The sequence below is a fragment of the Cryptomeria japonica genome, chromosome 5 (assembly GCF_030272615.1).
Source record: "Cryptomeria japonica chromosome 5, Sugi_1.0, whole genome shotgun sequence".
Classification (NCBI taxonomy): domain Eukaryota; kingdom Viridiplantae; phylum Streptophyta; class Pinopsida; order Cupressales; family Cupressaceae; genus Cryptomeria; species Cryptomeria japonica.
The window spans coordinates 288471537-288759894 of NC_081409.1; the positions used below are offsets into that span (position 1 = coordinate 288471537).

The 288358-nt window shown below is 36.5% G+C and overlaps 1 protein-coding gene across 5 annotated transcripts; it reads right to left on the reverse strand.

Annotated features, from left to right (window-relative positions):
• Positions 1 to 22605: 22605 nt before the first annotated feature.
• Positions 22606 to 170460, reverse strand: LOC131045820 (uncharacterized). 5 transcript variants are annotated; one of them, XM_057979479.2, is made up of 5 exons: positions 170099 to 170460; positions 125260 to 125359; positions 89083 to 89212; positions 23489 to 23599; positions 22606 to 23394 (listed from the first exon to the last, which is right to left on the reverse strand). In XM_057979479.2, exons 3-5 carry the CDS (start codon positions 89197 to 89199, stop codon positions 23068 to 23070), a joined length of 555 nt encoding a protein of 184 aa, XP_057835462.2. In that variant the 5' UTR covers positions 89200 to 89212; positions 125260 to 125359; positions 170099 to 170460; the 3' UTR covers positions 22606 to 23067. The 5 variants fall into 5 exon arrangements, with proteins under 5 accessions (XP_057835462.2, XP_057835460.2, XP_057835463.2 ...); XM_057979477.2 differs by having other exon boundaries at positions 89083 to 89236; XM_057979480.2 differs by lacking the exon at positions 125260 to 125359.
• Positions 170461 to 288358: the final 117898 nt, after the last annotated feature.

The window sequence follows — 288358 nt, forward strand, 5'->3', positions numbered from 1 at the left end:
ATAGCACCTTTGTCGTTACATGGTTTCGACCTATTTTCCATGGACAACATAAAGGTCTATTACAAAAAAGTTGTTGAATTGAGGGAGTTTGTTGGACCTTGTTACAATTACAATAATTGGATGCAGATTGTTCGATATAAAAAAGTATGCATAGGTATGCACTTTCAGCAAATTATATACAATAGAAAGATAATGATCAAAGTAAACGAGTGGCTGTGTACATTGATGGTCGGCCAAAAGCAACATGGAATATTGCAGGTTTTATAAATAGTATGCGACCTAGGTCAACTAATAAACAACCCAATTACATATTTGAGGTGCGCGAGGGAAATCATGTATTCGTATGTGCGATAAAATCAATAAGTGCAAGCGAAGGGCTTCTAATCGATTACAGTTTGAATCATATAGATACAAACAAAGTTAATATCATGGGGGTGGTACGTACTATATACCATTTAAATTAACCAACCTCCAATTAATGACTCCAATATACCATTTTATTATGAATTTTTTTTTCTAAGTCTATTGGTTTAATTTCGCTAACGTTTTTAATATTTTTTCTTTGTCATAGGGCGACATGGATCCATCACATAGCGTAGATAGGGATGTAGGTCGTGACACTTCTACTGATAAGGTAAACCTCATTGTAATTATACAAATTAGATAGAAGCAAATTGTTACATTATTATGTTCTTTTTTTGAGTATTTTAGACTAATTTTATAATTGTTAATGATATTCTTGACATAGACAGATGTTAGGGGAAAGGGAAAGGGAGCTGCAGTACCTGAGCACCTCTCTAGGGATGTGGACTCAATAGGATTAAGCGATGATGACCCTGAAAATTCCACACACCCTATGAAATTCATAAAAAAGCCTCTTAGAAAAATTAGTAAAGAGATTGTTGCTTTGGCATCCGTGTATCCAATGACTGATGAGATACGAGAGAGGGTGCAAGTATTGATTCAGACAACAGAAAACTTGCAGGTAAGTAGTAATGAAAGATTTAATTATAACAAAAGTTCAATAATGGTTTATATTTTATTCTCTTTTATGTCACTAACTAAAATATTTATGTGTTGTTTTTTACAACAATTTATGTGCCCTCTTGAAACTGTTGGCCATGATCAAGGTGTTGCAGGCACTTCAGGTGATGACGATTTTCTTAGATTATCGCTTGCTTGGCTTATCACTTTGAGTACCCAAAACACATCATACTTGATACTGTCAATATTCATAATAAAGGTTCATCCTTGTTTACAATTCTTGCACTTCTCATATATTTAATGTATTATTCTTCAGGTGTTGTCAATGTATCTGTGCAAATGTCGTTGCTGCCTCATCAGAGGTTAGCCCCACTTGTATTACCGACTGCAATGTCGGCAACACGTAGCATGCAAACATCCTCTACTGCACGTCATATTGTCCTGCCCATTTTTGGTAGATCCCTCTTTTTCTCTATCTTTTGTTATGTTTTTATTTCCCTTCAAGCGTTCTTTCTTGGGGGCATTTCATAGTGGATTCATTTTCTGCAGCAGGAGATGCACATGAGGATGTGCCAGAGGCGACTACTGCTGATAACATACCATCATTTCCTGGATCTTCTCGTATTGCTAGTACGGTAACGTTGCAGGCCACATTGGTGGTGAGCAACGAAGAAATGATTCCCTTAAAGATACAAAAGGTTCTAGGTACTTTAAAATTATTATTATATATAGTCTAATTGTAATTTACTTTATGATCACTCGTTTTGGACTAATGATCCCATGAATTTTTTGTAGGAAATGATATTTTCTATATACATCTTAGTGACATTGCATTGTAGATATTTGGGCCCACCATACGTAAAAGGTTGTACATCATATGTGAACTAACCCTAATCCACTATTTTGATTTCATATCATTGCTAGAATAGTTTTCCTTTGATCCATTTCTTGAACTATAATAAATGTAGCTTCAGTTCATTTCTGAATCTAATAGGTTTGTTTTTTCTTTAAAAGGTGGAATGACCAAGAAAAAAGGTTAAAAGATTAATTGGCAAACCAAATGGTTGAGTGGTTTGGAAATGACACCTTCGACAAAACCAAGCTCCTTAAAAAAGCTAGCACATATCTAAAGTATGTGAGGGACCAATACAAGACCCATTTAGAGAAGAACCTAAAGTACGAGCGTCCCCCCATGATTCCAGAGAGGGAGTGGAAGGACCTGATTTTGGATGCCAAGGAGACAATTGAAAGTAAAAAAGGAAATACACCACCAGATGCCAAAAGAAGGTACGAGATACTATTAAGAATGTAATTATGTACTAATTAATTACTCTTTATATTTATATAATCTAACATATTTCAAACTTTTTTATAGACTGAGTGACACGTGAAAGGCAACCAAGGAGAGACAAGAAAAGCACAGGCAACACAAACTCGGCTCTAGTGGTTATATGAAACTTGTTGCACGAATTGTAAGTATCTCATGTAAATGAAATATTGCATCAAAACATTAATAAATTGCAAACAATTTTTTATTTATGAAACAATGCAAGCAAAATTCACGATACCAAGGAAAAATGCAGGGCTTTGAATTCAATAGAGTGCCCACAGAAGATGACAAGAGAATTTCCTACCAACAAGGCTATACAGTCGTGGCTGATCGTCTACGAGAATTGAGTGGGGATATACAATATTCGAGTGCATCCGTCACACAAGTAAATATGCTAAATGGAAATTGTTTCAAATTGAATACTTTACCAATAATCTAATTGATGTTGAGTTCCAACATAAAGTGACTATATTTTTTTAAAATAAGCAAGCAATGATAACAATGTGCATGAAATTGGAATGCAGTCTACTAATCGTGAAACACCACTTGCACATGAAGGTCCGGATGTGCATCCCAGTAGTGGAGGTATTCATTTGCTATTCAAATTTATTTATTTAGTTATTAATATAATTAAACATCTTAATTTGTAATTGGAGTAGTAACTAATGAAACCTTTTTTGTTAATATTTTAGAGCATGTAGTTGATGGTGACCAAGTGGAGCATGATCTGGGTACACAACATTAGGAACGTGATGTTCCCCAATCATGTAAAGAGGACCATTGTTATTCCTTTAAACAAATATAATTTCAATTGGTGTTCAACATTAATGTAACCTTTACTATTTCAACTCCAGATGATCTAGAGGGTGTTCAACATGTTGAGGTTGAGGCTAGACAAAATGATGTGGCCCCATCAGGTAAAGAGCGCAACAATTATGTTCTCTAAATTAATGAAATACTTGTAACAATAATAAAAAATGTTTTGAATTTAACCCATTTCTTTGATATTGCAGAGGACCCCCCTTTGCTTCAGTGTCCTCGTCCTCAGTATAGGACTAGGCATACATCAAGATCACGAGCAGAGGGCGGAACAACTGCAGAGGGGGGAAATGATGAAGAAACTGATGTTCCACTTAGTCTTTTCATAGCTTCAAAGAAAAAACAAAAAAATAAGTGATTGTAATCTACCTTATTTGATAATGATAGATTTTTATGTGTTAATGAATGTAATTATGTGCTAATTAGTGGTTATGAATGATATGTGTTAATTAATATTGATGAATGTTGCTGTAAAGCAAAAAAATCGAACCCTAGTTGTTCTCCCCTCCCCAACTCCAAGGAGAGAGAAGAGAGGTCACTAGGGTTGATGGTTTTCACTTAGGAGAGACTTTACATTCAAAAGAGGGGTTGAAACCCACAAGATCCAATCCCACACAATGCAGGATTGGATTCTAAATGAGTTTCAAGGGTTAAGACATCAAGGATACCCTCTTTTGTAAAGACTATAGATAGAATGATTGAACTAGGAATGCATGTAAAGTAAGAAAGATTCGCTTATAAACAAAGATAGGGATACGGGATGAAGCTGCGGACCTGGAATTAGCAGTAAAATGTCGAGACGTTGTTGTTCTGCAAGTTTGAGCGAAAGTTGACGGGACGATGGCGCCCGACGTGCACACGGTCCTCCGAAAAATCCGCGAAACGAAGGGGGACCTGTTTGTCTCTGCACAAGGATTCCAGATCTTCAATTACAGCCGCATACCTGCAACCTACACACAGAAAAGAGAGGACGATTGGGGGGTTAGGGATTAGGGGTTTGCCTTTAGGTCAAACCCCAGTTTTGGAATTAACCAAGAAATGAGAATGCTGTAAATGTAAATGTTTGTAATGTAAACAAGTACTGATACCTTGTTGTAAGAATGTTTGTATTCTTACATGCGAAGGTGTAATGTATGTTATGTGTTATGTGTTGTAAGTGATCTCCTCTTCAATGGTTGAATCCTTGTCTTGAATGCAACACCTAGCCTTGAATGGAGACTTAGAATGCTCAATTGCTTGAAGGAATACTTGAATGCTTGAATGTTTGAATGTTTGAATATCGCTTTCGCCTCTTGCTCTTGCATATTTCCTTCCTCCCTTTCTAGGAGAGGAAAAGTAGTTTATATACTTGTCAATTAGGGTTGAGAGACTGATTTTCCTAACCTTAGGCTGACCTAGAAACAATATTTTCCAATTTGCAAACTTCAAGACCCAATGCCCAAAAGGAGATCGGGCCCAAAATAGGGCCAGGGACCAGGGCACTGGGCGCCATGGTCCTGGGGGAGCAGGGCATTGGGCGCCCTAGTCCTGAAGGACCAGGGTGCTAGGTGCCATGGTCCCACCTCCCGGGACAGCAGGGTGCAAGGAGGGATCATGCCAAGGTGCAAAAAAATGCAGTTTTTGGTGTTGTAAACAGGTTTCGAGGTCTCCATTCAAGTTCAACGTTGCGCCACCATCATGAAGACCCAAATGCAGTCGAAATTGCAAGTGTCACAATTTTAGGACGCTACATTTAGCCCCCACTTTAGCGGGAGTATAAGCGTACGCTCATACTTCCAGTAAAGTACAAGGAAACAACATTGAAAAACTTTCACCACGTCAAGGAGGCAAGATACACCAAGCCCCCAGTGGACTAAGGATCTTGCGACTTCGATTGACAAAGTAAAAGGGAAGATCACGAGGGAGAACCATGACTGTCAGTAGTAAGGTTCCCTCACTATGAGTCATGCAAGAAAAATACCAAAAATTTTCAAGGCAAAGCTAAATTCGCCAAGAAATTTTGAAGTATCTTGAAAAGATATGAACGGGATGTATGCCCCCCTACGTTAAAGCGATCGCACATGCCTCGCCGGGGGTGATTGCTTTAAGGTAGTGATACATATAAGAAATGAGAAAGGAGCACATTATCACAAGGATTTAGCCCCCAAGTGTGAGGTAAGCCCAAGGATAATAGACACAAAACACAAAGCACAAGGTGACTTCGCTTTCCTCGGGGTCAGTATGCTGTATGATAATTCATGTATATCATATGTATGTATGCATAATTGTTCTTCATTCCCCAATCAAGGAAGGTCACCTAGAAGAAGGGAACACATGTGTCTTTTGAGTCAACATGAGAGAGACCAAAAGAGATCTCAATGCTTTGCATCGTCCTCAAGTAGACAAAACTAAGGACAACAAATAGAAGAATGAGGATAACACATAGAAGAAGTAACAAAAGAGATCAAGAGAGGAGGAGAGAGTCTGCTATGCTAATGAAACTAGTCTAGCACGTCATCTACCCCCCGATCTTGTTGATCAATATTTCGAGAAGGTAGGAAACATGCTAGAGGAGGAACATCCAACACAGCAGATGGAGCTATCACAAGATCCAAACAAGGGCTATGTTCATATTCCGAGCCACGTTGTTCTTGTCTAGGAGCTAGGATAAGTGCTTTAGAAAATTTGTTAGATAAATGGTTATCAACATCAACATATTCATATTCACTATCAGAATGAAGAGGAGTAACATTTTCATCATGAATAACATTTTCATCTATATCATCATCAAGATTTATAAAAATAGGATCTTTAACTTGCACAGGATCAAGACCATCATGCATCTTATGTTTAGGAGATTTTGGCTCAATCTTCGGCTGAGGAGAAAATGGAATAATACTGGCTGAAGGTGTTTTTGGGGATTGCAAAGTTTGAGAAGCAGCTACCTGAGCTCTAAGACGACGCTTTCGTCGGCGTTCACGTGCAGAACGATTTCGTCTAGTCTTAGTAGGAAGTTGAGAAGATTGAGGAGGAGGAATGTTCTCATCCTTTTCACTTGGGTATTTAGGTTGTGGTCTCTTAGGTTGGGTAATAGGAGAAGAGGAAGGAGGAGGAACTGCTCCATATAAGGGAGGAATATTTGGTTTAGGAAGGAGACCAAGCCCATCATGACGAGGAGGTATAGGTCTACTTTTAGGAAGTTTATTAGTCATAGGCATAGTCACATTCATAGGGATGGGTTGGGAATCTTCTTGAGGAAAGACATTAGTTTTATCTTTCAAAGGAAGAACTTCCTTCTCAAGAATGATAGGAATATCAAGTTTGGGTGTTCTAGGTTCACTTAGAGATAGGATCATATCTTTTTTCCACCTTTGATAAGATTTGAAAAGATGATCACTTCGCGGAGGAAGAGATTGGAATTGTTCAGGCCAAAAGTAATCAATAGGAACGCTAGAAGTTCTTTCAGTTGGTTTAAAGAGGCTATGATTGACAGTAACAACTTCACCATTATGGGGAAATTTCAAACACTTGTGAATAGGAGAAGCAATAGCTTTCATGGAAGATAGCCAAGGATAGCCTAGCTTCACACGAAATTGTTCGGATGATGGAATAATAGAAAAGCTCATATCAAGAGATTTGTTATGGACCTCAATAGGTAATGTAATAGAACCAATTGCAGGAGAAGAAAATGCATCAAATAATTTCACAACCACATTTGTTTCGTCATAGATCACTTGATTCAATTGCAAAGTAAAAAGAAATTCTTCAGTAATGATATTAACCATACAAGAAGGATCAATAAGCACTCCACGACAAGGTGTATTCTTCAGTTTTGCAACTATATATAAAGGACCATCAGGTGCCCTGATAGTTTCACTGGAATCAAAGGTGATGAAAGGTTCTTTAGGGATTTTCTGCTGCTCTACAAAGTTAATCACATTCGGTAATCACATTCGGAGTCATAGACACAAGATCATCAGGTGAGACAGAGGAATCATTAGTATCAATCGCATTAGAGGTATGAGAAGGCAATGGATCAGTAAAAATCTTAAGATTTTGGTTAGGAGGAGCTACAGATGTGTTGCCTTTATCATTCACACTAGAAACAAAGATAGTATTATTATCAATTAAATCTTGAATTTTACCCTTTAAAGCAAAACATTTTTCAGTATCATGCCCAGGATGACGATGAAATTGACAAAAAGATTTGTTATCAAAATAGGGTGAATTAATCTTTGTAAGATCTATTTTCTTTATAGGAGGGAGGGTAAGCACATTTTGTTCCAATAACTTATTCATAATACTATGCAATGATTCATTCAAAGGAGTAAACTTTCTTTCCTTCTTGAAAAACTTAGAAATAGGAGGCACACCTGATGCTGCATTCACATTGTTGTTGATGATGTTTTCATTGAATTTAATGGACTCTCTATTCGGTTTAAACTTCCCAAATGGTTGTTGACTACTATCACCCTTATCACTCGGAGCCATAGGATTTTCTTGTTCCATTTGACTCACAGTCAGTTGATAATTGTGAAGAGTTGCGCACAACTGTTGGAAAGAAGTAAACTCAGAAAACAAAAGTTTTTCTCTAATATCTTTTTGTAAATTAGAAATAAAGATTCTTTGAATATCATTTTCAGGTACTGGAAAAGAAATTTGAGCATACAAATGCTTATATCTACCAATGAAATCAGTCACTTTTTCTTTAACACCTTGTTTACAATGCATTAAATCAATCAAAGTAACTTTAGGACTTATATTGTTTTGAAATTGTTGAATAAAAGCATTTGCAAGTTGTTCGAAAGAAGTAATAGAATAGGAAGGCAACGAGTAATACCATTGTAGGGCTTTATCTCTTAATGTTCTAGTAAACAGTTTTGCAAGCAACCTTTGGTCATAAGCAAAATCAGTACATATTGTTTGAAAGGTCTTAACATGTGTTAGAGGGTCACCCTTACCATTATAAAGCTCCAAATGCGGAATTTCAACATGTTTAGGGGGAATAGCTCGAATAATGTCAAGAGAAAGTGGGCTCGCAACATCAAATGTGGGCACACTAAACTTAGATTGATTCATAGAGGCAATTTGTTGCTGTAAAGAAGAGACAGTTTGTGCAAGATTGTTAATGGTCGCTTCAGTCGAAGAGTTCATATTAGACGTGTTAGATTGTGATGGAGGTATTATATTATTGAAAGAAGGTATTGATTTAGAGTAAGGTGGTGGGACACTATGATAGTTAGTCATAGGAGATGATTGGAAAGGAGGAACACTACAAGGAGGAATGGAATGGTTAAATGAATTGCCCCCTTGCGTCATGTTTATTTGTGGAGATGTCATAGGGACACTCATTGAAGGAATGAATGAAGAAGTCGGATTGAATGAAGGAAGAGGGTTGATTGAAGAAGAGGGATTGCCCCCATGACTAGTGATCATAGGCGGAATGTCTTGTATTGAAGTAGTCATTATGTTTGATGTAAAAGTAGGTATACTAGCAATAGGAGTTGTCAAAGGAATAAAATGATTAACTTGAGTAGGAGGTTGTGTATAACCTAAAGTTTCGGCACAACTCTTCATAGGCATCACATTCGAATCCACAATGTGTGCAATACCACGCAAAATATCAATTCCATTATTATCACTTTGAACCATACGTTTTAGACCCTCAATTAATGAAAGAGCTTCGCTATCGGGGTATTCTTGAGACATCCATTGTCGAAAATCATCAAATTGGTTATCCAATTTCGAAAGTTGTTCTACAGAAACCTCATGGAGAGCTTCTTCATCATTAAGAGGATTAGAGGAATTACCCATGTCCTCGTTAAATAGGCCATTCAAATTAGGTTCCATCTCCTCAGTAATTAAACCTTGGAAGGACTTAATTCTAAGGCTTCGTCTAACGAGAATAGTGTAAGTAGGGCTTATTGTTGTAAAACTCATGCACTAAAGAGAGAGAGAAGATTTTGAATTTTAGAGGTAGCAAATTTCAATAAAATCAGCCAATCTCCTAGATTTAAGTTGTTAAATGCAATCAGGACAATCTCCCGAAATTTCGGAAAAAATGTCGGGGACCGTGGCGAACGGAGTGCACATGGTCCTCACAACTTTTTTCGAAATTTTCAGGGATGAAAGTTATGATGATTTTAAAGCTAATTTGAAAAAATTGAGTAATTTTACGATCTGTAGATAGGCCAAATTAAAGTTGCAATCTCAAAATTGAACCCTACCAAGATTGTTGAAAAATGTAAAATTTGAATTTTGAAAAAGAGGGGGAAACTGAAATTTCGAATTTTATGATTTTAGAGGGAATACTAAAAGCAATGCAAGTTTTGAAATTTTAAGAATTGACTCAATTTCACGCAAAATTCAATTTTGAAAATGGAAATCAAGGTTGTTGCAACTAAACACTTAATTTCAAAAGTCACAAACTGCAAAAATCTGAATAAAGCACTGAAATTTCGAATGAATGCCAACACACTTTTCAGATTTAGGACTATAAGAAACACAATTTTGATATGAATTTCAATTTCAATGATTTTTGAATGATTAGAAGCCTCAATCCAAGCAATCTCTAGACCAACTTTGACTTTAATTTTGAAAGTGTTAAAATTGATAAAATCAGCCAAAATTCTGAATTTTAGCAGAAAAATACAGTAAGATCTAGCTCCCGAAATTTCGGAAAAAATGTCAGGGACGATGGCGCTCGGGGTGCACACGGTCCTTGCAACTTTTTTTCAAATTTTCACGGATGAGAGATATTGTGATTTTATTGCGGAATCCAAAGTTACAGCCGATTTGGAAGTGTTTTGATTAGTGAAATTATCAGTCAAAGGTTGAATCAAGAAGGTCTTAAAAATTAGGGTTTTGACATTTAACCACTTAATTTTCAGAATTAAAGCACAAATATGAATTGACAATTTGCAATAGAAGGGTAAATCTGAAACAAGCATTAACAATTAAACATTCCACAAGTTTAATTACTAAAAAGAAAATTTTAGGGTTTTTATGCAATCAACCTCTAAAATTTGCAAAAGATCAAACATGGAAATGTAATTAAGGAAGCAAAATTTTCAGATCTAACCATGAATAATCAGAATGAGGATGTTCACGTCGGGTTCACCAAAATGTAAAGCGGAAAAATCGAACCCTAGTTGTTCTCCCCTCCCCAACTCCAAGGAGAGAGAAGGGAGGTCACTAGGGTTGATGGTTTTCACTTAGGAGAGACTTTACATTCAAAAGAGGGGTTGAAACCCACAAGATCCAATCCCACACAATGCAGGATTGGATTCTAAATGAGTTTCAAGGGTTAAGACATCAAGGATACCCTCTTTTGTAAAGACTATAGATAGAATGATTGAACTAGGAATGCATGTAAAGTAAGAAAGATTCACTTATAAAAAGAGATAGGGATACAGGATGAAGCTGCGGACCTGAAATTAGCAGTAAAATGTCAAGACGGTGCTGTTCTGCAAGTTTGAGCGAAAGTTGACGGGACGATGGCGCCCGACGTGCACACAGTCCTCTGAAAAATCCGCGAAACGAAGGGGGACCTGTTCGTCTCTGCACAAGGATTCCAGATCTTCAATTACAGCCGCATACCTGCAACCTACACATAGAAAAGAGAGGACGATTGGGGGGTTAGGGATTAGGGGTTTGCCTTTAGGTCAAACCCCGGTTTTGGAATTAACCAAGAAATGAGAATGCTGTAAATGTAAATGTTTGTAATGTAAACAAGTACTGATACCTTGTTGTAAGAATGTTTGTATTCTTACATGCGAAGGTGTAATGTATGTTATGTGTTATGTGTTGTAAGTGATCTCCTCTTCAATGGTTGAATCCTTGTCTTGAATGCAACACCTAGCCTTGAATGGAGACTTAGAATGCTCAATTGCTTGAAGGAATACTTGAATGCTTGAATGTTTGAATGTTTGAATATCGCTTTCACCTCTTGCTCTTGCTTATTTCCTTCCTCCCTTTCTAGGAGAGGAAAAGTAGTTTATATACTTGTCAATTAGGGTTGAGAGACTGATTTTCCTGACCTTAGGCCGACCTAGAAACAATATTTTCCAATTTGCAAACTTCAAGACCCGATGCCCAAAAGGAGACCGGGCCCAAAATAGGGCCAGGGACCAGGGCGCTGGGCGCCATGGTCCCACCTCCCGGGACAGCAGGGTGCAAGGAGGGATCATGCCAAGGTGCAGAAAAATGCAGTTTTTGGTGTTGTAAACAAGTTTCGGGGTCTCCATTCAAGTTCAACGTTGGCCGCCATCGTGAAGACCCAAATGCAGTCGAAATTGCAAGTGTCACAATTTTAGGACGCTACAGTTGCGTGTTAATTAAGTGGGCCAGCATACCTCGTGGGGATTCACGACATGGTTTAACAACCTCTTGTAGATTCTATAAGTCTAGTGGTTGTATCGGGCATTGACAGGTTGATCTTTTGGTGCAACGACAACCCTAGCTTGTAACAAGTGGTATCAGAGCTTGGTCATAGGTTTGAATCACGCAAGCCATGGTGGGTGACACTGGGAGGGGGATTGTTGGCAATGGGCCAGCGTCCCTCGTGGGGATTCGCGACATGGTTTAACAACCTCTTGTAGATTCTATAAGTCTAGTGGTTGTATCGGGTATTGATAGGTCGATCATTTGGTGCAATGACAACCCTAGCTTGTAGCAAAGCAGAGGGCGGAACAACTGCAAAGGGGGGAAATGATGAAGAAACCGATGTTCCACTTAGTCTTTTCATAGCTTCAAAGAAAAAACAAAAAAAGAAACGATTGTAATCTACCTTATTTGATAATGATTGATTTTTATGTGTTAATGAATGTAATTATGTGCTAATTAATGGTTATGAATGATACGTGTTAATTAATATTGATGAATGTTGCGTGTTAATTAATGTTAATCAATGTTATGTGTTAATGTTATCTGATATTAATGAATGAATGTTATATTTTATTAATGATAGAAAGAAATAATGAATGAATGTTATAAGATGTTAACGGGGAATTTAGAGTGATGTTAGGGGGGGGGGGGAGGGGCCAAATGAGCTTCCACCTTCACGTGGTTGGCCCTGTTAAGTAGAGAAAATTAAACTATTCTCAAAACCAAGCGAAGCTCAACAAGATAACACACTTTTCAATATTTCATGATGTTGCATAGTTATTCTTATTGAATAATGTATATTGAATCTTAATTGCAGGGTCCAACAGGGCCAATACGAACAACAACACCACAAGTTGTTGGGTATAATGAACTCCCATATTGTCTTGTATATTCACTAACAGTATGAGTTTCTTCTAGTGTTGATATCCATGGCGGGACTGCAAAAGTTATGAATATGCCTCATCCTTGTAAGTTTTTTTATTATTTGTCATTTTCTTTAGCATTTTGTTACTTCATGAATGAGATGTTTTCGGATGTCTATTCCATGAATACCTCTCTATTGTATGCTTCATGATTGACATGCCTTCAACATGTCCACTCCATGAGAACCTTTCTCATATATGCTTGTACTTTATGGGTATTTATGTATTACTTCATGGTTTACATGTATGATTCATGCGTTGCAAGTATTCATATGTATGGTTTGTACTTTACATAGCTCCTGCATGTCTTATGAGCATTACTTCATGCCTTGTAGTCTTCTCAAAATATTGCAAAATCATTCAACAAGAAAAGGAGTAGTAGAGGCTACATACCAAAATAAATTAGATCTCCCTCTTTATTTCTTCACTTTCTTCCTTATTTTCTTCCTCCCTTCTTTATCACTTCCCTTTTTCTTTATTTTTCCTTGATATAACTAACCTTTTCTCCTTAATGTTCTTCATGAATCCAAAGACTCCTTTACACTCCCCACTTTACATCCATGGCAACTGCCTCCATAACTTCACTTAGTGTGAAGTAATTATTCTCCTCTACCATGGCCTTCATATATCTTTCATATATCCTTTCATATATTACCATCCATATATATAGCAACCTCATTCTAAGACTTTGAATCAGCCTCTTCTACCTCATTATGTGACAACAAAATGTGAGGATTTAAGAGAAGCTTCAAATAATAATAGCCCTTAGCATTGGTTCAGAAAGAGTCTCATATTATGCCTCCTAGATTGGATGGCTCTAATCCTCATCACACTATTCAACTTTGTCCTCCTCACTAGATTGTTTGCACTCGTGATGATAGAATTGTGAAGATTATATTTCAACAATTTTTCATTTTTTTTCTCGCTTTTGATTCAACTCTTTATATGTCCTAAAATTGTATGAGCCTAATAGATTATACTCTTGTTGATAGTTTGGTGGCTCTAAACAATGGCTCCTTCAAAGAAGCATGGTCCTTGTAATTTTGGCCTTCCTTGTAATTTTGACCTTCCATGATGTGAAAAAGAGGTTATGTTATGAATAATGGTCTAGATGATTTAGTTATTTCTTATTATGTTGAGTATGAGTAAATTTGGGCTTCCTTGGCTATGGTCACTATTTTGTACTAACTATTGTCATTTAGTATGATTTGAGCATGGACTTCAAGTAATCATGAGGGTGGAAACAATCTTCAAGTGTTAGAGGGTACGCGGCCATGACCAAGGGATGAAAGTATCAGGAAACTACAAGTGATTCATGTGTAGATCATTGTATCATTCACCTATTAATTCCTAGCAAAATTCTCAAATAAACAAGCAAAGAGGTATGTTGAGTGCATATATACATTTTATGTTGCCATGATATAAGTAAGATATGAAACATGTAACTTAGATTGATTTGCAATTTCATTCATAAATATTAGATCTTCCTGGTGGATTTTTTAATGCATAATGTCTCATTGATTTCAATATCTTTATTGCAAGTACTCTTTTTCAGCATGAAACTCCACTCATTGAGGTCTCTTACTAAATGCAAGTCAGTTATCCTATCAATGATGATACGTTTTGCATGCATTTTATGGGGAAATCTTATTAATAGCAATGGTTGGGTTGTTCATTGTTTTGTGAAAATATATACAAGTAGATTGGGACATTAGAGTTATAAACACCGTAAATCGTGTTTGAGATCATTGTCCTAATTGTAACAGTCAACCACCATTGGCCCAAGGCCACACCAACACCGTTGTGACACCAAGGTTTGTGCATACTGGTGTAAGGGCTACTCTTAGGACATTTCATTACCATTACATATACACACCTAGTGGGGTTTCCAAACACAACTTGTTTGAGTAGGCAGTATCACTGGTAAACTTGTGATTGTCACAATTGGTACCCTTAGGACAGTCATTAATATTTGGTCTATGGCACTTTTTTATGGCTTCTAAATGCTTCTATGGGGTGTGTAGGGGTCCCACACATCTCTTCCAACATTCCATCCAAGGCACTTCACTCTCACCTATCTTATATTCCACTTTCTCTATGCTGCTATCCCAGAGGTCCGATACATGTTAACATTGCTTTGATAAATCCAAATTCATATCTAAGTTCATCTTAAGGTAACATGTTCATAGTCAATCAACAAGCTTTCTCTATGTGATTTCAAGTAAGATATTGATCTATATAGTTAATGTTGTGATTGATTTGAGGGATACGTCCATTGTCAAACCTTAAGAAAATTGTGTTCCATATCCTAGATTTATTTTGTTTTAATTCTCAGTGAGTAATTTTCAATAGTAATAAAGTGGTATATATCCTTATATTTCAATGACAAAAGATCAGTTATTTGAATAAATACATATAAACATAAAAAATATTTTTCAAATCTTATCTATTACAATTAAATATATTTGATACCATATTATACATATCCCCATTTATATAATGAGCAATAAAGACTTCTTTACAGTATTATATATTCATTATAGCTGATAATGCTTACCAAAAAAAAGAAAGATAAGAGTTTATATGTTGAACCGTTCTTAAATAGATATGGTTGCAAATTGCTTTGATATATTATGTATAACAAATTGCTATAACCAAATTTTTGTGCTATACTCTTGGATCCAATACTCATGATTTTGGATTTTAGATAGCATGCCTTGCTAGATTACTTTGGACTATAGGTGTCGATTCATGGCGGTTTATGCTAAAAGAATTCAAACAATTGTACATAGTTTATGGGTAACTTCACTTAAGAAACTCATGTCTCATCTCAATTGTGTTCAATTACATTGTCAATTTGAAGATTTGGTCAAGTTTGAGGTAGGAACTCAAATTCCTCCTTTTTTTTTTTCAATTGAATTGATTTTAGTTTGTTGCAAATGAATTGTTGAGTGAATTAAAGTATTCTTCCAATTTAAATCTCTCCATTTGGATGATTATATGATTCGTATGAACCAAATTTGGAAATTACAAGTATATATGAGGTTATGTTGTTCAATTCTATTTGGGATGTTGAAATGACAAATCGAGGGAGTATTGTATTGTTGAGTTCATTAGAATCAAAAGGCTATTCTTGCATTTTCATTTTATGCACTTTGAAATTTCAAGCTTTTTGAGGTCCATCAGTTAAGGGTGTTTGTCTTGGTCCCATAGACTATTTAGTCTCGTGGACGTCATTAAAATCCTTCATTCATTCATTCATCAATGGTAATTGGCCTCATGATTGGTTTTTGGTCCAAACTTGGGAATTATTGAAAAGTGGTATTCGATGATTTTGAGATGATATTCTATTATGGAATCATGATAACATATATGTGAATTTTGATAAGGGATCAATTCGGATCCGTTCTCTTGGTGTTGTGCCCAATTGAGTATGTCTTGTTTATGTATGAAAATGGCATTTTGTAATTGAGACAATTTGATGTGTTTGAGATGTCTTGCATTTAGATATGGCATGAGCTTAGTCCCAGAGTGAGTCTAGGGAGTGGCTCCCACTCGTGTCCCTCGTTTGAAAGTGGTACGCTTGGCATTCGTGTTTGGTGAGTTTTGTAATCAAGTGATAACATAACAATAGACTTGGGTTAAAATAAATAACAAGATAATTGGTTCCTTGAGCACGCCTTGAGCGCTATCACAACACCAATGGTGTTTTGGGAAGGCATGCTCGCACATGGAGCGTTGGGACTTGTGTGAAGAGGCATGCCCACTCACACAAGGATTATGTGATCATTGTTCTCGTTCACATGAGAGAATGCTTGGTTCCATATGGTTCGTCCCCAAGAGCACATACGATGAAAGGCATGCCCGCAGATGGAGCGTTGGGACTTGTGCAAAGAGACATACCCGCTCATGTAGCATAGGGATTGTGTGATCATCGTTATCGTCTATATGAGAGAATGCTTGGTTCCATATGGTGCGTCTCCATGAGCACATACAATGAAAGGCAAGCCCGCACATGGAGCGTTGGGACTTGTGTGAAGAGACATGCCCACTCATGTAGCACAAGGATTGTGTGATCGTTGTTCTCATCTATATGAGAGAATGCTTGGTTCCATATGGTGCATCCCCATGAGCACATACGATGAAAGGCATGCCCACACATGGAGCATTAGGACTTGTCGGAAGAGACACGCTTGCTCATGCAGCACAAGGATTGCACGATCGTCCTTCTCATCCATATGAGAGAATGCTTGGTTCCATATGGTGCGTCCCCATGAGCACATATGATGATACTTCCTCCACTACACTCTAGAATCTAATGCCTTGTGTAGTTTTAAAGTAGTGACCCTATGTAGATTCATGACTTGGTATCATCCTTCTTTATTGATGTTGCACTGTATTGTTCCTTTACTTGTGTCATGTATGCATCGTGTATGGCATGTGTGAGCCTATCATCCCCCTTGTATACTTTGATTGACTATTTGGAACTATCTCCACAAGCATGATGGGGTGAACTTAAGGGTTCCACGTGGTCAGGAGGCATTGCAAACCACCATTGGGGACCGATGGATTCAATTCGTGATCACCTTGGAGAGCACTTCCACCTCCCTCAACACATGTTCTTTCTCTTTCATCTATTCTTGCAAGTTGTAATTCAAATGTATATTGAAATAAGCATTGTAATCGTTGATGATATGTATATTAAACACTACAAGTGGAGATTGATGTAATTGAACATAATTGATATGGTTTATGCTAACTTCACTTAAGTATATTATGGGCCCATAACCCATAGGTCCCAAGATCAATTTCATAACTAGAAAATAAGATATCTAAATGAGTTGAAAATTTTTAGGAGTAAACATGTGGACATGTTGAACTATACAGGGGGAGAGATGACCTTTAAAATTATTATTTTTTATACCAAAATTTAAATTCAAATACCCTAGTTACTTAAACAAAAGAAAGGTTGGAACTATTTTATATAAAGTGTTTTGTGGGTGGTCATAATGCATTTATGTTTTCTTTTAAGATGCTAGTAACATTATTTTTAGTACTATCTTTACCTATTGTACTTTGCTATTGGACACGATCAACCCAATAACCTTGTACATGTGATTTATTTTATTAAAGAGGATATTCATGTAGTCCGAAATGCATGATTATTGTCTTTGAATATATGTTGAATATATAATAACGAGTGACTACTTAGTATGAGATATATACATGTCATTCAATAGGTATATGTCATGTATTGACATAGGATGACACTTTATATGAGATTATCAATTTGGGATATACTTATAAGAAATATGTGTATATATAGTAGATAAATTCATTTCATGTATATATATAGTAGATAAGTTTTGGTAGCTCCCAAGAACAACTAACTTAGATAAGGTAGATAAAGTCATTTCATCTTCCTGGTTGGCTTTAAAGGCTCTTGTATTTGGGTTAGCTAATTCCCTATCAACACCATTTTTAATAGGATTACCAGTACTTAGTGGTTCATACAGTCCTCTTAGGAGTTGGACCATCTAAACCATGGTGCGCCTGATCATATTAGCTTGAAACCAGTGCACCTCATATTAGCTTGAAACCTATGCCCCCTATTGGTAGCTGATGGGGATAAAATATCATTCATTGTACATATCAATGAGGTGTGTTTTACGTCTAGATAGTAATTTATTTTATTTTTTTAAATAAATAGCCATTGAAATTATGACGAGGACTAAAATTTGCACCGACGATGGAATCGTCAGACCAACAACATTCTTGTTGGTGCAAAGTTTCTGGCTTCCGTCGCAATTCTGACGCCAACTAAACAAACATCCGACAAGGATGATGTATGTGCGACGACACTTCCTTGTCGGACGGTCGTCGATGCATATTACTAGACCAACAACCAAACCATTCGACCAACAACATTCTCGTCGGTGCAAAGTTTTAGGCTTCCATCGAAATTCCGATGCAAACTAAACAAACATCCGACGAGGATGCTGTATGTCTGATGACTTTTTTGATCGGAAGAGTGATCATGCCCGTCGTCGGCAGAGTCCATAGTGTTGTCATAATTCCGATGTTCAAAGGCATCGTCGGAAAGTTCAACGACGAGTTTTCGATGACTTTTTTTGTCGGCAGCTCGATGAAAAGTAGTTGCAATTCCGACGATCAGCCGTTAGAAATTAGCCCCGAATGTACTAGTGACCTTCTCTAAGGGAGAATCATCGAAGAGAGAAAGACCTATTTGTGTTTATTATAAAAAGCAAGGGCATAATGAGTCATATTGTCATCAGAAGAAGTTTGATGGATATGAAAAACAAATTTCAGATTTGACTGCTCTTCTTGCAAAGAGCAATATTCCTTCTTCTTCTACTAAGACGTCTTCTTCTCATTCATTCCAAACAGATGGACAGTCCAATGGAAAGGGTCATGCATTATGTGCAACCACTAGTTCACCCTCTTCTCGATGGCTACTAGATGCAGGTGCTTCACACCATATGTCATCTTCTCAAGATATTTTCTCATCTTTTCAAGCTTCTCCTACACCACACATCTTGATGGGCAAAAACACTATTATGACAGTATGTGGGAAGGGTTCTATCGACATTGATGACGGTACTTTCAATGATGTACTTTGTGTCCCATCTTTATCTACTAACCTTCTCTCTATTTATTAGATTTCTCACAGTAGGACAAGGAAGACAGTTGAGTTTACACAAGATTCAGTGCACATTAGAGATAGTGAGACTGGAGACATTGTTACTACAGGGACAATTGATCATTTTTCCCTCTTGTACTCCTTTTCTCATTTTGGTTCATCTTTTCGATTGTCTAAGAATTCCTCTCTTTTTTCAAGAGAGCATGTTGAGGTGAAGTCAGGTCACTTGAACTTATATGTTTTTCTTGAGACCAATGTTGTGACTTCTACATCCCCTCCTCTTGTTGAGTTTGCATATGTTCAACAAGATTCCTCTTCAGCACCATCAGACATTGTAGCTCCATGCATTGGGCCCACTACTGCAGTTGTTGAAGACATATTAGAGGATGTTCATTCCCTCTCAGATGACATATTCAACACATTTGTTATCCCACCATCATTGGAGCTTTCTTTTCAGGATCGTCATGCGTTCTTCTTTGATCAACATACAGGCCTTCCAATTTTTCCTTACATACAAGCTTTTCCTCTTCTTTGTCCGTTGACTTTGTTTCCTCCACATTGGAGCCACATTGGTTTGATCATCGACACAGGGGTTCTATCATTTTGGGGGGGCTTTGGAGCCTCGATCCTCTCTCATGGGGGGTTAGTAGTACATATGTTCTTGAAAGAGTCCCTTGAGACATTGGTTTTGTACTTTTTTTCTTGTTTCTCTTTTGGAGAGGAGTTTTGTTCCCACTGAGTTTTCTCCTTTGCTCTGTTTCTGAGAAACTTGCATGTTTGTTCATGGGTACCTCATTAGGCTTTAGACCAGGACTCATCTTGCATACATCTTTGCATGTTTTTTCCTATATCTTTTCCTCTCTCCCAGTTGTGCATTCAAGGGTGGTGTTGGAATAAATAATTAATATATTAATTATTCACTTAATTATATTAATTCACTAAATAATCGATGCCTTAGTTAATAATTAATTATTGACATTTATTAGTTAGTTAATTAATTAATTATAAATTTATTTCCATGCATAATGCAAACTAGGAAAAACAAACACTGTTTAGAATTTCGATAGCTTCATGCATTAATTAGTCTATTGTTCTTTTTGTGCATACGTGACTAATTCATGCATTCTATTTTAATTCTCAGTCTATTTTGTAGACTCCACCATTTAGGGTTTTTATCTTTAGAGTTAGATTTCTTTATAAGGATGTCATATCCTTCATTGTAATTAAGCAATTTCAAAGCAATACATTCAATTATTGTTAATTGTCTTCAATTTTCTTTGTTGTTCAATTCTCTCTTATTGTGTGACAGGTATTCTATCAAAAGATAATTGGGCTTGTGAGATTCACATTTCACGAATTCTAATAAAAACCTCCCACAAGTCTACCAAGTCTATCATTAGTTGATCCTCCCATACTTTCACCTACGTCACTTCCTCTTATGTATCACTTTCAGTTACTATCAATTGTTGTTTGAATGGTTGGCCCATTATACGTTCCTACCGCCTGCCGCCATATTGATCTCCAAATTCGTATCGGCAACGACACCAAAATGTTTACTCCCTACAGTGTGAATTCTCAAATTTCCAAAAGTAAACAAAATGTAGCAAGTACATGAACACGAACAAAGAACCATTCACAAAATAATTAACAGAACATGTGGCAAAAATATATAGCTTTATTTTCCCATGTAATGAATAATACAGTAACAACAACAATCTATTCCCGAAACCATCTTCAATACATATACCCTCGACGATTGGTTAAGAATGCCAACCGCCAACTACCTATCCCTACGGGAACCAACGTTCTCATTACATTGCCATATAACAAAACATAACAAATATAATTGGCATCTACACAAGCCTACACATAATACTACACCTTTTTTTTTTTTTTTTTCCTTAAGTCTAAAATCATATAGTTGACACCTACTATCAAACTTAATGATTCAATATCTAATAATGTGATGTAATGTGCATGGCCATATTAGTCAACCTTCATTTTGTATTATTTTTAACATGTATGGTATGCAATATTCTGGTAGGGCATCATTGAACATGAGACAGCTATAATGCAATTTCTTATTATTTGTATAAACTCGCTAAACAATATTAGCATTTATTTAATTCAGTTTAGCCCATGCATTGTCACCTACAAATGAAGATCGAAATCCTCAAATGTTGTTTTTTCATTTTTGTTTTCTTTTAAATGTTCAGTATAACAACTTCACAAAAATTAACCTATGATTCCAAAAAAAATTCCTCTCCCTTTGGAGATGTTTAGATGGTACTGCCTTGATATTACATTTGGTTAAATCTAAGCTTTTAGATTAAGTCTTAAGTCTTGGAATACTGCCTACCCATGCTGCATTTCTCTGTTAAAAACAATCAATAATGTATTCATATTATTAAAACAAACACATTTTTAACTTTTAACCATCATCAAATGTTCTCTACATTCATATTGTGCTTTTCATTTCTTCTTCTTCTGAATGAAAGAAGATTTTTAATGGTGTCCATGGGACCAGGTAGTCTATGGGACTGAAACTGAGAACACAACACAATGATCTCTAGAGAACCAACCGAACAAACCCTGGAAGCAGCCCTAGAGCGACCACTAATCCTTGCTGATCAGGTTCTTCTGTTATTGCAGTTCACTAGATTTTATCTTTAGCCATGCCAATACAAAAAAAAGATCTGTACTTGCCACTCCGGGGCACTTGTTATTCATGAACGGAGTTTCACTATGGCTGATGTTGGATAATATTCAGTTGTCCTATTTAAGAAGATGGAGTCTTAATACCAACTAGATGGTGAGTCTTATTCTTGACCTTAACATGAATGCACAACCTAAAAGCAGCTCTTTCTTCTGACTGGTCAGTGGCATCCATCTATAACATAGGTTCCGAAGTGACGAGTATTAAATATTTTTTGAGTCTTGGTACATATGGCGAATTGGCATTGTGTACTCATTTGATATATATTAATTGGTGCTTGAAATTCCGTATTATGATTTTTTAAAATATTATAATTTTGTTTTGACTATCATTAAGAATTAGATGATATGATAAGCAGGAAATCATGAGTTTGTTGCACACTAACTGATGTTGAACATTTTTCCTCAGCAGAATTTTGATTTATTTATTGATAGTTTCAACTTTCAACTACCATTTCTAGACCCACCCTTATAATTTCTTACTCACCATACATCCTCATTTTCTAATATCATGATTTGTGATCTCTGTTTCTAGAGCGCCATCTTGCCATTGCCTGTTTCTAAAATCATGAATTACATACCTATTTATTTTTAAAACAAACGGGATCCTCAAAACTCCTCCAGTTTAAAAACTTTTAGTGCTTCTAGGTTCGAATCTTAAATACTACTTATATGGATTCCAGAAATATTCCAAATGAGCCAGAATTCCCACAAGCATCAACAAAATTTCGATGCTTCTACATTAACACACACAATTCAGAGATTGCAAACATTAGTTGCAGTTGATAGATATGAGACCACACGTAAGATATTTCTGAAAATCCCAACTGGATGTCAAAGTTGACTAAATATGGGAAAAAAGTTTCAGTATTGATTGGGTAGAATGAAAATTTCCAGATCAATTTTAAACTATAAACCATAAACTGCATCTTTAACAAGACAGAATTTATGTTCTTCCTAGCAAAGTGTCTTCCATCAACTTTCTGCAACCCCCTATATCTATCAGATGCCAAATTTAATTGTCATATACCCAAAAAATTAAAAAACTGCTTGGCTAGCGTATTGACTAATGTCTCATTTATTTGTCTCAAAATTACAAGACAAAGACCTTCATGTGTTGGTTATTTTGACCGTCATTTCAATAAATATAGGAATCACGAGCCTTAAGCTAGAAGCTTTGAGTCTCTTCCCCTTGAAGAGAAATGACGATCAAATACAATTACTGAAGAAAGGTTACACAAGAATCAATAAAAAACATTTGACGAATACATTTATGTTCCAGGATCCTGTTGCTTTTTTGCTTTGGTCTCAAGTGCTATTTCAACTTTATGTGACACTGAATTTGTCAGATCCGTAGAAGCTTTATCTTCTTTTTTCTGTGCAATATTCTCTTCTGACATGTTTGCAGACACTGAGTGTGCCATCTCTTGCGTGGTACTTTCTTTTTTTATTTCACTTTTCTCCTGCAACATATTCTGGTTAGATAACTGCATCTGTACAATATCACGCATAGTAGCTTCCTCTGCTTCAAGTCGTCCATCGATCACTGCATTTGCATCCTTCCGCATTGACTTAAAATATTTTTCAACATCTTTTTCCTGAACATGCACTTAATGAAAAAGAATAAGCTTTCAAAATGAGGAATTTTGTCAGTAAATAAAATTATTAAATGCATGTTAGGAATTAACACACCGTTTTTGTGAGACTGTCATTTAGTCTTTGCATATTTTCAACAACCTTACGAACTTCCGATAGAATCATTTGCTCTGGCACTTTATCAAGCATTGCCTTCTGTTCACGCGTCTGAATGCACAATTGGGGGCAATAAAAGTTTGGGGGTTACCATACCCTCATCACAAATAAAAATGTTACTAAAATGAGCAAGTGCACATATAACATCAACATTTTTGGAGAAGTCATAATTTAAATGCTTTCAAAAATTCATATAAATCATGGCTAACATATAAACCATAGCTGAGGCCAAATACCCTTATCCAGTTACAGTAACTGTAGAATTCCCTGCTACTCTGCGCCAAGATACTTAAGTCTAAAGTTAAAAGTCATCTGGTTATGTGTTGGATTGAAAAATATTGACACGATATTTTCATCTTCCCAATACTAGTTTCGGTGTTCTAATTTCTAACATAAATGGTGTTTTTCAGGTTTCTAAATTTATTATCAATTTGATCTGCATAATATTTTATAAATGTTGATTTCCCTATTATTTCCTGTGGGATCTGTATCCTAGCTAAATTTTACACTTCCTATTACAGGTCTCTATTTTATCTTTCACCACTGCCAGTATACTCTTGATTCTATCCACGTTATCTAGGTCTGCTGTATTGAAGTCAATTTTGTCTGATGGATATCTCTAGTCACTGTAAACGATGGTGAGTTCAAGTAATTTTGGCTGCCCAATTACCAGACAACATTAAAAAATATATTCTCCTTCAGAAATTTTCCTCTCAAAATAAAATAAGAAATCATACCCAGACAACTAATTAAGACTCGACAAGACCTGCAAGCATTTCAAAAATTCCTTACTCTTGAGTCAGTGCTACCAAAATTGTGATTGGCAAAAGATTCCCAAGGCTACACATCTAAAAAATGGGTAAGCACGTTAAAACAAGAATTTTTTTGACTAACTGTCAAAATGATTAAAAGGATTTTGATTTTATATGGTCACTTTTCTACTTCTCTCAAGAATTTTTAAAAAAGATTTGTAGATGAATTTGACAAGCTAAAGTTTGAGCCACAGACCAAGTTTTAAACTTTAAACCTATGCTCTCCGGGAACGTTTCTGAAATTTTGAAAAAAAGCAGACTATGTGGGAACAGGTAAGAAAGTCCCCACCCAGTCTGCTTTTTTACAAAATTTCAGAAACATCCCCAAAACATCAAAAAAGTTCAGGGTATGCCTGGGTACATTATAGGACGGCTAGCTGTCCCCTTGCGTACCTAGGCAAGCATCAATTTGAAATGGTACCAGACAGCAGTTTTAGCAAAGTTTCAATTGGACAAATATTTGTTAGCTTTTAAGAGAGTTCAAGCATTCTTTGCAAGATACACACTTGAGTGTAATGTCCTGTTGGTGCGTGTTTTATGACACACTGAACATAGAATAAAGATGCCCAAAAGACACTATCCTCTCTTGAATAAAATCACCGCGTATGCTAAGATTGCAAAGAAGATCATATGGCGATTCGAATGTTTTTACTGCGAACTAGCGACTTTAATGATGGATATAGCTCGTTTGGTGATGTATGCTGGTAATCCAAGGGGTACTTCGGGAATTTCATTTACATTGAAAACTTTCAGCTATGAAAACTCTTTATTTTTGGGATTTTCGATTTTGGATTTCAAAAAAAAGGAAAAACGAAAAGGATTCAGGAATTCTATACTATTCCTAAGAATTTAAGAGACAATAATGATTGGGTGAATCTAAACCACACTTTGGTTTGCCAACTTAAACAACTAAACAAAGTGGGTGCAATCTTCAAGGGTTGTGCTCATAATTTTCATACCATGAATAATACCATCAAAATGAACAATATTTATTCAAAAGTAGAAGTTAAACATCCACAAAATACGCTTAGGCTAACTTTGCACAATGAACAAAAATCATCTGTTCATCAAAAGTATGAGCAATGATTTCACCAACCAATACTATCAAATCTTGCATTCATTTAACAACTTTTATAAAGCAAATTCTATTCTATGTCAAAGAAAATATGAAACCATGCAACTACAAGATAACATAGAGATTCAAAGCAATGCAAATGAAATTTACAGCATTCCACGGGGACGCGTCCCCCCCTTTTTGGGCGTGTCCCCCCGTCAGAAACGTCTCGGGGACGTGACGTCCCCCGCCGTCCCGCCACTGCCACCCAAGCGCCGCCGGGACGCGGAGACGTCCCCGCGTCCCTGCGTCTCCCAGGGAGACGTGGAGATGTCTCCTTGGGAGACATCTGGGCGTCTCCCAGAGAGACATGGAGACGCCTCCACGTCTCCTTGGGAGACGTTTGGGCGCCTCCCCATCCTTCGAGAAACATGCAGACGTCTCTCCAAGGACGAGGAGACGCCCAGACGTCTCCTGTCGCCCCTCGTATATGCAATGTTTAAAATTAAAATTTAAAAAAAAAGTGACTTTTTAAGTTTTTTTAGGGTTAAGGGGTTAACTCTAATTAGACGTGGGCCGATAGAAAAATAACACCCGACGCCTTTAGAAAATAATAAAAGTAGGGGGAACCGCGCCGATAGAAGTAGGGAAAATCTAACGTCCGAGTCTGATCAGGCTCCATATAACAACACAACTTAGAAATATTGGTATTTAGATTTAGTATTTCAAATTTCTTATAGTCTCATTTGAAATGTAATTCTTACACTGTAATACTGTCATACATCTTTTCAAAACTAGTTTTTCAAGTACTATATGTATATGTATAACTATATCAGCACCACCACCCCCCCGCCGCCGTCCCCAAACTTAGGCCCTTGGTCCCCCCGTCTCGGAAACGCGTCCCCCCGTCGCCCCGTCCCCCCGTCCCCAACGCTCGTGGAACACTGGAAATTTATTATCTTAGTAGTCTTAAACAACAATTTCACCAATCTCTCGCATACAAATGAGAGAAGAGGGGTTTATATAGAGTTTTGAAAATGAACAAAGGGCCTAGATCGAACAGAGATCAACAACCGAGTTCAAAACATAGGTACCCTGAATAGGGTTTACAATAGTATCCAACAAAAGCAAATAAGAGAAAGACACATGTCACAAGGAGCTTTCTTCTAGAAGAATGCATCCTTATCCCTTTTCCATGGCAGCATATTCGACAAACCTGGACACGAGGATTAACCTCTTTGATTGTGACATGTGGCAGCATGTGTTGATTTTATACTTTCAGATTAATGTAAAACTTAGAAATCAGAATTTTGTTTCTAATTAATTTGTTTGTTGTTAAAATTTAGAATTTCTAGATCTAGGCATAGCATAGAAATGAACAAATAAGAACAAAACACAATTACCCTAGGAAAACCTCCTAAGAGGAAAAACCCAGCCAGAAAAGATCCTCAGATTTGATTATGGATTATATTCATATAATGATTGCAACACTTATCTCAAGTACTTGAAGATGTCTGCACTTAGGGCTGATAAGGTCTTCCACAAGACTGCACTTTCATAAGCATCAAGCCTTCAAGTCTGCCCCCTTTAACACTTCAAACAGCAATCATGTCCACACCCTAGGTTTGCATTATATTGTATCTGAAGTCTGCACCTTTGCTCGATTGCAACCTTTGCACCTTGACCTAGATCAGTTCGCTCTCCTTATGATGATATTTGCACCTGAAATTCGCACCTTTAATGGCAGATATAGTTCGCTAATATTGCTTCTTCAACTTTGCATTTTGGCAGATGTATATTTCGCATAAAAGGATATTAATTGTGTGTTGAATGAGGTGAATGTGTCTTTACTTATATGTGATGCAAGATCCATTTATGTCGGCCTATGATAAATTAATAACCTTTAATTTATTGTATCTCTTTAACCGAAATGCTTTATAGGGTCGGCCCTACTCATGTTAGCACGTTATCTTGCATGTAGCGTGGGGTTTTATTAAGTGTTGTGAGATATAGGGCCCAGCCCTACACGTTGAAGAAGGGGCTGGCCCCTTGGGCAGATTCCAAAGTTGCCCAAGGCAATTGGAATCCGTCATTCCCTAATTACAATCAACACTCTCTTAATTAGGGAGAAAGATAATCTTACAACCAGGTTACAAGATTAGGGCCCAGCCCTAAGTAATACATACAATGTTTAAATTGTAATCCGAACTTAGCTGTCAACTTCAAATATTCCTGAGAGAGCATCACAACAAGTAGCCACAAATAGTATCCCATAGTATCCATCTTGAACTGCCTGTGGAGGGTGAATTCAAAACTTTAACATGCACACTTGCAAGTCATGAATACATACACAATTATTCATGCACATCATAGAGTCTTTCCATGCCATCGATCACGCATATCCATCATTCATTGTCTTTACCTCAGTCTTCTACCAAAGAAGAATGTAACATCATAATCTTCCATCTTGTGCCCAAGCATAGAGTGGAGTTACATAATCATTGTTCTCCATAAACATAAAATGAAAACATAGTCCTGCATCTTGCACACAAGCATAGAATGGAATCTAATAAACATAATCCTCCATCTTGCACACAAGCAAGGAATGGAATAAACATAATCAGAATATTGTAGTCTTCCATCTTGCACACAAGCATAGAATGGAACTACGTAACATAGTCTTCCAGCTCGCACACAAGTATAGACCGGATCCACCTTACATTGCCCGCAGAGGGTGGAGAGAATCTTTTCTACCATCTTACATTGCCCGCAGAGGATGGTAACAATTACTCTTCTCCCTGAGAAGATTACACTACCACCTTACAGTGCCCGTAGAGGGTGGTTGATACAACACAATGTATCACTGAGGTTGAGACTCCCTTTCAACCAAGGCGGTGTTCTCCACAGCTCCAAGTCTATCTTTTGAAGTACTTAAGCTTCAAGAGACTTGGTGAGAACATCTGCAACACAGGATTGTCCTGCCATAAAATACTGAATTGTCAGGTATCTCTATACAACCCTGATAATAAATCAAAACAGCATAACAAGAATTTTGAGAAACCACACTACTTCTCTTGATGCAACACTTGCAACAATGTATTTAGTTTCAGCAATACTCAATGCAACTGAGGACTGTCCCTGTAGGTCCAAGAGATCGCAATAGGTGAATGCTTGAAGTGTTTTCCTTGTCCGTAACACTTCTTGACCAATTTGAACCTAAGCAGCTTCAGCCCATAATCAATTGTGTCTTGCAAATATCAAAATATGCTTAGCTTTGATTAGCTGAAGCACTCACCAATCAACCTGCCTCTATTCAAATGAATCTACAGGATCATAGTTGGCTGCAGACATACTCGACTTCTTTAAGTTAGTTTCCATATAAGTTTACAATCCATAAATGTAACATAACAATAGAAAACTTGACTTAGAATAATTTCATTAGATCCTTGCCACACTTCTAACCTAGAAGTAATGCATTTTAGGTTTAGATCTTCCATCTCAATTCTGAGCTAATTCTTTCTTATATTAAATCATGAGGCTATCTTTATCAATCAGAGTTAGATCATCCACATAAGAAATCAGAATTAGCATTTTAAATACTTTAAGGAACAGGTTAGAATCTTTACAAAACCCTAGGCTTATCAAGTACTCTTTCATACCAAGAGTTTTATTGAAGATAATAGGGCTCCCTCTTAATCCTCAATATCAGACTGATAGCCAAGCATCATAGATCATAAGTATTCATAAACAAGGATGAGAAATGCCAACTTCACCTTTTATGAATTGGACCCATGGCTCAATTATGATCAGGACATATCCTCAACCTTCTTCTAATTGAGTGTGAAGATCCTTATGCCTTATTTCAAAGCTCCCTCTGAAGCCACATCAATCCAAGCTTATGGATTTCTGATGTCAGTATGGCCTTGGCCTTCGACATACATCACCTACTATATGAGGTTATATAAAAATGACCTTGGGTGAGGATCACAACATTCATGATAAGTTAGATGTATCCCTTTCACAATATAACCAATGATACATAGAATGCTGAGACAATACTTATGTGACACAAATTAAAAAGAGCCAGCCTGTAACACACAACCTTGAAAACTAGTTCCTATTTTTGAAAGGCGTCCTTGATGGAAAAGAAGGTGGATGCCTTAGTCAAATTTTGCCTAAGGATCAGTCTTGTGAAAGTGAAGAAATTCTCTTCATGTTCATGTTCATTTCATTTTCTCGAATTGCTTTTTTGATAGCAACCTCTCCAAGGTAAGCCAGTATCCTTCCATCAAGTGCCAAAATCTGCCATGTCTTGAATTCTAGATAGCAATGAAGAAGTTTGCCCATATGCTAATATCAATTCTTCCATGAATGTGACAACTTCTTTATTGATGTTTTCCATCCATTCCTTAGTTTCTTTAGCTGTCACCTTCATCTTTTCAAAGTCTTCAACTGTTTCCTGTGGAAGAGCCAAAGGCGGGGGAACCGTTGCATTTCCTTGAGCAATAGGATTGATCAAGTGTTGGAGATAATTTCTCAATTGCTCATTGTCCTTCTTTTCTACTTCTCTCTTCAATCTTTCCTTGATTGTCTTTGAAGTCAACATGACCAAGGTTGGGATCACCAACCCTCTTCCACTTTGAAGTGATTTTAGATTCTAGTTGTGCTCCCTTGCTGGAGAGCTTCATTTGCACTATCCTAGAAAGTCCTCCTTGAGTGGTCATCTATTGCTTGAAAAATACAAAGAAATTAAGTTAAACTTTTCTTTCAGCATGTGAATTTTGTCTGATGAGATTTTTATTCCTGATTTCAAACTTCGTTGTCTCAACTTTTTGTTAATTTTTGTAACATCGGTCGTGCTATTTCATGATTCCAATGTATTAATTTGATTACATGTTAACATATATACTAATAGATTAACTATTAGTATATACGTTAACAAATGATGAATAAAACAAAATTAAATTATTGCATTTAATCAACGGTTACACCGTTACATGTTATCGGGTTGTAAGCAATTCTTAACAAATCGCACTCCTTCCAATCGGGTAAGTAAATAATGCTAGTTAACGTGCTGTGGTGAGAGGTATGCAGGGAAGAGACGTGTCTTCCCACATGGGAAGACATATCTCTTCACTATGTAACCCCTCATCCACTTATATAACATGCATACATTGAGGAGGATGAACACACCGAAATCGATAAGTGTGGTGCATCCTTCCAATCACACTATAGCAGATAAAATACAACTTTCAGGTCATATCTCCATCTCTCCTATTTTCTTGATCACAGAATTTTGAAAGAACTTAACATGGTATCAAAGCGAAGTTAAGGTCATATTAAAATTTTGTAATGATCTCATAGACTTTCACATGGCTCTTACTAGATCACATTCCTATAATCCTATTGGCAACCAGAGTTAGGTTTGAAGATCGATTAGATGGAGCATCAAATTTTGTATCTTGGAAATTCAAGATCATGCTTGTTTTGAAAGAAAATAAAATTGACTCCCATGTCAAAAGTGAAATTCTTGAACCCTCTGATGATACAGAGAAAATTCGGTGGAACAAGGACAATGAGAAGGCTCTTAAGATAATTGTAGATTCAGTGAGAGACCACATTGTGCCAGTTATTTCTAAATATGAGACGGCCTTTCAGATGTTCAAAGTACTAGCTGACATTTATGAAATCAACAACACTAGCAGGGCTCTCACCCTAAAGAATCAACTACACCATATAAAGATGAATAAAGGAGAAACAGTTACATCCTATTTCTTGAGGATCACTGAGCTTAAGGATCAACTATCCACTATTGGACATCTAGTAGACAACAAAGAACTTGTTATGATGGCCCTAAATGGACTTCCTACCTCATGGGAATTGTTCATTCAAGGAATCAGTGCTCGTTCTAAATTTCCTAAGTTTGATAGATTGAAAACCGATTGCATTCAAGAGGAATCTCGGCTTGTCACAAGAGGAATAAAACAAAACAATGGTAATGAAGACATTCAGGTTCTAAATTCTAATTCCCACAAGAAAAGAAAGAAGAACTTTAAGAGAAAGAGGGACAACAGTTCAAATGGAAAGAGGTCTTCAAAGAAGAAGAGAGACATTTCTGAAGTACAATGTTTCAGATGTGACCAATATGGGCACTATGCAATAAAGTGCCCAGACAGGATCACGCAACAAGCTTCAATGGCAGAAATTAAAAAAGTGAGTGATTCCGAGAAGCTAGTCTTCTACTCAGCCCTCTCTAGTCAAGTCACCTCCAGTTCTAACACATGGGTGATTGACAGTGGAGCATCTCAACACATCACTGGATTTCATGAGCACCTAGATACACTTGTGGAAAATTCAAATGAAGAAGTGACAATTGGTGATGACTCAAATTATCCAGTTATGGGAATAGGAACCTGCAATATCAACCTAAAGTCAGGCATATCCCTACAGCTGACTGGAGTTCTATTTGTACCTGGTATAAAGAGAAACCTTGTCTCAGTTTCTGCACTTGAAGATAATTGTTACAGATTAACCTTTATGGAAGGAAAGGTACTTGCTTGGCCGAAGAACTCCACCATCAAGAAAGCCCACACCATTGGAGTAAGACAAGGGAGCCTCTACAGACTTTGCACCACTCCACCTCTAGCCTTGATTCATGAGACTCCAGATTCAAATGAACTTTGGCACAAAAGATTAGGGCACCTTCATTTCCATGCCCTACCTAAGATAGAGAAGATGGTGATTGGCTTACCCAAGCTAAGTCAAAATTCTGAAGGAGCCTACAAAGGGTGTCTTGGGAAAGAATACTAAAGGGTCTTTTAATTCTAGCAACAGTAAATCCAAAAATGTATTAGAATTAGTTCATATGGATTTATGTGGACCCATGTCTATACCCTCCTTAGGGGGATTTTTATATTATGTAATATTTGTAGATGATTATTCTAGGAAGACCTGGATATATTTTCTGAGGTACAAAGAGTCTAAAGAAATCCTTTCTAAATTTAAGGAATTCAAAGCTCTTGTAGAAAATATGACAGGTAAGAAAATCATAACCTTAAGAACAGACAATGGGGGGGAATACACTTCTTATATGTTTAAAGATTATTGTATAAATGTTGGGATTAAGAGGGAGTTAACTGTACCTTATAACCCACAACAAAATGGGGTAGCTGAAAGAAAGAATAGGACTATAGTAGAAGCTGCTAGGGCTATGTTGTTTGAACAAAATATAGAAACCTCATTTTGGGCTGAAGCATCTAGGACAGTTGTGTACATTCAAAATAGATGTCCTCATTCTCTTCGTGATAATAAAACCCCTGAAGAAGCCTTTACTGGTAACAAACCTAACATAAGTCATCTCCGGATCTTTGGGTGTCCAGTCTATATTCATGTCCCCAAAGAAAAGAGGTCAAAGTTAGAACCTTTTGGAAAGAAAGGAGTATTTGTTGGGTACAGCGAAACCTCTAAAGCTTACAAAGTATACATACCCGATCAAAGACAAATTGAACTAAGCAAAAATGTCATCTTTGAGGAAGACATAGCATTCAGGAGGTCCAAAAGCTCTAATGAATTAGAACACCAAGATCTTCCTACAAGCTTGGATGAGGATTCCACCACTGAGATTCAGAGGGAGACCCCTCAAAACGTTGAGCATGACGTTCAAGGCTTACCTTTAGAAGAACATTATCCCGAAACTAGGAAGAGACCACTTTGGGCTAAAAAGATGCTTCAAGAAGCTGGAAATTATGCTGCTCCAAAGGGGACCTTCAGAGAAAGTAAGAGACCTAACCTATTTTCCAATTATACTGCCTTGATGAATGAGATCATTGATGTGGACCCTTCCTATGTTGGAGATGCGCTCAACCATCAAGTTTGGAAAAATGCTATGTCAGAAGAGTATCAGTCAATTCTGAAAAATAATGTCTAGGATATTGTGCCTAGGCCTAAAGGCAAATTTGTGGTATCTTCTAAATGGCTCTTCAAAATCAAACATGCAGCAGATGGCAGCATTGAGAAGCACAAAGCAAGGTTTGTTGCCAGAGGTTTCTCATAGAAAGAAGGTATTGACTATGAAGAGATATTTGCTCCTGTTGCCAGATACACTTTTGTCCGAGCAGTTTTGGCTATTGCAGCATCTAAAGGATGGAAAGTCCATCAAATGGATGTCAAGACTGCTTTTTTGAATGGTAAGATTGAAGAAGAAGTTTATTTGAAGCAACCTGAAGGTTTTGTGATTCATAAGGCTGAATCACATGTCTGTAGATTAAAGAAAGCTCGATATGGGTTGAAATAGGCCCCCAAAGCATGGTATGAAAGAATTGGTCGCTCTCTCGGAATTAGGGTTTTCCAAGAATGAAGCAGATCCAAAACTCTACTACAAGGTAATCAATGGTGAATTATTAATTCTTATTCTTTATGTTGATGATCTAATAATCACAGGAGAGGATAATAGTATTTCTCGGTGTAAGAAAGAATTAGCCTTTGAGTTTGATATGAAAGATTTAGGAATTCTTCACTACTTCCTTGGATTGGAAGTTTGGCAGCAGGCAGATGGTATAATCCTTAATCAAGGAAAACACACCATTGATATACTCAAGAGATTTAGAATGATGGATTGTAGATCCATGACCACACCTATGGAGACAAATCTACACAAGCTAAAGGAAGCAACTGCAGAATCAGAGTTTGCAGATCCTACACTCTACAGACATATTATTGGATCTCTGATGTATTTGGTAAACACAAGACCTGATATATGTTATGCTGTTAATGCACTAAGTCAGTTCATGTGTGAACCTGGGGAAATACATCTTGTTGCTACAAAGCATATTTTGAGATATCTTCGAGGAACTATTGGTTTTGGTTTGAAATATAAACATGTAGAACTTGGCCTACATGGATTCACTGATTCTGATTGGGCTGGAAGCTTAGTTGACAAGAAAAGTACATCAGGATGTTGATTCAGTTTAGGATCAGGAATGATCTCATGGATATGTAGAAAACAGTCTTCAGTTGCTCAGAGTTCTACAGAAGTTGAATACATTGTAGCCTCCATGGGAGCAAGAGAAGTTGTATGGCTCCAGAAATTGCTTGTAGGACTGTTTGGTCAGCCCTTAAATCCTACTGTCATCAATGTGTGGTGCATCCTTCAAATCACACTATAGCAGATAAAATACAACTTTCGGGTCATATCTCCATCTCTCCTATTTTCTTGATCACAGAATTTTGAAAGAACTTAACACTTTTCACCTCCAGCCTGTCATAAATTTGAAATTGTATGAAGAAATCAGACTACAAATGAAAGAATTTGTTCAACACTAGTAAAAATTTGTGAAAATCAGCCTTGGAAACAGAAAATTGATGAAAAAAAATCAGTCCACAACTCGAACTTTGGACTGAGAATCATACTTTAGTTTCGAAAATTGGTGGAAAATCTGCTTCTATTTCTGAAAGAAGATGAAATCCTTCAAGAAATTGATCAATTCTTTCACAAAACTCAGAAATTCACTTGTTGCTCTTCAAATGCCCTCTTTCCTCAGTAAATTTGAGAATTTTGATGAAATCTCCCAAATTGCTTTAAGGAATCGCCTTTACCTTTGTATTCAAGTGTAGAAATTGGCTTGAAATCCACCTAGAAGTTGCCTTGTACTTGCAATTTATTTCAAAATTTGCCCTTAAGTTTAGGAAAAATTGTTTCCTAAGCTTCAACTTTCAGTCTTGAGAAGTAAATTGTAGGAAAATGAAATGTCGATGCTCATGCTTATAAAGAAGGTGAACTTCTTGTGTTTTCTCCTAGGAGTTTCTCTTATTGGCGAACTTCATCTTGATTTGAATTTTTTCCAATCCATCAACAACCAAATTTTTGAATTTTATTGAATTTTATTTTCTCCAAGGCATCAATACATAGCCAATATTCTGAATTTTTCTCCCCAAGGTATCAACAGTTAACCAATTTTCTGAAATTTTCTCCCCAAGGTATCAACACTTAACCAATTTTCTGAATTTTTCCCCCCAAGATTTCAACACTTGACCAATTTTCTTATCCTCTCCTTGGGCGGACTTGCTACTTGGACAAGGAATTTCCATCACGTTGGACGGACTTCATGTGTGCCCAAGAAACTTTCTAGCCTTTCCTCAGTGGAGTTCATGTGTTGCCAAGAAACTTTACACAAGGCTTGGGCGGAGTTTGCCTTGGTTCAAGACATTTTTCAGAAGAGATGTGTAGAGTTTGCCTTGGCTCCAGACGTTTTCTTCATGTGGAAGGCAGATTTTGCCTTGTCTCAAGACATTTTCTTTCCTTGATGGGCAGAGTTTGCCTTGCCTCAAGACATTTTCTTCATGTGTAAGATGGATTTTGTCTCGTCTCAAGACAATTTCTTTCCTTGATGGGCAGAGTTTGCGTTGGCTCAAGACGTTTTCTTCATGTGGAAGGCGGATTTTGCCTTGTCTCAAGACATTTTCTTTCCTTGATAGGCGGAGTATGCCTTAGCTCATAACGTTTTCTTCATGTGATAAGTAGACTTTGCCATGTCTCAAGACATTTTCTACAAGTGATAAGTGGACTTTTCCATGTCTCAAGACATTTTGTACAGGTGATAAGAGGAATAGATGGGCAGAGTTTGCCTTGGCTAAGGACGTTTTTTCATGTGGAAGGCAGATTTTGCCTTGTCTCGAGACATTTTCTTTCCTTGATGGGCGGAGTTTGTCATGCTTCAAGACATTTTATCTTTGCCATGAACACTTAGTAAAATTTCTTGCTCATCACCATGTTTATCTGGAACCTTCTGGTTCAATGCCTTGTCTGGAGAATTTTCTTGATTTTTCATCTTGGAGATACAAACTTTTCATTTCAAAAACAGGAACCTCATTGCCATGACCTGAATGACCTAATCCTAGGTCAACTTTCAAAAAAACTGAAAAAGCAAAAGCAAAAAAACAAGCGAAAAAGTTGTTTCCCTGATTGGTCTTGTTGAAACATGATAGCTTCGTTAAGATAAATGATTGAATGAGAGATAAATCAAGTCTCTCATTCAATCATCTATCTCATCGATGAATAATGATAGACTTCATTTATATATATCCTTTGTAATCTTCATTCAGATTTCTTGTAATTGCAAATACATTTCATGATCGGTCTGCATATACCAATATGTATTTTCTCGAATGATCGAGCACATGATCATATTGATATACTTCTGCTTAATTACCATTCACGATCATGAAGAGATCGTATTATACTTGATCAAGTTATCGTGTATAATAACCATGCAACAATGTCAATACTCCTAACATCCCGATTGGTATCGGGCTGGATAACAAAAGGTATTTAAGCACCGATTAGTATCAGGCATTATCTGTATTAAACTGATTGGTATTTGTTATGCGCTAACACTGATTCATATCGGTATGATCATATTTGTTATCAAGAGGCACGATCAAGTGTTACCTTGATCGGCCATGTCTAAAAGACACGTCCGATCAAGTTAACACTTGATCAAACAATATCATCATATATATGCCAATCGATGGATGAGTGATAAGACAACGAAATTTATTGATGTTCTATCACAGCCACCTACACAAAAGAAAGTATAATCAGCAATATTCATTGAAGCAATATATATACAATTAGAATTTAAAGACAAATAAATATACCTTTGACCATTTGAACATAGATTTGAATACATTTACATGGTATCAGAGCCAGGTTAGATCGAACCTGAGGCATTCAAATTTGTAAAGTTCAAACCAAAGTATATAACATCACATTTTTTCTCCATGGCCAGTGCTGTTAGATTTGAAGATAGACTCGATGGAGGAAATAACTTTGTCTCATGGAAATTCAGAATTATGTTGGTACTTAAAGAGAACAAAGTACAGTCATTTGTAAATGAGAAAACTGAAGAACCACAGAATGATCCTGAGAAGACTGCATGGATAGATGGAAACAATAAGGCAATGAAGATAATTGTGGATGGGGTAATAGACCATATTGTACCCCTTCTAACGAAATATGACACTGCATATCAGACGTTCAAATCTTTTGAGAGTACTTATGAAATAAGTAACTCTAGCAGAACTTTAGCATTGAAAAGGCAGATCAACCACATCAGTATGAACAAGGGTGAATCCATCAATGCCTACTTTATGAGAATCTCAACCTTAGGGGATCAACTCTCCACTCTTGGGTATGTGATTGAAAGCAGGGAATTAACCCTAATTGCTCTAGATGGTTTACCAAGCACCTGGGAAACCTCTGTACAAGGAATCAGTGCCAGATCTAAATTCTCGAAGTTTGATCGATTAAGAGTAGACTGTCTCCAAGAGGAATCCAGGCAAGCCAAGAAAGGGCTCAACCACAAATCTATAGATGAAGACCTTCAAGTGTTAATGCTAGCACTCACAAGAAGGGTAAAAAGAAGCAATTTAAGAAAAGGAAAAGTCATCAGAGCAAGAACACCTCCAAGAAAGATCTCTCCCACATTCAGTGTTTCAGATGCGACCAATTTGGACACTGTAGCTAAATGCCCTGAAAGGTCCAAACAACAAGCTACATTTGCCAAAATAGGAAAGACTAGAGGAGAGAATGATTTTGAGAAATATGTGTTTTATTCAACACTCTCTAACCAAGTATCAAATAAAACAAACTCATGGGTGATTGACAGTGGCTCATCTAGACATATTATTGGGTTCAAAGAAGTGTTGGCTTCCATGGTGGAAGAAACTGATGAAGAGGTAACAATTGGGGATGATTATGCACATCTAGTCAGAGGATTGGAACCTACACCATAAAATTGAAGTCAGGCCTATCTTTGCAGCTCACAGGAGTACCATACATCCCAGGCATCAAGAGGAACCTGGTCTCCATTTCAGCACTTGAGGATAATGGGTATAGAGTGACCTTCATGGATAACAAAGTGTTGGCTTGGCAAAGAATTCATCCATCAAGAAAGCCAAGACTATAGGTTAGAGGCAAGGTTACTTGTACGAGCTATGTACAAAACTTAATCTAGCCCTAATCCATGAAGTTGCCGATGCAAATGAAATTTGGCATAGAAAATTAGGTCACCTGAAGTTTCGTGCCTTATCATCTATGAAGAATCTTGTCACAGGTTTACCTAAGTTGAAATAGTATCATTCAGGTGCATGCAAGGGATGTGCCCTAGGTAAAAATACTAAGGGCTCTTTTCAAAATAGTACTAGAAAAACTAGCAATGTTTTAGAATTAGTCCACTCCAATTTATGTGGACCTATGTCTGTACCCTCTTTAGGAGGATTTTTGTATTATGTAATATTTGTTGATGACTACTCCAGGAAGACTTGGATCTACTTCTTGAAATGTAAAGAATCAGAAGAGATCCTTAGAAGGTTTAAAGAATTTAAATCCCTCAGTGAAAACTCCTCAGGAAAGAAAATTAAGACCTTAAGAACTGAAAATGGGAGGGAATATACTTGAGATCTATTCAGGGATTTTTGTAAAAATGTTGGGATTAAGAGGGAGTTCACTGTTCCTTACAACCCTCAACAAAATGGGGTAGCTGAAAGGAAGAATAGGACAATTGTAGAAGTAGCCAAAGTCATGCTCCTTGATCAAAATCTTGATACATCTTTGGGCAGAGGCCTCAAACACTGTCGTGTATATACAAAATAGATGCCCTCATTCCCACATTGAAGACAAAACTGCTGAGGAAGTCTTCACTGGATCAAAGCCAAATGTCAGTCATTTCAGGATATTTGGGTGCCCTGTCTATATCCATGTACCTAAGGAGAAAAGAACAAAATTAGAGCCCTCAGGGAAAAGAGGAATTTTTGTTGAGTATAGTGAAACTTCCAAGGCCTACAGAATCTATGTACCTAGTCAAAAACAAATTGAACTTAGTAGGGATGTGATCTTTGAGGAAGACTTAGCCTTCAAAAGAGCCAGAAATTCCATAGAACTTGAAATTCAAGTTTCTACTCCTAACCTAGAAGAGGATCCTAATCCTAAGTTTCAGAGGGAGAATCTTGAGGAGATTGAGGATGAAGCCCAAAACTCACCTAAAGAAAATCCCCAAAAAAGACTACTCTGGGCCACCCAAACAGTAGAAGAGGCTCAGAAATATGCAGCTCCCTCCGAAACCTTCAGAGAAAGTAAAAGGCCTAACAGATTTACTAATTATGTTGCCCATATAAATGATCTCTCCAAATCCGAACCTACTAATATATCAGATGCACTTAAACATCAAGTATGGAATGGTGCCATGTCAAAGGAATATCAGTCCATTGTGAAAAATGATGTTTGGCAGATTGTTTCAAGGCCAACAGGAAAATCTGTGGTTTCATCCAAATGGCTCTTCAAAATCAAGCATGTTGCAAACAGCAGCATTGAAAAACACAAAGCCAGATTTGTAGCAAGAGGGTTCTCACAAAAGGAAGGGATTGATTATGAAGAAACCTTTGCACCTGTTGTGAGATATACCTCAATCAGAGCAATCTTAGCCATTGCAGTAGCAAAAGGATGGAAAGTACATCAGATGGATGTAAAGACAGCATTCTTGAATGGAAAAATTGAGGAAGAGGTCTACCTAGAGCAACCTGAAGGATTTGAGATACATAATGTAGAGTCTCATGTGTGCAAACTCAAGAAAGCCCTATATGGACTTAAACAGGCTCCCAGGGCCTGGTATGAGAGAATTGATAGTTATCTCACAGGATTGGGCTTCTCAAAAAATGATGCGGACCCAAATCTCTATTTTAAGCAAAACAAAGGTGATATGTTAATATTGATCTTATATGTTGATGATTTATTAATCACAGGAGAAGATCATCTCATAGGTCAATGTAAGAAAGACCTTGCTAAAGAATTTGATATGAAGGACTTGGGTCTTCTTCATTATTTCCTTGGATTGGAAGTCTAGCAGAATTCTGATAGCATTGTACTAAATCAAGGTAAATATACCTTGGAGCTATTGAAGAGATTTGGGATGTTAAACTACAGACCTATGACATCTCCTATGGAAACAAACCTTCATTAACTTATGGAACCAACAGATCCTACTCTCTACAAGCAGATGATTGGATCCTTGATGTACTTGGTAAACACAAGGCCAGATATCTGTTATGTAGTAAATGCTTTGAGTCAGTTTATGTGTGAGCCGAAGGAGATATACCCGGTAGCAGTAAAAGACATCATGAGATACCTTCAAGGTACTCTCAATCTTGGTCTCAAGTATGAGAAAGTTAATTTGGACCTTCATAGATTCACAGATTCAGATTGGGCAGGAAGTATAACTGACAAAAAAAGCACCTCCATATGCTGCTTCAGTTTGGGTTCAGCTATGATATCTTGGATTAGTAGAAAACAGTCGACAGTAGCACAAAGTTCCACTGAGGCCGAATACATCGCAGCTTCCATGGCTGCTCGAGATGCAGTATGGCTCAGGAAGTTGCTTGTGGGATTATTCGGTGAACCAATGAAACCTACTATTATTCATTGTGACAACAGAGTTGTATAAAACTCTCAGTGAATCCTGTATTTCATGATAGATCCAAACATATAGAGATTCCTTATCATTATGTACGAGACATGGTGGACAGGAATGTGATACAGTTGGAATATATTAGTACAGGAGATCAAATAGAAGACATACTTACCAAACCACTTTCCAGGGCAAAAGTTGAGCACTTTAGGAAAGGTCTTGGTATGATTGAATTATAATTTGCTTTGTAATCTGTACTTATATATATTTAATGTGTAAACTTCTTTGTCGTGTTATGACTTTTATGGCCTCCACCCATTGTGTACATTTCTAAGAGGTGACAATCTCCTAGATAATGGACACTTGTATGAGACATTATAAGGTGACGATCTTATAATGGTCAAACAGGATGTCATGTCTGATGATGTCTTGTATATCATGGATGTGCCATGATATGTTGTGGTAAGACATTATGAGATGTTAGTGCACATACCACAACTTGGATATAATGAGAATCAAATTATTCTCTTGCATTTATATCCTTGGTATCGTGTGCTATGCGATACTGATATCACATGTTAGGTGATATCTATGTCACATACTTAGGTAATATGATTCCTCATATCACGTGTTAGGTGATACTTCATGTCACGTGCTTAGGTGATGTGATTCTTTGTATTACGAGATTATGAGATTATGGTCATCATGAGAAATGTGATGCTATATACTAAATATGTTGTCATTCATTTATCTTCCCTAGCTAAGAGGGAGTGTTGAAACATGATAGCTTCGTTAAGATGAATGATTGAATGAGAGATAAATGAAGTCTCTTATTCAATTATCTATCTCATCGATGAATAATGATAGACTTTATTTATATATATCCTTCGTAATCTTCATTCAGATTTCTTGTAATTGCAAATACATTTCATGATTGGTTTGCATATACCGATATGTATTTTCTCGAATGATCGAGCACATGATCATATTGATATACTTCTACTTAACTACCATTCACGATCATGAAGAGATCTTATTAGACTTGATTGGGTTATCGTGTATGATAACCATGCAACAATGTCAATACTCCTAACATCCCGATTGGTATCGGGTTGGATAACAAAAGGTATTCAAGCACCGATTAGTATCGGGCATTATCTGTATTAAACCGATTGGTATTTGTTATGCGCTAACACCGATTCATATCGGTATGATCATATTTGTTATCAAGAGGCACGATCAAGTGTTACTTTGATCGGCCATGTCTAAAAGACATGTCCGATCAAGTTAACACTTGATCAAACATCAAGTTAACACTTGATCAAACAATATCATCATGTATATGCCAATCAATGGATGAGTGATAAGACATCGAAATTTATTAATGTTCTATCACAGCCACCTGCACAAAAGAAAGTATAATCAGCAATATTCATTGAAGCAATATATATACAATTAGAATTTAAAGACAAATAAATATACCTTTGAGCATTTGAACATAGATTTGAATACATTTACAGGTCCCAAAGTGCAAAAAATGAAAAAATGAAAAAAAAAATTCCACAAAAATAGGAAGTTGTCAGAATTGACCCTAAGAAGTTGCGTTTTTCGTCCTTTGGCTTGCCTTAGAACTTTTGTAGCGTCAAAATGTCCATACGATCCTGATTGGTCCAACTAACCTGAGGACTTCAGAAAAACTCTTTAAAACCCCTAACTCTATACTTGCGAAGATTGGCAACTCAAAACACTACCCTAAAAAGTGAAAACAAGGGGGTCCGCATTTGCAATGGGGTGATGTGTGAAAACGTTACAACATGTCCCTTGTGGGCTTTTCATTATCTTTGCTATTTAATGAGATAATTATGCTTACGATTCTTATGGACTCGATTGAAAATGTATAATGACTCTAGACAAGATTCAATTAGTAGGCCTTATATGAATATTAGACGTTCTTCTTGACAATAATATAACCTTTCAATTCTGATATAGATTCTAATATAATGTTCCAAAAGAAATCTGTTGTGAGATTAAATAAGGGTTCTGATAATTATAGATGTATGCAGAAATATCTGTGATTGCTATGTTCACTACCTTGATTATCAATAAAAAATGTCTTTTGACCTTCTAATAATAAGATCTCTATGTCTAGACGGTTCCTTTATATCATGAGATTATGTCTCTGAATCGGGATTCTGATCCCTAATCGCTCTCTTATGTTTCCTTGTAAGCATGCAATCTTGATGTTGTTTGTGCTTGTTAAATCTTTCTTGACATGCATCTTTGGCCTTGCAAACTGGTGGATACTCACTTGGCTGGCTTAGCACTCTGCTATGAATCAATGAAATTACAAATATGAAATATCCGATGCTTTTGGAAGAATTTGTGATTACCTTTAAATATTCCACGATAAGGCATGATGTGAGAAGTTGTGTCTCACTTCCACATCCTTTGCAATAATTAACTAATTTGTGCCTCTTCATTATGGCTTAATTTGTCATTAGTTAATTAACTAATGCAAGTAATAATTCCCCTTATTGGACAGTGATTATGTAGAGAACTATTTCTTGATTATGCAATCTGCATTATCTCCTCATGGACAGCGATAGGGAGGTATTTATGCCTTTGACTGATCCGTTTCTTCCTTCCATTTGCATTGACCTTATATTGCTAACTAATTAAAATGCAAACGTCCTTGGCCTGCCATGCCTGGGCCACACATGGTTCTTTTTCTATTTGTTTTAGAACTTGGACAGGGATATTCAATTGAGCAAATATGCTTGAAGAATGTTGTTTTTCCTTTTTGTTAACAAAATAAGCCAAGATTGAAAGAAACCAAAATATTAAAATGAGAAAATGCTCAAGGAAAGAGACCTGATTAAGGGCATTAAAAGGACTGATGGACACCAAGTTGCCCAAAGTTGTTTTTGCAATAAATAAAAATGGACTAAACTATTTGAAATGCTGATTTGACCAAAGTATTGACAAATGTAAGATCAAAAAGCACATAAGTACAAAATTACACTATTAATTAAAAATTAAAAACAATATAATTTCAAAGATCAAAGAAAAATACTAAGTTGCCGATATGGGTATGCATACGAGTGCGAGGATGGGTACATGGGTATGGGCAAACAGTTTTGCCCTTGGGTAGGTGGGTTTGGGCAATGCCAAATGCCAAAATGCTAGTGATAAAGATAAATAGTAAATGCCAATTGATAGTTAAATATTAAATATTTATCTTTATCAATTGGCATTTAATAGTGATAATTTTAGTTGTCTAAGTTCTTGATTCTAGTCTCCACTCCTATACCCCCTCATTGTAATCAAATTTCTTATATGATGAGATTCCACTAACTAGTGGGGGTTTGGGAGTAGCGACCCTAATGGGTAAGGGGCAACAATGATAAGCTGCACAAGGTGTTAGATGTGAGAAAAACCCAATCATAGAAGAGGTGCAGGGAAAATTTTGTTTCTTTGCAGGCCAAAAGTGGGGGTTCAAGGGCTATGCTGCCCCCCCAAAAAAACTAGAGAAAATGAGAAAAGAGAGAGTGAAGAGAGCAAAACGATCTTTGCGTTGGGAAAAATAATGCTTTTAGGGGCATTTTAGGGTTTCAGATGCAAAACAAGGGTCTTTAGTTACTTTTTGGTGCTTAGTGCCTTTGAGTATGCTTGGTATGTACCCTAGGCATACCCAAATGCCTGAGTATGTACCCAGGGTGTACCCAAGCATACCCCCAGGTGAACCCATAACTAGACATTCTTGGTACAATTGCAGAACACCTTAAGGGCATACCCAATAACTTAGGAACATTTCATAACACACAAGCCTTTATAAAAGGCTTTCAACCTCCGAGCGCCTAACTACCATACAAGAACTAGCTATCTCCCAATAACTATATACCAATAGATCACTAATATTCCATATAACATGAAATGACAAAAATAAAACCAGAGCATCTAGAGCATCCATCAATCTACAAAGGCTTTCATTGTCCAACCACCTAACTACCATACAGAAATTGACTAACTCCCCAATAACTACCTGTTGTGACCATTTCACACATCGCCCCATTAGAATGGGGACCCCCTCTTTTCGCTTCGTTTTTAGCTTTCTCTCTGCTTGTTCTTCTCTCTGTTTTTAGGATTTTGAGTGAGTGAGTTGTCTGCCTGGGCTAGGGCTAAACCTTAGGGGTTCTTTTGGATGTCATTCAGGCTGAGTCCAGTCAAATTTTGGAGAATTGTTAAGTGTCCTCCCGAAGAATTGAGATGATTGAAATAAGGTAAGTCTGTCAGGAAAGTCAAATAGGTCTCAAGTTAGGTCTAATAAAGGTTTTTAGGGTAAAATCCAATTTTGGCTAAGTGTTAGCATTTTTTAAGGAGAAATTGTGTGTTCTTGCCTGGGTGAGTTTTGATCAATTTTTTGAAGTAAGATGATGCCTGAAACAGAGAAATCGCTCCTGACCCTCAAAGAGTGCCCAGGGCGAATTTTATCCTAAGTGCAATTTCTTGTTTTGATGGACTTGCTAACTGGTTCCTGGCCTTGAAAATGACTTGACTTTGCCTTGTGAAGTAGTTTGAGACTTAAATTTGAAGCAGTTTGGCCAAAAAGGGTAAAATCGCTCCTGACCCTTGCTGAGGGTCCAGGGCGAAAATATTGTTTAAGTCATATTTGTCACTGACTTTTCTAAATTGTTTTGTGCAGGGTCTCCCGGAAGAATGATTGAACGTCACTAAAGGTGATTGAAGTTTTGAAGACAAGAAAAGTGATGTATTTTGGAGATTGAGGGAAAAATCGCTCCTGACCCTCAGAGAGGGTCTAGGGCGAGATTTTGATTTCCTTCATTTTCCAATGGAAAGAGACCAAGTTTTGAGCATGAAGGGGAAATGAATGACTTTCTCCACCCGCCTGAAGAAGTTTTGACTTGAAATAATGAAGGACCTTGTTGAAAACAGAAAAATCGCTCCTGACCCTCAGAGAGGGTCTAGAGCGGAAAATCTTATAGAGGTCATTTCTAGCCTTATTTGATCGTTTTGAGATGTCAAAGGCATGGTGGAGGATGAAGTGAGCATAAGAAAGTATCCAGACTTGATTGAAGATGATGAATTGAAGGAGTTTTGCCCAGGAAGGGTAAAATCGCTCCTGACCCTCAGAGAGGGTCCAGAGCGATTTTCTTTGTGCGCACATTTTTTGACCTTTCTTGAACATAAATTCATATTCATAGCGTGAAGCAAGGCGATATCTTCCTTAGCAAAGAAATTTCGAGATGAAAAGTGAAGCATTTTGGTCTAGGTAGCAAAAATCGCTCCTGACCCTCAGAGAGGGTCCAGAGCGAGATTTTCAAAAATGCTGAAAGATCCCTGATGGGTCTCTTTTACCAATCTGCTGTAATTTTTATTTATTTAAATTGATTTTTCCTGCTTATTAATATTTTCTTTCAGAAATAGACAGAAGTTGCAGAAGGGTTGAATTCTTTTTGTATTTTGATGATTTTTCAACAAGTAAATAATGAAGTACAAGTACATGAACAAAGTACTGAAAATGAAGTTCATATACAGCCAAAACAAATTCGATTCAAGGCAGATTTCTGAATATAAAATCAAATATTTGACCAGATGAAGATTTCCAATAATTTCAGGAAGATTACAATCAGGAATAATTCCAACCTGGATGCTGAAAGAGTAACATAACTAGGAATGAAGTTGTGGCAAGATTCCAGCCCTCCAAGTGCTGCACGTGGGAAGGAAAGTGGCTGCCAGGTACAGCCGTACGGCTGCCAAGTACACCCAACTGGTTAGAAACCCCAAACCCCACGCTGAACTCTGTCAGAATTGCTGAACCTCCAGAAAGAATGTCGTACAATCTCCAAGATGCTAATAGCTGCAAACAAATCCAAACCACTGTATTGGGGGCTACGTCCCAAACAGGCAAGGCATTGGGGTTGGCGTCCCAGATGCTGAAAAGCTCTTCCAGAGCCAAATCTCAAATCCAAGATGTAAAATGTGTAAAAGATAATCATAGAATGAAGCTCCTATCCCCTTATAACCCCTCTCAATTGCAAATCGAACCCTAATTGTCTCCAAGTGGCGTGGTCTAGTGGAAATGTTATAATTTCTTATTTTAAAGTGGTCATGTTACTAGAAAATGACCTTTTTCCCCATAGACAGAAATCCGCTCACTGAATTGCCCTGAGACCAAAGAGAAAGATTTAAAGAATTTCAAGATCTTTCCAACGAGCTATCACACAATAGGATGCGCATCCAGATGAGACCAAAAATCCCCTTATTACTCCAAAATGGCTAACAACTTAGCCTTATTTAATTATTAAACGCTAACTTAGGAAATATTAAAAATATAACCCAAATAGCCACAAAATGCCCAACTGACATTACAAACCCTAAAATCATCCTGTCACCTGTCTGTGACTGAAGTCGGAAATCAAGGATTCACTGGTAGTCTCATCCCTAAAATCTAGGGATGTTCCTAAAATTTAGGAAACAAGCCCAATCTCTTTGAAACTGAAACCATCTAAAAGGTCATGAATAACCTCACGACTGGCAACTGTCACGACCTCCTAAAATTTAGGGATACCCCCTAAAATCTAGGAACTGCTCCAAACTGGCTCCAAACTGCCTGTAAAGCCAAAATCCAATCACTATATGCACTGAATGAGTCCCAATCAACCTCTGCTAGCCTACGAGACTCCAATGATAGGCCAACTCCTCCGTCTCCGATGTCCACTCTAGAAAGGGGACATGACAAATGCACTATTCTTGCAAGAGCAAAGTGATTTTTATGATTGGAAGGGATAAAGGAAAGCATGTTCTACCCGTTGAATATAATTTGGATGATCAACAAAAGAGGAAATCAACCCAAAATCAAAAAATCGCTCCTGACCCTCAGAGAGGGCCCAGGGCGAAAAACCTAATATAGGAACTTTTCATCCAAGTTTGAGGTAAGCCAAGGTTAGGCATGGGTTTGAAATGATGTTTGAAAGGCCTTGAAGTGAAAAGAGATTGTTGAGAATCAATATTTTGAAGGCAATTACAAAAATCGCTCCTGACCCTCAGAGAGGGCCCATAGCCATTTTCCAGGATTCTCTCCCTTATTTGAAGAATTGAGACAAAATCTTGTGTGGATAGGAAGAAGATGTGATGTTTTGTGCCTTGGAGGCAATTTGGAATCCAAAAGATGAAAGAATATGCCTAGAATGAAAAAGTCGCTCCTGACCCTTGCTGAGGGCCCAGGGCAAAAATCACAAAAAATGCATATTTTCTTCAAAATGGTGCTAAGGCAAGGTTAGGCTAAAGTGAAGAGACCTCCAAAAGCATGATGAATAATGTTTTGCTCTTGAAACTTGATGATTTTGGCCACAAATTGAAAAATCGCTCCTGACCCTCAGAGAGGGCCTAGAGCGAAAATGTTGAAAATCCTCATTTTACCTCACAACAACGAAGCAAATTTGGATGGAGTGGATAAGGGAAGGATGTTGCTTAATGACGAATAAAGTTTTAATGGGAAATGATGGAGAATTAAGCCCAGTTTGCAAAAATCGCTCCTGACCCTTGTTGAGGGTCCAGGGCGAGAAACTTGAAAGAGGATTTTATTGCTTATTTTGAAGGCATTAACACGATCTAGCTTGATGGAGAGGTGTTTTGATGAGGAAATGAAGATCTTTTAGCCAAAAAATGAAAAATCGCTCCTGACCCTTCCTGAGGGTCCAGGGTGAGATTGCCTTTAAGGACATTTTTTCCTCCAAAATTGTTGATGAATTAACTCTACAGTGCAAGGAAATGGATTTTAGGAGTGACATTGAAAGGTCAACAATCAAGTTGAGGTGGATTTTAACTAGAAAATGAAAAATCACTCCTGACCCTTGCTGAGGGTCTAGAGCGAAATTTACACTTCCACCTATTTTTCCTCACACAAAATGCCAAATTTGAAGTGCAACACGTTAACGGGATATCAATTTACCCTCCAGGAGATTTTCAAGTCAAGATGCGAAGTATTCAAGGCTAAAATTGAAAAATCACTCCTAACCCTCAGAGAGGGTCCAGGGCGAAATCATCATGGAGTTTAATCAAGCCTTGTTTCAAAAATTAACATTCTCCAAATTGCATTTGATCGCCAACATTGCTAATTTTGAGGCATTTGGAAAATTAAAATTAAATTAGCATTAAATTAAAGGCATTTTGGTATTTAATAAATTGATTTTAAGCCTTAGAAAATCAAACTTTTATTTTGGAGGCATTTAAAATTCATTTTTATTAAATTAAAATTAAATATGAAGCGCCCAAGGCACTATTTTGATTTATTTTGCCAAGTCGGCTCCCCTTTTTTGGAATTTTGTTTATTTTTAACCTCTTTTTTGCCAAGTCAGCCTAGAGGGAGCAAAGGGGTGAGCGCTCTATATATTGGAGGAGTTTTTTCACATTTCAAATCATTCAATCATTGCCTTAAGTGTGAAATTGGAGAGCTAATTGGAGGTGCGAAATCTGGTTTGCTTGGAGCGAATTTCTTTCAAGTGTTGAAGACTAGAAGGAGGTGGAGTTTTATCTTTTCCAAAGCTAGAGGATGCGCAATTCATTCAAGAGAAGGCTTTGATCTACACTTTGCCTAGCAAAATTCATCTATTTTTACATCATTTCTTAGAGTTTAATACTCAAGAGGAGGTATGGCGAAGTCATCTTAACACCCTTGTAGAAGATTTGATTTTTGGGCATTTATTTTGGAAAAATCTAAGTGTTGCATGGCTAATTAGGAAATGACAACTCAAGACTTATCATGAAATTTCCTAATTAAAATCTTATATCTTCCTTTTAAGTTAATTTCTACACTTCAAGATATATTACTAATTGTGAAATGTTGTGTAGGTGTCAAGATGGCGACTCCAAAGGCAGGAGCATCCACTAGTCGTCCAACTCTCATCAAAGAAGATCAGAAGAACGACGAATTGGAGACCAGGATCGTGTCCAAATGGAGCAATATCGGAGATACCAACTTGGGAAACTTCAATGTGAAGAAGTTTTGAGAGGTCCCCTACAATTGCAAGCCATCACCTGTTGCGAAGAGGATAATTGAAAGTGGCATCATCAAGGCGGCAGGTTTCCCTCCAGCAGTCAAGTGTCATGAGCTGATGATCGAATGTGCCCGCCATTATGACTCACAATCAAGATCGATCGTATCCAAGGAAGGGAACACCTTAACTTATCTTTCAGAGGAGGCTATAAGTGAGGCTCTCCATCTTCCAGAGCATAAAGATATGATTTACAAAAGCTTAGAAGGAGCCAAGTCGATGTACGAAGATGATCCCGACACTTGTTTGAACCTCATCAACAAGAATTGGTTGCTCAAAAGTCGTCCTCGCTTGAACAAGATTCCCAACACACCGCATAGGATCGATTTCCAAGAGGAATACAGAGATTTGATAACTTTGCTCAATCGAGTTACAGGGACTCCTCAAGCCTTCTACTTCGAAAAGTGGATGTTCTTCTTCATTCAAGTGATAGTCCAAGGAAAAGGAACGCTTCATTGGGCCAGAATTATTAGCAATAGCCTGGACGTGCAGTTGAGAAGACTAAGGCCTACAAAGTCGTTCCACATGAGCTCATATGTCATATATGCCTTGATCAGGAGTTTCGAATATGCAAGGCTACCTCACAAAGGAGTGATCGGAAGAGGACCCGGAGAAGTGAGAGTTTGTGACTCTTATGTTCATCTGCATCATCCACCTGGAAGTGACTACAAGTTAGTCAATGATACCTTCACGATGAATATCACTAGGATATTGCAAGGCGGGATTCACAATCAACTATCTCTGGATGCACAAGAGCTTGTGAAGAGGTATGGTGCATGGTTCATCCAGTTTCAAAAGTTTACATACATCAGAGTTCATGGGTGTCCTTCACCTCCCTACATGTTGCCGAGATATCCGACAGACAGAATAGTGTTACTTGAGGTAACCAGACAGTTGGCAGCTTGTGCAAACGCATCCAGACACAAGCATGGAAATGGAGTTCCCATACCTATCATATTGGGGAATTCAGTTGAGGAATGTCCTAATACTCAAGCTTCGGAGGATGCAGAGAAGGAATTAGCCTTGCATTCATTCATCTTCTTTGCCCCGCGGGAGAATTTTGATCCTTATGGTTATATGGAGGAGACAGTTGCTAGGAAGTACGGACATGAGTTTCAGGTAGAAGACTTTTGGATGAATCTCTCGAGTGATTTAGAAGTTAAAAGGAAGATGCATTCTAGATTGCCTTTAGATTTCATCAGAAAATGCAAAGTTTACAGAGTTGTTGATCAAGCTCAGGACAATGGCAGATACCTCCAGTCGTCCTATGATAAAGAAGATAAGAGAGTGAAGATTGATTGGAACGAGCCTCAGATTTTGGACTTGAGAGCTTTGACGGCTCTGGTTTTATCATGTACTCGTAGATGGGTGGATGTACAACATCAGAAGTTGAGAGAGCAGAACGTACCAATGACTTTTACTTTGGAGGAAAGACTAGAAGAAGGAGGAGCAAGCGTGAGTGAAGACACTTCTCATCCTAGAGGCGCAAAGAGGAAAGAAAGACCTAAGAAAAGAGAATCTTCCAAGAAGAAGCAAGAGGCCAATCGAGATCACCCATCAGGCACATCTTCACGACATGGAAGGAAGGCAAGTCAAGTTGAAGGTCAAGAAAAGATGGTACCTGAGGTTGATGAATCTATGGAATCCATGGTACAAAATGATAAGCCAGAGAAGGGACAGACACCTCAACATTCATCAAGTCAATCTCCCCAAATTGATGAGCAACAAGAAGATCAGAGAAATGATGATGAAGCGACATCTCCTCTCCGAGAAGATGAACCACTACTTAAAGAAATACAAGTTAGAGAGACAAGATCCGCCATCCCGGATTGGTTGAAAGAGAGACTAACAAGGGTGATTGTGATTGAAGATGAAGAAAATGTAATTGATTTGGAGAGTCTTATAGGAAATTCTCAAGAGATAACAGAAAAGAATAAGGCCACCAAGATGTCCAAGGTGATAAGAGATGAAGCAGGATCTAGGAAATTGCAAATAGCTACACCAGTAGTAGACAAGTATGAAGGTGAAATTCTTGCAGATGAGTATGACGTAGAAACATTTGAGCTTGGTCCACTCACTACTGAACAGGCAATGGATGAGGCAACCGATTCATTTGAAGCACTTAAGGACAAACTCAAGGAAGAAGTGGAAAAGAATAAGAGGCTTGAGAGAGAGGTCGGTGCTTGGAGAGGCTACTTTAGTCATCTCAATCAGCCCTTGAAACGTCAGGATCCAGCAATATCTCCTATGCAAGCACTTCCTCTTGAATCAGTTGGCGAAGCAGAAAGGGTCAAAAGCTTGGTTCAGCTTATGAGCTCTTAGATTGATAAATCCCACACAGTAGCCGTTGAATTTGCAACAAGGATGATGAAGACAATTCATCGAGCTATCTAGGTCCTTGAGATTATTCATAATCTATTGATAACTGTAGCCACTTTTGCTCACACTAGAGATGTTATCATTCCTGTCCTACAAGTAATAAGGCAAACACCAAGACGCATCCTAGCACAAGAAAAGATAATGGATGGAGGAACTCATAACCTACTACAGTGGTCAGCTCTGCTCCAGATGAAAGAGGTCCTTTTTGAAGACATCAGCACCAAATGCAGTCAAGTTGAAGGTGTCATCCATCCAATTTAGGATAAAGTGTTTGAAGTGTTGTGTACCATCCTTGGCCGACGAATCGCAATTGAGACAGATGTGGACATCCAAGAGTTGGAGGATAGAATCAAGGTCATCTTTTACAAGGAGGAAAATGTCATCACAGATGAGCAACGAGATCTGATGTTCACTACCATGCTCCTAATTGAGAGGATCAAAGAACTCGAACCTGGATGGGAAACAACTCTTCTCACTGCTTTCGATCAGGTCATTCACTTGGAGGAACGAATGAAGAATCTTCCTGAGATTCCTATTGCTGAGATTGAAGGAATTGTGTCCAGATTCATTGGATATGCCAAGAAAGAGCATAGGAAAGGGAACAAGGTTCTAGAAGAAAGGTTGTTATAGGATGATGTGGTATCTTAATTATCTTTGGTCTATGTTTCCTCGACTTTTGTGCCAATTAAATATTTGGCTATGCATTTAATAATGTTCATCTAAAAGGGGAACTTTTTGTAATAAACCCTAATTAGGGTTTAGGTGTCAAAATCTTAGCCATTGATCTTCTTTTGATCTGGGTCGTTCACTGTAATTGAGGATGCTATATATACCCTCACTCATTTTCATTTTGTCATTAGATTAGATGAGATCAGATTAGAAGATTAGAAGAAGATAAGAGAGATTAGAGAGCTTAGAGAGAAAGTTATTGTGTAGCAAGATTGAGTAGTGAAGAAAGAATTTTGAACAATTGTTGTCCATTTGGCTTTGAGATCAATAAAATATTGAAGTTATGGTGTTTTATTGCAATACTTGTGGCTATCTTCATGGTTGTTTATCTTCTTGAATCATTCTCAGTCGAAGTAGTATTTAAGTTTGAAGGACTAAGTGTTGTGCTTGATCTTTGGTGAGATTCATATCCAAACCACTAGCTTCTTACTGATTGTAAGGACGCCTTGTGTGGTCAACTGGAGATATTGAGATTGCTTGAACATTCAATCATTATTGAAATATTGATATGTATCTTTATGATAGTATCTATAATCCTTGATGATTTGAAAATCACTAATCACCTTAGAAGATCGCATCAATTCCAGTAGAGTTGTAATTCCTTGGCAATACTGAAATTGGTAGAATCTTACCAAGTCTAGCTTACATTGAGTCATTCTTAGGATTAGATTAGAATTCATCTCTTGAAAACCCTATCTTTTGATCTTTTTTTGAGAATTTGTTAGTATTAGGAAAAATCCTGTTCCTGCAGTCGAGTGAGAGCAACACGGACCAGCTTTTAAAGTGTGTAAGACCCCTTGAAGAAACAGCATTGACAACAACCACTGGTGCTTATCCACACATAGAGATCCTACAACGAAGAACCTTGAAGTCACCCTGATTGATCCTTTTCGCGATATCTTCAGCATTCAGAGGCTTTACTCAAGAGAGGATAAGGTACCCTTGGGTATTTTATTCTGTGTTTGATAGTGTACAAAATACACGTCAACACTACCCAACAATACTAATAGACTACAACATTACATAACATGAAAAAACAAAAATTAAAAAACTAGATTATCTAGACCATTCATCACTCTAACTCACCATGTCTCTATTTACCCTCTCTCCTATCTCCAAGAATCAATCAATTCATGTCAACACCTATATGCATCCTCATGATGACTAGCCTTTTGCTCCATATTCCTCTATGAGAAACACCACTTGGTCATATACATCCAATGCCTTGAGTCATTGCCTCCTGTGGTTTGAGATCTATTGCCTTTTCCTAATACTACTTAACATGATCATGCTTGTGTCCATCACAACATGCCTCTAACCATTGCACCACATGCAATATCTGCAAGATACATCATGCCAAACTACAATGACAAGTGTTTCTCCTATACCACAGCCCTTTGGTGCATCCACAACTAATGTCCAACTATCTAATCACACACACATCAGCTCACCACACTTTGCCTTGCATCTTTGACATAAGCAACACTAATCAGAAATGCAAACACTCAGCAAATAATCATTGAGAGCTACCTTCCCCCTATCAAACAAGAGATGGAAAACCAGCGTTCCACGAGGACACATCCCCCCCCCCCCCAAAAAAAAAAACTCACATCCCTTTCGAGACTTGGGGACTTGGGGGAAACGTCCCCACATAGGACCACCACCTCTACCAAGGATGCCGCCAATTTGCTTGCTATATGGCACATGCCATTACATACGGATTGCAACCTTTAACTTTGTGATAACTAGTTGGCCTTTCATGGGGCACTCACAGAGATTTTGTATTGCAGATTTTGCCTTGAAGATTTCAACTCCCCACTATATTTATATCAGCAACGGCCCCCCCCCCCCACCACCGCCTCCGCCGCCGTCCCCTCATTGTCCCTAAATTTAGGCCCTTGGTCCCCCTGTCCCCGAAACCTGTCCCTACGTCCCAACATTCCCTCGTCAGGAAACTCCATGGAATAATGTGGAAAACAGAACAGCATAAATCCACCAAACTAGTGCTCCTCATCAACACTCAAATAAAGGGAAGCCATAACTGAACACTGAAACACCACACTTAAAAATACAGTAGAAATACCATACTGAAACTATGAAAATGCAACAACTCCTACTAAAAATGCTACAGGAGATCTCTAAGTGAATAGCTAACAAATCTGCTATAATGTTGCTCATAGATCTGCCATAAGTTTACTCATATATCTGCTCATAAAATATGCCTTCTATTTGTTCTCTTCTTTCACAAGTCTGCTACAATTTGCTCATAAGCTCCCTTTGAATCTGCTATGAAACCTCTTTTAGATCTGCTCTTAAATTCTGATTGTGCTTGTATGATGTCTCTTTTAGTTTCACACACAATTCTGATCTAGACTTCTGTAGATCTGATTTAAATATTATAATTTCTCATTGCCAAGCTTGCTTTCAAACTTTCCACTTTATGCTTCTTAAATACCTTCTTCATGCCTCTTCACAAGAGAGGCGATCTTTCACTTAGATCAGCCTTATAACACATTAGTTTAAATTATATTCCATTTACAAACGTGGTGCTTCACATAGGCAAGTCAGCCAGCATTTTAAAATTTGTTTTTTAAGTCCTAAAAGGGGCGATCATGAAGGGTAATCTCTCTTCTTCCAAGAGATACTAAAATGGGGTCAGCCACATTAAGAAATATTTAAAATTAAATTTATTTTATCCTTCATTACAGGGCGCTAGCATGGAGAGTCGGCCTTAGCAAGAATTAAAAATAATTTATTTGAATTCCTTCTAGGGTGGGCCAATACAAGGGGGCTGGAATTTATCTTGACTTAAAACTTCTTTTTCTTCTCATAGTTGGCTTCTTAATTACACAGATGGAATTCCATTTTTCTTTGCACACTATCATAATGATGGTTATCATGTTCCTAATGTCCACTGTCATCCTCGTCTTTCACTCTTTTGTCATCTCCTTTGACATCAATGACAATATGTCCAACACTTTGTGAATATTCCCATGTTTTGAAAGAAGAGTTGTAGCTGTTCTAATAAAAAATATAGAATGGTTTTCAATGACCCATCAACAGTTTGACAAAATGCTTGTGAGCTAAAGGTTGAAAATTTTGTTAAGTTAAATTTTTTGTTAAGGACATTACATAAAGCTCCTATGGAGGAAGGAAGAATGTGAGGATGAGTTGGGTGAGCTTTCCTCAAATTGCACACCTTCTTAATGAAGAGCTCACGAGTCTCAAGATCCAAAATCTGATATCCTTTGACACCATGGAGTATTTAGCAAAGATGCAAGGTCAATTCTAAGGTTCCAAGGTGTTGATGTGTTTTTTGCACCTCGAACACAGAATAGCATATGGAGTATCCTAGCCTCTCTTCAACAAGGAGATCTTGAATGCTAAGCAATGCGATCAATCAAGAAGACTCTAAGGTTTACAATGCGAATGATCAACTTAAAGGTTCTGGATAGACTCGAGATACAAATGTGATAATGCTGGCTCACACAAAGGACTTAGACAGTTGTTCTAGGATTTCATTCAATTCTTTCCCCTCTAAATGACTTAAGATTTGCAATTAGGCTCTTTTGACTACTTATAAGAATTCTCTTTGAAACAAAATGCAAAAAGGAGTAAGGTTTAGGAATCTGTAATCCAAGCTATCAATGCAAGAAATTATCAATGACTTAATGAAACCAGATCGAACTTTACTTCGCCATTAGCAACAACTACACAAAGTTGATGCAATCTTCTAAGGAGATATGAAAGATTTTCAAATTGCTCACCCACATTAACACCAAAGGAAATGTGAATCAATGAGAGTAAAGCAATTGAACTTGAGCATAAACAAAGTTCAGTCTAACCCTGCACTGCGACTTGCAATCAACAAACCACAAATGGTATGAACATGTAAGTTTCACCATAAATCATCAACAATGCCTTCCATTCAGCTAAGTAACTTGATGCAAAAACAACTCTTCATCTAAATTTAAGAGATATGAAACCATGCTAACATCTGAAATCAAACATAAGCTCACCAAGCTTTAATGAGTTTGTATCAACTTTGGCAATATTTCGACAACAATTTCACATAAGTCTCATATTATAAATGAAGTGAGCGAGACTTATATAGAGCTCAGATTACAAATGAAGGGCCCAAATTGATTTGAAATAAATGGCCAAGGTTAAGACAACTAAACCCTAGTTAGGGTTAGTTACAACCAGCTAACTAATTGACCAAATCAGCCAATGAAAAATGAACACCTTCCTTGGCACAAAATGCGAGGAAAGAGAACAAATGACAAAATTCCATGCCAACTAATCCCTCAACAAACTTTCTTCTAGAATGATGTGTCCCTTATCCCTTTCTCTAATGGCAAATTCAATCAACTTGGATACAAGAAGATCAATTTCTACCATTGGTACACTTGGTATGATATCCAACTTGTATTCTATGACATCCAAGTCATCAATGCAAGTGACAAATGTCCTCTCCCATTCCAATTCCTATCCTCCAAATCTATCCACAAAGAACATGAATGAATAAACTTTGTTCAAGTGATCTTTCACACTAGGACCTGTAACTTTGAAAGTGTTATTCTGCACTATCTTTCAAATCTTCTACATTCATATTATCTTCACTAACCATTTCCAGGCCAAGCATCTTTGCAACTGCCACAAATATCTTATTTTGAATTCTTTTGATCACTCTTTCTAGCCGAATACAATCATCACCTATCTTCTCAAAGATTTCCCTTTTTACTATCAATCCACAATACCAATGGCTAAAATCATATATGTCCTTCACTTCTATCACACTTCAATCAATCAAAGTTTGCTTGGGAGTTCATTTCAACACATGCAAACATAGAATTGTCTTTATCTTGCACAATTAGGAAATCTTCCCACAACTCTACCACACTTTGAATTCTATATATGAATGTAGCAAATTTTCTATGTTCCTGCACCAATTCTTCCACAAACTCACTGGCCTTGTTAGAAATGCTCTCGATCCATTCCTTCGTTTCTTTTGTTGTCACCCTCATTTCTTCAAAACTCTCAATTGATTCTCTTGGAAGAGATACTGGTGGTACAAATGTCTCCTCCTGCTGAATAGGCTTCATCAAGTGTTTTAGGTATTCTTTCAATTGTTGATTCTCTTCCTTCAATTGGTTTTTCTTTTCTTACTCTTTTCTCAATCTTTCCTTAATGGCTTTGACAAAATCATCCAAATCTTCAACCTCTTGCTCTTGTGTTGTAGGTGTTAATGTTTTGTAGCTTTGGTCAGATTATGCTAACTGATGAAATCAAATGCTTAATTGACCTATCGGCCTTAAGCATTTGATATCTATCCTTCACAAGTATTAATCAAATTATTTGCTTTTTGTGTTTAATAAGATTCTTCCTTTAATTATTAATCTATGAAATATGATTGTAAATTAATCATATGTATATCGATATTGAGTATCTATCAGATTATATATTCTAAGCGAATGTCGGTATCAAATGCAAACTGGAATTGATAACAATCGATTAACATTTGTTATGTATCGGCGTGACTATCACAGCCGATAAGACATATCTACGTAGAGACATGTCTCTACATGGACATGTTCCACATAGAGGCATGCCTCTATGTAGGCATGTCTCTCTCTATATGTAGAGGTGGTCAATCGGTACTTGTGAATATGCAGAAATATTAAGTGTTGACACAAGCCCGACTGCCACCTTCATCATAGCAGCCTGTATGCTGGTAAAATCGATAAGTAATATATCAATTGTTTCTTTGTTTAAAACAGCACTTGTAGAGAGATCGATATTATTATAAATCGATCATTGGAACAGCAGTTCATATTATTATAAATCAATATTCTTAGTGATTGATAATACTGTAATAAGACTTGGAGATTACATTCTTAAATTTAAAATATCCTAGATTCAAATCTGATGAAACTTCAACAGTAGGTTCTAAATCGATTGTCCTTACCTCATATTCTTTAGGAATGATGTCTTCTTTTGCCTTATCAACTTTTGGAACCACAACTTGCAATGTGCAAGACCTCAAATTATCTCTTGTAATTTTAGAGAATTTATTTTCTTTCTTCTTCTCCATAGGTTTACTTATCCGTGCTAGAAAATCATTTAAATAATCCATTGGTTGTACTTCTACCATTGCCGCCTTCTTCATTCGTTCTTTCAACCATTCAGGTATGGTGGATTGTCATCATCCAATTGTTCACTCTCTTGAATTCCCTTTAGTGCTCCCCATTAGGAATGGGAATTTTTGGATCTCCCAAATCCTCAACTACTATTGTTCCTAGTTCAATGAGACAATCTAGAATAGGAATGTCAATATCCTATGAAGACTCACATTCTTGATTTTTTTTGCATAACTGATTCAAAGGATGCATCCACATTTTGCTCTTCATCAATTCGAAATCTCAACTCAGCTTTGTTGTGACGTTTTCACACATCGCCCCATTGCAAATGGGGACCCCCACTTTTTCGCTTTCTAGGTTAGTTGTCTTAGCTTAGTTGTTGGTAGTAGTAAGATCTTTTGCTATTAACCTTTCATTTGAAGAAGTGCACTTTCTCAGGTGGTTAGGTAATGGTAGAGTCATTTCTCCCTTCTTAGATTGGAAAAAGGTCGAGTGATGTCAATTTGAGCATAGTAGGTAAGGAGGGTCAATTGCAAGAAAAAAATCTGACTACATATGGGAAAATTTCCTTTGCTCTTCCATGGAATAGGGTGTCAAGTCAAGAGTCGATTTAAGCATGACAAGCAAGGAGGTTTGAAGGATACATACCTTGAATCAAGTCTCATCAATTATGCAAAGTTTCCTTCTTCATCCAAGTGATATGATCATACTTCATTGAGAGGCAGGTTGAAAGGGAAAAATTTGACTAAGTACATGAAAATTTCCTTTGCTCCCTCCTAGGAGCAAAATCCACTTCCATTGCTCCTTAGGAGCAAAATCCTCTCCCTTTGCCTCATTCTTGGAGCAAATTTCTCTTTTATTGCTTAGGTTTTCGAGCAAACTTCCTTTGCTTGGGTTTTGAAGCGAATTTCTTCCTTTACTATCAAAGTAGGCTGATTGCACTTCATCAAGTTGCAGGAGCAAAATTTGGTTGTGTGCGAAAATTTCCATTGCTCCTCCTTGGAAGCGAAATTCACTTCCTTTGCTCCAATCTTGGAGTGAATTTTGCTTCCTTTGCTCCTTCTCAGGAGCAAATTTCCTCTCCCTTCTAAGGCATATGAAATTCCCTCTAGTCTTCACATGATGCCTTTGATTGAGCGAAGGATTCGATTCTTGACCAACAACCTTGAATTGGGCTAAGTGTTGAAGTCATTTCCATTGCTCCCTCTCAGGGGCGAATTCTACTTCCTTTACTCCCCTCCAAGAGTGAAATCCTCTTCCCTTGCCCTCATCTTGGAGCGACTTGAGCTTCCTTTGCATGTTTGAGGGTGATGAACTAGTCTAGTGCCTTCACAATCGCTTTGATCATTCAAATTCATCAAGTTCATCAAGATTTTGACTAAGGAATCGAAGAAAGATGGTGAATTAGGGTTACTCCCTTTGCTCCCCTCCAAGAGCAAATTTCACTTCCATTGCTCCCCTTTGGGAGCAAATTTCTCTTCCTTTGCCCTTAGTTAGGAGCGAAGTCATCTCCAAGGTGTTCACTGAGGGCATTCGATAACCTTTAGGGTATGGAAACTAAAAACCTAAGGCATGAAGTGATAAGACCAAATTAAAGGACAAATTTGAGGTCATTTCCATTGCCTGAGCCTTGGAGCGAAAAACACTTCCATTGCTCCCCATTTGGAGCGAAATGTGCTTCCATTGCTCTTTCATGAGAGTGAATTTGCTTCCAGGACCCCACATGAAGATAATCTGATGCACTTGAGTTGATGGATTGAAAGTAAATGGGTAGAAGGAAGTTAAGTTTCAAATTGGAGACTATTTCCAATTCTCCTCTCTAGGAGCGAAATCTAATTCCATTACTCCTACTTACGAGCAAATTTCACTTCCTTTGCTCCTAGTTAGGAGCGAAGTTCATTTTAGAACCTTCATTGAGGTTGATTTGACACATTCATATGCCTTGATGGTAAAATACCCAAACACAAGTTGATGAAGGGTGAATTTCAGTTCATTTCTATTGCTCCTCTTTTGGAGCGATTTCCTCTTCCATTGCTCTTTCCTGAGAGCGAATTTGCTTCCAAGCCTCCCTTAATGATAAATTGACACATCTACACACTAGGGGGGCAAAATCACAAGATCTAAATTGGTGAAAAGACAAGAAATTGATAAAACCTAACTAAATGACAAGTTTGAGGGTTACTTCCATTGCTCCCTGATTGGAGCAAATTATACTTCCTTTGCTCCCTGATAGGACCGAATTCCTCTTCCTTTGCTCCTTCATGAGAGTGAATTCACTTTTGAGGCACTCATTGAGATGATTTGATGAATCTTGACCAATGGAAAAACAAATTTATAACCTTCACCCCACTTTTGGTCATTGAAAGGACCAAGTTTATAAGAAACTATTGGAGATGGGATTTAAATGCATTTCCTTTGCTCCCTTGGAGGAGCGAAAATCACTTCCATGGCTCCCTAATAGACGCGAAATCCCATGTCTTTGCTCCCCTTAAGAGCGACCTTCCCTATAGATGCACCTATCAAACCTGCAACACATAAAATCAGAGATCGAGTCAGATTAAGAGGGGGTGTGAATGTTATATATCATGTGTGCTTAATATCATTTTTGTTTATTTTGCAAGGATGGCTAACGAAAAGGATGGAGATGTTGACTGAAAACATCATCAAGAACATTTCAAAAGAAAGGAAGAAGATTACAAATATTGTCAGGATGGACTCCAAACATCTCGACAGCTACGGCATGAAGCAAGCATAACAACAAATGATACCTTCTAAATTTTCATTCTACCATGGTCACATGAAGAGATCAAAGGGATGTAAAAGGAGAAACCATACAATCACCTCAAGGTAAGATAGAAGGTCAAACTTGATCATCATCACACCAAGTGTTGAGCAAGTGACTTATGTTGAGTATCAAGAGATATCGCTCAACATTCCTTCATGATGATCTACCAAGTACAAGTGCAAATTGAGGTGGTATCCCATTCACTATTCCACCAATCAGAGGAAGTCCTACATCAACATGTCTTGATTCAATGAACCTGACTCGTCCATGAGGGCACAAACTCCAATGTACCTACCCCTGCTTTCTATTCGTTAACATTCAGCATTGAACCTAAATGTAATTTTGTCATTGGCCAGAGGGAGTTGTCTTAACAAACCCTAATTAGGGTTTTCCATCTTGTAATCTTGGCCGTTGATTGTGGATCAATCCTGGCCACTCATTGTAATGAGCTCTCTATATAAAGATCAAGCTCTTCATTTATAAAGGTTAATAGAGAATAGTTAGTAGAAGAGTCAATAGTGAGTAATTGATAGATAGCAAGCAGTTGGAATAGATTAGGAGGAATTGTTGTTAAGACTTGTAAATAGAGATACTATTTTCATTGAAGTTATGGTGAAATGTGTTATTTCAACAAGTCCCATGGTTTCTACTTCTCATTTACTTTCATGTTGATTAGATTGAATGGAGGAAATTGTTGAATGCATTTGTGTGGAATCCATTTAGTTCCATACCACTAGCCTCTTGCTAATTCTAAGCGTGCCTTGTGTGGTCAACAAGAATTGTATAAGCTTAACTTCAATTGTTATACATCCATTGTTTATGTGTTAACTTGAATGGTAATTAATGTTTGATGATAATGATTTGAACACCTTTGAATTGCACCTTAGAAGATTGCACTGAGCTTGTGTCAAACTGTTCGTTTGATGGTGAGACCTTGCCCAATAGGATTCCATCGAATCACTCACTCTTCTCTTACATTCTTAGGAGTAGCTTAGATTTCCTAAGCCCTGTGCCTTTTGCCCTTTTTTTATTCTCCAAGCAAATAGATAGAATCTAAGTTCCAACAATTCAAAGCATTCATGTATAATGTAAGACCCCTTGAAGAAAAAACAATCGCAACGACCAACTGTGCTTATCCACACGTTGAGACCCGACATTGAGGAACCTTGGAGTTATCTCAAGTGATCCTTGTGCGAATCTTCAGCATTTGAGAGACTTTGATCAAGAGAGGATAAGATACTTTTGGGTATTTTATTCTGTGTTCGCATGTGCCTAAAAAACACATCAACAAGCTTCCTTTTGTGATTCATTTTCAGCAACAAATGTCATTTTTTTATCCCTCGACGAGCCAATTTCCTTTATTGATGAGGTACTAGTGGAAGAATGAGTCATATTTGTCCTTTGTCTCTTTTGTCTTTGTTCTTGACTTGCATCCTTCTTTCCTTTTCCTTTTCTAACTTGTGAACTTTTTGCTACATCTTTCCTTTCCCTTGAATTTTCGCTCTGTTGCCTACTCTAATCTCTCCCAGTGCTTTCAATCGTCTCCTCATCATTGGATGAATGTTACTCCAAATCACCCATCAATTCATAAGTCAAGGAAGTATTTCTTTCTTTCAACTTGTTGACTTTTTTATCAATCCACTTCATAACTGGTCTCATCAACATAGATAAGTATGATATTTCAAGATCGGACCAATTAATTGGAGGAAGGGGCTTATTATTTTCTTCTTCATAATGAACTTGAACATAATTTGCATCATCTTAAGTTGATCAGGCATGGGGAAAAGCTCACATACTCTAATCAAACTCACTGACAATCTAGACCACATCCTTTTCCTAATCTCGAACTCGTTTGTTGCGTTCAACCAATAATCCTCAAGATCAAGTCTGTGTTTATACTTTCTTCCATTTATCGTTTTGATGCAATGATAAGGATCAAAATTAGATCTTGACCTATAGAGAGAGAGAGAGAGGATAAAATTGTATTTCTTCATCAGATTTCTCAATTGCTTGCATTGTAGGACATGACTCAATCATCTTCCCAATAATGAGAGGAAAAGTTACTCCAGCTCTATGCTTGCTCCTTTAAATTTTGTTATATGTAGACAACTCTCTTGTGACCTCGAGAAATATCATCTTATCAATGGGATACCTTGGAAGTTTGTAAGGACATCCTACAAATCCTTGAATTCACATATATATAAATTTGGGAAATTGAATGTACCACGAGCCAAACTTCTTCACCAAATCCTTAGCTTCTTGTGTCAATCTTTGATGAGTACCTCCTTATAGGGCATTGAAAAAGCATCATTTGCTCTTTTAAAATGCGACTTCTCATGTAGATGCAACTGTGGGTAGCAATTGTACACCATGACTTGATCTTTCTTATTTCCAATTATCCCTTTACATATCAAACCCTTGTATTTGTAACTTCTCGCCAATGCATAGACAACATACAAACTTATATAGAAAGACTAAGTCCAAATTCCTCAACTGCTCATCCAAATTATCACTAATTATCTTAGCCCAATTCATCATCTTCACTCCAATTGTGATTTCCTCAATGTAATAGAATATCCACGGCTCAAAATTAGAAGCCTGAGGGGTTCTCATGACTCGGTTCAATAAAAGGACAAGATCTCCATATTCTTCTTTGAAATCAATGCGCAAGACCTTCTTTGGCATTCTAGAGTAATGACCCTCTTGGCTTTTCCAACCACTAACTATTAATTATCTTTGCACAAGATTCATTCTTTGCATCATTAATCTTCATTTCATCTTCCTTTGATTTGTAAACTATAGAATTATGATCGGGAATTCCAAATGCTTCCTTGATAGCTACTTCTCCAAGATATGCTAAAACTCTTCCATCAGGAGCCCGTATTTGCCTTTCTTGAGGGTGGTAATGTTTTGCGCACTCCACCATCAGCTCATTGCATTGTATTGAAGGTGGAAAACCAGCTGCTTGTACAATTCCATTACACATCATCTTCCTTGCTATTGTTGATGGTAAGCAACCATCAAGTCCATACATCCACTTCTTAAAGTGTCCAATGTCTACATGTCCAAGGTTGGTGTCTCCAACCTTCTTCCATTTCGAACTGATCTTGGGCTCAGGCAATACTCCCTTGTAGTCATACTTCATTTGAGCCTTTCGAGAGATACCTCCTAGAGCTGACATCTACCCCTGAAAATTAAAATACCTTAAATTACAAGGATGCAAATACGCAAAGACAATTTAGGAATATATCAACGTAAAATATGATTGCCTTGAAATCATAAGAACTTGATGAATTCATACGGTTAGAACTTCACAAACCTTGTCAACAAAATCATGAAATTATTAACATCTTAATCAGGAAAACAGAAAATGGAAACAAATCTGCTTTAAACACTGATGCTGTTTGTAATGGAAGATGCCTTTACCCTCCTAAGATGCCTACCTCATTGATTTTCAAATTGAATTTCACTTGATTATGACGAACGTGAAAGCAACTTAGACAAAAGGACAGAATTCACTTCAAATTATATTTATTAGTCTTCCCACTAAGGCTGGAAACACGGTCTCTTTAAGTCTGATTTGTTAATTTGTTGCAAAGTCATGAAGCTGGAAATACTTGTACTAAATCTGGACAAATTTGCCACCCTCCTTAAGCAGAAAATCAGTTCACATGGCTGGAAATTTGTATCTCAGTATGTCTGTTTCAAATGTTGACCAAGTGAAATGTCCCTAATAGATATTATAATAGAAATCATAGTGTGTGAAACAATAAGCAATCTTCAACACTGAATTTCCAGCATATATGTATATTCCTGAGTCTTAAAATCAACAGTTTATAAATCCAAACAATATCAAGCATTCCTCCTTAGTATTCAACTGAGAAAGGTAGTATTATAAACATCAAGATTTCTCCGAAACTAACATTTCCAGGCGGCATAGGCAGGACGATATTACCCAATAGGCTTGTGTTCCTAAGCGCAAGCATTCACAATTGTAACCCTTCAGAATAGACCTGTGATAGCAAGGGCTGTAGTCTCCTGCGAACTCCTGATGATATCTTGTACTTATGCGAGTAGGCGCCGTTAATTTGGAGCTTTGCACAATAAAAGTTATCCAACCTGTTACCAATCGCATCACTTAAAGGATAACCCTCCACAAAGAATACACCCACGCATTCATCAATTAAAATGGCTTTCCACTTTGCCACATCACTGAGCATCAAGCAATATGAACCCCCGATAATGGAAGACTTGCTGCTGTTAACACAGAGGTTACCTTGAGCAAACAAACACAGTAATGCATCAGCGATATCTAGGGACAATTGACTCCAAACCCTCTTTATCATTGATGGCACTTCTGGAAGCCATGATAATAACCCAGCTACAGTTTCACCTCCCTCAATATTATTCAGGCCAACTATAGTTTGATAATATATTTCAATAAATTCCAACTCTTATATGCTGAGCCGACAAATAAGAATTTGTCGATGTTATACTGACGGCAGACATACAATATCTATCAAACTCCTTATATTACCCAACAGTTGATATATAATAAACTTACAATAACCCAGCCTGCAAATATCTATTATTTCTGCAAATTTGTCTTCAAAAGAAAACTTCACAAATTTGGCCCAGCTGTGAACTCCATTGTGAATCCACCCTTTTGGAAAAACCAGGTTTTCGTCCAGCCCTTCTTTACTCCTGAAGGTTTTCATCTCCAGAAATGTAAAATCATTTATCAAATTCAAGCATGCTTTCCTTCTTTCATCCATCCTCCTTATAAAGAACTCCAAGAAGCTTCTAGAACATTAGGCCGACTTGGCCGACTAAAATATTAATCATATTTTGGAAAATTTTATTTAATAAAGTGACATTATGATATTATTTCATTGTTTATTTAATTAAATTAATTAATATTAAGTCATCATTGGATATTTTATTCATTTTTGACAACTTATAGAAATCAATTTAATTAACTATCACCTTTCAAATTGGGGACATGACACTGAGGTCTGCCTAGATTCGCATCAAATCAGAGAGAAATTCGCACCTGACTAGACCTGAAACATGGTTGAAAACATCCTCAAAGCCGTATGCAAGGAGGTCTTATCAAGTTCACACCAAAGTCAGATTGCAAATTTGCCTTAGAAAAGATAAAATTCACTTCCAAAACAAGGTGAATGATGAGAAAAATTGTCTGAATTTTGCTATTGAAGTCTGCTCAGATTTGACAAAATCTGGCCTTAAAATGAATGAAAACAACCCTTGAACTCACCTTAAGCCCGTTCTTGACAAAATTGCACCAATGCTGATTGCAAATTTGCTCAATAAAATGATCAAATTCGCCTAAATATTTGCTGGCCTGATGCAAGTTTGCTCTGCTCCTTAATCGAATTTGAAATGTTTTTTGTGAATGGTTGAAATGATTTACTTGATCCCTCTTTATAGGCGCTCAATCTTAAGAGACACACCCTTTCACCCCTAAGCCGACTTGCCAACTTTCCTCTTTGAATTTAAATTATTGCATTTTTATTTTAAATTGTTTCAAACACTAAGTCAGTACCTTGAGACTGGTAGAGTCTAGGTGAAGTGAAACAATCTTGTTACGGACTTGGCTATAGGTTTCGCACTTAACTTGCTTGATAGGTGGACTTCAATGAAAGTCCAACATTCTTCCTTACCAAATTAATGATGGAGTTGGTAGCAAGTCCTGCATTCATTTCTATCTTTAGTGGCGGACTTTGATCCAAATCTTACATTTTCACTTCATAATGTTCAACTTAGGACACTTTTGACACAGTTTTTGCATCCATTGGCGGACTTTCAGGTCTGATCAACAATTTTGTGTTCTTAGGCATGGTGGACTTTGGTGAAAGTCTTGTATTATTTTCCTTTGTGTGGTCGACTTTGGGTAAAGTCCGACATTCTTCTTACTTCGTGAGAAATTTGAAGAAAAGATGACAAGCAAACCTAAAGGCAACTTCAACAACAATTATGTGCTTCTACAATGCATGGCAAAAAGTGAATGATTTTGTATAGTGGCAGACTTGCAAGCAAGTCCTGCAATGTTACTCCCACAATGCATCTCAAACACCAATGGTGGACTTTGGTGAAAGTTCTGCACTCTTTTTACTTAACACAAAATTGATGTTAATGCAAATTTGAAGGTCGATCATGGGCGGAGTTGAGGCTAAGTCCAACAGTCTTTCAAACCTGCTTCTTCCTAGTGCGAAATTTCAAATAATTCAACACTTGGAGGCAAATGCAACATTTTGAAACTTGACAATTTTGACATTTTAAACAACACTCTGCATTTTGACAATTTTATTAGTTGCATTTGACAATCTTTTGCACTCTTTACATCATGACAACAAATCAACAACTTTGACAACATATCGATAACATTGACAACATTTTACAAATTTGTCAATATTGTGCATTTCGCTTCTACCCTACAATCTTAATGGCCCATCATGAATGCTAGCTCAGATCAAAGACTTATTCAAGTTTTAAGAGTGAATTGTCTCTGGGGACCAAAAACTACTGCCAAACTAAACAAAACCCTACAACAAGACACTTACGCAAAAGAGGGGGGTCCCCATTTACAATGGAGCGATGTGTGAAAAGGTCAAAACACAAGGGTCAACACAGGAATGTGAGCCAATGCATGTGAGCCAAAAACTTTAAAGTGTCATAGAACAAGTTTCCTACCGCACCAAGCTTCAAAGGAATGATGCCTTCAATGTCTTTAGAAGAATCCTATTTTGGATGTGAGCAACACAGTTGGTAGCATCAGCCTAATATTCAAGTGCAAGGGAGAAAGCATGGATCATGTAATAAACCATCTATTTCAGGGATCAGTTTTCCCTATCTGCAACACCATTTTGCTAAGGCATGTAGGCAACAATAGCTTATGATTTATCCCTTTAAGAGTGCAGAATTGCTCAAAGCATTGTTCACATATTCTCTGCCAATATTGGTTCAGAGAATCTTAATGCACTTTCCAAACTGTTTCTCAGCATGAACCTTGAACTCATGAAACTTGTTAAAGACTTCACCTTTGTGTTGAAGGAAGAAGAACCATGTATTTGGAATAGTCATAAATGAAATTGAGAAAATAGTGAGCCTTAAACATGGAAAGGAACCCACCGAATCACTATGAACTAGCTCAAGGGAAATGAAACTGCGAAGACATCCAAGTGCTTTAGTATTTTAAGGCATCCGTCCTATCTTTCTTAGCATTTGTAGATTTAGATATATTTTGTTCGGTATATGAAGTATACACTTGTTGCATTAAGGTGTTCCATGCATTTTGATGTCATGTTAAGTGGTTGCATGGAGTTAGAAAGGGAAACATAAGGTGACCCATTTGGGAAGGAAAAATAGAGCACAAGCATAAAACACACAATGATGGAAGGTCAAATTTAAACCAAAATGCTCTAAAATGATGGGATTCTTACTAGATCCTACAAATGAACTTCAGTTCAAAGCCTTGTAGATCTGCCCTTCAATGTCCAACTAGGACAAAAATGAAAATACAAATCTGAATATTGCAGCTATTCTGGACTCAATGGTGAGCTCACAATGTCTTTAAGAAGTTCCAAATAAAACTCAACTAATAACTCACAAAAAGAACCCTCTTAGAAACTGATGTCTTCCACACTTTTCTAATTCTCTAGACCATCCAAAGATGCAAGAGAAAAACATAATGATGTGCTTCAAAAAATAGCAACTCTACAATCCCAGATTTCCTAAAAAATGCTAATCCACAACGCACAACTCACAACCACTCTGATACCATATAAGATTTGGCTATGAAGCCACCCGAGAATGCAAATGAGATTAAAAAATGAAAAAATAGAAACCCAAAATGATAGAATAACCTATATTTTATTCAACAAAAAATGCAAAGTATACAATAATGAGTGTGACTACAACGTAAGCTATACGTGAGTATATATAAGATATACCAACCAAGAGCCTAAAACACAACCTGTAATGTCCCCTTTTGGGATATTCCTAGATTTGCCCTAAACCCACAATTCCAATTAAAAATAATAAATGTAATACATTTAAGAATATAAATTTACCAATTGAAATGCCCTTTAAGAGAATTCATGGTCTAGGTCCTACACACAATATTAGTCACTGGAAATTGACATTAAACCATAAGCCAAGATAACATATATTTGACTAAGGATTAGAATGCATCATAATATCACATAAACATCATTCACATTAAAATCTAAATAAGGCAATAGCCATTCCAAAGTATATTCCTACAATAATCTCATTATGAATTTGTTTGAAACGTTTGCAAACCACAATCTCAAGGTTGGTCACCCTCATATTGCTAGAGCATGGAAGGTGGGTCACCCTTCCATGCCTCAGTTCACCTTGGAGGCTGACCATCCTCCTTGATCAAGCCCAAGAGCATGAAAGGCTGACCATCCATTCCAACTCATGGTGGCGTACTTGATGAGAGCATGAAGGTTGGTCTCCCTTCATCTCTCGTGAACCTGGAAGCATGGCCATCCTTCATATATGCAATATGTTTCTCTAAATTCAGAATGGATTATTATAAGAATCTACTAATACAAAGAGAAGCATTTAGATTACTCACAAAGATCAATAATTTCTGCAAGTATCTCTATGGCATGAATACATAAATATATATGCCAATAATTTACTTTATTCATAAATTCATCTTTTTATCTAGCTGCTGCTATTATAAATATTTATTTCTGCTCTTAATTGAGTCAGAAGTCTGATTCCTCAATTCCTTTCTGATTGCTGTTTGATCATTCAATGTCCCTTTCCAATGAATAGAACCACCTTATAGAATCTCCATGAGGGAATGAAAAGTCATAACTTTATCCTAAATGAAGCGTCCCTCCTTTACTAATCACTACCCCTCCAAAACCAACAAACGATTTCTTAATAATGTTTGATAAGACACGTATCTTTTGGAGGAGTCGCTAATCATGATAATCGCCTCTTTGTGTTTCCTTCCCTAACTTAATGATATCAAATGTCGTGATTTGAATTCCTATGGTCGGGGCACAACAAACCGCCCTTCCCAAGATTGCTTGTCCACAAGTAATTTTAGATTGGGGTGATCACAAATTTCAATTCCTTCCCAAGTGGCATCTTCCATAGGCAATCCTTTCCATTTAACCAAGTACTCAGGAATAGTATTATTCCTTAGCTTCTTTTCTCACATATCAATGTTGGCGTCAAGTTCCAAAATCATTTTTTTTTCATTATCGAGCAGGGGTAATTTTGAACAAGGTGTAATAATATGTTGTCCCAGTACCTTTCTCGCATATCAATGTTGACCTCAAGTTCCAGAATCAATTTGCTTTTGTTATCAGGCAGGGGTAATTTTGAACAAGGTATAATATGTTGTCCCAATACCTTCTTGAGGCAAGACACATAGATGACATTATGAATTTTGCTATTTGCCGATAACTCCAACTCGTAAACAACCTCACCAATCCTTCTTATAATCTTGTAAGGCCCATAGAATCTTGGTTTGAGTTTGTTGGCTCCACTTATTTTGATTGATGATTGCTTTTAGGGTTGCAATCTTAGGAAGACTAAGTCCCCTACTTCAAATGTCCTTATTCTTCTTTGGTCAAAGTATAAATTTTGTTGATTTTGTGCATGGTGCAAGATATCTTTAAGTGTATTCATAATGTCTACACTTTGTTGTACTAAGTGTCTAGCTCCTAGAACTCAACTTTCGATGAGAAATAATGCTCCAAATGAGGTTGCCTTGTACCCATACAAGGCTTTGAAAGGACTCATTCCTATCATCATATGAAGAGTAGCATTATAGCAATACTCCCTAAGGTGTAACTATTTGATCCACACGTTTTACTATCTGGTGACATAGATTCTTAGATATCCCTCAAGCCATTAATTGACAATTTCAGTTTGTCCATTGGTTTGTGGTTGGTAACTTGTACTTGAGGTGAGTTCAGTGCCTACTAGTTTGAAGAGCTCTTGCCAAAACAAACTAAGAAATCTGCTATCTCTATCATTGACAATGTTTTTGGTAAATCATTCAGTTTGAAAATTTCTTCGAAGAAGACATCTGCTACCTAAGGGGCTCTATAGTCAGTAGAAATTGCATGGAAATGTGCATACTTAGTCAGATGGTCCACCACAACGTATATAAAATCCTTTCCTTCAACCTTCGGGAGACCATTAATGAAGTCCATCGAAATTCTTTCCCACTTATGATTAGGTATAGGTAGGGGTTGAAGTAACCTTGCGGAAAATGTATGTTCTTTACTCCTCTAACACACCATGCACTCTCTAATGTGTTTTATGATGTCTCCCTTGAGACCTTTCCAAGAGAAATTATCTCTTATTTGTTTGGTAGTACCCTTGATGCCCTACAAAAGGGGTATCATGATAGGCTTCCATAATTTTTTCCTTCATCTTTGATCCCAAAGTGATATATATTCTACTTTTGTAGAGGATGAATTCATCTAATGCTTGGTACCTTTCATCGTGTAGTTTTCCTTCTAATATGATGCAAGAGCATCCCCGGTTCATAGCAATCTTGAATCAACCAAAAACATTTTCCTTTTTGTTTTGCTTTCTGTTTGCAATTTCAGTTTTCCTTTCTATGTGTCGCGGTTTTTGCTCACCAAATCCTGTGGAGTTGGATTCTACTTGAAGACTTGATCATCTTTCTTGCTTCCAAACCACATCGCATTTGGATCATTTTCCGAAAAGAAATCACTACCGGTTTCCATGACAGTTTCCTATTACCGGTTGACAATCCTTTGTTACCGGTTGCCTGGACCTATTCTGGTGATCTACCGGAACCCCCTTCTGAAGCTTGCAGAGCCTTGGGCGTTGATTCCGATGTTCCTTGGCGTGTGGCCGACCTTGTTATTTCACATGTTAGGTCTTGTTCTTCGGGTTTTGATCCTTTTTGGGTCGATTGGATCCTTTGGATCGACATATATAATTGTAATTGCGCATTAGAATGTAATCAATCAAAGAATCAAGTAGCTAGACTGTGCGTAGAAGATAGATCATAAGATTCAAGGTCCCAGTTGTGACCTATTCTACCAGGCATGTGCGCAAGTATATTGTAACCCGATTGTTACCGGTTGGATGTAATCAAATTCAATTATGCATTGCCTCCATCATATCTTTGTGTTTCCGTTGTGTTTACTCTTGCTGACCGGTCCGGATTGATCTCTTTAAGGTCCTTCCTCACCAGTGACTGCTTCAAGTGGTATCAGAGCAAAGTTTCGTTCCGAAGGTTGCGTGTCCTGAAATTTTGTTGTAGGGTGGCAGATTGTGGATCCGACTTGCAGCTATAGAGGACTAGCGTGAACGATGGAGCGAAGGGGAGCTAGGAATGGTGGAGTGCGTGGGAATCCAGACCCTGTTGTGATGGAGATGTTGCGAAGTATAGCAGCCCGGTTGGAAGCCGTGGAGTCAACCCAGAGAAGAGGCCGACATATTGAAGATGTAAGTGAAGATGAAGGAGAAGAAGCGCCAGCAGAACAAGCAAACCTACAAGCAATTGATCCGGATGAGGAAAGGTTTTAGAGTAGGGCGAATACTAAACCTCATTTTACCCCACCTGAATATAAGGGGAAGTTAGATTCGGATGAATTGATGGATTGGATCTCAGAGATGGAGAAGTATTTTGATTTTGAAAACACTATAGAAGAGAGGAAGGTGAAATATCCCTGTACCCGGTTGAAAGGTCATGCATCTCTTTGGTGGGAGCATTTGCAAGTTGACAGACAGAGAAGATTAAGACATCTAATCAGATGATTGCTAAGTTGAAATTGAAGTTTGTGCCGGCGAATTATCAAGTGGATCTTTTCCGGAAGTTGCAGAATTTGAGACAGAAGGAATCTAGTGTGAAGGAGTACATGGAAGCATTTTACAAGTTGAATATCAGATCCAGACATGTTGATGATGAAGTTGAACAAGTTGCAAGATATTTGAATAGATTGCGGATGTCTATACAAGATTATTTGAGTTTGATCAAATTGGAGAGTGTTGAAGAGGCTTACCAGTATGCCCTAAAGGCGGAAGAGAAGTTAAACAAAAGACATGAACAAAGGCAAAGAGGTAGAGGTGGAAGGTTTACAGGAAGGAAGATTTCAAGGAGGAAGAGGAACCAGTACAAATCAAAGCAAGGACAAGGAAGTGAACAAAGAAGGTAATTCATACCAGAAAGATGATAAAAATTTCTACCGGATGGTTACTGGAAAGAGAGTTTTGGAAGACAAGACAAGAGGATATTTAGAAGAACCTGCTTTAAGTGTGGAGGACAAGGACATCGTGCATTTGAGTGTAAGAAGACCGAAACTACCGGAAGAGTAGCAGTGGTGGAAAAAAACCCCACCGGATCAGACAATAAACTGGAAGATGGAGAACTGTTGGTGATGAGGAGAGCTTTGTGTCATATCGGAGAAGATGAAGAGCCCTTGCAGAGGAAGGATCTGTTCAAGACCAAATGTAAGGTATCCGGTAAGTGTTGTAAAGTTGTTATTGATAGTGGTAGTTTAGATATTCTTGTTTCATAAGAGATGGTGAATAAGTTGAAATTGGAGAGATTGAAACAACCTAAGCCTTATCAGATAGCATGGATTCAGGAAGAACATAAGTTGTTAGCAAGTGAACAATGTTTGGTGAAATTGAAAATTGGGAATTATCATGATGAAGTCTTGTGTGATATTATGCCTATGGATATTTGTCATCTTTTGTTGGGTAGACCTTAGCAGTTTGATAGACAAGCAGTACATGATGGGAGGAAGAATACATACACTGTTGTGGCCAATGGGATGAAGCAAACCTTGTTACCTTTGGAGGAACCTTTGAAGAATGAAGTCTATATGAATGCTAGAATTTGTTTGGTAGATGGAAGGATATTCCTGGATGGATTGAGACATGAGAATGTGTGTTTTGCCTTAATTCCTAATAAGAATGAGAAACTGGAACCGGAAAGAGAACACCCGGAAGAGATAAAAGATTTGTTGACAGAATATGAAGACATCATTTTAGATAATGTACCTGATGGATTGCCACCTGTAAGAAGTATTAGTCATTGCATGGACTTGGTTCCCGAAGCTAGTTTGCCTAACAAAGTTGCACACCGGTTGACACCGGCAAAGAATGAAGAACTAAATAGATAAGTGCAGGAGCTGTTGAAGAAAGGTTTGATCAGGGAGAGTCTGAGCCCTTGTGCAGTACCAGCAATATTAGCACCTAAGAAGAATGGAGAATGGAGAATGTGTACTGATTCCAGAGCAATAAACAAGATCACAGTGAAATACCGGTTTCCTTTGCCTAGGATGGATGACATAATGGACTATTTGAGTGGAGCAAAATACTTTACAAAGATAGATTTCAAGAGTGGATATCATCAGATCAGCATCAAAGAAGGTGATGAGTGGAAGACAACATTTAAGACAAATGAAGGAATATATGAATTGTTGGTGATGCCTTTTGGATTGACTAATGCACTGAGTACTTTCACGAGGCTAATGAATGAGGTATTGAAGAAATTCTTGGGTAAGTTTGTTATTGTGTATTTGGATGACATTCTGATTTTCAATAAGACAAGAGAGGAGCATTTGTTGCAGTTAAGACAAGTTTTGCAGAGGTTCAGAGAAGAGAAGTTGTTGATAAATATTAAGAAGTGTACTTTCATGAAGGATGAGTTAGTCTATTTGGGATTTGTGATATATGAGGATGGTTTGAAGATGGACTTTGAGAAAGTGAAAGCAATTGTTGAATGGCCTACACCAAAAAGCATTGGAGAGGTAAGATCATTTCATGGATTGGCTAGTTTTTACCGGAAGTTTATCAAAAATTTCAGTTCAATTTGTAACCCTATGACTGAGACCATGAGAGGAGATCGGAAGGAATTCAAGTGGACCACCAGAGCAAACAAAAGTTTTCAACTATTGAAGTAGAAAGTGACTGAACAGCCTGTGTTGGCTTTACCAGAATTCAATAAAGTATTTCAAGTGGATTGTGATGCAAGTGGAACAGCAATAGGAGTAGTCTTGAGTCAGGAAGGGAGAGCAGTAGCTTATTTCAGTGAGAAATTGAATGATGCCCAGAGGAGATATTCAGTGTATGATCAGGAGTTTTATGCCATAGTTCAAGCCTTGAAAAAGTGGAGACGTTACTTGTTGCCTAAGGAGTTTGTGTTGTATACAGATCATCAAGCTTTGCAATATTTGAATAGTCAGAGTAAGTTGAATCAGAGACATATGAGATGGGTAGAATTCTTGCAAAGTTACACCTTTGTGTTAAAGGATAGAAGTGGGAAATCTAACAAAGTTGTTGATGCATTGAGCGGGAGAAGGAATTTGCTGACAGAGATGAGAGTGACAGTATTAGGATTTGAAGATTTGAAGACCTTGTATGATGATGACCCGACTTTTGCAAAACCTTGGAAAGCATGTAGAGAACCGGTTATGGTAATGTTGTGACGTATTCACACATCGCCCCATTGCAAATGGGGACCCCTACTTTTTTTTTGCTTTCTAGGGTTTGTTTCTAGGTTTTTAGGGTTTTGTTTGTTAGCCTTTGCATTTTGAGTGTCGCCAAGGGGATCACTAGGATGGCAGGCTCTGCTTGAGCCAGGGGAGTCAGCAGGTGCTCCAGGTTAGGGTCATCTTTGAAAGTCTTCCTTAGGCCTAGTTTTGCTCTTGTTCCTAATAGTGTCTTGTTTGAGTTTCAGGAGGTCAATGAAGCTTGGTGAGTGAACATCATCTTTGAAGATCTGAGTTAGGTCAAATTGGTGAGTGATGAAGTCTGGAATGTCATCCTGATCTTCAAATGTCCTGAAATTTGGCTGTCTGGAATGTCAACCTAATCCTGAAATTTGACTGTCTGGAAAATTGAAGAATCCTCCAAAAACTAGATTTTGCATCATAACTCCTAGAGGTCCAAAACCACTATCAAGCATCCTGACAGTATATATGGAATATAACTTAAAGTATAAGAAAGAAGAAAGATATAAGGAAATGTCACTTATACTTAAATGTTATATTCCATACATGAATCCTGACGAAGAGACCAAAATGTCAAATTTCGCTCCTGACCCTTCCAAAGGGTCCAGAGTGAAATTCTCTATAAGACATTCTACTTTGACCCAAACTTAGAACTAACTCATTCCCATGCATTATTTAGGGCAAAGCACTTGTTTGGATGAAGAAATATGAGAAATGAAGTCAAGATTTGAGCCTAAATATGAATTTCGCTCCTGACCCTTCCAAAGGGTCTAGAGCGAAATTCTTCAATGACCTTATTTTCTCACTTAGACCTTGAAATAAATGCCACTTTGAGAGCAATTTCACTTGATGATGGTAGGAGGAGGCCTAAGAAGTCATATTCAAGCCAAGAAAGGGAGGAAAAGGTGAGAAATGAGCCCAAGTAGGAATTTCGCTCCTGACCCTTCCAAAGGGTCCAGAGCGAAATTCACAACCTTCATTATCTTCCTTGATATGGCCAAGTTTTGGACTTCTAAGGCATGGTTGGAGTGACCTTGAGGTGTTCTAGCCTTTGAAAGGAGGTTTGATGCGATGAAATGGTGAAAATCAACCTAGAATGGAAATTTCGCTCCTGACCCTTCCAAAGGGTCCAGAGCGAAATTCCCTATAGGTCCTATCCTTTGCCTAGGTCCAGAGCGAAATTCTTGGAAACTCGTATTTTCTTCTTGGAGATGGTCAAATTCTTGAGTTTTGTGGCATGGTTGGAAAGACTTTGATGTGTTGTTCTTGCCTTTGAAAATTGGGTTGAGGCGACGGAGTAGTCAGAATCAACCCAAAGTAGGAATTTCGCTCCTGACCCTTCCAAAGGGTCCAGAGCGAAAATCCTTATAACTCTCATTTGCTTCCTTGTTTTGGCTAGGCGTTGGAGTCCAAGGCATGTTGGAGGGTAGATTGGTATGTTCGTGCCTTGAGAGGTAGTTGGACGCATTGAAAGATGAAGATTTTGCCTAGAACAAGAATTTCGCTCCTGACCCTTCCAAAGGGTCCAGAGCGAAATTCTTGATAAACCTCTTTTGCTTCCATGTTTAGGCCCCAAACCCTGCTCCTTGGGCGAAGAGTGGTGTAGTTTTACCTTGCAAAGAAGATTGGAGTAGAAAAGATGAAGAGTCAAGCCTAGAGTTGAAATTTCGCTCCTGACCCTTCCAAAGGGTCCAGAGCGAAATTTCACAAAACCACTCTTTTCCCTCAATTTTGTGCCAAGTCAAGTGTGGACTAAGATGAATTAGGATTGGAGAGGTCTTTGGGCATAACTTTGGGTCACTAAAAATCAACAAATGTGAAGGAATTAAGCAAAAACAAGGATTTTGCTCCTGATCCTTCCAAAGGGTCCAGAGCAAAAATCCTAAAACCTATTCCATCCTCCAAAGTTTGTGTCAAGACAAGCCTAGGCCAAGGTGAGAGAAGTTGGGAGGTACCCCTAGGATTGTCCTGGAATGGGTTTTGGCCATCAAAGATGAAGAATTTAGGCTAGGACAAGGATTTCGTTCCTGACCCTTCCAAAGGGTCCAGGGAGAAATCCTAAATAGGTCCTGTCCCTAGCCATGGTTTTTTAGCAAAATTCTCCTTTTTAGCCATTTTGAGGTCAAGCAAGTGTTGTTATGTTGAGAGATAGATCCAAAGGTGAGAATCAAGTAAGAACAAAGTGAGAGGAATGGACTTGAATGAGGGAAAACAAGCAAGAAATGAATTTCGCTCCTGACCCTTCTAGAGGGTCCAGGGCAAAATTCTTCAAACCACCTATTTTTCCCTTGATTGATGCCAAAACTTTGATCCCGATGGCATGATTGGAAGAAAAGTGATGTATTCTCGCCTTGCAAGATAGATTGGAGTGAAGGAAATGAAATATCAAGTGAAAAACTTGAATTTCGCTCCTGACCCTTCCAAGGGGTCTAGAGCGAAATTCTCAAAATGTCATTTTTCCTTCAAGTTTGTGCTAGGCTAGGACAGTGATCAAGGTGAATTGGACTTAAAGATGGCCATAGGCATGTGTTTGAATAGGTTATGAGTCCAAGAGGTAGGGATTTTGAGCTAAAGAATGAATTTCCCTCCTGACCCTTCCAGAAGGTCCAAAGCGAAATTCTCAATTTTACCTAACTTGCTCATGATGAAGGTCAAGACATGGATTCCTAGGCTTTGGACAAGAGAAAGATAGCATATGCTTGTCTTGGAGGCATTTTGAACCAATAAAATGATGGAATTTGAGCTTAAACAAGAATTTTGCTCCTGACCCTTCCAGAGGGTCCAGGGCGAAAATTCCAAATAGGACCTGTCCCTGGCGAGGGTCCAGGGCGAAATTTTATGGGGCTTGTCCCTGGGAAGGATTTCAAGCGAACTTCATTTTTATAACTCTTATTGATGATTTAAGGTAGAAAATGCTATGTTAAATAAATTTATTATGTATCCTTAATCATCTTTTGGTTTATTTTGCAAATAGAAGAAGACCAGGCCAGGGCAAGGACAACCTCTTCCAGTCCATTGTCATCAAGGATGTTCCACAGGCAAAAGGGAAGACTCAAGGTGCTTTGAAGCATTGGGAGACTAGGAGTGTTCAAGGAGTTCAGGTTAGCCTCAAGACTTCATTCTTTCACATGATGACAAAGAAAGGGCTTTGCCAGCACTTCCAGGCGGAGGTGTGCTACCGGAGCAGAAAGACTTGACAATAATGAAGCCTGGTCAAGCAAAGGAAGTACATCATTCATCATATCAAAGACAGAGGAGGATTAACCAAGTCACAAGCATTAGGCAAGGTGGCATCCCAATCATCATTCCTCCGATCAGATTAGTCCACCTCAGCAGGACCAGATTCAAAGTACCTGACTCATCGGGGATGGCACAAACTTCGAGGCACCTACCCCTGCTTCCTATTGGTCCTCACTCTTGGAATGTAATTTTCTCATTGGCTAAGGAAGTTTGTTGTAACAAACCCTGATTAGGGTTTCTATCCTGTAATCCTAGCCATTGATTATAAATCACTCAAAGCCATCTGTTTGTAAAGGGTTCTCTATATAAAGCCTTGGCTCCTCATTTGTAAAGGTTAATAGTTAATAGGGGGTGAATAGTTAGAAATAGTGAATAGTCAGCTGATAGAATAGCAATTAGAGTAGATTAGGAGGACAAGGCAAGAAATTGTTGCCATTGATTATAAATAAACTCCATTTTCATTGAAGTTATGGTGAAGTGTGTTGTTTCTTTGCAATATGCATGGTCTCTTGTTGAATCTTCATTTTAGATGATAGATAATTAAATTGAATGAAAGAATTTATTGAATGCACTAACATGGAATCCACCTAGTCCAAACCACTAGCCTTTTGCTGACTGTAAGAGCACCTTGTGTGGTCAACTGGCATAGAACGAGCTTAATCCCGAGTCATAACACCTCTATTGTTCACGCATTATCTTGAATGGTGATCAATATCTGATGGTGTACGATTTGGACATATTTGAAACATCCCTTAGAAGATCGCACTGAGTTGGTGTTGAATTGTTCAACTTGATGGTGAGACCCAACCCAGTAGGACTCCACCTAGTCATTCATCCATCTTCTCGCATTCTAGGTCTTAGAGTAGACTTCCTAAACCTTGTATCTTTTGCCATTTCTTTATCTTCCAGTTAGTAAATAGGACTTGTGATTCCAACAACTTAGACGTTCAGGTCTTCGAAAGTAAGTCCCCTTGTGATTCCAGCAAAATCACATTGTACCGCAAAGGGCTTATCCACACGTAGAGAACCTACATATCAGAACCTTGGAGTTACTCCGACTGATTCTTCGGCAAGATCTTCAGCAGTCAGGAAACTTTGTTCAAGAGAGGATAAGGTACCTTTACGTATTTTATTCTGTGTTTGGTAGTGTACAAAAGACACATCAACAGGTAGATAGAAGCAAGTGGTTGGATTACTTCATTCAGGATGGGATGTTATTCAGAGGAGTTCAGTTGTGCATACCTAAGAGTTCTATGAGAGAGAATCTGATAAAGGAGAAACACAGTGCAGGACTAGCTGGACATTTTGGCATTGACAAAATAGTAGCATTGGTGAGTGAGCAATACTTTTAGCCCCAGATTCATAAGGTCGTTAAAAGATATGTGCAGAGTTGTAGAGTTTGTCAAGTTGCAAAAGGTAGTAGTCAGAATTTGGGATTGTATAAGCCTTTGACAATACCGATAAGACCTTGGGAGGATATAAGCATGGATTTTGTACTTGGATTACCTAAGACACCGAGAGGGAATGATTCTATATTTGTGGTAGTGGATAGATTCTCGAAGATGGCTCATTTCATACCTTGTAAGAAGACATCAAATGCATTGCATGTAGCAGACCAATTTTTCAAGGAAGTGGTAAGATTGCAAGGATTACCTAAGAGCATAGTTTCAGACAGAGATACTAAGTTTGTTGGCTATTTTTGGAGAACACTTTGGAAGAAGATGAAGACAGATTTGAAGTTCAATTCTACTTTTCATCCTCTACTTTACATCCACAAACTGATGGACAGATAGAAGTTGTTAACCAGAGTGGAGGAAAATTGTTGAGATGTTTAGTGGGAGATAAAATCGGAAGTTGGGATTTAATCCTTGCACAAGCAGAGTTTGCCTACAACAATTAAGTCAATAGAAGTATCGGAAGAACACCTTTTGAGATTGTTACCGGAGTGCATCCTAGAGGTATATCAGAATTGAGAGATATTAGCAGTGAAAACCGGAGGAGTTCAAAAGCAGAAGACTTTGCAAATCACATGGCAGCATTGCATATTCAGGTTAAGCAGCATTTAGAAGACATGAACAACAAGTATAAGGAGAAGGCGGATGACAAGAGGAGACATAAGGAGTTTGAAGTTGGCGATGAAGTGATGGTATATCTAAGAAAAGGCAGATTTCCAGTTGGAACTTATAACAAGTTGCAAATGAAGAAGTTTGGACCTAGCAGGATTTTGAGGAAGTTTAGTTCTGGAAATGCATATGAAGTAGAGTTACCGGATAGTCTAAGTATTTCACCAGTGTTTAGCATTGCAGATCTTCAAGAGTATCATGAACCAGAATTCAGTGAGGACAGTGTTGCAAACTTGGAGAAACAATTGCCCCGGAAGGAACAAAATCAAATTGAAGAGATTTTGGACAGTAGGATTGGGCGTAGTACCCGGAGCAGTCAATATAACGAATACCTTGTGAAGTCGAAGGACAGACCAGTTGAAGATTCATCTTGGATTTCTCAAGCAGAGGTAGACCGCCTTGGTTTTCCTCTGACCCCGACAAAGTGAGAGGCTCACTTTTTCAAGAACCCCGGATGTCTAATGCAGGAGCATCCCCGGTTCATAGCAATCTTGCATCAACCAAAAACATTTTCCTTTCTGTTTTGCAATCTGTTTGGAGTTTCAGTTTTCCTTTCCGTGTGTCCCGACTTTGGCTCACTAGATCCTATGGAGTTGGATTCTACTTGAAGACTTGATCATCTTTCTTGCTTCCAGACCGCATTGGATTTGGATCATTTTCCGGCAAGATATCACTACCGGTTTCCATGACAATTTCCTATTACCAGTTGACAGTCCTTTGTTACCGGTTGCCTGGACCTATTCTGGTGATCTACCGAAACCCCTTTTCGTGCTTGCGGAGCATTGGGCATTGATTCCGATGTTCCTTTGCGTGTGGCCGACCTTTTCCCGAGGTCTACATTTCATCCTTTGGATTTTTCAGAGGAACCTCTTGGCAGAGGCCAACCTTGTTATTTCACATGTTAGGTCTTGTTCTTCAGGTTTTGATCCCTTTTGGGCCGACTGGATCCTTTGGATCGACATATATAATTGTAATTGTGCATTAGAATGTAATCAATCAGAGAATCAAGTAGTTAGACTGTGCGTACAAGATAGATCATAAGATTCAAGGTCTCGATTGTGACCTATTCTACCAGGCCTGTGAGCCGGTATGTTGTAACCCGGTTGTCACCGGTTGGATGTAATCAAATTTCATGCAATAAAACAATCTGTTATGCATTGCCTCCGTCATATCTTTGTGATTCTATTGTGTTTACTCTTGCTAACCGGTCCGGATTGATCTCTTTAAGGTCCCTCCTCACCAGTGACTGCTTCATAATATATCATTGAATAATATGTCCTTAGCATATTATGCAATTATGGAGATTTTCCACTCGGTGGAGATTCCATCATGGAGCATAGATGGAGTCGTCATGATAGGGCATCAGCTACAACATTGGTTTTTCCTTTCATGTACTCGATGTCAAGTCACAGGCTTGTAACTTGCTCACCCATTTTTGTTGTTTGTAATTTAAATCATTTTGGTTTAGGAAGAATCTCAAGCTATTATAATCAGGTTTTTGCAATAAACCTTCCACAAACTAGGTTATTGTCTGAATTTTGTTAGGACATGCATGATTGCTAGCATTTCCTTATCATATATGGAATAGTTATTTTCGGTTTCTTTTAGTTTTCTACTTTCAAAAACTATAAGATGTTTGTTTTGCGTTAATAATGCTCCGACACCTTCTCCAGGTGTCACACTAACTCAAATGGTAATGAGAAGTTTGGAATGGCCAAATCTGGGCAAAAGCTCATTATTTCCTTAAGCTTTTCAAAAGCCTGTTGGGCCTTTGCACTCCATGAGAATGCACCTTTCTTGGTTAGGTCTATTAGTGGGGCAATTAACTTTGAGAAGCCTTTAACAAATCTTCTATAGTAGCTTGGAAAGTCCCAAAAATCCTCTTAGATGTGTTAAGGTCCTTGGTCTTGGCCAATCCCTTACGAATTTTAATCTTTTCGTCATCAATGCTGGCTCCTTGGACACAAATTTTGTGTCCTAGATATAAAATTTCCTCCAATCCAATTCACATTTGGACATTTTGGCAAATAATGATTGTTGTTTAAGTATCCCAAACACTTCATCTATGTGTCTTAGGTAGTCTTCTCAAGTTTTGCTATAAATCAGAATGTCCTCAAAAAATATCACGAGGAATTTTTTGAATTGTTTGCTAAATAGGTGATTCATGCAAGATTGGAAGATAGCAGGGGCATTGGTTAGTCTGAAAGGCAAGAGAAGGAGCTCAAAGTGTCCAAAATGACATCTAAAAGCCTTTTTTTTGGACATTCTCCTTCCTCACCCTAATTTAGTGGTAACATGAATGTAGGTCGATTTTTGCGAAGTGCATTGCCCTGTGAAGCTTATCAATTAGTTCATCTACCCTAGCAATGGGATAACAGTTCTTAATGGTCTTTTTATTAAGGGCCCCATAATCAATGCACATGAGCATGGTGTCGTCGTCTTTCTTTTTTACTAATGCTACACGAAAATCAAAGGAGCTAGAGATAGGCTAGATATGTGCCATTTCCAATAATTCCTTTATGGTTTTCTCAATTTCTTCTTTATATTTTCTTGGATGTTGATAGGGTGTGGTGATAACGGGTTTTTGCCCCTTCTTCAAGTTCAATAATATGTTCAAAATTCCTTTTTGGTGGAATTCCTGGAGGAATGTCACTAAAAACCTTTTTGTTGTTTTTCAAGATAGGTTGGATGTCTACATGTATAATTTTTCCTTTAGTTGAAGATTTGTCAAGTGTCATACATTGTGCAGCCCATTCTATTTGACCATGTCTGTAGGCTCTCTCCATTCTTTTGGATGATACTACCCATGGCATCCCATCAGATAAACCTTCTAAAATCACCTCTTGGCTATTGTATTGAAAACAAATTTCCATGTTTTGGAAGTCTTGGTCATATATCCCTAAGGAGTGCAGCCATTGGATGCCTATTACTACTTCGATATCACCCATGTTCACCACATAGAAGTCCTCCTTAATTTGATGTCTTTCGAAGGTGATGCTTAATTGTTGGATTCTTTGCATGCATGAGGAAGTGAACCCATCTGCCATGACCACCTTGAATCCTTCAAAGTCTTCAATTTCTAAATTCATCCTTGTCACCAATCCATTCGTCGATGAAGTTATGGGTGGTGCAGTTGTCACTAAGACCCCTAGTTTTTGTCCTTTCAAAACACTGTGGATTTTAAAAGGGTGATATTTCGGTACCCCTAAGAGTGTTGCCAAAGTACCCTCTTCTTCATTATCTTCTCTTCTTTTCCTTTGAAATTTGAATTCTTTTTCATTCATCTTTTCATTTGTTAAGGCTTCGATGTTGTGTGCTTTTCTTCTCCCTATGCACCTATGTCCTAGCTCCCATTTTTCCTTGCACTTAAAACATAATCTCATTCTTTGAAGGTTTGTCCTTTCTTCCCATGTGTATGATTGTGAAGGTAATGCCTTTGTTCCCAGTTTCTTTTGTAGGGGGGTTGGTTTTGTTCCTTCAAGGTATGTTCTTGGACTAGCTCCTTTCCTTTGTTGATGTGGTTTCCAACCTTAGGGCCTTTTGAATTGCATCCTTAAGAGATGTGGGGTCAAAAGCACTCACTAAACTACGAATTGACTTTGATAGCCCTTCAATAAATAGGTATGTTAGCCTTTTCTCCATAATCCTAGGTACCATGACCGAGACCTTTTGAAATTCGATTATAGTCTTCTACAGATCCTTCTTGTTTTAATTGTGTTAGTTCTTTGAAGTGCCTTTTAGGGTGTTTTTTGTCAAATCGGTTTATAATCTTTTGCGTAAATTCATATAAGTCGTTATGTTTTGGTGCCCTTGAATAATCAAACCATGGTGGCACCAATCATGTGTAACCCCTTCCAAATGTAGGATGGCAAATTTGATGGCATCTTCTTCAAACATGGGACTAAGAGATAGATATGTGTCCAATTTTTGAATCCATAAATGGGTGGTGACTTTTCCTGACCCATCAAAGTTAGGGAGAGTCATTTAACTTACTTTGTGATGTAAATCACTAAATCCTTATTACGTTGACCCCTTTCTCTTCTATGGTTACTTCTTGTTTCACAATATTCTCTAAATGGAATATTCCTCCTAATCTAAAGGTCAAGTCCTGAATAAGACTATGCATACTTGTCTAAGTTATTGTTTGGTTTATTGATTTCTTCTTCCTCGCTTGATGGTCCTTAAGAAAGATGGTCTAGTTACCCTAGGTGTTGACCCTAGTCTATTGTCATTTTCGGAATGGTTAGAAGTGGCATCCCTCCCATTATTTTGGTTGGGCCTGAGAGTGTTAATTGTGTTGTTCATATTTTGAAAGGTTTGTAGGAGTAACTGGGTTGGCTTCTCATTTTGCTCCATAAAAGCTCAAGTTGTTATTTCATTGTGTTCCATGAATGCCCTCAACTCATCTCCCAATTGTTCACCCATTTTATTACTTTGAATAGAGTTGTTACTTGCTGCAAGTCATCTTCTTTCCCTTTCCAATGCCCTTTGATCCCTTTGTCTTAGTTGCATAAACTATCTTTTGTCTCGTAGGCTAGTAGGAACAATGCTTTGATACCAACAGTAACGTCCCCTTTTGGGATATTCCTAATTTTTGCCCTAAAACCACAATTCCAATTAAAAATAAGAAATGTAACATATTTAAGAATATAAATTTACCAGTTGAAATACCCTTTAAGAGACTTCTTGGTCTAGGTCTTGCACACAATATTAGTCACTGGAAATTGACATTAAACCATAAGCCAAGATAACATCTATTTGACTAAGCATTAGAATGCATCATGATATCATATGAACATGATTCACATTAAAATCTAATTAAGACAATAGCCATTCCAAAGTATCTTCCTATAATAATCTCATTAGGAATTTGTTTGGAACGTTTGCAAACCACAAAATCTCAAGGTTGGTCACCCTTGTATTGCAAGAGCATGGAAGATGGGTCGCCCTTCCATCCCTCAATTCACCTTGGAGGCTGGTCATTATCCTTGATCAAGCCCAAGCACATTGAAGGTCGGTCTTCCATTCCACCTCCTAGCCGAGCATGGAAGGTTGGTTGTCCATTCCAACTTGAGGTGGCCCACTTGACAAGAGCATGAAGGACAATCTTCCTTCATCTCTTGTGAACCCGAAAAGCTGGCCATCCTTACTATTTGCAATCTGTTTCTCTAAATTCCAAATGGATTATTATATGAATCTACTATTATATATTTATAACAAAGAGAACATTTAGATTACTCACAAAGATCAATAATTTCTGTAAGTATCACTATGGCATGAATGTGCATATATATGCCTATAATTTACTTAATCTAATTACAGCTATTATAAATATTTATTTCTGATCTTAATTCGGTCCAAGTCCTCAATTCCTTTTCTGCTTGCTGTTTGATCATACGATGTCCCTTTCCAACGAATAGAACCACCTTATATAACCTCTATGAGAGAATGAAAAGTCACAACTTTTACAAGGCATACAACTTATGCTAAATGAAGCATCCCTCCTCTACTAATTGCTGCCCCTTCAAAACCAACAGATACTTCCTTAATAATGTTTGATAAGGCAGGTATCTTTTGGAGGATTTGCTAATCCTGACAATCGTCTCTTTGTGTTTCCTTCGCTGGCTTAATGATTATCAAATGCTGTGATTTGAATTTCTAAGGAGGGGGCATGACACAACCAATGTCGGATAATGTGTAAAAAATATCTAAGTAAACACAGCCCAGTATTAAAAGGATCCAAGCGGAGGACTACCTAAGAGATACACTAGTTAGAAAATATACCTCATTCATTCTAATAAACTCAACATAAACGTTGTGTATGCACACAATTATCTCAATATTATTGAGAATTTGGTACTCTTCTTCCTTTTCTTTCTCCTGCAAAGATCAGAAGACAACAGGGTTGAGAGGCAACATATTAAAATTATAAAATTTCATATCACCTTATCACAATGATCCCACAACCGACTCATTGTCCCTCCAAATGTCCCTAGAGTGATAGAATCCAAATCTGGAAATTCCCAAACCGTTTCACAAGAAGCAAAGATATAACAGTTTTATAGGGCCTTGGAATGCAGAGTCAAATTGTTGTGCAACCCTTATTAGAATGGAAGGGTTGTGAAGACATAAAGAGAAACAACCTCTACAAAATGTTTGTCATTGTCAAATATGTTCAACACCTTTGCAAGATATGAATGCCTATTCCTAGACTCCTATAATGGAAAGCTAGACATTCTGCACAATACCCCCAAAACAAGAAAAAAATTTTGAAATTGATATAAACCATAGAACCCATGTTTGCAAAAGAATTAAATGCCAAATGTTCAAAAGATATGTGAAATACATTGAACCCAAAAAAAAGGATAAAATAAGAGACAAAAACAGCATGTTCAATTCTTTTCAAGCAAACATCCCAAAGTATATAGAACTACCTTTGTGTAAAATTATCCGTTTAAGGTAAATTAATCTTAGAACGGAAGAGTGGGTCAAATAGTAAATCACTCTCTCCAAAAAATGACCAATTAATAAGTATGGCAGAAAGAAATGTAAAACATCACTTTTTTCCAATTTGGAAGGCTTTTGCTACAATGACAGAAACGTATATTCATAGCACATATTAAATCCTTGGCTTAAAGTTTCACCAAGCTCTCATAACTTGAAGTCTTTTCATTATATAGAAGATGCACTTAAAGGTGACTACACTAAAGCTGGCATTTAAGATCTTTGCTTACAAGAGTATCATCAATATTGTGAATTCATGTCTCAGAGAAGAAAGATTTAACTGAGTGGAAAAGTAAATCTATAGCAAGCAGTTACAACTTCACCATTTTAAATTTCCACCAATTTCTAAGTTGATGTGCCCATCTTTGATTGCATTGTATCATTTCATCCCCAAACAAAAATGACAAACACTGGGAAATCAACTACATGTAACTACAATTCAAATGCTCATTGTAAATATTTAGATTGAAAAATCCAATAAATAAGACATCTCATTTCATCTACTTTTTGAAATGAGACGAGGCCTCCAACAAAGACAGAATGGAATGCAATTTATCTTCTCATTCAGCACATAACCAAGCCAAGAGTGAGCAACGTTCAAGAAAGAGATATCCAGATATACATATAAAAAATGAAAACATGTGGACATAATCTAAAATATATAAAGAACACTATTCTCAAAAACAATAAAAATATGCAAAATTCTGACACAGACCATACCTGCATAAGTTTTTTATGGAGTGCCACATTTTGAGCCCGAATGCTTCTCTCTTCAATTCCAAACATAACTCTACATACAAACCAGCATCGTCTTCCAAACCTTAAAAATCGGTCCATACTTCCAAGTTATCTAGCAAATCATTTGTACATGAGCCTGTAGATCAGTTGATGAATGCACATCACTTGAAAAGAATTTTTTCCTTGTAAAGGTACTTAAACTTCACATATCATCTCAATCTATAAAATCAAGTTGCAATTAAGAACTATCCAGTAAAAGGAGGTGTCAAGGTGTGATTAAGGTAAATGAAGATCTGGAGCATTCTTGTTATAAAATATAAGAAACGTTCTATCACTTACAGTGTTACACTAAATATTACCAATGAGTTGAACAGTGATAAACTTACACATAAATGATCAACAAACTTATAAAAACAAGTGTAAAGGATACTCATTTAGAGTACATTTTTTAATCATATATTTTTAATTATAAATGTCTTGAGTTTGCAACATAGAAGTACATTCAAATTATTCAATTGATTTATCAATGATCATTGAAAATGACTACATTAATGGAAATAGTGCTCAGCCAACCACATAGAATTGATATCAAATTGAGGAAAAGATACAGACAAAGAGTCTGATGGCAATTTCAAGATTCTTGCCTGGATGGATAGATTCTACAGCTTCTCTCATCTCTTTGCCGATTCTAATTATGCAAATATGCACTTGAATTTCTTACAAGGACTATTGGATTTTACTCTTTTACCATCTAACAATAGTCACACGTTATAGTCTATCCATTTTGAAAGAGAAACCTAAACTGCTGTTCAATATTAATGACTCTCTCAGTAGGCTCTTGAGGATTGTGAAAGAGCTATTGATGTAATCAAACAGATCGTCCCAGAAAAGATCTAGGATGGGGTAGATCTTATTATGGGAAGCAGCCATTTGCTGGATGAAGGGGATTGTGATGAAATAACTTCTATGCAGAGGATAGAGGACAAGAAGTTTTTTGTAATGATCTTTACTGATTTTTTTCTGTGCTCACATATGTTTGTTTGCTCATTTTGCAGATTTTATCAGGAGTGATGCATAGTGTTTGACAAAATTGTGTAACTAAATATGACAGTTTTAACTACTACATATAATATGGCTATTCAAATATGAAATTTCTGCAAAAAACATGATTTTAATGTTACACTAATAAAAGATGTTTTAATACAAAACTCAGAGTCAAGTAACAACTTCTGACCCTTTAGAATATTGGATATAGCTTGCTGTTACAATGGATTTGAAACCATGTGGCCAACTCCAGGAAGAATAATTTGCTAAGTTACCGGGTTCGCCCCTGGGACACCCTGGTACGGGTCCAGGTTCGACCGGGTCTGTGGTACGGGTCCGGTTCGACCTGGGTTCGACCAGGGTTCGAAAAACCCAGGGTGGGTTCGACCTTGGTCGAACCCGGGTGGCTGGGCGGCCCATAAATTAAAAAACAAAGCAAATTTTAATTTTTTTTCAGTTCCGCCTTTTAAAAAGTGAAAATTATAACCTAAAAAACACTTCTAAAACACTTTATTGACACATTTCACCTCATTTGTGTTGCAAACAAATTTTTTATGAGAACAGGTTGAAGAAAGGTTGAACAAAATTTGGCTTCCAAGATCAAAGAGGAGGAGTTGAAGACTGATTTTAGAAGCTTCAACAAGTGTTGTAGCATCATTTACATACATTTTCAAGCTTCCATTGGCTGCAAGAGGTAGGTTTTTAAACATTTTTTTCCAACTATTTTTGTTTCACAAATTGTCAAACATGAAACTTGAATTTTTTTTCATTATTTAGTTTTTGTTTTTGAATATGTTTATTTTATTTCTTGCCATAGGAACTAGAATGGCATCTACATCTTCCTCCATTGGCAATGAACAAATAATTGCAAAACAAAGAAATGATCCAAATTCTCCCTTATGGAAATATGTGGACATTATAAAACAACTTCCGGGAGGTGGGGGATTCCGTTGGAAATGCCATGGATGTGATATTGAACGTAATAGTTCATATTATCGGGTGGTAGGTCATTTGTGTGGAATAAAAGGAAGAGGCATAAAAAAATGCCCTGGAAAAAATGGTAAACCTATACCAGATGAGATAGTGATGAAATATATTAGGGAGCATGAGGCGGCAGAAGAGAGGGAAGCCCGTAGATTGAACCAAACCGCATCAAAGAAAACAAGGGGAATGCAAGGCCCTTCTAATCCCAGTATTGTAGTAGAAGACCACCCCTTCTTTGCCACAAATGAACCTCAAAGTGAACCACCCTTGACACGTAAAAGAACAAAGGGGCCTTTAGAAACTGCATTCCAAAATGAGAGTAGAGACAATGCTGATCAAGATATAGTAAGGTGCATTTATGCAAAAGGATTGTCATTCAATGTTGTTCGCTCCACATATTGGAAGCAAATGATAAAAAGTGTTAATGAGGCACCAAGAGGGTATAAGGGCCCCAGTTATGAGAAGGTACGTGGAACATTATTGGAGAAAGAGGTGAAGAGGGTTGAAGATGAATTGAAACCCATAAGGGATTCATGGGTTGAGACAGGTGTAGCAATTGTTTCAGATGGGTGGAAAGATGCTAAAAACCGTCCCTTGATCAAAGTCATAGCGGTGTCCCCTAAAGGGGCAATGTTTTTGAGAGCTGTGGATTGTGAGGGCCAAATAAAAGATGGCCAATTTATTGCAGAAATTCTCATCTTTGCCATTGAGTCTGTGGGACCTCGCAACGTTGTCCAAGTCATAACGGACAATGCAAAAAATTGTAGAGCTGCTGGTTTGTTGGTTGAGCAACGCTATGATCACATCTTTTGGACACCTTGTGCGGTACATTCACTCAATCTTATGCTACAAAGGATTGGGCAAAAAATAAAATGGATCAGAGATGTGTATGCAGAGGCTAAGGACATCTAGATGTTCATCACAAACCACCACATGTCTCAAGGGATTTTTAGAACCTATTCGAATTTGGAGCTATTGAGAGGGCAGAAAAAATTAGGGATAGAATATTGAATGAGAAATGGTGGGATCTTGTTACATATCTCCTAAGTATCATTGAGCCCATCATGAGCATGATTCGCTATACAAACATGGATAGGCCTTGCATAGGTGAGATTTATGATGGCATTGATTCAATGCTTGAAAAAATAAAGGTCACTATAAATGAAAAAGAGAATGATCCTCAGGAGAAATTCTTCAAAGAACTGGAAGTAATTATTGTAGAGAGGTGGAATAAGATGACCACTCCTTTGCACCTTCTTGCCTATGCCTTGACACCTAAGTACTATAGCAATCAGTTTCTTGATAAACCAGGAAGGATTCCACCATGGAGAGATCTAGAAGTATCTGATGGGTATAAGGCAGCATTTCTTAGACTATATCCCGATGATGATTTGCGAGATGTTGTTACAAATGAGTTCATAGAATTCGCAAATGGGAATGGTCTAAGTGTTGATGCACTTCGTCATAGATCCAAGAAAGATGCTCATAGCTGGTGGTACTTCCATGGCACATGCTTCCAACACCTACAACCCCTCGCTATAAAAGTTTTATCACAAGTAAGTTTAATTAATTAAAATTTTAAATTTACAAGTTTTAGTTTATTTATAGTTTACTTTGTCTTCATAGGTTGCTAGTAATTTTATTTTTATAAATGTATAACTTTAATTGTTTATTTTGTCTTCATAGGTTGATAGTTCATCTGCTTCAGAAAGAAATTGGAGCACATACTCTTTCATCCACTCAGTAAAGCGCAATAGGCTGCTATCAAAAAGAGCGGAGAATTTAGTATATGTGCATTCAAACCTACGTCTTCTTTCACACAAACAACATGACTACACACAAGGGGAAACAAAGATGTGGGATATAGAGCCAGAGCATACTGATTTGGATGCTCCTGCTTCTCAGCTTCTTGCATTGACACTTGATGACTCGGAAATTGAGCCAACTTATAGTGCAAGTGCAAGTGGCATTGGCTCATGTAATGTCAATGTCAATGAGGAGGAGGAGGAGGAGGAGGAGGAGGATGAAGAATTAGATGATCCATTTGATGATTAAACTTTAAGTTTATATTGTTGAAAGTTGAAACAATGATACTTGAATATTTTGTCATTTTGATATTAAACTTGATGTATATGATGCTATTATCAATTATGGTATGATCATGATGCTATGATTACAAGTTTATGTTTGTTTTGTTGTTCATATGATGCTATGTGACATGCATATTTTAATTCATGCTTATAGGCTTCACAAATATCAATATATATATATATATATATATATATATATATATATATATATATATATATATATATATAAAATTTACATGTTTTTGTACTAACGAACCCAAACGAACCCAAACCCCTTTTCAAAATTTTGCTGTACCGGCATACCAGGTTCTTCGAACCCGAACCCGAACCGGCAACTTAGATAATTTGTGATAAAAGTAATGTTGCACATCATATAGATAAATATATGACCTTTTTATAGACTTCTAAGCAGCTAGTTGAAAAGATTCCAAAGCACCCACGCTTTGCTCCAAACTCTAGACAGTAATGCTGAGAAAATAAATCACAGCAGATATTCTGAGCAACCTTCATACCCCTTTCATGTGTTTTCTGCTGCCGTCTACACACCCAATCAATCTATAGACTGACGCAGATATAGCTTCCACTAGCAGATATAGCTTCCACATAGATAATAAAGGCACAACCCTGTTTCCTCACATCATTTCCCTAAGGCACCACTCAATCATTGGTTTATGACAGTTCTGTGACTGATGTATAGTGCTTATTACCCTCTCTTCCTAGCAAATTCAACGCTCACGATTTCAACTTGTGATGTCTTGCAGAGAATTTCAACCTCTACCAAGAGTCTTTCCTGAATGAGTTGCTGTTTTTCTTAAGTGTTTTTGACCATATAAAACCCCAACTTAATAATTCATTGATTACTTACAAAATTTCCAATAAATCTCCTTTTTACTCAGCGACTCTCCAAATCCGATGCAACTCACTATTTTGTACATTCAAATGTTAATTCTATTTATATCCACCTTTGAATCCTTTTTGCACTCACTATGATTATGGACGAATCATACAGTATTGGCTCAGGAGGAGTCTTTCATAACCGAAACCAATTATACCTAAGGGTTTCATCTAAGGCGGAGGAGACAAACAACATTCAACCTCATAGAGAAAATAGAGTAAAACGAAATATTCCAAATCAACTTCTTCTCTTATGAATTCCCCTTTAGAAGCATTTTTGCAATTTTATAGAATTTATAATCTAAAATCACCCCAACTCCATTAAAGTGATTGTATTTTATTTACATTTTTGAGCACTTAAGTCACTTAAAATTCACCTTAATAAATAATTACTATAGATTGTATTTTAATTCACCCTTCCACAACTTATATATTAATTATCTAATATTTTTATTATTATCCGCACATCCGCCCAAAATTTTAGAAAATATAAAAACGGCCCTATTGGTAAACAAAATTGTCACTATAGATTTCAAAGTGACTTGCCTAAAAGGCAGTGACAAATGTCCCAAAAGTTAAAGAGATTGCTATGGAATAACAATCTTCCTCTGCATTTAAGAGAGCAGCTCTCTCGTATGATGGGGATTTTGGGCATTTTGTGTAGTTTTAACCTGAAAGTACAAAAAGGTGAAATCAAAAAATTGAATGAAAAGTGAATGACAGAAACCTCAACAACATAACTATGATTTAGATTTCCCAAGTGATAACAATTACAAAGGGGTTTTTAGCACAAAATAAAATTTAATCTGCACTGACGAAGGAAGAAGGCTAACAAATCTCAACATACGAGGAGATAAGTTACTTCGACATATTGAAATCAAGATACCTAGAAATGACTATGTTTCATTACATCACTTGCATAGGTTATTGTTGTCATTTTATGACACCCTTGGTCCATCAGTAAGAACCGATCAGAGATACGATCCATGGACCAGCGTTGCCCTAATTCACCAAGGACTAACCAGAAGAATCATGAAGTAGGAAGTGTTGCCTTGCCCGAAGGAGGTTCTTCCCCTTTGCCTTCTCATGTTCTCCTTCTCCAGAACCCCGAGGTTCCGAAGTTCCTTCCCTTTGCTGCCTCTCCCTTTTTTTCCAGGAACTCCGGTACCCCGAGGTTCCAAAGTTCCCCTTTCCCTTTCTTCTCTTTCCCGGAACTCCGGAACCCAGAGGTTCTAAAGTTCCTCTCTTTCTTTCTCTTTCTCTTCTGTTCCCTAGAACCCTGAGGTTCCGAAGTTCCTTTCTTTTCTTCTTTCCTTCCTCGGAACTCTGGAACCCTGAGGTTCCGAAGTTCCCTCCTCTTTTTCTCCCTCTTCCCCGGAACTCCAAAACCGCAAGGTTCCAAAGTTCCTTCCATAGCCTTCCTTTCTTCTCTCTGGAACTCCAGAACCCCGAGGTTCCGAAGTTACTTCTCTTCTTGCCCTTTCTCTCTAGTTCTCCCGGAACCTTGAGGTTCCGAAGTTCCTTCCCTTTGCCACTTTTTCCTGTTCTCCGGAACCCCGAGGTTCCGAAGTTCCCTGTTGCTCTCCTTTCTCCTTCCTGGGACCCCGAAACCCGAGGTTTCAAAGTTCTTTCCTTGTCTTCCCCACTTCGAGAACCCGAGTTTCCAAAGTCCCTGAACTTCCTTCCGACTGACGACACTTCCGGATGGCGTGATCGACACTCAAAGCTTTAAATGCTCCGACAGTTTTGGTGACTTATGCACCTTCTTTTGTGGAGCCACATGGGTGCATTTAATGTTTTTGGCAGGATTTCCATCAAGGAGGTACGAGGCCATGCTTGTTGTGGTAACTTATGTCATGTTTGCATACTCTGACTTTGGAAGGTCAATCAATCCACCTTCTCAGGGTTGCCTTTTGTGGGTATGGCTAGGTTGCTTGCAAGTACTGAGGTCAAGTGCATGCACTTCCCTGCACTCCCACACTAACATGCAGGGATCGTGATCACTCTTGTAACCATTTTTCTATATAAGGCTTTTAAATCTCATTGTAAAGGGTTCTCTCCCTGTTGCCTTGAGCTTTCCTATGCTCTTTCTCTTCTCTTGAAGACTTGTAATTATTTTTGCATTTCTGCAACTGGAAGTTTGGCCTTTGGCCTTCGAATGAATTGAAATTACATTCTTGCCTTCCTTCAACTTATGCATGTTGTGTATGTTTCCTTACCTTCATCATAAGTGTATGTTTTGTGGCTCTTCTCTCCATATATGTTGTGTTAACTTATTTTTCTGAGTCTGACTTGTGGGAAACCTTCTCCCCTCTTGGCATTCAGTGGATTCTAACCTTCATATATGCATTAGGCTCACTCATACAATTGAAGTTTGTGCATCTCCTAGGTGTTTCAATTAATTCTTTGTGTCATTTCGGTAGGGAGAGGAACAATCTCTTCTTGCTACATCACCTCATTTAATTTCAAGCATTCTCTCTTCCCTTTACCTCTGCAATTTGTTAGGATAGGCTTAGGAGTTAGTTTTGAAGTGTTGAGTTGGTTTAACACCTGCACCTCGGTTGAAAAGGAAGTTGGCCTTCTCCGGAGATTCATCCCCCTTGCGCAAGGTCCCACACTTCGATGTTGTCTCCATGTTTCACAAGGTTGTTGAGTTGATAGCTCAACAAGGATGCGATCTTTTGTGATAATAGTTTTTGGCACGCCCGGTGGGACTTCATTCGATTTACATGCTAAGGATTTAGAGTTGTTCTTGGCATCTCAGCCTTTAGAGGCAGTCATCTTCAAGCACTTGGCGACTCTGCTCACAAGACCACTCTCTTGTAAACGACTTGTCGTTAACTCCGAAACCCCGAAGTCTCCACGTTTCGAAGTCACTAAGCAATCTTCACCCCGGAACCCCCAAGTTCCGAAGTTCCTAGGAACTCTAGAGCCTCGAGGTTTTGAGGTCTCTGCTCAACAAGTCCAATGCTTGCTCATGACTTGTTGCAACTCCGGATTTCATGCCCAGAATTCAAACAAGGGCATCTTCTAGAGGTAGTTTCCAGTTCGAAGAGCTCTCATCTTCAGGCTCTAGAAGACGGAGAGGTAGACCTTCATTATCACCAGTTAGGGAGGTCAAGATTGTAAACACTCCGTCTCCCAGGTCTCATTGTACCCCTCCATTCACAAGACCATTACTATCAAGGGCTCCCACCACTCATATCAATAGACCATTGTTTCGCATGGCAAGAAATAAGGTTTTTGTTACCTTCAATGGGGGGAGTTCCCTTATTTTGACTCAATGGAGTGACATACCAGTGGCTGCATTGAAGAGTATACCATACTTCACTGGTGAAATAGCTACTACACCCATTGAGCACATTCAAGACATTGCAAACATCTGCTTCGCCCATAATATCACTCAGGATGATGTTGTTGTCAAACTCTTCACCACATCTTCGAAAGGCAAAGCTTTGCAATGGTATAGAGGGTTGTCGTCTAGCTCCATTCACAATTGGGATGAATTGGGGGAGAGGTTGTGCAACCACTTCGAAGACAAAAGTGACCACCTATCACTTGTGAAGCAGCTGATTACAATCAAGAGGGCACCCCACGAGTTCATGGGAGATTTCATTTTCAGATTCCATAAGACATGGAATAGAATTCCTTCTCTAGTGAAGCCATCTCCAAATCATGCCTTCTTGTATTATCTTAGAGCTCTCAACAACGATATAGTTGGTCATGGTACAATCAATGGGTGGAGCTTCTCTACCGGGTACATATGACATAGCCATAAGAGCAGAAAATTGTTTGATACAGGCTGGGAAGATAGCTCCAAGACCTCCAATGCCTCTCTTCCTGGAAGCTCCTACTCAACAACCCACCTTGGCTCCTATTCCCATGGCATCCGCACGACAATCATCCACACCATCTTCATCCTCCAATGAGCTCCATGAGGTCAAGGCTCTATTGCAAAACTTTAGCAATGAGTTGGTGACACTAAAGAGGCAACAAGCCTAGCATAGCAGACCTTATCAAGCACAAAATTAGAACTATCAGCAGAATAGGCCACCCTTTCAAGGGCAAAACCAATGGAGAAACACCAGGCCTTTGAATAGTCTGAGCCCCACAACCACAAGCAACTCAAAGGTGATAATTCCAATGCAAAACAACCTCGCCCAAGAGCAAGATTGGTGTCAACCATGTAATCAGCCACACAACCAAGGTGCATGCCAAAATGGAGGGTTTGTCCAAACCTTAGTGGTGAAGGATGGGCTGACCACTTCTGGCCAGCAATATGACCCAAATCAGCCTAGCATAAACACTCAAGCCTACTTGCAAGGGGATTCTACCTTTGTCAATTGGCAGGAGGCAAAATTTTGTGGTTTGAACCAAACAAATGGTGAGTCTATGCTGCAATATACAAGGTCAAAGAAAAGAGCCATGGAGGTTGCCTCACCTTCAACATCAGCCCAAGCTCCAACACCCAATGTAGCCGCCCCATGATACGAGCCAGAGTACCATGCAAGGGAGCGACAGGCACGAAGAGGCCCAAGTCGTCCAAAGAGCAAAATTGTACCTTGTAGCCTCAAAGGGTCCTCTAAATCAGTTGGTGTCCCTTTCAACATAGTTGATTAGATGAAGAAGACCAACCTCAACGTCACTATATGAGAGGACCTTTCAATCCCATCTCAAAGGGATTTGCTTAAGGAGGCACTGAAGGACGTCAATTAGTCGGGTAATGAGGCAGCAGTCAGCGGAAAGGCAGTCTCCACCAGTTTGGTGCAACCCAAGGAGGAGGAAGATTCAAGCAAGATCAGCAAGCCTCCCCCTTTCTATCTATCCTTTATCATAAGAGATAATTTGGTTCACAACTGCATGATAGATTCAGGAGCTAGTAGCTCGGTCATGCCTAAGAAGGTAGCTGATCTTCTTGGCATAGAATACGAACCTGTGACCAAAGGGGTGGTCCAATTATATGGCACTTCTATTAAGACAGTTGGGGTGGTAAAAAATTTGAAGTTAACCTTGCATGCATGCCCTGGTTGCATTGTCTTGCAGGATGTCAATCATCGATCTCTCTACCTTCTTTGCCATCTACCTGTCTAGAGACTTCACAACCAAGATAGGTGGGTACCTGTCTTTTGATTGGTCCCACATGCTATTTCGAACAAGGTATGGTACCAAGGTCACCATAAGGGCAGGGCCCATTGCCCAAAACCACATTAAGCCCTACACCCCGAGCCCTATAAACATGAATTGCACTTTGCATGAAGAGGGAGAGGAGTGTACTGTCCGTGAGCTTGCCACTCTTTTGCAAGAGGTTACTGATTGCTTGCTGGACAAATGGGCCAATGCTTTTCAGTTTGATCCATTAGCTGAGACTGAAGAGACAGGGCTTGGCACCTATTGTATCCGTGAAGAGGATACTCCTATCCCTAACCCCATCAAGACACAAGGAGACTCAGAGGGGTTATGGAACATGTTTTTTGATGGTTTGAGAAACAAGAATGGTGCAGGTGTCGGTGTGATGCTTGTTTCTCCTGAGCAGGAGAAATATTTCTTCTCTTTTAGGCTTCAATTTGGTTGCACCAACAATGTCGCTGAATATGAAGCCTTGATCCAAGGTCTCCAACTTGCCCTAAGCAGAAAGATTAGATCTTTGCAAGTATTTGGAGATAGTGAGTTGGTCGTTAACCACATCCGAGCCCAAAGTGTAGCAAAAAACAACCTACTCAAATCGTACAAACACAACGTTTGGGATTTGATTGAAGGATTCGAGGCCTTCAATATCCAGAGCATTCCTAGAAGTCAGAACAAGCATGTTGATAGGCTTGTAGCAGTTGGTGCTCAATTCGACATACAAGCACATGTTGCAAGTGAGAAGGAGCAACACATCAGGCTTGTTGTGAGGCTTGCTATCCCAGACAATCAAGTAAATTGGCAAGTGTTTGAAAGCGATCAACGGATCGTCAACTTCTCGCAAAATGAAGTAGAATTTTCTGCTAAAAAACAGTCTAAGCTGCAAGACCAGTATGGAGATCAAATCATGCAGCTCAACTCCAACAAGTTGCCTAAAGGTCTAGGTACCTTGGAAGGCATTTTCAACTCACATGATCAATTGAAGAAGAAGATGAACTTGGCTGCAAAGAGGGGTGATTACAAGCCAGTTGTTGTCGCCGAAGGTAGGTCCTTAAACATGGGCAAGGTGTGTTCCTCCACTGAGCAAGAGGCCTTTGTTGAGCTTTGTCAAAAGAATAGTTGCTTGGACCTATGAAGACTTGAAGGGTTTTGACCTTAGCTTAGCCCAGCATACTATAGAGCTAAACCCGGATGCAAAGCCAGTTAGACAAAAGCAAAGGCCAATGAACCCCAAGATTGAGCCACTAATGAGGAAGGAGTTGACCAAGCTCATAGAAGCCAATATCATCTTCCCTATCAAGCACTCCTCCTAGGTGGCCAACCTTGTCCCTATAAGAAAGAAGAATGGGGAAATTAGACTATGTGTAGACTTTAGGAATCTCAATAGAGCCTCCCTCAAGGATCACTATCCCCTTTCCTCTATGGAGCAGATTCTCCAAAAGGTCAATGGCTCGGAAAGATTTTCATTCTTGGATGGGTATTCAGGCTACAATCAGATCTGGGTCCAAGAATCGGACCAATACAAGACTGCATTTACTACTAAGTGGGGTACCTATGCTTATTGTAAAATGTCCTTTGGGCTAACCAATGCAGGTGTCGTGTTCCAAAGAGCAATGGACATGGCTTTCAAGGGTGTATTAGCAAAGTTTGTGCTTGTATACCTTGATGACATAACTGTTTATTCGAAGCATGTAGCTGACTATCTTGGTCATCTTGAGCAGGTGTTCATGAAATGCAGGGAGTATGGTGTGTCCTTGAACCCTAGCAAGTGTGTATTTGCTACTGATCAAGGAAGATTGCTAGGACACATTGTATCCAAGGAGGGTTTGATTATTGATCCAGAGCGAGTAGAGGTTATTCTTTCTCTTCCACTCCCCAGTCACAAGAAAGGGTTGCAAAGTTTCCTTGGTAGGATCAACTTTGTGAGGAGGTCCATTCCCAACCTTGCCACCATGGTGAAACCCCTCACTTCCATGTTGAAGAAAAACTTGGCTTTCAGTTGGACCAAGGAGGGAAGGGCCCGTTTTGAAGAGATCAAACAAGCAATTGCTTAGGCCCCTACCCTTGTCAATCCTAATTACGAAAGGGATTTTATCCTCTATACCTTCAGAGGAGAATCCAGCATCTCAGTTGTCCTAACACAGCTGAACGGTGACAATTTGGAGCAACCTATTGCTTTCTTTAGTGAGGGGTTAAAGGACTATGAGCTTAAATATAGCTATGTAGAGAAGCAGGTCCTTGTTGTTGTAAGGGTATTAAAAAAGTTCAGACACATGTTGTCCAACAATAGGATCTAGCTCTTAGTTTTGCATGCAAGTGTCAAAGATTTCCTTCTAAACAAGGATATCAGTGAGAAGAGGGTTCAATAGATAACCAAGGTCATGGAGTATGACATCAACATCAAGATCACCAAGTTTGTAAGAGGCAGGGGCCTATGTGAACAGCTTGTCTCGTCTTTTGAGACTACTTCAGAGGTCGCCCTTGTGTTACAAGAGGATCAACTAACTGGCAACAACACTCAATTCAGTTGGGTAGGTGACATGACCACCTTCTTAATGGAAGGTAGATACCCCCAAGGTCTGGGCAGGACTAAAAGAAGGCATTTCAGGTTGCAATCCATTCCCTATGTCTTAGTGAATGGCACTCTTTTTCGAAAAGACTCTAATGGAGTCTTGCTAAGATGTATCAAGCAAAACCAACTCAGCAGTTTGTTAGAGGAATTTCATGATGGCTCTTCAAGGGGCCACTTCTCCACAAGGACTACGACTATCAAAATAATGAGGGTTGGTTATTACTGACCATCCTTATTCAGTGACTCACATAGATGGGTGAAGAATTGCAAGAAATGTGCTCTCTTCTCTGGGAAGCAAAGACTAGCTGCCCTACCTCTTCATCCCATCCAAGCAGATCAACCGTTCGCCCAATGGGGTTTAGACTTCATTGGCATGATAAACCCACCTTCTAGTGTTGGCCATTAATGGATCTTGGCCGCAACAGATTACTTCACTAGGTGGACAAAGGCAATTGCATTGAGGGATGCCACAGAGGCCTCAGTGTTGGAATTCCTTGATGGAAATATAACAAGATTCGGTGTCCCCTCCACCATCATATCAGACAATGCCAGGGCATTTGTTGGAACCCAAATCAGTTCCTAGGCAGTTAAGCATGGTGTATACTTGGAGACATCATCCAACTATTACCCTCAGGGTAATCGCTTAGCTGGCTTAGCTAAATCTTCCATCAAGAACCTCATCAAGATAATTAAAAGGACAATTGAAGACAATCAGAGGGCATGGCATACTAAGTTGAGGACAGCCTTATGGGCTGACAGGATCACACCCAAGAGGGCGATTGGTAACTCCCCTTTCAAGCTAGTATATGGGAAGGAAGCAAGACTTCCAACTTCTTTGGAGTTGCCCTCTCTTGCACATCAACTAGAATTAACAGAGAATGATGCCATGACAGTAAGGCTAGTTGAGTTGATGGAGTTGGAGGAGGTTAGAAGTCAGGCTATGCATACACTTGAGACTCATCAAGAGCAGGTCAAGAAGGTTTTTGATAAAAGGGCTACTAATAGAATCTTCAAAGAGGGAGATCTAGTTCTCAAGTGGGATGCAGACAAAGCCAAAGTTGGGCAACGCTCCAAATTTGATGCTATCTGGAGTGGTCCATATGTCATCACTCGTTGCAAGGAGGCCAATGCATTTCATCTCTCCAAGCTTGATGGCGAAGTTCTTCCAATCCCAGTGAATGGGATTCATCTCAAGCCCTACTTCTGAAGAGGGTGTTGATAACTATGTAAATATTAGACTAGAGGTTGTTTTGCTTTCATAAGTGCTTATGCACATGCCGCATTCTCCTTAAGAGGGTGTGCGCTCTAGTTTTCACTTGTCCTCCAAGTGATGGTGCACACATGTTTTGGGTCTTTTCAATGACTTAGTGCCCAATGGACGCTCAAGGCTTCTGGACTTCATGCTGAGCAGGCAAGCATCCCACAGAAATCGTAAAAAATGTTGTCATTTTATGACACCCTTGGTCCATCAGTAAGAACTGATCATAGATACGATCCATGGACCAGCATTGCCCTAACTGACCAAGGACTAAGCAGAAGAATCATGAAGTAGGAAGTGTTGCCTTGCTCGAAGGAGGTTCTTCCCCTTTGCCTTCTCCTGTTCTCCTTCTCCGGAACTCCGGAACCCCAAGGTTCCGAATTTCCTTCCCTTTGCTGCCTCTCCCTTCTTTTCCAGGAACTCCAGAACCCCGAGGTTCCAAAGTTCCCCTTTCCCTTTCTTCTCCTTTCCGAAACTCCGGAACCCCGAGGTTCGAAGTTCCTCTCTTTCTTTCTCTTTCTCTTCCGTTCCTCGGAACCCTGGAATCCCGAGGTTCCGAAGTTCCTTTCTGTTCTTCTTCCCTTCCTCGGAACTCCAGAACCCCAAGGTTCTGAAGTTCCTTTCCCTTGTCTTCTCCGAAACTCTGAAACACCAAGGTTTCGAAGTTCCCTCCCCTTTTTCCAATTCTCCGGAAATCCGGAACCCCGAAGTTCCGAAGTTCCCTGCTACTCTCCTTTCTCCTTCCCGAGACATTGGAACCCCGAGGTTCCGAAGTTCTTTCCTTGTCTTCCCTACTTCGGGAACCCAAGTTTCCAAAGTCCCTGAACTTCCTTTCGACTGGCGACACTTCTGGATGGCGTGATCGACACTCAGCTTTAAATGCTCCAACGGTTTTGGTGACTTATGCACCTTCTTTTGTGGAGCCACATGGGTGCATCTAATGTTTTTGGCAGGATTTCCATCAAGGAGGTACGAGGCCATGCTTGTTGTGGTGACTTATGTCATGTCTGCATACTCTGACTTTGGAAGGTCAGTCAATGCACCTTCTCAGGGTTGCCTTTTGTGGGTATGGCTAGGTTGCTTGCAAGTACTGAGGTCAAGTGCATGCACTTCCCTGCACTCCCACACTGACATGCGAGGATCATGATCACTCTTGTAACCATTTTTCTATATAAGGCTTTTAAGCCTCATTGTAAAGGGTTCTCTCCCTGCTTTCTTGAGCTTTCCTATGCTCTTTCTCTTCTCTTGAAGACTTGTAATTATTTTTGCATTTCTACAACTGGAAGTTTGGCCTTTGGCCTTCGAATGAATTGAAATTACATTCTTGCATTCCTTCAACTTTTGCATGTTGTGTATGTTTGCTTATCTTCATCATAAGTGTATGTTTCATGGCTCTTCTCTCCATATATGTTGTGTTAACTTATTTTTCTAAGTCTGACTTGTGGGAAACCTTCTCCCCTCTTGGCATTCAATGGATTCTAACCTTCATACTTGCATTGGGATCACTCATACAATTGAAGTTTGTGCATCGCCTGGGTGTTTCAATTAATTCTTTGTGTCATTTCGGTAGGGAGAGGAACAATCTCTTCTTGGTGCATCACCTCCTTTTATTTCAAGCATTCTCTCTTCCCTTTACCTCTACAATTTGTTAGGTTAGGCTTAGGAGTTAGTTTTGAAGTGTTGAATTGGTTCAACCCCTGATCTTGGGTTGAGAAGGAAGCCAGCCTTCTCCGGAGATTCAACCCCCTTGCGCAAGGTCCCACACTTCGGGGTTGTCTCCATGTTTCACAAGGTTGCTGAGTTGATAGCTCAACAAGGGTGCACGCTTTTGTGATAACAGTTACCAATGATTTGCATAGGTACATACAAGGAGTACCAATTTAACATACAAGAAAATAGCAATAATAACTTATAAAAACATTTAGAACATACGAACAAATGCATTCTTTATTATCTTTGTGAGAATATACAATCTCCAAAACCCTTTTGTACAATAGTTTCAAACCAAAAGTCATTAAAAAGTTTCTCTGCAAATTTGTGCAAAGTTTCCCCTCCATAAAGATGTAGTGTCCCCTATTGGGATATTCTTGAATTTTGCCCTAAAATAACAATTCCAGCTTAAGATGAGAATTGTAATACATTTATAAATATAATTTTATTGAATCTGAAGACATTTCATCATAATATAACTTAAAATTCTAAGAATAGTTTGGTGAATAGGACTTATCTTGATCACTCTCTCTGATTTGCATACTTGAAATATATGCCTTAATGTTATATATTGTTGCTGGCCAACTGAGCCTTCAGATTAGAGTAATAAATTTTTCACAGCTTCTGCTATAGTTCTCCCTTTCAACTTGATCTGCAAATGCTATGAAATGACTATAAATCTGCCACACAATTCTTGACAAAATGAAGTTCTTTATATCATCTTTGAAACTGCTATAGATATGGTCACAAATCTGCCACAAGGTGATCACAAACTCTTCACATAAATCCACTGCAATACTTCCTCTCAACTCTTCTCATTAGATTTGAAATAATGTTTTCATACTCCTTCAGTGACTCTTGGTGAATATCTCTTTTAGTCTTTTTTTCCACCCCCACAACCATGTATCTCTTATTTCATTTTATACATTCAAAATCTCTTTAAAAATATTATATATACAACTTCTCACAAGAGAGGTACATTCTCACAATGTGTTTACCTCTAATAAAAATCACACTACTTGCAAATTAATTATTACTAAGTGCTGCCTTTGAATAATTTTGACTTTAAAAAGTGGCGCCTATTCAAGGATACTCAGCCCACTAAGGAGTTTTATTTATTTTAAATTAATTATGATTTATGTTTTACTTTTTTTTGTAGACTGCAAGAATCAAGTATAGCACCCCCCTATAAACTGCAGTGCACTAAGTAAACTTTCTAAGATGACTGGTGACGTTGGCACGACACATCCTCTGGTACTGTTGTGAGGTATTCACACATCACCCCATTGAAAATGGGGACCCCCCACTTTTTGCTTTCTCAGTTGTGTTAGAGTCTTTGCTATTAGTCTTTGCATTGAAGGGATAGAGTTTCTTAAGTATCTAGAAGGTCATCATGTCAGGTTGGTCTCCTAAGTGAAGTGAAGTAAGACATCAAGTGTTGCAAAAATGATTCATAGATGAAGGACTTAAGATTAAACAAACTGAGCAAAGTCAGGTGAAAGGACTAAGTCAAAAATATTTCCTAAGGAGGCGTACCTTGCTCCCTCGCTGAAGCAAAATTTGCCCAAATACCTTGACCTCATACCTTGCTAAGGACATAGACTCTTGTACCTTGCAAAGGTCCTAGAGCGAAATTTCACCAAGGTCATGTCCTTGCTAAGTTCCTAGAGCGAATTTCCTCCATAGGTGTTTTTAAGGGTCGAATTGATGGTGCTTTTATGTGGAAAGATTGGAAAACTTGAGCTCAAAATAAACCAAGTGAAAGAAGATTTCCAAAGTCATGTCCTTAGAGAAGTCTTAGAGCGAGTTTTGTCCAAAACATGTGCGTACCTTCCGAAGGACACAAAGCGAACTTAGACTTATTGATGTACCTTCTTAAGGGTCCAGAGCGAAATTTTGCTAAGTTGGGCGAATTTGTTCAAGCATGTACCTTGTTGAGATTTGAGATCAAAACTAGTAAGTCTTGAACCTTCCAAAGAACATAGAGCGAAATTTTCCTTCAAGTCTTGTCCTTGGAGAGGTCTTGGAGCGAACCTTGACCTTGTCCTTCCAAAGGACATAGAGCAAACTCTCCACCTTGACCTCGTCCTTCCAAAGGACATTGAGCGAACTTTTTCACTTAGCCATGTACCTTGCTCAAAGCTTGGGGCGAAATTTTTTATCAAGAGATATGTACCTTCCTTCAAGATTGGAGCGAATCTTTTAGACCCTATCCTTGGGAGAGTACATGGAGCGAATTTCTTACTTGGACCCTGTCCTTGGAGAGGACATGGAGAGAATTTCTTTAAATCATGTACCTTGCCTCAAACTTGGAGCGAATTTTCATCTTAAGACCATGTACCTTGGCCACCAAATAGAGTGAACTTTTTTATGTCCTTACCAAGGTCATAGAGCGAACTTTTTCACCTTGACCTTGTCCTTGCTAAGGGCATAGAGTGAACTTTTTCACCTTGACCCTGTCCTTGGAAAGGTCATGGAGCGAATTTTTCATGAAGGCATGCACCTTGCTAAGGACATAGAGCAAATTTTGAAATCATGTACCTTGCCTCCTGTTTTGAGCGAATTCCTCAAATTCAAGCATTTTGGCAAGAGGTGAAGTTAGCCAGCATGGGAAAGGTGATTTTTTATTTTAAATCAAGTCGGTCTTATGGGAAGAGATACCTCTTTTACCCTAAAGCGCCTATGAAGTAAGGGTCAAAACAATCATTTTAATCATCAATTCAAAACATTTTCTTTTCTCCATCAGCAGCAGGTCAGCGAATTCCATCAGAATATTGGTGAGCTTCATCAGCATAAGGACAAATTTCAATATTACAGATGCAGGTCTGATCTTTTGAAAGGCAAAATTCATCATTTGAGCATCAAGGAGAAGCGAATTTGCTCAGCCAGCAAGCTTATCAACCAGAGAATTCACCTTGAGACAGCCCAGATTTGTCCTCAGTGAGTTCATGGACTGCATTTAGAAAGAAATTATCAAAAATCAAAGATTGGATCAAGCTGTATATTATGTGTGTTTGATGTTCAATTGTTCATTTTGCAGGAGGTAAGGAAAGAGATCAAATGGGTCAGGTTGAAGGAAGATCGGAACAAGGATCTCAAGGAGAGAATTTCAGCATCAAGGTCAAGATACAAGGAAGATGCCTTCAAGAAGCTTCATCAGCAAATACAAGAACATCAAGGAGGAGAAGATCCCAAGATATTCAAAGATTCCCACCACATCATGATGACACGAAGAGATCAAAGTATGCAAGGAAGAATCCACTCAATTACCTCAAGACACCAGAGCAAGAAGAAAAGATAGCCTACATGATGGAAGAATATTTTACCATCTTGAATTCCCTTCGGGAATCCAAGAATCAAATTCAGTACATTGAAGAGCTACATTCAACCAAGTGCATCATCCACTCGAAGTACATCATGAGCAAGAGAAAGTTCAAAGTCCTCTTCTCATCGATCATCACATTGAGCAACTGAATAATGTTGAGTATCAAGAGATATTTCTCAACATCCCTTCATAATGATGAATCAAATCAAGTCTACAAAGTGCAGGTTGAAGTGGCGTCCCAGTCACCATTCCTCCAGTCAATGAAGTCCACATCAACACGTCCAAGTTCAATGAATCAAGCTCATACAGGAAGGCACAAACTCCGATGTAACTACCCTCAATATCTATTGGTCCACATTCTCTGAATGTAATTTTCTCATTGGCTAAGGAGAGTTTGTTATAACAAACCCTAATTAGGGTTTCATTGCAAAATCTTGGCCATCGATGGACATTCAATCCTGGTCGTTCAATGGAAATGAGCTCTCTATATAAAGCTCAAAACTCTTCATTTGTAAAGGTTAATAGCAAATAGTTAGCAATAGGAGAGAATAGAATAGCAATTAGAATAGAAGTTAGATTAGGAGAAGGCAGAAATTCTTGCCTAAGTTGTAAATGAACTCCATTTTCATTAGGGTTTCATTGCAAAATCTTGGCCATTGATGGACATTCAATCCTGGTCGTTCAATGGAAATGAGCTCTCTATATAAAGCTCAAAACTCTTCATTTGTAAAGGTTAATAGTGAATAGTTAGCAATAGGAGAGAATAGAATAGCAATTAGAATAAAAGTTAGATTAGGAGGAGAAGGCAGAAATTCTTGCCTAAGTTGTAAATGAACTCCATTTTCATTGAAATTATGGTGAAGTGTATTGTTTCTTTACAACGTGCATGGTTTCTTGTTGGATCTTCATGTTAGATGATAATAAAATTAGATTTAATGGAGGAATTTGTTGAATGTATTCATGAGGAATCTGCCTAGTCCATACCACTAGCCTCTTATTGATTGTAAGTGTGTCTTGCCTCGTCAATTGGAATGATATGAGCTTAACTTTTAATCATTCTACACTCATTGCTTATGCATTAACTTATATGGTGATCAATATTTGATGGTATTGATTCGAACATCTTTGAAACATCCTTAGAAGATTGCACTGAACTTGTGTCAAACTGTTCAAGTTGATGGTGAGACCTTGCTCGATAGGATTCCATCTAATCATTCATCCATCTTCTCACATTCTAGGCTTTAGAATAGACTCTCTTAACCCTTCATCTTTTGCCATTTTTTCAAACTCTAGCTAGTTTAGGATAAAACAAAGCATCACAAGATCGCAACATCAGATGATCTAATTTCTAGCAAATCAAGCATTCAGGCATTCGAATGTAAGTCTCCTTGTGATTCCAGCATAATCACATCAAACCAATGAGCTTATCCACACGTAGTGACCCTACATTCATGAACCTCGCAATCTTCTCGAATGATCCTTAAGCTAATCTTCAGCATCCGAGAGATTTTGTTCAAGAGAGGATAAGATACTTTAGGTATTTTATTATGTGTTTGCATGTGCATAAAAAACACATCAACAGGTACCACATGGGTTGGGGGGAAACTAGACCTCGTGACCTCGTGCTTTACCACAAGAAGCTCTCGCTAATCAAGCTAGGCCCACAGCCCTTGATTTATGTTTAACTAAACATCAAATCGATTAACACTTATTTTTCTTCAGCGATTATCTTTATTTGTTGTTTGTTTGTTCTTCATGAAGTCAACTTTTTTTCTTCTTATAGATTCAATGCCTTCAATAATATTATTGTTGTTACAATAACTTCTCTTAATCGCTGCTATTAAGGGATGCATTATATCATACCAAGATCGCTGCATCTTAGTTTCTTTGTGCTTGATATTTACGTTGGCTCATTAACAATTTGCTCCTTATTATATTTGTTGCCTTTTAATCATGAATTTTCTTCTCTGTGAGGGAGAAGTTTGAGGTGCAAGCCCTTGTTAATGTATTCTTCTCTGTGAAGAGAAGTTTGAGGTGAAATCCCTTGTTCCACCCTCTGGGAGTAGCCATGGTGGATCCACCCTCTAGGAATAGCCATGGTGGATGTCATGTGAGAGACTCCATGACTTAGCACTTGTGTTTATTCACCCTCTGGGAGTAGCCATGGTGAACATCATGATGAGATGACGGCATCACATTGAGTGACTCCATGATGGGCACTTGTGTTCATTTGCTTTTCCATTCATGGGAGTAGCCATGATGGACCCACCCTCTAGGAGTAGCCATGGTGGATGTCACTATGTGACTCAGATATCGAGAAGATTCCTCCCTAGCTAAGAGGGAGTGTTAATGTTTGTAGCTATGGTCGGATCCTTCTAAGGCCAACTCATAAATATGCAAGTAGTTTCCGACTTTGCATATTTAACATATGTGTAGCCGATTAAATGAAAAGGTTTTTCATTTAATATAAAACAAATTATATTTGTTTATGGGCCGACCTTATGTAAGTCTGCCACCCTATGAAAGGACACATTGTTTGAGGGCCGACCCTTTGTGAAAGGGTGCCTCTCTCATACATATACATAATGCGATCTCACTCATTCATGAATTCTATTCGAATTGAAGACCAGAGATATAGAAGTGCAGATTGATACCATTCAAGAGCAGGTTGATAGACTAAGGCAGAGCGAATACCATTGAGGGCAGATTGAATATACACACAGCAGATCAGACTCGTAAGGCAGATTGAGATCTTGATTATTATTGTGCAGATTGATTTTGTTATTGGCCTTATCATTAGGCCTCATTGTAATTAAGTTGATTCAATATATAGAAGAGACATTATTGCTGGGTTTTTCTCCCTCGAGTAGAAGGGTTTCCCAAGGTATCTTGGTGTGTTCTTTGTTAATTGTGTTGCTTTCTTTAATTGCTATTAATCTGATCATAAAAACAACAGAATGTTCAGTGCTTCACCCTCCTTTGATATAGATGTACTGAGAATTGTTACATTTAATGTAATATCCCCACTTTGAAATAGAATTTAATAATAAATGATAATAATAAAATTAAAATATAAAATGATATAATTAAATATGATTAATTAAAAATTAATTAAGTTAATGAAAAGTCAAAAGACATGAAAGGAAAAGTTGTGACTCCCTCAACAATGATATATAAAAGGGAGAAGAAAACCTCATTTGAGAGGTGGGATGATTTGGAAATGAGAAGTGCAGATCTATAATAAGTGCAGATCTGATTATGAAAGGTTGTGTCCCTTTCAAATGGTAGAAATAATGAAGAGTTGCACTCTTTCAAAGGGTGCTAATGGTGAAAGGGTATGTCTCTTGCCAAAGGGCATACATGATGAAGAGGTGTGACCTTTCCCTCAAATTGAGAGATATAAAGGGAAGGAATCAAAAGCATCTAGGGAGATCACCATTGATAAGATCAGATCAGAATTGTTATCAAGTTACCGGAAGTAACATTTGTGTTCTTTGTGGTATGCCTCCCAATCTACAAGCGACATCTACAGTGCGAACTCTAACCACAGGCTACAATCTGCATACAGGTAAGAGGGGTTAAGAAGTCTTAAGGTATATATGTGTGTGGACGTGTGTGCCACACACACACATATATATTAATGCATTTTTATGAATACATATATCTCTAATGATTACTTACATGAATGTAGCGATAAAGATAGGTATCTATGTAGAATATGTATGTATATTTAGAATCATTAGAAAGATTAAAGAATATGTAAATGAAAACGTAAATTATAGAATGGAAAACAGTAATGAATTATAAAATGTAATATTAATGTGATTATATGATGGAGGCTATAGGGAAGAAATTCCCTTAGCCTAATGGAGGGACTATGATAATCCTTGGTAGGCAATATATACTGAATATCTATATGCATATATGTATGGCTTGGTTGAAAAAGTTCATATAAGAAGAGACGGATCTGGCCGGTCCTCTCTGGTAGACTTGGATGATGAGATGCATCATCCAAGGCAAGGAATTGATCATATATGATGGTCTTCCTTGGTATGGCTTGGGTGTAAGAAATTACATCCAAGACAGGAATCGAATTAACCTTCGATTTCTTGGATGGCTTGAGTGTAAGAAATTACATCCAAGACAGGAATCGAATTAACATTCGATTTCTTGTATGGCTTGGGTGTAAGAAATTACATCCAAGACAGGAATCGAATTAACCTTCGATTTCCTGATATGGCTTGGAACCAAGATGGGTTCCAAGAAGGCAAGCTCCACAGCCCCCTAAGGACATGTCTCAATACTGCACTCGTATCCTTTTTAAGAATTGAAATTAATGCTAATTAAGTAATTGAACTTTAATTGCAAATTAGATTAGTTATGTATATATTTTTGTTGTGTTCTAACAATCTGTTTTGCAGGACAATGATCTCTAACTAGTAGGGACATTACATTTAACTCAAAAGCTCTTCCAAATTTTGTCTACTTGGTTCATTTGATAGTGAATCATGGGGGTATAAATAGTAATACTAGCATCACAAAGAAGATATTGAAGTGAGAGGCAAGTGTTTTGGTATGTTAAAGCAGCACCTTTTGTAAACTATAACATGGTTAGAATATGCTCCTTGAGTTATTGTGCCACTTACATCAACAACATTAAGAATATTTTCACTTCCCTTTGCATGATTAATTTCCATTTCCTCATTGCAATATTCACATTCCTAGTAGGAATTGAGACATGTAATCACTCCTATGTGATCACCGGCTTTGAAAAAAAAACACATTAGAACTGGGCTTCTCTAATAATTCTCACAATTCCATGCAACACTAATGGAATTTAGTGCATATTGAGCATCAAGTATCCTTTGGATGTCATTGTTCTTTACAATATAACATGTCTTCTAATTGTCATGATTTTAAAAATATAGTCAATCCTTTTACTAGTTTGGGATTTAGGATCAACCCCATGTTCACCCCCCTCAATCTTAGGTTCATATTCCAATTCAATTTCACAATGAGAATGAACCTCTACCACATCCTCACTCATGTCATGAGAGATCATTGTGTCACTCAATAAATAATATAAATTTTATAAGGGACTAGTTTATTATTTAACAATTTGAAAATAAAATTTAAATTTTGATCATGATGTTGAATTTTGATGAGAAAATGAAAAATGAGCAATCATTGAAATTAATGTGTGAATATGCATTTGCAGCCAAAATGAAAAATGAGCAATGTTTTGGCTGCAAATGTGTATTCAAACTTTAATTTCAATGTAACATTGCTCATTTTTTATTTTCTCGTCATAATTCTAAGCAGATTTTGAAAATGAAACTTACCAAAAAAAATTGATAAAAGTAAAAAAAACTACCTTTTGCTTGAAAAATCCTTCCAAATGGATGTGGAATCTTCCTCTCTTCTTGCACTTGCAAATCCCTCCTCACCCTTCTCGCACTTGCAAAACCCTCCAATCTTACTCTTCAACCTTCACTCACTCTTTTCTCTCCTTGGCACTTTAATTTGGAAACCAAATGTGAACAAAAAATAAGCTAATGTGGTTGTTTAAGTGAGCATGGAGGACTTGAAAGGGGCCCATGTGCCTTTAGGGCTCAAGACTAGGCACAAAATTCAACGAAAATTTAAAAAAAATAAAAAATTACACTTTTTATATCCCCAGGCCAGGAGACATTGAGACGTCCCCTAGACATTCGAGGGATGTCTAGGCGTCCCCTTGACTTCCCATGTTTGTCTTAGCATCCCTGGTGTTTCTGAGACATCTCTAGGATCCCAATGGGAGTGGAGGGATGGCATGGGGACATCCCCACCCCATCCGCACGTCTCAAAGACGTCCCCATCTAGGAAATGTAGGGTTTTGGAGGGGGGATGCATCCCCATGTTTCACTAATCTGCATCAAATGTTATGAATATAATTCACTTTGCTATTGCATGAACCTGAATGTTTTTAAAATATTCTCAACAAATCTGTTTTGTGTGTATCCTATAGTCATGTCATCCATGAGGCAACATCTCGTTGAAGCACTTTTACAAATGGCCTATGCATCGTGTTAATGCTCCCACATTTTGTGCACGTGTACTATGGCAGCGCTATCAAGAGAATTTACTCAAAAGTTCCTAAAATCTTTCCCAGCAAATATGAAGACATTTGTCTCTCTGGGTAGTTATAATAACTACATCTTCCTTCAGTTGCTGGTTAAATAGCAAGTTTTCAAAACTTCTGAAATTCCCTGTGAAGACTATTTTTGGTCTCTTGAACATGTTTTGAAAGCATTGAGAAGTTTGACATAGCATATGTCAAGAATTTTGAGGAGGTTATGAACTAGTATGAAACCTCCAACAAACACTTTTACGTTGATTCTAAAATGTATGCCCATCTTTTTAACATATAAAAGATTCATAATACAAAACATGAATTCCTTCTCCATGCTATTTTGGATACTTGCATAATTTCTTCAAGAGTATCATACTTTTCTAGCTGCTAGTAATGGATCATTACACACTCCATGAGATGACTTCTATTTGAGGCATTCCATTTGAAACAATTTAGGGATTGTGTGTATGCTTCCACATTTTACATGCATGTTGACCAAAGCAATAGAAACCGCAACATCTGAGTAAAATCTTGCATTTTTCACACTTTTGATGGATGACCATATGGTGTTATAAGCTCCCATAATAGTGTAGACAGGGAGAAAACTCAAAAATACTGAAATTTACTATTTAGCTTTATAACTACCATTGTATTTGCTTGAAAGTTTCCAAGGCCGATTCAACAAATCCATTTTGTGCATATCCCGCAATATTTGCATTCCATGAGATCACATTTCTTTGCGCATTTCTACAAACACTTGGTTTGCATCCTATATCTTCCTGCGTTCGGCATACAAGTCAATGACAACATTCTCCATAAAGAGGCAAGACTCAAACCCATTTCTTTTTATTACATATCCATGAATTTGTATACCTTGATGCAATGTTGTTAAATGCACATAGGCAGATATGATAGTCGCCCAGGTGTTGACATCTGCTTTTAGTCTTGAAATTTGTATCTCCTAAAACAAAGTCCTTGCCTCACTCAAATTCCATGTTCAGCCATGGAGGCCCAACTTGTCGTATCTCGAGTGGGCATTTTATCAAGCAATTCATTCACTTTATCAATGTTCCCACACATTGCAGATGTCTATCAATGCTTTTGCAACTACAACATCCAACAGAATTCGCCTATCACTCATGTTTGGATGGGCGTTCATAACCTACTCCAAAGCTCCCATTTTAACAAGCATGAAGGAGGTTGGCAAAACTTGTAGGACTTGGCTTTATACCCTCCATTTTTATTTGCTTGAAAGCAAAGAAACGGGACTCGGACTTGGCTCAGACTCGGCAAGGCAGACTCGGACTCGGAGTCAAACTCGGCTGGACTCCGAAAAGTGAAAAACTCAAGAAATTTAGAGATTTTTTAAGATTTTGGACCCCAGTGTATGTCTGGCCGAGTCTGGCGAGTATGGCCAAGTCCAGGCGAGTTTGGACCCCAGACTTGGCCGAATCCGAGTCCGAGTTTGCTGGACTCGTGGGGGGTGACTTAGACTTGAACTCGTCGAGTTTGGGCGATTTCTGGCGATTTTCATTTCTCTGCTTGAAAGTTTCTATCCCATTTTCATGCACCCACCATTCATGGGAATGGAGTGAATTCCATAGGCAAGCCATGAAAAGACATAAAATAGCAACCTCCTCAAAGAGGATGGGCAAGATTGAACTTTGATAGAGCATCTAAAGGAAACCCAGGGAAACCGAGAGTATAAGGCATTGGTATAATTCAAACCAAACCCTAGTTGTTGCCACCTCAAAGAAACTCAAGGATGGAATGAATAATAAGATAAAGGTATAAGCACCGGTGTTGGGACTCCAACTATGCCACAATTTCAAATGTGGGATATCAAGATTGAAGGTGACTCCATGGTCATTATCAACTCAATCTGAAAAAGAAAAAACAAAGAATTAGACAATTAACAATAATCTTCTCTAGGCCTGGCCTAATATTGATGCAATCAATTCCTTCACTATCTAGCATGCTTATAGAGAAGCTGCTGGAGTTGTTGATTACTTAGCAAACAATGCCATAGACATGGACAAGGATCAAATAATTAGTAATAATGTTAATTCATGGGAAGAGTTACGTACAAGGAGAAAATGCAAGAGATATAGTAGTACATAATATTGATAATGCTACAATATAAGTGATGGCCAAGATGAGTAGGGATTTGCCAACATGCACGATATGGTAAATATTGGAAGACGCCATCTCACATAATCATACTTGTCATAATCAAAAGGAAACAACCAAGTGAAATAATATGGAAACTAAACACAAATATAAAACACAATCCTCCACTATTGGCCATTACAACAAATTGAATGCAAGTGTTCGTTTAACCAACGCCTACCAAATGGCATTTCTTGCTGGTGTGAATAAGATATTTTACCTGACTAGTTCACTAGTGGGTCCCATTTGCATGTTTACTTAGGTCCTAGAAATCTTTCTAGAAGTCTTAGTTGTCATGTGATCTTATCTTGGCATTTACTTCTTGTTCTAGGTCATTTAATAATTATGAAGTTAGTTGTCTCGTTGTATCCGATTAAGAAACATGTCACAATCTTGTATGATCCTACTTATCAACCTTGCCTTTATAAGCAAGGCATCATATGTACATATTGTGATAGAGTATCCAATTCAATCTAATCCATTGTGTCCATAATCAAGCATTATTTTGTTCTTGCTAATCTCTCATTGAAGTCATCTTTTGGTTTTGCAAGTGGTCCTAGAGGATTGAGTCCATTGGTGACTATAACATTTCTTAGGATAATTTCTTAATTGTCTTAAAAAGGTTTTCAAAACACAATTGAGCTTCTTATTGTTTGCTTGTTGTAGATCACAAGTACCAAGTTAACTCCAACTTCTTCCATGTTTGTAGGTGTGTTACTAGATTTGGGCGAGGATTAGGATACATTTGACACCATGGTAGATCTTATGATCAAAAAGCACTTGCTTGGAGGTCTCAAAGATACTCTTTAGGTTGGAACTCTTGACTTGGACCTATCTTTGGGGGAATGGGACACCAATGACAATGAGTCTTCAACAATTCAATGGAAGCTTTTCATCCTTTCCAGCTAAAACAATGCGAGACACGCAATGGATTTCAAAGAATTGATTCATAAACAGAATGAGCAAGACGCTCATAAATAATACAAGGATATTTACAAGAATAGCAAGTTTCTAATAAGAAACTGCTGAGAAGATCGAAGACGATCTAACTAAAATAGAATATACACTATTGAGCATTAATACTAAATTAACATTATTTTAATATTCTATTACCCTCCCTTAATGCTCAATCTATTAACTACACCTATAGACCCCCTGAATTTTACAAATTTATCAAGACCAAGGGGCTTGGTGAAGATGTCTGCTGGCTGCTCCGAGGTAGGAACATACAGCAACTGGATGGATCCGTCTTCAACCAATTGTCGAATATAGTGACAATGAGTTTCCACATGCTTGGTTCTTTCATGGAAGACTGGATTCTTGGCGAGTTTGAGCACTCCCTGATTATCACAGAACAAGGGAGTAGGACCTGCCTGGGAGACATGCATATCCGCAAGCATTCATCAAAGCCAAACCGCCTCACAAGATGCCTTAACTGCTCCCCGATACTCTACTTCTGTCGAGGAGAGAGCCACTGCCTGCTGCTTCTTACTAGTCCATGTGACAACACCAGATCCCAAACTAAACACATACCCTGCTGTAGACTTATGGTCATCAACCGAACCTGCCCAGTCAGAATCTGTGTAACCACTGAGTATAGGATCAAAACTCCGAGTGTACAGAAGTCCATAATCAGGAGTGCCACTCACATAACGCAGCACACGCTTCGCTGCTATCCAATGATCAGCCTTGGGAGCTGTCATGAAGCGTGAAATGTAGCTCACTGCAAAACTGATGTCAGGTCTAGTGGCAGTAAGATAGATGAGGCTGCCCACTAGTTGCCTGAACAGAGATTCATCCACAACTGGTGAGGATGACTGAGCTGAAAGTTTGAGCCCGGGTTCCATAGGAGTAGAGGCAAGTTTGCAATCCTGCATTCTGAATCTGTCCCCAAGACTTCTGGCATACTTGGACTGAGAGAGAAAGATACTATTCTCAGTCTGCCAGACTTCAACTCCTAAGCAGTAATGTAGAAGTCCCAAATCTGTCATATCAAAGGTGCGGCACAAATCCTGTTTGATCCCAGTGATCAAATGTGCTGAACTGCCAGTAATGATTAAGTCATCCACATAGAGAACCACAAACAGAATATCATTACTAGAATGCTTGATATACAAGTTTGCATCAGATGGACTCCGCTGAAAGTTATGATCTGTCAGGTACTTATCAATTTTCATGTACCAAGCCCGAGGAGCTTGTTTCAGACCATAGAGTGCTTTGACTAATCTACAGACCTTCTGTTCTTGACCAGCAACCTTGAATCCTGGGGGTTGCGTCATGTAGACTTCTTCCTGTAAGTCACCATTCAAAAAAGCACTCTTGACGTCCATCTGATGGACTTTCCAACTGAACTGGGCTGCCAAGGCAAGAACGAGCCGTATGGTACTCATTTTGGCTGTAGGAGCAAAAGTCTCCTCGTAGTCAATGCCTTCTTTCTGTGAGAACCCACGAGCAACAAGACGAGCCTTATACTTGTCTAGGGTTCCATCAGCTTTGTATTTTACTTTGTACACCCATTTGCAGCTAATGGGCTTCTTCCTTGAAGGAAGATCAGAAAGGGCCCAAGTGTGATTCTTCTAAAGACTCTAGAACTCAGCTTCCATAGCCTGTTCCCACTCAGGTATACCTTTAGCCTCTGAGTATGTCTGAGGCTCAAAAACACTGTGTATGTTAGCCATGAGAGCAAAATTGACTGTATGCTGCTGTTTGCTCTTATTACGGGAGGTTCTACCCTCAATGAGCTCAGTATCCCTGAGATCACCAATGGCCTTGGCCCACCATTTAGGCCGAAGAGTAGAAGTGCGAACATCTAGAGGAGCTGGAAGAGGCTCAGGATCAGGAACAGGAGCAGCAAGAGGAGGATTATTCTCCAGAGGGAACTCAGGTAGTGCATCATCGAAAATAGATTCTGCATCATCCCTCCCATCAGGCGAACCTAATGGAATAAGAACACTGTGAGGCTGATCCTCAGAACTCTGCTCAGAAGAAGGGGACTAAAAGAATCCTCTGTCTTCATCAAATACAACATCACGACTGAAGATAAGACGTTCAGTGTCTATATCTATCAGTCTGTAGGCCTTATGGTGATCACTATATCCTGTCATCATGAGTTTCTGACTTTTGGAATCCAACTTGGAGCGCTTAGCATCTGGAATCCAAACATAGGCAACAGAGCCAAAAACCTTCAGGTGGCTGATCTGAGGCTTCCGACCAGACCAAACCTCTTCTGGAGTCTTCCCCTTAACAGCCTGAGTAGGACAACGGTTAAGAAGGTAGACAGCAGTAAACACTACTTCAGCCCAATAATTATTCGGAACACTCCTGTGTTGTAACATAGAGCGAGCCATCTCAACAACCGTACAATTGCGACGCTCGACAACACTGTTTTGCTGAGGAGTGTAGGGTGTAGTCAACTGGCGTTTGATGCCATGGGTATCACAGAAGTTGGAGAATGCAGAAGAACAAAATTCCCCCCCGTTATCTGTCCTAAGAGTAATGATACTATGTCCAGACTCTTTTTCAACAAAGGACTTAAACTTCTGAAAGATACTAAATACATCTAATTTATGTTTAAGAAAATACACCCACATTTTTCTACTAAAATCATCTACAATAAGCAAAAAGTATTTGCAACCAGTAACAGAAGATGTATTCATAGGACCACAAATATCAGCATGAAGTAATTGAAGTACCTTAGATGCGCGCCAAGACTTTCCATGTGTGAATGAAGTCCGATGCTGTTTGCCAGCTTGACAGGCGCCACATACACCAAGATGCTGAGTCTGAATATCAGGTAACCCTGAAACAAGTCCCTCCTGAGATAGCTGAGAGAGATACTGAATGTTGAGATGTCCATATCTCTCATGCCACAAAGTGCTGAGAGGAGAAACACGAGCTGCCAGAGCCACTTCAGGAGAATCACTAGTGTCAAGAAGCCTATTTAGGCCATGATCCTCTAGACCAACAGCAACAGTAAGATGAGTCTCCCGATCAATGATGGAACACTTGTGAGCACTGAACACCACATCTATCATAATCTGGTTGACAGAGAGCAGATTAAGTTCCATTCTAGGAACATAGTACACATTCAGAAAAAGGAGTCCTGCCACCAGACTGTATCTGAACAGTGCCTCTGCCAACAACTATATACTCCTCACCTCCGCCAAATACAACGGAATCACTGAAAGGTGAGAAATCTGTAAACCAGTCACGCCGATGAGAAAAGTGACATGATGCACCAGAGTCAATGTACCAAGCAGAAGACCTGGCATGATCTGAAGACCTCTTAGCCATAAAGGCATAAAAGGCAGACTCCTTCTGCTCGGAATGTTCAGCAACATGCGCCTTCTGGTGTGACCCTCCCTGCTTCTTTTGTTCAGAAGCGAGCCTCTGACGGCAATCTTTCTTCATATGGCCGTACTTGTGACAGTAATTGCACTGCACATTCTTCTTCTTAGCTCCATCCTGTGTCTGAGAAGAGCCTTTCTGCTGAGAAGACTGAGAGGACTGAAATTTGCCTTTATCCTTCTGAAAGGATTGAGCTGTGAAGGCATTTTCCGAGGAGGCTGATGTAGTACCACTACCAAACTGTTGTTTCCAGCGATCCTGCTGTAGAAGTTTGGTGCACAATTCTGAAAACTTCAGATCAACATTAGTGGAAGTAATATTGAGGGTCTCAATGAAGTGTTCATACGATTTCGGAAGACTTTTCAGAGTGATTACTACCATGTCTTCTTCCTCCATAGTCCAACCAATAGCTTCGAGTTGATCTCGAATGTCCTTAATCCTCGTGAGGTGTTCCTGTAAGGACATACGTTCGTCCATCATAATGGAGAACAGTTGATTCCTTAGAAAGAATGCTCGGCTCTTGTCGGATGTCTCATGCAATTCCTTCAGATGCTTCCAGATGTCAGAAGCTGTCTTGCCGGAAGGAATCTGCAGTAACTAATCATCAGTCACTGAGAATTTGAGAAGCATAACTGCCTCCCGATTGCGTTCATCAAACTTATCTTGATCTGCACCAGGTGTACCAGGACTGAGCTCTTTTCCCAAAATAAGCTGGTCAAGACGCCTATATTCAATGGTCAACATACGCTGTTTCCAGATGTTGTAATTGTGACCATTAAAGCGTTGACTGCCTTCTAACATCAGATTGGTGAGAGAAGCCATTTGCACATTTCCCAAAAAAATTCTCGGCTGACCCAAAAAAATCCAAAGACAACCCAGAAATGCATGCGAAAAACCCAAAAGGAATCTGCTGTCAGAATCTGGATCCGCGGGCACGAAAATCGAGGCACCCAGAAAAATCGGGCAACTACCCAGATTAGGTTTCGAAAAACCCAGCAAGATTCTGCAAGAAAAATTTATTTTCGATGAAAAACATAAGGTAAACACCTTAATCGAAAAAACGTAGATTATGCAGAAAAACGCAGTCTGTGAAGCTCGCGCGTCAGAAACCGCGCGCTGTGAAGTTCGCGCGTGGGCCACGGAGGGAGGCACGAGCAGAAGGGGTTATCGCGCGGACCAGCAACAGGAGGTTGCAGGTGGAGATCGCAGACGGAACACCGGAGATGACAGACGGAGGTCGCGACACTGGAGATGACAAACGGAGGTCGCGACACTGGAGATGACAGACGGAGGTCGCGACGACCCTGCAGGTCGCGCGAACACAGGTCGCGAAGGAAAAAAAACACGACGACCCTGCAAGTCGCGCGAAAAACAGGAGCTAGGCAACGGACAAAAAAACCTTTGAAGGATTTTTAAACACCAGAAAAAAAATTTCGAAAATTTCCACTAATTAAAAATTAGAATTAAAAAAATTTCGAAAAAATTTCTCCTATAGCTCTGATACCATAAAACAATGCAAGACACGCAATGGATTTCAAAGAATTGATTCATAAACAGAATGAGCAAGACGCTCATAAATAATACAAGGATATTTACAAGAATAGCAAGTTTCTAATAAGAAACTGCTGAGAAGATCGAAGACGATCTAACTAAAATAGAATATACACTATTGAGCATTAATACTAAAATTAACATTATTTTAATATTCTATTACCAGCAACCTGCTTCTAGAGCCCAAAAGGAAAAAGTAGGCAAAGAAGGCAAATTTTTTCTTAAGAACGGCTATGGGTCTCACCTACCAAACAAAAATTGATGGATGGTCTCCTTGTTTGTTAATAGCTAAGAGGATGTACATAATTAGGAACTCAAGAAAATAGAATAACATATATACTAGGCTAGTTAATAGCTCATAAGCTTGTGTAAATTTAGGCATTTTGTTTTCATGCCCATACACAAAGCTGGAATTTTGTTATAGTCTAGTTTAAGCTAGAAAACAATGTAATATTTTATGTTCCAATGAAAAGGGAGCAACCTTGAGATCAAAACAAAAAAAAATGGTAGTATATATTTTAACCCTTTGGAAAAGAATAGCTTTAGAGTAGTTGAATTTGATAATGTTATAATCCGAAATTATCTTATTGTCAATATCTTTAAGTGTAATGTCCCCTACCTGATCTATTTCGATATATTAAAATTGATTGACGTTCTTCAATTAGTTATTAACGAGTGCTTATCTATTTTCCTCATTAGATGATTAATTTCATTATTCATAGTTCTTAATATAGATATCAGACCCTGCTACTACTTCAATTTTAAGGGAGAAGGGTTTACGTATGTTACCAAAACGCTTAGAGACCAACTACAATAGGTTCCCTCAAAGTTTACAGATCCAAGCCCTTACCTATCTTAGGTCTATACCCTCAAGGCTTATGGGTCGCTGATCCCCACCCTATCTTGGGACTTAACCTATTGCTTGGATTTAGAGTGCCCCTCTTTGGAACATCTCATTACCATCTTCTTAAATGACAGTAATAACATGATTTAGACTATTAAGTATACTAATTTCTTATGTATTATGAATATATATATGAAATTAAGTATGACTGTCCAACATATTGCAGTCCATTTTGATAGTAATATTAAATTCTGCATAAGAACATTATCAGGGTTTATACATTAAGCATACATATTAAACACATCCCCATGCATAGCACCAAGAACAAGGGTGTTACTGCCTGTAACTTGATAACAGTTTTGATCTGATCTGATCCATGGTGATATCCCTGGATGCTTTTGATTCCTTTTCTATATATCTCTCAATGTGAGGGAGAGGTCACACCTCTTCATCATGTATGTCCTTTGGCAAGGGACACACCCTTTCACCATTAGCACACTTTGAAAGAGTGCAACTCTTCATTATTTCTGCCCTTTGAAAGGGACACAACATTTCACAATCAGATCTGCATGTTTGATTCCCAAATTATCCCCTCTTCAAATGAGTTCTCTCCTCCCTTTTATACCTTATATTTTGGGAGAGTCACAACTTATCATTTCATGCCTTTTGACCATTCATTAAATTTAATCAATTTTTAATTATACTCTTTTATATTTTAATTTTATTTTTTATTTTTATTTTTATTCTTTTATATTTTAATTTTATTATTCTCATTTATTATTAAATTATATTTCAAAGTGGGGACATTACATTAAGTGTATTATTATCTATCTGAAATATTAAATTCGATATAACCACTTGCAAATTGTCATGTTAAGTGGGAAATGGAAAAAAGGAATTCTTTTTATGAAATTGGGTATGAAAGTAAAGGGCAAAGATTTTTTAAAATTCGTTATTCCCTCTTGCTTGAAATCTCTCCCCCTTCTTGCTTGGAGTTTATACTTGTTTAAAAAAGGATAAAGCTTTCTTGAGGAAAAGTTACACTTGTGGGGAAAGAGGATTTGGGAAGCTTGTCTTGTGTGTGTGGGGGCAAAATAATCTCTTCAAACTTGTGGCCGAATTTTGCAGTGGGGCAGCAAGGTACTAATTCAATTAATCTTTGATTTTGCTTCATTATTTATGTTTGCAACCATACCCACATTAGGTTGATTTCATATAGTGTTCTAATCTTAGATTCCAATTGGAAATTGAATCTAGTGTAGAAGCATTTCAATTATTTTTACATTATATAATTTCAAATTTGGAGAACCCAGTTTTTGAGCTGCTATGCTGGCAAAATTTATCCAATTCCTTATGTGGTCTGAAAAGTGTAGAGTTGTGCACATTATAATCATAAGGGTATAATTTAATTTGAATAATTGAGTTTTATGCTTGGAAAAATCTCAATCCTCATCAATGGTAAAACATGAATAGTATTGTGTGCTTGAAGTATGAATTTACGAAATTCATAGTATAGGACATGTTATTTGTTTATCTTTTGTGAGACAAAAGGATGATGTCAGATATGTGATTGAATGAATGAATGAAAGATTTTAATAACATCCACAAAGCCAAAGCAGCCTATGGGGCACCAGAATAGCACACAACCCCAGAAGAGGGTGCCAGCCTTAAAGAGCACACACTAAGCTGACAGACTGCTTAGGTGGCTCTTGTGGGTCCATTCAATCATCTACACCTGAACCCGTTTTCCATTACCGTGAGCAATCTTGTTATCACACGCTTAAGCTAGAAAAATTCAAACTCATCTACCCTTCCTGCGCTGCAGTACTCCACAAAACCCAATTGCAGTTTACATTTGACACTATACTTCATGAAAGATCCCCAATCCAATTTTTCCCAAAACTGAACCAAAATTTGAGGTTATGTGCAAATGTTTGTTGCTGATAAATCTTTGGCCAGCATATATTTGGAAGGGGTTTGACTGGTTTTTCTTGTGTTTGATTGGTTTTTGATGTTTTAAGCAAGATTCTTGAATATTATATGAAAGAAATTGCTGATATTAACTAGCATAATGCAATAACACATAAGAAGGCAATCAAGAAACTTTCTTTTGCTTAAAAGAGCAATGTACATACCATAATCATGATCCGATAAGTCTGATATAAATTTCCAGCCAATAGAAATATAGATATCAGCTCCAATAATTGCTAGAATGTAATGCCCCGCCAAGAAACCCTAAAGGAATCAACTATAACTCTCAAAAAGAGTGCAAAATTTATTTTTTTAAACATTAACGAACTTTAAGATGCATTAAATTAAACATTGCAATAACATTTGCACAAGCGGAAGACTTAACTTAAACACCTAAAGGGTTTCCAACCAAGATTACTCGATTAATCCAATGAACATTAAGGTGTATTAATCCAATTAACAATGAGATTGATTAAACCTACTCATGATAGAATGATTACCACATGAACATAGCAATTAAATTCCATAAGAGATTAAACTAAGCATGATTGAATATATACAACTGCCATTAGTTACATTACATCACAAAAGCTACATTCATCATAATCCATATGACTGCATTTAATTAATAACTTCATATATACAATTAAGATTAATATCACCTAATTTACATTATATATTTTAAACATAATACCATTCATGCATCCAAAATTAAAAGGAACTAGATGAACAAATGAAGACATACACCATACAACACAAGTTGATAACGGAGTTCACCCCTAATGGGCTACATCTCCGGGTCCGCTTCAAGTGCAAGACCATTCTATTAAATAAAAGGTGAAAAATACATAAGGCTTACATCAATTACATCTTGCCATCAAGGCGTACATAAACAAATGATACATATGACCAAATAGGGTCCAAGAGATACATGAATGATCCGAGAAGAACAAAAGGATCCATCTGAAACATGGAATGGAGTAAATACAAAAGAACAAATGGAGCACCTGCAAAACTAATTCCTCACAATCCATAACTAAGCACCCCACGGTCTAACATGAATATCGGGTACACACATAAAGCATAAACATACATATATGACTCCCACAATAGTGCTCCAAGCAAAATCAACACAAGACTGCACACTAGTGAACATAAGGGAAGAGTGTCATCACATAGCTTGGTATGGTTACCCTGGCAGGGCTCCATAGGTCTCAACCCCCATCTTGGGTTACCTTGGTAACCTCTCCCGAACCCTCAACCCCATCCAAGTCTCATGTGGACCCAAACAATCTTTTCGTGTGGACAAGGTTGTTGGTTTGCCATTCCAAGCCTTCTCACTGCATCCTGAGTTTGTACTAGCACTCAACCATGAGCGAGGTAAAATTATCTTACTTAATGTTTCATCTACCAAACCCCCTAATATATTATTATGTTATCACTTACTTAAGCAAACTTTCGATGGGTTACCTTGCTAATCACTTTGGGCGTGACCCCCACTCGAAAGCCACTCTCCCTTATGACACTTAACCAAAATGACCAAACGAACTCCCAAAACCAAGGTATAACATGAAATTGTACACAGAGTTCAAAACAATAGAATACCACTTGGCCAAATAAACCCTTACACAATGTTAACTAACTGACAAATCCTTGACTAGTGACATGAACAACCATGAAGACAACCACATGACAACATCTGATACATTCGACTAAGGACTTGCAGTTTCGAAAATAAATGCGAATACAGTCAATTAAATCACGCATCTTCGCTAATCTAAAATGACATTATTTTTCCATTTCGTTAAAATGCAAATCTACCAAGGTTTTCTAATTCATCTATGTTTCAAATTACATCATATAAATATCACCATTTCACAATTAATTAACAACCAAAATTACATTTATACAATTATACATATTTACAATACATATAAAATATAAATTAATTAATTAATTTATTAAACCAATATTTATATTTCACTAAAATAAAAATATTTAATTCTCAACAATAACTATTTCTCTTTTCCCAAAACATAATATTTTAATCACTTATAAAAATAATTAAAAAAAACTAAACATTATATATATATATATATATATATATATATATATATATATTGATTAAATAAAATAATTATAAAAAAATAAAATAAAACTTAAATTAAAATTCACTAAGCACCATTAGTGGTGCTGCCGCTACCACGCGCCCCCCTTTATGAAGGGAGGCGGTGGTGCTGGGAGGACCATGACATGATGAATGTAGCTTTAGTGATGTAATGTAACTAATGGCAGTTGTATATATTCAATCATGCTTAGTTTAATCTCTTATGGAATTTAATTGCTATGTTCATGTGGTAATCATTCTATCATGAGTAGGTTTAATCAATCTCATTGTTAATTGGATTAATACACCTTAATGTTCATTGGATTAATCGAGTTATCTTGGTTGGAAACCCTTTAGGTGTTTAAGTTAAGTCTTCCACTTGTGCAAATGTTATTGCAATGTTATTTAATGCATCTTAAAGTTAATTAATGTTTTCAAAAAAAAAAAATTGCACTCTTTTCAAGAGTTATAGTTGATTCCTTTAGGGTTTCTTGGCAGGGCATTACATAGAACCCTAATTAACCCTAGGGTTTGATGCCCCCCTTCTCAAAATGGAGCGGCTAGCTGGAATTGAGCTGGAAATAGATGGTAATGACCTCTAGAAGGTCTGCCCTGCAACTAATTGCAAAAAACCTGCCCTCAAACTGATAGAACTGCTCAAAAATCCCCAAAGAAGGCTGCCACAAGCACACTTACGCTGAATACTGATGAAAGTTGTCACCCAGAGAGATGGGTTTTCGTCCAAATCTCCCAATTCTTCCAAAAGTTGGCGTTCCTGGAAGTCCCAAGCTGCTGAAACCCTCATGCAAGCTGCTGATCTGAAAATAGAGGCATAAGAATGAATCCAAATGATTAGCAAAATGACTTTTTATCTATTTTGGGGTTACTATTTGGCCTTAAAATCATAAAATATTATTGAGGGTCTAATTTCTCGTTGTGAACTTGGCCCCCTTTTAAAAAACAACTTAAGTTACTAGGATGGGAGGCAATTTTCACTACTCCTCTTATGTTTCTCAATTACTATTCACTTTTTACCAACTTTAGTATTTCAATATTAATCATGGTTTCACCCCAAAACTCCAAACTAAAAGGCTCATAAAGCTCCCTACTGATCTCCACAACCCTCGGTTGGGTCCCCCAAACTACCTTGCTAACCTACGAAACCCCGATGATAGGCCAATCCTTGCTCAACTGCCTATCACCTAGGAAGGGGACATTACACTTCAAGCACGTGCTACAATAGGAGCTTTTGATAATGGTGTCACAATACATCAGGATATAAGAAAAATGGATTTGTTGAAAGGGTTTCAGAAACTTCCAAGCAAATGCAATTGACAAGTGTTAAGCCATGCTTTGCAAACTTTGCCAGCATCCTCCTTGCCTGTGCCAACACAAAAGATTTCGATCAAGGTAAAAACATACATCAAAACTTAATAGAAGGGGTTTTTTAGTCAGATTTTATAGTTGAAAACTTTTTGGTATATATGTTTGCAAAATGTGGAAGCATAAGCAAAAAGTGTGAATTGTTTGTTAGAATGCCTCAAAGAGATGTCATTCCATGGAACTCAATGATTGCAGGATATGCACAAAATGGATTTTCAGAAGGATGCTCTCAAGTTCTTTGATTTAATGAAGCGCTCTAGAATGCATCTAACATTGTAAGCTTTGCTTGTGTATGTGTATGCAGCCATTCTGGTTGAATCCTCATTTGGATCTTTCTATCCCTTACTACAAGCCTTCTTAAAATCATAAATTTTACAATAGTTTCAACACTTTGACCTTAAACATGGTAGGAGACATTCTCATGTCCTATAATAACTGAAGCAATGCTAATAGTCAATCAAATGAATAACTTGTTAAAATATGTAGAAAGCACAGTTAAAAATAAAAACAAGTTGTTATCAAAATATGTAGAAAGCACAATTCACTAGCATCCTTGGTGTATTTATAAAAAAAAGGGACCTTAAGACCTTAATTTTATGTGCATCCATATTTAAAGGAGGTAAAGGTGTTCTTAATTTATTTTGTATGGTTAGTGAGTATCCTCTCTCTTGATCTATTCTCTACTCTTGAATCTCTTTCTCTCTTTTTATCATGGCTTATTTTCCTAGCTTTACTCCTTATCTACTTGGCCAAAGTCCTTTATCTACCATTATCTCTTGGAAACTAAACATATAGGAGCTGACTTCCTAATATCTATCACAAATTTCATACAGGATTGCTCCTTAATATTGTTTATTCTAACCCAATTAAGGATTCACTAGGTAATGAACTCTTTCGAAATTCTTCTTGATTTTCACAACATGGAAGGTGACTCTTAATAGTCCATGAGGTTCGTCTCCTCATAGTGTCTCTTTAACATAAGGAACATGTATTGATTGATAATACATCATTATTAATTGATTTATATTTAATTTTCTTTGAATTGTTTTCTTGCTCAACCTATGAATTGCTCTCATCTTTGTCTCCAAAGTTTCCTTGGAAAAATTTAAAATTATGGTGACTCTATTGCTAAATATTCTCTCCTCTTCTTCACTAATTGACAACTTCTTTACTTCCTCCCTGATTTAATTTCTCTTCAATAGTATCTCTACAAATAAGCTCAAACTTCTTGAAGTTCATTGTTGATTTATATTATATCAATTATCTTATCAATTTAGTTAGATTTTTCTCTATATATTTAATTTAGTTTATAAACCACTCTATTTCTTCAATATTCATGTTCAAGTCATGTCCATTGAGAATCTACCTTAGTACTAGGGTTTTTATCAACTATATCCCTTTAGATATACTTTCTTGATGTTTATCACACTTTTCTAACCTTTTCCATTATCTTTCCTCTAAACCCTAGCATTGTTTTAATCATAGAAGCAACAATCTGCAAAAAAATCGCGATTATACGTGATTAATCAGGAGTCGGGAAGATTCCCGATTTTTTCCCTCAAATAATTGGAAAAAATTGGTCAACCCAATCAACGACTTTTTCATTGAAAATTGGCAAAAATCACGATTAACAACCCGATTTTGATGCCAAAAACGTGAAAAATTGCGACACAAAAGACAACCCTAAACAGCGCGAAAAAATGGCGATATTTTGGCCCACGTTTTCTTTAAAACCGGTGGAAGTCTTCTCAGAAATCTGCAAGTCGACGGGGGCATCTGGAAGTCAACGCGGGAGCATCTGCCATTCACCAAGACAAAAAATTTCGCAGGAGCAGCAGCAAGCACAGGTTTTTATTTTTATTTTTATCAAAATATTTGTTCATTAAAATCGTGGAATTGTATGGACTCTGTAATACGTATGTATTATTACTTTTTTGCGATGTCTTTGGCTTATTGTTATTATTGTATGTAATAACAGACCTCATGCTAATGGTAGTTTGTTAACAGTATTACATACGTAAAGCCAATGATTGAAAACTTCCACACTATTGATGAAAAAGACAACATAATTGTGTTGACAAAATAATAATCATGTCAAATGTATCAGACTATTGTTAACTTCTTAGAGCACATGCCAAATGTCAAATGTCATATAAGAGCACATGTCAACTCCCTTGCTTGATAAGATTCTTTGTCACCTCCACCTCATTCTCTTCTTGACTAACAGTATTTAGGTGCCTCTTGAAGGTGAGTTCAATTGACATCTCTACTGCTACAGTCGAGTCAGTCCTCCAGTTCATTGCTCTGTTGGGGCACCTGTCAACCTAACTTGTGCATGTCCAAAGCCCTAAGTTGTCAAGGGCACTTTTTTCGCTTCTTAGGTTAGTGGTTTTGCAATGTATTACTATATGTGTTACCTGTATGAACATGTTAACAATATTATCTGTATGAAAGTATGAACAGTGACTTCTATGTCATTAATGATAATGGCTAATTCAAAGACTAAAATTAAACTTCTTCCTTATGCAATTCATTTTAGGCAGTGACTTCTACCTTATGCAATTAAATTTAGCCAGTGGCTTCTACCTTAGCAGAATAACCATCATATTAGCAGAATTAATTTTAGCCAATGGCTTCTACCTTATGCAATTCATTTTAGCAGAATAACCATCATAAGAAACCAGATTAGCTTTGTATTGGACATCAAATTGTATTGTTTCTGAAGCTAGTTAGGGATTTTTGGAGGTCTTGGATTATGAATTGTTGGCTGTGATAGTTTTGTCACTTTATATGGATACTTATAGGTCAGCAAGTTAGAAAAGAGTTACAGCTATATTGTTAACATTTTTTGCCTTCATATGGGTACATCTCTTTGAATTCAGTTTGGGATTTGATTACCCTCCATTGTTCAAATTTCTTATTTGTGTTTCTACTTTCTACCATCTCTTTTGTTGTTGTAAACTTGATAATCAATTACATTAACACTTCCAATTTCCCATGTCAATGAATTTCAAATGCAATTATTGTACACAACCCCAACCATAGATCCCTCAAAAGTTAAAGACTGAACTAAAATGTTTTTGTAGAACTAATTCTTGATCACAATGCCACGTCAAAAAGACTTTGCGTGGACACATTGCACAACAATTCCTAGTAGCACGAAGGTCAAGTGCAATTGGTGTCTAGAAGAGATCAATGGTGGAATTTATTGTTTCAAATGGCATTTGTCCAAAGAACAAGGAAATAAAACCGTGATATGCAAAGCATGCCCTGCAGATGTCTCATATCAAGCAAAGCAATCTCTTGACGGGATCGCTGGGAGTAAGGCCAAAAAGGCAAGAATTGGGGTTGAACTAGGTTCTAGTTTTGTAGATCCCAGGACGAACCATTTGGGAGAGGAGGATGGCGAAGATGGGAGTTTCAGGGAATGTGGGTCAACACCTAATTCTATAGCACATGGACCAAACACGAGTGGAGGAAACATTAATACTTTCTTCCAACATCGTACTACACCAAGATCACAAACCACTTTGGAGAGTACAAGATGGAGGAAAACTGTCACTGAACAAGCAAAGAAGGCAATTGGTGATTTTTCGTACTCCTCTCACATGGCATTCCATGCTTCCAGAAATCCATATTGGCAACCCATGGTAGATGCTATTGCAGCTATAGGACCTGGGTTTCAAGCCCATCTTATGAGTCATTGAGGGTTGGTATGCTGAAAGATGCAATAGAGGATGTTCAAAATGTTGTTAAGCAACATCGGTTACAGTGGGCTAGAACTGGTTGCAGTATCATGTCAGATGGTTGGACAGATAGAAGGAACCGAACTCTCATTAACTTCCTTGTCTCTTGTGAGATTAGCACTATTTTTCTGAAATCCGTGGATGCATCTAATATGATGAAATTCACAAATGCATTGTTTGAGATGTACGACGTGATAGTTACGGATGTAGGGCCACAAAATGTGGTTCAATTTATCACAGACAATGTTGTTGCTTGTGTTGCTGCAGGGAGACTTCTGACAGATAAATACCCTTCCGTGTTTTTTACACCATGTGCAGCACATTGCCTTGATCTAACCCTAGAGAACATTGGAAAAATTGAATGGGTTAAGGTGGCATTTCAGAAGGCTCACAAGGTTACCAAATTTGTTTATAATCACACGAGGGTTTTGGCTATAATGCGCTCTTTCATAGGAGGCAAGGAGCTAGTTCGACCAGGGTGGCAAGATTTGCAACATATTTCCTTGCATTACAAACATTATGTGAACAAAAAGGCAATTTGAGGCGAATGTTTGTTTTAGCTAAGTGGATGGAGTCTGGCTTCACAACTCAAGCAAATGGCATAGCAGGGGCAGAGTATATGTATTCCACCACCTTTTGGGAATCAATTGAATAGATTGTAGAATTTTCAGAACCTTTAGTAAAAGTCTTGAGACTAGTAGATGGGGAAAAAACCCCCATGGGATAAGTGTATGAGGCCATGGATAGGGCCAAGGAGGTGATAAGAGTAAGCTGGAAAATAACAGGGATAGGTATACGCCGTCGAAATTATAGCTAAGTTTAGATTATATGTAATTATAACTTGCTATGAATATTGGGCAAGACCTATATAATGTAACTTGTGGATAGGGCTAGACATATATAATGTAACTTGTGGATAGGACAAGACATATTGAATGTAACTTGTCATTAAGCAAGACCTATATGTAACTTGCAATTGTATTGGACAAGACCTATATGAATGTAACTTGTAATCTATAGGTTTAATCCTATTCTTGGCGCCAAAACAATAAAGCCAACCTAGGTAAATTGGGAGGCTATGTCACATATATATACAAAGCATCATTCATGCTTATTACATATTCATTCTACATAGTGATCTCCTTCAGCGACAATCAAAGAATACATTCATTCAACAGTAATCAACGAATCCATGCAGTCATCAGCGAATACATTCTTATCAGCAGCGAATCATCTTCTATGCTCACCGAACTGCTTTCTGGAAACAGCAAACTCCACCTTGAGGACAGCGAACCTTATTCAGAGGACAGCAAACTAGATACAAAGGGCAGCGAACCTTCTTGAGGCAATGAATTGATCTGCAAATGGTGTCTTGAATCAGCATTCAAGTGTACTGCAGATAAGTCATTTCATTGGTGTGTATGCCCTAGTTTGAGTACTTCATACTACTGTTCACATTCTGCAGTTCTGATTGCTTCAAGTGTTGAAGCAGATTTGTAAAGACTCATACTGATTTGTCATAATATGATTTGAGATTATAGCTGGGTTTTTCACCTCCACGTGGGAGGTTTTCCCAAGGTATTCTGGTGGTGTTCTTTATGTGCATTGATTTTTTGGTTTTCTGATTTTGCTATCTATATATTACAGTCTGATCCTAAAACTAACATGGTATCAGAGCAGGTTCCTTCTATAAAGCCTAACAGCTTGAAGGTAGATCTTGTATTACTTCTTTAGCAGGACTAGGGCTAGCATGAATCAGCAACGAATCTGGACAATATACCTACTTGTCAAATTGAGGGCATCAATGGGGCCATAACAAGAATATGAAGGATTCAATCTTTGTATACAGTTGCTCTTGCTCCTCTACCCTCATTTGCTTACCTCTGTTAAAAAAGGTTTGGAGACTTTTATCTGCCTGCCTTGTCGTTAATGGTATTAGTTATTTCCTACAACCCTAGTTTGGGATCTTAACTAGTGCACAGGGTTCTCTTGCTTGTTAACTATTTCATCAAAGAGTGCCTTCATATGTTGGTTTGTGCACTTGTTTCCTTCTAGCTTCAAATCTTAAGTATTTCTTTATTCCATTAAGGGCGGTATAATTGTCATCCTAAGGTTTGTAGCTACCACCCTAGTTCGAGCTTTGTTCTTGCTTCAAGAATTTGTTCTAATCCTTAGTTCGGATTGTTGAAGTTGGTATCCGGATTGTCTTACTCTGTATTTTTTAGTATGTTTATCTCTCATCCATCTTGGATGTGATTTGCTATGAATATGCAATGATTCAATTTGATGCATTGATCTGAATATATCATCCTTAACACTTAATATTATCAACATCTGTTGCAAATATAAAACTAGGAGAATCCTGACGAATATACCAGCAAGCATAAATAGGAAGATTGAAAGATTAATGAAATTTATAGGAGATTTAGAAATATGGAACATTAGTTGAAAACATATAATGAATAGTGTCCTTTAATCATTGGTGTGATAGGCATGTACAGGTAAGATGCCTTAGTCATCCTATTCAGTAGATATGCCTAATGATGGCCTTACTATCTTCATATTATGATCTGATCCTTTATGATACTTGCTGCATAGTTCTAATGCACCGTATTCTATCTAAGTCTTGAAATGCTCAATAGTCTTGTTGCTCTGGAGCTATATACTCTTATGGTGTATCTCTTGATTTGCATCGAATCTTTTAACATCGTATGGACTGTATTTTCTGTTCTATGAGTGTTTTATGTTTGGATAAGGTTGTCATGTAGGGTTGTGATTGTGCAACTCTTGGTTCTCGTCAGCTCTTCGTAAAGCTCTCATGATCTTTGTTATACTTTTATTATAACCTTGCTCTGCTCCTCTTGTGTAGAGGATTGCCTTTAGCTCTAATGTATTTTCTGTCATGGCTTTCACTATCCTCACATAATATTCATTGTGATATTATCTCTTCAATTTGAGCATACTGCCTATTACATTTTTTTAAGTATTCTCTTGGTGATGAAACCTAAGATGAATGAGGTATCTAACTTATTGAAGTTGGCTTTTGATCATATGCTTGTGCTCAACTACAATGTGTATCCTTTTGAGTGGTTGATACTCATATCTGATTTTACGCATTGGCTGGAAAGACAATTTGGCTTATATACCTTGCTTATGGATTTTATAAAATGTTTTCTGAAGTCATGCACTTGCCTTAGTTTTCTGATATGATCAGGCACAGCTAACTCTCTATTATTCAACTATGGAAAACAATTTTACATTTAAAGAATATAGTGTAGCTTTACACTATGATTGAAGTTGATCATAGACTGGCAATATCCTTTTGAGCAATCTTGGCATATGTTGTCAATGGTGGAAGTCTAGTCAATAAAGAGATAAGTTATTTTATATGTTAATTCATTCTATTGGCATATTTAATCATGTTGATGCTTCTCTTCAAGAGATTCTTGAATTGCCATGCCTTCAAACTTAAAAGGAAGCTTGGTTTCTTCACTTGAAGGTTTGCCATGATCATAATGATTGTGCTATGGGTCCATTTCGTAAAAGTGAAGTAAGAAAAAGATTGGCATTTCTCATCTTTGATTTATGGCTGCCTTCCTTGATTGATTCTTATATTATGCAATCTTCATGAGACTTGATTACCACAATTTTATATTAAGAATCAAGAGGGAGTTCCATATGGAAGTTTTTGAGAAAATATAAAGCTAGATGTGTAGCTCATAGTTAGAAGGAAACATTTGCTTTTGCTGCTAGATATACTAATATTAGAACCATTATAGCTAATGCTGCAGGCTGGAAGTTGGATATAAAGACTGTTTTCTTAATGTTGTCTATATTGAATAGCTAGAAGGTTATGAGAATCAAGATAGAGAATCTCATGTGTGCAGATTAAAGAAAAGCTCTTTACGGCCTCAAGCAAGCTTCTTGAGCTTGGTATGAGAAGATTGACAAGTTTTTGATTAGTTTAGGATCTTGCAAGAATGATGTTGATTCTAACCTTTACTTTAAAAGTATTTTTTTGGTGAAATGCTAATTCTAGATGATTTATTTCTAACAGCTGAAAATAGTCTCATCTCTACCTGAAGAAAGAATTAGCTTTAGAGTTTGAAATGAAGGACTTAGGCTTAATGCATTACTTTCCAGGGTTAGAAGTATGGCAAGATCTAATGAAATTATTCTAAGTCAACGAAGTATACTGAATAGCTTTGGAATGATGGATTGTGAACCTATGTCTACTCCTATGGAAACTAACATGAAGAAATTGAGTTCATTCTTGCAGATCCATCAGAGTACGGACAGTTGATTGGATCCTTGATGCATTTGTTATCAGCCAATTTATGAACAAACCAAAGCATGTTCATCTTGTTGCAACCAAGGATATCCTGAGATATTTGCGAGAAACAGTTGGCTACGGGCTAAAGTATCCAATCAACACTATCATTTCCTTGGAAGACTACTTTGATTATGATTGGGAAGAATGTATTACTGACAGGAAGAACACTTTAGGAATCTGTTTCAGGTTGGGTTCAGCCGTGATCTCTTGTGCCAACAAGTATCAGTCCTCAATTGCATTGAGTACAGGGGAAGCTGAGTACATTGCATCAAGTGTGAAGCAATGTGGCTTCACAAAGCTTCTTGCTAAGTTGTTTGGGCAACCTTGGGAACCCTCAATCATTAATTGTGACAATCAGAATTGTATTAAGATGTTTGTTAATCCTGTGTTTTATGACAGGTCAAAACATGTGGAATCTCATTATCACTACATTTGTGATATGATATAGAAAAGTGCAATTCAGCTGAAATATGTTAGCACTATTGCAGTTGTTCTCACCAAGCCTCTCGCTCGAGTGAAGTTTGTGTACTTCAGAGAGAGACTTGGAGTTGTGGAGAACACAGCTTTGGCTGAGAGGGAGTCTCAGTCCTAGTGATGCATTAAGTTGCATCTTCCACCCTCTGTGGGAAATGCAAGGTGGAGTCACCCTTTGTAGGCAATGCAAGGTGACATTGGATCCTTCTCTGGGAGAAGATTGAGGTGAAAGACCTCCTCCACCCTCTGTGGGCAATGCAAGGTGGAACCACCCTCTGTGGAAAGCAAGGCGGCAGGTTATTCTTTTCAGTAAAGAAGTCTTGAGGTGTAAGACCTCTTCTCACCCTCTGCGGGCAATGCAAGGTGGATCCATCCTCTGCAAGCAATGCAAGATGGATATCATGAAAGAAGTTCATGATGTGTATTTATATATTTGTGTGTATTCATTTCTTGCAGGTGTGCCTAATAAAGTTTTGAACCCATCCTTTGTGGGAAATGCAAGATGGATATCATGGAAAGGTCCATGATGATTTGTTATTTGGCTAGAATCCTCCCTAGCTAAGAGGGAGTGTTGAAATTATAGCTAAGTTCGGATTACATGTAATTATAGCTTGTTATGAATATTGGGCAAGACCTATATAATGTAACTTGTGGATAGGGCAAGACCTATATAATGTAACTTGTGGATAGGACAAGACCTATTGAATGTAACTTGTAATTAAGCAAGACCTATATGTAACTTGCAATTGTATTGGACAAGACCTATATGAATGTAACTTGTAATCTATAGGTTTGATCCTATTCTTGGCGCCAAAACAATAAAGACGACCTAGGTAAATTGGGAGGCTATGTCACATATATATACAAAGCATCATTCATGCTTATTACATATTCATTCCACACAGTGATCTCCTTCAGCGACAATCAAAGAATACATTCATTCAGCAGTAATCAGTGAACCCATGCAGTCATCAGCGAATACATTCTTATCAGCAGCGAATCATCTTCTATGCTCAACGAACTGCTTTCTGGAAACAGCGAACTGCTTTCTGGAAACAGCGAACTCCACCTTGAGGACAGCGAACCTTATTCAAAGGACAGCAAACTAGATACAAAGGGCAGCAAACCTTCTTGAGGCAATGAATTGATCTCCAAATGGTGTCTTGAATCAGCATTCAAGTGCACTGCAGATAAGTCATTTCATTACTGTGTATGCCCTAGTTTGAGTACTCCATACTACTGTTCACATTCTACAGTTCTGATTGCTTCAAGTGTTAAAGCAGATTTGTAAAAACTCGTACAAATTTGTCATAATAAGATTTGAGATTATAGTTGGGTTTTTCACCTCCACATGGGAGGTTTTCCTAGGGTATTCTGGTGTTCTTTATGTGCATTGATTTTTTCGTTTTCTGATTTTGCTATCTATATATTACAGTCTAATCCTAAAACTAACATATGCCATTATGGAACATAATTGATAGGAGATGGGATGGACAAATGCACACTCCTCTCCATGTTGCAGGATACTTTCTCAATCCTTTGTTATTCTATAAGACTGGCTTCTTGGAAATTGATGGTGAGATCAAACAAGGCTTCTTCAAGTGCATGGAAAAAATGTTTCCTAACTTGGAAAAATTTGATGCGGCTACGATAGAGTTGGAAGTGTACAAGCATGCTAAGGGTTTTCTCTCTTGTAGGGCTACTATACAAAGCAGAATGACTATTCAACCAGGTGGACTCTATAAACTTTTGACAATCTCTTTATTTTGCCAACATGCTCATTAAGTTCGTTAAGATTATAAGATATTCTTAGTCTTACAATATCATCTCCATATAATGTGTTTTTCAGGTGCATGGTGGGCTTCTTTTGGAGATGAATACCAAATTTATGGTGGATGGCAGTGCGCATTTTGAGCCAACCATGTAGCTCATCAGCTTGTGAGCATAATTGGAGTGTTTTTGAACACATACATTCCAAGACACGCAACTGCCTATCACAACAACGACTGAATGACTTGGTATTTGTTCATCACAACCTTCGCTTGAAGATAAGGAAAGCTCAAGGTGAGAATATTAATATATAGTTGCAGTTTTTGAAATTGTATTCACTATTCATTGTTTTTTTCACTTGTAAGGGAAACACTAATTTCTACATGGGCAAAATCAGGAACTATTGAGGAAGGCTTGCCAATTGACCTCGATGAGATATATCCAAACTGTGAGTTGATTGCTACTGATGATGTTGATGATGATGATGCTGATGATGTTGATGATGATTATGTTGTTGTTGATCGTCCGCTTGAGACTGAAGATTTTGATCTCATGAGGCAAGCCAACTTTGGTCCTGAATGAGTTGAACGAATTAGGACAGGCTCTTACCCAGGAGCTTCATCATCAGGGCCTCCTGCCCTCTAGCATGTCATTGCCTACATTTGATATTTTGGAATTTTGTACTTAGTTTACAGGTTGACTTTATTCAGAGTCACAAACTATATTGTAATTGACATTTTGACATCTATCACCATCTAGATATTATTTATGGTGTAGAATGTTTTGGGCAACATAATTAGTGATATGAATATAAACAACGAAAATCTATTTCCTGCAATTCATGTGTTCAAGTGTCTATTTTATTTGCCTACAATATCTCTATGCTATGGAAATGCCCTAAAATATTAAAAAAAAAAAGTAGTTTTTGATTGTTTTTCTGCAATTTTTTATGTTTTTTTGTAAATCCGATTTTTTCCCGATTTTTTGAAATAATCTTATACTTTTGTTTTGCCGATTAATTCCCCAAACGATTATTGCTTCCTTGGTTTTAATGTTCTTTCTTCTTCTTTTTTATCATGACCATTATATTCAAAACTTATCCTAATCTCACCAATAAATCCTTTTACTCTAATTAAAAATTTTCATAAACATTTTATTGATTTAATTTATCCATTCTTGACTCCTTTCTTTTTAGCACCTTAATTAATTAGGGGGTAGTACAAGACACCTAATAGTACGTTACCACAACTTCTTTTTAATACCTATTATGATCTATCTGTTGTACTTTTTTTTCGAGCAAAGCAATTTTACAAGACTTAACTTCTAGTGCATTTATGGGTTTTAATCACTAGTCTCCATTAGGTCACTCTCTTTATTTTTTTCAACTTTATAGGAATAGATCCAACTACCCTCTAGAATTTTTAGAAAGGAATTCATAGGTACATCATGGCTCAGTCTAAAAGCCATTTTCAAGGGCTAATATGTTACATATGACTTGAGGACATGGAAAATCTTATTGGTAGCAATCTAGAGCATTAGTAAAGGCAGTCCCTACACGACACTCTCTAAGAATTGAGCGTAGATTCCCTAGCTATCTAAGGATAACATTAAATCTATTTATGTTGCCGAGGTATGAAAAGGAATAGAGGTTGCTTGGATATGGATAGAGGTTGCTTTGATAGGTATAGAGGTTACTTAGATATGGAGACCATTTTATTGATCACTCTTTTTATTTCTAGAAAGGCATTCATAGGTAAATCATTGCTTGGATAGGGAGGCTATAAATTTAATCATATCAAATTTAATGGGCCATGTTGTGATTAATCCAAGAAAGTGACTAGGTGACTGATAGGAAAATATTCATATCTGCAAATGGCATTGACTTGGTCATCAATGGATTATCTTGTGGTGGGTTTTAAGTGGTTGGTAAAATACATAGAAGTCTAGGTTGCATTGAGCAATTGGGAACTAGGGTTTAGGCTACCACACACTAACTTACTTTTAGGAAAGGTTGTATAAATAATCTTAAGAGTTTGAAAGGAACATGCAAAGAGGAGTGGGGATTGGGAAAAGGGATACCCAATGCTAATGGTATAAGAGGTGGGATCACAATGTGAGACACTAAATAATATGGACAAAAGGATAAAGGAAAGGGATTGGGGATTAGGAATATAGAGTGCCAAGTGCACTTTTTGGTAGAGTAAAATACAAAACTCCAAAAGTCTATAACTAGAGAAATGGATTAGGAATCATCAATGTGGTGTGTCTAAAGCTAGGAGAAAAAATAGCAAGGGAAATAGGGTGGGAGAATTTCAAGGTTTATACATTGGTTTTATCACGTACCTTATACCTTTTAGGTATGAAAGTATGTGTAGTCCTACACGTATGGGTTCAACGAGAAGGATGGGAGATGGGAAGTAGGGTGAGGGAAATGAGTAGGGAAAATACTAAAAGCCCAAGATTTTGAGACTTAAAGGTTTTGTGAATCCTTAAATTAGGAAATAAGGATGGTGAATACTCAATGCCAAAGAAGATAATACATGGAAAAGTGTCAGTGGATTAGTCGTATAGATTAAGATTTACATGATACATGGACACCTAAAATACCAGGGTGGAAGCACAGGTAAAGCCATGATAAAATACCTAGTTAATGAGAAGTCTAAAAGACTAAAATAGTCCAAGGTCTCAAACAAAATGTAAATGTTGGATTTCAAGGAATGGAGGGAAAGAACCTTGGCAAGAGGAAATCTATAAACCCAATAAAGGCTACAAATTGACATAGTCACCCCTAACACTTAGACATTTCTATACTTTACTATATGTAGGCTTGTAACAAGTATAATGAAAGACAAAAAAAACTATAGAAAGGAACACTTTTGAATAAGGGGGTGTATTGAAGAAATTCTTAGATTGGTTATAGACAGTGGCTAAAGCATGGTTCTATCAAGAAAGGAAGTGCTCAACTTAGATAAATTTGCACTTACCAATATAGGTCCTAACATCACCTAGAAAGGGGCAAGATTGAGAGATCACATAACTATAAGGACAAAAACATAAATCTTTGATCAATTAACAATGAGGGACTCTACAGGAAACAAAAACAAACTAAAAAATAATTAATTAAAAGAACACTAGAGTCCTTTAAATTAGAATGATATGCAAGGTAAAGGCTCAAAAGGAAAAACATAAACAAAGGGTTCCTTAATTTTATCTAAACTTTATTGGACTATATTCATAAACATTCTAGGATAAGAAAATCAACATAGGAAGTTGTATATTAAGGTTTATCATAGTTATTTTTCATAGGAACGTATATATTAAGGTTTATCATTTTTTTTTTTCAAAATAACTTCATACAAAAAATAATTCTCATGAATTAACAAGGCCTTGGACTAATCCATGCAAAAATGTGTGTGCAACTGAGTTCATTTCCTCTTCGTGAAATCAAGTAAGCTAATCATTTGAAATAAGAATTACAACAATTGTGGAGATAAATTTCATTGTAATATGATAATTAACACGAGATTCTTCACAAGTCTAATAATTGTTCTAGAGGGCATGCCTAGGAAACCAAAAGCAATGGGCAACTTTTCACCATTGTACCACAGAAATAATTTTTCCCCCTTTTCGTACACCGCTAAGTGTCTTGCATATGAAAAATATCCTGCTTCTTTCATCTCCCAAGCCAATTTCTCCAGCTCTGCATAGAGTTACTGTGTCTCTGAATGTCATCTATCTCCTACATGAGAAGAACGTTCAATCCAGCCACATCCTGGGAGCTTTTTGCTTTTTAATTCCTTATCTTTATTCAATTTCCTGACCATTTGCTGAAACTACCTGCCCACTTCTACATAGGTGTTTGAGAGAAGAACATAAGGTACATCTTTTTTAAGATCTAAATAAAAAAGTAGCATTGCTATAAATACTCCTAAACCTATATTCATATATGACCTGCAGGCAGTCAGAAAACTGGCATCTTGATGATAATGTAAAGGGTGTCCTCAAGATAGCCAACACATGCGAGTAGGTCAAGCATGCACACATAATGATAAGTTGTAGGTGTAATGCAATAAGGGTTACTCATGTGATTGAAGTATGTCCAGCTCACATGCACTATCCCTGCATGGCTGCTTGCACATATAACAGAATCAAAGTTTATTGTTTTAGGACATTTTCCAAAGAGCTCCATTAATTAAAATATTTTGAGAGTGTAATGTCCCCACATTGAATAAGAATTTAATAGTAAATAACAATAATAAAATTAAATTAAAAGAATAAAAATAAAATTAAAATTAAAATGTAAAAGAATATAATTAAAATTTAATTAAGTTAATGAATGGTCAAAAGACATGGGATGAAAAGTTGTGTCTCCCTCAAATGTGAGATATAAACGGGAGAAGAGAACCTCATTTGGGAGGGGGATAATTTGGAAATCAGAAGTGCAGATCTGATAGTGAAAGGTTGTGTCCCTTTCAAAGGGCATAAATAATGAAGAGTTGCACACTTTCAAAGAGTGCTAAGGGTGAAAGGGTGTGTCTCTTGCCAAAGGGCACACATGATGAAGAGGTGTGACCTCTCCCTCACATTGAGAGATATAAAGGGAAGGAATCAAAAGCATCCAGTAACATGACCAAGAATCAGATGGATCAATAATAGATATTGGACATATATACGAAAAAATAAGAGGAGGAAAACTATACTCCGTGCAAATTGGGATTCCGACTTCAAATTAATCAAAGCTGGTGCTGCCACGCACAGAGGATTGTGGAAAGACTGAATTACGTGGAACACCATTAGGCAGAAAGAAAGGAATATTGCAAAGAGTTTTGGAAATAACCATCGGGTAGGACACGTCCAGCCTGTCACATAACTAAACAACGCATACACTCCAGTCATAGTCAATTAGCGGATTTGGTACTGACTTCCGGTAGAAATTAAGGGTTATATTAAAATATTATGTATACGTAGGTGTTACAGAATATGTGAACTATGCATTAGGTTTAATAATTGAGGCCCCAGGGCATATTGGAATGATTTCTCACTACAGTTTGGGAAGAGCACTGGAGTTGGTAGTCAGTGGCAGCGAGGGGCTCATGTGATCAGAGACCCATGAGTCAAGTAGCCAGCTACCTGCTCCCTGCCAGTCTTCTCAAGCCTGAGAAATCATTTAAGTGTCAGATGTTTTAAGGCTTGGGAGGGAAGCAAAATGGGAGCCTACCCATCTAGCAAGGGGGTTGGAAGCAACCAGCCCTTGGATCTGGTAGTTTAGCAGTCCCTTGCTCTCCTCCAGCCTATGTTTTTTATTATTTCTTGCTTACATGTTAGTGCTGATAATTTCTGCTAGCCTGAATATGTATATGCATGTGGACAGTGTATGTTTATTTGTGTGATCGCAGGGTATACTTAATCCTGTTAATAGTCACAGATTTAAGGTATGGGTTGTTTATACCTTGAGCTATTCTGTATTATAAATCATGTTTAGTAATTAAATGTTCTAGTAATGATTAGGTGATGTTATATTTTCAACTTAAAGTTAGAAATGTTCCCTTAAATTAGAATTGGTGTATGATACAACCTTATTGAAAAGAGTTATCTCTGTTAATCCTAAATGGGGACATTACAGAGAGTATCTTTACAAAATCAATTTTGTGCATATCCCACAAACAGTGCATTCCCTAAGACTGCATTTATTTGAGGCATTTTGTCAAACAGCTAGCATTCCTTGTTTATTGCTTCCACATTTTCCATATATGTCTACTAGAGCATTTCGAACGATACTATCAGACAAAAACCCCCCTTCTATTAAGATTCGATGGATGTCTATACCCAAATTATTTTGACCTTTATGGTTTCATGGATGTCTATACCCTGTTCCAAAGCTCTCATTTTGGCACAGCAGAGTATGCTAGCAAAGTTTCCGGATTCTGGGTTTACCTCTGCGAATCGCATTTGCTTGAAAGTTTCTGAAGCCTTTTCTACAAATCCCTTTTGCGTAAATCCTTCAATCATGGCGGTCGATGAGACCACATTTCTTTGAGGCATCCTATCAAACAATTCACACTTTTGTCTATGCTCCCACATTTTGCATACATATCTGCTCAAGCATTTTTGAATTGTTGGAAGTGTTGTAATTGATGTCAAGAAAGTAAGTAGACAATGTTATAGATAAGCTTGTCATTGATGTCAAGAGTGAAATTGTTATTATTGATGACAAAACCATAGAATGATATATAGAGAGGATATTGATAAAGATATCACAACGATGTAGCAATCAGTATTGAAGTTGATATAAATATTGAAGATGATATTACATGAGCAACTTATAATATTAATAACCGACTATGAGGATTACATAAGAAAAATAAAGCAACTACTACAGTCACAATACTACTACAGTAATAGATTGATAGTGGCATAAACACAGATCCAGAAATATTAGTATAATGCTGATACACAGTGTTAATAACTTAATACAGAAGAGTAGAGATAGTGTGCTGAAACAGAAAGCAGCGACAAAGAAGTATAGTCCATGTGATTTATTAAGTCAATAAAAAAAAAAACTACTCTGTTAATCATGAGTGGTACTGTTGTGACCATTTCACACATTGCCCCATCGCAAATGGGGACCCCCTCTTTTTTTTGTTTGTTTTCGCTCGTTTTTGCTTTCGTTTTTAGGGTTTTGTTAGTCAGTTGGTCGTCTGAATTTAGGGTCAAGCCTTAGGGTTTTAAATTTTGTCGTTTTAGGCCAAAATCCAGTCGTTTTTGAGAGCTTGTGAGCTTCCTTTTCTAGGATGCAAATTTTGAATGCAATGAATTCGCCAAAATGGTCTAATTTTCAATTGGAATGTTGATGCAGGGCTTAAATTTGTCTAAGTGTTGACAGTGAAATGTGAATTTTTGTCTGATTGAATATTTTGACCAAATTTTGACTTTTTTTGATTTTGATCCTGGGCATTGGAATTGATTTGTTTCCACCTCGTGAAGTGTTAAAATGTGAAAAATCATGTTATTTTGGCCTATAGGAGCAAAATCGCTCCTGTCCCTCAGTGAAGGACGGGAGCTCATTTTCAAATATTTCATCATCCCTGCAGAGTCCAGACAAATTTCAAGTTGGAAGTGATGGAGAACGGCGATATCTTTCCATTGAATATAAATTGAAGATTTTCATGAGCACAGAAATGCCTCCAGGAGGAAAATCGCTCCTGTCCCTCAGTGAAGGACCGGAGCTACAATTCAAATTTCGCCTTGTCCTTGTAAGATTTCGATGACTTAACAATTTGAAAGGGTCCGAAAGAAGATGCTTTGCCAAACGAATATAATTTGAGATGCTGAAACGAAGGAAAATGACCTATATTGACCAAATCGCTCCTGTCCCTCTCCAAGGGACCAGGGCGAGGTACCTTGTAGCTCTCGTCCCTCTCCCAGGGACCAGAACGATTTCCTTCATTATGCAAAATCCAGATAAAGGTCAAGATGATGTCAAGGCATGGACGAATGGAGTGAAGAAGGACGAGTCCGTTGAATATAAACTTGGAACCTGGCAAAGTGAGGTAAAGGCTACAAAAGGAGGATCGCTCATGTCCCTCTCCAAGGGACCAGGGCGATACAATGGTGATGTTACTTCTTATGCAAGTTCAAGGTCGATACAAGTCAAGACAAGGTGGCGAGGGACACTTCAAGACGTCTTTAGCAAGCACAAACATTAAAAGGTCGTCACAATGATGAAATTCGCACCCTATAGCCTAGATCGCTCCTGTCCCTCAGGAAGGGACCAGGGCGATGTTGGATATATTGGCCATTTTATGCAAGATTTACGTAAGATCAAGGGTTCGCAACGTCTTGGAGGGTCCATGGATAGATAGAAAGGTGATGCATGAAGATTTCAAACGTAAAGTAATCACCAAAATGAGCATATGGACCATATCGCTCCTGTCCCTCTCCAAGGGACCAGGGCGATTTGCTTTGGATTCCTCGTTTTGCTTCAAGTTCGAGCTAAGTCAAGACGTCATAAGATAGCATATGGTCCAAGGCATCGTTTGAAGATAATTCGCAAGAGTGTTGAACGTCCAAACATCGCCAAATAATGTAAAAGCCTCACATCGCTCCTGTCCTTTGGACAAGGACCAAGGCGATACTATCAAAAACACTCACGTTCCTTCAAGATCAAAGCGAAGCGAGGTTAGGAAGAGTGAAGGACGACGTTTGAAGGACATCGCAAAGGAGATCAAAGTGTAAAGTTGCCAAGGTCAAGGAGAAAACGTGGATCGCTCCTGTCCCTCTCCAAGGGACAAGGGCGATGGTCCCTTTAATACGTCCAAACACATAATGAAGACAAATGGAATAAGCGCAAAAGGAATGAGCATAGATGTTATTCACTAACAATGAAAGATCGAGGAACAAAGATGCATATTGAATGTGGAAATTTGGAGATCGCTCCTGTCCCTCTCCAAGGGACAAGGGCAATGAACACTCAAAAGGTATTTAAGTACGCATGCAAGATGATCAAATTCGAAGGACTCATCATGATGATCGATTTTCAACGCGAAGATGAAGAAGTTGGACGTAAGAAATGCAAAATCAAGACCAAAATCATGGATCGCTCTTGTCCCTCTCCAAGGGACCAGAGCGATGAGGTACGTCCCTTCCTTTTTTCCAATTTTGGCGCCAAGTGAGCAATTCGAATTTTCCTCAAATGCTAAATCAATTTAAAAAAATTGAATATCCATTTTATTTAGCATTTAATATGACGTTATCTTTTATTAATTATTTTTTGCCTTTATTTAAAAATCGAAATTCACATTTAAAAAACGCAAGGCATTAATAATTAATTAATTAATTAATAAAAATCGATTTGGAGCGCTCAATTAAGCAAGTCGGCCTTGTTATTTTATTGCAAATCATTTAAAAAAATGGTTTTATTAAGCAAGTCGGCCTAAGGGGTGAAAGGATGAGCGCGCTATATATGAAGGGTGAGAGATTTCATTTTCACATAATCATTTTTACCTTTCTTCATGCGAATTAAGAAGAGGCGAATATAGTGCGAAGTGTGTTCAAAGGTGGTGCGAATTCAAACCAAGGGTAGCGCTTAGTTATCAAGGGTGGTGCGAATTTGAAGACCACACCAAATGCGAACTTGAGGAGACATTAAGGCGAATTTGCTAAAGACTTGGAGGATTTGTTTGAGCGATTTGTCAAGGACAAATTTGAAGATCATTTGGGACCACGTCTAGGGCGATACTTGAAGATCACGTTCACTCCAAAGGTGGCAAAGTCAATTTTGAGGAGACCACATTGAAGACTATTTTATACCTCAATTTTTGCCTAGGCGAATTTTGTTTTTGCATTCTAGAGTTAGCTCTCTATCGAGGTATGGCGATTTTAATTATTATTGCTTTATTCATTCATCGTCATATTTCAAGTTTTGAAATTTTGATTTTTGAATTTCTCTTAGCTCAATCGTTTATTTTAGGAAATGATAACTCTAGAGACTTATCATGATGTTTCCTAAAAAATTTATCTCTCTTATTTACGTTATTTATTGCAAAATCTATTTCTTATAATGAAATGTTGTGTAGGTATGGCGACCCCGAAGGCGGGAGCATCCACCAGTCGCTCGGCTCTCATGAAAGAAGATCAGAAGACCGAAGAAGTGGAGACCAAGATCGTGTCGAAGTGGAGCAACATTGGAGATACCAACTTGGGGAACTTTAGCACGAAGAAGTTTCGAGAGGTCCCTTACATTGGCAAGCCATCACCTGTCGCCCGGAGAGTAATAGAGAGTGGCATCATCAAGGCGGCCGGTTTTCCTCCAGCTATTCAGTGCCACGAGTTGATGATCGAGTGTGCCCGTCACTACAATCCACAGTCCAGGACAATTGTGTCCAATGAAGGAAACACTTTGGCGTACCTCTCAGAGGAAGCCATAAGTGAAGCCTTCCATCTTCCAGAGCACAGGGACATGATATACAAGAGCATTGAAGGAGCCAGATCAGTGTACGATGATGATCCAGATGCTTGCCTAAGCATAATTAACAAGAACTGGCTACTCAAGAGTCGTCCCCGTCTAAGCAAGGTACCGAACACACCGCATCGGATTGATTTCCAGGAGGAGTACAGAGATTTGATTACCATGCTCAACAGAGTTACAGGAGCACCTCATGCCTTCTATCTTGAGAAGTGGATGTTTTACTTCATCCAGGTGATTGTTCAAGGAAAGGGTACAATACATTGGGCTAGAATAATTAGTCATTGCTTAGACGTACAGTTGAGAAGACTCAGGGCTACTAAGTCCTTCCACATGAGTTCATACGTCATCTATGCCTTAATCAGGAGCGTTGAGTACGCAGGACTACCTCACAGAGGAGTGATTGGAAGAGGACCCGGCGAGGTCAGAGCTTGTGAATCCTATACCTACTTGCATCATCCGCCAGGAAAGAACTACAAGTTAGTCAATGATACTTTCACGATGAACATCACAAGGACGTTGCAAGGAGGGATTCACAACAGATTATCTCAGGATGCCCAGGAGTTCATCAAGAGGTACGGTGCTTGGTTCATTCAGTTTCCCAAGTTCACTTACATTAGAGTGCATGGATGTCCTTTACCTCCATACATGTTGCCGAGATACCCGACAGACAGAATTGTGTTACTTGAAGTAACAAGGCAGTTGGCAGCATATGTGAAGGCATTCAGACACAGACATCAGAATGGAGTTCAGGTACCTATTATTTTGGGTAATTCAGTTGAGGTATGTCCTAATGTCTTAGCCATGGATGACGCAGAGAAGGAGTTAGCCTTGTATTCTTTTTCATCTTTTGCTTGGAGGAATAGTTTTGATCCCCATGGACATTTAGAGGAGACGGTCGGTAGAAGATTTAGACATGAGCACCAAATTGAAGATTTTATGATGAACCTCCTAGATGATCTTGAAGTGAAACGTAAGATACATTCTAGATTGCCTTTGGATTTCATCAAGAAATGCAGGATTTACAGAGTGGCCGACCAAGCTCAGGACAATGGCAGGCACATCCAGTCTTCATATGATAGAGAAAGCAAAACAATAAGTTTGAATTGGAATGAGCCCGAGGTCGTGGATTTAGATGATTTGATGGCACCAGTCTTGTCTTGTACTCGCAGATGGGTAGACGTTCAGCATCAGAAGTTGAGAGAACAAGGCATAGCTATGTCTTTCACTTTGGAAGATAAACCAGCCGAAGGTGGAGCAAGTGTTAGTGAAGGCAATCCTAATCCTAGGAATTCAGGTGAAGGTAACCTTCGATGTGCCAGTGAGGGCAATCTCCATTCGAGAGGTTCAAAGAGAAAGGAAAGATCAGAAAAGAAAGAGTCTTCCAAGAAAAAGCAAGGTGCTAACAAAGATCAAACACCAGGTACTTCTTCCAGACCGGAAAATAGAACAGTTCGAGTGGAAGAGTCCATGGAGTCGATGGTACAAAATGACAGGCAGGAGGAAGGACAGGCACAGCATGTTTCGTCAGATGGATCTCTCCAAGACTATGATTTAGATAATGATAATGAAGTAACATCTCCTCCCAGACAAGAAGAAATAGTACATAAAGAAATTCAAGTTCAAGAGACAAGATCGAATATCCCAGATTGGTTGAAGGAAAGATTGACTAGGGTGATCGTAATTGAGGACGAGGACAGTGCAATTGATTTAGAGAGCCTTGTTGGACGTTCACATATGACAACAGAGAAGAAGAAGGCTACAAAGATGTCCAAGATGATTCGAGATGAGACTGGATCCCGAAAACTACAGATAGCTACACCGGCAGCAGATAAATATGAGGGTGAGATCCTAGCAGAGGATTATGATATACAGACTTTTGAGTTAGGACCATCCACAGCAGAGCAGACTTTAGATGATGCCACCGACACATTTGAGGCATTGAAGGACAAGTTTAGAGAAGAGGTGGAAAATAATAGAAAGCTTGAGAGAGAGGTCGGTGCATGGAGGACATATTTCAGTCACATCAATGAACCTTTGGGACGTCAGGATCCAGTTAGATCACCAGTGCAGGCATTGCCCCTTCAATCGATCAATGAAGCAGAAAGATTCAGGAACCTGGTCCAGCGTACATGCAGTTGGATGGATAGATCTCATACAGTGGCTATAGAATTTGTTACAAGGATGTCGAAGATCATTCATCAGGCTATCCAAGTTCTTGAGATAATCCACAGATTGATGGCAACAGTAGCTGCATTTGCCCATACCAAGGACGTTGTCATCCCTGTCTTGAAAGTAATAAGACACACATCCAGAAGAATTTTAACGCAAGAGAGGATCTTAGAAGGTGATTCTCACAGTTTGTTTCAGTGGTCAACCTTACTCCATATAAAGAGTGTTCTCTTCGAGGACATCAGTGTTAGATGTGGTCAAGTTGAGGAGGTGATCAATCCGATCCAGGACAGAGTATTTGAGGTACTTCGTACCATTCTTGGCAGAAGGATCGAGGTCGAGACAAATGTGGATATACAAGAATTTGAGGATAGAATCAAGATCATCTTTCGCAAGGACGCAGATGTTACAGATGAGCAGTATGATCAGATGTATGCCACCATGCTCCTGATTGATAGAACAAAGGAACTTGAACCTACTTGGGACGCAGCTCTTCTAGATGCATTCGATCAGGTCATCCACTTAGAAGAGAGTATCAAGAATCTTCCCGAGATTCCAATCACAGAAATCGAAGGAATCGTGACAAAATTCATTGCATATGCTAAGAAAGAGAATTGGAAAGGGAATAAGATTCTAGATGAAAGGTTGTTACAGATGACATGACATCTTATTTCTCATTGGTTGATACCTCCTAGATTTTTGTGCCGAATTTAATATTTGGCTATGTATTTAATATTGTTCAGTAAAAAGGAGGTCATTTGTAACAAACCCTAATTAGGGTTTAGGTGTCATGATCTTGTCCGTTGATTTACTTTCAATCTGGACCTTTCATTGTAACTGGGGATGCTATTTATACCCCCATTTTTCATTTCATTTGATAATAGTGAATAGTTAATAGTCGAATAGTCAGATAAGAGTGAAATAGAGAGATTAGAATTAGAAGTAATTTCATTTTGTAGCAAGATTGAGTCTTGAAGAGAGAAATTCAAGCAATTGTTGTATATGATGACTTGGAAATCAATAAAATATTGAAGTTATGGTGTTTTGTTGCAAATTTCTTGAGTTATCTTCATGGTTGTTGGATGTACTTGAATCACGCTCAATCAAAGTAGTTTGTTAATTTGAAAGACTAAGTGTGAGATTTGATATTTGGTAGGATTCGCTATCCAAACCACTAGCTTCTTGCTGATTGTAGGAACGCCTTGCGTGGTCGACTGGAGAACATTTTGAGTCCTTAACCTTCAAGCATTTTCGTATCTAGGATATGTACCTTCGTAGTCGTGTCCTTGGTCTTTGATGCATTGAACATCATTATTACCTTAGAAGATCACACTAATTTCAATTGAGTTGTTATCTTATGGCAAAATTGAAGTTGGTTGAGTCTTGCCAAATCTCATTCATGCTAAGTCATTCATAGGGTTAGGCTAGATTAGACCTCTCAAACCCTATCTTTTGCTTTTTTTTTTGAAAGTTCCTTTAGTTTAGTAAAATCTTCGAGCTTTGAATACGTAAGGCCCCTTGGAGGAAACAGCAAATCACATCATACCACTAAAGAGCTTGTCCACACGTGGAGACCCCACTAAAAGAACCTTGGAGTCCACCTAACTGATCCTTTTTGCAGATCTTCAGCAGTTAGAGACTATTTTCTCAAGAGAGGATAAGATACTTATTGGTATTTTATTCTGTGTATGATTGTGTATAAAATACACGTCAACAGGTACCCAGTCAGCAATTAGTTTGGAGTCTGGCGAATACGTGGGACCCAGTAAGCAATAAGACAAAACTGCTCTGTTATTAATGAGTGGGACCCAGTCAGCAATTAGTTTGGACAAAACGTGGGACCCAGTAAGCAATAAGAATATGATAATTATTGTGTTTGGTATATTCGATAATGGCCAAGTCAACTAAACAATGTTTTCTTATTAATAATTCCAATAAACAAAATGGTAAGATTTGTTTGACTAAAGGTTTCCACAAGTAATTAGTAAAGGGTGAGATCAATTACCTAAGAGGTACGGTTTTTGTCTCAAAGAAATGATTAGGCATAAGACAAAAAATTATGTAAATGATTGCCAACAATAAGATACAGGTTTGTTATGTATTTGCTAATATTAAGATATGAGTTTGTTATGTATCTTAATTGTCACGGGTGGATATAGGATGTGACCCTTCAATAATCAAAGGGTATGTCTTTTAAATAAAAAGCATATATATATATGTATGAAGTTTCTAATATAGATTCAGGTGTGTGAAATAAAAGAAAATATTTGAGTAAGATGTGAGTGGTGTGTATTTTATAAAGAAAAAAGTCTGATGCGTAATTATTTACACACCAGTTTGAAAAAGAAACATATAAGAGTATGAACTTTGATTTGAGAAGATCATAAAGGACCTGTAGCAGATTATTAAGAGAATGTTATGATAAGATTTTCGCAAAAATAGATAAGGGTTGTGTGGCAGAGTTAAAAAGAAGGATTGTGAATATACTGTGACAAATTTATTCTGAACATTATAGCTGATTAGAGAAGTAATTTAGATCAGGATATTATATTGAGGTTGGTGCATCATTTAGGTGGTGTTGGTTAAAATGTGAAAGAAAAGAGGATATATTTAATCCTATACAACAGATATATGAGGCAGATTTCAGACATATGAGACTGATTTATAGCAGACTTTATAGCAGTTTGAGGAAGACGTAATAGCATAATTGAATAGAAGTTTTGTGATCAGATTATATAAGGAGAGAGTGATAAATTTCCATGAGGGATTTATGATCAGTATTATAACAGTTTGAAGAAGGAAATTTGAGAAGAATAGAATCCATCATCTGTTGTAGACGCAACATCGTCAAAGTGAAAATTCAGATTTGGGAGTTGGTGCTTCCAGTGGGTACCAGCTCACAAAATTCAGATTTGGGAGTTGGTGCTTCCAGTGGGTTGGTGCTCACAAACATAGGGGTTGGTGCTGTTAATGCATTAGTAGCTTCTGCAAGATAAGACTTCTCTAACCCGTTAATCTCCTTTATTCTGTTATGGTTTATTCATCTATGCTATTAGATTATCTGATTTATGCTTTCCGAACTGAATATGTTTATCAGATTGTAACATTGATCATGATTATGATATTGGCATTGGATAAAGATGGATTAGATCGACGACTTGCTTAACATAGTTAAGCGTCGATCTAAATGCTATCGGGCTAATAACCCGATAGCATATTAATGTCGATTCATTTATGAATCGGCATTAATATGCTATCGGGGTATTAACTCGATAGCATATGTAATGCTATTTGTTATCGGGTTTAGTTCATACCGATAAACATTTATAATCGGGCCATTAACAAAGCATCATAACTAACACCGTTTCAACTGAGTGTTTAAGTATTAAATGTTAGTTACCAAACATAACCAAAATCGGGATGTGCAATATGGAAAGACACCGACCAATAGGTGCCTTGATCGGTCATGTCTAAAAGACATGACCGGTCAAGACATCTATTGACCGGTCTTCTAAAACATATAAAGCCCGACATGAATCATTTGGAGAAGACATATAAAAATATTAATGATCTCTCTCCTTCAGCCTGCAACAAAACAATCAGATTATCAGACAATATAATCATATAAAATTCTCACATATATAATTTGTTCTTTTATTGCAATTGAATAAAACTTTACATGGTATCAGAGCGAGGCTAATCGAATCTGAGGCTATTCAATTTCTGAATAATTCAAGAACAAAATTATATATTACATCACATTTCCAAAATGGCTAGCGCTATTAGATTCAAAGATAGACTCGGAGGTAGCGATGATTTCTCAGCTTGGAAGTTTAGAATCAAAATGATTTTGAGAGAAAACAAAGTTGATTCATATGTTCAAACTAAAAGTGCAGCACCCGAGAATGAACCCGACAAAACAGCATGGATTGAGGGAAATGAAAAGGCTATTAAAATAATAGTTGATGGGGTAAGAAGCAACATAATGCCCATCATAAAGAAACAAGAGACGGCTTACAAAATGTTCAAAGCACTTGAAAGGACATTTGAAATGCAAGTCGTACTCTGGCATTGAAACGAGAGATAAATCATATCACGATGAACAAAGGGGAGACAATCAACTCCTACTTCATGCGAATATCAACCCTAAGAGATGAACTTGCAACCCTTGATTATGAGATCCAGAGTAAAGAATTAACACTCATTGCTCTAGATGGGTTGCCCAGTGGATGGAATACATTTGTCCAAGGCATTAGTGCAAGGTCCAAATATCCTAAGTTTGAAAGGTTAAGAGATGATTGTCTCCAAGAAGAGTCGAGATTGAACAAAATTGGATTAAAACAAAAGAACATAGACGAAGACCTTCAAGTCCTAAATGCTAACGCAAATAAGAAAAGTAAGAAGAAGCAATTTAGGAAAAGAAAAAGTCATCAAGGCAAGAACACTCCAAAGAAAGACCTATCACATATTCAATGTTATAGGTGTGACAAATTCGGACACTATGTTGCGAAATGTTCGGAGAGAGCCAAACAAGCCACATTTGTCAAAGTAGGAAAATCCAAAAGGGAAGATGACTTCGAGAACTATGTCCTCTACTCAGCACTCACAAGCCATACAACAAACAAGTCTAAATCATGGGTGATCAACAGTGGTTCATCCAGACACATTACCGGTTTTAGAGTAGTGCTAGACTCCATGATAAAGGAGAATGATGAGGAAGTGACCATCGGAGATGATTCCTCACATCCAGTCAGAGGAATTGGAACCTGCATCATCAAATTAAAGACATGCATGTCATTGCAACTTGACGGAGTACTATATGTCCCCGACATCAAAAGAAATCTAGTCTCCATATCAGCACTAGAGGATAATGGATATAGAATGACCTTCATGGAAAACAAGGTGTTGGCTTGGCCGAGAAATTCTACCACCAAGAAAGTTAAAGTCATTGGACAAAGACAAGGCTATTTGTATGAGCTATGCACAGAGCCCGACTTAGCCTTAATTCATGAAGCCACACATGCAAATGAGGTGTGGCACAGAAGACTAGGCGACCTGAATTATAGGGCTTTATCATCTATTGGAAATCTTGTCACAGGTCTACCTAAGTTGAAGCAATATCATTCAGAGGTGTGCAAGGGATGTGCCCTAGGTAAAAATACCAAGGGTGCCTTCCAAAATAGTACTAGGAAGACAAGCAAAATATTAGAATTAGTTCATTCTGATGTATGTGGACCTATGTCCGAACCCTCTCTAGGGGGATTTTTGTATTATGTAATATTTGTTGATGACTACTCTAGGAAAACTTGGATCTACTTTCTGAAATGTAAAGAATCAGAAGAGATCCTCAATAGGTTTAAAGAATTCAAATCACTAACGGAGAACTACTCAGGAAATAAAATTAAAACCCTAAGAACTGACAATGGGGGGAATATACTTCAGAATTATTTAAAGATTTTTGTAAAAATTCAAGGATTAAGAGAGAGTTAACAAAACCTTATAATCCTCAACAAAATGGGGTAGCTGAGATGAAAAATAGGACTATTGTAGAAGCTGCCAAAGCCATGATCCTTGATCAAAATCTAAATATCAAACTTTGGGCAGAAGCAACTAGCATTGCGGTATATATACAAAACAGATGTCCTCACTCCCACCTTGAAGATAAAACTCCTGAAGAAGTCTTCACCAAAATAAAGCCAGATATCAGCCACCTTAGGATATTTCGGTGTCCTGTCTATATACATGTACCTAAAGAGAAAAGACTAAAACTAGAACCTTCTGGAAAAAGGGGAATACTTGAAGGATATAGTGAAACATCCAAGGCCTATAGAATTTATATACAAGGTCAAAGAAATATTGAACTTAGTAGGGATGTAATCTTTGAAAAAGACTTAGCCTTCAAAAGAGCCCAAAGTACAATAGAACCTGAAATCTATATCCCTACTCCTAACATAGAAGAAGATCCTACTCCTGAGCTTCAGAGGGAGAATCCTGAGGAGACTATAGGTGAAACTCAAAACCCACCTAGAGAAAAACTCAAGAAAAGACCACTATGGGCCACCAAGACTATAACAGAAGCTCAGAACTTTGTTGCTCCTTCAGGAACCTTCAAGGAAAGTAAAAGGCCTAATAAATTCACTAGCTATGTTGCCCTTATGAATGATCTCTCTAAAGTTGAACCAAACAATGTATCAGATGCACTTGAACATCAAGTATGGAAGGATGCCATGTCTGAAGAGTATCAATCCATTATGAAGAATGATGTTTGGGAGATTGTTCCTAGGCCAACTAGGAAATCTGTTGTTTCATCTAAATGGCTTTTCAAGATCAAACATGCTGCAGATGGCAGTATTGAAAAACACAAGGCCAGATTTGTAGCTAGAGGGTTCTCACAAAGGGAAGGAATAGATTATGAAAATATACATCGGTAAGAGCTGTACTAGCCATTGCAGCAGCAAAGGGATGGAAGGTACACCAGATGGATGTTAAGACAGCATTTTTAAATGGTGAGATCTCAGAAGAAGTCTACCTAGAGCAACCTGAAGGGTTTGAAATTCATAATGCAGAGTCTCATGTATCTAGACTTAAGAAAGCTCTCTATGGGCTCAAATAGGCTCCCAGGGCCTGGTATGAAAGAATTGACACCTATCTCTCAAAACTAGGTTTCACTAAAAATGATGCAGATCCTAATCTCTACTACAAAAGAAATAAAGATGATATGCTAATATTGATTTTATATGTTGATGACCTATTAATCACAGAAGATGATCACCTTATAGATCAATGCAAGAAAGATCTATCCACAGAATTTGATATGAAGGACTTGGGACTACTTCATTACTTCCTAGGGTTAGAAGTATGGTAGAATTCCAATAATATTGTACTAAACCAAGGAAAGTACACCTTGGACATTTTGATGAGATTCGGAATGCTAAACTGTAGGCCCATGACCTCTCCTATGGAAACCAACTTACATAAACTTAAAGAAGCAGCACCAGAATTACAGTCCATTGATCCTACTCAGTACAGGCAGATGATTGGGTCCCTAATGTATCTATTAAATACAAGGCCAGATATTTGTTATGCTATTAATGCTCTAAGTCAGTTTATGTGTGAACCTAAGGAGATACACCTGGTGGCAGTAAAACATATTATGAGATACTTACAAGGTACCCTAAACCTTGGTCTTAAATATGAGAAAGTTGATATAGATCTACACGGATTTACAGATTCAGATTGGGCTGGCAGCGTGACTGACAGAAAAAACACTTCAGGGTGTTGTTTCAGTTTAGGTTCAGCCATGATATCTTGGATCAATAAAAAGCAGTCTTTTGTAGCTCAAAGTTCCACCGAGGCCGAATATATTGCAGCTTCTATGGCTGCCCGAGAGGCAGTATGGCTTAGGAAGTTGCTTGTGGGATTGTTTGGAGAACCTATGAAACCTACTATTATTCATTGTGACAATCAGAGTTGCATAAAACTTTCAGTAAATCCAATATTCCATGATAGGTCCAAACATATTGAAATCCCATACCACTATGTACGAGATATGGTTGACAGGAATGTAATTCAATTAGAATATGGAGATCAAACTGCAGACATTCTGACCAAACCTCTTTCCAGAGTGAAGATTGATCACTTCAAAAAAGGTTTAGGTATGATAGAAAGGTAATCTGATTTGTAAATAAGATGTTTAATGTGTAAACTTCTTTTGTCATGTTGGGACATTTTGGGTTTCACCCCCCGTGTTTATATCTAAGAGTTGACGATCTCTCAGATTATGAACACTTGTATGCAGACATCATAAGGTGATGATCTTATGATTCTCTAAACCAGTTATCATGTTGGATCTCTGGTATGTCATGGATGTGCCATGATGGTGTTGTGGTAAAACATTTGTATAAAATGTTTGTGCACATATCACAACCTGGATAAGATGAGAATTTAACCATCCTCATATGTTTATCCGTAGTATTGCGTGTTTAGGCAATACTGATATCACGTGTTCAGGTGATATCTTGTCATAATGAAATGATGAATCTTCTATATCACATGGTTAGGTGATACTCTATGTCACATACTTAGAGTGATGTTTTATATTTGTATCTTGTGTCCTAATGGTACTTCATATCATATGCATAGATGATATATATTCTTGGAGACTGACATTATTCTGGTTATGAAAGAGAAATGTGATGCAAGTTACTTTATCTATCTTCCAAAGCTAAGAGGGAGTTTTAATGCATTAGTAGCTTCTCCAAGATAAGACTTCTCTAACCCGTTAATCTCCTTTATTCTGTTATGGTTTATTCATCTATGCTATTAGATTATCTGATTTATGCTTTCCGAACTGAATATGTTTATCAAATTGTAACATTGATCATGATTATGATATTAGCATTGGATAAAGATGGATTAGATCGACGACTTGCTTAACATAGTTAAGCGTCGATCTAAATGCTATCAGGCTAATAACCCGATAGCATATTAATGTCGATTCATTTATGAATCGGCATTAATAAGCTATCGGGGTATTAACCCGATAGCATGTGTAATGCTATTTGTTATCGGGTTTAGTTCATACCAATAAACATTTATAATCGGGCCATTAACAAAGCATCATAACTAACACCGTTTCAACCGAGTTTTTAAGTATTAAATGTTAGTTACCAAACATAACCGAAATCGGGATGTGCAATATGGAAAGACACCGATCAATAGGTGCCTTGATCGATCATGTCTAAAAGACATGACCGGTCAAGACATCTATTGACCGGTCTTCTAAAACATATAAAGCCCGACATGAATCATTTGGAGAAGACATATAAAAATATTAATGATCTCTCTCCTTCAGCCTGTAACAAAACAATCAGATTATCAAACAATATAATCATATAAAATTCTCACATATATAATTTGTTCTTTTATTGCAATTGAATAAAACTTTACAAGTGCCTCTAATAGGTTGGTGCCTACAAACATTGTAAAAGAAGAATCATATAAAAGCATTGATTTGCCGTGGTTTTCTCCCGTAAGGGTTTCCACATATATATCTTGTGATCTATTTGTGTTCATAATAGTTAGATCACATATGAATGTTATAATGCAATGAATATGTTTATGAAATAAGTTATATAATTGTGATTGAAGTTGAAAAAGTTTATATATAGTTGTTATACTGATTCACCCCCCCCCCCTTTCAATATAACCATGTGCTCTTCATGAATAACCCAAGTTCCGTTGTGCTTTGATCAATGTTCATCCTCCGTTCCAACGCTCCCATTTTTGCATAGGTACCCATTGTGCTTACAAATGAAAAGATTGGGTTGCAAGTTGTTTTGGCATGTGATGCAATGGTAAGACCACGCGGGAAGAATTTGAACGTGAATGGAAAATCGAAAAGTGGGGTGTGAGCAAGATGGGTTCAAGTGGGCCCCCACACCAGCCACCTAAGCAGTCAACGCTTAGTGTGTGCTGGTTAAGCTAGGCCAAAACAAAGCACCAAAGCCTTAAACAATTTGTAACCTCCTCTTTAGATCTGCCCTTCGACAGTTAATTTTGATCAATAGGTTTCTTGTTTTGTCTAGCTTTGTTTCCTCAAACAAAGTGTTTAAATTGTCCATCTCCAGATGTCATTGTATGTTGGACACTCCATGACAAAATGTCACTTTGTCTTTATCACTCCCGAGTTGCAAAATAGGCATTTTCTCTTTTCCCATTCTTCTTTAGGTATTATCCATCTACCTGTTTCACAGCTCAAGTGATGAGAACTAGTTCTCAATTGAGCTATTAGCATTTTTACTTTCCATTTAATACTGCCAACCATTTGGATCTGAGTGTTACATGTTTTGACCTTGTTTTCATGCCTTGACTTTTGTACCTAGGATTGGATGCTAGTGTTGTAATTAATGTGGGACCCATGCCAATCCTTTAGAATTGGGGATGACCCAATACAAAGTTTCGCATGGGTAATATTAATGAGATAAACTAAATGGGAAATCAATATTAAAATTTACTCAAACAAGAACTTGATCTTTGCTTACACTGAAGGTCTATGTGGATTTGTGCAATACAAAACCAAAATACCTTGTGCAAGAAGCCTACATCAAACCATACAAGAGGGTACAATGCCATTACTTGCACTGAAGGCCTATATGGAATCATACAAGATAATGATGACATCCTACATTCAATTCATGGTAGATCCTTTATTGTTTTAGTCAATTCATTGCTATTTGATGTGTCCTTGTGATTTCTTTGCATTAGTTGATAGTGTGCAAACTTATTGTTCACCTTACTGGTTATTAACCCATCTTCTTGTGTGTTATTGGTTGGAGTTCATAAGCCTTGTATGTTGTTGTGGACTGTTTGCAATGTGTGTGTTCCTTTCATCCCTCATGTTACATTGTGCATGTGTGTGTGATTGCCTAATCAATTGTTTCTTAATTTAGAGAAGTGAGCCTAAGGGTTCCACACGATTGGGTGACATTGCCTATTGTTGAGGCCAACTGGATAGCTAACATGCTTAGAAGAGTGTGCAAAGTACATTAATTGCTTGTGGCATGGTAGACCTACTTTGTACCATTTCAAAAATGTGTAATTAAGGACTTTCATCACTCATAGGCTCAATTTGTATTGGAGCCATAATTGAACTTGTAATCCATGGTAAACCATTTACTCTTGTAATGGGAAATTCATTGGCATTCTTCTAGAATTGTCTTATGTTATGTTTAAATATTACATTATGAAATGGAATTTTATGATATGCTCATTCCAATATGCTATGTAGATGTTTCTTTCCATGCTACAATGGTGTTGATATTATGTTTGTACTTTACCTTGTGTATCATCTCATTTCTTGGGAATTGTGCTTGAATACTTGGATCAAGTTGTTTTTGTACAAAATGCCAAATGAGGAAATTGTGCCCCAATATTTGTAAAAAACAAACTGGCTGTCCCTATCTTGTAATTCTGATTTACAATTGTAAATTGCATAGTAGACCTCAAATTTTGAGTTGCAAGTTAGTGGAAGTTTGGACTTTGCATGGAACTTGCATGTACAAACATGCTATTGGACCTAATAGTCCAAGTTGCAATGCCAATAGGAATTTGAACTTGGCATGGGTTTTTGTAAGGTAGAATGTGTTATTGAACCCTGAAGTTTGAGCTTTGAGTTTGTCAAAGTTTAGACTCCAAGTGATAGTTTGCATATTACAATCTTGACTTTGGATTTTGAAGTCCAAGTTGTCAATCTATAGAAATTTGAACCTTAACTTGCAATTGCATATTGTAGGATCCTAATTGGGCCTTGAGGGTCATATTGCAAGTTGCAAATTAGATTCCAAAGTCCAAAGCAAAAGTTTGAACTATTGGCCACCTAAGTTTGGAGTTCAACGAGAAACCTCACCTTTGTTCATTCATATATGTTAGTTGGCTTCAAACACTAAGTTACTACTAATTGAACCTAAATCTAAGACATCTAGGAAGGCATGAGTTTGTGCTCGTCAGACCCTAAAGTAGAAGGTGCTAAGTATGTGCACACAAAGGTTTTTGAAGTCTAAGTTTGAAGCCCGAGTAGCTTGTGGGCCGAAGTTCAATATTGGGTAGGCACTCAATGATTGTAGTTTACAACATAGACACCAAAGTTCAAAGAATTGTAGTTTGTAACTTAAACCCCAAAATCTAAGGTAAGGCAATAGTGCAGGTTGTAAGGTGTTTTGGGAAGCTCACACCTCACCTCATCTCATTTCAATCTTGACATGATGATCTTGACCCACTTGTGTTGCCATGCTTAATGCATTGGTGTGTGTGCCAAGCATGTCATTGCTAGTTTATGTGGAGCTTTGTGCTTGAAGAAGTGCACTGTGGCTTGTGTGTGTCACATTGTATCGCAAAAAACTTGTTAATCCGTATTTGTCAATCAATGTCTTGTATGTGAGCATGGAACATTACAGCTACCTTCTAGTAGATTATCTTGCTCATATTTGACAAGATGGCAACAACCAACTTCAAAGACTTCTTCAACGATTAGTCCATCTAAAGTGGCCAAGAGACACACCTTCGAGCTCTAATAGAATCCATGCAACACTACCAAGCAACAAGATTGGCTATATATCCTAAAAAGTATAGATTTATGGTACCTAGATGTAAGTCATTGGGTTATATTGTTTGCAAGATTGGATTAATGACAAACCTTGATAAAATACAAGTCATTATTGAGATGGAAGCACCAACTAATGTGACAAGAATAAAATTCTTCTTAGGACATCTTGAGTACAATTGATGATGCATTTTGAATTTTGCATAGCTTTCATATCTCCCAAATATCTTGACAAGGAAAGGGATGTCATTCGTATGGTCCAATGAACAAGAAAATGCTTTTAAAAACTTAAGGTACTTTTATAAGTTTGTTAATTCTAGCATATCTAAATTGAAATAAAAATATAAAAAATTTAATGTACAAGTTGATGCTTCCAAATTTGCCATCGTGTCTACCTTTAGCACAATTCAAAGACCTATTCCTTGTATTTTTTGCATGTAGGCTATCATCTAAGTTGAACAAAATTACAATACCACAGAATTAGGAGCCTTGGTATGATCTATGTCATTCAAAAGTTTAAATGTTATCTCTTAACCAAACCTTTCACAATTTCTATGGATCATCAAGCATTATTGTACCCAAGGAACAAGCCTAATATCCAAGGTTGGGTAACTAAATAGTTGATATCGTTGCAATAATTTACTTTTGGGATCATTTTGGGGCTAGGGAAAAGCCATGTGATAGATAATTAGTTGTCTCACATAAAATCAAGTGAACCTCATGTTGGGACTCAATCTAACAGTGCCAAAATTTGCTTAAAGTTCTAACCCCCCTTGTGCTTTAGGCATCATTTATAACCAATCTAAGAAATATCCTAATGGGTCCCCACTTCTCTAAAAATTTCTTAACTGTGTTCCTTTTAATCTTCCATGTCTTTATCTAGTGCTACAATTTGTGAAAATCTAACAAAGTTCCAAATCTAGGAGTGTTCTAGTTATTTTTTTCCTAATTCTAGAAAGTTGCAAACTTTCATTGGACTACTAGACATTTCATAATTGTCCACCATCCTATTCCAACTCACATTCCCCATGGAATCTTCACAAGTTTCATCGCTCCCTTCATTTCTTCTCTTTTCTTTCATTGTATCCCTTTGCGGAGTCTCAAGCAACATATAGACCTCGCTTCCTTTCCTGCAATCTCACAATCTCCCATCTCTAGTTCCCTATTGCTGAAGTATTGCCCACCTCCAAACATTTCAACCTCCAATTCTCTCATCTTTTCCTGCATTTTCATCCTAGTCTCTTTGCGGACTTCACTAGATGTCCAGATCTCCACTCCAATGTCCAATCATCATGTCCACTTCTGCATCCTTTTCTCCCATTTCTCAATACTTTTTTCTATATCCTTTTTACCCCTTTTGCAGATTTATGTTAGACCTTTGGACTTACATTGTTACTCTGCTTCCATGGTCCCATTTTGTATTAAAATCCGACATCCCTTCTCCAACCTCTAACCTACGCCAAATTTTTGCAATTTCCTCTATTTGCACCAACTACTCCCTTAAACCTCTCAAAACACCATTAATGGCTCAATTTGACCCTACAACTACTTTGAATAGAGTGGTTATCAAAAGATAGTATTTCTACTCAAAAGAGTAGTTCCATTTGAAAGAATGGAATGGCTACTACAAAATATTGTCTACCAAAAGGTAGTGATTCTATTTGAAAGAATATAATGGTTAACAAAAAGTAAGATGCTACTCAAAGAGCAAAGGTTTTATTTGCAGGGATAGGATGTATGTCATATGATAGGTGACAAATAGTTTGCCAAGTATGTTACCATACTATTGTATGTCAAGGTATGCCGATGTTATTCTAGGATTGTCATTGTATCTTAAGAAGTACCTTGTTTGGTAATGCTTGTTTGTAAGGGTGTTGATTGACAACTTACTAGATGGAAGTGTTCTTGAGATGGTCGTATCTAATGTTTTCTAACCTTGAGATACTCTTGTGATTTTGTTATTGTACTTTTCTATGCTTATGATTGTCATGTTTTGTTCTTTGCTTTGTTATTTCCTAATTAATACGTGATTATTTGATTTGTATTTTGTGTCCTTGTTTTCTATTATGTGTGTTCATGCATTGTGGTTGATTAGTAAGTTGGTACTATGTAGAGTAAGAGAATGTGCTAAGGTTCTAAGAATACATGTAATATGGGATGCATGTTATTCTACCTTCAGCTAGTTTGACTTAATCAAAGACACATGGCATTGGAAGATGAGCGTTATATAGTATGGGATGTGAGTAGTAATCATTTGGAAGTATTGTGTATGGTCTTAAATGTATGGAGTTATCTGTACTTGATTACTTCTATCTTATATGAGCTTTCTATTATGCAGATGATTTGCATTACTTGTGCTTATGTATGTATATAGGCATGAAAACAAAAAAAAATCTAAATAAGATAAACACCATGGATTGTTTTGGTTACTTTATGATTATTGGGTTATCTTTTTTATCATTTCAATCCAAGTTAATGATTGGGGAGAAGGGAATTCCTTCAATGTGTGGGTTCAAATACCTTCCCCAAATGCAATAGGAGCTTGGAGTATTTTGTTTGCAATTGTGAGCATTTATCTTGGAGTTACTTATTGCATTTGCATATCTTTGGGTGTTACAACACTAAGACTTATGTTGGGCAAGTTGCCTAAGTACTTGTGAATATTTGATGGATTGTAATTGACTTGTTATATCATCGGATCATGGATTGATGACTAGTTGAGTTGTTGTATGTGATTATTGAATATCGTTGTATCATATTTTGTAAAATATAATATGAGTTGATCTTGTACAAACTTGTTAGCATTAAGTTGCTTGTTTTGGTAAATGTTTTGAAAAATTTGTAAAAAATTGAGGTTGCATGTTGGCAGTTATTATAGTATCTAACTTTTGAAATAGAAAATCATTCAAATAAGAAACTTCTAATCAAAGAGGACTCACTTAAGATGTGGCATCCTTGAATGGCATGTCATCCTTTAACTATCAAGATTCATCAGCTATCTAGGTCAATCAACTTCTTCAAATCTGCATCCTTCTTCAACCTGTAAATATTTCTTCACAGCGTTTATATCAAGTGTCAGTGTCCCAAGCTTATAATAATTCCAGAATTCTTGTCATTTGGCATCCTTTCTTGTGTTGTTTACATTCAGCATTGCTGAGGATGGTGCTCAATTTGTTTAGGTCATCAATAGAAGTTTTATAAAATTTGGTAAACTGAAATCACCCTTCATGAGATTTTAAAAATCTTCTTTGAGTAAATCTAAGGACACAACTTGTTCAGATCATCAAAAAAGGAGCAGGAAATTTCTCAATAAATTCTTCAATTTCAAATAATGTATCAACATTTTGATTCCTGATCTCTTTCAATACTTTGATCCCATTTTTCAGAACTTCCAAATTGAATATAACCGCCTCAGACAATACATAAGAAGAGTTTCTGTGAGCTTTCTTTAAACTCCACCAGTAAGCAGATATTCAACTTTTGCATGTTGGTTAGAAAGAAAATTTTCAAATATATTCTTCTTCAAACTTATTCTCCAAGTCCTTTATCTTCTCATGTTCAAGGGACAGCTCCTAGAAGTTCTCAGTCGCCTCTTCAATAGCTTCCAAGCACATTACGAATAGCCCATCAATCCATGATTTTCTTGCCCGCCCAAACTAAGCATAACATTTTGTTTGTGAATAGATTTGGAATTGGTGGAGTAGCTAAGCTCTCCTTTGAATCCACAAGGCCTAGCGAATGCTACATGTAATGTCCCAATTGGTTACTATGATTTTTGAGACTACTCATAGGCAGGCGATCCATAACCATTTGATTAATGGTGGACTGCACAACTATATAAAGTTGTTGGATCCGACCATGTCTGCTTGGCTTCACATATGGAATCTGTTGGAGTTGATAATCAGATGCAGTCATATCCTCCTTGCTCAACGATTGTTGTGGCTATTTCCACATATAACTGACCAAGGTCGTGTGTATGAATGTCATTCTATAGTTCTAATGTTTTTAAATTGTTTCAATTTAATGGTGGAAGATATGACACTAAATAAGGGTAAGAGGTTTGACCACATGTTCGTTCATGCTGATCATTTGTTTCACACATTCAGAAAAAGTGGAGTCCTTTGTAGAAACAAAAATACAAGAGGGGGGAGGTACCTATAATGAGAGGTCAATATTCACTTGGTCAGTAACAATTTGTTTAGTAGGGCTGAATCTACACTTAATGCATTAAAGGTTTTACCCATGTTTTCCTGTGTAGGGACGTTTGGGGGATGGGAAGTGACATGAACTTCCCTATCCCTCCATCTCCGATTCGGAAAAAATATAAGGAACATCCCTAGGACATATTCCAAAACTTGGAGACTTTTCCTAGAACATTCCCCTTCTATTAGAATTTTTCAGCGATGGTTTGTCATCCACAAAACTCATAAAACAAAAAGTACAAAATTCTAACCATTTAAGGAGGGAGCCACAACACCCCAACATAACAAATTGTTATATCTCTCCTAAAAAAGCTAGCCCACATTTATTTTTATGTTTTCAAATTTAATCAGCCACTTGCATAGTTACAATTTACTTGTGCAAGCAAGAAGAAGGAAAATTGAAAAGAAAGGAAGAAAGAAGAAGACTAGTGTACAAAAAAAATTCAACAAATTCAAAAACCCTAACATTTTATGGAGGGACCCCCCCAACTTAAACATTTTTTATTTTGTACAAAATGAAAGCATGTGACATGAATGTCCTTGTGACCTCAAAGGCCTTATTTTGGGCTCGGTGGCAAGGGCCCTTCCGCTCAACCTCATGATAGGGCATGCACCTGAGGTGCTGCCTTTGGACCCTTTGAGAGTACTACTCCTTGAACCCATCAAGGTTGACACACAGGCTGCCTTTGGACACTATGAGAGTGCTACCCCTTGAACCGCTCAACCTCATGATAGGGCATGCACTTGAGGTGCTGTCTTTGGACCCTATGAGAGTGCTACCCCTTGAACCCATCAAGGTTGCCACACAATTCAGCTGTTTAGCACATAGAAGATTTTGATCAAGAGACAATCTCAGTTGGTTCGTTGTGATTTGCTGGTAATCTCAAGGGGGACTTACATAATTGTTCAAGGAGCAAGGAGTAAATCAATCTAAGGATTCTACTGACTACGGACACTTGTAACTTTCTTCTTTTTTTGAATGATTTTGCAATAAGCTCTTTCCAATCCTACTTCTACTAAGACTTGAAAAAAAGGAAAAAAAGGTGAGGGTTTAGGAAGATAATTCTAATCTTAAGCTAATCTTATGAACTCTGGAGACAAAAATTGCAAAAGTGAAATTTTAACTAGTTCTTGTTTCGCCAAATTCAACAACTACACAAGAAAAGTGTTATTTTCTAGGGAATTCAAAAGATTTTCATATCACTCATTCACCAACATATTGAACAATGAATATAGTAATAGAAGTTAAGTTTTATTTACTTGTTCACTCTAATTTTGCAAAATTATTGAAAATCATTCAATTATAAATAGTATGAACATCAACTCCACATTAAGCAATTTTATCAATCCTTCATTCAATCTATCAACTTGGAAATTAAATCTATTCTAATGAGAGCCAAGAAACCATGCTAACTTGCAAAAGTGGACAAAGATTTGCCAATGAATTATGTATATTACTTTATGTTAGCTTAGTTTAGGTAGGATGTTTCTATTTTATGTTTTTTGTTGTTTGGTAGTTTCTTTTAGAAACTCTTGCAATGTAATTGCCTTCAAATTATTTCTCAGTTCTCAATAATAAACATGCAATTACCATTGTCTAATTTTAATTTACATGGTATCAGAGCGGGATTTTTCTAGAAAAAATTTGTGGGTTTTTTCTAGGCCATAATTCAAAATTTTGTGTTCTCGTGGGTTTTAAAAATTCATAGGTCTTTTTGTGAGCCGTTTTCTGCTAAGTCATGTTTTTTTAATACTCTGAAAATCGAGGGGTTTTTTTTCAAAAATCTCAAGGAGAAGAAATCTGGATGATTGGAGACCAGAAGAGACAAATGCCAAACTATGCAATTTTTGGCATACAAAAGAGTTGAATCGAGTTTTTAGAGAGAGTATTCTTCTTTGCAGTTACAGAAACCTGATACTTTAAAAATAAACTTGCTAGACACAATCATGTCTAGAATAACTTCTAAAAGGATGTTGAATCATTCCAAATTGATGCAAAAACAGAGATGTTGGCTCTATTTGTCTGTGGGAAGATGATCTCTCAAATGTAGCACCCCTATTTTGTTGAACTAACATAGACATGTGGCTCCAGAAAAGAATCTGATCATATCAAAAGCATATTACTGAACCACTGAGTCTTAACTATGTATCACAACATGTGAGGTGATGTACCCATCTGGAAAACCAAGGTGTTTGTCCCTTATTCAACACAATCTTTCATAAGTTTAATCGTTTTGTGTCATACAAATCCTTTGCCTTGTGACGTTTGGTCATTAAAGTACCAGAGCCAGTATAATGGCACAAAACGGTGAAGAAATAGATTTGTGAAGAAGAATGTGATAAGTTTAACTATTGAAGATGATCTGATCTCCACTATTCACTCTATGTAAAAATAGCTACGACAAACATTGCATTTACAACATCAGGGGTAGCTGATATCAACAAAAATAACCTAAAAACAATGAGAACAAAATAAACAAAAAAATTCAAAACTACCAAATAAAAGCAAAATTCATTTCACAGTTCAAAACATCTCTACATGGAGAAACAAGTAGGGAACTAACAGTAGGTATTACAATAATATCATATATGAAAACAGCCATAAACATAAATAGAACCACAGAACCGAATGCCATTTATTTAACAGACAACAACAGAAATGTTTTCGAATGAAATAAAACACAGCAAAAATGATCCGGCCGCATACAGATTCCAAAAAAAAAAATCACTGAAACCATGGCAAGTGAATTACCTTAAGATTCTGCACAAATTGAGTTCTGCTATCAACGATGCCGATCAAGGAAAATGGGCAGAGCTTGCGGGAAAAAGGTTAAGAAACCATACCAAAGCAGAATTTATTTTAAAATGAGACTGAACAAAACCACTCTCCCGACAGCTGCTGCTTTAATCCATTCGCAGTAAGCGAAAAATAGATCTAAAAAATCAGGGTTTTAGGGATAATACATCCTTTGAGGTCTAGAAACGATTTTTGCAACCTTTCAAACGAAAATATTGGTTGCGAATTAAAATTCGTTTGCAGGCGTGGGGCGAGAAATGTTTCATTTGCCTGACCGTTGTTTTTTTCCGCTGTGAGACAACTTCACGGGTGAAAGTGGTTAATTATAAGTTAACAATTTATGTTATCTAGTGTGGAAAATATTATTATGTTTTAATGGTGAAAAATGTATGTATTTTTATTAGTTCCTGTCTACGCAGGGTATTTATGCATTCATCTGGGTCATTTATCATTTATTTATTTTAGTTGATCAATCAGATTTAAGAATTTAAAACAAGTCTATAATTCATATTTATTTTATATTTTATGTAATTATAAAAATATTATTTTTCTTCATTCTCATTGAATCATATTGAAAATAGTAGGTAGAAAATTCAATTTTCAGAACCAAAAAATCCTATTTTTATTTATTTAACTAGTATACCTATATTTTAAGAAATCTATGTAAAATTCACCGAGAGATATCAAATTTCAAAATATTTAACATTCATAAATATGAATAAATCATCCTACTTTCTATATGACAAATGAGAGCTATGCAAGAAAATACTTGCAACAATCAAAATATTCACTATAAATATGTCCTTAATTATGCAAGAAGATGAAAATAACTCCCACAATAATTATGGAAAAAAAAATTATAAAGAAATGTGATATGAAATTTAATATATAATAAAATATTAAATTATAAAAAAACTTTTTGTAAACCCTTAAAATAAAAAAGCTAAAAAGATACTACAATATAAAAAAACCAAGAGTTATTGCTTGAAACCAAGCTTGTTCAATAAAAATATATATACATTTAACATCCATGCTCAATTATAACTTTTAACTTTACACCATTTCAAATTCAAAAAAGAATTGTTAAGTAGCAAAATACAAAATCCCTACTCAACTCTAACTTCCATGTCAGATCCTACCTTTTTAAGAGCCTATGTATAGACATTAATCAACTCTGAATTACCAATGGCATTCACCAATGCTTTGCCTTGATCAAAGACAAATAATAGTGATATATAGATAAAAAAGTCTCAAACTTACCACAATGAATAAAATACATTGCATACTTGCAAATACTAATATGTCTACCATAAAACAATGGTTTTTTCCACCATTATTATGGCAATAAATTTAATTAAAAAACCACCACTCATAATCTCATATGTAAAGTATCTTCCATAAAACAACGACTATTGCCACCAAAGGCAAAGCATTAAGACAACCACCTCAGGCAAAAGCAATGAAATTTCAATAATATCATTAAAGTATACATGAGAAAATTTTAAGAAAAATAAGAATAAGAGGCAATATAATTGTACATTTTAAAACTTCATCAATAAATAATGCTTTTGTGTCTCATATTCCAGTTTCTAGATGACATTTACTTTTTTCAAGAAAATGACATTACAATTTGGTAATATTTTAAATGTTGAGGTTAAATTGTTTTTTCTAACACAATAGCTCTTATTTGTAGTCTAGCATGTCCTTATACTAAAATGGATGTAAAATTTCACAACACTAAATTACGTTCATCTTATTTAATAAAGCATTTATCTAAATGAAAAAAATTAGATGAAATTTATAATTTTTGTTTTCAATTTTGTGCAATAGAGTATTTCATCTTAGTCTCTCTATTAAATGAATTAAAACTTTTGGAGTTGCACCAAATCAAACTAAGGTTTGAGATTTTCATATATATTAAGCTAACTTGCTAAGCACTTCACTGTCATGTTATTTAATGAAAAAAATTCAAATAAATTATTTTACACAAAACTATCATTTTTAAATAAATTGTTGGTAAGAGTGTATTCAAATTTTAGTATTTCAAATTTCAAGGACAAAAATACATGCAAAATTTGCAATAAAAATTATAATAAATCACATTAAATTTTGAAATTAATACAATTTCATGCTACTTAATGGAAATTATGAAATATTTTCATACAAAATTTTGATTTTGAAGTAATATGTTGGTATCTTGCAAGAAAACAATTACCTTTGTTGCTCAAATGCACTCTAAATTTTCTATAAATCATTCTCACCCTCTCTTAAATGTTAATTTTAATCCAAACACTAATCTTAATTGTTTAATATTAGCAATTTATTCAATTGTAGTGATAAGAGCAATTTTATTTTACTTTACAACTATTTATTCTAAATAAGTAAAATGGTGTGCATTTAATTCAAAATTCTTTCTATGTCAATTAAATTAAGTGGGTTTTCATGGACTTTGGATGCAACTTCCACTACAATCTTATATTTGACCCTTTCATTTAAAAAAATTAAAAATATATTGTCTTTCAATAAATCCTAATACAAATGCAAATTAAATTAAATTATATCATTTTAATTTATTAAAAAAATTTATCATTTTGATTATCTTTGTTTTACATTTTATTTCTAGAATTATATATATTTATTTACTTTTAATCTATTTTAAAATATTCTATCTAGATTCTCTCATTTTCTATTTTCCTAATATCTTATTGTCAAATCTAAAACAATATTTCATAATTCTTAAATTCTCTCATATTTCTTAGACATGAACATACTATATTGAAAAAACAGCTCTTCCATTTTCACATAAAGATATGAGATATTTATAATTTCGTATCTTTTCCTAAAATTATATGGTTTTCTTATTCTATGGTTTTCTTCCTCATACGTAATCAACTCTATAATAATTTTTCCTCTTAAACATCCTCCAACCATTCATTCTATTTTTAACATCATTTTGTTTTTTCCTAGATGAAAGGAAATAATCTTTACTTTTTATGTTTTCATTCATCTAAGAAAATTTGAGCACTATTATCTTTTATCTTTGGCATTAAAGAAATAAATGAACTGAATAAAATTATGTATTAAACTTCTTCTCATGGTTTACTTTGATTGTATTGCATTGTTATTTCAAATTCTCTACAAATTGGTCAAATAAAAGAAATATATGAGAAATTAAAAATATTCTATTTAGATTATATTAAAATGTCAATCAGAATTTAATAGAATTTCAAAATGTAAATTAAATTTTTTTTCATAAAAGAAACAATTTTTTTTTTAATAAAAAAACAAATTACACAAAAATCTCTTTCAATACTTTCACAGTGAAACTTGCATCACACTAAAGAACATTACATAAAATAATAAAATAATAAAACTGAATGAAACTTAAACTAATTTGTTTGTATAACTTCTTCAGATGAAAAAAAATATATACACAAACTTTAAAGAAATAATAAAAAATTTGAAAACTCTCAAATTTAGTAACTTAAATATGAAACAGCCTCCTCAGGCAAAAGACATACATTAATATTGGATATTTTTATATTAAATTAATTACCACTTTTAAATTTAATGTATGGAAATATACATACTAATATACAATTTGATGACAATATCAGAGAAGATACTCATGCCAGAATGGTTTGCATGGAAGGATATAACACATGCTGCCTTATTCATTTAATATGCTAGTGTTGCTAGAAGATGCAGGAAATATGTAATATCAACTTTTGGTACATATTATCCCTCTAACATATAATTATCATCTAAAGGTGAAGAAAATAACATATGACTCTGTTGCACGTGGTCCCATAGTAAGGTATTGAAGCTTCCTCTTCAACCTATTCTCTCCTCACAACCACAGGATTAGAGAATGTATAAACTGGAAATTATTAGCAGGATTTTACTCATCTTAGTCGTTCTAATAAAAATAAAAATATACGAATTATCATTTATAAAATTACCTCGTCATCCCTTTCTCAATATCTAGCGTAGATCAACATATGAGCAATTACCAATTTTTTGGATTTCACCGTAGTAACAATTTACAATCAATATAATTATAAGATCAATACCCATCGACTAAGGGCTATTGGTTTATGGATAGAGTCATCTAATGCATGGGCCGTATAAACAAAATAATAATAATAATAATAATAATAATAATAATAATAATAATAATAATAATAATAATAAAATGAAATGTTACTAAATTCATCCCCGTCCACTCTCCATGGCGATATTCTGGTTGGGCGAGGCATCATACAGGAAGACTAAATTAAGAAGAATAGTATGAGAATCACGAGTTGTCTACTTAATCTTTGTGAAATACATATCCTAGCATGGCTGCACGATCGAGAGAAAATAATGTACTATGAGTACCTAAGTTCACTGATTCATCCATGTGCTGAGCATGGAAAGGATTTAGATCCTTTCCTTGACAACCTCTTTTCAAATTTCACCTGCAAAGAAATACATTTTCCAAAAGGAAAAAAAAAAAATTATTGCAAAGACGATATAGGAAATAAAGAGATTAACATTCATCTCTGCAACTCTCACCCAACACTCAAGCCCGGTCCAGACTCTCATATGTCCTTACAAACCCTCAACTTCTCACGATAAAACTCATATTTGCTGCAAATCTGAATCGCCCAACAACAACCTTCTCTTTCATATATTTAAAAAAAACTTGAAGTGGTGTATTTATGGCCCTCAATCTCCTTTTGTTACTGCAAAGACCACTCTGACAGATTCTAGCCATGCATCGTTGCATTTTCTATTCTGGGAGACTGACGATGAATTTTTTATTGTTTTTAAGTTCATCCGGACAAAGACTTTTCTTCACTACCTGCCAACTCAGCTCATGCAAACAGACGTCAAATTTTTTTTAAAGACATTTTATGTTTACGGACAACTTCGATCCCATTGTAGATCGCCTCTCGGCGAAATAAATGAAAGCCTGCTGCTTGTACAACCAGAGCAGTACTATTTACTCTACACACAAAAATAATATTTAAAAAAGCATACTAGTTGTACGCAGGGTACCCCATCATTTCACAACGAATAAATAAAGAATGCCACTTGTTAGCAGTCGGGGCCCACAGATTCATAAAAGTTCCTCAGTCACATGTTCTCATGTCACACGAAGAAAATCAGAGAAACTTTATAATGTTTCAACTACTATTTAATTAAAGAGCCAATATTAAATTCATTTTTCTCATTGTTGTGGTGGTATTTACATGGATGGTCAAATGATTTTATATATATTTTATATTATGTATTTAATTTTTTTATATGTATTTTGTTTAATGTGAGATTTATTTTAGATTTAAGTATTAATGTAAAAAAAAATTTCAATATAATTTTTTAAATGTATTCATTTTTTTATGGGGATCATTAATAGATACTTACAATCTGAATAGCTAATACCTTAGGAATCTCATTCTTCAAAGACACAACACTACTAAATTTATCAATGTTTGTTTGGTAAGGAGTAATAATATTATAATGTAATAAATTCGTATGTATTTCTACACAACAAAACAAAGACCCCACATGATCTTTTTTGGGGCTTACACACAAGTGACTCTTGCTTGCTTGCTTTTTTTTTATTTTAATAAAATATAGGTGTAAAGGTGAAATTAGAATATTTTTTTGTAAATATTTATTTAATTTTGTGTATATTTCTTTGAAGATATTTTCATGTGGTAATATATTGATAAATGATATATTTTTGTATTAAGTTTAATTTTCACATTTTGGTTTTGATATATTTTTATTTATCTTCATTTGAATCCATTTTTAATAGATTTTTTTCTATTTCGAAATATCTATTTCATTTGTATGGATCATTTTCAAATAATTCACTATTGATAAGAATCAATCCTAAAAAGTATACGAAATGGTATCTAAATCTTAATACTCCAAATTCATATTCAAATTTAAACTTCTTCAATCTTTTATATTAATCATTATGAAGTAGTCTAATACATTTTTCATACATTATATTGTTATGTCATGACATGTAATAAAATGCAGCATGTATTTAATTTTATATGGACCAATCATCATGCTCAAAAGGGTAATAATTACAAAACAATTAAATTCTATAGACTATTAAAAGAACTAAAAATGCAAAATCATCACATAGGACATCTACATGATTGCAAATGTCATCTTTAATATTTCTCGTTGTCATTAATTTAATTCGCTCAAGGGTTTCACCTAGGAAAACTTGTTCACTTACTGTATTAATGTCTATAGACACCACCTTAACATATGCATATATCTATAGGACAATGGAAAGACACTTTTCAATATTACATTCTGCTAGTCCATTCCCACACAACATTGATCAATTTTGTGCACTACATGAAGTTCATGATAATTGAAATCAAACTCGTGGAGCTTGAGATCCATCTACATCACTCTTTATCAATTTAGAGTTTGAAACATCCATCAAACTAAGATAACTAATCTTTCAAAAATGAAAAAATATTCCAATCAACACATATATCATCTGTCCATAATCGATTCTAAGACTACATTCACCTATCCCTTTTTTTAATTATAATACATAATTCTATTTTAATTAATTTATCCTAGCCCAATTATTAGATAATTATTTTTATTTATTTGTTTAATAGATTTCTCTCCCTCTATCATCATCTCCACTTTTATCTACTCTAAACTAACCACACTATTGGCAAGAACTTGATGCTTTGCGTCTCTTGTTATCATTTTTTTTGCATCATTTTGTGTGAATGTTTGGAATATTTGATATCAACATATGATTTTCATTAATGTGATGCTTTCACTTGATCCTTAAAAAATAGTGGTTGAATGTGCTAATCATTATAATCCTACATTTTAAACAATTCGAGGTGAAGGAGAATATAATTTTTTTTATGCAAAATTTTGACAAAAAACATAGCAAGTCCTTCCAAGTATTGTAATAAATGTAAATATTGTAATGAAATTATTTAATGTGAATTTACAATTAAACAAGTTCAAATTTATGTACTTGTTGTTACCGATTTTAACTAGCCTAAATCATGGGAGAACCTCTACGAAATTTGTCTATTTTGTAGCCCACATCCTCTAAGGTCGGTCAACTTATCTCGTAAGTTGTGTCAGTTTGCATCTTCGTTTTTGTCATTTTTTGTTTTCATGTTTTTGCCTTAAATCTTTGATTTCATCTTTTGACTGCACTTCGGGTTATAAAACCTAAAATACAATGTTTCTTGTGTTTTCCTGCACATTGAATTTTAAAGCCCTAAATGCAGTTTTGGTCTGCCTACGTGCAGGTCAGGAAATTTTTTCCGACCTGCAGTGCTTAAGACTTTTCCCAACCTGTAGGTCTGCCTATGGGCAGGTCGGGTTTTAAAACCTGACCTACAGCCTTGACCTACCCAAGTGCAGATCGGGTTTTAAAACCAGATCTGTTGATTTTTCTGTCTTTTTGTCTAAGGGTAATTTTGATCTTTCAAACATCATTCTGAATCTTTGAAGTTGGCGATCTGATGGTGAATGTTGATTTTCATGATGAAAATGTTGCATATTTTGGCGGATGATTGATCTTTCTCCAAGTAAATCCAGAGGGAAGAAAATAAAGAATAAAGTGTCTTCATTAACACTAAGTAGAATTCATGTAGTTGCATCTTTTCTTACTGCAAAATTTCTTGCAGTTGCATTTTTATTTTATGCAGTAGTTGTAGTCAAGTGGGACTTTGTAGTTGAATTAGTCAACTGAGCCCACATTTTTCTCAACTTCTTTTCCTATATAAGGAGGACCTCATTTGTAAATATTTATCTTTTATGATGCTAAGCAAGACTCTGCTGAATTTTTGCCTCAGCAAAGGCTTTGAGCTTTTGATGTAAAGATTGAATCAAGGAAATAAAGATAGCAATCCGCTAATTTCCAAACTTTTTGTTGGGCCGAAGATTGTGTTTATGATTGAATTGTTCTTATGTCCAGTTCTCATAATCATTTCCTAAATACTTGAATCTTATTGGTGATATTGGTTATGTGAATAAGAGAGCTTTCCAATTGTGATAAGTAGACTTTGTACTATTTGCATATTTGGGAAATCTTTTGATAGTTAAGTGATTACATAGTAAGCTTTGTATTGTTATTATTTACTTTTAGTTTTTAAGAAAAATAATCACATTTTGGAGACTTTGAGCTACGAGTTGTGATTATGGTTGTAATTGTGGTGAATAAAGTAAGTTGCACTCACGTAAGACTTTGAGCTTACATGATTGTTGAGATATTAAAAATCATTGTAAAGAAGTTCTATTAGTTGTTAGTTTTGTTAGTTGTAAGAAATATCATCAAGTGAAGGGAGATACATTAATTCTGAAAAAAAAGAAAAAAAAGAGAATTACATGCCCTAAGCTTACCTCCAAATTTAATTTCAAAGTTGTTGGAATACCCAAATTCTTCCAGGGAATCTCCTCTTGATGAGAGGAAAGACTTTGTCTTAACATAGCTATGTGTGAAATACATATTTTATCATTGGTACGTTGGTGACAAAATATTCACCCAACAGTACTTAAAGGATTTTTTTATCTTGTAGCCTTCTACTATAGATTCAATTCTATTGACACCACAAAGAAAGGTATTCTAAATCCTATACTAGTTGTAAATCAGAATAAAATACCATACACACATAATAGATCAAAAAATATACTTATTTGTATTCACATATCAATCTGTATTACAATACGTATAAGTCCTTATATTGTATTTCACTATTCTATCTCTTCTATCTTCTCATCTATCTTGGTGAATATATCTTTCGTCTACTTATAGCTACGATAGGGGACATGGCCCTTAGATAATATCCCTAAAGTACATTCTATCTTCCTGAGCTTATATTTTGGACCCTTATTTCTAGTTAGATATTCAAGTTCTCTGGACTAGTGTTTGTATACCATTTTCTGACCAACATCATCCCCTCTTCAAAACCTTGACTTATCCTCAAGTCAACCTACTTTTAGAAGTATGTCATTGTATATTGTATGTAGGGATTTGAAGTTATTATCCCACTATTTCTTTGTTGTCTAAAGTTGATTTATGTGTATCCATAATTCCAAACTAATTGTTGCTCTGCTCCTAGAGCATGTAAGGAGTATAAATGAACTTAAGAAATTTTGGGCATCTTGGATCATGTAGGTAATGTGGGCTAACCTAAAGCCAACAAACTTCCTTAATTGCTTGAATCACCTTTAAGATCTATACTTTTGCTCCTAGACTTGTTGGTACTAATCGTGTAGGTCTTCTATTGCTACTCTTTGTAGTCCATCCAAGTCTTTGAAGGCATCATATTGTTGTGTTGCCTAGAGAATTCTAACTTCCAATTGATCCATTTGAGGCTTCAAGGGGCCTATTAGGGTTGGCCACTACAAACAATACTAATACAATTGTTTGATCTCTTCCTTCGTGTTCATGGTTGTATTAACTTGTGTTTCCAAGGTAGACTAGATTGTGGCACACTAGGATTGAATGTGCTAACCACTAGAACCCTACTGTTTAAACAATCAAAGGTGAAGGAAAATATAATCTTTTTATATGCAAAATTTTAACTAAAAATAGTGAATTTACAATTAAACAAGTGTCATGTAGTGGGAGTACTTGTCTTTGTAATTTGTAGTATTTTAATAAAAATGTGTCATCCACCTAATTGATAGAGGAGTTGGCATGACATAGCTAATTACTATTAATATTCAAAAGTATAATTATAAGAAAAATAAATTAATTTATAATGATGAAAGTATTTTTAGATAAATATTTTTAATACATTATATTATTAGATTTCTTAATATATTAAATTAGATTTTTATAGTACATACAATTATAGTTTTATTATATTATATATTATATAACATGTAAAAATTTAATATGTTTTTAGTATATAATATATTATATACATATATGTATAAAGGATTATATTATACACTATATATATAATTCATGTGTATGATATTAAATTATACATTAGATATTAATTAAATATTTTTTAGAAGTTAATGTAGCATTGTGGGGCCACGCCTGTATATTGAAATAAAAATTGTATTACATCACAATTCCCTAGTTGGATAGAATGATTGAAATCCCCTTCATAGAGAAGAGTTGAGGCTACAAAACAAACTCAAAGTGATATGGTGCTAGCATTGGTGCTTATTGTTTATAGCTAATTGGGTTAAGCACCCTTCTCCCACTACAATTCTACTATTTTTAAATACAGTAAATATATATAATTGCAACCAAAAACAAACTTCATATTAATTTTTGGTGTTACCCTACCTCATCTCCCTCCATCTCATCCTCCAAATCCTTGACCAAAGTGAATGCTTATTTGTTGTCTCTAGCGTCCACCCCTTCTACACACCCTTTCAAGAATATTATAATTGTCACAACATAGTTCCTTCTCATTATGACATCCATTCCAACACCCCAAACAACAAACACCTGCAATGCATTATCATTATTCTCCCCAAAATTGGGTTGCATTCTAACATTCTATATTAAGCCTTGCCCTGGGATGCCTCGTTGGAGATAGCCCCTTAATCTATCACACAACCTTGTCCACACCAATTTGGGCATGAGGGACTCCACCATCTACTTTGACTCCCCTGCATCTAGAAGCATCGCAAGAAAGGTGGATGCGACATTAGAATTGAGGTTGTATTACCCATTATTATTCAGATACTCATCCCCTAGCAGCATTCTAAGAGTGTGCAATACCACCATTTCTCTCAACTTAAAAACCTCCATAAGTCTCTTCTTCAAAATGCATTGTAAAATATATTCTACCTCATCCTTTCCAACAAACAAATGCTAATGTCCATATTCTCTATTGCTTGTTACAATACTTTTGTTGCCATATACACTTAATTTAAAGAAGTCATATTGCATCATTAGATTGTTTGCCTTTGTACTCTCTAACCCACCATTACTTCCTCATAATTGCTCATCGTCCTTTCTTGATGATTGGTCTGTGTGTGTTTAAGCTTGTGAGCATGTGAGGTGGCATTAGAAAAGATGTCAATCCTCCATCAAAGTGATTGTTATTTCCTTCATTGTCAAATCGACAACAATTTTCTCTATGTCATCTGTCATATCATTCCCTCGTGATAGACATGCAAAATTATGAATTCCTTATACATTTTAATCACCTCCAATAATTTATTTAATAACTTTATTAAGTTTTAGTTTGGACTCTTCTCAATAAAAATTGCATTAACTACTATCCAAGAGTCACCCTCTAGGTGAATTTTATTGCTCTAAGTTTGTCTTCTTGCTCATAAGCCTAACAAGGTCACATGAAACTCTACTTTGTTCTTGGATGCACTCCCTAGCCTAACTCTGACCATCTGTAAAATTTGTGCTTTGTGGTTTCTCACTACACAACCAACTACAACGGGTCCTGGGTTGCCTCACGCCACCCTATTGAAGTTGACCTTAATCCACCTCCCTTCAAGTAGTTTCCACTTGACATCCTTTATGTTGGAATATATTAATATTTACTCAATCTTAAGTTTACTTAGGCATATCACTTTCCTATGTAGTAGGTAAATCTTATTATATTTTATTATTTACCTACATTTTTTAGTCGAGTGGTTGTACCTACCCTTGCACCTAATTGGTGCTTGTATCCTTTCTCTTACCTATATAAGGAGAGCTTATTGTACATTTTATTTATCTCAATATAAATCATTCATCTATTGGTGAATTATATTTCTCTTGTGAAGCTTTATAGTTTTTTGCAGGTCTTGGGAAATTCATAATTTCTACATGGTTTCATAGCGTCGTAAATTATCACCAAACCAATTTACACCTCATGCATGTTGGTGCCCCTACTTTAGTGTGTCTCCCCCTCATCTCCTAATTGGGTTTGTTCAGTACCATAACTCCATTTTTGATGTCATGTACACCTACTAGCTTATTTTCTGGAGGAATATCCTTATCCATGGAGCTTATTGAGGTCCCTAATTGAGGACCAGGGTGCTAGTTCCCTAGTCCCCCTTGGTCAAGCCCTATTTTGAAATATAAATTGGGACCTATCTCTCCAGTGGAAAATGAAATTGGTGGCTCAACATGACCATTGAAGGTCAGCCTAATCGGTAAATTGACCTAGGATCTCATATATAAAGACATTGATCATTTCATTTTAAATTTAAGTCTTTGTATCCAATCAATTAAGTGTTCTTGCATCCGTGAAGTGTTCATCAAGCATTTTCAGAGGTCTTCAAATATGCATATTTTTCATTCAACCATTATGGAGCAAAATTATATCATTCATATGCAAGCATGTGTGTGTGAATAGGGTTTTGTCATGTTCATGCCATTTCATACAACATATGTGATTACATTAAAGAAGCAAAGCAACATCATCAACAATTGCAGATCTGAGGTATGCCTTTCCATTATTTATTTTAATATTTGCAATATTTCATTCAAGGTTAATTCTTAAACTGGGGTTTGACTTAGGCAAACCCCTATTCCCAGCCTATTTCCCTTCTCTAATATGTGCAGGAATAAGTATGAAGTTGGGATCTTCACAATTGGCCTTATTTACATATACGAATAGGTTCCCCTTTGAATGGTGAAAATTGTGGAGGACCAGAGCGACAGGGGTGTTGGTCTTCACAAATTAGGAGATCCTTCTAGGAATAAATCTGAACACTCTTACATGTCTCACATTCAGGTTTGTGGCTCGATCCAACGACTGTAGCACACTGTTCGCACATAATTATTTTTGTGAGATTTTGCCAAGATCATGAGGCAATGGAAAGCACAAATAAGAGAGAACAAAATAGATAATAGGAATAAACTGTATTCTATCAAGATGAAAATACTGATCAACTGGATCATCAATTGTTATATACAATGAATATGAGTCTTTTTATATAGGCAAGGCTATATGGATATGTGAGCACACAAACATGACATGTGGCTCAATAAGAAACAAGGGTAGGTAGGAAATAGGTGTGGGTAGGTAGGAGAAACAATATAATATTCCACATGAGGTGGATCACCCACTGAATGTGGAATGTAACAACAAGATAAGTCCACAAAAGGTGGAAATTCTCCTACACACACTATCCCAATGTGGCACAAACACCCAAGTGTCTCATACCCAAACTACTATGAAATTCATTTCCTAAGTAAACTTAAGTAAGGTGTAATAATATCCAAGATGAATAATTATTTACACCTACAATTTTGATTCGAGCCCATTTACCCTGATTTTAACATTTCAACAATTCAACTTAAAAGAGGGTATCAAGCTTCAACCCTAGTGAATCTAATCGAATTTCTCAGCCCTATCCTTGCGGATTTGTGGCTAGATATATTAGGTTCTCCCCTCTTTAATGTAGTGGTGCCTAAGCATAAAATTAGTGATTTCTACTAGAGCTAGTGGTGGAAACCCTAATTTTTCACCATTACATTTTGGTGAACCCGACTCCTTACACCTTTATTTCTGATTTATGTTCTCATATTTGAGTTTTTATGCAATTTAAAATTAAAATTAAAATTTACAAGTTTAATTTTCAATTGGATTTTATAAATTTAGAGGTTAAATTCACAAAACCCTAATTTATAATTCTAAAATTGAGCTTGTGGGCTGTCCAATTTGGATTAATTATTTCAAATTTGATTTGGAAATTTTTTATTTTGTTCAATTTTGCATCTATAGATCTTATTTTAATCAAATTTCATAAATTTAGAGGTTTAATCACAAAAACGCTAATTTATTTCAGTTAATTTGATTTGTGGGTTGCATAATTCATCACTTTCATTTTCAGATCTGATTTTAATCATTCAGAATGACACTTAATACATCTAATTTATTTGTTATTTTATGTGTGATTACATTTGTTTTCACTCACATTTATCATAATCATGTGTTGGACAATGGTTTCTTTCACTTCATGTCACTTCTTTTTATCCATAACACTTTGGCATATTGCATTTTTAGAATTTCCAAATTCCTTCCTTTCAATCAACTTCATCTCAAAGCTTTCATCTATAATGCATATTGTTTTATGCTGATATTTTTAGGGAAATAAATTACACATGTAGATCACATCAAAGCTTTTGTAGATCCTAATTGTAGAGATGCTAATGGAAAACCTAATACTTGTACCTCTCCTAGGGTATCTAATGTAAATGAAGAGCAAGATAATTCTCCTATCAATGATCTCTCTAATGGAGAACAAGAATTCAATAGCAACATGGCACCATCTTCTTCTCATATACATACCCTAGTGCAAGGGAGAAAGATCAAGATATTGGTATTTCAATATCTCTAGATCCCCCTTATTCTCCTAGAGCATATCTTAATCATCAAAACATTTGTAGAGAAGATGATATTATGCATTTCCTTCATGATATATCTCCCAACATAACATTAACTAAAGATGAGGCCTTAGAGGATAAGGATCTTCCTTCCCGAGCTACCAAAGAGGATATGCATGATGATAGAAAGGAAAATCCCTCTCCACAAGATATTCCTTCATCTACTTTTCCCTTTGCTCCTTCTAAATACACTTACACTACAAATTTCAAAGAGATCCATTATAATGTTCCTCCTCTTTCTCAGTTAATAAATTCTTATAGGAGTGACTTTAACATCATATAAAAACAAGGTTTTAGAGGACAAGGACTTGGGAAATTTGAACAAGGAATTAGAGTCCCTATAAACCCCGCTACACAAGTTAGTATAGAAGGCCTAGGACATTATCATGATTCTCCTAGGATGATATCTCTTTAGAATTCAAAATTTTAAGGATTATCTAGCAAGACATAAAACTTATCATCCATCCAAAGGTGCTTCTTCTTCAAATGCTCCTTCTTGTTCATTTCATCAAACTCATGACCATCATGCTAATGATTGTCTAGATTTTCAAAAAAGTATGCAAGAACTAGTTGATAATGGATCTGTTAAAATCATTATAGATGATAATCCTTCTTCTTCTAACAACCATTGTCCTACATCTCAAGAGACAAGACCTAATTCTATTGATGGCCAAGATAAATTAGCTACTAGGATCTTTTAATTTGGAGATTGAAGTATGATAAGAATGTTGTTTTTCCTTTCATAAAATTTACTAATAAACATAAGGAAGGTAATGAACATTATGTTTTTCATCGTAGTTGTGCTCATTCTCTTGGAAATTGTAAAGCATTCAAAATATTTGTTCAAGACCTATATGATAGAGCTCTCATATCTCACACGAGTGATCTTGCTCTCATTCTTGGTGAGAAAGTAGTGCCTTAGTACTCTATTCACCTTTCATGTTGTTCCTCACCCTATAGCACAAGCAGTTAACTTAATTGGGGGCTTTTTGTCACAAGAGGTGATGCTATTTCATTTACAAGTATCTTGGGGCACAACATAATTTATTCTTGCCTCTGTCTCTCTTTTTTTTTTTTTTTCCATCTAAGGTTTTCACTATTCCCTCTAGGGGTTGCATTTTTCATACTTTGATGTCCTTTCTTGAATGAAATTGTATATCTCTTATGATTAATATCTCCTTAGGGGAGTATGTAATCCTTCTTCTAATTCTCTCTCTTTCTCTTTGAAGATTACCTTTTTTTTAGAGTTGAATTTTACATATATTAATGTCTTTTCTTGCATTGAATATCTCTTCATATGAGTATATTGTGCATTTACTTATGTCTAATCTCTCCTTGACAGGTTGTGTAATTCTTCTCATTATCCCTACACTTGGGGGGCAATGATCTTTCTCTCTTATCCTTTCTTAGTATCCACTTTTCCTTTGTTAAGTGGTGTTTTCTTATTATTTAATATCGTTCCTTGTGTGAAGTTGTTATTTGCTTGAGGATTCTCTCTTATGCAAGAGGTGTGTATCCCCGACTACAACCTCTTCTTCACTTTCCAGTGCATGTCTATTACAACCTTACCCTTTACATTGGGTCAAAAGTGTGTCATCCTTCATCAAGAATCTCTTTCGGCTAACAATAGGAGGAAGGTTTGCATTCTTGTTCCCCTCCCACTTCTTTTGGTAGAATATGTTATGTTTGTTCAATAAATCTTCTTGGAGGTAGATGTCTTTTGAGCAAAGATCCGTTCTCCTCCAAGGATCCTCTTTACAATTGTTGCAAGATATCTCTTTTTAAACTACCATATCTTTGCTTGAAGAGAATTCCCTCTTTAGCTTGGATTTATGACAATATTTCCTAAAGGATCTCTCCTTGGTATTGAAGGTTGGTATCCTTGTTTATAGCTTCCTCTAGACATTAACATAGGGCTATGTTGACATCTTAAGGGGGGCATACATATTGCCCTCTTTGTACTATATTTTTGAATGTCTTAAATGGGGTGATCATTCTCAAAACTAGAGAAAACAAACTCTTATGTGAGATTGTTCATGTCCGAAACCAAACACGACATTAATATATGTCTTAGATGAGGTGCACATTCTCGAAACCAGAGCAAACAAACCCTTACACGGGATGTCCTCAAAACCAGGCAAATATTTCTCTTATATGGGGTTACACATTCTCGAAACTAGAACAAACAAACTCTTATACGAGATGTTCCCAAAACCAGATTTGCCCCTTGGTATTTTCATGTTCATTATGTCTTAAATAGGTTGAAGAGCGCTCAAAACCAGAGAAAAAAAACTCTTATATCCAGGTTGCTATACACTTGATACTAGAAATCACTTGCACACATGCACGAGGATGAGTGGGACTAGAAAATACAACTAGGTTATTCCTACTCTCATCCCCAATATGGATGACCTAGAAAAACACATCTAGAATGTGTATCCATGTCCTCTCTCTTCTTATCATGGATAACCTAAAAAAGCACATCTAGAATGTGTATCCATGCTTCTCTTTTTCTTCTCATGAGCTCATAGCTTTGCTATTTGTAGTTCATAGATGATGCATGTTCTTGCTCTTTTTATGTGATCACTTGTGTTCTTGAGATGACAATTTTCAAGAATGGTATCAGTGGTTGAGACATTTTGATATCAAGGTCTCTTCGGCTAGTTGACTTGAGGTCTTGTTTTTGGTTTTTTGCCTTTAGTGTATTTTTTTTTCCTTTTGTCTTTGTTTACCTTTTGTTTACCTTTTTTGTCTTGTTTTGTGTGCCCTTGCATGTGTTTGACTGAGTTAAGATCCTAAGATTGGGGGCTTGTTCCTCAAAATTAGTGATGTCTTATACTCCTTGTGATAATTCTTCTCATTCCTCCTCTTTTTCATCTCTTTTGTCTACTTTACCACGAGTATTTGCATAGGCTCATACTCCCATTAAAGTGGGGGCTAAATTTAGCGTTGTAAATTGTCACAAACCAATTTACACCTCATGTTGGTTCCCCTACATTAGCGCATCTCCCACTCATCTCCTATTTGGGTCTATTCAGTGCCTTAACTGCATTTCCGATGCCATGTACACCTGCTAGCTTATTTCCTGGAGGGATATCCTTCTCCCTGAGGCTTATTGAGTTCCCTGATTGAGGAGGACCAAGGCGCTATTGCCCTAGTCCCCCTTGGTCAGGCCCTATTTTGAAATATAAGTTGGGACCTATCTCTTCGACGAGAAATAAAATTGGTGGATCAACATGACCGTTGGAGGTTTGCCTAATTAGTAAATTGACCTAGGATCTCGTATATAAATACATTGATCAATTCATTTAAAATCTAAGTCTCTATCTCCAAGAAATCAGTGTTCATCAAGCATTTAAAGAGGTCTTCAAAGTTGCATATTCTTCATTCAACCATTGTGGAGCAAAATTACATCATGCATATGCAAGCATGTGTGTGTGATTAGGGTTTTGTTATGTTCATGCCATTTCATAGAACATTTGTGATTACATTCAAGAAGCAAAGCATCATCATCAACAATTGCAGATATGAGGTATAACTTTCCATTATTTATTTCAAAATTTGCAATATTTCATTCAAGGTTAATTCCTAAATTGGGGTTTGACTCAAGCAAACCCCTATTCCCAACCTATTTTCTTTCTCTAGTGTGCATAGGAACACGTATGAAGTTGTGATCTTTAGAATTGGCTTTAATAGGTTCCCCTTTGGATGACAAAAAATGCAGAGGACCAGAGCAATGGGCATTTTGGTCTTGATAAATCAGGGGCTCCTTTTGGGAATAGATTCGAACACTCTTACATTGCTCAAATTCAGGTTCATGGCTTGATCCGATGACTGTAGCTCACTGTTTGCACATAATTATTCTAATTCTAGCTCATTTACCCTCATTTCAACATTTCAACATTTCAACAATTCAACTTAAAAGAGGGTATCAAGCTTCAACCCTAATGAATCTAATATAATTTTTCAGCCCTTTCCTTGTTGTTTTGTGGCTAGATCTATTAGGTTCACCCCTCTTTAATGTAGTGGTGCCTAAGCCTAAAATTAGTGGATTCTACTACATCTAGTGGTGGAAATCCTACTTTTTCACCATTACAAGTATCATAGTCAACATGCAGCAGCTCCTTCCATATTTGAGAGCTTTCGCCAACATTGTTTGAGGTTAGAGGTCAGATTTTGGTGGTTTGATTTGCAGGTGAAGCACTCATGCCCTGAATTAATTGCAGATCTCCATCACCATCAGTCCCAGTTTTATTTGGAGTTTTAAAAAAATTCACAATTTTTTATTTCGCCCAAAGCCAATTAACTGGATTCTTTGTGGTTGTGTTTGTAAAACCCTGTCTTTTAAGCCCGCACCACCAATGCACATTACTATGGGTCGATATATATTAAGTTCCACTAAACTTTTTGTGGTGCGATTTCCTTTTGGACCAGCTCATGTTATGCAATCAAGTTGGATCACTCTTGTTTCTGTGGCACACTCCCTTGGTAGGCGCATTGCAAGAAGCCTCATTTCTTTGTGAAGGCCCACATTTTTTGATCTGGGTGGCCTTTTTTCTCTAGCTTTATCTTGTGCTCTTGTCATCGAACTAGATCGTGCATGTTTAACACCTATAGATGTTGAGGTGTGCTTGGTCTAGATTGAAATGGTGTGGTTTCTTTCGAGGCTGCATATTTCAACATTAAGTGGAGATGCCATTAATATTTTGTGAAAAGTTGATACTTTAGAGGAGTAGTTTCATTGGGTTCGTATGTAGCTAGTAGCCCATATTGTGGCCTAATTCCTTTCTCACGGCAGTGACATCGTGTTGCTTGACAGTGACTAGTTTTGGGCGATTTAGCTGAGATGATTTATTGATTTGAGTTCATTGTTGAGATTGGCCCGTGTTATATCTTATCAATGTTGTCCATATATTGTCTTTGGGCCTGCGGCTAGGTGATTCTGTTGTGGCCAGATCTGAGGGCAATTCTCATCCAGTTTGGTAGGTTTTATTTGCCCGTTGAGGGATATATTACCATCGACTGAGCCTTATTTATATGCTTCGCACTATGGTTCTAGTTTACCTGTTTGTGCGAGGCCTGCACACTATGCGCATTACCATTGATCAACCTATCTCATTGGTGACAGTTCTATTTTCTTAACTGTAATTTGGACCGATGAGTTTGTATCCACAAAGCATGAGAAGCTCATATTGTGTGGAGGGTGATCTCACTTGGCGAGGAATTAATTCGCCAGCAACGTGGATTCCCTATTAGTTTGAGGCAAGTTTGAGGGCTTGCCTTAAACATCACACGCTAAGCTCTGACCGAGCTTAGGTGTCTGTGGGCCCACTCCTTTCGCTTAACCATACATTCCCGTTCGTTCCGTCCAAACGAACAACGCCGTTAAAATTCGAATTGTTCCCGCCTAAAGGTTTTACCCTATGTAATAAACAGGCTGCCATCACATCAGTTTTTATTTCCAGCGTACTCCCTGCCTGTACCAAAATAGGAGCTTCTGAACAGGGTAGACGTCCATAAAACCATAACAGAAGGGCTTGTTACAGTAACAAATGCTTTGGAGTTTTTATAAGTCAGAAATGCTCTGGGAGTTTTTATTACACTCGGAAATGCTTTGATAGACATTTATCAAAATGTGGAAGCATCGATGAGGTACGCGAACTGTTTGACCAAACAAATGCCTCCAAGAGATGTCAGCTCATGGAATGCTATGATTGCAGGCTATGCACAAAACGAGTTTAATGAAAAGGGTCAGATGCTTTCAACCAAATGCTCTGTCAACATCCTCCAGCCTGTGCGAAAATGGGAGCTTTGGAATAGGATGTGGGCGTCCATCACAAGTTAAACAGTAGAGGAATTTTTGTCAGTTGGTGTAGCTGCAATTGCCCTGTTAGAAATGTATGCAAAATGTGTAAGCCTAGACAAGGCACAATTGTTTGACAAAATGCCTTAGAGAAATACGGTCTCACAAAACGCCTGATTACAAGATACGAACATAATAGATTTGTTTATTTAAGCTTACATGATTATACGAAGACCTCAAATAATCTAATACATTCTTATTTATTTAAGCTTACATGATTATAATAATGATTAAAATTTATCTCTTTTCCCAATAGGCTCCTCTACATGTTAGTTCATAGTCATTTAATTACTTACTATGACCATTCAAACATAGATTGTATTATAATATAGATTCTTAATTACAAATTAGTCTAATTACCAGCATTATGTTACATTATTATATTCCTTTAGATTGAACTCCACTTCACATTTTTTGTTCTCTACTCACAATTTTTGTTTAAGACCTCACAATGTCACACTACTTCCATTCTACCTCTCGACTTCTTTCTTCATCTCTTCACATACCTTTCTTTGTTCTAAACTACATATAAATAACATCTATAATTAATTCTAATGATCCGATTTATAGTCCAAGAGAAATTTCCTTAATTTCCACCAAACTAGAAGAGCAAGTCATCTTGAAGGAAATTGGTCAACTAATTTTGGTAGGGTAGTTATAATCTCCTCATTTTCTTTAATGTTTTACGTTGTAGGGATTTTTTATTTCAGAATTCCTTAGGCTCAACTAATGCTTTTCAAACTCATTTCCTAATAATTTGTTGGATATTCTATCGATATTTTTGTGTGCACAATGGATTTTTAATTTATAATGCTTACAAAAGATTGGATCAACCTCAATTTTTATCAATTAATTTCGTTTCCTAGATTAGATTCTAGTTCAATTACATTTTATAAGGGTTTGGACAAGTCTCTCATTCTAGTTTCCTAGAGTTATATGAACTAAAAAATTAATTAAAATTAAATACATTCACTTAAGTGAAATTTGAGTACCATGACATAATTATAATAAAGGAAATGAATAGAGTTAGACTATGGTGTGAAAGTGGCATATATATTTTAAATATTGAAATTGTGTTAAAACCAAATATAGAATTTTTAATGTGTTTTATATGTTTATTTAAATTTCAAATATAAAATATTAGGCTATTTTTGAAAACTTGATAGTTTTCTTTGATAATTGAAAATGTTCAAAAAATGATACTATCTCAAGCAATGTTCTCTCATTAGGATGTCACATTTTTCAATACAATTTTAAAATAATAGGTGACAGATCATCAATAATAAATATATAATACTAAAACTAAAAAATAGGAATATATAGCTAAATTTAGTGTTAGACAACCATGTGTGTGTGTGTGTGTGAGTGAGAGAGAGAGAGAGAGAGAGAGAGAGAGAGAGAGAGAGAGAGAGAGAGAGAGAGAGAGAGAGAGAGAGAGAGAGAGAGAGAGAGAGAGAGAGAGAGGTTATAAGCAATAAGCAATTGATGGTAGTGAAAAATCTTGAATATACCCATAAGAACTTATATTTTGAAAGTCTATATCATACATCGAGTTCATATAATTAGAGTGGAAATCAAAGACGATACTAAATCATTAAAGTGTATTGGTGTTACCTTGAAGAAGATCATCTAAAATAACTTTGAAATGCCCTTTGAACATGAGGCCAATACATAGAGAAAATGTATGCTAGTAAGGTGGAGTCAATTTGACCTAAAAATGAGTGGTTATATTTTTTGTGGAATTGTGTAAATCCTTATATTTATTTCCATCTCACCCATTCTAATAGTATTTCTAGAGAAGAAGAGGAGTAGGATGACAATTAAAATAGTAAGAGACCATAAATAGGAATGTGCCAATGATAAACCAAATGAAGTGAGTAAAACAATAAATATTATTAACATTTAATATTGATTTAGAGATAAGTTGTAGTAATACTATAGAGTTAATCAAATCCTAATTATAATAACTTCTGATGAAAAGTAGATTAAAAAACTAGCTTCCCATTATTGTTTACCATGTGGAGTTGTAGAGTGAGTAAATGAGTCATTTGTTTGAAAAGACTCAAATGAGGCACAAACTTTAACAATTAATGAAAGGGTACATGAAAACAAACATTAAGATCATTATGGAAATTCTAATTTTAAATATTTATACTCTATGTTCAAATAAGTGTCATAGACCATAGTATTTTCAATTTGATTGATTCTCGTATTGGCATTATATGGCTAGCTTAATTTGCAAGTATCTATAACAATGGTTGAATTCATATGAGATAAAGTCATCCTTATTTTGTCATGAGATAAAAATATTATTTCTATAAGAGAAAGAAATCAACCTTTTGTTTGGGCACTAATGAGTTACTTGTAGAGAAATGAAAAAAATATTAACATTAATTAAAATAATAAAACTTGATATTTTTAGAAATTGTGCTTTCAGATCTAACAAAGTTTATTCTTTGCTTCTCAATTTTTTTATTAATATGAATTAAGTGGAGATAATTTTGCATTTTCAAATAATTTCTTAAAGTTTATAACTTGGCACCAAGCACTACTACACATTTTTATTAGTAACTCTTTCCAAAATGTTTTGGCTATGTCTATTTTAAATACATTTTTTTTGTTCAATTTATTGCATCATTGATTATGTGTACTTAGAATGTGTCCTGGTAGTTTTAAAATTCTTTCTAATAACATTCTAGTGTGATTTCTTCCTCGTGGTTGTCTGGGTTGTGGGTTTCATTGCTATAGTCTTATTCTTCCTAGTTTGTGGGTCTCCCTTTCAATGTTGATTGGGAGTGGGTTTCTTAAGATCTAGGTTACAAGAGGGGCCATCTTCCTTTGTGTTTTCTCCTACAAGGATTTTGTTTCCTATTGTCGAGGATAGTTTTGCAGATCCTATTCTGTGACTACTACCAATCATGGTGATCCCAATCCTATTGAGGTGGGCTATGGAATTTTCCTTTCTCCTATGTACCCAATCATTGTGTTTGTAGGGGTTTATGCTAGTAATAGGTTTAGGGGTGCCTTTCAAAATCCATTGGTCATTCATGTTCTATTTAATTCCTTGACTACACTTTATGTTGTGCTTAGTGTTTTTTGGGAATGACTAGGTGATTGTATTGTTTCAAGGATTCTAGGTGGTGTTCCAGACCCAATTTGTGTTTAAATCTTAGTGGCCCCTTTCCTTATATAAAAGATTCTTTGTTCAAGGTGGTCCTATAGGGAAAAGGTTTTAGGGAGCCTTTCAAAACCCATTGGTTGTTTTCTATTCCCTTAGTTTCTTTTGTCTTAGCTTAAGTTTTTTTTTGGAATTTGGTTCAAGGTTCTTACCTAAACCCCTTTGATCTGATTTTTTTAAAATGTAATGTAGGGTCAAGACCCTTTTTCTTGTCGGTTTGATGCTCCAATCAAAAGAATCTCTTTCAAAAAAGGGTTTTCTCTTTTTTGGTTTTGGTTCTCTCACTACTTGTGAGATCCTCTTTCTACCTAGTTGGTTGTTATATAAGGGTTTGGACCCTCTCCTAATTTACCTACTCTTCAAACTAATTCAAAACATTCTAGTGTAACCTTTTTGAGTTGGAACTAGTTAAGTCACATAAAGGATGTGTTACAATGATGAATAATTTTATAAACTTTTTAAAAACCTATCATAAAGTGTGATAGAAAAATAGAATTTTACCTAATCATAATCCTTTATTAGTTTCTTCATATAGTGATGGATTTGAAGCACCTCTTATTTAGGACGTTTATTCAAGATCTCAAACTAGTTTAGTTGTTATTTGCTATCATTAATGTATCCTACATATTGCACGATAGAATATTATGTCTTAATTCTCCCTAATTGGTCTTTATTCTCAATTTTTTCAATTACAAATAAAGGCAATGATTAGATTTCTTTCTTTAGTGTTATCTTTCTCTAAATTAATTAATTAGGGATTTTATTAGGAACATTTCCCATGAAATGAATATAATATAAAGATTACATCCATAAGAGAACAAATCACCATAATAATCTATTATAAAGTATTTACACAAAAATATGAAGGAACATTAAATTACCATTACAAACTCATAAACCAAAAAATAATGAAAATAGATATAACTTTATAAATGTCTCCCTACAAACACTACAACCATAACCAACAAAAACATAAATAGCAAGGGATTAAAAAAACTCCATAATGCCAAAATCTTGAATTCACTATACCACATTACAATCCACTAGGTATTCAACCTCTATTGCATTAGGGTTCTACATTACATTCGTCAAGACACTACCAACTATGGGATCAAGTAATAAAACCTATTTCAAGAAATAAATCCTTCCTATGCCAAGCTCTATGGATCTTATATCTAAAAAATAATAGAATTGTGAAGATGCTAGAGACATCTACTTGCCACTTACTATGAATCACCATGAAAGTTGTCAACACCCACCATACATCTACACAAAAATTATGAAGAAATAGCAACTTACAATGCACTAGTTTCAATTATACATTGTTTATATTTAAAAATCCTAAAGGATTTGAATGAATGCTCTTAACATCATCACTAATAATTTTCTTCCATATTTACCACCACTTCTTCCTTAAACTTTAATATATTCATATCTTTAAATGTATAGGATATAGAAAACATATGATCTCTACACTCTAAGCTACACTGTGGATATATACTACCAATTAATATGAAATCCTCCAATGTGTAGGCCTTCTAATGTAGGAGACATGATTAACAAAATTACTATTACCCAAAACTAACTTAAGGAACCTTAAGGCAACTAGTTCATTAGAAGTGAAGGTTTAAATCAATCTTGTGTCCGTTCAAGGTCATTTGTTCTTAAGAGATCCCTTCTAATAATGATGCTTGATTGTCATGGTGATTATTACACTACATACCACCCAAAGAATAAAAATATAAATTGCACCAAAATACCATGTCACATATTATTACCAGTAAAAAGATAGAATAGTCAAAAACCACCACACTATGTGAATTTAACAATGTTCTCATGTGTACTACATAAATATAGGAAGATGCTTTAATATGTAATAGATTACAATACTATTTTAGTAGACCAAGATTAATTAATTATTTCTAATACCCCAACTCAAAAATATTTTGATTTTTCTTTGCAATCCATGTGCAAGTACTTTCTTCAAATATGATGGCATTAAGATTCTTGAAAGTTGCTATCTTATTCATTTTTGGAGCATTTAAAGATGAAAGCTTCCTTGATTTCATATATATGGAGGGAAAATCTTATTTCTCTTACATTATTGGTAGATAACAAGAGTTAGAAGTTTGGGTTTTGTGATTAAGAGCATTGTGAGGCAATTAAGAGGATGTCTAAAGAGGGTGAGAAGTAAGAGGGAATGGAATGGTAGTGGAAGGAAAAATCACTCTATAAATGAAGAGTTGTCATAAGATGACACGAGAAATGATATAAGAAATAATTATAGTACTTAAACGTGTAAAAATTATCTAACTTTAAAATGATAACTTTAACTCGAACATAGATCGTTACAATTTAATAACATCACAAATCTCATACATAATGAACATAAACAAAATAAAAATTTCATCAATTTCAACCTAAGCATATTTCATCATCTTGATAAACCTACTTAATCTCAGATATTCTTCAATAGCTAGCACAGTGAATTTTAACTACAGTTACCTATGACATCAAACTTATTAAAAATATGTACCATGACAGTTGCAGCTAAAATGTGACAAAATTCCTCTAGTATTTATCCTATGATAGTTGTTCATACCTTGTTCCAAAACTTCCAATTGAGCACAGGCTGGGAGGATGCTGGCAAAGCTTTAGACCTAACAATCGCATTTGATTGAAAGTCTCTAAAGCCTTTGCCACAAACCCATTCTATTCATATCCTGTAATCAGGCGTTATGTGGGACCATATTTCTCTGAGGCATTCTGTCAAACAGTTCACGTGCCTTGCCTAGGCTTACACATTTTACATACATTTCTAATAGGGCAATTGCAGCTACACCAACTGACAAAATTTCTCTACTGTTTATCTTGTGATGGACGTCCACACCCTATTCCAAAGCTCTCATTTTTGCACAGGCTGGAGGATGTTGACAGCTTTACACCTGCTAATCTCATTTGGTTGAAGGCAACTGAACGCTTTTCATTAAACTCGTTTTGTGCATATCCTGCAATCAAAGCATTCCACGAGCCGACATTTCTTGAAGGCATTCGATCAAAAAGTTCACGTGCCTAATCGATGCTTCCACATTTTGCATAAATGTCTATCAGAGCATTTCCGACTGCAATAAAATTTCCCAGAACATGTTCGACTGTAATAAGCCCTTCTGTTATAGTTTGATGGATGTCTACCCTATTCAAAAGCTCCCATTTTGGGACAGGCAGCGAGTACGCTGGAAATAAACACCGACGTGGATGGAATTCTATTTGCTCCACACGATAAGACTTCCGCGCGGGAACAATTCGAATTTGAATGTTAACGGAGTTGTTCATTTGGACGGAACGGGCGAGAACGTGCGATTAAATGAAAGGACAGAGCCCACAGCCACCTAAGCTCGGTCAGAGCTTAGTGTGTGATGTTTAAGCCAACCCGAATTTGAGGCATCTACATCTAGGTTTTTTATCTGGGTGAGAAGGGGTTGATTGACTAGAATTTTCCATGTTAGATTTGGCATATTAGCATTGTTGCTTGCAGGTTTATTGGTTAGGCCCGATTTCCATTAGGGTGGTGATTTTTCTATTGACAGAGACCATGCTTTTCGCGATATGAATGTTTGAAACCAGTTGTTTATTGTCTTCATCGTTGGGTTCTTGTGTGGTTTTTTCTATCTTTTTTAAGCTCCATGATCGGGCTACTTATTGTTTGAGCATCTATACATTTGTGGCTTCATTGGCAGGTCAATGACGTCTCATGTTTTATTTGCTTGGTTCGCCACATTGTTTGATCGCTTCACTGCTAATCGTCTTTGTTTGTTTGTCGGGACTGTTTTATGCGCTAAGATCGGGTTTTGATTTCACCTGGTCTAATTATCCTTTGGTGAATCGATCTCTCAAGCGGATCTTACTCTACACATTCATGTCTCCCTGATTGGCTCTTTGTTTGGCAAATCAATCCTTGTCAGTGAATAGACAAATTCATTGGTGGCAGATTAAGTTTCTTGGCTGACTCAATTTGCTAAGAGGTAGTTTGTGATCCTGCGTAGCCTATTGCATCGGTTATTGCCTTGTCATTATTGATCGACAGATCATTTTTTCCTTTAGCTCACATTCAATTTGTTCTGCTATTGGCTTTGGTGATTGGCCCTTGATTTGTTTCCTTTGTTCTAGCGGTTTGTCTTGCAAATTGGATCAGAGGGTAGCCTTTGATCTATTGGTTTGTTTTTTTGTCATTTCTTTGGCCAACGCTTCATCAGGATTCCTTGTAGTCAGTAGACTTCATTATTGGTCCAATTCATAACTGCATATTAGTATTTATTTGGATCATTTTTTTTGCCCTTTGTAGTCAGATCTCACACAATTTTGTATCTGGAGGAGCTATTCTTACATTCGATCGGGCCTTCATATGCTTGGATTGGGCTCATGGTTCATGTTGTGAGTTATTTATTTTGGATGGAAGTTCCATATTAGTTTTGATCCATTTTTTGGACACATAAGGAGTTGATTGGTTATATTGTGAAGAATATTTGTTACATTCTCTTTTTCATTGTATCATGGATTTGTCAAAAGTTGTACTCTCAATTTCATATAATTATTATGAGTGGAAAAAGCAAATGCAGTTATTATTGTTAACAAAGAAGTTGCATAGAATCACTCTTGGCAATGATCCAGAACTTGCAAGTACTACAGAAAAGAGGAAATGGTTTGATCCAAGGGACAAAGCTCTTGGTACTCTCATTATGTGTATTTCTCTCAAATTGAGATATCATATTGCATCTTGTAAAAATCCTAATGGTATTTGGACTATCTTAGAGGATCTCTTTTGTAAGCCAGATAAGATGAGAAAATTCAAGTTGGAGAATGAATTAATGAGTCTAAATCCTAGTGATTTTGACAATATCCAAGACTTCTTCTCTGAGATCAATTCTGTATTGGAGTTATCTAATTGTGGGGTAACTAAAGAGGGTGAACAATTGATTCTCTCTATTCTTTCTAAGCTTTAACCTGATCAATCAGTTTTTAGTTCTACATTCTGTGCTACTATGGATGCTCTTGGTAGTGCACACAAAATGCCTTCTCTTGATGAATTTGCAGCTCAACTCACAAGGGAACAAGCAAAGTTGGCACACATGGGTACATTGAAGCCTCCAAATCCTAAAGCACTGCTTACAAAGGACTCCACTCCCAAGGCTTTAAGTGGAAAAGGAAAGAAACAACATAAGGATACAAAGTCTAATAAGGAAGATAAGGATTCTTCTTCATCGTCGATAGCTTCTACATCTACACAGTCAAGAACCGCAAGACTTTCACATGCCATTGATAAGATGAAAGGTAATGCACTCATGACTACTAAACATCTTGAAAATGGGAAATGGCTTCTTGATTCACGTGTCTCTCATCATATGGCATCTTCTATGGATATGTTCTCTTCTTTTGAGCCTTGTGATTCTCTTTACATATTGATGGGTAACAACACATACATGAAGATTTGTGAGAAAGGTTCTATTGATATGGGAGAGAGGACATTTAATGATGTTCTTTGTGTACCATCCCTAACCACTAAACTCCTTTCAGTTTATTAAATTACTCACGGGGCATAAGGTATGATCGTAGAGTTCACTTCTGATTATGTCTACATTAGGGACAAGAAGACAAGAGATGTCATAGTTATAGGAGTTGTGGATCATGATTCTAGATTCTATTTCTTTTCTCATTTTTCTCATTTTTCTCACGATGATGATGATTTTCCTTCGATTGATGTGCACACCCTTCCATCAAGAGCGAATCATGTTTGTGAGGAGAATTTTAGACACTTGAATCATTGTGTTCTTCAAACGAGTGTTGAGCTTCCTAATCCTCCACCTCCTGCTTCTTTGGACTTGAGTTATACCATTTAGTAGGATGATCATAGTATTTAAAAACTTGTAGGGTGGGATGAGCACTTGGATGGTGTTTCAGACTTGTTTGTGGAGATATTAAAAATTTGGGAGACATACTTGAGGGGGTTTCTCTTCTCTTTGATACCTGTCTCATCATAGTTGGAGATTCCTCTTCACCTTCTTTGGATATTGGCATTCATGAGTCTCCTCCTTCACTTGATTTGTCACATTTCATGGTTTCGTTTGATCATGAGCATGTGATGGCTTCTTTGAGCTTGGAGACTCCTATTCAGTTTTCAGAGATTCACATTTGGAGACTTCATTCCTCCTTTTAGTTGGGAATGGCATGGCTTCTTCATCTTTCAATGGACTTTTTTCTTCCTAAGGGAAGATGTGTTGCATGTAGACATTGGGCCATCTTTTGTTTCCAAGCATACTTCATCGACATTGGAGCTTCTTCATTATGGGGGGGGGGGGGGGGGGGTATTATGTCTCTCTTCTTCCTTCTAATCAGGGGATACTTGACTACATATACATAATGTATGTAGTCGTCGATGGGTCTTGAGTTCTTCATGCATCATGATTTACTTGTTTGTTTTCTCTCTTTTGGAGAGGATCTTTTTCACGTGTGGTTTTCTCCTTTTCTTCGGTTTGTGAGAGATTCATTTTATTTCATTGCATTTGCATTGTACATGGGTACCTAACATGGCCTAGTAGTGAAGACCCATCTTGATTTATTGCATAATAATATTCTCCAAGCTAAGTTGCACTTTGGGGGGGTGGGGGTGTTGGAGTAAATTAATATTTACTCAATCTTAAGTTTACTTAGGCATATCATTTTCCTAGGTAGTAGGTAAAGTTTATTATTTACCTACATTTTTGTGTTGGGTGGTTGTACCTACCCTTGCACATAATTGGTGCTTGTATCCTTGCTCTTACCTATATAACGAGGGCTTATTGTACATTTTATTTATCTCATTTTCAAACATTCATCTGTTGGTGAATTATATCTCTCTCATGAAGCTTTATAGTTGTTTGCAGGTCTTGGGAAATTCATAATTTCTACACTTTCAATCATTGGAGGACAAATTAGCCTATCTAGCCTCATAAATGGGGGGAATACTCAATTGGAGCCATATTTTGGTCATGAGATCATCATATGTATTGAGTTTGCTCTTTTTAAGATTTGATTTCACATTGCATTATTTGTTGCTTCTATAATGCTAGCTTTTATTTTAGACATTAATCACTCTCTTGATATTTATTTACCTTGGAATATCCTTCGATTTCACACCTTCCATAGCTTCAATATAATGATTACAGATGAGAAATACATAAGTTGTTTAAGACCAATCCTTTGTAAATCTTGGGCCAAATGTTGAACATGGCCCTCACCTCTCTTGGAAATGGGCACTATCATTTGAATTTATCCATCACACTTTTTCAACAATATTATGCCATATCTCAACTAAGCAGCAAATGATCGGTTGTTTCCTCTTTAGAATTGTACAAGTGACATTTGTTTGGACCTATAAACCCTATCTTCTTTAACATGCCTTTGGTTAGGATCTTATTTTGTAAGGAAGTCCATGAAAATACCCCAGCCTTCAATAGGCATTTTTTGCTCCACATTGAGTATGTGGACCAATTCTCTTTATGGGAGGTGGTTTCTTAGATCTCGTATCCTAATTCAACTAAATATCTACCCAATTTCTCGAGCCACTACATATAATTTTGTCTTCTTCTCCTAACAACCATATCAATCTATTCCTTAGGGTATGTTCTAATTTTTCCTTTTGGTTAGCCAAGGTCACCACATTTCACAAAGATTTCCACTTCCAGAAAACCTACCCTTTAACTGAATCATGCTCAAGATAGTCCCTAACTTTGGAGCCCCATTTCTCTAAGAGCACAAATTTTTAACTCTTTCAAATTATGTACATTATCAATTACTTCATTCTCCATTCCACAAATCCTTTCGAAAGGATGCCTTCTTTCCATCTTTGATATTCCACGTTAGATGTTTATTGATGATTTCTCTAAAGAAAATAATGAAGTTCTATATTGTTGAACCCTGAAGGGGATCTTGAATTTTTAGGATCCTAGTGGAACACATCAAATCCAATTCTTAGCTTCCTCATCCTCGCACCTCTTGCCTTCTTAGCTTGGCAGATTTATCCCAATCTACTAGAGGGATATTCTTTTGATCCTTACTTCCATTCTAAAATAATTGTCTCATGATTTGCTCTAATGTCTTGTTTACCTTCTTAAGAAACCTCATGAAAAACATCACAGAGTTTGGCAGTGTTGGTAAAAGCACATAAGCATAATAATTTTCTTGGTTGTCGTCAATTACCTCTATTTCCAAGCCCCTATCTTCATTGTGTAATTACTTATTATTTGATTTTGTAGGCTAGAGAGATTAATGCTAGCAAATAATGAAATGCATAGTAATTTTATGGGTAGCTTAGTCATATTCAAATTCATGATCTTTGCAATGTCTCTTTGCTTCCTTGGTGTTGAATCAAAGAAGAACACATCAAATTTCTTCCAATTAAGGCTTTGACTTGATGATAGACAATATATTTCTAATAATTTTTAATCTCCAATGTTGTTTTTTGACTAGGAATCCCAAATGACATGGTATCATCAATAAATTGCTAGTGTGTGATTGGATCCATGTTTTGAGCAATTGTAACCCCTTGTCATTCCCTTGGCAAAAACATCTTTGATGTTACACCCTATTGCTTCAACCATGATGATGAACAATAAATTGATAAAGGATCACCCTACCAATAACTATAAGGATTGGAAGAAACTATGAGGATTACCATAACTATTAGGAGTGAATATCTTGGGTTCAAAATACGATTCTCAATCCATTGCATCAATTCCTTGTGGAATCCAAATTTGTGAAGAATCTGATTGAGGGAGGGTATTTCTACCTAATCATGGACCTTCTAGATGTCTAACTTAAGAATCATTCTCTCAACTTTGGCCCTTTGAATAGTGTAGATTTCCTCATGCACTATGATGATACCTTCGAAGACAGGTACCGAGAGAGAACCCACTTAATTCCTTGGAAATGATATCATTGAGAACTTTCTTTAGTCTTTGGTAATAAGCTTTGTGATTACCTTGTAGACTATATTGTAAAGGGAAATCCGTTTGAAGTCATCCATAGTCTCGAGTTTTTGTCTTTTAGGAATCAAAGCTATGAAGGTGTTGTTTAGGTCCTTTAAATCTTCCTTCTAGACTCCACAGTTTAAGTGAGGTCATCCCCAACAATATACCAAAAGAATTGAAACAAGGTCGTAGGGAAACCATCAAGTCCTTTATATGATATATTTAATAATATATTTTATTATTTATTAAACATAATCTAATAATCTAATAATCTAATATATTAAAATATATTAAATTATTGAAAATTAAAATATTAAAATTCTATATTCTATAGGTATTATATTATTTAAATTATTAAAAATATAATATTATATTTTATGATTTTATTAAATGATTTATTTAATTATTAAAATTTAAAGTATAATATTAAAGTTTTATTATATATTATTTTAAATTATATAATATATCTTATATTTTTTTATAAAGATAAGTGCTACTAGTGGGGGTAGATCCCTTTGTATTAAAATTAGAAAAAGACATTACAAAACCTTGTGCATGATGTACATTAGACATCGACACATGCATACATTCCCTTAAATCCATTATTGCTCAAATGAGCTACAATTAACTCCTTAAGATTACCATTCTTAATCCCTTCCTTGAATAGCCTCAAAGCTTTTTTTGCCTCCTTACCTCTATTCACCACAATAATATCAATATCCCCATGATAAAACCATATATCGATTAGATAATAAGAGAATTACTAGCCTCCATGACTAAATCATAGTTGTTCCTCACCAAAATAAACCTCTTGAACCTTATTCCCCATAGAGATTCACCCAAAATATGGACAATGTTGGAGAAGTATACCTCATATACTCTCCCATCATGCAAGTGTCCTCTTTCCTAAGTTTCCCTTGTTAGGTTAAGGTGGAATTAACCTTGCAATCCTAATCCATTCACATGTCTCCATGTTCATTTGAAAGTGTTTCCTAGGACATGAGAGAAAAATATTAAATATTTATAGTTTATGGTTGATTGTGATTGCATTTTTAAGAGGTGAACATGACAAGGTGATAAAGATAAATTAAAATGGATAAAATACACTTTTTCCCACATCCATATTGAAACATGAAGATTCATGCATAGGGAGCCCACATTTGGGAAGAGAAAAGGTGTCCATTTAGGGATTTGAACAATCACTAGAATTCATGGAGCACTCAGAATGTCTAAAGTCTAAGTGGCTTTGGGTTTGGTACCCAAAGAGGAATCACTTGAAGAGTTTTATTATTATATTATGTAATTTGACTATTCATTCTCCAAGTTGTGGGTTTTTAGCAAGTGTTTTTGACCCCTTGTTTTGGGAAAACAATAGTGTTTTTTCCTTTCCCATTTAACTATAAATTAGAGCCAAGGCATAATTGTTTGATCATAGTTTCTTTGAGGTTTCCAAGTAGTTCTGGGATCATTCAGAGAAATGAAGTGAATTAAAGTATATTATTGTTGTAGTCTCTCTTTTGAAGATCAATAATATACTTTCCCCCATTCTCCAGTGGCGTTTTATCTCAAAAGGGTTTCTCTACATAAATCCGGTCTCTTTTTGCATGATTGATTTTATATTTATGCTCAATAGTGCAATCACATGTTCATTTAAAATTTGGTAATATTTTTTAGATTTATAATCGCATAAGAAATGTAATATTTCAAGCTTTCTTCGCTTGTTTCTCAACATTTGGTATCAAAGCTAACAATTTTGTTGAGAAGGGGTTGCCTTTCTTCTTTAAGTTTTGAAGGTTTTTTTTGTACTAGGAGCTTTTTTTGTGTGGATTTGCATAATTGAGAAATATATTGAAAACCATGGTATGTACTTCTCCCACAGATATTAATAAATTTAATGGCAGTAGCTACAAGATGTGCAAACTGAATATGGAAGATATTTTTGAAGAAAGATATCAATGGTTGTCAGTTTCACATGAAAAGAAACTAGAGGAATCTACTTTGTCAAATGGTGATTTTAATAAATTCGAAAAGAAGGGATGAGGAACCATTCAATTGTGTCCTACTGATTCCATCCTCTTGAATGTCTCCGAAGAAGACTCCACATACAGGTTGTAGAAGAGGATTGGTGACATTTATTAATCTAAATTGCGTCCAGTAAGTTATATCTCAATAGAAGGTTATATAATTTAAGAATGAAAGAGGGTGAATCTATTATAAATCATTTGAATGCTTTTAATGTTAGGATTAAAGATAGTCCCAAAGATACTGAGAGAGTGGGGGGGGGGTGAATCGATATCTAACCGGTTTACAGAATATTTGACCTTATTAAGTATTTTGCATTCCAAAATAGTGTACCGGTAAATAAGAGTTAATGCAGTACATAGGAACAATAAAGACAACATAGAAAACACACCATAACACAAGATGTTTAACGCGGAAACCCGGTGTGAGAAAAACCTCGGTGGGATTTGTGACCCACAATATTCACTCACTAGCCAATGAATGGATATTACTTACAATGTGGTGCCTGCACATGCAGGAAGGCCAACTACCTAGAGCACACTGCTCAATCTACAAAATGGAAGTCTCACTGACTTACAAAATGGATTATGAGAATCCAATACAATGTATTTCTACAATTCAACATCTACTATGCTAGGTTTAGTATAGGTTTTAAGCTCATACTATAACCATAACCTTATACAAAATCTACCTTAATATTCGCTCATTCCTTCTATCTATCTTCTCTTTTTTTCTTCCATATCAAAATGATTTACAAGATCTCATACATATATGAGTCCATTACAATATGCCATGTCGGCTTTACAAAGGATATTTACAATTAAATGCAATAAATAAAAGTTTATTCCTGTTGGCTGGGGTGCCGATATACATTGTTGCTGCTGTCGGTGAAGTGTCTGTCGGTGCTGGTGGTTTACCTGATGAATGCCACAAGGTTGCCTGAAGGTTTCCACAAGGTTGCCATCAATGACAACACCTTCAATTCTCATTAGAGTGTATAATGCCAACAATCTCCCCCTTTGGCATTGATGGCAACACTCATGAGAAAAATCCAAAATCTGTTCCAAAAAGTGCCAAAAATTTGCCAAAAATGTGTTCTCCCCCTGAGCAGATGATCTCTTCTGATTAGCCATTTTTCTCTGTCCACTACTCCCCCTTTGACATCAATGACAAAGGTTGTCAAAAATTGTCAAGTGAGTGTAGAATTTCACCTTGAAGTTTGTAACCGATTGGTCACAATCTGGAATATTTCAACCAAAACCAAGTTTAAGCTCTATATGAATCTGTTACTATTTGTCATGGTTGCCTCAGTTCTTTGGATTGTACCGGTGAGATGATGCATATGCTCCTCCGGTGACTTTTCCCCTTGAATTAATGCCTTAGATATTTCATTTCTCAGAGAGATAAGGTTGTCCAATTTAGGACTGAGTTTATGCTTAAGCTCTCTAGCATTTGCCTTGATCCTTGCTTTTTCTTTCTCTAATTTCTCCAATTTTTCCTCAAATCCTACTATCTCTTGCTCAATAACTGATATAGGTTTGGATGAACCAATGATATTATTAGCTATATCATCTATCTCCTTTTGTACTCTGTTAATTTCCTTTTCAATGTCCTGTGTTATCAAATGTGGCTTGCATGTATCCCTGTACAGTTCCTTGTACTCCAAAATTGTTGTATTCAGTGTCGGTAAAAGTGTGTTAATATGTTCTGTGCACTTCTTTATTGTTTCCTCAAAGAATTTTTCCTTTTCTTTTTCCATTTTCTCTTTGAATATTTTCTCATTTATTTGATCAACTATTAGTACATTTCCAGTAATGAATTTAGACAACGTGTCCAACTAACTTAAAGAATCCTTTACATGATCTGAATTGCATTAGGTGTAATCATTTTAAGAATAGCTATGGTATCATCAATTGCCTTGTAGGCCAATGCATTACAGTCAGCTATCTTCTTTATTGAGTCTAGAAGTACCTCTGTCACATTTGTAGGTCTGAATTCGCTCAATGAAGTACTTGATGTTTGACCAAATACCTTTACTATCTCAGTGCTAGCAGTATTAGCAACCAATTTGCTTGAATCAACCTCTGGTGGATCTATTTGAGTTTGCATTTCTACTAGCAATGGTTTAGGTTTCTCAGTGATTGCTGGTTGCACTACCTCAATGTGTACCTGTGTATCTACCAGTTTCTCAGTTTGTTTCTTAGTGTTATCTGCTGTCAGTATCTCTGTCACTGTCTCTACAGGTTTTCCAGTGCCAACATCAATATTTCCAATATTTGTTCCATTGTCCAAAGGTTCCACTGAATGCTCTGTTTTCTCTACTTTCTCTATTTGTATTTCAACCCCAATAATTTCTTATGGTTGCTCATTATTTCCAGTGTTAGTAATATCATTTTTCACCTCAGTTCTATCCTTGTCTACTACAATGTTCACTTCCTGAGTATCAATATTCATGGTGTATAAAATTTCTGACTTAGGGTTAGTGTTCTCATGTGTTGTGTCAACATTTTCAGTAGCCGGTATGTCCTCAATATTTACCGGTGTAGTAACCAAAGGTGGTGGTAGGTTGTCAGTTATTTTTATGTTGGGTATTCCACCAACTTTACCTTTTCCTTTGTCTCTGTCCTTTTGATAAACCTTGAAAGTTTTCTTGGGTATGTTTAATTCTTCCTGTTTTTCCTTCTCAACAAAAAAGATATCCCATTTGTTTGTTATTTCCTTTGCAATTTCATTGACTCTTCCAGCCATTAGGCTCACATGTCAGTGACCACTTGCAAAAACTGATCCGTTAGCTTCACTAATTAGTTCATCAATCTCTTCTTTAGAGTCAACTGGATGTACCACTAGAAGTTTTTCAATTTTGAGTTTCTTGTCTAGCTCCATAACTGAAATCCTCTTAGCATCTAATCTTCTATACAATTCATTTGGCAAATCATCTACAACTTCTATTAACACTTTCTTGTAAATGTCTAAATGTAGAATTATGTTATTCTCAATACTTTCCTTCTCAGAATCAGAGAATGTATTATACAGTTTGCTCACATTTGATAAATTGCCGTCATCAGTGCTTTCACTCAATAAGTTATCCAGAGGTGGTATAACCTGTTTTTGTTTCCTCTTTGGTGTCAACTTTTTTGTTGGTGGTCTTACTGCCTGTTGCTTCTTTCTTGTTTTCTTGGGTGAAGGAGAGGGTACCTGTGAGGGTTTTCTTTTCCTATCAACTCTCTTAAACTCAACAGGTATTTCACTTTCAAACGATGTACCAACCGGTGAGATATGTGCCTCCGGTTGTAATCCTTCTAGTTCACTTTCCTTTTTTCCAGTTATTTTCATGATGTTTTCTTTTATTTCCTTAACTTGTTTTGTTGCACTTCTTATGTACTTTTATCTTTTCTTTCTTTGTTTCAATGTTTGTACACCACTTTCAATTGTTTCTGCATTACCAAAATCCTTTTTTGTGGGCTCTCTAGGTGCTTCTAATAGGGCTTTAGCATAAGTTTCAATAATATTTACATCTGCCTCATATGCCATTTCAGTTACCCATATAGTTCTAGGAAGAACTGCTTCCGTCTATATTTCATGCTTTTTAATCACAAAACATATTTCTTTGTTGTAGTTGTCTACTACACTCTGTGGTAGTCTCTCCCTGGTTTTCATTTTTGCTTGGAAGGTCTTGAAATACGTAGTTATATTGTTTTTCTTATCAATGCCCATACTGGTGAAGGCTTCTTGCAACTGTTTGCCTACCGGTATGTCATTTCCAAAATCTTTCTTTACAATACCAGGAACTTCTTTTGTGAAATATAACATAAGACATACCAAAAAATTGCCAAAACGAAATGTTCCTTTCTTATCTCCTTTTATCCTTTTCAGGTTGTCTATTAATTCATCTTTTAGCCACTCACATACATCTATTTTTGCGTCATTATTCACCATATCATAAGAACTTTTCATGCAAAGACTAGAAACTGAATTGAGTCAGTTTACATGTGTGGTTTTGTAGCCTAAGATCATGCTTATGAATCTAACATTTATATCCTTGATATCATTTACTCTCAAGGATATACTATCAGATGTTGCTCCTGTTAAGGCCATGACTGTGTTGTTAGGTACCTTCTTAGTCTTATCTGGCTTGCTATCGGTGGAGGGTAAACCTATCACTGCCCTAATTGCTTCTTTAGTGAGTTTGTAAACTGAATCTAGCCAAAGAAATTCTCCATGTACCCTGCTAAGGACAATTCTCACTATCTCCTTAGGAAATTCAGGGATGTCCAAGATTTCCACAAAACCTAAAGTTTCAATTACCTTGTGTTCGGGTTTGATATTGCCATTTTCATCACAGATAACAGTTTAAACATCTTCAATACTTCCTCAGAACCTAATTCCTCAATATTGCAGTGAATATAAATTCTAGGGTCTTCAGCATAAGCAACACCTTTAGGAATTTTTGAAAATGTGCCTATGGAATCATCTTGCTTAGCTATTTCGGGGATCATCTTGAAAACAAGCCTAGGGCATTTCACAACTTCCACAACAGTAGGGTTTGCAATAAATTCCAGAGCAAAGGAGGAAGCCATTGAAAAATACCTTAAGCTGCCTGATAATGGTTTGAGTGCTTGAAATAAATCACTTCACTTCTTCGCCTTGGATGCTTCGCTCAGATTTCATGCTCTCTAAAAGTTTGAATGCTCGGTGAATAAAAAAAGAGGGAAAATCGATGATTTATAATGTCTTTTCTTCCAACAACCGCATTAAATGCTCACTGGTTAAGTGAAACTTAACACATCTGCCAGTAGAGAAGAAATCCATCTTCTCACCATCAACCGAGGGTAACCTGCATGATATTCAACTTGTTGCAATACCCCCAAAGGGTTAGTTTTCAGTTTGATGTAGAATCTCCTGCCGGTGGAGTAATACTCTGTTCTACCGGTGAAGGAATAGTTTCATCAACATTCTGATCTCTCTTTCTAATCCATTGTTTTGAAAATTCTTGCTTTACCTCATCTACCTTCTCTTTGCCTTTCAAACTGGGTCCTTTATTATTTGCCGGTGAAGTCTTACTTCTACAAAATTTTGCAATATGTCCAGTTTTGTTACAAGCATAACAAGTCACATTGTTCTTCTAAATAGCCTTTCCATATCCTATGCCGGTTTGTGTTATGCATTGATTAGATAAGTGCCCAAATCTTCCACAAACATAACATCTCACATTCATTCTCCAATTTTCTGAATTATGACCAATTTTGTTGCATTTGGAACATTGACCGATGGGTACATTAGTGTTCTGATTGTTTCTAGATCTACATTGATTTTCTCTATGACCATACTTGTTACAGTTAAAGCATTTCCCATTAAATTTGTAAGCATTAGGTTGTCTTACTGGTTTACTGTGATCATGATTGTTTGCAGTACCAGAACTTTCTCCAACTTCAAATCCAAGTCCATTAGTATCTCCATTACGTTTCTGACTTTTCAGTATATTATCAAGTTCTTCTGAACTTTTCTTGAATTTCTCTTTATGTTGATTTGCAGTAGCCAGCTCATTTTCCAGAATTTCCTTTTGTCTTATAAGTTCATTTTTATCATGTTGCATGTGAATCAAATTTGTCTTCAACATATCATTTTCATGACTGTCTTAGATTTTCATTTCCATCATCATTGAGTCTCCTAGTCAAGTCATCTTCATTCTTCTTTCTGTCTTCAATGTCTTTACAAAATCTCATAGTCATGTCTTGCATTTCATTCATCATAATACTGTTTTCTTACCTCAATTTGTTCACAAGATCATTAAGAGTTTCCTTTTGATCATCATCACTTTGCATCTTCTCATGAAGTTCTTTTCTTTTATTTCTAGCAATAGTAAGATTCTGCTGAAGTCCTTGAATGAATTCCTATGCAATTCTCAGATCATCTTCAACTTTGATATTCTTCAACTTCTCTGCATCATAGTCCATAAGATCTCCTTCTAATTGTTTTCTTAAGTTCTCCATCTGTACTGGTGTCAGAATCTTCCTCAAGATGTTAGACTTTTGAAAATAGAGGACCACGCTCTGATACCAATTGTTAGGATTAAAGATAGTCTCAAAGATACTGAGAGGGGGGGGGGGTGAATCAGTATCTAACTGGTTTACAAAATATTTGACCTTATTAAGTATTTTGCATTCCAAAATAGTGTACCGGTAAATAAGAGTTAATGCAGTAAATAGGAACAATAAAGACAACATAGAAAACACACCATAACACAAGATGTTTAACGAGGAAACCCGATGTGGGAAAAACCTCAGTGGGATTTGTGACCCATAATATTCACTCACTGGCCAATGAATGGATATTACTTACAATGTGGTGCTTGCACATGCAGGAAGGCCAATTGCCTAGAGCACACTGCTTAATCTACAAAATGAAAGTCTCACTGACTTACAAAATGGAATATGAGAATCCAATACAATGTACTGCTACAATTCAGCATCTGCTATGCTAGATTCAGTACCAGTTTTAAGCTCATACTATAACCATAACCTTATACAAAATTTGCCTTAATGTTCGCTCATTCCTTCTACCTATCTTCTCTTTTTTTTTCTTCCATATCAAAATGATTTACAAGATCTTATACATATATGAGTCTATTACAACATTCCATGTCAGCTTTACAAAGGATATTTACAATTAAATGCAATAAATAAAAGTTTGTTCCTGTCGGCAGGGGTGTCGATATACATTGTTGTCGCTGCCAGTGAAGTGCCTGCCAGTGCCAGTGCCTACCGGTGGTTTCCCTGATGAATGCCACAAGGTCGCCTGAAGGTTTCCACAAGGTTGCCATCAATGACAACACCTTCAATTCTCATTAGAGTGTGCAATGCCAACATTTAATCTGACTATAAGTTTTCTTGCATCAATGGATGTTTGATTAGAAGATGAAGATAAATGTATTTTGTTTCTTTGCTCTTTGCCCGAATATTGGGAAATTTAATTGTTCGGAAATTTTGATTATTGCAATTAGCATTGGTAATACAGTACCAAAAATAGACAACTTGATTGTTATACTTCTTTAAGAAGAGGCGAGAAGAAAGTCTATAATATTGGCTCCCAATATTCCTTGCATGTACAAGGAAGGTCCAAAGAGAAAAGGCCAAAAGGGGACAAAAGAGGAAGAAGTCCAAAGGATGATCAAATACCCCTGCAAAGAGTAGAGTAAAGTGTTGCAATCATGGGAAAAGAGGGCATGTGAAGAAGGAATGCAGAGTTAAGATAAAGAATGTTAATTCCTGTATGAAAAAGTCCTCTAATGTTGATTCTGATGGTTTTTTTAATTTTAGCTAGCATTATTAGTGATGATTCTTAGCTTATTGATTTATGTGCCTCCTACATGTTACTCCTCATAAGGAGTGGTTTTCCTCTTGCAAGTCATATGATGGGGGAGATGTTTTACTTAGTGACAAAAAATCAAATAAGTTTGTTGGTAAAGGAAAGGTAAAGTTGTGTTTCAATGATAGAAGAGTAAAAACCATTGATAATGTTTTACATATTCCAAGATTTGTGAGAAACCTTCTTTTTGTATCCAATTTAAATGATTTTAGAATGCATGTGAGTTGTTGGTTGGTAACAGGGAACTTAATAATAGCTAAAGGATGTTGGATAGGGACTTTATTTAGGTTTAATGCCTCTACTATTTATAACTCTATCAATGTAACTATCACTGAAAAAATGTATTTATGATGTGGCACTAGAGATTGGGTCACATTGCTGAAAAAGGTATTAGGACCATTCTAAATAAAAATTTGGTTGATGGTCTTTCTAATTATTCTCTTGGAAAAACTATTTTTTGTCAACATTATGTGTTTGGTAAACAAAATAGATCATCATTTCCTAAAGGAATCTATAAGGCAAAGATATCAAAAGAAATTATTTATTCGAATGTGTGTGGTCAAAAGGATGTTGTTCCTTTGGGTAAATGTTAGTATTATGTTTCCTTCATCGATGATTTCTCAAGATACGCTTGGATTTATTTTATGCCTTCTAAATATAAATTTTTCAACAAGTTTAAGGAATTTAAGGCCCTAGTATAAAAACAATCGAATTATAAGATTAAAGTGTCAAGAACTAACAATGGGAGTGAATATTGTTCTAGGGAATTTGATGAGTTCTATATGCATGCATGTATTGTTTGGAAGAAGACTACTCATTACACTCCCCAACAAAATGGGTTAGCAAAAAGAATAAACTGAATCACAATGGAAAGGGCTAGGAGCATGCTAAGTGGTGCTAATCTTGCTAGATGCTTTTAAGTATAATCCATTGGTATTATTTTCTATTTCATTAATAGATTTCTTGTTCAACTCTTATTGATAAAACTTCATATAGAGTGTGGACAGGTAGAAATCCTTTGGTAACACACTTGAGGGTCTTTGGTGGTGAGGCTTTTATTCACGTTCCTTAAGAGAAGTTATCTAAAAGCTAAAAAATGCATAGATTCATTGGTTATAATGAGAATGTAAAAGGTTGCAAGGTTTGGAATCCTTTGACCTGTAAAATGGTCTTGTCTAGAGATGTCATTTTTAGGGATTTTAGAGCTCACTTTAGGTGAAGAACAACTAAATGAGAAGATAAAGATAATGTACTAAACAAATATTGAGAAGCAGGAAGATGCACATGTGGAAGAACAAATAGATACATTTGATGATGTACAAGAATAAGAGGTTTTAGAGAGTTCAAATGATATGCAGGAAGAGCATACAGAGGAAGATGAATAGCTAGATCCCATTACTCTTACCTCGAGGAGGTCCACAAGGCAATGAATCAAGTTGGCAAGTATAGCCCACCAAATTTTCATTGTATATTTGATTTATTGAGTATCAATGGTGAACCTATATCCTTCAAGGAGGCTCTCTCCTCGAAGGAAAGTGGGTTTTTGATGTAGGTCATGTAGGAGGAGATGGCGACCTTGGAAAGTTGTGACACCTGAGATCTTGTAAGTTTTCCCAAATGAAGGAAGCTCATTAGATGCAAGTTGTAGAGAGAAGGTTTGGAGACCTAGTACCCAGTCCTTTAGCTTGAGGCTACCTTTGAAGAGGATTAAATAGAGTATCAATTGACATGGATGTTATGTCTATAATTGTACTCATTCATTCTTTTGTGGATCAAGAAAGGTTTCACATGTTTATAGCTTTATGTACCTAGCTTCTCATAGCATATGTTTCTTGCATATGCATGCATACATGATAATTACATTGCATGGATGGATACATGGATGGGTGAAATGCAGCGAAATGCAATATATTTACAAATGAGATGAAATGGACGATCCGTATGCTATTTATAGTGCTTTGCATCCTCATTAAGCATGTGTAATACTAATCTTGGCCAAGGTATCAAAACCAAGGTTGAGTGTTTCACCTATAAACAAACATCGCAGATAAGGAAGGTTCCCCTCCATTCCAGTTCATATACACATGGTCAAGGTATATACTGTAGTCAATAATCCCTAGTGATCCATGATTGCACCTTTTTTTTGCATAGGATCTCGTAGCTAAGCGAATTTCCCATGTAGACACCATTAGTATATGCCTTAGATTTTCATTGGAACAATCTGCAAATAGAAAACAAAGAAAAAAATATCACGAACCATCCTAACCACTCTAATCACTTGTGGATATCCTAGAGTAGCATAGGAACTTGATATAAAAAGTAGTAATCTGACCAAGTGCCCATCAACAAAACAAAATCTTCTTGTCAAAGAGATATGTCATCATGTCTTGTTGTAAGGAAAGATGTATCCTTGTTAAGACGGTCTTGCGTATGTTTTTCTCAGATGTTTGATTGTTTGTTGATTTGATAGTTGGTCATCTTTTAGGTAGCTTCAAATGTTGTTTTGTGTCTGGATCGAGGTTCATGTACAAAGAACAATTTAATTGCAATGTTTTTTTATTGATTTTTATGATAATTTTCCCAATTTTTTTATTTTTTCAGAACTTTTTCCAATTGTCTTTGGTCTTATTGAGATTTAATGAACGTTTTTGGATTATTTTAGGATATTTTCTAAATAAGTAACTCAACTAATCACCATTATTGATAATCCACTCCCATCATTAGGTTAAAAAGGTTGCCCCCAGTTAGGTGTCGATGTGAAAGCATGATGTGGGACACATGAGGCAATAACCCTAATTGCAAATCAATAACAAGCCATGGTAGATATGATGTATGAGTGGATGCATGGATGTGATCGAAACAAGTTTGAAGGACAATGGAGCCACAACCTTTACGAATGGTGTCTTTTTACCAGGTTTTCACCACCATACTTATCCAAGGCACCATCGAAGTGGTTTTCACCGTTTGGATGAATGAGTTTTCTTTACTATTTTCTTGTTTTTTCAAGACCTTTTTCTAAATATTTTTGTTCTTTTGAGGTTTTTACAAGCCTAATACTCTGTGCAACTTATGTACATGAAATTTTTTAAGATGCATGTTGTTTATTGGATCTACCCGTGCTTCCCCTTCTAAAGTTCTAATATATATGCCTCAGACCTGAAGATGGCGGTGATGACATATGGACCCATCCAATTGGATTCAAATTTGCCTCGGTGTTCTTTGTTTGGTTGATTGCGAGTATTTTATCAGAGAACAAGATCTCCTACCTCAAATGTGTGAGGTCTGACCCTATGATTATAGCTTATTCTCATGTGTTGTTGATATGCCTTAAGGTGATTGTAGGCAGCTTGTCGCTTCTCATCGAACAGTTTCAAGTCCTAAAGATGGGAGACTCGGTACTATTCATCATTAATCAGATTGTGCACAGAGACCTGTAGGGATGGTAATTCAACCTCAACAGGTAAGATAGCTTATGTTCCATAAACAAGTGAGTATGGGGCTACGCCTATAGGGGTTTGAATGCTAGTTTGATATGCCCATAGTACAGGATTCAGAAGAATATGCCAATCATGATCAACATCATTGACAGTCTTCTTTAAGATCCTCAATATGTTATTGTTTGAGGCTTCTATTTTACCATTTCCTTGTGGGTAATATGGGGTGGAGGAATGGTGTTGGATATGAAACTTCTCACATAGTTCTCGGACATCCTAATTTTTAAAAGGAAGCCCATTATTTGTGATGATAAACATGGGTACACCATACTAACAGATGGTGTAATTTAGGATGAATGAGGCGATCTGCTTGTCAGTGAATTGGGTGAGTGGAACAACTTCGATCCAGTTTGTGAAGTACTTAGTGGCGGTAATGATGAATTTATGAGCAGTAGATGAAGATGGATGGATTTTACTCACAAGGTCAAGTCCCCATTGACAAAAGGGTCATGGTGTTGCAATGGGTTGTAGTTCTTGCATAGGTGCATGTATCAAATATCCGTTTACTTGGCACCTTTTTCTTTTTTTGACAAAGTAATAGGAGTCTTTTTTCATGGAGGGTCAATAGTATCATGTTCTTATGAGTCTCTTAGCCAATGAAGGGCTGCTTGAGTGGTCCCCACATATACCTTCATGTACTTCTTCTAAAGATGTGGTCACCTCACCTTTCTCTAAACATCAAAGGAGAGTACCATCAAGACCTCATCAGTATAGGGTTTTGACAATGATTACGTATCGAGCGGATTGGCATATGAAGGTTTTTCATTGATTGTTTGATTGGTTTGGTGGAAGGATTTGATTGTGTAGGTAAGCATAAAACTCACCATACCATGGGGAAATAGAACCGATGAGTTGAAAAACCATCTCATATTTCGAAATATCATAAGCGGGGATCCAAAGTTGTTCAACTAATAAATTGTAGTGTGATGAGTTATGTGGAAGATTGAGAGGAGAGGCTATTATAGCCATTGCATCTAGAGCTCTATTTTGCTCTCGAGGAATCTAATCGAAGGTGATAGATGTGAAGAATTCCTTGAAACTATCAACCATTTTCTTGTAAGGCATGAACTTATCATCCTTAGTTTGGTAATCATCATTAACTTGTTGGATGACCAACTGTGAATCATTGTATACTTATAGCTCCTTCAACTTCCATTGTATGATCATTCTTAGTCCTGTGATCACGACCTCCTATTCTATTATGTTTGTACATGGGAATGTGAGCCTGTATGATTTTGGAATGCTATCACCTTGAGGTTTGATAAAAAGAACACCAACTCCTGAACCATGTCTAGTGTATGATCCATCAAAATATAGCTTCTATTGTTATGTTGACACGACTGTGAAGATCTCCTCGTTTGGAAAATTTGAGATGGGAGGATGGTCTCCTATGAGTGGTGCTTCGGCCAACTAATCTATAATAACTTTCCCTTTGAGTGCTTTATGGTCCACATACTCTATGTCAAACTCACTGAGGATCATAACCCACTTTGCCAAGAAGCCTATTAGTGGTGCTTTACTGAGTAAATATTTGAGTGGTTCTATCTTGGTGATGAGTTGTATCTTATGCATCAACATGTAGTGCCTCAGTTTGGTTGTCGCCAAAATTGTTGCGAGACAAGATCGTTCAATAGGCATATAATTGAGTTCATACCCTACTAGTGTCCTATAGATGTAGTATACTGCATATTCTTTTCCTTCTGCATTATGTTGTGCTAGTAATACCCCTAAGGCTGTAGTCATAGCTGATATGAATAATAAGAAGGGCCTGTTTGGAGTTGGTGGTATTAATAGAGGTGGTTTCATTAGGTAGTCCTTAAGCTACTGGAATGCTTGCTAGGATTTCTCATCCTATTTGAAGTGGATGTTCTTATGTATTATATGTATGAATGAGTGACATTTATTAGCCAATTGTGCAATGAATCGACAGATTGATTGTAGCCTCCCTTGTAATGTTCGCAACTGGCTGATGTTATTAGGAGGTGGCATCTTTATTATTGCCTTTACTTTTGCACACAAGGGATTCACTAGCTAGGCAATATTATATCACGTGCATTCATATCGGGGGGTTTGATATCCCAAAAATGAGGGTACAATATATTATCTATTGGTGAAAATGGGGGGTTTTTAATTTGAGCTATGAAAAATACAATATCTAGGGAAAATAAGGGGGCTTTTAATTCAGACCGTGTATTGGGAGGGGGTGACAAAAAAGGAGTTTAGAGCAATATTTTTTGAAAATAGGGGGATTATTTAGTATTCCATGAATTCACATGATATAACCCAGGTTCACTAAGTGAATCCCTCGTGATTTTACAAGATGAACCTCAATTCGTTTGTTCGAGACAATGTATCCTAGGAGTAATCCGGAGGTCACTCCAAAGACACACTTCTTTGGATTGAGGCGAACATTATACTCTTCCAGTGTGGTGAAGATTTTTTCCAACACCGTGAGGGGATCCTCTCTTGTTAATGATTTATCTAGTAAATCATTCATATAGTCTTCCATTAGTGTATGCATCATGTTGTGGAAGATGGTAGTCATTTCCCTTTGATATGTGGCTCTTGCATTTTTGAGATCGAATGGCATCACATTCCAACAATGTGTTCCCCATGGGTATGTGAAAGTGGTTTTGTGTTGATCTTTTGGTGAGATATTGATCTAGTTGTATCCTAAAAACCCATCCATGAGAGATCACATTGCATGTCCCACTGTTAGGTCCATGATCATCTCAATGTTGGGTAGAGGTAAGTCATCCTTAGGACATGCTTTGTTTAGATCTCTGAAATCTGTATAGATATGGATGCCCCTAATTGGTTTTGCCACTAGTACGATGATGGCTATCCATTTTGCATAGTCAATAGGTTTGATGAATCCAACATCTAACAACTTTTTGAGTTCACCCTTTATTAAGATGACGATCTAAGGATGTATTTTCCTTAGCTTTTGTTTTATTGGTTTGGCTCCTTCTGCTATCGTCAAGTGACACATTACTAGATCTGGATCCAGTCCGGGCATGTCTACATAGGACCATGCAAAATTGATTTGTCTCTTTTGAAAGAACTCTACAAAATTAGGATCTTCTTCTGGAGTCAATGAAGAAACTAAGTGTATCATATGGGTATTTTCGGGTGTTCCCAGATTTATTTTTTTTGTTTTCTCCACAAGGATAGATGATTGTTCATTGACTTGTGCTGAAGGGGAGAATGTCAAACCTTTCATCCTCAAGTGCCTCATAGAGGTTTTCATCTATGGATGTGTCCTTTGTTTTTATTTTTTGGGATCTAGAAGTGTTGTAGTGCAGTTTTCACTAGAAGATCCATTCTTTGTTGTTATATTTTTGCAACTGAAAGGTTTGGTATTTCCTCCAAAGAAAGTTGCACTATTGAGTTCAATAGCAAACCCAACCTTGTGATCCCCGCTTGGTATGTTATCTTGTAATTTGAGAAAGTCTATTATCGCCTCATCATTTTGGAAGGTGTCAAGGCACGAGGGATCTTGTTGGTCCTAGTCAATGAGTTCAGGGTAGATGATTGGCATTGCTTCATCGATTAGGTTGAGTTCATAAGATGCATTAGTTATAGTTAGGACAAAGGTATTGAAGTCATCATTAGGACTCTCCTCATTGTAATCAGACTCGAGAGGTGACATATCTCTCCTAGAAGTATCCTCAGTATCTGGATCCCAAAAGGTTTTGATCCACGCATCTCCTTCAACTCTTTTATCTACAAAAGTATTAAAAGAATCCTCTTCAGATTCATGTAAGGTAAAGAACCCCATTCGTATTCATGTGAATCTATCTCAAAATCATTTTGCAGAACTCTGTCACTGCATATTATAGGGATGTCTTTAGGTGTGAAAGGTTTATTGACAACTACTAGAGATGTTGTATCTGACGGGGTTGTTGTTTCTTGGGTGTCTGAAATGGACAAGAGCTTTAAGCTTGGAGTGATGGGCTTATAAGTTGATTGCTTTCCTTTTCTTGTAAGCTTGAGCTTAGAAGAGCCCCCTAGACTAGGATTAAATCCGAGGCCTATTTTATCTCTTGGTTTTAACAAGGGCTGTAATGACTCTTGTAGTCCCTGTTTGTAGGATCCCCAAGCACTATGTCCATCATAGCCCATATTTTGCATTATGGTGAAGCCTTTTCCATACTTCTCAATGAGAATATTTACCTTTTGTTGTGAGGATTTTATTCACGTTCTTCAAGAGAAGTGATCTAAAATAGATCTAAAATCTTAGAAATGCATAGATTCATTGGTTACAATGAGAATGTAAAAGGTTGTAAGGTTTGGAATCCTTTGACTTGTAAAATGGTATTGTGTAGAGATGTTATTTGCAAGGATTTTAGAGCTCACTTCAGGTCAAGAACAACTAAATGAGAAGACAAAGATAATGCATTGAACAAATATTGAGAAGCGAGAAGATGCACATGTGGAAGAACAAATAGATGCATTTGAGGATGTACAAGAATAAGAGGTTTTAGAGAGTTCAAATGATATTCAAGATGAACACATAGAGGAAGATGAATAGGTAGATCCCATTACTCTTACCTCGAGGAGGTCCACAAGGCATTGAATCAAGTTGAAAGGTATAGCCCACCAAATTGAGTATCGATGATGAACCTAGATCCTTAAGGGAGGCTCTCTCCTTGAAGGAAAGTGGGTTTTGGATGTAGGCTATGTAGGAGGAGATGGTGAGCTTTGAAAGTTGTGACACCTGAGATCTTGTAAGTTTTCCCAAATGAAAGAAGGCCATTGGATGCAAGTGAGTATTTTAAAAAGAGTTTGAAGTAGAAAATCAGTTAGAGTGATACACGGCTAGATTAGTGGCCAAGGACCACTCCCAAAGAGAGTGAGTTGATTTTGGTGAAATTTTCTCTCCCATTGCAAAATTAAATTCTATTAGATTCCTATTGTCTATTATTGCTTATTGTGATTTTAAGATAGAGAAAATGGATGTTAAAACTTCTCTCTTGCATGGGGATCTTGAGGAGGAGATTTATATATGAAATTTTGACAATTTTGTTGTGAAAGGGAAAGAACAATTGGTTTGAAAATTAAAGAGATTTTTATATAATTTAAAACATTCACTCGGGATGTGATATCAGAAGTTTGATACATTTGTATTAAAGTTGGGTTATGTGAGTAGCAAGGAATATTATTTTGTTTATATTAAGATTATTGATGATCAGATACTAATCATTATCATGTATGTTGGAAACATGTTGTTTATTAGTAACAACAAGGTGATGATTAGAAAACCCAAGGCTCAACTTTCTAGAACATTTTATATGAAGGACATGGGGGCTGAAAAATATATTCTTGGAATGGAGATCAGTAGAGATTGGGTTCACATAAAGATTTGGTCAACTCAAAGTAAGTATGTTGATACTATTTTGTAGAGGTCTAATATGTAGTATTAGGCCCAATATGGAAAGCTAATGTACTGAGAGGGGAGGGGTGAGTCAGTACTTCAAAACTTTTCTTCAACAATAACTTTACTGTTATGCATAAACCGAATAGTGCAGTAACATAATATAAAGCTAAAACAAATATATAACAATCATACATGATTCACTCCATAGCACATATATTTTGGTTACGCAAAAACTCTTGGTTAGAGAGAAAAATTGTAGTGGGGATGGCACCCATAACTTCACTACTGCAATAATAAAGGTTGCTCAGTTAGAGCTACATGTTTAACTATTTCTGATAGCTTACCCTGTTAGGAGTATCAAGATCTGTTAGATCTACCTTGCTAAAGGATTTTACAACACTTAAACTAAATGCTCCACCTGGTTAGAGGCTTTACAATTTATAGACTTGATTAGAGTCTTTTACCCTATTAAAGATTTCTCTTATAACTTCAAAATATTACAATAAAATTATTACAAATATCTGCAACTTTACATCTGGAATGTTATAGCAGATTCTATGTGCTCAAAATAAGATTACCTTGCTTATAGCATACCTTGATAACCCATATAGTAAATCGGTAAACCCTTCTGTTTACTCTGTTCTTTGACTGTTCTCTGAAATCCTTCTTGGTGACCTCTGTGTCTCTGTAACAGTCATAACACTAGGTGCTTTCACATGTCTTGCTTCATATATTTCTATATCTTCCTTTTTGTCATGCTACATGTATATTTCTGATCTTAATCCATGTTGTATAAATAGATCTCTTATGTTGGTGATCCATTCATTGCTTCGATCTTACAAACATGTTTTATTGAATGAATAACCATGCAAAATATTTCATTGGTTAGATGACCTCAAAATCATACACAATCTTTAAGTGCAATTTCCAATGTGATAACGGTTAGATGTTCCTTGATCTTGTAACACGTTTCCATATGTATGTCCAGGTTCAATGAATCTGGTAACACGTTTCACTTGGTGTATTGTTGGCATTTGGCATTATAACAGACAAGGAGAGATTGTTGGCATTTCAATAAGGATATTGAGAAGGTTGTTGATGATTATGGATATAACTGATCAAGGATGATTTACTGTCTTAATATTATTATTTTGTCATTGATGTCAAGAAATTGATTTTCTAATTCAGTATGATGTTGCCATATCTTGAGAAGTATGATTTGATGAGTATAAAGATGTCGATAAAAGACACAGAAAGAATATGATGAATAAGGGGAGAAATAAGTTATTCAATGGACAACTATTACTGAGTCAGACAATGATGAGATCATGATGTTTAGATTGTTTTGATATCATACATATGTTATTGATTGTAAGGTTAATACTATACTATGTTACCAAGCAAAGAACCTAGTCGGTAAACCCTAAGGTTATCGCTATCGGTTAATAAAGGTGGAATGTCTATCGAGTGAAGTTTAGTATTTACCGAGTTGCAACCGAGTAATAACAGAATGCATTAAATGATTACATGCATTATTTAATGAAGGAAGTTGATGAGCTGGCTATGATTAAATGATTGGTATGCCGTGAATGAAGTTTGTTAAAGAATCTATGGCAAAGGAAAATCGACAGGAAAATCTACAGCTTAGATTGAACCGCAATACCCTAGCACAAGTTCCAAGAAATGTATGCAAGTTCCAAGGTGGGGTAAAACATTTTCAGATCGAAGGATACATTGAACCTGGACAAAGTTTGAAGATTTGATGGCTATGATTGATCATGGGAAATGTGATCAAGGAGATTAAGCGGTTAGCTATTGTTTATAAATAAGGAACTGTTGATAAACAATGTATGTGGGCAAGTGTATGCATAGGGATGCTACATAGTGATTACCGAGCACAGAAGCTTGAAGACCTGTTTGAATAGCAGAGTATAGAGTCCAGCAGATGGACAAGATTAGTTCTATGTCTATGTTGTATTGAGCAAATAAGAATCTGCTTTAGCATTTTAGATGTGAAGTTGCAGATAGATTTTTATTACTATTATTTTGTAAAGTGACAGAAAATCTCTTAACCAAGTGGACTTAACAGTCTTATTTGTAAAACCCTCTAGCAAGGTGACATTCTGATTGAGTGTTTGAAATCCTTTAACAAGGTCACTTCTAACAAGGTGAAGATCCTAACAGATCTGAGGGAAATCCCTTAACCAGGTCACATCTAGCAATGTGTTTGTAATCTTTAACAGGATTTGCTTTTAACCGAGCATACTCTAGAAGAGTATATTTCTTAGTGGGTCCGAAATCCCACAGTGGTTTTTCCCTATTTGGGTTTCCACGTTAAATCTGGTGTTATGAGTGTTATGATATTTATATACTTTTGAGTTTGCATGTTTAGCAGTTTTGGTTATAATACTGAAGTATATGTTACCGAGGTTGAATCTGATGTTTTTATGGAAGATTAAGTTTGTATGATTCACCCCCCCTCTCATCTTATTAGCTTGGCATCTGTACTTAACATTAAGTATCAGAACTATCAATTGGTATCAAAGCTTTGGACTCCGGAAGAAAAAGTTTAAAGGTACTTGAGGCAAAGATCCAAAGATGTATAAGAGGGATGCACCGAAGCTAAACAAGTCAAGTTTCTCTACATGGCAAAAAAGGATGAAGCTACACCTATCAGGAGTTGGAGAATATGCTGTATATTATCTGGAGAATGATTTTATTACACCCAGCACCTATCCATTAACAATGGAAGAGATAAAGGCAAAGCAAGAACATATTCAAGCAATGATTGAAATAACATCTGCATTGACCGATTCAAAGTTTAATGATCTAGAAGGCTGCAATGATGCAAAGGCAATGTGGGACAAGCTCATATTTGTGTATGGAGGTGATAAACATGTTCAAAGAGCAAAAGTGGATAGTCTAAGAGGACAACTTGAATCTATGAGGATGAATGAAGGTGAGAACATAACCCAGTACAGTACAAGACTAAAGGAGATTGTCAATCAAATCAAAGGAGCAGGTGGAACTATTGAAGAAAAGGATATAACAAGTAAGTTGTTAAGAACCCTTCTACCGGCTTATGCAATTCGAGTCTCTGCAATCAATGAATTAAGGTCTATACCCAATATGCCAGTTTCTTTAGATGCTACTATTGGTAAGCTACATGCATTTGAGTTAAGTAACTTTGATAATAGTGGGTCATCGGTAAATAAAGTTGAATTTGAATTTAGTTCTTTTCATCTTGATGAATCTAATGATTACAATGAAAGAAAGTATAAGTACTCTGAAGGAGATCACAGTGGAGCAAGTGAAAGATTTCACAAGAACATGGAGGAAGTACACAAACTATATGAGGAAATTAGAAAGCAAGAAGAGTTTGAAGCACTATTAGCCAGAAGGTTACCGAGAGACAAAGGTAAGTATAAAGGAAAACTACCTTTGAAATGTTTCAATTGTGATAAGATAGGACATATGGCTTCTAACTGTCCTAACAAAGATTCTACTGAAAAGAGAGATTACCGAGATGACAGACAGAAAGGTAATCATTATAGAGGACACCGAGACTTCAGAAGAAGAGATAGAAAGATGCTTAATAGCTGATGAGGAATCCAATGATGATAAATCAGATAAAACTGATATAGAGGAAGTAGTTTATGTGGCTATCAAAGATGGATCAGATGAAGAAAGGTATGAAGAAAAAGCCCTAATATCTCACATAAATACTAATGATTCTTGGATCATAGATAGTGGATGCTCACATCACATGACAAGTGATAAACACAAGTTTGTTATGTTAGAAGACTATGATGAAGGTTATGTAAGATTTGGTAATGATGCACCATGTCCAGTAAAATGTAAAGGATCCATAACACTTCTTGATAATGCAAGATGCAATGATGTTTATTGGGTTGAAGGTTTGAAATATTATTTGTTGAGTCTAGCACAGCTAAACAACACAGGTTATTGAATAGAATTTCATAAAGGAATTATCAAAGTTCATGACAAGAATGGAAAGTTAGCTGCTACCGAGACACAAACAAAAGGTAACACATTTTATCTTAACTCAACTCGGAATAAATGTCTATATGCAAAGATAGATGATACCTGGTTATGGCATAAAAGGTTTTGTCATGTAAATTTTGATAATCTGATCAAAATAAGCAAGAAGCACTGAGTAAGAGGTCTACCGAGTCTTGAAAAACCTGAGAATGCTATGTGTTGAGGATGCCAGATGGGTAAAATGACAAGATCAAGCTTTACAAATAAGTCTTACACTTTTAAGGGAATTTTAGGTCTTGTGCACACTGATCTTTGTGGTCCTATGAAAGTTCAAAGTTATTATGGTGATAAATATTTCATATTATTTGTGGATGATTATTCAAGGATGATGTCAGTAATGTTTTTAAAAGAAAAATCAGAAGCTTTTCAAATGTTTAAATGGTACAAGACAAGAGTTGAAAATGAAATAGGAAGACAACTGAAATATCTTAGATCAAATAGAGGAGGAGAGTTCACATCTGATGAGTTCAACTTATTCTGCAATGATCATGGTATAAAAAGATAAGTCTTTGCACCGAGAACTCCACAAAAAATGGAATTGCTGAAAGAAGAAATAGATCTATTGTGGATTGTGTTAGAACCCTGATGATTGAAAAGAAAGTGCCACAAACATTTTGGAGAGAAGCAATAAGCACAACAGTTTACACCCTGAACTGAGTACAACTGAAGAAAGGAACTTTGAAGACACCATATGAAATCTGGAATGACAAGAAACCTAATGTAAGTTATTTTAAAATCTTTGGAAGTAGTTGCTATGTACACAAAGATGATAGAAATGGCAAGTTTGATCAGAAAAGTGAAGAAGGAACATTTCTTGGTTATTCTTCTAGAAGTAAAGCATTTAAATGTCTGATCAAATCATCTAACAAAATAGTAGAAAGTGCAAATGTGCAAATTGATGAATTTGCAGAAAGAAATGATGAAGGAAATTCCAAAGAACCAGAAGATTATGATGAATTTGTCTATGTTCAACCAACAAGTCTTACCGAGAAAACTGCAGAAGGAAATGAAGAAAATATCCAATTACCGAGTAATGAAGAAGATCATATAGAGCCTACCGAGCCTGTATTAGCCAAGTATGTCAGAAGACATCATGCTTCAAGTCAGATTATAGGAGATAAGGATGATCCAGTGATGACAAGGAACAACCTGAGACAAAACACATGTCTGATATCTGAATTTGAATCGAGAATAGTGAAAGAGGCATTTAACAGTGAAGATTGGATAAATGCTATGAAAGAAGAGATTGATCCAATCAAGAAGAATGACACATGGACACTGATCCCAAGACCGAAGGACAAAAATGTAATTGGTACAAAGTGGATATTCAGAAACAAGCTGAATGAAAAAGGTGAGGTCATTTGAAATAAAGCAAGACTAGTTTGCAAAGGTTATGCTCAAGAAGAAGGAATTGATTATGGTGAAACTTTTGCACCTGTGGTTAGAATTGAAGGAGTAAGAACATTGTTGGCATATGCTGCTTTCAAAAATTTCAAGGTATATCAAATGGATGTCAAATCTGGATTTCTGAATGGTATATTAGAAGAAGAAGTTTTTATTGAACAACCTGAAGGATTTGTTGAAGACAAGAATAAAGATCAGGTATGTAAATTGAACAAAGCTTTATATGGTTTGAAACAAGCACCTAGAGCATGGTATGAAAGATTTCACTCTTATTTGATCAAGATTTGTTTTATAAGGACAAGTGAAAACAACAATATGTACATGAAGAATGATGAAAATGGAATACTGATCTCAGCCATATTTGTTGATGATATTATATTTTGTGGAAATGACTCTCTATGCAAGAACTTTGGAAATGAAATGAGCAAAGAATTTGAGATGTCATTAATTGGTGAGATAAAGTATTTTATAGGTTTACAGATACTGCAAATGAAAAATGAGATTTTCATTACTCAATTCAAGTACATAAAGGAAATCTTGAAGAAATTTGGAATAGAGGATTCAAAACCAGTAAGTACTCCTATGACTACCAACTGCAAATTATCAAAGAATGATGAATCTGCATCTGTTGATGAGACACTTTACCAATCCATGATTGGAAAGTTGCAATATGTTGTTCATAGCAGGCCAGATATAGCACATGTAGTAGGTATAGTTGCAAGATTCTCTGCAGATCCTAAGGAAACACACATGACAACAATCAAGAGAATTTTCAGATACTTGAAAGGCACTGAGGATTATGGCTTAGTATATCAGAAAGGAAATGACTTTGATCTAAAAGTTTATACTGATGTTGATTGGGTAGGCAACATTGATGACAAGAAAAGCACAAGTGGAGGAGATTTATTTTTAGGAGAAAGACTAGTGAGTTGGCTTAGCAAGAAACAAGGATGTGTTTCGCAGTCAACAACAGAAGCTGAATACGTTGCTGCAGCATTGAATTGTACCAACATAGCATGGATCAAACAACTGTTGGAAGGTATAAATGAGAAAGTTACCGAGCTAGTAACTATATTCTGTGACAATACTAGTGCCATTCACATTTCAAAGAATCCTATTATGCACTCTAAGACAAAGCACATCTCTATCAAATATCATTATATTAGAGAAGAAGTTCAAAAGAAGAAAGTGGTGTTGGAGTATGTTAGCACAAAGGAACAAATAGCAGATATCTTCACCAAGCCACTGCCAAGGGACACTTTTGAGTATCTCAGAAGTAAATTAGGGGTCCTACCCCTATCTTCTACTCACTGACCGAGTTTGGTGAAAGCATCAATTCGATGACTCTACAGAATATCTTTTAGGAGTTGATGCTGATTTACACACTTTAGGATGTTTTCTAAAGGTGTGCAGGAAACAATATAGGAATTAAAGACAAAATGCTCTGACCGAGACTAAGTTGACACATAACAGTAGGAATTCACTTCTCAGCTGAAGAAATTATGTTTCAGTTCTTTACTTTTTGGCATTGTTGTCAAAGGGGGAGAAGACTGGAGAAGACTGGAGAAGAATGAGAAAAGAGGAGAAGACTAATGTATGGGGGAGAATTCAGATGACAGGAGGAGAGCATTTCAGCATTTCAGAATCTCACAGCAATCCGAATCAATTAGGTCAAATCAATTGGTTTTGCCATCAATGCCAAAGGGGGAGATTGTTGGCATTTGGCATTATAACAGACAAGGAGAGATTGTTGGCATTTCAATAAGGATATTGAGAAGGTTGTTGATGATTATGGATATAACTGATCAAGGATGCTTTACTGTCTTAATATTATTATTTTGTCATTGATGTCAAGAAATTGATTTTCTAATTCAGTATGATGTTGCCATATCTTGAGAAGTATGATTGATGAGTATAAAGATGTCGGTAAAATACACAGAAAGAATATGATGAATAAGGGGAGAAATAAGTTATTCAATGAGCAACTATTACTGAGTCAGACAATGATGAGATCATGATGTTTAGGTTGTTTTGATATCATACATATGTTATTGATTGTAAGGTTAATACTATACTATGTTACCAAGCAAAGAACCTAGTCGGCAAACCCTAAGGAACCTAGTTGGTAAACCCTAAGGTTATCGCTATCAGTTAATGAAGGCGGAATGTCTACCGAGTGAAGTTTAGTATTTACCGAGTTGCAACCGAGTAATAACAGAATGCATTAAATGATTACATGCATTATTTAATGAAGGAAGCTGATGAGCTGGCTATGATTAAATGATTGGTATGTCGTGAATGAAGTTTGTTAAAGCATCTATGGCAAAGGAAAATCAGTAAGAAGATCTACAACTTAGATTGAACTGCAATATCCTAGCACAAGTTCCAATAAATGTATGCAAGTTCCAAGGCGGGGTAAAACATTTTCAGATCGAAGGATACATTGAACCTGGACAAAGTTTGAAGATCTGATGGCTATGATTGATCATGGGAAATGTGATCAAGGAGATTAAGCGGTTAGCTATTGTTTATAAATAAGGAATTGTTGATAAACAATGTATGCAGGCAAGTGTATGCACAAGGATGCTACATAGTGATTACCGAGCACAGAAGCTTGAAGACCTGTTTGAATAACATAGTATAGAGCTTAGCAGATGGACAAGATTAGTTCTATGTCTATATTGTATTGAGCAAATAAGAATCTGCTTTAGCATTTTAGATGTGAAGTTGCAGATAGATTTTTATTACTATTATTTTGTAAAGTGACAGAAAATCTCTTAACCGAGTGGACTTAACAGTCTTATTTGTAAAACCCTCTAGCAAGGTGACATTCTAATTGAGTGTTTGAAATCCTTTAACAAGGTCACTTCTAACAAGGTGAAGATCCTAACAGATCTGAGGGAAATCCCTTAACCGGGTCACATCTAGCAATGTGTTTGTAATCTTTAACAAGATTTGCTTTTAACTGAACATACTCTAGAAGAGTATATTTCTTAGTGGGTCCGAAATCTCACAGTGGTTTTTCCCTATTTGGGTTTCCACGTTAAATTTGGTGTTATGAGAGTTATGATGTTTATATACTTTTGAGTTTGCATGTTTAGCAGTCATGGTTATAATACTGAAGTATATGTTACCGAGATTGAATCTGATGTTTTTATGGAAGATTAAGTTTGTATGATTCACCCCCCCCTCTCATCTTATTAGCTTGGCATCCGTACTTAACATTAAGTATCAGAACTATCATGTATATCAACTCGATGTATCATCTTTGCTACTTGGTAGACATGGAATGATACTCGGTAGACAGCTCGGTGCATATTGGGCTCTTGACTACTTTCTTCTATACCCGACTGGACTGTGCATACCGACTGAATATTTTGGTAGAGATAACTGACTAGAGTATATAGAATAACTTTGAACATAAAACTAATGGCAACTTGATAAGTAGTAACAATCTCCCCTTTTGACATTAGTTGAGATGTTTGACAAAAACTACTTTCAAAGTTATAACTCAATAATCTATATACTTTGCAAAATTTGACTATACTGACAGTATATACAATAGTCAATGAAATAATATATCCAGATATACTCCCCTTATCAATATACTATACAAAACTCTGATTTTGCATGCTCGATGATCAATGTTCTATGTGCACTTGTTCTTTGCTTACTATTCTGTTCACTGCTCGGTTCACTGCTCTTGGATACTCTGCTCACTCGGCTCGGTATACTCCCAATGTATACTACACTCCTTTTGTTTGATATTATACTTTGATGCTATGAATACTATATCTGCTTTGAATACTATATCACTCCCCCTTTTTGACAAACATCAAGACTTAGTTACCATTTGGTGGAGGCAATTGGTCAAAAATGGATTTATACTTTGTCCTTGCTTCGATGAGAGCGACAAAGAGGGCATCCTTTACACTGTCCATTAAAGAATTCTACGTTGAATATCAGCCAATAGTGATATTAAGCCATCTAGAGTGCTTCCCTCTTGTGTAGTAGATAGGTATGTGGCTCGGTTGATCTGTTCTTGGACGGATGAAAGATGAGGAAGGAATAATGTCTAAAGGGTCATTATGTCCATCCTGATCTTGTGTTCTTCATTTCTTAAGTCCAATTGTTGAGCCATGAGTTGTTGTAACTTTGTATAGAAATTCTGAACAAAATTAGGCTCTGTGGTCAACTTATTTGAGAGATCGGTGATCTCTTTCTCAATTGCTTCTGTTTTATTTTTGATGTTTTGAATGAATAAAGAAAATGTATAGAGTTTCTAAAATAAATAAAGAATGTGCTTGAGTTGAGGGGACAACTCAGCAATAAATTTGACAAGTTTGACTTTGCCAATAGCTATAGCTTTTTGTACCTCTTCTATCATTTTTGCAGTGAGCTCTTTGTCTTTTAGCTTTCTCAAATATTCGGATGCATCTACTCCAGATGTCTCTATCATGGCTAGGAGTTCATCCAGTTGAATGTGGATGGCTGCATCTTTGGTGATTGTAGCTTTAGGTAGCATATCTATTAAGAGTGCTTTCACCTTCTGAAGTACTTTATTTTTCTTTTGAATGGCCATTTGCTTCTCTTGTTCGGGCATTGCTTTGCATAGTTCACCGAAATCAATGAGTGCTTGCCCCTTTAATTTGGATATATCAACATTGGGCAACACTATTGGTTTTGACAAATCTACTTTGAAACTATGCTTTTTCATCTTGTTTTCTTTACCTTTCACCGATTGAACTAAGACAATGGCTTGTGAGGCTTGATGACCCTCGATAGGTTGCTAGGTAGAGGCAACACTTTGGTCGATTTCGTTAGCCTCTGTAGTGTCCTTTGGTGTCTCGGTACTCGGGGTCTCAGTTGCAACATTTTCAGTGCTAGAAGGTGCTTGAGAAGTCTGTTCCTGAGTAGTTCCTTCTCATGCTATAGACTTGTGACCTTCGGTGCCTTGATCCGTATCCTGAGGGGCTTCGGTTGAGATAGGTTGATTGACTGGTGGATAAGGCTGAACTTGTTCCAAGACTGATTCACTGGGTACAAGTTTTGCATATGCATTGCCTTCTATCATTTCTTGTTTCGGTGCCTCTGTATCCATGATATCCTCATCTATTTGAATGGTGTCAGTAGGCTCTTGCTCGGTAACATCAGGATCGTGCTCGGTGACATCAACTATTTCAACTTCAGCTTGCTCACCGACATCCTTGATTTTAAAGATTTCCTGCCACTTTTCTTTTGTCTCATTTTCCACTTCAATATACAGACCATTCATCAGTTTTAAGGCTCTTTGTTTGACGAGAAACTTTGTGTTGTAGGTTGTCAGATGTTCTTTTATTTCAACTACTGACATGTCTGGAAAGAGATGTACCAGACTTCTTTCTCTGATCTGTTTCTCCGAGTCCATTGCATACTTCCACCTATTGTCAATATGTAAATATAATTCATTTGGAAGTGACTTAGATAGTTCCAATGGAGCCAATCGGAATTTTAGAAGTGTGCAGATGACAACTTCTTCAATTTGTCTCTTTTCATCTTCATTTCTGGATTCATACTTAACATATCCGAATCCTCCAAATCCACCATATTCCTTCAAATTAGCACATAAATTTTCAACACTATGTACATTTACCTTCTTGCTCTTGACAATCTGAAATTTGCTTGCATCCTCAGATTCGGTGTCACTAGATTCTTTTGCCAAAATGAGTCTCCGAGTAGATTTCTTGTAAGTTTTTGTTACCTTGGGAACAGTAACACTCTTTGTTTTCTTACTCGGTGAAGCTGCAGATGCTCTAGTGTTAGGTTGCTTTACTGGAGGAGTTTGTGAAGCCTTTGATGAATCTTGTTTCTTTCTTTTCAACACTTTTCCCTTAGGCAATTCGGTGCTCAGTGTTATAGCTACCTCTTGGGCTTTAGATTCTTCTTTGGTAATAGCTATAGTGCCTTTGACAGGTGTGGAGGAAGAATCTTCTCCGAATTTCTCCGATAATGCCTTGATAATCTTTGTTGCCTTTCTTGTAGCTTTGGGTACTACAATGCTCATCTTTACTTTTTCTTTCACTTCTTCATAGGTTCCATACATCAGCTCGGTAGCATGTCTTGGCAATGTCAGAAATGCATCAATTTGCTGTTGTGTGATGTCAAAATCAATCTCGTAACCCATAGGTGACAAAGATTGAGTTCTTGGTTCCACAACATTCACATAACAGTAATCAGTGTCTACTTCAAAACATATGTCATTTTTGTATTTCTCCACTAGCTTGGGTGGAATCCGGTATTTGTTATGCATTTTCTCTTAAAACTTATTGAAGTAATCATCCATAATATCATTAAATTATCACCTAACTTCTTAATGAAGTCATTGATCTGATGGGTGATTGGTCGGTGTAGTTCCCAAACAACTTTACCGATTGATGGAAATAATTTTTCAAAATAGAAAAACATGCATACAAGTAGTGATCCAAACTTTAGTGTATTAGCTGAGTTGTTCTTCTTTGGCTTCCTGATGGTGTTTAGATTCTCAAACAGGTTTTTCAGCAACACCTCACATAGATCAATTTTCATTCCCTTTTTCACAATTTTGTATGCTAGGTCTACTACTGCATAGGGTACACTGTTTTCCCTTGCCAATTGGAAGAAACAGTAACCTATTACTCTAATGGCAAATTTTAGTTCTGCATCAGTGACATTGTTCAATTTCAGTCCTCTGTAATCTGATTCCACTCCGGTTAAACTGATCAATTCCTTCTGTGATATCATCTTTTGAGCTCGGGCATGATCATAAATAGGGTAACCAGTAATTAGATGAATGATTTCCTTGGTAATCTTAAACAGTTGCTCCTCTAACCACATGAAATCATCGTGAACTCTGCTCATAACAAACTTTATCCACTGGGGTTTGAACACATGGGGATAGGTTAGGGCTTCAGTTAATCCCTTGATCTTAATGTGCTCATACTTGCTATCCAATTTACCATCGGTGCACAATTCATCATATGTGTCTTTGATTTCAACGTGACCGAGTTCTTCAACACGACATTTGGTGAAGAATCTCACATCCTCGACTAATAACACTCTATCCGGGATGAGTGAAAATACGGTTTTGTCATCTGGTTCAGATGCAACTTTGGGAGTTAAAGAGTATTTTAGTGAGGGCTTTTCAATATTCTTAACAATGATGGGATCTTGGATCTTAGGTGCCATTTGAAGATTTCAGATAAAAACTAACAAAAGATTCTTAGGGTTTGAGGATTTTCAAACGACAGACGCTTCACACTTAGCAGATAATAATAACTTGATAAGATCGGTAAACCAGCTTAACAATGCATTGAGATTGATGTAAATACCTTGAATTTTGCTTTGTAGGAGGTTTGATCACCTTAGATTCGCTTTGCTCTGCTCTCTTGAAAACTTGGTAAGTAAAAATGACAGCGTAAATGTTTTAAGTACACAATATACCTTATCGGGCTCTGTGCGGGTTAGGTCAAAAACATTAAATGCACTCGGTTCAACTAAACTTTCTTTCCCTTTTTTTTCGCTTTAATCGAGTAACCAAACTTCCTTCATTTACTGACTTGATAGGTTTCCCGTATAGTGCTCCAAAAAGACTTTGATAGAATTTCAAACTTATTAATACATCTTTAACTATGTAGATTTTGAATTAAGTACATAATAAAATAGGAACTGTTAAGATTTAACCTTGAGAGAATGCAGTCCCTTCATACCTTTATCGATTAATTTGGAATAGGTGCACCTAACTCGGTAGGTAAGGTGCTTTCTTCATTTGACACAATTTCCTTCTTTTTCCAAATCATCTGTAATTTGTCTTTTATTTCTTCAGTGTCTTATCTAGGTTGATCTTTGCAATCTCCAGCCAAGTGTCCAACTTTGTGACAATGAAAACATGCCATACCGGGATTTCTCCATGATCTTCGGTTGTTCATTCCAAACCTTATAAAGCAGTTGGCACTTATATGTCCATATCTTCCACAACATTCACACCATATCCTTGTATTGTAATCCCATGGTACTGCAAAATACTGTCGGTAAGGATCTCTGTGAGCTCGGTAACCTCTAGCATTTGCTCAGTGTGCAGACCACATATAGTTCTTTTGCTTGTACCAACACTTCTCGGTACTATGTCCATATCTATTGCAGTTTTTACAAAACCCTTTGAATTTTGCCTTTTGATAATTGTTAACAGACTTTGTCCTACATTGATTAGATGTGTGACCATATTTATTGCAATTGTAACAATAACCATTGGACTTAGTGACATTCGGTTGCTTACCTTTTCTGGTTTGGCACATGTTGGCAGTGTGACCTGGATTTCCACAGTAGTTGCAAATAGGCTTCTTTCTTTTGATGTTCTTCTTGATTCCAGTTTGCTTTGATGATTCTCCTTTCTTGGTAGTATGGATTCCCTTCTCGGTAGAGTCTTTTCCTTTGTAACCGAGTCCTGCATCTTTGTTGGGTCGTCTTGTGTTCAGTTGCTCATCCAACATCTTTGATGCTTCATAACTCTTATTCAATGTTTCTTTGGATTTCTTCTCTGTTTCAAGTTCATTGGTCAACCTTGATACTTCAAGTTTCAATGCTTGATTCTCACCATCTTTCAGATTTGCTTCATGATGTGCATAACCTAATTGATCTGATAGGTTTTGTTGAATTCCAGTCAACCTTATGATTTCATCATTCTTATCAGATACTAAGACTTCAAGTTGTTGTTTCTCTCTTTCTAGATCTCTTACTTTATCCTCGATTGTCCTCAATGCATCAAGATTTTCAGTCATCTGTGTGCTGAAATGCTCATGTTCTCTTTTCATTGCTTTTAGTTGATCAGCCAGTGCTTTGTTCTTTTCTTTCAATACTCCAATCATTTCTTCAGTCTCTTCAGACATACCGTTCTCAAATGATGTCTCAATTTGTTCCACTAACTCTTGAGAGTCCTGCAAATCATCAGATAATCTTCTTCTCACTTTCAGAGATTTTTGCATTTGCCTTTGCATGTCTGCAATCACTTGCTTAGCATGATCCAGCTCTTTTTGCAGATACACAATCCTCTGAGATTGTTTATAGCCTTCCATTTATAAGATCTTTCTCTTTAGGCAGTTAAACCCTTTTCCAAGATTGAAGCTCTGATACCAATTGTTAGGCCCAATATGGAAAGCTAATGTACTGAGAGGGGAGGGGTGAATCAATACTTCAAAACTTTTCTTCAACAATAACTTTACTGTTATGCATAAATCGAATAATGCAGTAACATAATATAAAGCTAAAACAAATAGATAACAATCATACATGATTCACTCCATAACACATATATTCTGGTTACACAAAAACTCTTGGTTAGAGAGAAAAACTATGGTGGGGATGGCACTCACAACTTCACTACTGCAATAATAAAGGTTGCTCGATTAGAGCTACATGTTTAGCTATTTCTGATAGCTTACCCTATTAGGAGTATCAAGATCTGTTAGATCTACCTTGCTAAAGGATTTTACAACACTTAAACTAAATGCTGCACCTGGTTAGAGGCTTTACAATTTATAGACTTGATTAGAGTCTTTTACCCTGTTAAAGGTTTCTCTTATAACTTCAAAATATTACAATAAAATCATTACAAAAATCTGCATCTTTACATCTGGAATGTTATAGCAGATTCTATGTGCTCAGAAAAAGATTACCTTGCTTATAGCATACCTCGGTAACCCATATAGTAACTTGGTAAACCCTTCTGTTTACTCTGTTCTTTGACTGTTCTCTGAAATCCTTCTCCGTGACCTCTGTGTCTCTGTAACAGTCATAACACTAGGTGCTTTCACATGTCTTGCTTCATATATTTCTATATCTTCCTTTCTGTCATGCTACATGTATATTTCTGATCTTAATCCATGTTGTACAAATAGATCTCTTATGTCGGTGATCCATTCATTGCTTCGATCTTACAAACATGTTTTATCGAATGAATAACCATGCAAAATATTTCATTGGTTAGATGACCTCAAAATGATACACAATCTTTAAGTGCAATTTCCAATGTGATAAGGGTTAGATGTTCCTTGATCTTGTAACACGTTTCCATATGTATGTCTAGGTTCAATGAATCTGGTAACACGTTTCACTCAGTGTATATCAACTCGGTGTGTCATCTTTGCTGCTCGGTAGACATGGAATGATACTCGGTAGACAACTTGGTGCACACTGGGCTCTTGACTACTTTCTTCTATAACCGACTGGACTGTGCATACCGACTGAATATTTCGGTAGAGATAACCGACTAGAGTATATAGAATAACTTTGAACATAAAACTAATGGCAACTTGATAAGTAGTAACATGTAGTATATTTTTTGTTGATACTAATTTGAGTTTAGACATGTGTCCAAGTTATAATGATGATTATGAGGATATATCTAAGGTTCCTTATAATAGTTCCTTTAGGAGTTTTATGTATGCAATAGTTTTTAGTAGACTAGATATAGACCAAGCAATGGGAGGTCTGAGTAGGTTTATGTCTAATCCTAGTAAATAGATTTGGAATTTTCTTAAGTGTGTGTTTAGACATTTGCAAGGTACTTCTAAATACTATTTGGTTTATCAAGGTACTAATGATGTGATTAAGTCATTCAAAATACAAATATTTGTTGATGTAGATTGGGTGGGAGACCTAGATCATTGAAGGTCCATTGATGGCTATGTATATACTTTGTTTGGAGTAGCAATGAGTTGGATGAGTAAGAGGCAACCCATAGTTTATTTTTTCACCACTAAAGTAGAGTATACAATTGTTACTCATGATTTAAGGAGGAAATATGGTTATATAAACTTGGTATTGGCATTGGTTTTCATTGTAGGATTAAAAGGATCAGATGTGACAATCATAGTTCTATATGTTTGGCCAAGAATCCCAAGTATCATGCTCCTTAAGGATGTTGATATTCAGAATCACTTTGGGGGGGGGGGAACTGAGAATGGTAAGGTCTTCATAGAGAAATTTGACACTTTGGATAATGTTCCAAATTCACTTATGAAGCCAGTGACCATAGAAAAGTTCTCTTGGTGCCATGAGTTCATGAGCCTTGATCATGTACTTGATTTTATATTGTTGCATCTCTTGCATGTAATTGCAATGTATAATGTAAAGTGGGAGAATGTTAGGATAAGGTGACATTAACCTTACAATCCTAAGCCATTCACATGTCTCCATTATTGGCAATGTGTGTTGTCATTTATGTCAACTTGATATTTGATAATATCTGTTGTCATTAAAGAGATGAATGGAATATGTGTTTTGGTCATTCGTGAATTTAATGATGTGTGTTAGGGATATTTGAGAGTAGTTGTGCTAGTTAGGTTGTTTAGAGACATAGAAGACAATATGGAAGTCTATCGGTTGTGAATATGATAGAGTATCAATCCAGATATATGGTATGTATTGATACACATAGTATATTTTCCTATATCCAATTGTGACCATTAGTTGTGCACCCTATAAACTCATAGATAGCCTATCTAATTAAACAACCTCTCGTGGATATTGAACACATTTAATTGTCAACCTAGGGTTATAGACTTGAAATGAACAAGCACAATATATGGATCATGTTATTACTTAGGTTGTCACCTATTTATCTGGAAAGCAAGTTACAAGGAAAAAGCTACTCATTACTTCAACAAAAATGTGTTCAACAAATAAACTATGCCTACTACTATGAAATGAATTAACTAGCTTGTAACCAAGTGCAATAATAGATAACATCTAAAGGGTATGAAAATGATTATGCTAAGACTGAATTGAATTCACTATACTATTAACTCATTGAAACTGCTAAAGTAGAAGGAATAACATACAATTTGCCTATGGTGTTCAGGCTCATTGACTTATTAACTACAAAATTAAGTATCTACTTTAATAATATAAAACAAATAAAGAAAGTGTACCTCAAGTATCCCCCTTGAGTATACTCTAGTTATGATCAACAAAAGATAGAAATCAAAATAGTACTTTGTATATTCATAGATGCATGATAACACAATTACAATCAGAGATATATTTAGCTACAACATAAATATATATACAAAATAGTAATAGCCATTACAAGCACATGAAGCTTCTTTATATAGATCTTGTGAAACTCTAAATTATTCAACTACCTAGGTGGATAACTCCTTAAATCTAGGAAGGAGATTTAATAAACCATAAAGATTAACAACCATGAGAGACAATCCTATTAGGACTGTATAACATCAATAGTTAAACATAACTGCCATCTCTTATACATGATATTAGGAGCAATAAATAGTTTGTTATAAACAATCAAAATCCAATGGAACAAATCTTTTCCATCTTCATCTCTTGACAGGTCAGCAAGAACATCTCACTTTATTGGACTGATTCAACTATGCTTCCTTGTATGGATGCAAGACTTTTGGTAGTTTGAAGTTGCAGGAGATAAACCAATTTACTATATCCAGATGCTATAAAAGACCATTAGTATGTGTAGTCACACAAATTTGTCTAGTTTAATTAAATAAATATTTGCTATTTATTTGATTAAAAATCCACTAGCCATCAGTTAATTAAATAAATATTTAATTAATTCATCTCCAAACATTCTCCTATTAATTAAATAAATTATTTAATTTATTTTAAATAGTTCATTAAACCAAATTCCAGTCAATTAAATAAATAAAATCTATTTATTTAATTAAATCCCCCTTTTCCTCTTTTAAATAAAACATTTATTTAAATCATTATCCCCCCCACTTGCATTTTCTTACAAAAGCAACTTGCACACATTTATTGAAATAAATGAATTTTTATTTTAATAAAATCCTATTTTCCCTCACCCACCAAATCCAATTGCATTCCAAAATCCCTTTCTAGATTGTTCTAAACCCTTCCTAATTAGCCTAATCCATTCCCTAATTATTGCCACATTCCTAAGCAAAATGAAGTCACTTCTCAAAGACTTCAAAAGTCTTTAAAAAACATTTAATGCTTTGTGTGTTCAACAAATTAACCCCCAAAGTCTTCCAAGACCACTAATGGCTCTTACATGACCATTTATGGCTCTTACATAACCATTTATGGTTATTTCAAACTTGTCTCCCCAAACATTTATTGTTTTGACCATATTTATCCCTTTTTACATTTGCACAAGAGTTTATCCATTGGATAAAAGCTTTATTCTTTGAATAAAGAGTTTATTCATTCAACTAACCTTGACTTTAACTCCGAAGGTCATATCAAGCATTTAATGCTTATTCCCTCTCCTCTCAACCTATCTCACATTGACACTTGTCATCCTGGGATTGGGTTGAAAGCCCTCACATGGATTTGAAACCATTCAATGCTGACCCTTGTTGAGATTGCTCAATCTCAACCATCCATTGCTCCATTTTCCCTATAAATAGAGCTCATTTCTTCATAATCCAGATCCTGAAAACTTGTATGCATTTAACCTATAGGCATTTTAGAGAGCATTTAGCATAGCAAACTAAAATCTTGTTATTTTGGTTAAAATCAATCATTTTAATAGCATCTAGTATTTTAGCTTTTCATTTTATATTTGGAGCAAATACTAAAATCTCGATCCTCCATAAGCATCCATAGTGCAAAAAGCTCCTGAGAGCTACACTATTTTGGAACTTGGAGAGGAGAGGAACAAGGGAGAAGGAGCTAAGAGCATGCTAAGAGGCATTTGGAGATGCCTTATTATCTTTGTTTCATTTGTTAAATATATTAGCATGATTTTAGTATCTCTTTTGATATGCTTGTTTAGATTAGTTTTTGATTGATTAACATTAACGATTTTCTTGTGTCTTGTGTTGTTTGTCATTTGCTAACCTTGTCCATTTCGCAGAGCATCAGTATGTAAATAACCACATTTAACACATCTACACATATTATCATCATATTACTATCATTATTGACCACACAATCATATTTTTGGATTATATATGTGTGAAAGTATAGCATATATGTCTTATAGAATACACAAATATCAAGTTTTAAGAATCATAGACATATTTAAGCAGACAAGAAGTCTTAAATAGAGTCATGTAAACACTATATAAAAGGACTATTAAACTACCCCATCACATATGATTTATGTTTTGGTTATAAGATGTGGTCACTTTGGTTGGTGTCTACATGTTCAAGAATCTAGTTGGTTGATGTTTTAAACCATAAATTTATACTTAGTTGTTGAATAAATTTATCTAAGTATTGAATCGTGTGATTCCTTATGATTGTGAACTAGTAATTTGGTACATATCTTGCCACATTGCATGTTGCGGGTGTGTGGTCTGAAATTTATGCTAAGGGTTATGTAAGGTGTCTTCCTACTAGTTTTCATGATATTCACATTTATACAAAAATAAATATAAGGGTCTATCCTCCAAATCACAACTTTTCAGTGCAAGGTGTTCATGTTGGCTCATTAGAATGCTATGCATTCTTTCATAATGATTAGTATGATGTGTGGTTTTGGGGATAGGTTAAGGATGATATTTTGGATCAATTATGTGAGTTACAAGTGAATTGGTTCTTTTATTCATAATACTCATTATGTTAATGTCACACAATCTGTTTGGTTTGCATTGTGATTATCGATTTAGTGGATTAATTCTTTTGTAGAAATGTTTGTAGAAAGGTTGTTGATGGTTTGTATACCTTTCATGATGGTCTGCATGGTGATTTAAGTTTCTCCCCAAGATATCAATGAAAATGGAAATAACTTTTGATAGTGGTGTTGATATTTGAGTCAACAAGTTATGTTCCTTCAATTGCGGTTGATCCTAACCTATCTTATTGGATTTGAAGGATGTGTTATGACATTTTGGGAGTTTAGATAAAATTTCAGTTGATCCTTAACTTATTTTTGTTGATGGTGAATGTGTTTGAGGTCAACCTATGTTGTGTCACATGTTTCATTTGTTAAGTTCTATTTAAGACGACCTAATTAATGCTTAGAGGTGTTCTAGAGCATATATATGGAAGGATAAATTATTTGTCAAGATGTAGGATTTAATATTACGTTTTGTGATGTGTGAAATAGTTAAGTAATATATCACATGATTATGAAGTGTGTAAAATTTGCATGACAAAGTAATTGGGCTACAGAAAGGATGACACTATCAACATATGTTAGATGCTTCTTTTACAATATTTCATATTATGTTTATCATTGTAACCTCATTGTATTTTGCCCTGTAGAAGTGATCTTTTGTTTGTAAGCCCATTGTACCTTTCTCTAAGGTAGTGAACCTAAGATTGTAATTCCTTTAAGGAGAAGTGAGCTTCCTTAGTATTAAGCCTATAACAAACCTTGTAATACATGTTTTCATATAGTGTGAGTTGATCCTCAACATGTTTTTCCCTCCTTGGGTTTTCATGTAAAAATCTTGGTGTTCTTGTGTGGTGCATTTTCTATTTCAATTCTATCTTTTTGTAGATCTAATTTAATGGTTGAAATGTTAATAAATAGACACATTTTAATTTATGCTGATTCACCCCACTTATCAGCATCGAGGTGTGTTCAACATCCATGTTCCTTGGAAAGTGTTCCCTAGGAAATGAGAGAAAAATATTAGATATGTGTACTTATGGATATTTGAAATTGTATTTTCAAGAGGTGAGTCTAAGGAGGTGATAAAGATAAATTACAATGGAAATAATAATACTCTTTCCCATGTACATATTAAGACATGAAGGTTCATGCATAAGGAGACCAAGTTTGGGAAGAGAAAAGGTGTCCATTTGGAGATTTGAATAATCACTGTAAGTTACGAAGCACTCAAAATGTCCAGTCTAAGTGGATTTGGGTTTGGTGCCCAAAGAGGAATTAGTTGAAGAGTTTTATTATTTTATTATATCTCTTATCTATTCATTCTCTAAGGCATGGTTTTTTAGCAAGTGATTTTGGCCCCTTGTTTTGGTAAAACAAAGTGTTTTCCCTCTCCCATTTGCCTGTAAATTGGAGCCAAGGCATAGTTGTTTGATCATAGTTTCTTTGAGGTTTCCAATTAGTTTTAGGATTGTTTAGAGAAGTTAACTAAAGTTTATTATAGTTGTGATCTCTCTTTAAGATTAATAATATACTTTCCCTTGTTCTTTGGTGGAGTTTTTTCTCGATAGGGTTTCTCCACAAAAATTTGGTATCTCGTTTAGTATGATTGATTTTGTATTTATGTTAAGTGGCACAGTCATATATTTATTTCAGATTTAGTTTCATATTTGGTATTTTTTTAAATTTTTAATCACATAAGAAAGTTAATATTTCAATATTTTTTCATCTTGTTTCTCAGAGCCCTTCCAACCGTGTTATTTGTTGCCTCCCCTTTAGCTTCGAAAGAGAGCTAGAAGAGACACCTAATTTGTTATTCAATTTCTTCCTCGAGACACCTACATAGAACACCCATTATCTCCTTTTCGACCATCTCTCAACACAATGATCTATTTCTTTATTTATTACTAGTCTACTCCAAAGGAATAGAGCCTCTCTATTCCCAATTTCAAAGTGTGTTACACTGACGACGATCATGGAGATAATACCTTTTCCTTTATTGATATATGAATTTAAGTCCTTCCCATAAAAAACACCATCAATATGTACTTCCTTTTTGTTTTTCCTTGAACCATATTTAACTTTTATCCATGTCAACTAACCTAACAATAACCTATTTCTTGAGATTGTCACATATCACTAGAAATATTGCCCTCCCATTTTTATGATATATAATTTCAAGGCATTGTCTAAATGCAAGTCCCATCAATTTCTCCATCGGCATGCCTCACATGTCAGTGCTTAGTCACTTCCATCCTTAATGAATCTTTCTCTATAATCTCATCAAGACCCAACCATGTCACATGGTTGTAGTCCACCACCTCAACATCCTCCTAAGTAACTCAACAATTTTTTAGAATATTTGCAACACTATTGACCTCTCTCTCTATATGAATGATCATGTAGTCTTCTATTTTATCCAAGCAATCCCAAATTATTTGTATACACACTTTTAATTTCCAATTCAAGATTTCATTTTTCTTCACTATGTTTATGCATAGTAAGGAGTTCCATTCTATATCAAAATAATCTAATTTTTTCTCTTTACATAGCCAAAGCCCTTTGGCTAAAGCCTCCAATTCCACCTCATTGTTTTTGGTTGTATAAGTTTCCTAGATAATTCCCACATGCATTGGCCTCTTTTATCTTAAATAATAGGGTATCTCTTAGCGTGTATGCATCAAAGTTGCGTCTATGGTCAAAATTTGTATAGGTTATCTCTTAGCATGTATGCATCAAATACTGGAGCGTTTGTGGTCTTGTCGTGTATGTGGCACATATAAGTGCATTTGTGGCTTCTTGACACATTCAGTGATGCATATAGGGAAAAAATGTGTTTATGCATGATGAAACTACGTTTAGGGATTCTTAACTGTATGTGATAAACATAAGCACATATATGATCAAAATAGGGGCAAAATAGACCGTTGATGTGATAAACAGTAACGACAAGTAGGATAGACCATCAAATTGATGAAATTCGATGATTGCCCTAGCAGGATAGGTTGCAAAGTGACTAATGAATCTAACAAAGCTGAAGAACTCACGAGATAGAGTTGATAAATCTTAGTTAAAGCCAATCAAATTCTTGACATTGACGCAATTACATTTTTGATTGCAAGTTGATTTAGCCTTGTTAGATTCGTGTGAGAAATTTTCATGTACACAGAGATTGAGACCGCAATTGTCAGAGGGTGATCATGCAACTTCCAGTTTTAGGATAATGACATGACACATATATGCTCGAGATTTGGATGAATCTTGATCTATTATTTGCATTAGTGGAGTGGTGCTACAATGAACATTTCACCTTCCACCTGCCTATGAGAGAGATATTTGTCACTTTAGAGGATGTCTACTGGATACTGCACATCCTCATCTATGGAGAGATGGTATTCTATGATAAAGAGTACGAGGATGTAGATTCTCTACATCGTGTATTTGATTGTGAGGATTTGGAGGTCCGAGACAACCACATCAACTAGGATGAGATGTACAAGGTTAGGCTAGTGAGGTCTACTCAAGCTCTTGTCCTAGGATTGATCAACATATATATATTTGTCCAGACTACATGACACATGACATGTCTATTGGTTGGGGAAGGTCCATGGAGATGATGCTCACATAGGGGACATGGTTCATGTGGGGGCCTTGTATATTGGCTCATCTACCATGATCAATATTAATTTGTACACCTTGGAGGTTGTGGGATATTTACAGGAGTGACACTATTATAGATATGGGCCTTTGAGCACATTGAAGTGACTAGGCTAGTTTTCTATAGGGGTCATGGAGTAGTATAGCCATATGTTTATATGTATAGCATGATCATCTCCTAGCCTCAACTTGGGAAGATGGAGTATTGGAGGATGGTCATAGATGATATTGATATAGTTATTTGGTGACCCTACCTAGATTATGAGCCTTTGGATGATGATGATAGGGAGTTGCCTTAAGATGCTTGATTGGTCATACAACCTATATCATTGAGATGCACATACCAAATATGGTGTCTCGTGAGTTTGGATGGATACAGGCACAACTACTTGCATCTGCAGAGTTTTCCTGGACCAGATAAGAGATTCCACACCAGGGACCATGTCTTTCATATGAGGTAGCAGTGGAAATTTTTGAGGCACTCACACCTATGCCTTGGGATCTTAGATTAGATACTACAAATGCTGGGATGACACCAAATTATGAGGCTAATTTCAAGGTGCATATGTTTTCATGGCTGTTTGGATTAGTAGAGCCCATGCCCCAATTAGAGGATGATACAGATGGGGAGAGACCATCCAGGAGGAGGTTGAGGAGAGGGAGGGGGACTAACTATGGTGGGGATGATGAAGGGGATATCAGGGGTAGACGACCACCTAGGCCACCATGAGGGAGAGGAGGATAGGTATGACCTAGGCCACATGTATGAAGTGCATAGGTATAGATACCAAGAGCACATGCATGATAAGCACAAGGATCACAGGTTGCACCTACCCAGGATGAGGGAGAGGTAGGGAAAGGATGGGATGCTCCTGGATAGGGCCCACCAAGATAGGGATGGGATTTGGAGGGAAGATTTGAGCATCCTATGGGTGGAGATGGTTGGGGATGGGGGAGCTTAGAGATTTTGGGGCCTTGAGAGCCTACATCAAGATATTAGAGGATTAGGTGCAAATTCAAGCATGATAGATAGCCTCTTTGTTAGAGTAGATACAAATGGTCATGTCTAAGAAATATATGGCTATAAATAAGTATGGTAGAGAGAAGGCAACTTTAGAGAGTGACAGGGTCACTAGTTGGGGCAATGTTGCCACAGGGATGGATTATATGTTTAGTGCAATGTTGTTTGAAATTTTGTACACTCAGGGAAGTTTACAAAATTATGATTTCAAGCACAGTGTGTGAGATAAATATCTCCTATTACTTACTATTACTATTCTACAAAAAACTCTAATTATGTATCCTAAACTAGACTTTGGCGATACATCATTTCATTCTCTTTTCAAAATAAATTCTATTCTCTCTCTTTTTAGAAAAGATGCTACAATCGTGAGAAACAATAACTTGTGAAACAACTCAAAAGTACATTAACAAAATAAGTAGATGGAATAAGAAAAGTTTCTATGAAAGCACAAATTCTTTTGTCGCTTCCCTGGGACAAGAAAATAGCAATGAAGGTCCAAGTCTTCACCTTACCACTATCCTAGCAACCTTTTTACAAATAACTCTTTTTGAACCAATATTTTTTGAAATAACAAATAAAGCACAAAGTCTTTATGTTGCTACATGCATACAATTAATAAAATTTCTATAAAAATAATAAAGTTAAGTTCAAGGTCTTTAACCTATTATCCATACACAATTCTTACTACCAAATTATTAAAGTAACACAAAGTTTACTTAGCAAATGTTAACAACTCTTCTATATCACACAGTTAACACTACACAACTCAATCTCTCAAGAATATATAAAATAAATGACATAAGAACATTTATTTTATAAACAAAGATGATTCCAACACAAAGTTTGAAAGACAAAATTTGTCTTCTTCTTATTTTGATTGAGCTTACAAAATCATAATTTGAACATAATTTTTGACTTTGCTTTTCACTTTGCTAGAGTTTTACTGCATAAAATAAAAGATACTAATTACAAAGATCACCCTCATATATATAGGTGAGGTGCAATGAGAAAAAATAGGAAAATTGCAACTAATTTTAAGACTAAGTCAAGGAAAGAGTTCAATTTGAATGAGGACTTATGCACTCCTAAATGCAAAACTATATATGCAAAATGACACTATATAGTTTTGCATTTAGGAGTGCATAAGTCCTAATTCAAATTGAAGTCCAATAAGCTTGCATGCTCCTATTCTGTAAAATGAGCTTGCATGCTCCTATTTGTAAATGAGCCTGCATGCTCCTTTGTTGATCTCTATTTGGTAACTAGCTCTGGCTAGAGGATTGTTCACTACTTCTCTTATATAGTGATGTTGATGAGCAATGACCAGAGTTTTTCTTGTTGGTTCCTTTCTTTGGGAGCTCAGTTTGAATCAGTTTTTAAATATATTGTAAAAATTATATATTATTAATAAAATATATCAAGTGGCATTGCCACCTTGCCAAAAAAAAAAAAGAATGCATAAAACTGACTAAGTGGTTGGAGCTTCATATTGTGTATCATCATCTCCTTCTCCTTTTAGAAATTCATCATACTTTTGGAGAGAAGCTTGGATATTTGCATCATCAAGTTCATCTTCATAGCCAGAGATAACTTGTATCCTAGGAACTGAATTTTTTGATTAAGTATAATCTTTCTTGGACTTCTTCAAGATAGACTCCAAATTATCCAAAATGGATTGACTTCCTATCAACTTATTGAGGAAAGTGAGAAATATCCTCACTCTTCTTCACCTCGGATGAACAAACTGAATACTTGAATACTTGAATCCATGGGCAATAATTATGTTCTTCATTGAACATTTTGTAGGGAAAATCTATGATCTTGGCCAAGATTTCTTTAATAATACTCTCACTTGTCTCTCTAGCCTTTTTAATGTATTCAACTAATTCCTCCAAAACTTCCATTCTATGTTTTAGAAGTTCCTTATGTTGGACATATAATTTTCTCGAAGGAACAACACCATTGTCAACTAGAATATCCAAGGAGAGATCGCTCAACCTAAGTCAACTTCAAAGTTATTTTCACGTGTTTCAATCCCTTGTGATAAAACATCAAGTTTTGTATCAAATTTAGAGTCAACACCTTGAATGCTATTGATCAACTTGATCGTTGAACAAAGAAGATGTGTCCCTTGAATTTGCATTCTATCCATCCACTCACCTATTATTTAGCTTCTTGAGGTGATCTTCTCAGCTTGTTTGATGGCTCCTTCGTCAATTGATGAAGTCGTGGGATCAATTATCTTAGTAGACAGTGTGATTTTGATCAAAACATTTGTGAGCAATTCTACTTGAGCTTTGAGCTTATCCTTCTTAACTTTTTCCTTGTCATACCTGATAATGAGGGATTGGAGAGCCTCTTGAGCATCTTTCTTGGTGTCATCATGCGTTTTCTTTCCAAGATCTATTCTCCTAATAGTGTAATCCTTCGCGCAAACTTTATTTGCATTTTTATCCATAGGAGGCTCTGCAACTTCAACATACTTATTTCTGGCCTGATCAATTTTTATCCTTGAGACAATTTTGGCTTTCTTGGTAGTCTTTGGCTTGATAGGAACTAATTGACAAAAATCAAAATCATCAGGAGAAATTGTTTGTTTCTTTCTTTTGGGAGTATTTGAAACCAACCATGGTGGAAGTGCAAAAAAAAATTCAAAACTAGAAACTAGTATTTGGGAAGTAGTCCCTTGACTTTGAGCAATAATGACCACTATAGCTAAAGTAGAAGTTGTAATAACAACAACAGGAGGATTTTTAATGGATGACTCATTAGGCTTAGAACCAGTTTCTAATAAGAATTTGTCAAAATCATCCAAAATGATGGAAATTGATTCTGGTAGAGAGGAGAACACATTAACAATGTTGTCTTGAGGGGTTTCTAATGCAGACTCATTATTAATAATAGAAGGCACATGAGTAACTTTAATAGGAGTAACATCAGAAATAGTAGCTCCAATTGGTAATGACTCAATAGTAGAAGTAGTTGGTACATATGAAATTGTAGATCCAAATGGCACAAAAGTAGGAATAGAAACCTGTAAAGATGAAATGACTATTACCAAATCAGGTGCTTGAGAAAATTGCTCTTGAATCTTCTTTGGTTCTTCATCCTTTGAAGTTTATGGTAATATTTCCTCATCAAATTCTTCCTCTTTCTCTTGATCATTCTCTCCCTCTATAGATGTATCCTCATAGTGATCTTCATTGTCTACTGGAATATTATCTAAATTAGGATATTCATAATCTAAGTGTTCACCTACTACCTCTGTCTTCTTCTCCTCTTGAGCACTTAGAGTCGAAGATTCAACTTGCTTCTTTCCTTTACCTTTCCCACTGTAAATTTGAATCTAGGAGCAACACTTGAAGCAATAGGATCTTATCTATTCTTTGTTCTCAACTCTTATTTCTTTTGAATAGTTCCTGCAATATCTTCTTCTAAACCTGTAGTGAATTCCTGAAGCTGAATGCCTTTTGAAGCGAGCCAAACATTAGTGTTTGCAAGAATCATTTGGAACTAGGTTTTTATAGAAACAACCTCCTTTTGTGACCATTGAATCAAAGACATGTGAGCACTATCAATTTTGTTAGCCTCATATATAAGCTCAAGAACATTGCCATCATCACGGAGATCTTTAGGTACATCTGCCAAGTTAAGATTAATCATTTGTTCTTTGGTGAGGCAATAGTAGTCAAGTTTCCTGATATCCTTCTCTATTCTATAGTCTATCCAAATATCTTCAATCGTATGAACATGAGTATAGGGTCTTTTCAAATTGTTCTTCATACCTTTGTAATCAAAATCCTTCTGAGGTCTAAAAAACTTCATTGTAATTCTTCTCAGTTCTTCATCCATGGCTCTATCTTTGAAAACTGAATTAATTGAATATCTTCCAATGGACAAAGAAAACTTCAACCTTGGTCTATGTGAACTTGATTGTTTCCCATGAAGATCTACCATTTTCCGTGACAATTCCATCGAGACAATCTTATTGGATGGACACTTAGAAAGCATAAATAATTGGTCATCAAAACAACCAACTCTTAGGTAAGTGAATGTGGGAAATTGAAGGAATATGCATCCATACTTATTAACCATTTACCAAGCTTGATATGAAACTCTTTTGCTTTCTAGACTCTTGTCAAACTAACAGAAAAAGTGACCAAAGAAGGCATAATTGATTCTTCTAAAATGATATTAACTCCACTTCAAAGTTAACTAAGGATAGTACTTCCAAATAGGAATAGATGTTCTGTCACCTTTTGTAGATATCCCTAGAAAATTCGGCATAGCTGCTGCAACATATACGAAGTATGAAGTCACATAGAACTTCAGAGTGGTAGGAACCTTGGTAATCTGATCACAAAGTGTATCACTTATTTGCGCTCCCCAAAAGATTCTCTTGTTATTTTCTTATGACATGAATGTACTGATACATCCATTCATAATATGTATCTAAGGTGACAAACCCTTTACCTTGGTAAGGAGAGTGATTAGGTCATTCTTTTCTTCTTTGAATTCACTCTGGTGAATAGTCTTGGGCCACCTAGAAATGGTTGGCCAAGGAGTTTTTAACCAATTATCATTAATGTTCCTCATGTGCTTGTCAGAATTATTCTCATAATAAACTTCAGCTAACTCTATATTTATATTGGCAAAAGAATCTACATTTGAACATTTGAACAATGTATCAAATAAATCTTCATCCAAAACAACCAGCTTATTCCCATTAACATTTTTGAAACTTCTACTCACTGGATCAAAATGGTTTTTCATTGCAAGCACAAACTCAGAATTTTGAACTGATATGGGGAAAGATGCGACCAAATGTATAATAGTATTGATAGTGGGTTCCATCAAATAGTAGTTAGGAGGATTTTCAACCCTTTTGACAAACTCTTCCAAGACTATATGATCAATATTTGTATCCCTGATATTCTCAATGTTGGATGCCACTAAGGATGATGAAAAGGTAAGATGGGGATCTTGCTTTTTGAACTTCATATTTTTCTGATTTGGAGAAGGTGAAGTCATCTGGTAGAAACTGTGATTGCAATTTATTTGAGAAAGACATCTTCATTGGAATAAGATGACTGAAAAACATCTTTATGAGAAAAACATCTTCATTGGAATAAGATGACTGAAAAGGCCTTCTACAAGATGTTTTCAAAGGTCCTCCAAGAGCAAAAATTCCTCTTCATATTTATAAAATTTCTAAGTAAAAATTGTATCTTTTATGTTTTCTACAATTAGAAAAATTTCTTAGTGTAAGAGTCAATCAGGCTTGTAGGACCAATTTGCACCTAGTGTAATGCTTAGGAATGTATTTGGTGCAAGTCGGGTCTATAGACCTGATTTACACTTGCAAGGGGTAAATCAATCATAATGGTGTAAGTTTGGTTTAAGGGCCTAATATACACCTAGAAAAAGGGATGAACTTGTTTAAGGGGTTCATAGGCCTAACTTACACCACAAAAGATAATAGTAGCAATGTAGGTTAGGTCTATGAATTCGACTTGCATCATGGGAAAGACATGGTGGTGTTGTTTGAGTTTGGAGACCCAAACAACACCCTTTATTTGGTGTAGTTTAGATCTATGGATCTGAACAACAACACCATCATGGGTGTTGTTTCATATATGATTTGACATTGCTAGGGTTACGATGTCGTTCGGGCCATTAGATCTGAACAATACTGTTGTTTGACATAGACTGGTGGGATTCGGGTCGAAGGAGCCAAATGACACTGTAACACATTTCATACTTGGAAAGATCGATGATGATGGTATGCTTTGCCCAAGAGATTGTAATGAATATTAGGGCATGAATGAAGACATATAAATGGCAATAAAACTGAAAGGAAAAGATAATTAAAAGCATAAAGAGTTCGATTTTAAATCAGACTCAAACACATTAAATGTGAAGTGGGAAATTAATGATGTAAATCGATCTTGTAGACCTGATTTGCATAGTTAGGTGCATTTTAGGTCTACGGGCCTGATTTACACCAAAACTAACTACATACGTGTAGAATTGGGTTTAGACCCGATTTGCCACCAAAATTAATAAAAGTGAAATAAAAATAACTTAAAAAAAAGAAAACTAAAAACTTTCAAAGAAAGGACTTTAAACAAAAATGACTTAAGGCATAAGTTGAGAGAGAGAGAGAGTTTAGATAGAATTCACCTCTATCGATGTTCTTAGAGTATATAGCTACAATTCGAGCAAAAAATTTGGGGGCTATCCTATTTTTTTTTAAGGTTTGAAAGCCAAATCTGAAAACAGGATAATGAGTGACACAAGAGATAACATACTGGAAGAACTTATATGAGTCTCGAATGCCTGGTAGTCAGAGAAACTACAATTTTGTGATGATGTCGGAGGCTAGGAGTTGAGGGCGACGACAAATATTTGACAGTGTAGGGGTCATGGGGCCATCGAGAACAGGGACCGCTACAAGTTCAAGAGGGGTCAGACCTTTAGGAGCTTAGCAACCACATAGACCATCAGGGTTAGAGGGTGGGAGTTTATCATAGCTCCTTTCAAATCCATATTTTGTATCAGTGATTGTTTTTGTATGATGATGTAGACACCTACGGGTGGTTTTGTAGCCATTTTGAGATATTGAAATCATTGTATCATGACACTTATTATTTTTTGATATATATAATATGAGACCTATTCTTGGTGACCATTCTATTTAAAATATATGACTATGTATGATTATGCATGATGTTTAGTTATGATATTTGTGCACATGATGATTATATATGTATGTGATGTTTATGATGCTTTATCATGATGATGCTATTAATCTATGTGATGCTATATGTGATGCATTTATGTGATTATGTTTATTTATGATGGATGCATGATGCAATATGACTTATGTACGATTCTAGATGATGATGCTTATGTAATACAATGATGGAATGTTTGTGATGCACTTGTTTATTTTTTATATGTCATGCTTTCTATATGCCCCTAGTATGATTATGATGTATGTCCTATACTATGTTGCAATGATGTTGTTATGCAATGCATAGATGCATTAATGATGATATGTACTAACCTAGTGGATGCAACATGTATGTGCATGATTATGAGACAATAATGATATGAAAGACTAACTATGTGGTGATGCAGGATGCATGATTTTTTTTTTGGTGTGTCATTATACTCAGTCATATGATGCGTGGCTACATGGGACAAGGGAGATGACAAAATCAAGCAATGGAAGGTAGAAGATATGGAGGTGAAATGTGTTTCTTGTGTGTTTATCATCATTGAGATTATTATGGCAAACGTTTTTGACCATACAAATATAGGCTCAACCTAGATAGCCAGTGTATCATTTGCATGGAGATCAGACAATTGAAAACAAGGAATGCCCATGTTCATACTAGACCCATAGTATCCTCATATCCTTAGACGAGCCACAATATTACTAAGAGACAATCCACAAGTAACACATAGGTGATGATGCCCCATCCTAGCTACTCTCGTCCATATACATCCTTGAGAAGCAAAAGAAACATGACACACAAAAGATCAAATCAAAAGAAACTGAAAGACTTAAAACCAATAGATACTGATCTTCAAGTCCTAAATGTTTCTTGCCACATAGGTTATCATGTTTGATCTAATAAAAGTGTTGTCATCTTGATAAAGGACAAATAGTTCTAGAGAACATGTTGGAATCAAAGTTTGCCAAAAGATTGATTTGTTTAAAGCCCAATACTGCTTGTGTCTTATCTAAAACTGACTTACTCCATGAAATCAATACTTTAAATTGACTACAAGCAGCAAATTTATTGCATATTGGTGATGCAAGTGATCGTTTATTGTGTCACAACCCTCCTTTATCACTTTTTAATTTGATACAATTCTATTATATATTTTTGGTTGAGCTATTGAAAATAATTGAATGAATATTATAAAAATAAATAAATAATGGACCCACACACACACACTTGGAGAATATAATTCAAAAGGCATTATTTTTATTTTTATTTTTCTCACTCCCAATTATGGCACATGTTGTAGGAGAAACTAGAAGCTTCTAGAGGAATCTTCAATGCCTTGCATGTAACTCCCCCACTAGGTTTTTAATCAATTTGCATGAGTCTAATATTGGAAAAGAATCCCACTCTTAATTAATTTCTCTAGATACTGGAATTAAGGGATTTTTCTTATATATTGTATGCAAGTTTTCATAAGGGAGTGTTGATTATGTTTTGAAGAAAAAATTCCCAACTTTTTAGTAGTAGGATCTTCTTTGGTAGTCTCATTTTCGTTGTAGGATTGTTAAGTTGTTCTTGAAGATTTCTCTCAAGTTGCAAGGAAGGATCTAAAAAGGATAGCTAGAGGATTCAACTTCGAGCTTCGATAAGCCAGGTTCTCTTCTTTTGTCATATGGGAAATTCGTATTATCAAAAAATTTAGTTTCTAGATCTTCCTTTATATAAAGAAATTTTTATTAGATTGTAAATCTTTTCTTCTTATTTAGGGATAAATAATGATGGAAATACTTTCATATAGTGCATGTAAAAGATAGCTTTATTATTATTTAAACTTCTTTAGAAAAATATATATACGATCTTGCTTTTGCTTTTCCAAAAGTTTTTTTCTTGATATGTGCAAAAATCATATTTTCCTTTATATTAAATTTCTTTTTTTTTAGAATAAAACTCTTCTCTGTGTGATTAAATGATTTGAATCTTGATCTTATTATTCTTCTCTTCAATTCATTTCTCTGGCTCTTCGAATGGAAATTTGAATGTAAATCTCATTCTTTAATTTAATCCTACTTCCCTGTGAAGAATCTCGCCTCTGTGTGACTACAAGTTGATATTCTGCATATGAAGTTATTTATATATCTTTTTTTTTCCCGTGAGTAAAAAAAACCCATCTCTCTCTCTCTGAATGCAGATGTGATCATAAATCTTAATTCCTTATGAGCAGTCTTACATCTCTGTGAACAAAAAAAAATGTCTGGAAATAAAATATAAGCTCCACTACATTCATTATTATCTATGGAAATGAATCCCTCTCCATGAATGAAGAAATAAATCCCTCTCCGTGAATATTAGCTCCTGAAAAATCTTTCTTTGAAAACTTTGTTTATCTCGGCATAATCATTTACCTGTCTCTATGATAATTTGGTTACCTGTACATTGCTGAGACATTTATTTCTCTGTATTATTTCATTCCCGTAATTAAATTCTTATTTCTTTTCATTAACATTTCTTTTCCTTATTGTAGCGTCCTAAAATTGCGACACTTGCAATTTCGACTGCATTTGGGTCTTCACGATGGCGGTGCAACGTTGAACCTGAATGGAGACCCCGAAACCTGCTTGCGACATCAAAAACTGCATATTTCTGCACCTTGGCCTAATCCTTCCTTGCACCCTGCTGTCCCAGGAGGTGGGACCATGGCGCCCAGCGCCCTAGTCCCTAGCCCTATTTTGGGCCCGGTCTCTTGTTGGGCATCGGGTCTTTAAGTTTGCAATTCGGAAAATAATGTTTCTAGGTCAGCCTAAGGTCGAAAAAATCAGTCTCTCAACCCTAATTGACAAGTATATAAACTACTTTTCCTCTCCTAGAAAGGGAGGAGAAAAGAGGAAGAAAATAAGCAAGAGAAAGACGCGGAAGCGATATTCAAACATTCAAACATTCAAGCATTCAAGAATTCCTTCAAACAATTGAGTATTCTAAGTCTCCATTCAAGGCTAGGTGTTGCATTCAAGATAAGGATTCAACCATTGAAGAGGAGATCACTTACAACATACAAAATACAACATTCATTACACCTTCGCATGTAAGAATACAAACATTCTTACAACAAGGTATCAACACTTGTTTACATTACAAACATTTACATTTACAACACTCTCATTTCTTGGTTAATTCCAAAACTGGGGTTTGACCTAAAGGCAAACCCCTAATCCCTAACCCCCCAATCATCCTCTCTTTTCTATGTGTAGGTTGTAGGTACACGACTGTAATTGAAGATCTGGAATCCTTGTGCAGAGACGAACAGATCCCCCTTCATTTTGCGGATTTTTCGGAGGACCGTGTGCACTCCGGGCGCCATCGTCCCGTCAACTTTCGCTCAAATTTGCAGAACAACATCGTCTCGACATTTTACTGCTAATCCCAGGTCCGTAGCTTCATCTTGTATCCCTATCTCTTTTTATAAGCGAATCTTCCTTACTTTACATGCATTCCTAGTTCAATCTTCCTATCTACATTCTTTACAAAAGAGGGTATCCTTGATGTCTTAACCCTTGAAACTCATTTAAAATCCAGTCTTGCATTGCATGGGATTGGATCTTGTGGGTTTCAACCCCTCTTTTGAATGTAAAGTCTCTCCTAAGTGAAAACCGTCAACCCTAGTGACCCTCCTTTCTCTCTCCTTGGAGTGGAGTAGGAGGAACAACTAGGGTTTGATTTTTTCGCTTTACATTTTGGTGAACCCGACGTGAACATCCTAATTCTGATTATTCATGGTTAGATCTGAAAAATTGGCTTCCTTAATTACATTTCAATGTTTGATCTTTTGCAAATTTTAAGAGGTTAATTGCATAAAAACCCTAAAATTTTCTTTTTAGTAATTGAGCTTGTGAAATGTTTAATTGTTAATGCTTGTTTCAGATCTACCCTTCTATTACAAATTGTCAATTCATATTTGTGCTTTAATTCTGGAAATTAAGTGGTTAAGTGTCAAAACCCTAATTTTTAAAACCCTCTTGATTCAACCTTTGACTAATGATTTCACTGATCAAAACACCTCCAAATCGGCTATAACTTTGGATTCCTCAACAAAATCACAATATCTTTCATCTCTAAAAATTTGGAAAAAAGTTGCGAGGACCATGTGCACCCCGAGCGCCATCGTCCCCGACATTTTTTCCAAAATTTCAGGAGCTAGATATTACTATATTTTTCTGCTAAAATCCAGAATTTTGGCTGATTTTATCAATTCTAACACTTTCAAAATTAAAGTCAAAGTTGGTCTAGTGATTGCTTGGATAAAGGCTTATAATCATTCAAAAATTGTTGAAATTGAAATTTTTGTTAAAGTTGTGTTTCTTATTGTCCTAAATCTGAAAAGTGTGTTGGCATTCATTCGAAATTTCAATGCTTTGTTCAAATTTTTGCAGTTTGTGACTTTTGAAATTAAGTGTTTAATTGCATCAACTTTGATTCCCACTTTCAAATTTGGATTTTGCATGAAATTGAGTCAACTTTTAAATTTCAAAGCTTGCACTGCTTTTAGTATTCCCTCTAAAATCATAAAATTTAAAATTTCAGTTTCCCTCTCTTTTTCAAAATTCAAATTTTGCATTTTTTCAACAATCTTGGTAGGGTTAAACTTTGAGATTACAACTTTATTTTGGCCTACCTATAGATCGTAAAATCACTCAATTTTTTTAGATTAGCTTTAAAATCATCATAGCTTTCATCCCTGAAAATTTCAAAAAAAGTTGCGAGGACCGTGTGCACTCCGTTCACCACGGTCCCTGACATTTTTTCCGAAATTTCGGGAGATTGTCCTGATTGTATTTAACATCTTAAATCTAGGAGATTGGTTGATTTTATTGAAATTTGCTACCTCTAAAATTCAAAATCTTCTCTCTCTCTTTAGTGCATGAGTTTTACAACAATAAGCCCTACTTACACTATTCCCGTTAGACGAAGCCTTAGAATTAAGTCTTTCCAAGGTTTAATTACCGAGGAGATGGAACCTAATTTGAATGGCCTTTTTAATGAGGACATGGGTAATTTCTCTAATCCTCTTAATGATGAAGAAGCTCTCCATGAGGTCCCTGTAGAACAACTTTCGAAATTGGATAACCAATTTGATGATTTTCAGCGATGGATGTCTCAAGAATATCCCGATAGTCAAGCTCTTTCATTAATTGAGGGTCTAAAACGTATGGTTCAAAGTGATAAGAATGGAATTGATATTTTGCATGGTATTGCACACATTGTGGATTCGAATGTGATGCCGATGAAAAGTTGTGCCGAAACTTTAGGTTATACACAACCTCCTACTCAAGTCAATCATTCTATTCCTTTGATGACTTCTATTGCTAGTATACCTACTTTTACATCAAACATAATGACTACTTCAATACAAGACATTCCACCTATGATCACTAGTCATGGGGGCAATCCTTCCTCTTCAATCAACCCTCTTCCTTCATTCAATCCAACTTCTTCATTCATTCCTTCAATGAGTGTTCCTATTACATCTCCACAAATGAACCTGGCGCAAGGGGGCAATTCATTTAACCCTTCTATTCCTCCTTGTAGTGTTCCTCCTTTCCAATCATCTCCTATGACTAACTATCATAGTGTCCCACCACCTTACTCTCAATCAATAACTTCTTTCAACAACGTAATACCTCCATCACAATCTAACACGTCTAATATGAACTCTTCGACTGAAGCGACCATTAACAATCTTGCACAAACTGTCTCCTCTTTACAGCAACAAATTGCCTCTATGAATCAATCTAAGTTTAGTGTGCCCACATTTGATGTTGCGAGCCCACTTTCTCTTGACATTGTTCGAGCTATTCCCCCTAAACATGTTGAAATCCCGCAATTGGAGCTTTATAATGGTAAGGGTGATCCTCTAACACATGTTAAGACCTTTCAAACAATATGTACCGATTTTGCTTATGACCAAAGGTTGCTTGCAAAACTATTTACTAGAACATTAAGAGATAAAGCCCTACAATGGTATTGCTCGTTGCCTTCTTATTCTATTACTTCTTTCAAACAACTTGCAAACGCTTTTATTCAACAATTTCAAAACAATATAAGTCCTAAAGTTACTTTGATTGATTTAATGCATTGTAAACAAGGTGTTAAAGAAAAAGTGACTGATTTCATTGGTAGATATAAGCATTTGTATGCTCAGATTTCTTTTCCAGTACCTGACAATTATATTCAAAGAATTTTTATTTCTAATTTACAAAAAGATATTAGAGAAAAACTCTTGTTTTCTGAGTTTACTTCTTTCCAACAGTTGTGCGCAACTCTTCACAATTATCAACTGACTATGAGTCAAATGGAACAAGCAAATCCTATGGCTCCGAGTGATAAGGGTGATAGTAGTCAACAACCATTTGGGAAGTTTAAACCAAACAGAGAGGTCATTAAGTTCAATGAAAACATCATCAACAACAATGTGAATGCAGCATCAGGTGTGCCTCCTATTTCTAAGTTTTTCAAGAAAGAAAGAAAGTTTACTCCTTTGAATGAATCATTGCATAGTATTATGAATAAGTTATTGGAACAAAATGTGCTTACTCTTCCTCCTATAAGGCAAGTAGATCCTGCAAAGATTGATTCACCCTATTTTGATAACAAATCTTTTTGTCAATTTCATCGTCAACCTGGGCATGATACTGAAAAATGTTTTGCTTTAAAGGGTAAAATTCAAGATTTGATTGATAATAATACTATCTCTGTTTCTGGTGTGAATGATAAAGGCAACACATCTGTAGCTCCTCCTAACCAAAATCTTAAGATTTTTACTGATCCATTACCTTCTCATACCTCTAATGTGATTGATACTAATGATTCCTCTATCTCACCTGATGATCTTGTGTCTATGACTCCGAATGTGATTAACTTTGTAGAGCAGCAGAAATCCCTAAAGAACCTTCCATCACATTTGATTCCAGTGAAACTATCAGGGCACCTGATGGTCCTTTATATATAGTTGCAAAAGTCAAGAATACACCTTGTCGTGGAGTGCTTATTGATCCTTCTTGTATGGTTAATGTCATTACTGAAGAATTTCTTTTTACTTTGCAATTGAATCAAGTGATCTATGACGAAACAAATGTGGTTGTGAAACTATTTGATGCATTTTCTTCTCCTGTAATTGGTTCTATTACATTACCTATTGAGGTCCATAACAAACCTCTTGATGTGGACTTTGCTATTATTCCATCATCCGAACAATTTCGTGTGAAGCTAGGTTATCCTTGGCTATCTTCCATGAAAGCTATTGCTTCTCCTATTCACAAGTGTTTGAAATTTCCCCATAATGGTGAAATTGTTACTATCAATCATAGCCTCTTTAAACCAGCTGAAAGAACTTCTAGCGTTCCTATTGAATATTTTTGGCCTAAACAATTCCAATCCCTTCCACCGCGGAGTGATCATCTTTTCAAATCTTATCAAAAGTGGAAAAAAGATATGATCCTATCTCTAAGTGAACATAGAACACCCAAACTTGATATTCCTATCATTCTTGAGAAGGAAGTCCTTCTTTTGAAAGATAAAACTAATGTCTTTCCTCAAGAAAATTCCCAACCCATCCCTATGAATGTGACTACGTCTATGACTAATAAATTTTCTAAAGGTAGACCTATACCTCCTCGTCATGATGGACTTGGTCTCCTTCCTAAACCAAATATTCCTCCTTTATATGGAGCAGTTCCTCCTCCTTCCTCTTATGGAGAGAAGAGACCTTCCTCTTCTCCTATTATTCAACCTAAGAGACCACAATCTAAACACCCAAGTGATAAGGATGAGAACATTCCTCCTCCTCACTCTTCTCAACTTCCTACTAAGACTAGACGAAATCATTCTGCACGTGAACGCCGACGAAAGCGTCGTCTTAGAGCTCAGGTAGCTGCTTCTCAAACTTTGCAATCCCCAAAAACACCTTCAGCTAGTATTATTCCATTTTCTCCTCAGCCGAAAATTGAGCCAAAATCTCCTAAACATAAGATGCATGATGGTCTTGATACTGTACGAGTTAAAGATCCTATTTTTATAAATCTTGATGATGATATAGATGAAAATGTTATTCATGATGAAAATGTTACTCCTATTCATTCTGATAGTGAATATGAATACGTTGATGTTGATAACCATTTATCTAACGAATTTTCTAAAGCACTTATCCTAGCTCCTAGACAAGAACAACGTTGCTTGGAACATGAACATAGCCCTTGTTTGGATCTTGTGATAGCTCCATCTACTGTGTTGGATGTTCCTCCTCTAGCGTGTTTCCTACCTTCCCGAAATATTGATCAGCAAGATCGGGGGGTGGATGATGTGCTAGACTAGTTTCATTAGCATAGCAGACTCTCTCCTCCTCTCTTGATCTCTTTTGTTACTTCTTCTATGTGTTATTCTCATTCTTCTATTTGTTGTCCTTAGTGTTGTCTACTTGAGGATGATGCAAAGCATTGAGATCTCTTTTGGTCTCTCTCATGTTGACTCAAAAGACACATGTGTTCCCTTCTTCTAGGTGACCTTCCTTGATTGGGGAATGAAGAACAATTATGCATACATACATATGATATACATGAATTATCATACAACATACTAACCCCAAGGAAAGCAAAGTCACCTTGTGCTTTGTGTGTTGTGTTTATTATCCTTGGGCTTATCTCACACTTGGGGGCTAAATCCTTGTGATAACGTGCTCCTTTCCCTTCTCATTTCTTATATGTATAACTACCTTAAAGCAATCACCCCCGATGAGGCGTGTGTGATCGCTTTAACATAGGGGGGCATACACCCCGTCCATATCTCTTCAAGATACTTGAAAGTTTCTTGGCGAACTTAGCTTTGCCTTGAAAATTTTTGGTATTTTTCTTGCATGACTCATAGTGAGGGAACCTTACTACTGACAGTCATGGTTCTCCCTTGTGATCTTCCCTTTTACTTTGTCAATCAAAGTCGTAAGATCCTTAGTCCACTGGGGGCTTGGTGTATCTTGCCTCCTTGACGTGGTGAAAGTATTTCAACATTGTTTCCTTGTACTTTACCGGAAGTATGGGTGTACGCTTATACTCCCGCTAAAGTGGGGGCTAAATGTAGCGTCCTAAAATTGTGACACTTGCAATTTCGACTACATTTGGGTCTTCATGATGGCGGCGCAACGTTGAACCTGAATGGAGACCCTGAAACCTGCTTGCGACATCAAAAATTGCATATTTCTGCACCTTGGCCTGATCCTTCCTTGCACCCTGCTGTCCCGGGAGGTGGGACCATGGCGCCCAGCGCCCTGGTCCCTGGCCCTATTTTGGGCCCAGTCGCTTGTTGGGCATCGGGTCTTTAAGTTTGCAATTCGGAAAATAATGTTTCTAGGTCGGCCTAAGGTTAGAAAAATCAGTCTCTCAACCCTAATTGACAAGTATATAAACTACTTTTCCTCTCCTAGAAAGGGAGGAGAAAAGAGGAAGAAAATAAGCAAGAGAAAGACATGGAAGCGATATTCAAACATTCAAACATTCAAGCATTCAAGCATTCCTTCAAACAATTGAGTATTCTAAGTCTCCATTCAAGGCTAGGTGTTGCATTCAAGACAAGGATTCAACCATTGAAGAGGAGATCACTTACAACATACAAAATACAACATTCATTACACCTTCGCATGTAAGAATACAAACATTCTTACAACAAGGTATCAGTACTTGTTTACATTACAAACATTTACATTTACAACACTCTCATTTCTTGGTTAATTCCAAAACCGGGGTTTGACCTAAAGGCAAACCCCTAATCCCTAACCCCCCAATCGTCCTCTCTTTTCTGTGTGTAGGTTGCAGGTACGCGGCTGTAATTGAAGATCTGGAATCCTTGTGCAGAGACGAACAGATCCCCCTTCGTTTTGTGGATTTTTTGGAGGACCGTGTGCACTCCGGGCGCCATCGTCCCGTCAACTTTCGCTCAAATTTGCAGAACAACATTGTCTTGACATTTTACTGCTAATCCCAGGTCTGTAGCTTCATCCTGTATCCCTATCTCTGTTTATAAGCGAATCTTCCTTACTTTACATGCATTCCTAGTTCAATCTTCCTATCTACATTCTTTACAAAAGAGGGTATCCTTGATGTCTTAACCCTTGAAACTCATTTAAAATCCAGTCTTGCATTGCGTGGGATTGGATCTTGTGGGTTTCAACCCCTCTTTTGAATGTAAAGTCTCTCCTAAGTGAAAACCATCAACCCTAGTGACCCTCCTTTCTCTCTCCTTGGAGTGGAGTGGGAGGAACAACTAGGGTTCGATTTTTCCGCTTTACACTTATGCATATATCTTTATATATATTTTTCTCCCTTATATTATCAAATAACTTGGAATGAAAAAAAAAGGAGAAAAAAAAACCCATATATATATAAATATATATAAACATATATATATATATATATATATATATATATATATATATATATATATATATATATATATATATATATACATACACATTTATATTTACGCATTTATATTTCGCAAAAATTTCAAACTTAATGAAAAAAAAATATACTCAAGTTGATTTGCAACGTTACCGAAAAGGTATGCATGTCGATTAGCGCATGGGGGGGAGGGGCGATAGTTTATTAAACCACCGGGGAGTGGTACCCTCCACTACCCCCTGCGGTCCTTGCTACGACAGTGGCCACAAAGGGAGTGGAGGGGATCACGGCTGTCCCCTCACCACTACGGACCTGTACCCGCAGGTTCGTAGTGGTGATGGGACTCGTGGGCCCCACTCCCCACTAACCCCATTAACTATTAAAACAAAGTTTCGCTTATTATTATTTTTGTTAATTAGATATTTTTTTTTATATATATTAAATTACAATTTAAAAATTGTTAATATTTGCTTAGTTAAATTTTAAGTTTAATTGTTATAAATTTTTAAGTTAGTAGATTTAAACTTAGGAAAATTTATAAGTAATTAGGATCATTGTATAGTGAATTTGTAATTTCAAATTTATGTGTATAATTGAAATCCCTCAACCCATTGGAGATTTATTGGGTTACGTAGTCGATAATATTTAGATTCATTTAAAGCAATTAAGTCACAATATTATGATTTGATCCAAAATTGCCAAAAGTCTAAACTAATTGTTCATTTTGAACTAGTAATGCTATAATTAATTATTCTCGTGATAGAAGTAAACATTGTTTCATTTTGCATGTAAATGACACTATTGTTTTTACATCATCGAATTACTATATATATTAATTTGCATTCATGATCAAGTTACATTTCCATCATTTTTATGCAAATTACACGTTTTAATACGTGAGTTCCTAATTGTCTTTATCGTACAATCATATATTAAATAGTTTAGTTGTAGAAGAATGGTAATTCTATCAAGTAGTAATTGAATGCCATCAAAGTAGTTATTTCAATTAATTAAACCTTGCAACTTCATAGATTCAATTCATAATTGTTTTCAAGCATGATGTTTTTCATAGCTTCTTAGTTAGAAAACTAAATAAAGAAAGATGGAAACCAAAACCTAGCAGCGTTCGATATATACAGTGCCTCTAGGTCATGCTTACGGGTAATGCCATCGTGTTGAACTACTACACTTAACGCCTAATAAAGCTGCATCAACGACATCTGTGGCATCGTCCCTATACATCGTCGGGGAGTAATAAGGGACACATGGAAGTTAAAATCCAAGGGGCGGGTAATCTCCCTTGGATTGATAATCTAATAAGATAATTCTAAAATGATCTTTTATCCGTTGAGTTAAACCATAGTAAACTCCTATAGGGATGATTGAGTGAAATGCTTTTATGAAATTGATTAAATCTCAAAGAATTGTTGACGATTGACAATTGGTCAAGGGTGACGCTTATGATAAGAATTAGGATCTAGTTGTTTTAGGCCACAAGCAATAGGCCATCTTGAGCCTTTGCTTAAGCGCTACCACCGTGGGTAGCAACCGCAGAGAAACTGTTTGGGACATTGACCCTAGAAAGGGTTGCGTACCCACTAATCAGTTTACATCAAACCATAGAGTAGAAAATAGAACTACATACTTTACGCCTTGATCCCGTGCCGAAACGGGTATGTAGGCAGTCTTGGGACGGAGTTGTCCCTAGTACTCAGGCATTCGTGGGTGGGGTCTAGGTTTGGTAAGAAGAAGGATTGAGTAGAATCCTAATTTTGAAAGATAAGTATAATAAAAAGGAAAAAGTAATTCAATGCATACTCAGAAGGAATCCCGTATGGATTCGCTTGACTTCTCGAGGCTTTAAGCCAAATTCCGAGGCGGAATTCAAGCTTGTATTATGTTATTTAATTACTCCTAAGGATGATGACCTCAGTGCACTCCTATTAGAAGAGTGTAGTACTTAGTGAGTGGTTCAGGACCCGAATGGTCTCAATGAGTCTAAGTATCTGGCCAGAGCACCTCCTATCCTGATTGGATAGATTCCTACCCCGTATGGGTAGATGCCTATCCCGTAATGGATAGATGAAATCTTTTGTCCCGTATGGACAGATGCCTAACCTGTATGGTTAGATGCTCATCCCGGATGGATGAATGCCTAATCCAAATGGATGGATGCCCAGAGTATGCAATTGAATCAAACACAATGATTAAATTAAACAACAAAAAAAAAAGTGGTCAAATTTTGTTGAGTTAAGTAAGGTGGGTTATTACATATTGTGGATTGTGCATAGAAAAAAAACAAGGAATAAATGATGCTCCTCACAACATGTGATGCCAAGGATCAACTTCTATCGCTAAGTCTAGGATATGCACCTATTTATGTTGAACACAATGTACCACTGAGAGGGGGGTGAATCAGTGGTTCCTAAACTCTTTTCCCTTTTAAAGAAACCTTAGAATACCTATTGTTATCCTAAGCATTAAACAATTAAATCGGTAAGACAAATGAGGATACCAAAAGAGACAATCACACAAATGCAACTCACAACACCAGATGTAGAGGGAAACCCAATATGGGAAAAACCTCGGTGAGAAATGTTGCTGGAGACTACTGCTCCAATCCATCCTCACAAGTGAAACACAAAATTACAAAGATTTAGGGCACCAACCTAAGGAGCACCAACCCCTACTGATTTAGGGCACTAACCCGAGGAGCACCAACCCCTACACCAAGCTCCAACTCGGTGATGTATAATGAAATACAATTTTGATACAATTATAGCTTCTGGTTGCAAATGAGTTATGCAACTCTTGATCAAAATAGGTTTCTGTTGGTTAATAGTTTTCTCTTCTTCACTAGATCTCACACTACCGGTTATGAGATTAATCTCTCTAATTCTTAGCTACTCTTTCTTCTCACTCAGTCAAACAACACACTATGTCACACTTGGATGCCTTCTTAATCAATCACTCCACACTAGTTAGCTTAACTGTTAGAACTTCAATAGTTTACCGATACTTTGTCACTGCTAGTTAAACCCTCTCATCGGTTCGCCTACTTACTCACTTTGCAACTTTCTTATAATAAATTATAAGGAAGATGATCCTTCTCTATGCTCAAACTCACTTCACTCTCCTTCTTCACATCAAGCATCATACTTTTCAGTCTCAAGCTCATCTATTTATAATCTTGGATTCTTGCCTAAAACCACATTCAACAATGCCATGTTAGGTTTTTCTTTCTCCCACTCAAACCCAATCAGATTTAATTAGATATGCTTTTCCAGGGATATGATCTTCATGACATCGATTAATATTGGCAAATTTTTGCATTCCAATGTGCATTTTGTAAATCTAGAGGCCTGCACCATGCTTTTCTGCTTTTCTCTATCATTTGCCATTAATGGCTTAGCTGTTTCCTTCATCAAACGGGTACGAAGATCAAATCTTCTTGTAGGATTAGTTCAATCGCTTTGCCTACTTGCCTTCCTTGAGCTGCAATCCTCTAGCATCCTTCGTGACTTTCAGGTTCTTCATAAAAGCCTCTGCTTGCTGATTTGTTACGTCGATGCACACTCCACCAACCTATGTAATACCTTCACCTGGCATCCAGTTGTCATGCTTGGCAACATCTACCTCTTCTTGGATTCCTATGTTAGTTTGACATTATTTGTCAACCAAGGTTGACCACCGACTTAGTTCACCTTACCAGTATTACCATCAAACATCCTTTGTATCGACAACACATCCTCTCTATTTTGCTCACCGAGTGTTGTGTTGTGCCTTACCAGTAAGCTTGATAAAATGATAGACGACACAACTCATGTGTACCGGTAGACTTCCTTCTGTCTGCTTACTCATATGTGCATTTTGCATCATATGTCTTGCTCTTCTTATACCGGTCACCACTTCTTACTTACCGGTGACCTTGCCAAACCAATTTGACATCAATGACAACTTAATGCCAACAATGTCAACAATATCCCCCTTTGGCATTGATGTCAACTTACTACAAGACACTTCATATCGGTAGATTTCTCCCCCTTTGACATAATGAAAAGGGTACTGTATACTCCCCCTTTGATCCATACCTAGCTCCCCTTAGGCTGCTACCAGTGATTGTAACCGGTACTGAGATGTGGTTCAAGAGTTATAGATGTTGCTATGAAATCCCCTAGAACTATATAAATCCTTCCTTTCTTAAGTGCATAAGGTAGATGACACAACTCCCAACTTGTGTCTTAGGTACTCAAAAGTGCTTACCGGCAATGGTTTGGTGAAAATGTCTGCTACTTGTTCTCCAGTAGGGACATAATCCATCCTTACTTCCTATCCTTCAACCTTCTCTCTGAGAAAATGATACTTGATGGCTATATGCTTTGTCCTCGAATGTATCACTAGATTATTTGATTTGTTGATGGCACTTGAATTACCACACCAGATGAGAATAGGATCAGTGATGTCCACCTGTATGTCTTTCAGGGTTTTTTTCATCCAAAGCACCTTAGAGAAGCATGTAGTAGCAATAATGTATTCTGCTTCAGCAGTTGATAGGGAGACATAATCCTACTTCTTGCTATGCCTTGAGACCAACTGGTCACCCAGGAAGAATGCACCACCACTTGTGCTCTTCCGGTCATCAATGCAACCTGCCCAATTAGCATCAATGTATGATTCCAAGATGAATTCCCCTTATTTAGGGTACCACAATCCATAACCAAGTATTCCTTGGAGGTACCTAAATATTCTGCTTACAACATTTATATGTGACTGCTTGGGTGCAGCTTGAAATTTGGCCACCATGCACACTGCTTGTACTATATATGGTCTAGAAGCAGTTAGATACAATAGACTGCCTATCACGGATCTATACAATGTCTGATCCACCATCGGTGATTCATCATTCTTGCTTAATTTACTTTCGGTCACCATGGGGGTACTTACCAGTTTGCAATCCTCTATTTGAATTTTCTTCAACATATCCTTTGCATACTTGGTTTGTGAGATAAAGATTCCCTTATCTTGCTATAATATCTACAAACCAAGGAAGTATGTCAATTCACCAAGCATTGACATCTTAAATTCTGACTGCAATTGATCAACAAATTCTTTATAAAGGGTGTCCTTATTGCCTCCAAAAATAATGTCATCTACATACACAACCACAATGATCATGTGGTTTCCATCTTTCTTTATGTATAGATTGCTATCAACACTCCCCTTTTTGAATCCTTGCTCCTTTAGGTAATGATCTAATCTTGAATACCATGCTCTAGGATCTTACTTTAAGCCATACAAAACCTTCTTCAACCAACACACAAAGGCTGTAGCAGAAACCCTTCTGGTTGCTCCATGTACACTTCTTCTTCCAAATTTCCATTTAGGAAGGCAGATTTTACATCCATCTAATATAATTTATAACCCTTGTAAGCAGAAAAGGATAGAAACATTATAATTGCTTTTAATTTAGCTACCGGTGTAAATGTTTCTTCAAAGTCAATGCCCTCTACTTGAGAGTATCCTTTGCACACAAGTCTAGATTTATGCCTAACAATTTTACCTTCTTCATTCATCTTATTCTTGTAGACCCACTTAGTGCCAATGATGTTCTTGTCTTTCGGTCTAGGGACTAATTCCCAAGTCTTGTTCTTCTCAATCTATTGCAATTCTTCTTCCATGTCATCCATCCATTCATGTCTTTTACTGGCCTCATTGAATGTTTTAGGTTCTACTTCAGTCATGAGGTAGAAGTTGACTTGTTCATCATTCCGGGCAAGTCTTCTTCTAGTCTGCACACCGTCACTCTTATTTCCTAGAATCTGCTCTTTCGGGTGATTCAACTGCACATACTAGTTGGGAGCCTTCTTCGATGCTTCTTCTGGTTCATTGTCTGATTGATCTTCCTCACCTTCATCACCAAAATCATCATACTGGTTCACCTGTGATTGAATTCCTTTGTGCATATCCTCATCAGATCTTACATGCACACTCTCAATGACTCTTCTTAGTCTTTTTTTGTAGCATTTGTAGGCCTTGTTGTTAGATGAGTAACCAAGAAATATACCTTCATCACCCCTGGAGTCAAAACTACCTAGACCATCCATATCTCTCTTGATAAAACACTTACTTCCAAATACTTTGAAGTATTTGATTGAGGGCTTCCTATCATACCATAAATCATAAGGTGTCATTCTGTTGTTTGTTCTTAATTGAACCTAGTTCAGAGTATATGCAACAGTATGAACAAATTCCTTCCAATAGGTGTCTAGCAGACTGGCCTCATTTAACATGGTTTTGGCCATCTCCTTGACTATTATGTTCTTTGTTTCTACCACACCATTTTGTTGTGGTGTCCTAGGGGCTGAGTATTGCCTTCTAATTCCATGTCTTTCATAATAATCTTGAAACTCATTTGATGTGAACTCTCCACCCTGGTTTGATCTCAGACATTTTATCTTGCACCCACTTTCCTTCTCCACCATCTTCCTAAAGATCTTGAATCTATCAAATGCTTTTGACTTATCTTTCAGGAAAGTGACCCATGTCATTCTTGAATAATCATTAATAAAGAGCATAAAATGTCTTTCACCGATAAGAGCTCTTGTCCTAGTTGGACCACATAGATTTGTATGCACAATTTCAAGTGGTCTTGAGGTGTTGTTCTCTTTCGTCCTGAAGCTCACCTTAGTCTGCTTCCCTTTTACACATTCATCACAAAATGTGCTTACCGGTTTGATGATGGGTGAAATATTCCTTACACACCCCTTTCTTCTTACTACAACTGAGTTATCAAAGTTTATGTGGCCTAATCTTCGGTGCCACAACCAGGTTTCATCAACCTGTCCTATCATGCATTGGGACTCGTAGCATTCCTTCAAATTGTAAACATTGCCATATGTTCTCTTCCCTTCTGCCACAATCTAACCAGTACTGTCTTTCTTTATCTGGAAACTGGTTGAGTCAAAGGTGAATTTATAACCTTTGTCACACATCTGACTCACACTTAGCAAATTGTGCTTTAGGCCTTCCACATAATATGCATCATATGCCTTCAATTTTCCATCAATATTTAGAGTACCATTTCCCTTTATTTTGATGGATGAGTTGTCTCTGAATCTTACTGAATCACCATTCCAGTCTTCAAGTTTGATATATTTATTTTTATCATTGGTCATGTGGTTGGAACAATCACTATCTACAACCCATAGGTTTTTCCTTTCAACATGTAAGGTAGTCTTCACTATTAGACTTGATTCTGCCTTGTCCTTTTCTTTCTCAACCCATGCCAGTTTGGTTTCCTTCTTTTTGTTAGCTTCTATTTTGTGCTCCGGTTCAACTGCCGGTTCTTGATTAGGATTTGTCTTCTTCTGCTTGATCTTCCTATTTTTACAAAACTTTGCTATATGTCAAAACTTTTGACAGTTATAACATTTCATATTTTCATTTAAAGATGAATCTTTGAAATTATTGTAGCACATCGGTTTATTCTTCCTACATTCAAAACTCCTATGACCAAATCCATTGCACTGATAATAGACAAAATTCATATCATAGAGTGCATTAAAAGGATTTCTACTTTCATAACTCATAGTGGGCTTATTGGTTAATCTTCAGTCAGCTATTCTATGCCCAAATTTGTTACACTGGTAACAGTAACCATGAAAGTTTTAAACAAACCGATTAGGTTGCCTTGGTCCTGCAAATGACTACCTCATCGGGTGTCTTCCCTTCATACTGTTGACTCTGGTAAATCCTTCATGGTCAAATCTTGCATTTCTCCTTGGATCTGCATGTCGATACAATGAGAGTGGCCTCCGATTCATTGCTTGTGTATATTGGTTTGTGTGGCGATTTCTAATAGCATCTTCATATGTCTTCTTCCCGGTATCCTTGCTGACTATGAACGTCTTCTTCTCTTTACCTTCATTGGAAGAAGTGAACTATATCTCCTTACCAAATGTGTCTTTGTTGTTTGAACTTTGACCTTCTTCAAATCCCAAGCCTCTGGTATCTTTGGATTGCTTCTGTTTTCTCAACATCTTGTCTAAGGCTTCGGTGCTGCCTTCATATTTGCTTCTTACTTTTATTTCTTCCTTACTTTATTCAAGCTCCTTTATGAGCATCACTATTTTTGCTTACAGATCTTGATGTTCCTTTTCCTTCTTCATCAGATCAGAGGATTTAACTTCACATATCCTCTTGGTTTCTTCTAGTTGCAGTTTCAAGTCAGAGATAACTTGACTGGGTTCATCTAGGGATTGCTTCAAGAGACCATGTTCATCTACTACAACAATCTTGAACTTCTTGAGTTCTCTTCTTGTTTTACTCAGCTCCTCAAGAGAACTTATAAGCTCTCCTTCTAAATCGACTTCAGCCTCATTATCTTCTTCTTCCTCATCTTCACTAACCGGTTCATCAAGTGCCATAAAGAGATTAACTTTTTGTCATTCTCATGATACTCATCTTTTGATGCACTTTCTTCATCTGTGGCATCATCCTCAGTAGTATAGAGGTTGTTATGCTTTCAGTAGCCTCTTCTTCCTTGCTGGTAGACATTTCTTTCTTTATCTTTACCAACAGATCTGCTAAAACCTGTTGACTCATCTCCACTGATTTCATTATAAGGACATTTTGTAGCAAAGTGTCCAACTTTACCACAGTTGAAACATTTGAGTGGTAGCTTTCCTTTATACTTGTCGGATCCTCTTTTGAGCTTTCTGACAAATTTTTCTACCTCTAAATCAGAGTCTTCACTGGATCCTTTATGAGCAACTACTTCTTTTCCCTTCTAGGTGGAGTTGAACGCTGCCTCTTTCCTTAAGGATGCATCACCGGTTGTTCTTATTTCATAGGCTATTAGTGAGCCAAATAGCTCATCCATTGTAAAGATCTTCAGATCCTCGGCTTCTTCTATGGCAAGAACCTTTGTATCATACTTAGGTGTGAGAGACCTATGTACTTTCTTGACAAGGATCTCATCTGCAATTTCTTCTCCAAGTCCTTTGATGGTATTCACAGTTTCATCAAATCTGTGAAGGTAGTTTGCAGTCTTTTCATCATCCTTCATCTTGATGCCTTCAAGTTGTCCCCTTAGTGCTTTCTACTTGGCCTTTTTGACTTTTGCATCTCCTTCAAATAACCTCTGCATTTTATCCCAAGTCTCCTTGGCAAATGCATAATGCATGACTGATGCAGGAGCATCCGATGGTGTAAGGACAATCCTGCATCACCCAAAAAGATTTTTTTTAAATTTTTTGTTGTAGTTTCTGGATTTTCCCTTTCTTATTTTTGCAATTTATTCATAGTGAAATTTGAAGCCCTCATAGGCTCCTAATGAGCCTAGAAATTGGTGAAAATCCAAATTAGTTGGCCTTTAGGCCCTACTTTGCTCTACGTCATCTTTTCAAGAACTTTCTGAAAAGGTATTACTATGGAAAATCCGACAGTTAGATCAAAAGTTATAGCTGCCAGAATTTGGACATTTATTTTTTGAAAAGTTTCTAGTTAATGAATTTGGCTTCAGTGAAATTATGCAGTTTCTTGTTCTGGTGCTAGTTAGCCCGCCAAGTTTCTATTTCAAATGTAATCTTAGCTCCTAAGGAAAAAAAGTTTATTTAGGACTCATCTTTGAGGAAAATAAAGAGTTTTTGGAGTTGAGTTTTTGAGAGCTTAGAGTTGGGAGATTGTATTGTGGGAAGGGTATTTTGCAGAATCTATAAGCTACATGTGTGGTGGCCTATGAGGTTTTAATCCTTTGAAATTGTAATGCATGCAGTGCATGTTGGTTGTAAATAATAATAAAATTTCTCTTTTATTTCTCAATTGTTGTGTTTTTTCTATTTCTTGGGTTGTTCCCTCATCAAGTGGTATCAGAGCGGGTTGTTCCTGAGTGTGTGAACAGATCGCCAAACGTGAGGCAGTTCATACTAGGATATGTGATTGTGGGTCCGTGTTCAAAATGCCTCCAACAGTGATGCATGGTGGCAGAAATGCTGGGGGTAGAAATGCTTTAGCAAACAAGGGTTTGAGAGCCCTCCAGAGACAGATTGATGCACTGCAAGAAGAAATGAGAGGAGGGTTTAATCCAAGGAGAGGAGAAAGTGATGATGAAGGAGAGGTTGAAGATTCATCCTCAACCGAGTCAGAAGAAGCAATAGATCGTGATCAGGCTCATTTGTTGAGGGCCATTTCTCAGATTGGGAAGTGACCCAAAATTGAAGTCTCAAATTATTCTGGGAATCTAAACCCAAAAGAGCTGATTGATTGGATTAATGAGTTAGAGGAATATTTTGAATAAGAGGAGATGGAGGATCCAAATTGGGTTAAATTTTCTAAGACAAAGTTGAAAGGTCATGCAAATATCTAGTGGAAAGAGGTACAGTTGGACAGAAATCAGAGAGGAAAGGGTAAGATCACTAGATGGCACCGCATGGTTGACAAACTGAAGAAACACTTCATCCCTATGGACTATGAGTTGGATCTGTTGAAGAAACTACAAGGTTTGATGCAAGGTAGAAATTTTTAAAAAGAGTATACAGAAGAATTTTATAAAATCATTATAAGAACAGGCCATGCAGAGGCCAACAAGGATAAAGTCGCCCGTTATCTTAATTGGTTACGACCAAGTATTCAAGATGAGCCGAGTCTGGTTAGAATGACCAGTATTGAAGAAGCATACCAATTTGCATTGAAGGTTGAAGAGAAACTAAATAAAATATTTGAAGGCAAGCAAAAGGGAAAGCCCAAGGCAGCGAAGGCGGTGGAAAATCTTTTAGAAGCCGAAATGAAGAACTACGACACCACTGTAACACTATCTGCCTTCGCTATCTACAATTCTCACTACACACTCTGCTTCAATGCTATCTTCCTCATACACACCTCATATACTTTCTCAATCTCTTTTTCACACATGCTACTACACACACACACACACATATACATATAGATACATATACATATACATATATATGAGTGTATATATATTATATATATACATATATATATATATATATGTATATATGAGTGTATATATATATTATATATATACATATAATATATATACACACTCATATACATATATATATATATATGTGTGTGTGTGTGTATCTATATATACATATATATATATATATATATATATATATATATGTATGTATGTATGTATGTAAGTATGTATGTATCTATATACACACACATATATGTATGTATATATATATAGATACAGACACACACACACATATATATATAGATACATATGTATATATATATATATATAGATACATATATATACATATATATAGATACATATATATATATATATATATATGTATATATATGTATATATATATATACATATAGATACATAGATACATATACATATATATATATGTATATATATGTATCTATATAGATACATATATATACATAGATACATATACATACATATATATATATGTATGTATCTATATCTATATATATATGTATATGTATCTATGTATATATATGTATATATATATGTATGCATGTATGTATGTATGTATACTAGAGTATACAAACATGAAATAGTGTGTTGGCCAAGCGCAACACATTTTCCAACATAAACAAGAAACTAATGTTGGCCTTTGAAAGATCTCCACACGCTTCCTTTTTTATACTTCATTTGCTAATGAATATACCGATATTATCGGAATGGGGCAGGGTCATCCGAACTCAGAGATACTGACCCATTATTACAAAATTAAGCATAACATCTCCAACCTTCCAAAGATATAGACTTCACGCACACCAAGAATACCTCAACATGAAACTCGAAGAGATACTACTGTCATGAGTAAAATAGCTAATACCTGAACTCATAACTGATACCGGGACTAATGAGAACTCAAAATTCCGAAAAGAAGATTTTCTAGATATTACCTCATCATATCACCTCCTATCTAACTACATCATAACATCTTTCCATAACAAAGAACTGCACATACCGATTTCATATAGTATCCAGACCAATCCGGATAACACAAAGTTGCATATACTGTCCGGTCCAAATCGAATAGCTAGTTTGACATAATTACAACAATATTCACACAAGTCTAATAGTATTTCCTTGAATTGTGACTTTGGTTCCATTGTGTGGGTACTAGATGTACATTGATGGTAAATTGAGGGTACTACTTTCATTGCATGTATCCATGGCAATCTCAAAAGTATGTTGTATGTGAGATCACTGTTAAGGACTTGGCAAACTACATCTCTCACTATTAGCCCAAGTCAAAGAGGTAAAGTGATTGTTTCTTTAGACGAGCATTATTAATCATCATTTACCTTTATAGTGATCTTTTTCCTATAATACACAACATTTTTTAGAGAATCCCAATGCTAAAACAACTTTCAAAGTGCAAATATTGAGACTTGCTCCCCCATCTATCAAGACTCATTTTATGTGGTGTTTATGGAGCAAAGCTTCAATGCAAAGTGCTACATTGTGTGGTTGTTGTGGAGATTCATCATACACTTTAGTTAATGTAAGGAAATGAGGAGTAGAAAGGTGTTCCACCATGGTTTGAAATTGGTCCATGTTTAGATCAGCAACGATAGATGTCTCTTGCAACATTTTGTCCAAGATTGCTTTGTGTGAAGGTGAAATGCGCAAGAGTTCAAGGATTGAAATGAGAGCGGGCGTCTTTCCCAATTGGTCTACAAGGTCACATTGGTTTTTGGATGATGAGGTCATTTTAAATGTAGCACCTTGTAAAGTAACTTTACCCCATCAAGTAGTGACATTGCATTCGAGGGCTTTGCCTTTTATGGTTATGGTAGACACATGAGTGTCCACTTTAGTGATATGGTTGACGATGTGATCATAGGCCACATTAGTGTAGTCGACATGCTGTCTATTTTAGGACCTTTTCCCTTATCATGTTCTGGAAATGGATCTTTAAACATTGCTATTTATTTATTGGAAGAGTGACCCTCAACTTCGATCATGCCTTTGTCAATAAGATCTTTAATGAGATATTTTAATTTATGGCAATTGCTAGTCTTAGAACCCTTTCTCTTGTGATATTCGCAAAATTCATTGTAATTCCACCATGAAGGTTTTATCCTTGGTTCAAATGATCAATTATCTGGCAATGTGATGAGCTTATTGGCAACAAGTTTCTTCAATGTAGTTTTGATTGGTTCTCCCAAAGGTGTGTACTTTCTTGGAGGTCTTGGTACCATTTGGATATCAACTTGATTGTTAGATGATCTAGCACCAGGAAAACTTACCATTGGTTTGATCATATTTGCATCAACAACGCCATCATTAATGATATTCTTGTTCTTCTTCCATAATAAGGGTATTTCTTTTACATTAGCTTCATATTTATTTTCTTTAAATAACTTGATAGTGCCTTGCTCAATGAGGACCTTCTCAATAGATTCACATTTTTCAATAACTTCTTGGAATGTATACAAACATGATTTATGAAGGTCATAATATCCAATGTCTTTATTCACATTTTGGGTAAACATATCAACCATTTGCTTTTGTGGAATGTCCACCTAAACTTTGTGGAAAGAGTCTCATCGAATAGGAATCCTCTCGAGAAACCTCTATGCAAGTCGTGAAAATTTATCTAATATGTGCCTTTGGATCTCCTTTTCCTTTGTATTTATCAAATTTAGGTACCACAAAATGAGGAGGAAATAGTGGCATAAGTATGCTTTTATCATAATGATAAGGACAAATGTCCTCAATTGTATACTTATTTACAGATGTTCGCATACTTGCCATTTGTTGTTGCAAATTATTACTAGGTGGTAGCTTGTTTCTTAGAGCTATCCCTATGCTTGAGTGATGAGTGCTCAAAAATAACATTTTTAATCACAATTTATACTTAAAAACTCTGTATATTTTGTTAATTAATGTGCCTAGCGATAGACTATATGCATACATGTTTACTTCTTTTGCTCTTATACTTTTCTAATTAGAAGATATATATTAGAAATGGTATTTTGTGTAAAATGTATTATGTTTATGATTAAATCAATGAAGAAACAACCAATATTTAAGATCTTTGTTGTTATTTTTTGTTCTATTTTCCTCAACATGTTTTTAGATGTTTTGGAAGTTGTTTCAAGACATGGAGCCATTAACTTTTTGTCCAACAACATAATGCTTGGTCACACTTTTGATCGCTCCAACTGGATGATGCAACAATTCTCTCCAAGTTTACTTTCATTGGCTGTTTATAAAACTTCTAGTTTCATCTAAAGAAATTATTGCATTATAATCAAAGACATTAAGTCTTTTGCAGTTTAGTTAGTAATCGTTACTCATCCAGGTGGGTAACGCATCATTTGAATTTGAATCTGAATATTACCTATATATCCCATTTTCCTTTGTAGTTAGTCAGTTAGCCAACCATCAGTTTTCAAAGTCTTATCAACTTCCTTTGTAATTCCAAAACTATGTTTTACTCCCTGCTGGGAGCCAATTTCAATGCAAATTTGAAGTTGATTTGAAATCTTGGTGTTTAAGGATCCGACTAGAGAAAGAGCAAGGCCCACTCAACCAAAGAGAGGTGAGCTTGAATTGTTTCTTTATTTCTATTTAGTTACGACATGATTGATTGTTAATAGTTATTTCTCTTTCTACAAGTTCATATTCATTGAAAATTAAAAATCATTTTTAGCTTTCATTTGTAGATTCTTTTCAGTAGTTTTTAAAGATAGAATTGATTCTCTTATAGATGTTTATATTTATGTTTCATTTAGTTTATTTTTGAATTCATTGATCATTAGTTTATGATTTTATTAGTAAGTGACAATGGTGAAGAAAGTAGTGATTAGACAGAAGCTTTATTGAACTTACTCATGGAATTTAGTTTATTTTGAATTGTTTTTAGAATATAATCTCGATTTCCTGCAAGCATAAAATAGATTTAATTTCTTAGAAAAGTAGAATAGAATTTGAATTTATGTGTTGTAGATCAGATATAGTTTCAGCTTTAGTTAGAAGATTCCATGAATTTGTTTTGATCAAGTTCTATTTGTATTGCACTAAATAACCAGAGTCTCTCTCTTAAGATAGACTTAGCACCTTAAGTTTTAGTTATACTAGAATAAAGAAGCACCTTTAGCTTAAAGACTTTGTTTTTAGAAATTGATCTTGAAATCTCCTGATGGAGTATGACCAAAGTGTAAGTCAGTGCTCTCAATGAAAAACCCCCAACTTAAATACATCCTTATCACATATAACTCTAAGAAACACCTGGTTCGATAATGAGAATTTAAATTGTGCAAGTTGTGACATCAATGGCCCCTCCCATCACTGAGCCATTGGGAGGAGGAGGAGGGACGTGTCAATGCATGTAAGGATGACATTGGGCATATATTTCTTCAGGTGGTGGAAGAATGCAATTGTTGTATGAGCCACTTGGCATGCGATTGTGTTGAGTTGCACTAGGCCTTGAGTGAGTGTATGTATCATGACCATGTGTATAATTGGTTTTATAAGCACTCTCTTGGGTATGGTCATCAAATATGACATGTGGTCTTCTAGTATAGGCATTATCATGATTAGGATCTTGAGTATCATTTTGTTGTTGGGTATAAGCATTGGTATTCCTTTGGCCTTGAAAAGTATGTGCATGGGGTTATTCATAGGTTTGTCTAGCATAATTGGCATGAACATATGCATTAGGTATGTCTATTTTTTGAAAGAGGGATGAAGGTGACTTAGGCAAGGTATGCTCATGTCTATGTCCACCTTTATTAGCATTGATTTTATTTGGGTCCTCTTCCAAGATTTGTGCCACATATAAATCATGGGGTAATCCTGCTCCATCTTGAATTAACATGTGAAAATATCATTGGCAACCTCTACTTAAAATTGTCTCAAGTAACTTATTAAATATTGTGTTGAACATGTGATCTTGAATTGCTTCAGTTGTAAAAGACTCAGTCTCAAAATCTTGTGCATTATGTTGTGGATTATAAAATTCATCATCATCAAATATATACAAATCCATGCTTTGAGATCCTTGACCTTCTTCCACTTGTCTTCTAGACCTTTGGGATCAGGTTTCAACCATGAAAAGATGTTGGGTAAAATGGAATATGGAAGAATAGATGGCAAGATGTGATTACAAAAAGACAAAATAGCCATGGAAGTGGAAAGAGAATCTAGAGTTGTTTTGCAATGTCCTAAAATGTTGTTCCGAAATTGAGAAGATAATCTAAGGTGTGGCTTCCTAGGAGATGAAAAATTCCTATATGTAAGTTGACCTTAACTCAAGATGCTAATATGCTAATATGGTACCTATGGAATCAACCTTAGAAGCTCTTTGAATCTATGAAACACAGACATAGTGGGAATCCACAGAAATGTCTGAATGCTTCAAATGCATAATTTCAGAGTCCAAAAACATAGTTTCTCAGTTGCAATGTTATTATTAGTCTTGTCCAAATACATAATATGATTTCTTAGAAACACACAATAATGTTGCATAAATGTGGCTAAAATGTCCGAAAATACATTTTCTTAGTCTGAACATCATTCAAAAATCTTGTCTGTATACATGCTAGAAAGTTGAAAAAACATAGTAGAATGACTTAGAAACACATTGAATATAAATGTGACCAGAATGATTATACACGTGCTGGGAAGTGCCACAAACACGTTTCTGGTAAAAAAAATGTTCTCAAGTCTGTCCAAAATTTTAAAGTTGTGAAATGTGACCTGATATGAATGTTGATGTTTTCATGGCAATAAGACACATCAAACAAGAAGACTCAATGTGTGAAAGTGTTTTTGTCCAAGTATGAGTGCAATGTGTATATTCTATATGCCAAAACAACCTAATTTCCATGTATATTTAACACAAAGAAATACACTTCAGACACTTCTTAGCCCTAAGGTTGAGGTCTCATGGCATAACAATAGCCCACATCTTGGAATCTCCATCGACTCAAATGTAGGGACACCTTAATGGGTGTGTACACTATTTTGTCTTTTTGAGAGAGAACAGGTAAGGGCCTTTAGGATTGGAAAGGATGACCCAACCACCCTCCCCTCGGAAATCTACAAGTAGCTTACGCTAATATGGGGATTTTTGTCTCATCTCAAGGGAGCCATTTGGTGAGTATCTTAGGGGCAAAACTAGCTATGCCCTTGCACTAAAGCTACTGTGATGTTTGGTCAAAAATAGGGTGGGCCACTACTAAAGTTTTTTAGTCACAATCCGAGGTTACAGACACCCTACAAGCGTCCTAATCAACCTTAGAGTATGAAAATCCCTTTAGATTGAAGAGTACGACAAAAGATAATACTAGTTGGGTTATGACTTTCATCTTTGCCATTTTTTATATAGTGGATCAAAGGAAAGTACCACTTGATTCACTCTTGGGGTGAGTATTCTTTCCCACCAAGGCAGGTTCTCTAAAAAAAAAGAGAAGCTCAATGAGTTCTCTTACAACCAAGATCCATAAAGGTGAGGGGAGAGTATACTATCATTGAACACCTAGGGCTCTTCAACAGATTGGGCAAGTGCCCCAAACACTTTTAACAAGTTTTTCTTTTTAATGCACGAATGGAAGTGTTTCCTAATCTAAGAAAAATAAGAACTCTCCTAAATTACCCCTATTATCACAAATATGTTAGTAGTTTTCAAAATACCCCAACTTGCAATAAAAAAAGATTATAACATAAATTAATATCAAAGAGGCCTTCTACAAATGACTTTGAATGCTTCAACCCTCAACCAGCTTGCAAAATAGAGATGCAACATAATAGACCATAGATGCATTGGAAGTTAACAAAAATGCAAAATTATCTAAACCCTAAACCCTAAACGCGACAAGACAAACCACATATGCAACAGAACTTGACAAAAATGCGCTAGAAACCTACAACCTAGAAAATTGATAGAACTAGAAACACATGAGGACTAATCATAAATGTAGTAAGATCTGACAAAAATATGGTATAACAAACCACAAATGCACTAAAATAGAAAGCTATAAAATCATAAACCCTATCTTAACCAAAACACTTAGGAAATCACTGAAATGCGTTAGAATGAAACAAAAATGCATTAAGAAGGACCAAAAACGTGCCAAAAATAGAACCTGCAAAACTCTAAAATTTGCAAAACCCTAGATGCACCAAAACCCTACAAAAACATGTTAGAAAAATGATAAATCAGACATAACCACATACGTGACAAAATATACCATAGACGTGATAGAATTGGAAAATAGTGGCAAATTTTGGATTTGGGAACCTGCAATCATTTGAACAACACTAAAATATTAGAAAATAGGGACTAGGGTCCCACCGAGTGTGCCAAAATGTATATCCTAGAATTATAAATTAAATTATTATAAAATTAAATAAGATTCAACCACATAAAACCTAGCTCTACAATCAATCAACCATACACCAATGAAGAACCTAAAACCATGCAAACAACAAAAGAGAAATATTATACCTTCACATGATCATAGGGTTTGATCTCCATTGTTTTCTATCTCCATTGATATTTCTTAATTTATTATAGTTGATCTTAGTTTTGTATTGTGCACAAGATATCAATAGAGAATGGATGTGGTTGTATATGTAATTCGACAGAGTGTAGGTGCTTCACTTGATTGATTGAAATTAAAGGAGAGAGGAAGAGGTCTCTCTTATAGATAACACCCTAAAAATGGAGGGCTAGGATTAAGAGTTGGAGGGATAAATAGTCGACTCAAATTAGAGGGTAGGTATAAAGAATAGGAAAATAGAGAGGTGGTTAAAGGTGGATTAAGAGATGAATGACAAGTGTCAGGGATGGAAAAATTTAATGAATGAATGAATTAAATAAAATATATATTTATCTATTTTAGGGAAAGGATAATTTGAATAAATAAAAATATTTATTTAAATGGGGAAAGGCTAGAAGAGGATTAATTAGTTAATTAAATAAATAAATTTCTATTTAATAAATAGAAGGCTTAGAAAAAGAAATTAAAGGCTAAGAGAATTTTAGGTGTCTACAAATAAACTAGCCCCAATAGGTCCAAAGTTGCCTTACTGTGTCAAAGTTGAGTTTTGATTTTCCATGTAGGGGCGCCACCCATTGAGACGATTGTCTTTTGGTCTACTTATTGTTAGCTTCCATTTGCAGTACCTTTAGATCTCCCCACTATTTTTGTATTTCATTATCCCACCATGTGAATATGGAACTAGATTTCAAAACACATTTCAAATTAACCACTTCACATATACCTCTTTTGATTCTCTTGATTACTTCTTCCTCATTCAAGCTTCTGTCATTAAAAATCCTCATGTTTCTCTCTTTCCATATATATAAAGAAATACCATTAATGGAGACACAACCCAAATATCCACCCATAGAGAATTTCTCAATGACTATGGCCAACTTAGTATAATATATCTTCCTAATGTAGTCCCTTCCAACCTAAGGAAAGTTACAACCAATTCCAACATTTATTGGTGAAAGGACAATTTAATAATAGATGGTTTATTGTTTCACATTCTTTTCTACATAGGGGACACCTACTAGCCCACAAATCCTAATAGCTATCAAACACCAACTTGTCAATATTATTTTATTTTGTGTGCTGCATAATAATGGTCGCACTTTTGGAAGAACTACCCAGTGCCATCAGATCTTCATGTCACATTCATTCAACTTGCTTTGGGCTCTCTAAATGAAATAACCTATTTTTAATGGATATTCCCCTATTTTAGATCCATAGTATATTATTTCACCCTCTCCATGTATGATATAGATCTTCCTCAAATCAAGTATCATCCTAAGTGTAGATTTCACTCCCTGAGGGATTGAGAATGTTAAGATATTGATCCACTCAAAGTTGTCCTCGATCTAGCTATTTGGCCTTTGCATGTAGTTTTCCACCCTCCAATAGTATGTGTTGTGAAGCCACTCTATGTGACCTTCTATTCCATCTATTTCCTTCAATGGTTTATGCCCATTCCAAGAGGCAACCCAAAAATCTACCTTCCTTCCATTGTTGATTTTCCATGTCAAGAGTTCCATAATGATTCTTTTGCTTTCACATAGGAATTTCCTAACCATTGAGCCTCCCCAAGAGTCAACCATTGTTAGGATCTTGTTTGGTTCAACCTCATCTAAATACTTACTGTAGAGTAGGAAAATTGAACCACTATGAGGGGTGGTCAAACCCCTTGACGAATCAACAACCTTCTCTCCACTTTGAGGAAACCTTCAGGGTTCTTTAACCTCTAAGTTTTCTCACTAGGATTATAGAAATGTAAATAAATTTGCACTAGCAAAAGATAAAATATTTTAACTATAGGAACTGATGCACTGCAAAAAAGAATGTTAGGAACACTAGATTCAAATGTTAGTGTTGTTAGTATCAATAAAAAATGAAATAGAAATGAAACTACAATCCTAAGTATGCATATCAAGAGAGATATTAAACAGATTATAGAAAGCACACAAAAACAAAGGAAAGACACTAAACCCTTTCAAATGCTCTCCAAAATGCTCATAGTTGCTCTTCCCTTGTTCCTCTCCTCTCCAAGTTCCACATGAGTGTAGCTCTCAACATTTTTCACTACTATGGATGTCTTATGGAGATCCAAGATTATGAAAAATGACTAATTATGCAAATGTAAGCTAAATATGAGAAAGTATCTAATTAATCTATGTTAATTTTATCCAAAATAACAAAGAAAAGTGCTCCTAGATGCTATCTCAAATTTGGTATAAGTTTGATGCATACAAGATTTCTGGATCTGGATTAAGAAGGAATGGGCTCTATTTATAGGAAAAAAGGAGAAATGGATGGTTGAGATTGAGTAATCTCAACAAGGGTCGGGATTGATGAGTTTGTGATCCATGTGAGGACTTTCAACCCAGTCCCAGGATGACAATTGTCAACATGAGATGGCTTGAGAGGAGAGAGAAGAAGCATTAAATGGTGAACAATTAGTACCAAACCGGTACTGAGAGGGGGGGGTGAATCAGTACAGGCAAAACCACTTTCCCTGAACCGGTTTGACTACACACACTGAACTTTGACTGGCAAGCAATAACACCGGTCTAAATCAAATTACTACCGGTAAAACACAGTGAGAATGTGAAAGATATAAACCAGTAACCCTCAGATTTCCATACAATCTAATACCTCATTTCCACTTCACCCTTATGCATAAAGAAGTAATCTATCATAAAAAATATAATGACTGCTAGTTCAACATATTTTACTAGGTTGACATTAAACACTAAACCATCACATGAAAGGCATCACACATGACACACTGATTTTTTTCACGTGGAAACCCAACTGGGAAAAACCACGGTGGGGATGAATACCCACAAGATGGTTTTTGAACTCTTTTGAAGTCCGCTCTGCTAGGAGCCTAGTCCGGTTAAAGACTATTACAATAGGTTTTGCTAGGAACCGATCCTACTGAGGATCACTCGGTTAAGGGATGGCTAAATACTCGGTTAAAGGTTAGAACCCTGTTAAAGGTTACCTCGCAAGAGGATTTGAAGAACTCATTGAATTGAGTCACCCTGTTAAAGGATTTACACAAAAGCCTATTAAAGCTACCCGGTTAAGGGATTTTCCAACTGCTGAAATGGTTAGAAGTCAATAGGTAATACACTGATCTGATAACAACACTCAATGCCAAGGTAGATCCACTTTAGCTCCTTTTCTTCTGCAATCACACTCTACAGGTATCAACACACTTCTCCGGTCTGGCAAGAATCAAGTATCACTCATTGGGATACACATATAACATTTTCCAACAAATTTAAAATGAAAAACATCATTGACCTTATAGGAATTAGATAGGTCGGTAGCATAAACCCTAAACCCTAAACATTTAGGTTTAACAATTCAATCGGTTCAATCCTGACTGTTAATAACACTGCATTGAATACAACAGTCTTGAACAGATCTCAAGACGTTCTCCAACGTTCATTCTTTGCCGCTTCAGGAAGCTGATAACCCATCATGCGCTCTCCACCATTTACAAAGACTTTGCACATTCCCGATGTAGATAGGATCAATCTCCATGCAAGATCCTTAAGGAAATCCTTCACGCGCACAAGGCTGACGTGGCAAGACCATCTGGTCTTCATTTCAATGCTAACTCATCACAAGATGTCATCAGTTGAATCACACAAGCGTGGAATGCATCAACCGAAAACCCTGAAGCTGAGACTAGCAATCGGTAGTCATGCCAAATGAAACCCCGATACAAAACTTCCATATACCGGTTCTCATACCAACATATCGGTTCACCTTGAACAAATATACTGATTCACCTTTTCACATATACCGGTTCACATCATCATACCAATTCTCTTGCCAGTTTTCTTTCTTCAATATACCGGTTCATACTTCAACATATTGACATCAATGACAACAAACAATATCATCATGTCATAATGCTCAACACATATGCCAACAATCTCCCCCTTTGGCATTGATGGTGATATACAAAGATATCTCTCTGCTTCACATCTTCTCCCCAATATTGCAGATATCTTCTCCGCTTCACATCTTCTCCCCCTTTGACAACAATGCCAAAGTGGAGGCATACACATCTATGTTCCACTATGCTGCTCCCCCTAAGGAGTAGCATCCTTCAACACACCAATCCTGAAAAAAGATATATCAATGTAAGACCTGACTGATGTGGAGCACACACCTTTAGTTCACCTCTTGAAGGGGAAACACCCCTAATTCACCTCTCAAATAGGTAAATGTAGCCTTCGGTAGAGGCTTGGTGAATATGTCTACTAACTGCTCCTTACTGGAAACATGTTCCAATACAACCTCTTTGTTCTAAACCTTCTCCCTCAAGAAATGATACTTGAGCTCGAAGTGCTTGGTTCTAGCATGGAAAATCAGATTCTTGGAGATGTTAATTGCACTTGTGTTGTCACAAAATATACTGACCAGTTCAGATACAGGAACTTTGAAGCCATTTAATACATGCTTCATCCAAATTGTCTGGGTGCAGTTCATAAATGCTACAACATACTCCGCTTCTGCTGTAGATTGAGAGATACAACTCTACTTCTTACTCATCCATGAGACTAGTCTACCACCAAGAAAGAATGGACCACCGATTGTGCTCTTCCGATCGTCTACATTACCAGCCCAATCAGCATCTGTAAACACTTTCAAATTGAAATCATTACTATATGGATACCATAATCCATAGTCAATAGTTCCCTTCAGATATCTAAGAATCCTCTTGACTGCTACCAAGTGGGATTCTCTTAGGATTTGCTAGAACCATGTAGTAATGCCCACTGTATGTGTAATGTCCGGTCTTCTATGTACTACATAGTGCAATTTACCAATCATTGATCGGTATTCCTTCTCATTTACCAAAACTGAGTCATCCTCTTTTGATAATTTACAACCGGTCACCATCGGTGTACCAACCGGTTTGCTGTCTTCCATGCCAAAGGTCTTCAACACCTCTTTGACATACTTGGATTGAGTGATAAAGATTCCATTTTTCATTTGTTGAATCTGTAGTCCAATGAAGAACTCAATCTCCCCTATAAGTGACATCTCAAATTCCTTTTTCATCTCATTTGCAAAATCATGACTCATCTTGTCATCTCCACTAAAAATTATGTCATCAACAAATACCTCACCGATTAGAATCTGATCTCCTTCTGACTTCAGATAGATATTGCTATCTTCACTTGTTCTCTCAAATCCAATCTCCACAAGATGGGAGTGTAAGTGTTCATACCATGCTCTAGGTGCCTGCTTCAATCCGTACAGGGCTTTATGTAGCCTACACACCATGTCACTGTCTTCTGATAGGGAAAACCCATTTGGTTGCTCTATATACACCTCCTCTTCAAGTATTCCATTTGATATACTTTGAATCCCTTGAAGGCTGCATATACAAGAAGCATACGAACTCCTTCCAATCTGGCTACTGGAGCAAAGGTTTCTCCATAGTCTTCTCCTTCTTCTTGAGCATATCCTTTACACACCAGTCTGGCTTTGTTTCTTACCACTGTGCCATCTCTATTCAGCTTATTTCTGAAAACCCATTTGGTGCCTATGACATTTTTATGCTCAGGTCTGGGTACCAAAGACCATGTACCATTCTTTTCTATCCGATCAAGTTTCTCTTCCATTGCCTTGATCCAGTCTTCAACTTTATGTGCCTCTTTAAATGTTTTAGGCTCAAATTCAAAGATAATGCAAGAATTTTCTCTAACCTTTCTTCTTATAAGAATTCTTGCATCCTTGTCTCCTATGATCTGCTTTGGATCATGATTCAGCTTTACATACCTAGGAATGATCTTAGCCATTTCCTCTTGCTTTTCTTCTTCATCCTCATCTTCATCAGCATCAACATCTACCAGTGTAGGAGCACTGTTACTGGTGCTAGGCTGTTTTGCAACCGGTTCCCAGAAGGTTATTACTGGCTCATCTCCTACTTGCTCACTGTCGGTTTCCTCAAGTTTCTCAGAGGTTTCATCAACTCTAACATTGATACTTTTAACAATTCTTTGAGTCTTGTTGTTGAAACATTTGAGAGATTTTCTCTTTGTGGAATACCCTAGGAATATTCCCTCATCACATTTTGCATCAAAATTGCTCTGATGTTCACTCCTCTTGATATAACATTTGCTACCAAACACTCTAAAATAGCTTACTACTGGTGTCTTACCGGTCCAATACTCATAAGGAGTTTTATCCTTTCCTTTCTTGATGAGTACCCGGTTCATTGTGTAGACTACATTGCTCACCGCTTCTCTCCAAAAAGTGTGAGCAATTTTTCCTTGGATCAACATTGTTCTGGTTGCTTCAACTATAGTCCGGTTGTTCCTCTCTGCTAGACCATTCTGCTGTGTAGTCCGGGGGGCAGACAATTGCCTCTTGATGTCGTTCTCTTCACAATACTTGTTGAATTCACCGGAAGTGAATTCTCCTCCTTGATTAGTTCTTAGGCACTTAATCCTCTTACCGCTTTCCTTTTCAACCAGTGCTTTGAAGGCTTTGAATTTTCCAAAAGCTTCATACTTGTCTTTCAAGAATGTGACCCACATCATTCTTGAGCAATCATCAGTAAGAATCATAAAATACTTGTCGCCCTGCACACTCCTAGTTTTCATAGGACCACACAAATCAGTATACACAAGATCAAGTAAATTGTCTGCAGTAAAAGATTTACCTTTGAAGGTTGAGGAAGACATTTTCCCCAGTTTACACTCTCTGCACAAAGGATTCTCCAGTTTGCTCAGCACAGAGAATCCTCTAACTGCCTTGATCTTACTGGCCTTCACAATATTATCAACGTTTACATGGCAGAGTCTCCTATGCCATATCTAGCTATCATCAAACTTAGCCATTAGACATGAACTGATATTTGCATTCAGCTGAAATAGGTTACCTTTGGTCTGCATACCGGTGGCAATCAGTTCACCATTCTTTCCTTTTATTTTGCACACTCCATCTTTGAATTCCAGAGTGAGTCCATTGTCATTCAGCTGGGCAACACTTAAAAGGTTGTGTTTGAGACCTTCTACCCAATACACATTATCATCACTACTTTTTCCATTCAAAGATGGACCCTTTGCCTTTTACCATACATGGTACATCATTACCAAATCGG

Coding starts and splice junctions, on each gene's coding strand:
- LOC131045820 (XM_057979480.2), bottom strand. CDS start 89,199: ATGGACCGATTTTTAAGGTTTGGAAGACGATGCTGGTTTGTATGTAGA. Junction 23,600..89,082: donor TCCATAAAAAACTTATGCAG/GTATGGTCTGTG, acceptor TTGTGCATTCAG/ACGCGTGAACAGAAGGCAAT. Junction 23,395..23,488: donor ATGACAGTCTCACAAAAACG/GTGTGTTAATTC, acceptor GTGCATGTTCAG/GAAAAAGATGTTGAAAAATA.